This window comes from Notamacropus eugenii, chromosome 3 (assembly GCF_028372415.1).
Source record: "Notamacropus eugenii isolate mMacEug1 chromosome 3, mMacEug1.pri_v2, whole genome shotgun sequence".
In the NCBI taxonomy this organism is placed as follows: domain Eukaryota; kingdom Metazoa; phylum Chordata; class Mammalia; order Diprotodontia; family Macropodidae; genus Notamacropus; species Notamacropus eugenii.
Genome location: NC_092874.1, coordinates 232,261,223 through 232,529,002, shown reverse-complemented (window position 1 = coordinate 232,529,002; position 267,780 = coordinate 232,261,223). Strand labels below are relative to the sequence as shown.

The following is a 267,780-nucleotide window of genomic DNA, read 5'->3' as shown; positions in this document are numbered from 1 at the left end:
CTCCCCCCTCCCCTCCATCACCTCCCGTCTGCGTCTTCCAGAGCTGAGGGGATAGATGGGCAGGGTGTGGGGCTACAGGATTTCAGCCCCGTCCTGGGTTCTAGATTCTCCTCTCTGGACTTGGGCCTGTACCCTTCTGTAAGCTTGACCCTATCCCTGTCCTCCTCTTCCAACCCCCCCTTCCACATACACACGCCGCCCCCCCTCCCTCCCCCCCAATCCCTGGCCCGTAGAGAGCTGGGGAAGAGATGCCAGTCAGTGGGGAAGGCACTGGGAGAAGTTGAGCATTGATTTGGAGGCTCTGGGAAAAGTGGAAGGGGATTGGCTCTCGGGGCAAAGGGGGCGGGCCGGAACCGCCCAGGCCCCGCCCCACCTCCCTAGCTCTCGGCTTCCCAGTAAACAGGGACATTTGCCGGGACTCGACTGAACTTGTACTTTCGCCTTGGGTTAAGGACTAGAGCCCACCTTAGTGCCCGTCCCTCCCCGCCCCCGTCCCCCTTAGCCCACCCACCCCTCCTTTCCTTGGCGCAGGGCAGGTTTGGGGGCGAGCTGTTTGGAAGGGAGTGAGTCACTGGATGGGTGGGGCGGGCAGCGCCCCCGCCTCCCCCGGGGAGGTCAGAGGCATTTGTTGTGGTTGTTTTTGTTTTGAAAATGTCTGTGTTTGGGGCTTTTCCCACCTCCCAGGTGACTTCGGAAATGAAAGCTAGGGACCAGAGCTCTAACTCTCTGGGTTCTAGATTCACAAGAAAAAAGGTTTGTAATTGGCAAGTGGGAGGGGGGGAGATTCTGAGGATCGGTCTGGGATTTCTAGGTTTACTGGATTTCCATCCCTGAGTGCCCAGCCGTGGTCCCAGGTTCCGAGTCTTTTGCAATAGACGTCCCTCGAGCTCCGGGCTTTTGGGAATGTGCGTCTCGCCATTGCCCCCTTCTGGTCTGTCTTTTCGCCTTACATTATGGAGAGGGTCGAGTGGTAATGAAGAGCCTCCAGAAAAAGAGTGAGGAATGCCCTGCCAGATGTTGAAACTATGAAGCCAGTTGTTGGATGTTTGAGCAAAGAAAGCACAGCAGATACAAAGGGAAGAGTTAGGACCAATGAGTGGCAGTCGGATATGGGGAAAATTTTTCCAACTGTTAGAAATAACCAAAAAGCAGAATAGATTGATTAATGGCGTTGTTTCCTAGTCTAGAAATGTCTCATCTCCCCGGTCCATCCTTCTCACAGATGCCAACATAAAGACACATGCTTAAAACCTTAAGTGGCTCCCTGTTACTTCTAGGTTAAAATATACAGGAAGGAAATAAATATTTTATTAAGGGCCAGGTGACTATGTGCTAATCACCTTACACATATTTCGTTTGATCTTTACAACAACCTTAAGAAGAATTTGCTAGTATTATGGCCAATTTAAAATTGAGGAGACTGAGGTAGACAGGTGAAATCACTAGCCCAGAGTCACGCAGTGTGATGAGATTGAATTTGTTTTTTTTTACTAAGGTCTGGTAGTATTTAAGGATGTGCACAATTAGACTCTAACCTAGCCCACCAACCTTTTTTTTTTTTTAAATTCTTTTCAAAATTAGGAACTTAGTAATGAACAAACAAACATTTTCATGTACAAATTACAAGAACAAAAAGAGAAGATAATATATGAAAAGGGACATCTCTATCCTCTTTTATGCACATTATTGAAGTTCTGGGACAGTTAGCTGTTCCTCAGATTTTGAAGGGTATCTGCTGCCTCTGCACTCCCTCAGGTCATCCCCCGAGGGCTGAAATTCAGTCTTTCCTTAGCTCTGCCTTTCCTTATCCTCCTTTAAGGCTCAGTTCCTGTTTTCTCCATGAAGCCTTCCCAGATCTTCCTTAAGCCATTAGTGCTCCTTCTTCTTTTTCTAACAATCTTTACATGCTTGGAGCTATTTTTTGTCCTTTCACTTTCTATCTGAGGAAACATTTGTTTCTTCCTTCTTTCTATCTGTGAATATGTCATATACTTCCAGCTCCTTGATGATGGGAACTTTCATTTTCGTCTTTGTAGGTTCAGTATGTCCAACTATACTTTGCATTTAGTAGAAGTTTAAAATTTCCCCTCCTGATTGTGCTTCTAATTGTCCTGATTTTGTTCCCGTTCTTGGGTTACCTTCTCACTCCAGAACTTCCCTATGCCATGATGGCTTTCTTCTCCTCCTGGTATGTTTCCTTCCTGGGCCTTCATTTTGGGGAAGGTCCCAGATGGATCCTAAAGCTAAGTGCTTTATTCTTCTCTGGACTCCAGTGTTCTCATACCTTCTTTTCTTTCCCCCTCTTCCACTTTCAAGTTCCCTTTTATGTGTTGGTCCCATAAGCTCCTTGAGGGCAGGGAATATCTTTCTTTTTACTTGTATATGTATGTTTATCACTTAGCACAGTACCTGGCAAATAATGTTTTATTTGTGTGCTTGATAAATTTTTGTTGCTTTCCTACCTGCCTGCATGGAACTATATTTAAACAGAAGCTGGTTGACTGCCTGTTGAAGATGAATACAGCATCTTTGCTTCAGGATTGGACTAGATGACCTTTGAGGACCTGTCTACTTCTCATATAATATGATTCTATGAACCTCTTCCCCCATCAAACTCCAGGAGAGCAAGGTCTTGTACACCCAATGGGGACCACTATAGAATTCCTATAGGAGCATTTGAGGAGATTGACTCTTTTCTGAACCTTTGAAACTGAGAAGAATCAAAGCACTTTTAAAAATTGAGCTTAGCATTGTTTATCCAGAATATTTCTCTCTTGGCTCTCTCTGTGGTGTACTGTCTACCACCTTTCTTCCATGATTCTGATCTAGAAAGCTAGTTGCCTTTGTCTGCTTTCTCTTTTTTTTTTAACCTCCTATATTGACATAGTGTGGGAGTTTCCTTGGTTGGGGACTAGAAGGACTTTCTCCTTTTGTTCAGTTTCTGCATGCCATCGTAAGTCTCAATAGCCTCCTCAAAATCCACGTGGTGACTCTCCCTGCTTCCTGGTATACATATGCTTTGCCCCACTAAATATGGGCATAATTGTTTCTATTGGAAAGTAGCTGTTGTGATGAGATTGTACATCCCTAGTACTCTGCCAGTGGGGAAGCGGATAAGGAGTGGGGATAGGGAACTTGTGTTAGGGCTATAAAAATCTGCTTCCCTCCACCAGTGAGCACACTCCCTGGCTACCACTGATTGAGTGACAAGGGCTGTGCCTTTTCTCGTGAGAAAGAATAAAGACCTTCTCTGATCTCCAATTCAGACTCCGATCTTTATTGTGGTGGTGATCTCTGTCCCATACAGTTTTGGGAGCTCGTCCGGGATACCCTCAAAGGAGGAGGGGGTCCTTCTAACCCAGACCTACTGGCAGAAGGTCCCACCGAAGTTTAGTAGGAGGCCCTCAGTCAGGTTTGGGAGTGACCCTCCTCTGGTGGGAAAGGATCTGAAAGAAGACTGAAGCTGAGAGCAGAAAGTGATCGAAAGGGGGATGAGAAACACTCTCGGGATCAGTTGATCACGTAAGTCTGTGCACAGACCCAGGTGAGCCTTTTTGATTTTGAAACCCAGGGTGGTCGAATAGGGCAACACAGGAAGAACTAGTCCTATTGAGTCTGTAAGATTGAGGGGTCTGAGAAACTCTTGAGGGGTCTGAGAAACTCTGGGCAAGAAATAGGGAGCCTATTGCAGGTTAGTCTTGTTGAGTCTGCAGGATTGAGGAATCTGAGAAATCTTGGACAAGAAATTGAGAGTCTGTTGCCTGGAAACAGAAATTGAAAGAGACATGGTAAAGTCTTAGTCAAAGTTGAGTGGTGGGAGTCCCCTCCAAAAGGTACCAGAAGATAGTCCCTTAAGGACTATCTAAGCTAGCTAAGCAACTGGGATGAATTGCCAAAATATAAAAGGAAAGATAAGAGAAAGATGATCAAATATTGTTGTTTAATTTGGGATGGTGCTCAGCTTGGAGGAAACATCTTCTGTCCAAAGTATGGGTCCTCTGACGATTGGGTCTGCCAAAGTTTAAATAAGTATGTGAATAGTAAGGAATCTAGGGATGAGGAGGAGTGCATGTATGCTGCCCTCTGGCTGTCATCTGCTGGACAATTTGTGGTTAAGGAGACAGGAAAATCAGAAGACAAAGAGGAAAAACCGAAGACCTCCCCTCCTTGGGATCCTCTCCTTGCCCTCCCCGCTCTTTACACCCGTCAGCCAGCCCAGCCCCCAGTATCAGCTCCTCCCCCTTCTGTTCCATCAGAGAGAGGATGGCGGAGACCTGATTGATCTGGCAGTGACCACACAGCCACTTGCTCCTCTCTGCTGAGAATTAATTACTAAAAGAGCAGGAGAATTTTCCTCTCCCAACCCCCAACACTACCAACCTATTTCCCCTCAGGGAAGTTCCTCTAGCTCAAGGGGGAATTGGTTTTGTGAATGCTCCCCTCAGTAGGACAGAAGTTAGAGATTTTACAAAGGAAATGAAACCATTTATAGACAACCTGTCTGGGATTGCAGATCAATTTCACCAATTCTTGGGCGCTAATCTCTATACTTGGACTGAGTTAATGGCCATATTGGACATCCTTTTTACTGGGGAAGAGCAGGGGCAAATTAGAAGAGCAGCTGTGAGGGCTTGGGATGATGCACATCCACTGGCCCAGGGAGGGCTAAGAGGAGAGCAGAAGTATCCTTTCCAAGATCTCAGTTGGGATCACAATAACTCTGCCCACCATGACCTTATGAGGGACCTCAGAAGCATGATAGTCCAGGAAATAAGAAGTGCCATTCCTAAGAGTCAGAATATGAACAAAGTAACTGAGGTTAAACAAGAAAAAGGTGAAACCCCATCAGCCCTCCTGAATAGACTTACTGAGCACATGAGAAAATATTCAGTATTAGAACTAACTGATCCCACAGCTCAGAGCCTTCTTAGGGTATATTTTGTCACTGGGGCCTGGCCTGACATCAACAAGAAATGGCAGAAAATAGAAGGGTGGCAGGCTAGACCTTTAGATGAATTGTTAGAAACTGCTCAGAAGGTGTATATGACCAGGGAGGAGAAAGCTAAGCAAACCAAGATTATGTTGCAAGCTTTGAAACAACAAGAGGAACAAACTAAAATTATGATGCAGACCATGCAGACATAGTTAAATCAGTTATGAGGTCACAAGGGCAGAGGAGAGAGTGTGGTCCTCTGGGACCCAGAGGTGTCCCAAAGAGAGGAGGGTTCCCACCTCACACCCCATTGATTTGTTTCAGTTGTGATCAGAAGGAACACATGAAGAGCAATTGTCCCCAGCAAGAACAGAAAATTTTCTCTCATGGAAACTGAGGATTAGGGATGTCAGGGGTTCACAGAGCAGACCCACCCCGAGTCCTTGATAAGTTTCAGGGTGGGCAAAGAAAAGCAGGAATTCATGTTTCTAGTAGATACAGGTGCCAACCAATCCTCTCTAGTAAAACTACCCACCAGGGCAAAGATTGACAATGAGACTGATGATATCTGGAGTGAAAGGAGAAAACTTCCTGGTCCCCTTACTGAAATATTAGAATTTGAGTATTTAGGATCTAAATTTTGGGGAAAATTCTTATTTGTGCCCAAAGCTGGAGTCAACCTATTGGGGGAGGATCTTGATCACCCAAATGTCCATCTGGCTCATCCCATCAGGTCCCAAATTGTTCCCCAAAGAGTATTAGTATTAAGAGAAGGGTATGATTGAATCAAAAGTTTGGGCAGGACCTCAAAATCACTGGAAAGTAAACATTCCCCCATCATGATCAGACTGAACATACTGGGAACAATAGTTAGAGTAAGACAATATCCCATCTCCCTTGAAGGAAAGCAAGACCATAAACTGGTAATCCAAGGTTTATTGAAGGATTGGTTGTTAGAGCTGTCAGTTACCTTACAACTCCCTTATTCTTGAGGTCAGAAAAAGGGATGGGTCTTACTGTTTAGTCCAAGATCTTAGAGAAACCAATAAGATAGTCCTCTTGTCTTATCCTGTAGTCCCAGACCACTACAGTATTATGGGGAAAATCCCATCTGAGAGTAAATGTTTTAGTGTTATAGACTTGAAGGATGCCTTTTGGGCCTGCCCCCTGGATAAAGGAAGCAGGAGTTTGTTAGCCTTTGAGTGGAAAGACCAGAACACAGGCCCAAACCAACAGTTGAGGTGGTGTGTCCTTCCCCAAGGGTACATGGAGTCACCAAACTTGTTTGGCCAAGTCTTAGAAATGATCCTTGAGGATTTCCAACCCCTTCCACAAATGATTGTCCATCAATATATTGATGACTTACTGGTAGCAGGGCCCAAGAGAGAAGGTGTGAGTGAGACCTCAATTCAACTTTTAAATTTGTTAGGCACTAAAGGTTTGGGGGTCTCTCAGAAAAAGATGCAGTTTGCAGAATGGGAGGTGAAATATCTAGGCTGCCTCATCAATGGAGAGAGTAAAAAGCTGGACTCAATGGCAGGGATACTCCAGATTCGCCTCCCCAGGACAAAAATAGAACTGTGAAAATTCCTGGGGTTAATGGGATATTGTAGGTTATGGATTGACTCCTATGCAATATTGACGAAAACACTGTATAAACATTTGTTGGAAGAAGAACCTGATGTGGAATCAGGAGAGTGAGGATAGCTTTGTAAGGTTGAAAGATGCCCTGAAGTACCCCCATCCCTTTCCTTTCCAAAATATTAGACCCAGTAGCCACAGGGTGGCCCACTTGTGTCCAGGCAGTGGCCACCACAGCCATTCTGGTAGAAGAGAGTAGAAAATTGACCTTCGGGAGAAGTCTAGTAGTCAGTGTGCCCCACCAGGTCTTAAACCAGAGGGTGGGGTGATGGTTGACTGATTCTAGGATCCTTAAATATGAGGTGATTCTAATAGAGAAGGATGACGTGGTCCTTACTCGTGATGCCAACCTGAATCCTGCCACATTCCTGATAGGTGGGCTAGACCCAGAACCAAGGGTTGAAGAACCCTGCTGTATAGAATTAATTGACTTTCAGATCAAAGCCCGTAAGGACTTACAGGAATCCCCGATTCCAGGAGTTACAAATTTGTTCAAAGATAGCTCCTCTCGAATAGTGGAAGGAAAAAGAAGGAATGGCTATGCAATTATTGATGGGGACAGAACCACCTTTGTGGAGCAGAGTGGACTCCCTAATCATTGGTCTGCACAAACCTGTGAATTATATGCATTGAGTCAAGCTTTGAAATTATTAGAGAGTATGGAAGGGAACATTTATACAGATTTTAAATACACATGGGTAGTGGCCCATGTCTTTGGGAAAATTTGGTAGGAGAGGGGCATGATAAGCAGTAAAGGAAAGGAGTTAACACACACAATCTTGCTACAACAGGTTTTGGAAAAGCTACACCTGCCCAAAACCCTGGCTCTGGAGCATGTGAATGGTAAGTTCTTTTGAGGCTAGGGGAAACTGCTTAGCTGATGAGGAGGCAAAGAGAGCTGGGGAACTCAGATAGAGTGTGGTTGGTCCTACGTTAAACCTGATCTCAACACTCCTGCTGGACTTAAAGCCAGCATCCCTATTGGAAAAAGAAGCCAAGAAGACTCAGAATTTAGCAACCAAGTGGGATGAGTGGGGGAGGTGGTTTCTCCTAGATGGGAGAGAGGTCCTGAATGAAGCCAGCATGAGGCAGATACTACAACACCTACATCAGGGTAGTCATTGGGATGTCCAGAACCTGTGTGATACAGTGTTGACCAAATATATTTGTCCCAGTGTCTATACATTGACCTGGCAGGCTGTTGATGGTTGTATTATTTGTCGATGGATGAATAAGAATAGAGATGCCATCCTCAGGGAGGCAGGCCACCAGGGATCTGACCATTTCAGAGCATACAGTTGGACTTCACTGAGATGCTCTCTCTCCGCCCCCCCCATCCTGCCCCTCCCACCATAGGGAGACTCAAGTATTTGCTGGTGGTAGTGGATCACCTCACATGTTGGGTGGAAGTTTCCCCCCCTCGCTCAGGCTACTGCCTCTATAGTAAGCAAAGTCTTACTGGAACAAGTTATCCCCCGATATGGGCTATTGGAATGAATTGATTCTGATCAGGGGACTCACTTAAGTGTCCGAGTCCTCCAGTCTTTGATGAAGGCTCTAGAAATTTCCTGGGAGTTGCACACTCCTTGGCACCCTTCCCCCCCATCAGGCAAAGTGGAAAGGATGAATCAGGAAATAGACAGCTTACTAAGTTAATAATGGAAACCCAACTCCCCTGGATGAAGTGTTTGCCACTAGCTGTTCTCCATATTAGAACCAAACCCTGCAGAGATATAGGTTTATCCCCCTATGATTATTGTATGGCCACCCCTATCCAGCCTCACTGTCCCAGCCTCCTCAGTGGGAAACTAGAGATAAATTTCTCAGAGAATATGTGCAGTCTTTGGCAAGCTATCTGTTTTCTCTATAGAAGAAAGGAATCATTGCTCAAACTCCTCCACTGGGGTTTCCGATGCACAAGTTCCAGTCTGGTGATTGGATTCTCATCCAGGTGTGGATGGAAGAAAAACTGACTCCAGTCTGGGAAGGGCCATTCCAAGTGCTGCTTACTAGGGACACTGTCATATGGACTAGAGAAAAAGACTCATCATACCAGAGTGAAAAGACCTGTTCGCCAGCCATTGCAGTGGGCAGTGACCTCTTGTGATCCTGAGCAGCTGAAGATCACTATTAAGAGCAAGCCAGGGAACTGACTCTTCTCATCTGTGAATGAAAAAAGACTGGTAGTTATGATCTTTCTCCTAATAGGTGCTGCTTTATCATTTGATTAACTGTATGAACCTTTGTGTGCTCCCCCTACCCCTTAGGCTACAGCCATTTCCTTTTCTGCAGAGAGAATCAAACTGCAAGGGTGAGGGGGTAGCGTCATGGCCCTGAGACCCGGGTTAACCATTCTCACACTTTCTTTCATAGTTCATTACACAGGATCAGCACCCTTGAGGACTTCGCCATGACAAGAACTGATAGAGAAAATAGCTAGCAGTTTCGATGTGACAAATTGTTGGATTTATGAGGGGCTGCAACAGCTGGAAAAATGGCCCTGTGTCCTTGTGCCCTTACACCCGGCTTGGATCCTCAATAACCCATCTGAGGCACACAATGGCATGAGGAACATCAATGGCCTCTGATAGAATAGATCAAGGGCAAGTATTGTTTGAACCAAACAGGAGAGAGGAAGTGGCTTGGGGAGAGTAATTGTTAACGGACATTTACAGGGAGGCCAGAGTGCCAACTGGAGCACTCATTGCTACGCACCCTTGATTGTACCAACTATGAGGGGAGGTGGAACCTGACTGGGGTAACGTGTAAGAACGGAACAGTAGTCATGTGTACACATGCTAGGAATTATCAGCCCTGTACAGACAGAAATTGTAGACTCAGGGACCAGCATCAGTATGTGTAGAACCAGAGATGTGGCATTGTATAGAGGCTGTTAGTACTAAGGGAAATGTAGAGATTTAGAGGATAAAATGGAAATAGGAAAGAAATGGGACACGAAGTGGTTTAATGAGTTCTGGAGTGCAGGTAATAAAACTAGGGAATGATATAATTGTACTTGGAACGGGAAGCAGCAGTTATGGAGGTGTAATTCAGCATTCATGAGGGGAGGGCTGCTGGGTCTGGAGGTCTTGCAGTATTATCCATCTGCTTATGGGCAAAGGTTATTTCAAGCTGGTAATCCTGTGTTGAAGGGACACTACTGGATATGCGGGCTCATGGCTTACACACACTTACCTCTGAATTGGACAGGGATTTGCTACATTGGGATAGTTTGACCTAAATTCTTCTTCTTGCCAGGGAAGGAGGGGGACACCTGGGAGTCAAGGTATATGATGGCAGAACTGAGAGAAGTATTGACACCTTTTTGACAAGCATGGGGGTTTGCAAATGGATGGGGAGATATTTGGCCTCCAGAAAGAATAGTTAAAATTTATGGACCAGCTACATGGGCCCAAGATGGCACTTGGGGGTACAGAACTCCTATCTACCTACTCAGTAGACTAATCAGACTCCAGACTGGTGGAAATCATCATCAATCAAACGGCTAGGGCTCTGCTGGCAGATCATGTCACTCAAAGTAGGGAGACTATTATCTAACATAGGCTTGTATTAGACTATCTTCTGGCAGAAGGGGGAATGTGTGGCAAATTAAATTTGTCCACGTGTTGTATGAAGATAAATGATAATGGCCAAGCAGTCAAAGATATTGCCGACAATATAAGAAGGCTAGCTCATGTTCCAGTCAAAATGTGGAGCTCTCCCTTCAACATCTCTTGGATATCTTTGTTTGGAGGATCTTGGTGGAAACAAGCAAGTACTCTGGTTCCTGCTAATTGCTATAAGTGAAGTTATATTATTGTCTATTTGTCTTCCCTGTATAATATAGCTAATTGCTTAACTAGTGCAGGATTCTATACAGAAGATGATTCATGTTTCTGGGAATGGGGAAATTAGACTCATAGTGATGAAGGCTCAAGGGTGGACCCCAATACACACCATGGATAGAACTGTGCCTGAGTCCCAGGATGAGGAAAACATGATCAATGAGATGTATCAATAATGGTGTGGGGAAACTACAAAGGCATGATAGAAGAATGGGGGAATTGTGGGAGATGACCCATAGTGTAGTTTCTTCAGTTGAAGAACTAGAAGGACTTTCCCCTTTTGTTAAGAATGGTTTCTATTGGAAAGTAGCTGTTGTGATGAGATTGTACATCTCGAGTACTCAGCCAATGGGGAAACAGATGGGGGGGGGGGGGGTTGGGAACTTGCATTAGGGCTATAAAATCTGATTTCCTCGACCATCGAGCCCACTCCCTGGCTATCACTGATTGAGTGACAAGGGCTGTGACCTTTCTCATGAGAAAGAGTAAAGACCTTTTCTGATCTCCGATTCAGACTCCGACGTTAATTATGGTGGTGATCTCTGTCCCACACATGTGTAACCTATATCAGATTGCTTATTGCCTCAGGGAATAGGAAGAGGAGGAAGGGATAGAATTTGGAAATCAAAACTTAAAAAAACACAACTAATATTAAGAATTGTTCTTATATATAATGGGGGAATAAAGTATTATCAAAATATTTAAAAATAAAATATTCTATTTTGTAAATAAAAATATTTTAATGCTAGGAAAAAACCACTCTTTGCTATATACTTTTTAATGTCAAAATACTTTGGAAAATGTGTAACCAGGGCCCATACTGTGACCTCTTATCTTAACATTTTTATTTACCTGTGAGTCCAAAGGTGATCATTTAGGAAAAAAATGTGGTAAATTCTGAATTTTGCCTTCCCTGGGGATTTCCACAAGCCATATTTCCCAACAGACGGAAAGTTTTCTATTTAAGAAGGAGGTACAAGGTCTGTATGCTGGGATGTAGATGAGGGCTTCTCTTTCTTTCATTGTCCTTGTTATTTGAATTTCTTCCTTGATACATGGCTGTTGTTGGAGACATGCTTGAGGATCACTTTGTGAGCCAGTGGAAGCTAACTTTGAAAGTCAGACTTCTAGACTGCCATTTAAGAGACTGAGAATGAGGAGCCACTGTCATATTCGATTTAGACTGCCAGCTGTTAAGGATCTTAGCAGCTAGTGGGCAATGAAGGGCAGAATGCTTCCTTTCACTGTGCTTTCTCCGCTTTCCTTCTTATAGTTTTGATCCTTCAACAGAATCCCAGACACACATTAGTCCTTTTAGTCTTTCCTGTACTGTATAGGCTTATGTGGTTTGGGAATTCCCTGACCGTATGAAAAAATATGTAAGGCCCCATGAGAGAAAGTTTTGGGGACTTGATTGAATGTCTATAGATCCATGTAAATGTATTTAATCTTATCCTTTTCATTTGTTAAATAAACTATGAAGTATGTTGCCTACCTGTGCCCTATAAATGTGGTGGGTTTGGATCATAAAAATCGGGAGTCCTCATGTGGTACAGGGCTCAAGAGACTTGATTTGTGAAATATTTTGATCAAGAGTCCATTTCAACACCTTGCTAAATTCTGAAGTTGAACACAATGAGTTTTAAGTTACTTGAAGTGGGCCCAACCATGGAGGACCAGTCTATGCTTTTGTAGGTTGAAAGCCCTCTGGTGGTCAAGGGCAATATTACAGTCTCTTTGGTACCCAGAGAGGAATTGAACATTTTTAAAAATTTAATTTATTTGTTTTCAGTTTTCTACAATCACTTCCATATATGTTAGATTTCCCCCCCCCTCCTTCCCTGTCCTTCCCTCCTCCATCCCCAAGATGGCATGCATCTTATATAGGTTCTACACATACATTCTTATTAAATACATTTTCACCTTAGTCATATTGCATAGAAGAATTAAAATGAATGGGAGAAACCATAAAACAACACAAAACATAGCACAAGAGAAAATGGTTTGCTTCATTCTGCGATCCAATTCCATAGGTCTTCCTCTGGATGTGGAAGGCATTTTGCCTCAAGAGTCCATTGGAAATTTTTTAGGTCCTTGCATTGCTCTGAAGGGCTAAGTCTACCAGAGGAACGAGGAATTGAACTCGTGACTGAAGGAAAACATCACTTTGTCAACAATAGTATTAGGCTCCCTCATTGGATAATTAATGTGATGTAATGCTATCATCTTTTATACTTAAAGCAAATTTGGACTGCTGCCACGATGGCAAGTGTTAGGTATCAAATACAGTTCAGGATTACCTTCATCAAGAAGAGTGTTGGAAGTTGCTAGAATTTAGCAACATTAAAAAAGGGGGGGGAGATTTAAAAAGTAAGAAATACTTGGTTATTGCTGTGGGAGTCATTTCAAAGCCAACTATCTGTGGCCAATCAGATCACTGAGTATATAAATCAACTTAAATTATAAGAAAAGATGAAAAGATGACAAGAGACTTTGTGCAAGTGTAAGAATTCCAGTCTAATTTATTTAAATAAACTTTCACTGAAATGGGACATTAATAAATATAAATACATTGACTTAGATTACCACCATTTCTTAAAGGAGTTTACTTTCAAATGTTCAAATTTATCTGTGATCTTATTGGTTGGTATATAACCTCCAACCATGCAAATAGCAATTCATCCATGCCTGCCTATCCAGTGCAAATCTTGTCCATGTTCTCCCATGAATTTGCCACAGGTTCTCAATTCAATTGTGTTAGAAATCATCTTGGAACCCTCCTATTATCCCAAGGATACCAGTTAACACACACACTGCCCTCTGATTATCACTGGCTCTCATCAAGGAAACAGTTCGACTCCTTTTAAAAAATTATTGTTATCATTACTATATTGAAAAGTTGGATGACGTCCTTTATAGTACTTTTTCATAATTCCCTATTTGTGATCTGTTGCAGCCTGCCTATACTACAATGCCTCTTTCCATTGCCCTTTGGGTGATTTTCAATTTCAATTTAAAATTCACTGAATTATTCCATGACTCACAGACCTACATCACTGGAAGAATTTTGGCATTAAAAAGATGCATCTTATTTCAGGAAGAAGCTTGAGGGTCATTATAAAGTACTTCATTATTTCTCAGAGTTAATCCAACCTGATCTCTTCTTGTTCAAGTCTGAACCTAACTTATTGTCCATTTGTAGAGTCTATCTAAGTTACATATAGCGATGACTGAGTTCACAGTTCTTCCTTCCAACAGCCTATTTGACAGTAGATTTTCTTGATCCCCTTGATTTTTTCTGTGTGCACTATTAGGCTAAATTATTTGTGTGATTATGGATCTCACTTAGGAGGCTTTGAAATGTCATAGGGCTTAATACAATCAGTGCCATGTCTTCTGCAAGCAAGAGAAGTATCTAGAGCATCTTTATCGTCTATGGAGGATATCTCTCCAACCTGGACTTTGTGTTGGATTTCTCCATGAGAAGTATAACCCAGTATAAAATAGTTGCCACAGTGGGGAGGTCAGTGGAACGCAAGAACCCATGCTAGTCAGCAAATGCTTGATCTCCTTAGAAAGAGGAGAGACATAGAATCCAAGGATTACACCAACTTAGAATAAAAACAACACTTTAAGATATTAGAGATTACTTCATAAAAAAAGCAAAAAAGTAATAAAGGGGAAAATGAGCCTGAAACAAGCTTGTCATGAGATCTAACTAAGTCAATAAACCTGAGAGCATTTATAGATGAAACTGGAAGAAGGAAAACACATATAGTCAAAGTAGAAGAGTTGCCATCATTTCTATATCAATCTATTTTCTTTTTTTAATTAACAAATGTTTATTTTTCTCTCCCTCTAATTTCCCCCTCAAAAAAGAAATGCAACACCCTTGTAACAAATATACATAGTCAAGCAAAACAAATTCCCACATTAGTCATGACCAAAACTGTTGTTCTGCATATTTTATTTTTTCTATTAAAATATTTTTCTCCTCCCCTCCCCCACCCCATTGGAAAGAAAAAGAAATAAATCCCTTGCAACAAATTTGCATAGTCAAGCAAAATAATTTCCTACATTGGCCATATGTAAAAAGTGTTTATCTTCTTCTGTACCATTACCTCTCCGTCAGGAGGTGGGCAACATAGTGTATCATCAGTCCTCTGGGATCATAGTTGGTCATTCCATTGATCAAAGTTCTCAAATCATTTAAAGTTCATTTTTACATTGTTGTTACATTATTTTATAATATATATCTTTCTCTTGGATTTACTCACTTCACTCTGCACTAGTTTATATGTGTCTTTCTAGATTTCTCTGAAACAATCCATTTCAATATTTCTTATGGCACAATAGTATTCCATTTCATTCATATATCATTATTTGTCCATTCATTCATCAGTTGATGGGCATCTCCTTAGTTTCTAGTTCTTTGTCACCACAAGAAGTACAGCTATCAATATTTTTGTATATATGCTTTCTTTTCCTCTTTCTTTGATCTATTTAAGGTAGAGGTTTGGCTATTTTTGGATCAAGGAGACACAACTTAGTGACTTTTGGTAAATAATTTAAAATTACTTTCCAGCATGACTGGACCATTCTAATACCACCAACAGTGTATAACAATCAATTAAAAAAATTTTTTTTTATTGACAATGGAATTGTTACACTTGACTCAATATCTTTTATCAATGTGTTATGTGAGGGAATGGAAATGTTTCTTAAGTAGATGAAGTAGGAAAGAGTTATTTGATTAACTGCATCCTTATAATAGGGTACCCTAGGGAGAGTTAAGCAAAACTGAAGCTTGGGAAGGGCAAAAAGATGAGATGTTGAAATGTAAAGGGTGCAAAAGAAGCATCGATGCCCAGTAGCTCCAAGATTGTGAGTGATCTTGGCCTTGTGTCTTTCCCTACATGCATGCTCCACTACATTTGTAATTTAAGTTTGTACCCACTCTTCTTTCCATGGGTTGTGTGTTTATTTATGGGCAATTGTGTTCTAGGTATTTTGGGAAAATACTTTGTAATTACTGTTCTTGTTACGCCATTTGAATAAATGTTTTTGCTGAAGAACTGATCTATTGACTGATTGTTAAGGAGAAACACACAGGTTAAGGGGGCTCATGATCTATAGCAGGGGTGGGGAACCTGTGGCCTCAAGGCCATATGTGGCCTTCTAAGTCCTTGGGTGCTGCCTTTTGATTGAGCCCAAGTTTTACAGAACAAATCCTTTTATTAAGGGAATTTGTTCTGTGAAGTTTGGATTCAGTCAAAGGGCCACACTTGCGGACCTAGAGGGCCACATGTGACCTCGAGGCTACAAGTTCCTCAAGGGTTAGGAGGATGGTCATTCATAGAGTTGCTGGAAGAACCCTGAAAGTAGCAGAGTGCAAGTTAGGGGAATGAAACCGAAGGTAATATTATATATAAAAGAAACTACCTGTGGTATAATGGGAGTAAGAGAAGTGAATAAACATCTGTTAAATACCTAGTCTGTGCCAGGCACTGTGCTAAACACATTTATGAGTATTATCTCATTTGATTTCACAACAACCCTGTGAGGTAGATGATATTATTACATCCATTTTATAGTTGACAAACACCGGATTTAGAAATCAGAGGACTCATGTTTGAATCTTGCAACTTACAACTTGTGTGACTTCAAGCAGGTTGCTTAATGGTTCTGGCCATCAGTTTACTTGTCTGTAAAATAAAAGTTAGGTTAGATGCTTTTTAAGGTTCCTTCCAGCACTAAATCTAGTATGCTGTGAAATCTAGAGGCAGCAAATTTTTTAATATACTTAGGGATCAATTTTCAAGATTTTCTAAGGACAAAAACTCAGAAGATGGAAAAATAAAATGGACAATGTTATTATTTTTTAAAAGGTGTCAGAAACAGATAATCCATTTGCTTGCTTCCTCATTTTTACAAAGTCTTTATGAGAAAATTTCTATGCATTTACAAAAGGTATCATTGATGAGAAAGCAACAGGCATGCTTCCAAAGACAATATTCTAGAATAGCCAATATCTTCATGGTCACATAGGTGACTTAAAGGTGTAAAAAATATAAGATCCCACTGTATTTTATGGTTATGAAAAACCTGTTTAACTTATAGAGATTCTTCTTCAATAATTATTTTCATGCATATGTAATTGGGGAGGAAGCTAGAAGCATGCACATTTGGTGAGCCTGCCTTTAGAAGGGTGTGACTCTTCACTTCAGAGCATGTGCAGGCATTTTGTGACTTGTTTCTCTACTTACCTTCTGGTGAAGTGGTGCCTTTTGGTTGAGTGTTAAACTGGAATTGACAGTACATACGAAAATTTCCAAAAGAGAAACTCATTCTCTTTTTTCATCTTGTTGGCTATGAAGTATAATTTCCTGAGTTCCAGAGGGCTGGTGGAGAAAGAATTTCCACAAATCCCCTCTTCTCTGCCCCACCAGGCAGTTCCTGAATGCATGACTCCCTAGGTCAAGCCTGTGTCTAGGATGTGGCCACAATCCGTTTGTGTACAAACTTCCTTGGTATAAGGCCTTGAGAGACTTTAAAAGGTCAGAGGAACAGAGGTTCATTGTTGAGAGTTCATACCAAAGTTTTCCAGCATCCAAGCCTGGTATGCCAGTAAAGTATGAGGAGTGACCTGCTTGATGTTATCCAGCAAGGGATCTTCACAGAAGCTGAGATCCATGTCCTCTAGCAAAGGAGAAATTTGTCCAGTGGCTATGGCAATTTGGAAGTGAATTTGGTGGGGTGAATGCTTTGTAGCAACTGCTTTAGGTTTGATCTCACTCTCCCCAGGGACCATAGTGGAGAGTATACTCTTAATTTAGACAACCATATATTAGACTTATGTTCTTGCTACAACTTCTCAGTAAATATACCGTTGTAAAAACTAATTTATGTTATTGATTAAATTGGTAGTGGGGTGCTAATCAATGGTAGTGATAAGATGACCAGTATTAGAGATTAATATTGGGGAGAACATACTGGAATGAAGATTCAAGTAGATAGGATTAGAAAAATCACCATTACCCTTTAGGCTTAACCTTGAGGGGGAAATGTAACCAGCCTCAAGTTGGGGATCCAACCTAAGTCAGAATAAATACCTCCAGAGTTTTTAAGGGCTATAAAATGTTAAAATCATACAACATTCCTTGACAGAGATAACCCTAAATGTATACTTGTTAAATAGTCCTTCAAGTAGCAATATCATCTAATATTACAGATGAGGAAATTGAGGTCCAGAGAGGTTTTAACTTGCCTAAGGTCACATAAATGGTAAATGGTGTGTCCCCACTTTGTCACTTATTAAAGCTGTCCATTAGATTTCAGTAAAGCATATTACAAAATTTCTCTTGTTATCTTTGTGGGTAAGATGGAGAGAAGTGAGATAAATGACAGTAGTTAGATGATTCAGAACTGATTGGATGCCTGAACCCCAAAAGCATCCATTAATAGATAGATGTCCGCTTGAAAGGAGGTCTCTAATAGATATTCCCTAGAGTTTCCTGGAGATCTAGATTCTGTTCTATTGAACATTTTTATCTGTGACTTGGATGAAGTCACAGAAAGCATGCTTGTCAAATTTGCAGTTGTCAACAGCCTGGGATAGCTAATCCATTCATATCAGAATCTGAAATAAAAAATCTTGAGAATCTGGAACAATGAATCTGATGCAATAAGATTATTTTACTCTTTCATTCCTTCAAACATTTCATTAAGTATTTATTATGTACAGCACTAAATTCCTTCAGTAGAACTAATTCTGTTGTAACACCTTAGGTGTTGCTCTCATTGAAATGAATGTCTCTATTTCAAAAAGAGGTTTAAGTCATACCTATGAATTAATTTCCTGAGTTTTTTTTATTTTGTGAAAACTACTATGTTTAGTTGGGGGAACGTGAGAATTATAGCTCCTCTAAAAACAACACCACCAACGTCAAATTACCCTTTTTGTCATTTTTTTTCCTGGCTTGCCTTTCCTAAAACCTTTTCCTCCAGTCACTATCCATAAACTGCTAGTTTTCTTCCCTGAGTTGGTGGGTTGCCTTCATACCTTCACAAAGGGCAGAGCAAGCCAACACAACAGAACCCTGGGCACCATTTTTGTTCTTTAAAGGAGAATTTGAGGCATGCTGCTATTTTTCTTGGCTCCGAGTCACCTATCTGGGGAGAATATTGGAATTAAAGCAAAAGAGTGATGGTTATGTAGGACTGACAAGCTGTACAGTGTCTATACTCAGACTTTTTTTCCCCTTAGCAACCTTTCCTCTGTACTATATATGATTATTCCTTCCGCATCACAAGGGTTAAAAGGTACGGTATCCCTTTTGTGGGGAAAATTGTAAAAATTTTTGACCTTCTCTTCATACCAGAGAAGAAGTCTGATTTTTTTTCTTTTTCTTTTATGGGTATTTACAGTACTTTATTGTAAAATTTGGGTTAAGTATTTGGTTATAGGCTCTGTGTCATCTGCTGGTCTCTGCATGTTGTCTGCAGTTTCTGCAAAACTCCCTCAAAATTCCCATTTAATTTCTTATGTTGACCCATGATATATTGAAACCACAGTTGGGGAAAGTCACAATGCAGAAGGGATAACTGTATTTCTGTGCTGTAAAATGGTCCATCATCCTAAAATATAACCAATGGGAAACTGACGGAAAAAGGATCAGAAAGAGAATCCCTGCTACCTATGAAGTAATACCCAAACTATATAGACTTCATTCTCAATAAATATGCTTTCCAAGAATCACATCTTTAGCAGTTTATTGTGAAGGCTCATTTTAAAACAAAGTGTAAGACAGTGTGAAAAAAATTTAAAAACACCGAATATATTCATTAAATAAAGAATAAAGAAATTACGTTCTCTTCTTGAGTTCCTAAAAGATTTTTGATCTTGAAAGTTCATATATACATATTTTCTCTCTTTTTTTGCTTAAATTTTGTTTGAATTAACAAGCATTTATTTTTTTCTCCCTCCTACTCCTCTACCCCCTGGGAAAAGAATTATAAATCTTTATAGGAAAAAAGCATAGTCTAGAAAAACAACATTATTTCAAAAGGAAATAATGGCAACATAAAGTACCTCTTAATCATTTATATCAACAATAACAGCTAATTATTATGTTCTTTTCTGGAAATTACTTTCCATTCTCTAATTGTGACTTTAAAACAAAAACTACAATGTTAGAAATTCAGTGGTCTTTGGAGGTCTTTCTTTTGCAAGCACTGTGAGTCCCTGTAATGATAAAGGTTTAATTTGTGATGCAAGTAAGTCCATGTTGGCAATGCTAGAATGTCCACCTTCTAGTCTGATGACTTTTTGGCATTAATCTTTTCACTGTCCGCCATCCTCTTGGGTTTCTTGTGAGACCACACTTAGAGTGAGGATTTGCTGAAACTGTTCCTCCATCAATTTTTCTGACTCTTGCAAGAGGGAGATTTGGGACCTGGGTTTGGGCACTGAAGTAGCCCAGGGAGCTGGGCTTATCTAGGGCTCAGGAGCTCCCTCTGTCTCTCTCTGTCTCTCTCCCTGTCTTTCTCTTTCTCTCTTTCTCACACACACAGCAGATCAGGAGCAAGATTAAATTTTGTGGTGATAAGCATAAAGCACTACACTTGGGTTACAGAAATCAACTTGACAAGTACAGGATGGGGGACATATGGCTGAGCAATAATGGGACAAAGATCTGGAATTTTGTGGACTACAAGGTCATTGAATCAATAATGTGACATGAGACCAAAATAGCTACCCTGGGTGGAAAAAAGAGAGGCATAAGGAAAAGTGATGGTTCAACTCTTTTCAGAACACATATGGAGCAACAAAATGTAACCCTAGTCTCAAAGCCCATTGAAATGGGACTCTTGCCTTATTGGTGGAGATGAAGGCTCTGTCCTGTGTGATGGACAAGGCAGAGTTGGTGAGAGGAGGGAACTTCAGTTTTCAACCAAAATACTTCTCATCAAGTGGAAGTCTTCTTCGAACATAGCTTCCAGTCAACTTCCAGAGGTAAGATGGAAGAGGCCAACTCCACTTCAGATTGGTGCCTGTGGGAACATCTGAGAGGAGTGGGTAGTTATCATCATGTCCCTATTTCCAGAGTGCTATTCTAGAGACTTTGGGGAGTTTCCTCTTGGGCGAGATCCAGAACCCTTTCTCTTGGTTGAGCTGAGTCTTCTCAGTCACAATGGGAGAGCTCCTTTACTCTCTAATGTCTGATCTATATTCTCCCATTATGCCTATTCTGATTTCTCTTTTGCTATGATTTGGCTAAGTGGCCTTCTTTGCTATTCTCTAGTTATGTTCATTTTGGAACTGAGATTTGGTGGAAAAGAGGTTGAGCCTTGGATAGAGGGTAGAGCTTGGAATCCTCTTTCCCCACTGAAAATGGCAAAGTGGTCAAAAGTTAGCTTGAACCCAATTATATCCCCTAGGTAAACAATATTTAAGGGAAAGATAGAATTCTCTCTCTCTGAGGAGAGCAGAAGGGTCTCTGGCCCAAGATGCCTGCTTCCTCTACTGTCAGGAATGAAAATCTTCTTTGGAGAAGAGTGGTGAAGAAAAGAGGCTAGAGATATATCCCTCTGCCTCCCTTCAACACACATGATGACAAGACAGACAGGTCACTCTACACTTGTCGAGGCCACTTGCTCACCCATTTTCCTTGCCCTAGGTAACAAATTTTAAGGAGGATATGAACAAATTGGAGTCTTAAAGCATGTGTTCAGTTGCAATTTGTGTGATCTTGGGCAGATAACTTAACTTCTTTGGGACTCAGTTTCCCCATTGTAAAATGAGGGTATTGCCCTAGATTACCTCTGAGATTCTTTTTAGTCCTAGACTTGTGATCCTTTGAGATATGTCAAAAATTTGAGAGGACTGGGAAAATTTAACTTTTAAAGAAGAAAAGACTTAGGAGTTATAGGCATGATAAATACATTTAAATATATGAAGAACTACATTATGGAATAGAGAAAAAACTTGTTCTGCTTGGCTCTGGGAAATAGCAATGGACTCACACTGCAGGGAGGATTTCTCTTTAATATAAGGAAAAACTTCCAAACAAAGTAGCTGGGTGGAGCAGTGGATAGAGAGCTAGGCTTGGAGGTAAGAAGATCTGTGTTTGAATTTGACTTCAGACACTTGCCAGCTGTGTGACCTAGGGAAGTCACCCAGCTTCTGTCTGCCTCAGTTTCCTTAACTATAAAATGAAGACAATAATAGCACTTACCTCCCAGGGTTGTTCAAATGAGATATATTTGTAAAGTGCTTAGCACAGGCCCATGGGACATAAAAGGTACTTAATAAAAATACTTGTTCCCTTAAAACTATTCCAAAGAAAAATGAGTTTCCTCAGGAGATTGTGAATAGAGTCCCCAATCATTGGAAGTAAAGTTGTGGCTGAATAGCCACTGATTTCAACTTGTTTTTCAAGTTCCAAAATGGAATTAAATCCCCATTCCCCACTCCCACCCTCAATATATTTTTCCATAGGCAACCATATATATTTCTGGTGTTGTCAGATATATGGTGTGCCAAACACCTTACGTTGACACATGACTTAATGGAAACTTTTTCTTGTCAGTGATGTTAGAGAGGATTCTTACTCAAATATAGGTTGGATCCTTCGCTAGGTAGTCTCTGAGGTCCCTTCCATCTCTGTGATTTAATGTCACCGAGACTGTCCTAGGCAGAGTCCAGAGAGAAAAGGGATTCTCTATGGATGGTGAGGTTCTCCAGATGTTCCTTATTGGCAAATTATATTGTGTTGATTACACAGAAGCCCAGAATACTCCAGGGCCTCTTCAATGAGATCCCTGGCCATTCAAAAGAGATTAGACTAGCAATTCACAGGGAAAAAATGGAAGAAGACTGTATATTGTCCAGATCATGATATATAGTGAGAGGGGAAGCACTGTTAGTCCATGTATATATATTGCAATTGAACATAAGCCGCCCCTGAAATGAATGTGAGGAAGAATGCAGGCTAGATTACCTTTGGGAAATTGCAATGATTCCATTTTCAATTTCAATGATCTCTGGTTTTTCCCTACTGTAAAAGCCTGTGTTTTAAACACTAAGTCTTTCACTATGATGCTATATGGCTATGAATCATGGAACATTACAATCTCAAAAGAAACAAAAGTTATAGGTCATACACAGAGCAATGGAAAGAGGCATGGTGAGTATAGGTAAGCTATAATACATTATCCTTGTGAGAAGAGGCCTAAAACGTTGTCAAGGACACATGTGGTCAGAAAAATGAAGTGGCCTGGTCATTTAGTGAGAGCAAGGGTAGCAGATGGCCCAAGTATTATCTTGGTAACTGTGAAATGTTAAAAAAAGCAGGCAAAGGCCTCTGGTGATCTGGGTCAATCCTCTATGGAGGGCAAGTAGGACAAAATGAAAAAGAAATGAGAAAGGATGAAGAGACATTGAGCAGTTGATTTTGAGACCTGGAAGACCTCTATTTATGAGATTATGGATCCATGGAAGTATATCAAGTCACATGTGTTAATGGTAAAAACTTTAGCGGAGGGTCCTAGACAGGGAGGTAATTCCCAGATTTGGTGCCTGTGACTTTCAAGCCTTGCCTTGAACACACAAATGGCTTTTTTTGCCTCTGTTTCTGAATCTATATCTCCACCTCTCCCAATCTCTTTCCCAATCTAGGTACTTGCATTTGCAACAATTTCCAGTATATCACCATAGTGCAGTGGCTAGAGAGGCAATAAGACTTGGTCCCAAGCCCTATTACATATACTGGCTGCCCTACAAGCCCTACACGTACTGGCTGCATGACTATGGATTAATCATTTAATCTTCCAGTACCCTGGCCAACTCTGACAGTGAATTGCAAAGAAGGGCTGACCTGCCTTGGTTGAAAGTTTCCACATCTGGGTGTCCCTATGCTAGAGAAAGCTAGGTGGTGCCATAGTGCATGAAGTATCAGGCCAAGACTCCCATTCCTGGGTTCAAATGTGACCTCAGACACTCTTACTAGCTGCATGACCCTGGTTAAGTCATTTAACCCTGTTTGCCTCATTTTCCTCATCTGTAAAATGATCTGAAGAAGGAAATGGCAAATTGCTCCAGTATCTTTGCAAGAAAACTCCAAACAGGGTCACAAAGAGTAGTACACAACTGCACAACAAAAATGGCAACCTGCCAAGGAAATCACAGGTCAAGTTCCCAGCATAATTTATTACCACATGGATCATTTGCTCCAAAACCAGACTTCGTCTCTTTCCTCTCCCAAATGACTAATCCCTAGAATTTCTCATTATTATTGTCACACCCACATCCTCACAGGCACTAAAGCTTAAATACTGAGACGGTTTTTCATGTCTTCATTTTCTCTCCTCCCCATCCCCACTTACCGACTCCTGATTCCACTTTGGCAGAGGTTTTCATATCCCTCTCTTCCTCTACGTTCCATCGCCACAGCCTTCCTTCAGACCTTCCTTTACCTCTTATCTGGACTACCGCAATAATCTTTTCTTTCTTCAGTGCATCCAACTCATAACTACTAAATTAATCTCCCCAGTTGCAGGGATACAATGTATGGGAGTCAGTATGGTATAGTAGAAGTCTTGAGTTTAGAGTCTTAAAGCCTATAGTATATATATTACATATAGACTCTAAACACAGGGCCTATAGTAAAAATCTTGAGACCTGGAAGACTGCCATATATGACTACTGATTTCATCTATCCTTTAAGATTCAACTTTACTACAGGCCCTGAGTTTTGAGTCAGAAGACTTATAACCCTATGTATCCCAACCATGCCTCTTTCCATTGCTCTGTGAATTACTTATAACTTTTATTTCTCCTGAAATCATAGTTTTCCATGATTCACAGCCGAATCTGAGATCTGTCATTTAATAATTTTTTACTTTGGGCAAGTTGTTTAATATCTCTTGGCCTCAGTATCCTCATCGATAAACTGAGGGGGGTAAGACAAGTTGCTTCCTAGATCCCCTCCAGAGCTATGTTTAAGGAACACTCTATAGATTATTTTCACTCACCCTGAAGGATTTAGTCCTCAATGGGTAACTGCTACTTTAAGTTCTCTGGCATACTCTGTGAGGAATCTTTCTATTGATCATAGATCCCTACTAGTGTGCTTCCCTTTTCACAAATATTTTGTTCAAAGCAAAGGTATTTACTAAGATGGCATAACAGTAACTACAAAACTTTTGCCCTACGTAAACCTGGGGGGGCATCCTTCCACAAATACACACAGTACTCACTGGACACATGGGCACTAACTTAGAATACAGAGGGTAATGAGACACCCATGTGGAGAACACATGTGGCCAATGCTACTTTTCCAATACCTCCAGGCCTTGAAGTTTTTTTCCTCTTTTATCAAGTTCTCACGAAGTTCTCCTTGTGTGTGATGGCTTTACTGGGAAGATTGCCTATCTGAGCTTCCAAAATCTGCTCTTCTCCATAGCTCAATTTTCGATTTCCAGTGATAGTTCTTTCTTGCGTCCATAGCTGACTTTCTTTGCTGCTCATGGGATCTTCGGAGCTGTTTCTGGCCCTGAATTCATGTTTGTCTAGAGTATGTCTCCGATCCCTCAACTATGCCCCAAACTCTTTGAAACTGATTGTTTAGCTGCTGGGTGAGTATTCAAAGGTGATTATCTCTGCAGCTAGATGACAGGAGAATTGACAGGGGAAGGGGATAAGAATTCCTCCTTCTCTACCCATAGATAGGTTCTTTTTTGACTCCAAGGCTCAGCTCCTTAAAGCCCTCAGGAGTGTGGACTATTTTCATCTTGGTCAATGATAGTTGTACCTTCCAGTTCAATCAGAGAAGTATTCCTACTTCATAAAAGGGATAGCAGGGTGTCAACACATTGTCAACACATTAACACCTTATCACCTATGATGATGTAAGATGATGATGGGAGAGGGGAAGGTCCTGAATCTCCCCTTCTTACCTGTATAAAATGCCAATAATGTTACCTTCCTGTTTAAATCCTTCAGAATGCACCTACTCCATTTCCTACAGAATAAAGTCCATTTTCTACATAATTAAATCCAAATTCTTTAAAAGAGCATTTAAAGCCCCCCACAATCCACCTTGCAACTTATCTCCAACCAGACTATTCCCTCTTCTCCAAAACTATGCTTGTTTCCCCCATCTGTACCTTTACCACTCACTTCATTCCTTGTACCTGGAATGATTTCTACCCCTACCCCCATATCTGACTATTGATTTCATCTACCCTTTAAGACTTGGCTCCGATGACAGCTACCTATTCCATGTAACCTGATCCCATCAGTCGGAAATGACTACTTCCTCTGAACTCTGGTAGTAGTTGATTTGTAGCTTGCTAAGGAATTGCCACATTCTGTTTCACATTATATTTATAACTCCAGTTTCAGGAACTGTTCCCACAAAGACCATAGATACCATTACTATATCTTTAAGAGACAATGAAATCTTGGATGATTACAACTTTGATTGTCATTCTATGAGGAGTCTGTGAGGAGACGGAGAGTTTAGATGTTGCAATTTTAATAATTAATGTGGAAATATTAGAACATGCCCCTTAATTACCTTAAAATCCTGGATGAGAGAATAAATAAGGAAAATGAGCAGTAGAATCCTTGGGTCAAAGGGTATGCACAATTTAGTGACTTTTGGAGCATGGTTCCAAATTGCTTTCCGGAATGACTGGACCAATTTACAGCTCCATCAACAGTGCAATCATGTACTTGTTTTTACTGCAGTCCCTCCAATTATTGTCATTTTCTTTTCTTTGGTCATCTTTGCCAATCTGATCAGTGTGAGGCAGAACCTTAGAGCTGCTTTAATTTGCACTTCTCTAATTATTAGTAAGTAGGAACATTTTTTTCAATGATTGTTGAAAGGTTGAATTTCTCTCTTCAAAAAGTGCTTGCTCATATTAAGAAATGACTTTTTGAATCAATTCTTTATATATCTTGGATATGAGACTTTCATCAGGAAAACATGCTGTGAAAATTTTCTCCAGTTAACTGTTTCCCTTCTGCTTTGAACAGTTGTGAAAGTTACTTTCTTCCTCACTTTTTAAATTTGTGTATTATGTAACCTTTTATATCTAAATCACATATCCATATATAGCATATCTTGGTACATGGTGTAAAGTGTTGGCCTATATCTAATTTCTGCCAGAATGCTTTTTCAGTTTTACTAGCAGATTTTATCTTCTAGTGAATCCTTACCTGAGGAGCTATAGTGTTTGGATTTATTAAATACTATAGTACTATGTTCCTTTGCTCTGTATGTTGTATACCTAATTTATTCCACTGATAGATCTCTCTATTTCTAACCAGTAGCAAATGGTTTTGATGATTACTGCTTTGCAGTATAGTTTGAGAGCTGGTACTACTAGGTCTCCTTCCTTTTCATTCTCCCCCTCCCCTCATCATTTTCCCTTGACATTTCTGATCTTTCATTCTTCCAGATGAATTTTGTTATTCTTTTTTCTACTTCTAGAAAGTAATACTTCTGCAGCATGCCATAACTCTATATTGGTGTGGCAGCCAATTAATTTAGCTAGTATTGTTATTTTGATTATATTGGTACAACCCAGCCTTGAGTAATTCTTCAATTAAGGTCTGCTATTACTTCCGAAAAGAACATTTGGTAGTTGTATTCATATAGATGTGACTAGATAGGAAGGTTCCCAAGTACTTTATACATTCTATAGTCATTATAAATGGAATTTCTCTGTCTTTTGCTTCTAGGTTTTGTTGGTATACTGAAATCTTGATTATTTATATGGATTGATTTTATATCCTGCAACTTTGCCAAAGTTATTATTTCATTTTTTCATTTTATTTCATTTTTCAGTTTATAAGCATTTATCTTGTCTTTCTCTCACCCATACTCAATTAAAAAAAGGAAAAGCAGGACTCTTGTAACAAATATGTACATTAAACAAATAAAAAAATTCCTCCATTGTCCATGTCTGAAAATGTATGTCTCATCCTGCATCTGGAATCCTTTGCCTCTCTGTCAGGAGACGGATAGTTCATTATCACAGACTAGATGCATTGTCTGTCATCAGTCCTTTGGAGTTAGTTAGGCAATACATTGATTTGGGCCCTCAAGTCCTTCAAAGTTGTTTTTGTTTATAACTTTCTCATTGCATAAATTATCCTCTTTCTTCTGCTCACTTCACTTTAGATCCAATTACATAAGTCTTTCTAAATTTCCCTGGAATTGCCCCTTTCATTCCATTATGTTCATATAACATTATTCATTAGCTATTCCCCAGTTGATGGGCACTTCCTTATTTTCTAGCTTTTTGCCACTACAAAAAGAGATCCTATACATATTTTTGTAAATATGTATTCTTTTATGTCTTTCTTTGATTTCTTTGGAGCACTGACCTATTTCAGAGTAAAAAGGCATGAACAGTTTAGTGACTGTTTTTGGGCATAACTCCAAGTAACTCTTTAGAATGGATAGCCCAATTCACAATTCTACCATTTGTGCATTTATATGCCTATTTCTCCATAGCCCTCTTATCATTTCCTTTTTAAAATGAGTTTTTATTGGTCTTTTGTTTTTCACATTACCACAATTTCCCCCAGTCTTTCTCCCTTTTCTCTTCCCAGAGAGCTTTCCCATATGACAAATAATGTTTTTTTAGAACCAAAGAAAAAAAATGAGGAAAAAAAGTCAGTATAACTGATCAATATATTGAAAAATTCTGAAAACAATGTGCAATGTGCTACACTTGTGGACCTCTCACCTCCTGGAAGGGTCAAGTCATGTTTGTTCTTAATAATCTTGCAGCATTCACTTTTGGTTCCTTGTGCATTGCTCTTTCCATTTACATTGTTGTGGTCATTGTGCATATTGCTTTCTTGGCTCTGCTTACTTCACTCTGTATCAGTTCATGTAGATCTTTCCATGTTTTTCTATATTTATCACATTCATCATTTCTTCCAGTGCAGTAATATTCCATTATATTCATATGCTACAATTTAGCCATTCTCCAGCCAAGTGGAATCTTTTTTCCTCCAATTCTTTGCTATCACAAAAAGTGTTGCTATAAATGTTTTGATATGTATTAAGACTTTCTTCTTATCAATGGATTCTTTGGGGTAAAAATTGAATAATAGAATCTCTGGGTCTAAGAGTATGTGTCCTTTTTTCCTTTTCTTTTTGGCCATCTTTGCCAGTCTGATGGATATGAGATGAAAATTCAGAGTTGCTTAAATTTGCATTTCTCTAATTATTAGTGATTTGGAATATTTATTTCATATGGAGGTCTCTGAGAACTACTGGCTCATATCTTTTGACTATCAACTGAAGAATGGCTTCTATTCTTATGCAGATGAATCAATTTCTTTTTTATATCCTGGAAATTGGACCTTTATCAGAGAGACTTGCTGCAAAGATTTGATATGACAATTTGAGATGTCCAAGAGGAAATTGGAGAATTGAGATTGGAGGTCAGGAGTGAGATTAGGACTGGATCCAACAATTATCTGTATGAAGATGACATAATTTTGTGTAAGTCTTGGTAAGTAGACTCCTAAATATTTTATATGCTTTATAGTTATTTTTAGGGGAAATTCACTTTCTATCTCTTCTTACTGGGTATGTTGGCAAATTCTAATGATTTATGTGGATTGTTTTATGCCCTACCACTTTGCTGAAGTAATTAATTATTTCAATTAATTACAATTGAACTTCCTAGAGCTCTCTAACTAGCCCATCTTAGGCCTATACCTCAAAGAGATCAAAGTAAGAGGAAAAGAAAACACATGTACAAAAATATTTATAGCAGCTCTTTTTTGTTGCAGCAAAGAACTAGAAACTAAGGGAGTGCCTATCAATTGGGGAATGCCTGTACAAATTATGGTATATTAATGTAAGGAAATATTATTGTAGATAATATAAAATATCACAAAAATATCAAAAGGATCATTTCAGAAAAATCTGGGAAGACTTGCATTAACTGATGCAGAATGAAGGAACTAGAACTAGTAGAGCAATTTTTTATACAATAACAACTTTGTAAAGAAAAACAAATTGAAAACTGAAGATCTCTGATCGCCTCATTGATTTCAGAGGACTAATGATGACCCATACTACCCACCCTTTGACAGGAGTAGTTGGTAGGTGCAATGGATAAAGTGATAGGCCTGGAATCAGGAAGACTCTGACTCCAAATTTGATCTTAGACTAGTTATGTGACCCTGAGCAAGTAATTTAACCCTGTTTGCTTCAGTTTCCTCATATGTAAAAGGAGCTGAAGAAGGAAATGGCAAAGCACTTTGCCAAAAAAAAAAAAGAAAAATAGGGTCACAAAGAGTGAGACATGACTGAAATTACAACAAACTTATGAAAAAGAGGAGATGAATTCAAGATGCCTTTTTGAAAAATCTTGTAAATGTAGTGAATATAGAAAATCTTTTAGCCAAAGTGGACAGCTTTCAATACATACTGGGGAGAGATCTTCTGAACGTAATGAATATGGGAAATTCTTTATTTGGCAACCACACTTTTCTAAACAAGATAATTCATATTGGAAAGAAACCTTTTAAAAGTAACACATGGAAAATCCTTTAGCTGGCCTCAATGTCTTACTAAACTAAATGTAAGACATACTTTTTTAGGTGGGGCAAATGTGGGATTTGTTTTGCTTGACAAGGTATATTGTTATGAGAAGGAAACAAAAAGAAAGTAAAAAAAAGTCAAAGTCAAAAAAGAAAGAGAAAAGCAGGCCATTAAGTCATTTTTTAAACAAAAAATGCACAGAAGAGAACAGAAAGAGGAGAGAAAGAATCATAGGTAAGCTGGATAGCTTTGCAAATTACACGTTGAGTTTTAAAAGAAAATAAATCTACACATTATAGAGATTCACAGTTTCATGTGCAATTCTCATTTTTCTGTTCTAGTATATATATAAAAATATTCTATTTTAATGTTCGTTAAGTTCAGATTTTTTTAAAAAATTGACCCGGAAGTAATTTGCTGCCTTTGCCATATATGAGGGTGAAACCAAAACTCCTACTACAGTAGGGATTTTTGAATATTTTTTCCTTCTCATCAGCATTTTATTTCATTACCAACCCAATGTCCTTTATAATATCATAAAAGTGAAGTGTCTAACAGCACTCCTGCTGATTAATTATATCCATTTGCCTGTTTTATAGTTTTAGTTTATAAATATTAATTACATACAATTATTATTTTACTGTCTATTAGTTTATTATATGTGTTTAATGACTACTACAGCGTTATTGGTTAGCAAACTACAATTTTTATATCACCACTACTTGAAAAAAATGGAAGCTACCATGTGTAATGCCAATAATGGTAGCACATCTGAGGACTGCTGCTGTGAATGATTTCAAGGGTCTAATAGCATAGTATAATGAACTCTCTATTTATTCAGTAACAAACTAAACATTGTTCAACAAAGTAAAGCATGACATTCATAGCAACATCCTTAAGTAAAACATATCATTCAATCAATATATATCTCATAACAATAGCAACATCCTTAATCAATACCAAGTATCCAAATAAAGTCCTTTTCCAAAATACCACATCATCCACCCCCTAGGTCACAGTAAGAACAATGTCCTTAATCAATACCAAGTGTCCAAGTAAAGTCCTCTTTCATCTTTTTTTAAGGCATGGTTGGGGGGGCAGCCAGAGAAAATGCCCAGAGGCAAGAGATGGAATGCCTTGTTTGTTGAACAATCAGGAGGCCAGTGTCATTGGATCCGAGAGTATGGGGTGGAATAAATAAGAAGACTGAAAGAATAGGAAGAGGCTTTGTTATAAAGGGGTTTTAATGGCAAACAGAATTTTGTATTTGATCCTGGAGATAATAGGGAACCACTGGGGAAGGGGTGATATGATCGAACTTGCCCTTTAGGAAAATCATTTTAGTGGATGAATGGAGGATAGGTTGGAGTGGGGAGAGACTTGAGGCAGGCTGACCTGCCAGCAGGCTATTACAATAATCTAGGCATAAGTTGTTAGGGCTTGCCCTAGAGTGGTGACAGTGTCAGAGGAGAGAAGGGAGTGCATTCAAGAGATGCTGCAAAGGTAAAATTGAGAGGCCGTAGTAACAAATTGTATATGAGGGGTGAGAACGTGAGGAGTCAAGGATGACACCTAGATTGTGAGCCTCAGTCACTGGGAGGATGGTGTTGCTCTCTGTAGTAATATGGAAGGTAGGAGCAGTGGAGTATTTAAAGGGAAAGATAATGAGTTTGATTTTGGAATGTTGAGTTTAATATGTCTATTGGGCTTCTAGGTTGAGATGTCTGAAAAGCAGTTGGAGATGTGAGATTGGAGGTAGGCAGAGAGTGTGGGGCAGGTTAGGTAGATTTGAGAATCACCAACACGGAGATGGTAATTAAATCCATGGAAGCTAATGAAATCACTAAGTGAAGCAGTATAGAGGGAGAAGAGAAGAGGGTCCAGGACCAAACCCTGAGGAACAGCTACTATAAGAGGGCATGATCTGGTTGAGAATCCAGCAAAGGAGACAGAGAAGGAGCGGTCAGATGGGTAGGATGAAAACCAGGAGAGAGCAGTATCCCAAAAACCTAAAGAGAAGAGAGTCTTTAGTACGAAAGAGTAATCAAAGTTTGCAGAGAGGTCAAGAAGAATGAAAATAGTGAAAAGACTATTTGGCAAATAAGAGATCATTGGTAACTTTGGAGAGAGCAGTTTTGGTGGAATGATATTGGAAGACAGATTGTGAAAGGGATTTAAGATGAGAGTTAGAGGAGAGAAAGGAGGAGAGAAGACCCTATGATAGACTGTCTTTTCAAGGAGTTTAGCTACAAATAGCAGGAGAGATATAGGATGATAGTAAAGATGGAAGGATAAAATGAGGGGTTTTTAAGGATGAGGAGACATGGATATGTTGGTAGGTAATACAGAAGGAGCCCAAGGACAGGGAGAAATTGAAAATAAGTGATACCATGGTGAATGACAGAGGAGGCAATCTGATGGAGGAGACAGGATGAAATAGAATCACTTGTTCAAGCTGTTCAGAGGTTAGCCTTATAAAGATTAAAACTGCTTCTTTATATGAGACAGGTGAAGAAAGAGGCAATGGCACAAGGCATATAAGTCAAATGAGATGACAAAGAAGGGCAAAGGAGGAGTTTGTGACAAATTTCTCTAAAATAAGAGGCAAGAGTTTCAAATGAAAGGATAGGGAGTGGGGGAGCCATGGGAGATTTGAGGAGGGATGAAAAGGATTGAAAGAACTGCTGCCGACAGTGGGACAGTGAGTTGGTAAGGGAGGTGTGATAGGATGGCCTAGCAGCAGCAAGGAGCCCTGTGAAGTTATGGAACATAAATTTGTAGTGAATCCAATCAGAATAGTTGTGATATTTTCTTCACTTTCATTCAACAGCACACATGTAGGGAGTGACTGAAAGCGGAGGCTTGACAAGGCACAGTCATATGATATGATAAGGAAGATAGAGACTCAAGAGAAGAGGATAACATAGAGAGAAATTGGTTCACCAAGAGATCAAGATGGGGAAAGAAGAGAGAGTAGCTATTACAGGGATAATGGCCTGGGAGAGCACTGAGGTTGAGGGACTGAAGATTATGGCATGGAGTAGAGCAGGGTTTGGTACCAGGAGGGAGAGGAAAGAGAATGAGAGAGAGAGAGAGAGAGAGAGAGAGAGAGAGACAGAGACAGAGACAGAGACAGAGAGACAGAGAGACAGAGAGAGAGAGGGAGGGAGGGAGGGAGGGAGGGAGAGAGAATAGATTATGGTCAGATAAGGAGATTTTGGAAATCCTGAATGTTGAGGTGGCACATTTATGAGTGATGGCAAGGTCAAGGGTATGATTATCCTTGTGTATGGCTGAGGTGGAGTGGGGGAGTAGGTCATGGGAAGTGAGTAGGTTGAGGAATTGAGTGGTTAGCAAATTTGAGAGGGAATTGACATGTATGTTTAAGTTCCCAAGTATAAGGATAGAAGTTGAGGATGAAAGAAAAATTGTGAGCCAGGTACTGAACTCATTGTGGAAGTAAGAGGAGTGACCTGGAAGTCTGCAGATAGCAGCTACCAGGATTTTGATTAGGTAGTAGATATGAATTGCATGAATCTCAAAGGAGGAGAGGTTACTAAATGATGGAGGCAGGGAAACAACACGAAAATGACAATGGGAAGCAAGGAGTATTCCAATTTCCTCACCTTGAGCAGTGTGTTAAGAAGAATGAGTGAAGATGCAGCCAGTATTGGAAATGGCAGCCAGAGAGGCTGTGTCATCAAGGGGAGTCAAATTTCCATAATAGCTAGAAGGTGGAAGGAATGGGAGAGGAAAATATTGAGGATTAAGAGAAGTTTAATGCCTCTGGAACAGGCATTCCAGAGGGCACAGTGAATAGAATGAGTGTTATCTGTTTGGAACTTTGGGGTGGATAGATTGAAAGGGATGAAAATAAGGAATTGAGTGGTGGGATATGGGGAATGGAGTTTAAATAATGACCTACTAAACAGTTGTTTAGAATCATTGGCAAAGTCCAAGGAAGCAGATGAGATTAGATTAGAATAAGTTTGTGATGGAATGTACTCAGCACACAGATAAAATGGTATCTAGTTGGCATTGATCTGTACCAGTCTCCACCAAATTCCCAAAAGCTGATGGACACAGAGTATGTGTCCACAATGTGAATGTAAAGCTAACCAACCAAAATAGGGTCTTGGTTGGACTATTAGTTGGGCTAGAATTTTTTGAAGACTCAATAACCCCGAGCCTTAGGGTATTTTTTCCTATGTGGGCCAAAGAAGCTCAATAGGAGAGTCACACACATAATAGAGTCAAAGACTAAAGTTTACAGGAGAATCTTTCGAAAGATGTGATTGCTGACAAATGTGTCCTACTGGTAAAGACAAAATACAAGAGAACAGAGGTCACAAGAGTTTCATGCATAATTACCACCAGCACAGTACAGGAAAATTCTTTTCTGTTGCCAACGTGGTCTATATGTGTATTTGAGTGATGAATGCAACTGAAACAGGAATGAAGAGATGGGGGTGTGAGGGTATGAGGCCCAAGTTGGTTATCAAGAAGTGAAGCAATATAATGGGAGACTGGCCAATTGAGAGCCCATTCCTTGTGAGCATGCACAGAATGCTCTAACTCATACAACATTCCCCTCCCCAAGTGAATTTTGGGGATTATTCTGTAACTTTTTTATGCAGTTACTTTTTGTGGTGAAGAGTGGTCTTTTAAATTAACTATTGAACTAGGACTGGAGATAAATTTGTAATGGGGGCTGGGGATCATGTATATATAGCATGTTTGGCCTAAGAAACCTCTGCAAAGAAGAGCAGCCTGCTTCTGGAAAGGCATGATGATATATAATGAAAGGGTGTAGCCCTGTGATGTGGAGTATGTGCAGACATTCCACAACTGGCAGTGGTCAGTTAACCATGTGGTGGAGAGATGGACCATTGGATGGTTGTGGAGCTGAAACCAGAGTGGATTCAAAAGGAACTAACCAGCCAAAGTGGGCTCTTGGTTGGGCTATTTCCTGCCTGCCTGATGTTTGGGAAGGAGAATGAGCTACTGTAGATCTCTGGATAGGGAAAGTGCCTTGGGTCCTCTCTCAACTTGGAGATGGAATCAAAGTTGAAGGTGCAGGGACCTGCTGCTGCTTCTATCTCAACTATATCTTGTTTTTCATGCTTTTAGGTGAAGGGGTATTAGGGATGTCTATGATCTTGTGAGCTTCAAAAGGTCAAGACAGCAGAAAAACAGAAGGCCAGGAGCTAGAATCCATGCTAAGATTTGCCAGAGGCCAGGTGGTGAGGAACAAGTCTGGAATGACCTGTTTGACCTAGCATAGATCAAAGGCAGCCAAGAGGGAGATAGAGTGATTCATCTGTCTGCTACACCCTGTGCACGCCTCCGCTTCCTCTTCTCTCACCAGATTCCAAAACCTCTTCAATTTGGCTTCTGACCTCATTATCTCTCCAAAAGCACCAATGATCTCTTAATTGTCAAACATAATGGTCTTTTCTCAATCCTCATCCTTCTTGACCTCTTTGCAGCCTCTGACACCATAATTCACCTCCTCCTGGATACTCTCTCCTCTAGATTTTAATGATTCTGCTTTCTTCTTATCTTCCTCCTACCTGTCTGACTTTTCCTCAGTCACCTTGACTGAATATTAACCCAGGTCATGTCCACTAACTTCAGGTGTCCAGCAAGGCTCTGGGCCTCTCTTCTCTCTCTCTCTCTCTCTCTCTCTCTCTCTCTCTCTCTCTCTCTCTCTCTCTCTCTCTCTCTCTCTCTCTCTCTCTCTCTCGCCTCTCCATTTTCTTCTTTAGGGAATCCCATTAGTTCTCACAGGTTTAATTATACTTTCTACACAATTGATTCCTGGATTTATATCTCCAACCCTAGTATCTCTCCTCACCTTCAGGCCTGCATTACTAGTTGCCTTTTGGACATGTCAAACAAGATGTCCTATAGACACCTTAAGCTCAGTAAGTTCAAAACAGAAGTTATCTTTTCTGTCTAATCCTCCCCTCTTCTGACCTTTTCTTTTGAGGGTACCATAGTCTTCCCAATCACCTAGGTTAGCAACCTTGGTGTCATTTTCAACTCCTTTCTCATATTCATTTTATATATATATATATATATATCCATGCATCAATCAATCAGTAGACATTTATTATGGATCTACTATGTGCTAAAGGACTGGAGATACAAAAGACAGTTCCTGCACACAAGGAATTTACAATCTTATGGGGAGAAAATGTGCAAAGAAACCTATACAAACCAAGTAATATAATAGCTAAATAGAGGAAAATTAAGAGACAAAGGGAAGATGCTAGAATTAAGAGGGATTGGGAAAGGTTTCCTGTAAATGAAGGGATTTTAGTTGGGACTTAAAGGAAGCCAGAGAAGTCTGCAGGCAAGGTTGAGGAAGGAAAGCATATCTAATATATTACTAAGTCTTGAAATTTATACCTTCATAGCTGCTCTTGGATATGTCCCCTTCTCTCCCTTTACACAGTCACAATCCTGGGGCAGGCCTTCATCACCTAGACCAGAAGTGGGGAACCTGCGGACTCAAGGCCACATGTGGCCTTCTGGGTCCTTGGGTGTGGTCTTTTGGCTGAGTTCAAGTTTTATAGAACAAGTTCTTTTATTAAGGGAATTTGTTCTGTGAAGTTTGGATTCTGTCAAAGGGTCATGCCAGAGGACCTAGAGAGTCACATGTGACCTCAAGGCTGTAAGTTCCCCACCCCTGCCCTAGACTGTTGCAATAGATTTCCCATTACTTACCCTACCCCAAGTCTTTCTCCATCCCAACAATTCTCCACTCAGTCGCCAAAACGATTTTCTTAAGGTCTGGGTCTGCCCATATGACCTCACCCTACCCAATAATTTCTAGTGATTCCCTATTACCTCCAAGATCAAATATAAAATCCTCTGTTTGGCTTTTAAAGCTCTTCTCAACCTGGCCTTTCCTACCTTTCCAGGTTTCATATGTGTACTCAACAGTCCAACAACATTTACTTTTTACTGTTCTTCGCATATAACCCTCCATCTCCCAGATCTGTGTCTTCTCTCGGTTCTCCTCCAGACCTGGAATGCTCCTTCTCCTTCCCTCTGCTCTTTAGCTTCCCTGGTCCTTGAAGACATCTCAGACTTTACCTTCTATTGGCCTTTCCCAGGTAGGTCCCCTCCCCCACCACTAGTGCCTTTCCTCTGAGATTACCTCCCATATACTCTGTCTATAGCTTATATTGTACAGAGTTATTTTTCCTCTCCAGCCTTCCTTTGTATTCCCAGTGTTTATCTCAGTGCTTGGCATGGTAAAATGTTTAATAAATGCTTTTTGACTGACTAGTTATAATGAATTTAGAAGTAAATTTGGTGGAATATTATATAGAAACTGCTTTAAGTTTGAACCCACTCTCCTCAAGGCATGAGTAGAGTATGTATCCTTTGGGGTTACAGGAGGAAGATTTTTACCTTCTACTTTTGCTATATCTTTTCCAGAAAATATCCATTAGTAAAAGTTAATTTATGTTAATTGGTTAAATGAAACTTGTGCTAATCACTGGCAGTTAACAAGGGCAGTTAATACCAGAATGGGGCTCAAGTCAATATTATTGGAGAAAGGAACTTCACTAACCCTCAGAGGTATCTCAAGAATTCTTGAGGGAGAGCTGCAACCTGACTAGCCTGGCTCTGAAACTCTGAGCTATTAGTTTGTATGTAGAACAAATCTGGAGTTTTCTAACACACATCAAAGATACTTTGGCAGCCCTGATGCCCCACTCTCTGGGCTCTCAGTGGTGGGACCTGCCTGCTGAGGGGAGCTGGGTAGTGGCATCTAGCACCCTCTCTCCCAAGAGAGGTGTGGAAAGAATGACACTGGAAGATGGTTTTTGGCACCCCCACTCCCCATGAGGCTTCTTCTTTCTTCCCGGTTTTGATTGCTTATTTCTGCTTCTCTTCCTCCAACAGCCCTCCCTTACTCGAATCAAAGTCAACTGCGACTCATGTCATCAACAGCCAATCAAATCAATCTCTCTTGGGGATGATCAAGGTGAGACCCCTTGTATACCTCTGGATGGAGAGGAAGGTATTGACAATGACAGAAGTGACCTCTTGCTGCCAGACGTCTATCCAGGCTGACATGTGGCTGTGAACATAATAATAATAGCTAATAATTTTGTGTAGTGCTTAACATATGTCAGGAACTGTGCTAAGGGCTTTACAATTACTATCTGACTTGATCCTCACAACAACCCTGGGAAGTAGATACTATTATTATCCCCACGTTACAGATAAGAAAACTGAGGCACACAGAGGTTAAGTGACTTGAGGGTCACACAGCTAGTAAATATCCAAGGCCAGAGATGAACTCAGCTCTTCCTGATTCCAGGTCCAGCACTCTATCAATTGTATCATCTAACTGGCTCTGTTTCTTTGCCTTAGGTGACTCAGTGTTGCAGATGGAATGGATAAAGTTTCAACCTTGTGAAATCTTCAGTGGTACAGGATCTAAAGTCACTAGGAGTGATCTGTTTCTCTCAATGTAGCCACAGCAGCAGCCACAGTGTAGTAACTTCATCATCCACTGCTATGCTATATTTGGAAGTGAACTTGGTTGCATGAGTGATTTGTCACTTTAATTTTGAGCCCACTTTTCCCATTCTTTCCTTTGATATAGGAAAGAACGCTCCCCCTATCCCACTCATTTTTTGAGAAAGGGAGAGGGAAATGTTTGTACTTCTGTTATTGCCATATCTTTTCATTAAACATTCTCTTGTAAATTATTAATAATTAAACCAAAGGTCAGCAGACTAATGTTCATGGTCCAATCCAGCCTGCCAGTTATTTTTGTATGGTGGCAGGCTAAGAATGGTTCTTACGTTCTTAATGCTTTATTGTTTTTTAAAATGTGAAAACCATTCTTAGCTTGCAAAGGGCCAAACCTTCAGGTCATAGTTTGCCAAATCCTTAGTTAAATGTTATTGGGATACAAATTACTAGGCTAATTTATGATATAGAGAAGATACTAACTACAAGGGATGATTGATATTGGGGGAAATGCACTGGTATGGGAGCTCAGACCAATAGAAGTAGAAAAAATTCCATAACTTTATGTTTATCAATATGAACCTGAAAAAAGAGGAATAGCTACCCAGTCATCTAAAGACTTGACTCATTCTTGTGAGGGGAAGTTAAAATTAAGCACCTATCCCAATAGTTTACATAGGCTATTCAACATAACAATTTCCTTGAAAATTAAAAAAAACAACTTTGAGAATATTAGACATGGCAACCCAATAGAAAAGCTTAAATGTGAGCTAGCTCAGGAAGAAGAAATTAGAAAGTGAGATAATCAAAGACATATATTTGCAAAAAATCAAGATTTTCATATTTTAGATATGTAAAGAGACACCTAGAGCCTGAAACAAATCATGAGTTTGATACCAAAGAACTATGAAAAGATGCTCAAAAGGAAACTGTTATGTTGAATCTTGAAGCTTCAAGAATCTTGAAGCACAGCTTGCTTCCCAGTGAGCACAGAGTTCCTGATCAAGATAGTTTAGTTAAGCAGATGCTGCACATAGGAATACAGTTAATTTTGTCTAGAACTCTCTAGAACTGAGGGAGACCTCAGTTCGGATGAGGACCCAAAGGCAGTCTCTCTCTCTCTCTCTCTCTCGCAAAAATCATTTATTTATTTTTAGCTTTCAGCATTCACTTTTGAGTTCCAAATTTTCTTCCCTTCCCTCCCCTTCCCTCCACCCAACAGTGCCTCTCTTAACCAGGACCTCAGCAAGAGGAAAGTCCCTAGAGAAGAGGGATAAGTCATCGAATTTAAAAACAATAGTAATAAAGCATCTATAGATAATCAAGGTAAAGAGGTAGAAAAATCATAAAAGAATTATAGCTAGAAAACCTATAAATATAGATATAGAAAACCTATAAATACGTTAAATTATGATGTGGCAGAAGGTTTACTCATTTAGCTAGGTGGAATTCATTTTGAATTATGTATAATCTTGCTTTGTACTTTTTAATGTATATATTCAGTGTTCATCCATGTATTGTTATTATAGCTGACTAGTATCATTGTTACTTTTGATAGTATTGCATTGGTTTTTTCCTCGTATTTAAATCATCCTATCAAAAGATCTCTGCAATGTGATAGATGCATTTTATATAATGTAAATGTGGATTTGTTGTACCCCCACACGATTTTCAGAGACTAAAATATGTTTGGCCTTCAGGAGAAAGGTGAAACCAACTTTAATAACCTCTCATATAGTCTTTAAGAGGGAATAGAAACTTGAAACTCTACCATTTTAACTTATGGAGAGGCTGTTATCTGTCATGGTAGAAGAGAAGATATAACTCTACAGAGAGAAAAATGATGAACAGATCTTTTTTTCCTGAGAAAACTGTTTTAATTTTTATCTTGGGAAGCAAGCGAGAGTGAGGGTAGAGCCAAGATGGTGGAGTACAAGGAAACAATGTAGCCAAGTTCCTGTCCATAACTCCTCCAAATATATTTATAAAATGCACCAGATTGAATCTTGATAGAGAAATCCAGAAAAAGTCACAGTGAGTCTTTTGTCTGGCCCAGGCTGTCATAGGGAAACAGAGAAGTCTGCAGATGTTGGAGACAGTTGGGGCAGAAGCACCTGGCAGAAGAGCACTCCAGTGCCCAGGGAGAGGCTGTGGGCACCAGCATCAAAAATGTCTCAGACTTATACTGGGGTACCCCCAGATCCATACCAGCACACCCTGTAAGGTGACAACCTACAACTTTGTTGCATGCTACTCAGTCCTAGATTGCAGGTACAGGATGAAGTGAGAAGAGACCATGTTGCCTTTCCCAGGTAAGGAGACCTTGGGCAGAAAATAGGAAGTTTAGAAGCCAGCAGTAGCAGTAGCTGGGTTTTATTTCCAGCATTTAACCCAGTCTACAGAGGAATAACAACACAGAAAACCCAGTTCAAAGGGAAGCCTACAATTCTGTCACAGAGCTTTCCAGCTGACTGATAAGAGTAGAGTCCAGGAGCAGGCTACTCTTGCATAGACTTAAATCCAGATCAGGAACTTGCAGAACTTAGACCAGAGAGGCAGCCATCAAACTTTGCCTTGGATTGGATCACTGGAGAAGCATTGACAACTTGCAGTTCCCTAGATTGAGTACATCCTGGAATAACTTAATACTAAATACCCCAAGAAAGTAGACTTTTGTCCAGAAGTGTGCAGAACCAGCCCTAACATCAAGTCCAAATTCAGGAAATAGGCTGGAAGAATGGGTAAGCAAAAAAGAACTATTATGGCATCTGGGATTCTCAAAACACAAACACAGAAGAGAATGATTCCAAAACATTTACAAGCATTGCCTCAGAGAAAAACCCAGTTTGGGCATAACCTGTATCGGAATTTCTAGAAGAGATGATGAAAGAGTTTTTTTAAAAAAGTTTTTATAAATGAAATGAAAGCACCTGAGGAAAAATTGGAAAAAAAATGAAAGCAATGGAAGGAACTATTGGAACAGGAATTAACAGCTTGGCACAAGAGGTATAACACTTTGCCCAAGGAACAAATTGAAAATTTGAAATTTCAAAAAAATTTGAAAATTCTCGAAAATTCATAAGGACCAAATAGAAACCAATGGCTTCATAAGGCAAGAAGAAATAGTAAAACAAAGTCAAAAAGCTGAAAAAAGAAAGGAAATGTAAAATATTTCACATTAGCAAATATAGCAAAAGCCACCAACCTGGAAAATAAAGGAGAAAAAATTTAAGAATTGTTGAACTATCTGAGCTCCATGACCTAAAAAAAGAGCCTAGACAGCCTATTTCAGGAAATCTTGAAAGAAGACTGCTCAGATCTCTAGAAACCAGAGAGCAAAGTGGAAATAGAAGCCAGTGGTTACTTCCTGAAATAAACCTCAAAATGAAAACTCCTAGGAACATCATAGCCAAAATCCAGAGCATCCAGATCAAAGGCAAAATGCTAGAAGCAGCCAGAAAGAATTCATATACTGAGGAGCCACAGTCAGTATCATATATGATTTAGCAGCCATACCTATAAAACAGTGGAGAATTGAAAGACAATATTCCAGAAGGTAAATAATATAGGTTTACAGCTAAGAATAAATTTTTCAGAAAAATTGAGAATAATGCTACAGGGGGAAAATAGATTTTTAAATGAAATCAATGATTTCCAAGCATTCCTGTTGAAAAGATCAGATACATAAAAAAAACAACTTTAAAGTCCAAATACAGGCATGAAAAAAAGCATAAAAAGGTAAATATGAATGAATAATGATGAAGGATATTCTAATAAAGGACAAACTATTTACAGTCAAATATAGGGAGATATACATGTATCCATTCTGAACCCTGTCATCCTCATCATCATCCTCATCACCATCATGGTTCACAGAGGGAGTCCAATTATACAAGGCCTGGGAGTGTTTCTGCTATGTCTTAATGGTCTTAAGGAAAGAATGGAAAGAGAGAGGAAGAGGAATACACTAGGAGGGGAAGGGAAAGGAAGGTCACAATAAGTATGAACAAGTAGGCATCTATACAAACAAGGAAGGTGGGGTGGGGAAGAGGCTGACACTTGAACCTCACTGTTATCTGAATTGGTCAAAATAAACTAAAATAAAGAGAGAGAGAAAGAGGAAGAGGGAGAAGGAGAGGGAGAGGGAGAGAGGGAGAGAGGGAGAGAGGGAGAAAGGCAGGCAGGCAGGCAGACAGGCAGACAGACACGGACACAGACAGACACAGACAGACAGAGAGAGAGGGAGAGTTGAAAAAAGAAATACCTTTTACTCAACAGGAAAATAAGAGGGAAAGGGGAGAAGGGAGATTAAGGGATGGATTATCCCTAAGCAAAATAAGCTCTAAGAAAAATAAACTCTAAGGATGCACAAAAATATTTAAAGCTCTTTTTGAGGTGGCAAAGCATAGGAATCTGGGGCGGGATGTGTGCCATAAATTGAGGAATGGATGAAGAAGTTATGGTATATAAATGTGATGGAATACTGTTGTACTGAATTCATACATACATATACATATGAAATCATATACACACATATGTGTGCACCTGTATACACACACACACCTATATAATATAATGACCAACCAGGATTCCAGACATTAATGATTAAACATTACTCCCACCTCTTGACAGAGAGGTGAGAAACTCAGAGTACAGAATGACACCAATTTCTTTGGACATGGGATTTTGTTTTTCTTGTGTTTTCAGTTGTGGTTGAGGATGGGAGCGGGAGGTTAAGAAAGTGGATCTTGGATGATTAAAACAAAAGAATTTTTTTTTTTAAAGAAGAGGCAATATGTTGTAGTGGATAGAAAGTCGATCTTAGAGACAGGAAGACCTGAGATCAAGTCCCACCACTAATACGTAATGGTTATGTAACCCTGGGCAAGTCACCTAACCACTCTGTGTCTAAGGAATAAAAATATGCATTTGAGGAAAGGTCTAGAGCTACACTGGAAGAGGATGTTTCTCACTGGGAATTCCTATACCAATTAAATCCCTGGTCTTGTTCCTCTTCTTGGTTAGAAACATTATAATGAGAGTTGAGAGATTTTAACCGCTATCATGAAGGAGTTGAATGGTTGGGCTGTGTTTCCAGAACTGAGAAGTCAGCAGTTATAGTCATGGTTAAAAGTGACTTTCACTGTGATCATGTCTAAGATATTGTAAATAATTACATTTTTATTTATTGTTTGTTTCCCTGCTAATAAATAGTATAGCCAGTAACCTTAATGTTTACTTAGCTCTAGGAGATTAGAGGGTTTGATAGGAGGGAGAGGCGATAGGGAAAGGGAGAAAGAAAGAGAGGAAAGGAAAAAGGGGAGGAACAAGGGGGGAAAACAGTTATGAAAAAAGAGACTCCTCAAATTTATTAAATAAATTGTATTTAATAAACTGAAGATCTAAACTTTACTAATTAATGAAATATATGCTAATATTTTAGTAATTAACATGGAATATCATAACATATCCCTTAATTACCTTAGAACCTGGGATGAGAAAACAAACAAGGAAAATAAAAAAGAAGAGAGGATGTGATAATACCATTTAGGCTACATGTGTGTATTGGGATGGGGCGGATGTTGATGCAAAAATTTCTTTGTGTATATGTTTTATTCTCTCAACTAGATTGTAGGCTTCTTTTTAATATATAAACTGAGTATTTTATTTTCCCCAGTACATGTAAAAACAATTTTTAACATTTTTTCTTAAAACTTTGAGTTCTGAATTCTCTCCCTTTCTCCCTCCCCACCTTTTCCCCTCAATGAGAAGGCAAGCAATTAGATATAGGTTATACATGAGTAGTCATGCCAAACATATCCATAATAGTCACTTTGTGAAAGGAAACACAAACCAAAAAAAGCCTCAAGAAAAATAAAGTTTAAAAAATATGCTTCAGTTTGTTTTCAGACACCATCAGTTCTTTCTCTGTGGATGGATAGCATTTTTCATCATAAGTCCTGAGGATTTGTCTTGGATCTTGTATTCCTGAGAGTAGCTAAGTCATTCACAGCTGATTATCTTATACCATTGTTGTTACTTGGTACACAGTACATTTCACTTTGCACCAGCCCATGCCAGTCTTTCCAGGTTTTTCTGAGAGCATCCAGTTCATAATTTTTTATACTACAATAGTGTTCCATTATAATCACATATCACAACTTGTTCAGCCATTCTCCAATTGATGGGCATCCCTTCAATTTCTAATTCTTTATTCCCAGAAGAGAGTTGCCATAAATATTTTTGTACATATATGTGTTTATCCCTTTTTTAAACCTCTTTTGGGATGCAGACCTAGTAGTGATATTGCCAGGTCAAAAGGTATGCATGGTTTCGTAGCTCTTCAGGCATAGTTCCAAATTGCTCTACAGAATGGTTGAATCAGTTCACAACACCAACAATGCCTTAATGTCTCCTTTTCCCCCCATCCCCTCTAACATTTGTCATTTGTCTTTTCTGTTCTATTAGCCAGTCTAATAGGTGTAAGAGTTGTTTTAATTTGCATTTCTTCAATCGGTAGTGAGTTAGAATATTTTTTCATATGGCTATGAATAGATTTGAAACAGATTATATCTTTTGATCATTTATCAATTGGGGAATGGCTCTTATTTTTATAAATTTGACTCAGTTCTCTATATGTTTGAGAAATGAGGCTGTTGTCAGAGGAACTTGCTTCAAAATTTTTTTTCACAGTTACTATTGCTAACTGTATTTTCCTCCATCCTATTCCCCCCACCCCCATATATTCTATTTTCTCTCTCTCCTTACACTCTGTCCTTCTGAAAAGGGTTTTGCTTTTGACTACACCCTCCCCCTAATCTACCCTGCCTTCTTTCACTCCTCCCTTCTCTTATCCCTTTTCCCTCCAAATTTCCTGTAGGGTAAATAAGATTTCTATAACCAATTGGATGTGTATGTTATTCCTTCTTTGAGTTAGTTCTGATGAGAATAAGGTTCATTCGCTTCCTCTCATCTCTCCCGTCTTCCCCTCCACTGTAAAAGTTTTTTATTGTGTTTTATGTGAGATAATTTACCCCAATCACCCCTCCCTTTCTCTTTCTTCTAGTACAGACCAGAGCACAGGCCAGGAGAGTAGTAAACACCTCTCCTTAGATCATATCACCTTGGAATAATGAAAACTTTCTCCCTTAATTTTATTTTTAGTTATTATCCCTTTATATTCAACTCACACCTGTGATTTCTGTCTATATATAATCCTTCTAACTACTCTAATAATGAGGAAGGTCTAATGGGTTACAAAAATCATCTTCCCATGTAGGAATGTAAATAGTTTAATGTTATTAAGTCCTTTATGATTTCCCTTTCTTGTTTACCTTTTGATGTTTCTCTTGACTATTATATTTGAAGGTCAAATTTTCTATTCAGCTCTGATGTTTTCATCAAGAATGCTTGAAAGTCCTCTATCTCATCGAATATCCATTTTTTCTCTGAAAGATTATACTCAGTTTTTCTGGCTAGGTGATTCTTGGTTGTAATCCTAGTTCCTTTACCCTCCAGAATATCATATTCCAAACCCTCTGATCTTTTAATGAAAAAGCTGCTAAATTTTGTGTTACCCTGATTGTGTTTCCACAATACTCGGATTGTTTCTTTCTAGCTGCTTTTTTCTCCTTATTTTTTTCTCATTTCTCCTTAGTCTGGGAACTCTGGAATTGGTTACAATATTCCTGGAGGCTTTCATTTTGGGATCTCTTTCAAGAGGTGATTGGTGGATTCTTTCAATTTCTATTTTACCCTCTGGTTCTAGAATATCAGGACAGTTTTTCTTAATTTCTTGAAAGATGATGTCTAGGCTCTTTTTTGATCATGGATTTCAGGTAGTCCAATAATTTTTAAATGATCTCTCCTGGATCTATTTTCCAGATCAGTTGTTTTTCCAATGAGACAGTTCACATTGTCTTCTATTTTTTCATTCTTTTGGTTTCGTTTTATTGTTTCTTGATTACTTATGAAGGCAGTAGCTTCCATTTGCTCCATTCTAATTTTTAAGGAATTATTTCTTCAGTGAGCTTTTGTACCTCCTTTTCCATTTGGCCAATTCTGCTTTTTAAGGAATTCTCCTCGTTGGCTTTTTGGACCTCTTTTGCCATTTGGCCTAGTTTGTTTTTTAAGGTGTCATTTTCTTCATTATTTTGGGGGTCTTTTTTTTTTTTTTTTACCAAGTTGTTGACTCTTTTCTCGTGATTTTCTTGAATGCCTCTCATTTCTTTTCCCAATTTTCCCTCTACTTCTCTTACTTGATTTTCAAAATCTTTTTTGGGCTCTTCCATGACCTGAGACCAATTCATATATTTCTTGGAGACTTTGGATGTAGGAGCTTTGACTTTGTTGTCTTCTTCCAAGTGTGTGTTTTGATCTTCCTTGTCACCATAATAACATTCTATAGTCAGAGTGTTTTTTTTTTTTCCCATTGTTTGCTCATTTTCCCAGTCTATTACTTGACTTTTAACTCTGATAAAGTAGGACTCTGCCTGCAGGATGGAGGATGCTCTGTCCCAAGCTTCAGGGTTTTTGTACAACTGTTATCAGAGATACTTCAAGAGACCTGTAAGTTTTCAGTTCTTCCAAAGTGATCTAATGAGAGGTGTTTGCTACTCTCCTGGCCTGTACTCTGGTCTGTGAGTGACCACAAGCACTCTTTTCTGCCCTGGAACTGTAGGGGGGTCCCCCCCACCTCCACTACTGTTGCAAGCTCTGCTATGCTAGTGCTGCTTTTCACCTTGAGACTGCTACCCAAGACTGGGACCCAGACCTGAGTATGGACAAAGTAACAGAGTCCTGCCTCAGTCCAGCTAGCAACAAGCCCCCTGTAATCTCTTTCTGATCAATTGTTTGCTCCCCTTATCATCTGTGGGCTGAGAGTTTTGGAAGCAGCCACTGCTGATTCAATCACTCTTAAGGCCTGCTCCTATTTGTTGACTGTGTTGGCACAGCATGCACTGGACTGTGCTCCACTCTCATCCAGGACTGACAGATATTTTCTACTGAACTTCCAAGTTGTCTTAGCCTGGAAATTTGTTTCACTCCATCTTTTTGTGGGTTCTACTGCTCTAGACTTTGTTTAGAGTTATTTTTAAAGGTATTTAGAGGGTTTGGGGGGACACTCCGCTGTCTTGGTTCTGCCTCTGATTGTAAGCATCTTGAAGACAAGAACTATATCTTATTCATCTTTATATATCTTCAGCCTTCTTTGTACAGTGCCTTCACCACAGTAGGAGCTCAATAAGTGTTTGTTGAATGAATGAATGAATGAGTAAATATTTGTTCAGTCAAGTAGTTCAAGCCTTCATCTTCCTTTTATCAGAATTATTTCAATGGCCTCCTAAGCTATTGTCTTGAAGTACCCTACTCTTCTGATCCTGACTATGGCTTCCATACCTCCTGAAAGAAGTATGGAACTGGGATAAGTCACACTGTACTCTAGTCCCATGTCTTACAATACCTTACAATAAATCTTACAATACCTTGCAACCTTACAGTAAAAGGATTAAAATGGACATCCAAGGCATCCCTAAAAGGGAAAACAACTTCGTCTCTTAGAATCTGCAATTCTATGTTTCTAGGTCAACATGGTCTGAAAAGAAGAAGATAAGTTTTACTCTCATTTCTTGAAAATAGTTGGAGACTGGGGAGAGAAGGAAGTAACTCCGAGATGACCTCTTTCTACACTGTATATGGACATGGTTGTTCCCCATTAGAATGTGAATCCCTTGAAGTCAGAGACTATATTTTTGCCTTTCTTTGTTTCCTCAGAGCTTAGCATACTGCTTCAAACATTATACCCACTTAATTGTAGGTTGACTGATTGATTGGCTCCTTGAACCATGGCCCAGTATCTGGGAGTTCTAAGAGGGGTGAGGTATCAACTGAGAGGCAGCCAGGTGGTACAGTACATAGAGAGCTAACTTGGAGTCAGGATGACTTGAGTCAAATCTTCCTCATACATGTGCTAGCTGGGTGACCTTGGACAAGTCACTTAACTTATCTGCTTAGATAAGCCTATAGATATAGGCTTATCTTTCTATCTATCTATCTAAGCATATAGATAAGAAAGAGTTTTCATATCTATTAAAATGAGGATAATGATAGCACCTACCTTCCAGGATTGATGTGAAATAAAGTGAGATAATAAATGTAAAGGACTTAGCAATCCTGAAAATGCTACATAAATGCTAGCTGTTGTTACTGATTTTCTCTATTTAGTGCACTCTCATTTCTTCCTCTACCTCCATCCACCTGACACATCACTGCCAGTCAATTCAATATGTCAAGTACCAGTGATTTTGTTGATATGGGTGCTCCCTCCACTGGGCAGATCACAACATCTCTAGAACCTAGTAAGAGGTCTTGAAGATTGTTGTGACTGGAGAATTCATGACCTTGTGGCCAACATGATAATAAAACTAAATGAACTTAAGAGAGGCTTGTCCTTGAATAAGAGACATACAACATGTCTAGACCCATTCTCAAATCCTTTGACATTGGCAGAATCTGCCAGAACTTGTGCTCTGTTTTTACAGTCTTTTGCAACTTATGGGCCCTTCCCACACCACAATAAGGCATCAGAGAAAGACTCTGGGATAGACGATGCTACTAGGCTTCTTTAAAACTCTGGTGGATATGTGATAACATAGATATGGGTGCTCTATCAATGTACATTGAAAGCCATTCATGTCTTCTTAACTTTGTCCACATGCTGCCTAAAGTCCTCCATGATGGATCTACCCAATGCCTGGGCAATCTACCTCTAAGTCTCCCACTTTTGGTAGGTATGAATACCATACTCATACCATGGATCTGTTATCCCATGATCTCAATACATTATGTATCCATTTTTCTGAGTAACATATATTATAAATAATCTTTTATGTCTTCATTTTATTATTTCTTCTACAAATCTATAAATGGAGATAATAATAAAATCTACTTCTCAGGATTATTGTGAGGTTAGAATGAAATGAAATTTGCAAAGTCCTTTGTAAACATTAAATTTCTATGTAAATGCTGGCTATTATTATTATTAATAATATTGTTAATAAATATTATAGCTAGTGATTTTTCTGGTTACACTTCTCTTTGCACATTATATGCCATTTCTTGAATGCAAGGTATCATTGGTAAGATACTGCAGTCTCCTTATACCCAACTTGTGTCTTTCTATTGCCCTTTGGATCACTGACAATTTTGCTTTGCCTGAGATCATAGTATTCCATGTTTTACCCAAGGTCCACCATATGGCAACACTAGAATACTGCTACCAAAAATGTGATATACAAATGAGAAAACTGAGGCAAACAAGGTTTTATGTTAGGGAACAGCCTGGTATCATTGGAAACAAACTACAGGTGAATATCATACTCTGAACAACAAGTCTTCTTCATCCATGAAATTTTCCTATGTGGATTGTAAATATTTTTGGGGGGAATAACCATATATCTCATTGAAAAGGGCATGTAGTATTCTGTAATTCAATGAAATCAGCAAGATATTATCTGAAAATAGTTGTTGGAGAGCTTTACCAGCCTTTGAAAATGTCCTTTCCATTTGAACTATGCTCAGGACATTCTTTATGGCAATAGCAAACATCTTTGACTAGCATACATTTCCCTGTTTTATGCCTCACTTAATATTGATAATTGAATGCATTTATTTCTATGATTCTATCAGTCATTATATGTTCCAAACATATAGAATATAGATAATATACACTGTTGGAGTTGAACTTTCAAGGTTAAATTTTGATCTCCTGACTTAGATGTAATGGGATGTCATGTTGTCTGTACCTTTCAGTCAGTTGTGTGACTTTGAAGATACAGTCTTCTTAGAAAATGTTTACTAAATCCTCTCCTCATATTTTCATCAAGGGTATCTTCAGTATTGGCAGAGATCATCCTCATAACCATTGAGAGGTGAAAATAAATATACTGGTGTTCAGATGTGCCCAACTCTTTGTGATCCCATTTGGGATTTTCTTGGCAAAGATACTGAAGTGGTTTGCCATTTCCTTCCCCAGTTCATTTTACAAATGAGAAAACTGAGGCAAACAGGGTTAAGTAACTTGCCCAGGGTTACACAGCTAGTAAGTGTCTGAGGTTGAATTTGAACTCATTTGAACAGGTCTTCCTGATTCCAAGCCCAACACTATATCCATTGTGATATAGTATAATCTGTCTTTTCAACACTCTTTGTTATTGTTGTTGTTGATTTATATTTTTTTTCTGTTCTTTTGGCATCTTTCCCCCTTTGAGATATCCTGAAAATTGATCCCTAAAGTGCCTTCAAAATTATGTCACTTCTGGTACTTTCTTTAAAGTACAAAAATGAGATCCAGATTTATTTATCGAGAATATGTGAGGAAGCACAACATAGAGAAAAATTCAGTGGGGAGAAAAATCACACTGAAAAAAGAACAAATTTGACAAAAGGGGTACTTCAAGCCCAGGGGCTTGAAGGGAACTTCAACAGTTCCTCTGGTTGGTCCAAAAGACAGGAAGAATTTCAGAGAACCAGAGTAGGTCAGAGAAATGTTGTTTTGCTGAGGGAGAGGACCATGAAGTGGACTACAAAGGAGTTATGGGGGATGGGAGGATGGGATAGTGTAGTTCTCTTTGACAGTCATAGGATTGATCTTGAAAGGGCTGCTATCTCCATAGTGGGGCATTAATGGGAGAGCACTTTAAACACTATGGGGGAGGGGGAAATGGGGCCTGGGTGACCCACAGAAAATTTAAAAAGGGTTCCTCTTAGAGTTACATTCCCATAGGAAGAGGTCAGAAAAAGGCATTTGATGCCATGAGTGGGGAAGAGGCTACTGCCCTGACCCTGAGGGCCCTGGAAAGGTGTTTCTTCTGTGAGTGGCTGATGAAGTCAAGTTTGTCTTCCTGACTTTGGCTTCTCAAGGGCAATATCCACTTCCTTATGGAGAATTCTGGGTACTAAGAAGCAAGGCTCCAAATGTGGTAGTTACATTGTTACCAACAATGAGACTTGATATCTATAGAAATATGGGCAAATCTGTTCCATTTCATGTTAATTTGTTCTATTACATAAAAGTTCTTGGGATAATCTGACTTAGGTTCATAATATTTTTTACAGGCTCATTTTCTCCTCCACTGTTTTTCATTATTTCCTAACATACTCTTCTACCACACTCTCACATACTATTATGTAATTGACTTTGTACTCTAAATGGGTGCTGCCATTTTATTTACATGTTTTTTGACTTGCAAGGAAAGTCTGGTCTGGTTAGACCAGTTTTGGCCCCTTCATTGCAACAACAGTTTTATTAGCTTAAAGTTTCCATATAATGATATGGAGGGATTTATCAGGGAACTCCTCCCTTTATAAATTTAACAGCTCTTCTAATCAATTTGATGAGATTATTTAGAGCCCATTTTTATTGAAGTGGCACCTCCTGTAGAGAGAGACATGGGCTCTGGCACTTTGATGAGAAGACACATGGAATTCTTCTGATTGGGACTTCATCCAAGATGACTGGTGAACAAGAATCAGAAAGGGCAAAATTTGGGGGATGGGAATGAGGGAGGTGGAAAGAAAATATTTTCCCTTTGCACATCTTCCCCACTATCTCTAGAGGAAAAGGGTAATATATAAAATAAGCGTAGGGCAAGTCTGAGCAGGGAATTACTGTGTCTCTAGTTCCTGGCCATGTTCTTTTACCTTTCCTTTTCCTTTTATGAACACATATCAACGTTTGGAGATCCTCAGAAGGGACTTTCCCAGTCCTAGGGAATCTATGAGTTCAAAAATTGCCAAGTTCAAGTTTTCTGGACCTCCAAACCTAGAGAATGATGTCCTCAACTACATGATCTTGAGAGTAGAAAAAAGATTGACAATATGACCTCTCTCCAACTATAGAACTAGGGCTACATCACGGGAGGCCAGGACATCTGACCTCTCATGTCACTGCTGTGAATCATTTAGACAGTGCAGTTACGAGGTGAATGAAGAGTGCTTGTTTAGCTCTTTCCAGTGTCTTTACCTTCCAAGAGGAACCTACTGGTCTGTATGAATGCTTTATTTCTGCATCTGTTCATAGACACCTATGAGTTCTTTGCATATTATGGTTTGGTTTTTTTTGTGAAGCGTGAAACAATAGCTGTCCAGTATCTGATTTAATTATTGTGCTTGAGTGCCTACTCATGAGTTCGGAAATTTGTTACTCACATTTGGGGGAATCTAGCTATAAGCTATTACTAAACTTTAAGAGATCTCCGTGGAGAAAAATTCTAAGGTGGAAGTAAGAGTCAAAGTGAAAAACTGACCCTTTTGGGGTCAAGCTCCCAGGATTGGACCCACTCAGTGTGAACTCAGAGTCTCTTGTGAGACCTTTGTTAATGACAATAGTCAGAGTCAATAATTTTATTTTTCATGCAATTACTATTCTTCAAAATAAAGTACTTTTAAAATTGGGTTGTGGTGAAATTGTTGTAATTGTATGAAGTTTCTCCTTCCTTTATGGTTATCCTTTATTTTAATTTAGTGCTAATTTTGGTCTTTGCTGCAGCCAGTTGATGGTTGGATTATATACAGACAATTGAATTTTGAAATGATTTCTATACCAGTAACTAGTTGTTTACTGTATATTCAGATGTGCCTATTTCACATTAAAATTATAAAGTGTCAAGAACAGATATAGATAGATAGAACACTTCTTAACCATTTATTGCCAAGTACTGTGCTGAATGCTGGGGATACAAAGAAAACATTCAAGACAGCCCCTGCCTCAACAGGTTTACATTCTAATGTGGTAGGGGGTGGGGAATAACACATAAAGGAGTGTTAGAAAGGAAAAGAAGTTATGGGTGCACTAATATGTCTTGAAGAAGCCTGGGAAATGAGATGAAGATCTACTGGCAGTCAAGATAAGGCAAATGAGGCAAACAACTCCCCCCCCCCACCCATCACTGGCATTAGTGTCCAGGGTGGTTCCAAGGGCATAGTCTAAGTGTCAGGTAGGGAAGAGATAGATGTGAATCTGTATGCTGACTTGGTTTGGAGATATCGCCAGGCTCTTTTGACAATTTCTCTCTTTCTTCACTCCTCTCCTCTGCCACACATATCAGTATATAAGTTATAATTGTCCCCTGGTGGTCAGTTTTTGTGTTGATCATGAACACTGCCAGTGGAAATAATCTAGTAAATGATTTTTCTTGTTGCTTTTGAGCATATGATAAAACCAACTCTGCTATTCATTTTTTCCAAGGAGAATCTGTGAGCCATCCTTCCATTTTCCTGCAACTTCCATATGTCTTCTTTTCTCATTTATGGTGAGAAAGTCAATATTTATATGATTCAGTTCCTGTAGTAGTGCATCACTTTACTACATCATTGGAAAAAGATCTCACATTAATAATAAAATAATAATAGTGAGCATTTTGTGGTTTACAAAGCACTTTAAATAATTTATTTTATTTCTTTAAAAAAGTTTTATTGATGCATATATACCCCATCCACTTCCTGCAGTAGAACTGTCTTTGCTAATAAAGAAAAACTGTTAAATAAAACTGACTGACATGAGTACTTCATCTAAGAAAAAAGCAAAAATGACCATTTTATTTCTGGAGGACAAATGATGAAACATGCTGCCCTCTTCTTGGTAGAAAAGTGAAGGACTCCAGCTGTAGGATGGTAAACTACCATTACATGAGATTGTTATATCTGTCAGTTTTGTGTTAGGAGAATATATCTAGAACTGACTGTGATATAATACAGAAACGTCATCAGTAAAACTTTTTGGTTTTTTTTTTAAGAAATGAGATTAGTCTGGCCTGACCTGTTTTTGATGAAGGCATGCAAGTGGGGTTTTTTTGTCATCACTGCTTCTTTTTCTAAGTGATCATAAGCCTCTTTAGTGAGAGAAGAGTCTTGAGGCACTATCTTCTCAAGGAGTATAGCCACAGAATTGCATAGCACCTTAGAAATATTATCTGATTTGATCCTCACAACAACCTTGGGAGGCAGGTGCTATTATTATCCCTATTTTACAGATGAGGAAATTGAGGCAGACAAAGGTTAAGTGACTTGCCCAAAGTCACACAGCTAGTCATTGTCTGAGGCTGGATTTGAACTCAGGTCTTTCTGACTCCATGTTCCGTGCTCTATCCACTGTGCCACCTTGCTGCCACCTGAATGATAGCACTAATAATTGAATTAATTATGGCAGTGGTGGGGTCTGCTTGTGGTTCTGGTGCATGTCCAGTGCATGGGAAGTGGAAAAAGAAGAGAAAATCCTTCCCCCACCTTGTTTCTCTCTAGAATAGGTGAGGGGATCTTTCTCTATAAAGCACCATAGAGCCTGGAATCCTCCACTACAGAACAAATTTCTTCTTCTTTTTCTTCTTCTCCTTCTCCTTCTCCTCCTCCATCTCCTCCTTCTCCTCCTCCTTCTTCTCCTTCTCTTTCTCCTCTCTCTCCCTCTCCCTCCCCCTCCCCCTTTACCTCTCCTCCTCCTCCTTCTTCTTTCTTCCTTCTTCTCTAAGCCTAGAGGAAAATGAGTATCACTTCACCACTGATCACTAAGTAAGTGTGGTTTATAATTTTAGCCACCAGGTGGCACACCACTCCAGACACAGGCCTAATGGCCTTGTCAGCTTAGACACAAGTTACCCCGCCCCCCCCCACCCCCCACACACAAATTCTCTTTATGACTTTGAGCAAATAACCCCACCCGGCCAAGCCTCAGGCTTCAGACAGCTGAGCAAAGAAAAAAACCCTTTCTTACTGGGGTTCTGAATTAATCCAAACTGGAATATAAACTATGGCTCAAGATTATTAAAATATTGAAATATCTGTGGTTCTACCTGAGCCCCCCTCTCCCCTCCTATCCCTAACTTTTATTGTCAACCCTCTTGTCTGTAGAAAGATAATTTATTAAACATGATTTAGTGAATAAAATGGAAAGGAAGCTGCCGATCTTGCCATTCTAGTGGAGCACTTTGCCCAGTGGTGCCTGAGCTTTCTTCTACTTATTCTATCAAATCTTTGGGGTGCCTAGGAAACAGTTCTGCCCCATAGATTACAGCAGGCCATGGAACAGATTTCAGAAGGTCTACCTATTTGAGATCCTTCCCAGGGTCAGGAAGGAGATCAGAAGTATGTTGGTGGTTTGGAGCTAGCCTGAGACATTCTCACCAATAATTGAGGTTTTAGGAATCTGCTCTTAACTACCCATACCAGCTTGGCTCCGCACACACTAGCTCTTCATTGGCTCCTCTAACTCTTGGCCCAACCTGGTTGTCCTCCCACTTCTCCAGATCATTGCAAAGAGAAACACAGCTCCTGGCAACTGTTCAGCAGACTGGAAGCTCTTGACTTAGGGATCATCACTTTCCTCACCTGTGGTAGCAATGTGGTGTGGTGAAAAGGGGTGCAGCTAGGTGGTGCTGTGGATAGAACCCTAGGCCTGGAGTCAGGAAGACCCAAGTGACACTTACTAGCTGAGTAACCCTTGCAAGTCACTGGACCTGTTTGTCTCAGTTTCCTCAACTGTAAAATGGAGTTAATAATAAGACCTACCTCCCAGAGTTGTTACGAAGATCAAATGAGATAATAGCTGTAAAGTACTTAGCAATAGTGCCTGGCACATAATTAAATATTAGTTATTATTATTAAAAGAGCACTGGCTCTGGAATCAATGGACTTGGGTTCAAATCCCACCTCTGATGCTTACTAATTGTGTGACCTTAGGAAAGTCACTTACCCTCTCTGAATCTACTTCCTCCTCTGTATGTGAAGAAGGAATCCCACTCACCTTTAATTAGTATAATCAGAAAAGCATTAGAATGTAATCACTAGGGGTAAAGCAGATAGTAAGGAATTTTCCAACAGCTGTATGTAAATACATCCTTAATCAACCTGAAAGGATTAAAGGTTTTTGACCATTGGATGGAGGCAACTGAGACCACATAGGAAACATTTTGTGAATGGATGATAGACTTAATCATATCCATTGAGTCTGTATTTAAAAAAGGAGGAAGAAGAAGAAGAGGAAGAAGAAGGAGGAGGAGGAAGGAGACTCCAGGCTCTATAGCACTTGATGGAGAAAGATCCCTTCATGTATTCTAGAGAGCAACAAGGTGGGGCAGGGATTTTCTCTTCCTTTTCCACTTTCCATCAACTATTTTATCAAAACTACAAGACCAGTGAGAAATAATACTATTAGCAGACATACATGCTCTAGGATTGACATGGAATCAAAGAAATAGTCCTTTGAGGCAAGAAGCAGTTTTAAGGAGCCTGATGCTCCCATAGCAGAGAAGAGTGCTAGATGTGGACTCATAAAAGGGGCAGGCCCTGGGATCCCACGTAAACAGCCCCCATAGCAAAGGTATATCCAAGGGAATTTTCATAAGGACTCTTGAAGAAAGGAAGGGCTTCCAGGACATGCAACACTAGAGTTAGGAGTTTCCATTTTCCACGTGTATCCTACATACATGCTTCTTAAGTTTGTATTCTAAGTTTGTTTACACTCTTTCTGCAGTGTATTTGTTGGAGAGTATACCCTAGGTATAGATATTTTATATCTGTTGCTCTTATTATACCATCTTAGGAAATGCCTGTAATAGTTTATTCTACTGGTTGATTGTTTATAGGAAATAAACCAGTAGGGGCTCATGGTCTACAGTAATAGGAATAGTTACTCTTAGATCCTAAGAACAGTGACTACTTTGTAAATTCAATCCATGAGGGTGAGTGTAAGCTGAAGGGGGTGGTGACATGTAAAATGGGAGGAGGTGAACTAGATATCCTCAGAGATCAGTTTCAGCTCTAAAAGTGCCTAAGAAATCTCTTTCAAGCTACTTACAGGTACAACACCACTACCCCACAATCTCAGTTCCCAAAGTCAGATACAACTAGCCCACATAATAGCTATCCAGTAGCCAAGTTTCCTTGTACCCCCAGAAGCAAGCAGAAAAAGAAGAATATACATTTGAAGGGTAAACAGGAAGAGGAGAACATCCAGTCTGGTCTGCCCATGTAGCAGCATCGTTATTGCTCAAATCTTGTCACCTCCTCCCCTATCCTCTTACATAGCCTCATCCTTATTGTGAGCAGGCACCTGAAAACAATCCTCTGGAGAAAAGAAGGATCTTCAGAAATGCTCTATCAGCTAAGTCTTTGTTTCCCCCAAAACCAAATCACTCTTGATCCCAGGGGAAATGATCATTAAAGTAGATATGGAATCCTAGTAGGAGCACCCTGGTATGGATACCCTATTATGAAGTCTGGCACGACATGGGTGGTGTAATGTTTATAGAAATGGCCATCTTAAAGAAAAGGAGTTTGGCATACAATATTTCAAAAGCCAAGAGATAAAGATTTAAAACTAAGGATAATTTACCTAGCAAAACTTAGTATAATCCTGTAGGGGTAGGGTGGGAGGAATAGACCTTTAAAGAAATAGAGGATGTCCAAGAATCTCTGATGAAAAGGCTGGAACTGAGTAGACATTTTTTGAAACTGAAACTCAGGCACTGAGAAAAATATAGGTTTTGTTTGTGTTTCAACCACAGGGGTGGAATCCCTGCCTGCCATGATAAACAGGCCAGAGTTAGGTTTGGTGAAGCAAATAATTTTTAGGGCACCCTTTCTAGCCCCTTTCTCATGCCAGGAGGTGAGCAGTGTGGTGCTTAAAAAGTCAGCTCAGACATACGGGGGCTGCTGAATTCCACTGCTGCTTCAGTCCAATGAGAAGACAGTGCTATGCCCTGGGCCACCTGTGTGCAGGGTTTTGACTTTAGCTCCCAGTCTGGACTGCTGCTTCATCACCTGTCCATCACCACAGGACTTCAAGGTAGGTAAAAAATGGTAAAATGGAACGGATGATATCTTTTGACTTGTGCATAAATTAGATTTAAGTGAGACAGAGTTGTGTGAAGTCATCGATCTCACTGTCTCTTCCAAAGTCATCAAAGTCCAGTGGTAAGACAAAAGTCAAGAAGACTGGTGAAGGCTAGGGAAGTAGTGGATGACCTTGGCCTCTTTGATGTCCAGCTAAGCTCTAAGTGCTCCACAGTGCTTGCTTCCACTGTTGTCATGGCCTATTGGAACAAATTTTTCAGTAGCCTGCATGCTTGGGGGTGATATCCCCTCCCAGTTCATTGATGGGTTTAAGGCCCATTGGTCATTCTCAACCTGGCTTAGCCCAGCTGCTGAGAGAGTTTACTGGGATATAGCTACTGCACATGCTACAGCTTCTTGAAACCATGGGTAAAAGTCAGGTGGCAGGTGGACACCAAAAATGGATGAGCCACCCTGGAAAGGGTTCAGCAGCTCTCACATCAGAGGTGCTAGCCTTCCCTTAACACCCCATTCACCCCTCTGAACCATAAAAAGAGAGCTTGAACATAGTTATGCCCTTCCTCCCCTTACACATAAATGTTGTGGTATAGAAATAAATTTCATGTGAAATGCCAGTCTGGATAAGTCAAAAGCTGGAATTAAGGTTACTGGGGGAATTATCAACAAGCTCAGATGATACCACTCTGAAGGCAGAAAGTGAAGAGGAATTAAGAAGGCTCTTGATGAGGGTAAATGAGAATGTAAAAGCAGGCTTGAAGCTTAACATAAAAAAACCCTAAAATCTTGGCAACTGGTCCCAGCTCTTCCTGGCAAATAGAGGAAAAGCAAATGGAAGCAATGTCTCATTTTATATTCTTGGGCTCAAAGAACACTATAGACAGTGACTGGAGCCATGAAATTAAAAGACATTTGCTCCCTGGAAAAAAAGCCATGGTAAATCTGGACAGCATACTAAAAAGCAAAAAACATCACTTGGCCAACAAAGGTCTATATTGTCAAAGCTATGATTTGAACAAATCTATAGCTGTGAGAGTTGGATTACAAGGAAGGCCAAGCACTGCAGAATCAATGCTTTCAAATTGTGGTGCTGGAGAAAACTTTTGAGACTCCCTTGGGCAGCAAGCAGATCAAATCCGTCAATACTTAAAGAAATTAATTCAGGCTATTCGCTGGAAGGTCAAATACTAAAGCTGAAGCTTAAATATTTTGGCCACATAATGAAAAGATAAGACTCATTGCAAAAGTCCCAGAGGCTGGGAAAGACTGAAGGCAAAAGGAAAAGGGGATGGCCAAGGATGACATGGAGAGATAGTGTCATGGAAACAACAAATATGAACTTGGATGGACTTTAAGAAATAGTGGAGGACAGAAGGATCTGGCATGCTATGATCCATGGGGTCACATGGGGTGACTGAATGAAACACAACAAAAATATATTCAAGTCAAAAGGGAAATAGGAGGAGACAGGGACAAGAGGGGAAGAGAATGTAGCTTAAGAGTGAGTGCAGAATAGGTAAGGAAAAAGTCAGAAGCAAAATAGACTCTAATGTTGGAGGGACAAATGAAGGATGAATCACTTTCCTTTGTTTCATATTCCTCTCTCTCTCTCTCTCTCTCTCTCTCTCTCTCTCTCTCTCACACACACACATACTCACATACAAAGAATACATATATATACATATATATGTATACACACATACACATACAAAAGATATGTAACCTTTGTATCTAACTTTTTGCTACCATGAAAGAATGCTATGAATATTTTGCTGCACCTGGAATCTTTCTGTCTTTGACTTCTTTGCAATATGTGCCTAGCAATGGGACTACTGGATCAAAGGGTATGGCCATTTTAACCATTAAAAAATTAATTCCAGTTTGTTTTCCAGAATGGTTGACTTTTACCTAAATTCCATCAGTATGCCTGTCAACTCATCTCCTCCAACATTGATTGAATCCATCTTTTTTCATCTTTGTCTAAAGTAAAATATGTAGTAAATGGATTTAGAGCTGGAAGATACCTTAGAAACCATTAAATCAAACGCCCTTATTTGACAGATGAGGAATATGAGACACTGGAAAGTGATTTGTTCAGAGTCACATAGCTGATAAATGTCAATAGGACTTGAACCCAGGCTGTCCTTACTCAAAAGCTAATGCTCTATCCCTTACTTCCAATTTAATTGTTAATACATTCATTCAATGTTTTTCTGGGTGCTCCTTCTTCCTCTCTAGTTAGGCTATAAACTACTTGAGGGCAAAAGTATTCATGGCATCTATCTTTACATAGTAGACTCTCAATAAGAATCTGATGAATCATATATAACCAGAATCAGATTTCCTTATCTGTTCTCCCTTGTCATCTGCCCCAAGGCGATGAGAGCTGCAAACAGAAGGCATGACCCTGTGAAGTGTTTTGGATGATTGATGTCCCCCCACTCCACATCCCACTCAATCATGACTTTCCCTTCCCTATATTGTTGAGTTTGGGGATAGTATATGCACACTTGTGGCCAGAGCGAGGTCTTATGAGAGTTCAGAGTGCTAACAGAGCTACTTGGGAGGACTAGATTGGAGGTTTCCTTTTTCATCCATTCATGAATTCTTGAGATAAGAATTCCTTCTTTCTCATTATATCAATCGACCAATAAACATTTTCTAAATGCCTACTCTGTAATGGGTACTCCTAGCTGCTGTGTGGTGATGGTGGCATTCCGACAAGGCAGAAGCACCTAATTTGGGGAACTGGTTCTGGCAGTCTATAATGGCTAAAGCCCAAGAGAGACTTCTTAGTGCCTATTCAAGAACAGAAGGCAGGGGAAGCTGTGTCAGCTAAGTTAGGTACTCCTAGTCCACTGAGTTGCTGTTGGGACCCTGCACTCATATTTATGAATTGGATTGTACCAGGAACCAGAAAAGTCAGCCCTGGGTCCAGTGTATGGATAGAGACCTGAGACCAGACAACAGCTTCCTCAAACCCCAGAATCTCCTGATAAGGATCTCCCTGCATTCTTCCTGTCCTCCCTTCAACTTTTTCTTCCTCTTTTCCACTGTTTGATTCCAAGACCCAGACCTGAAATAGTGGACCCCAGAACCAATTATGATATTTCTTTTTTCTGACTTGTGGGTGGCTGGAAGAGCTGTGAGAATCTGAGTAGGCAGAGTTTCCATGGAGGCGTACTGAAACTTTTCACTCATATATTGTCATCTTGAATTGCCATACCTAATAAATGAACAGTTCTCTTTGGTTGATGTTTCCCCTGACCCCTCAGGAAAATAAACAAACAAATAGAGAAACAAACAAATTTATCCATTGCTTAAAAATGAGATGCTCCTAAAATTTAAGCAAAATCAAGATTTGTCTTTTTTTTAAGTACTCTCAGATCATTAACTGAAACTACACTCTAGAGATAAAATAAACACTCAACCAAAAGTGATGAATTTAAAATAGAAGCTGGATAAAATTTTGTAGCTCAGCCTATCACAAAAAGATGCAGAGAAAAGGCTCTTGAAGAGGACCAATGCGATAAGTCCAGGAACTTCCCATCAGATCTGTGGAAAACCTCCAAATAAGGGAGGAAGCAGGAAACAGAGGATTTGGGATGCCAGTTACTTCAGGTCTAGAGCAGGATCCACAGTGAAGCATTGGCAGTTTTCAAATAAACGGAATAAACACAATGAAAAGGTAATAAAAAATCTTCTAGAAAAAAATCTCTAGAAAGATAAAACAAGGCTGAACTTTCGGTTTGTTTTCGGTTAAAGAAATTGAATGACCATTAAATGTTATTTACCTATGTCATAGGAATATGAGAGGCAACATGAGTGTTAGAGTCCTAGAGTCTATACCCTTAATATTTCAGAGTGACTTTTTTATTTCTCATCCCATAACACAAACTCAGAACCTATCAAGGAGATTTTTCTCTTTACCGCCTTCCTTGAAGGTGGTGGTTTAGAACAGTGGTATCAAACTGAAATAGAAATAGGGAGTATTCAATCATACATAAGGATTCTTGTAAGCCACATATTGACTTAGAAAACCATATGTTAACCTGATAATATATTCTGTTGTATATTTATTCTATTAAATAGTTCTTAATTACGTTCTTTATCTGGTTTGGACAGCACTAAGAATGTTTTGGGCCTGGCTGCATGTTTGACACCTGCTTGTGAATACTCACCAATCAATCAATAAACATTTATTAACCACATACTATGTGGTAGGCACTGTGCTAAGTACTGGAATTAAAAAAAAAAAAGGGCAAAAGATAGTTCCGGCTCTTAAGGAGCTATAAAAGCAAGTATGCCGAGGCACACAGGGGGCCCTGTTATCACAGGATCTTCTTTTCTAAAAGGAAAGGCAACTTTTGAGGGGTCATTTTAATCAATCACATGTATCATGCACTTAGTTCAGGGGAAAAAGTCAGCACCCTGAACTTCAGAGAAAATACAGAGAAATAAAGATCAACAGACAAGGCTTCCAGCTGCCTGACATAAGCGATACATGCATCATAGATCCACAGACAGATCCAACTTTCTGACCATATATACATAGTTACCAGAGAGAAGCACCAACATCTGAGTCTGCAAAGTCAGGATGCTCCTTAGCGGTTGCCCAGAGTCTCATCTGGACAAACAAACACTTCCAATGAGTAAGTCCCAAAGTAAAACCTCACCTGAGAGTGTGTATACATTTTTTAGAGACAGAGGGCATCACAATCCTTGAGAACCAGTGCCTCATTAACAAAAGGTATGGCCCTTCCTACAAATCTTCCTTAATCAAATACCCATTAATAGGTGGGGAAGATCTTTCCATAAAGAAGCAAAATTATATTAACAATAAACAAAAATGCATTATCAGTACAGGATCTAATGAGGTGGACAACATGCAGACAAATACATACAAACAAGCTATATGTGGGGATAAACAGGAAGTAATGAATACAGGGAAAGTAACAGAATTAAGAGGGCTTAGGAAAGGTTTCCTGTAAAAGATGAAATTTTAATAGAGACTTAAAAGAAGCTGAGGAAGTCAAAAGTTACAGCAGGCTGGTCCTTCTTAGTCTCCTCTAGCTGGATTCTCGACATTTGTAATAACCTGCTGGTGGGTCAGCCTTTCTCAAGTCTTTCCTTACTCCAATCTGTCCTTCCAAGTTATTTTCCTAAAATGCAGGTCTGATCATGTCACTCCCTTACTTCATAAACAATTTAAGGGATTGAAAGTCATGGTGTGGATAAAGAGCAGGGTCATAGAGAAAAACTTTTGCACATGTGTTAAATGGACCTTGATGTCATGACTGGGGAGGTGACTGGAGTAGATCTAGTACCACCTGCTGGGCAAAATTATAAGCTACTGTTTCTTGCTTGTATACTCCAATAATGTGACAGCCTATTTTGTGACTGTGGTTTATAGAAGCAAAGACAGGAGCTTGTGTAGATTGCTTGAAGTACCATACCCAGGTAATCCATACCTGTGTCATATGAATAATGAATAGGTAACCATTGGGATATCGAGCATTCTTCAATTTCTTCCAGCAATTCAATCTCTTCCCCACCCCTCCCCATCCTTAACTTTCCCCCTTTCCTGTTTCCCTTTCTGTACCTCAGTTTTCTTATCTTTCTGTTTTAATTTTCCTTCTACTTCAGTTCTTTTTTCCTCTCCCCCTGTGCTTCTCCTTCCATGCCCCAGTATCCTCCTAAGTTTATCCTCCTATCTGTCTGATGAGGCAGTGTTCAGTCTTTTCAGCCATGTCTGACTCTTCGTGACTCCATTTGGGGTTTCTTGATAAAGATACTGGAGTGGTTTGTCATTTCCTTCTTCAGATCATTTTACAGATGAGGAAACTGAGGCAAACTGGGTTAAGTGACTTGCCCAGGGTCATACAGTTAGTAAGTTTCTGAGGCTGGATTTTAACTCAGGTCTTCTTGACTCCAGACCCAGCGCTCCATCCACTGAGCCATTCTAGCCACCCTATATGATGAGGCAGCATGATATGGCAAAAATCCTGGATTTGGAGTCAGAGAACTTGGATTCAAATTCTATCTCTTCTATTTAATACATTTGTGACCCTGGGATCAGTCACTTAAACTCTAATAGGCCCCATTTCCTAATTTATAAATGAGAACTGAACTAGATGATCTCTAAGATCCCCCTAAATATATGATTCTATTACTGGCATCTCTTTCTTTTGGACTTAACTTTGTGACTTTAATTCAGGTCTTCTCATCCCTAAGTATATTAATTCAAATTTGTATGGTATTTTACAGTTTACAAATCAATTTCCTTATCACACCTCAAGTATTAGCACTCCCACTTTTACCAGAGAGGTTTAAGTGATTCCCTATCTTCAGTGACTCCCTATCATCTCTGGAGTCAAATATAAATTCTCTGCTTGGAATTTGAAGTCCTTCATATCCTGTCCTCCATAGCCTTTCCAGTCTTTTAATGCCTTATATGTCCTTCCCCCACATATTGCACAATCCAGGGACACCGGTCTCCTTGATGTTCCTCAATCAAAACATTCTATCTCTTACCTCTGAGTGTTTTCACTGGCTCTCCCCCAAGCCTGGGATCCTTTCCCTCCTCATCTGTTTCCTGGCTTCCTTGGCTTTCTTCAAGTCTTAGCTAAAATCCTACCACCTATAAGAAACCTTTCTCAATCCCCTTTGATTTTAAATTAATTTTTAATTAAAATTAATTTTAAATTAATTAATTAATTTAAAATTTCCCCCCTGTTGATTTTCTCTACATTGTCCTGTCTGTTGCTTGTTCGCACATAGTTGTTTGCATGTTATCTGCCTCATTGAGTCCTTTGAGGGCAGGGATTGCTTTTTGCCTTTCTTAGAATCCCTCAAGATTAGACTGTGCCTGGCACATAGTAGGCCCTTAACAAATGTTCATTGACTAACTTTAATTGTCCAAGGTTGAATAAATTAAGTAGCAGATCAGAAAGAGGACCTAAGTTTTAAGGATTCCAAGTACTGTTTTTAAATTTTATTTTCATTTTTTTTATTGGATGAAAATCTATTTTCTCTTCCATTAACCTTCCTTTATTGGGGGAAGAAACAAGAAAAACAAAACCCTTCTAACAAATACAGTTCTTTCTCTAATACACCACATTGATTACTTCTATTACCCCTTGTCTCTGAATCAGTTTTCCTCTCCTGACTTTGCATTCTCTTCTGCCCCTGTTTCTACCTTCTCTCTTCCTAAGCTTCCTCAGTTGACATAGCAATCAGTTTTATTCAATGTGGTGTAGTAAAAAAGCCAACAACACTAGATTAGAGAGGTCTGCATTTAAATCTTGGTTTGACACTAACCAGTTGTGTAATCTTGGGCAAGTCATTTCGCTTCTCTAAACCTCAATTCCCTTATCTGTAAAATGAGAAAAATAATATACTACTTATGTGATATAGATTTTTTGTTAAAAGAGCATTTTGTAAAACTTAAAAGGACTACATAACTATGGGCTGTAGCTGTTATAGGGTATTCCAGTTTAGTAGAATTTCTATAAGAGTGATGAGAAATGGGACCTCTCCAAAAAAGGGTGCCTAGTCTGAGAACAGTAGGAGCACGAGTTCCCCTTCTCTGGCACTCTCCAAGCAAAGTAAAAACCATTATTTCAAAAGGAATTCTGCAGGGAGAAAGTAGGCCATGAATAGGACACCTTCAGGCTTTGAAGAGAATGTCATTCCTTGCCCAGAAATTGTTACCACCTAGTGGCCAGTTAGGACTCACGAGTAGGGTAGGGTCTGCCTTAGTTGAAGGAAGAGGGAGGAGATATTTCTTCCCCTCAGAAGTTCTAGGAATGAAGACTCCTGTCCAAACTCCCCTTCTCCCCACCCTCCTTCCTCCCATCCCCACCCTGAGACTTATATCATTCATAACAGTGGCCAAAAGCCCTCACAACCTGGTGACTAACCATCTGGCAATGAACGCTGAATTCAGCAGGACCAGTTTTCATATGACAAACATGCAGTCTGTTACTAGGCACATAATAACAACAACAGTAATACCTCATACATAGTGCTTTAAGGTTTGCAAAGTGCTTTATATGCATGATTTCATTTGATCCTTACAATACCCCAGTAAGATGTGATAACTCCCATTTTACAGACAAGAAAACTGACAGAGTGCTTGTCCAAGATCAAATGTAGAAATGACAGGACTTGGCAACTGACTAAATAAATGGAGTAAAAATCCCAAGATGCAAAAATAACTCAAAGGTATGAGGCAGGGTGACTGGAAGAATGGTGATATCATTAACGAAGAAAAGGGGGATGGGTGGGTTTAGGGACAAAGATAATGGATTTCGTTTGAAACATTAATTTTAGGGTAGAATCATGGCACAGTAGCAGCAGTTTGGAACTGAGAATAAGATTTTGGTTCGGTGCCTGGTTTTGCTACTAACTTTGCTAGTAACCTCTCTGGAACTCTGTTTCCCCAGATGTAACTTGAGGGGGTTAGATTAAATTACGTCTGAGTTATTTGGTGGTCTAGGATTTTATGTAAGCATTAAATAATTTGCAGAGCATCTCAGGACTCTGCCCTCTACACTAAACTACCTCCGATTAATGAAATCAGGGCAGGATATGATGTACATGCATGTTAGACGTTAGTGGTATCTTGCTCGTCACTCTTCCAAAGGGGTCCGTGTTTCCTTCTATATTTACTTTTCTTCCTCCACAGATTGGGACTTGGCCATCCTGAGACTCTCAGGCACATTTTGGGAATTGAGGTCTGATGTGATTACCTATAGTCAGAGGTGAAGAAAGAAGAGTGTGGTAGAACCACACCCAATGAGGCGTACCTTTCATCTCTTGAATTCCCTTTGCCACATATATGCCCACTCTTTCTCCCACCCTCTCTCCCTTCCTCCAAGATTCAACTGCATTCTGATAAATAAGTGATATTTTCCCTTACCCCTTCTTCCCAAAGGGGAATCTGAGTGTCATCTCTCCTAAAGGAAGAATGAGTAGTTATCCTTTTCTTTAAAGTGAGAATGCGATAAGACCTCATCCTGAAAGGGTCAGGGTCTCCCACTGCATTCTGGGCCATCTCTAGTCATCCTGATGAATACCAGGCCACTGGACCCAGATGGCTCAGGAGAAGAAGGTGAGGCTGGTGACCTTGCACAGCCCTCCCTCACTCAAATCAAAGTCAACTGCAAGTCATGTCATCATCTTGATGTCATGGTCCTCTTCAAGAACAAAGGATAAACACAACAACCTTAGGTAAAAGGGACCAATAACCAAAGCTTGCATTTTTCATATGGTTGCTTCAGTTTACAAGACATGTTCATATACATTATCTCATTTGGTCTTCACAACATCTTTCCATCCTCAGGAAGGCTCAGGCTCAGTTTCAGCTGGAACTTGAGGTAAATAAGACAGTTATTATTCTTGTTTTTAAAGGTGATGAAACTAAAGTCCTAAAGCCAAGATGGCAGAACTGAGACTCTAACCCAGTGGTGAGAAATCTGTGACCTCAAAGTCACATATGGCTCTCTAGGTCCTCAAATGTGGCCCTTTGACTGAATCCAAACTTCACAGAACAAATCCCCTTAATAAAAGGATTTGTCCTGTAAAACTTGGACTCACTCAAATAGCCACACATGAGGACCTAGAAGGCCACATGAGGCCACAGGTTCCCCAACCCTGCCAGAGTTTTCTCTACTGAAAGTTGAGTCAGGACAAAGGTTCCCCTGGTTCCTGCCTCAATTCGTCCCAGGTATGTGGAGTGGAGAGTTTTGTGATAACACCTTCTCATGTTATCTGATCACTTTTTTCTTTCCCTTTAGATATCTCAAGGACTCTAATGGAGATAGATTATGCCTATAAGCATGTAAACACACACACACACACACACACCCCCTCCTTCATATATACTTTGGTTTCCTTAAAGGAACATGGACCATGAAGTCGCATAGAATCAGTGATGGAGGTTGGTGTCTCTGGATTCTCTTGGGTGAAAATACACATGCTTGCCTTTGTCATACACGTGCCCACTCACACTCACTCCCACATGCGTGCGCACACACACACACACACACACACACACACACACACACACACACACACCCCACATTCCAGGGGTGTAGGCAAGAGGGGCTAGTGTTGGGTTTGGGTCCCAGCTGTGGGCACCAGGGGGCAGCACAAACCTAATTATGTCCTCATAACTCAGCTGGAGACAGGAGAGAGCAGCCAGGGGAATGGAGGGGAAGCGGTTTGGACAGCTACAATGTATTATGGTCAGAACACCACTCATTGTGCATATCCAGCCCCCTGAGATGGGTGGGTGGGTGTCGGTGCTGGCATAAGAAAATGGAGGAGGGAGAAATCTTCCAACGGATGGGATGACTCACGTATTTATTGAGCAAGATCTCTGGGTGTGTGGTAGTGTGTTGTGTCTGTACGTGACTTTATGTTGATGTGTCTTTGTGCAAATCTGGAGCGTTGTGTGCAGAGTGTTTATGTTTCTGTGTGTAACTGGACTCTGGACGTCTCTATGCTTGTTTCAGAAAAAGACAGAGATTTTTCCCAGGCTCATGCAGCAGAGTAGGATTTGAATCCACACCTCTGGAGTACGAGGAGGGAATATTGGTAGACAATGATTTTCTTTTTATTGCGTTCCTTCTGATTCCCCAACCAACATCACCATGATTATCTTACTGAGTCCTGAGAATACCCAATGGGCAGCCCATCCTCCTCCATCTTAGCTAGGCTTCTTACGCAATCAGTGGTCCTGTGGTTTCTGGGTCAGTGTGTGTGTGTAGGGGGGGTGGGGGGTGGGGGGTGGAAACAACAACAACAAAAAGCTCCAACCCCAGCTGCTTCCCTGTTCTACAGCACCCTCTCCTGGGGGAGCTGAGAGTCTGAAGGGCGGGGCTGCCCCTCAGCAAGAGTCCTTAGATATGCTTAACACCTTCCTGACAGAAACTGAGAGCTTGGAGGGGATGGAAAGGGGGAGCAGGGGCAAGGAGTAAGGGAAAGAGTCGATCAAAGGGAGAAACTTTCTTGAGTTCTTTGCAGAAGCAAATTCTTGGATACCAAATTGGGTGCTTCCGTCCCCAGAGGATGGCCAGACAGAGAAGGAATGCAGTCAGGAAAAAGTGAGAGTGAGGACCCTTATGCTACATGAGACTTGAGAGCAGGCCATGAGTGTGCACCCAGAGACCTTAAGTTGGGCTTCCAATCGGGGATCCCCCCCCCTCACATACATACACACCCACTTTCTTCCTGTTCCTCCTCTGGCACACTTTCTCTTTTCTGTTGTCGTCAGAGATCCAGGGAGGGACCCAAGGCAAGCAGAGAAGCCGGAAACGACAAGCAGAAGCAGCGGTGGCTAGTACTTGAAGAGGAAGACCTGGAAAGAGTTGGGTTTTTTTAATCAAGGGGGGTACCCTAACAGGGGAGGCCCCCCGAACTTGCTGGACAGAGTCACAAGCCCATGGGTCCGGGCAGTGTCCACTGAGAGAGGGAGAAGACACCAAAGGGGTTGCCAAAGGTGAGGGGGAGGGGAAAGATCTCATGAGGGCAGGGTTGGGGGCTATTTTGGGGACTGAGATTTGCCACCCCCCCAGCTTGGGAAAGGGGAAGTAAAATGGGGGGAAGATTCTCAAATTCCTTGCTTCTTGGGAATGCCCTGGGGGGGGGGGATACAGGAACTTCAGGAACGACTCCAATTAAGGGTGGGGGTACAGTATTTTATTTTAGAAAGTTTCTTGTTTCCCCTCTAGGTTTGTTCCTGGGCTGGGGTCCTGTGTCTCACTCCCCACCCCTTGAGGTCGTGCTTCCAGGTGTCATAGTGGTGGGAGGTAGGGTAAGAGGTTTACCTCCCCCTTCCAGAGAAGGGGGAGGGGGATTAGTACTTTTGCCCAAAGACCGTTGATGCCTAGAGCAAGGGGGAGAGACCCTGTCAAAGTCCTAACACCCCTAACCCTAGCTCCCAACCATGGGGGTGTGGCCAGGATGGAGATTTGTGACTTAAAGGAAGGGCTTCAGACCTCATGGTTGGAGGGGGGAGGAATTTCCCTAATGAATATAAATGCACTGCTTCCCCTTCCTATCTGTTTCCTTTCCTCGCTGTCCTCTCCCCATACCCTTGCCTGCTAAAGGGGCTGAGATTTTAGTGAACCTGTCTAAGCCCTGCACAAACACCCTGACCCTGACTTTCCCACCCCCAGACATGGGTCCAAAGCAGACGGTGGTGCTAGTGGCAATTTTGACTTTCATTCTGGAAACCTAGAGATAGGGCCTAAGTGGAAATAATCAACAGGTGGAGATTCGAAGTGCTCATTTTCCTTTCATGTTTGGAAAAGATAATAGGGGCCCCTCGGCTTTTGAGGGAAGAACCTTCCCTTGCCCTTTTCCTACTCAAGGATACTGGAGAGGGTGGGAGTGGGGGTAGTGACTTCTCATTCATCCCTAAAACATCCTCCTGTCATTCTGTCCTGAGCTATAGGGATATACTAGGACCCTGGAGAAGGACCCGGGAGCTTGGACAAAGGGAAAAATCTTATTGGGGGGAAGTGTTAGCATTGGAAAGGGAGGGGATTAGGGGAATTTAACTCAGGGAAAGGTAAAGAAAGTGAAGCCCCAGATGGAGAGACTCTTACTAAAGAATCCTAGTGTTACTCCATGGAAGGCTGAGCCAATGGAAGGGAGCTGAGATTTCAGGGGGAGGGATGAGGTTGAGTGCCCTTAAGTAACAATCTCATCTTCATCACTTGGGGGTTTCCATTCCCCTCCTCCTCCCACCCACCTGTGAAGTAGAAATCATGTCAGAAATATGAACTGAGAGGCCCGTGGGGAACCACTGACCTACACCCACTAATATTGTTTGCTCAGAAATTGGAGAATGCACTTCATTTCTCCTTCTCCCTCTCCTTTTTTCCTTTCCTTTTCTTCTTTAGCCCTATCATCTGATTCTTGACTGCTTTTCTCTCCTTCAGGCCACTTCCTTTTCTTTTATTTCTCCTTCCTTCTTCCCCAACATTTTTCTCACATTCTCTTTTCCATTCTTTTTCCTGCCTTCCTTTCTCTCTCCCTTCCTCTCCCTACTTCTTTTGCTTCCCTTATGTCCTTTTTCTTCTCTATTTACTTTTCCTATTCTTTCTTCTCCATTCTTTTTATCTTTCTATCCAATCCTCTCCTTTCTTCTCTTTCTCTAATTCTCTCTTAGGTTTTTTCCTCCTTCCATCTTGCCATCTCCCCCTCTCAATTATCCTCTTTTCTTTATTTTCCCTTTTTCCATTCATGGTTCCCTTGTTCCTACTGCCCAGAAATTGTAAAAGAAAAAAATTAAATTCAATTAGATTGTTATTTTATCTCAGAAATTGTGCCCAGTTCAATTGTGCTTAGATGTGTTGGGAGGACAGGCAGGCAGTCTGGGTTGTATTTTGAGAGATAGAGTCGGTGAAAGCTGACTGGTGGAGGAACATAAATGGGTGACAGGGACTCATGCCAATGACTTGGAGACTGTAGAGGGAGGGCATGTAAATAGAGTGAAAACAGAGATCTTGGGACTCAGGGTCTCCTTCTCTAGCAATGGGTTTCATTCTTTTATTTCCAGGCACACCTCCTAATTCTCAGACTATGTCTCTCTGGAGTCTGGTTGCCAAGATGCCCCCGGAAAAATTCCAAGGGCTATTTGTACAGTTTCCCCAACGACTTCGGCATCTCCTGGGGGACTGGCTGGAGAACCAGCCCTGGTAAGTCTGGCATAACCCTATTCCAGGTGGATCCCCTATGTCCTAGAAATTCTCATACCGACTCCCTTCCTTCATCTCAGGTTCCCCAGATTTCTGAGGATGGATTTATGAAAGTCCAAGTGAAATTGTATAAATTGGTGGGGAAGTGGGGGGGCAGATTTGTGAGAAACGGAAAGGCTGAGGCTGAAGAGAGGAGGGTCAGCTCTGGTTGGGGAGTAGGGAGACAAGAAGGACTCTGGGATTTGGAAACAAGAATGGTGGCAGCAGAGGAAAGTGCTGGGGATAAAAAAAGCAAAAGGATAGACAGGATGAACTGGAGAATTTGTGAGGGGGTGAGTTAGCCATCTCTCATTTGAGGGGAAGTCATGGGATGGGGTGGTAGAGAACTCTGTTCAAAACACTGTCCTTCTCTCTCCTAGGGAATTCCTAGGTGGCTCTGATGCCTTCTCCTGCCGGATAGCTAGTGCCTTGCTCTCTGAAACTGTCCAGCAGCTGAAGACTGCAGCTGGAGAACAAGGAGAAGGAAGGACAACCATGCAACACATCAGTAGCGTAGAGGTGAGCCTGCCCTGGAATTGGGGCAGGGCTTGAGCAAGGGAGAGAGGGAACAAACATTTCTTAAGTATATGTTATGTGCCAGGCACTATGCTAACTGCTTTACACTTCTTACATCATTTGATCCTTATAACAACTCTGGGAGGTAGGTCCTATTATTATCTCCATCTTACATTTGAGGAAACTGAGGCATACAGAGATTAAGTGACTTGCCCATGTTCACACAGCTAAGTATCTAAGACTGGATTTGAACTCGTCTTCCTGACTTCAGATTCATTGCTCTGTGATGCCTAGATGCCTATTGTGACACTTAAAGAAGGTTGGGAAGTGGAGGGGAGAAGTCTATGCACAACATTTTAAGGATGGAATGCCAACGCCATGTATAGTGCCTGCAAATGGCATTGGTCTTTTAGTGGCCATTGATCCAGGGTACCTTAATGGTGGGTTGTGTGTATTTGGAGCAGGCTAGGGATGGAAGATAGCTGATGAACCCCAACCAGCACCCACCAATCCTTCCTTACCACCTTTGCAGAATTTATATCAGAGAGACCCACTGAAGCTGGTGGCCACTTTCCGACAGATTTTACAAGGAGAGAAGGTGGCTGTCATGGAGCAGGTATTGTAATCCTACCCCCTCAGCCCCTGATTCAGTCTCTGGGCTTAGGGTCTGGAAATGGGAGAGAGTGGAAGAAAGTGCCCTCCAACAAACATCCAGAGGATGAGCCCTAGAGGCTTAGTGCCAAGATGATTAAAAACTGGCCAGGGGCCAGAGTAAGCTCCAAGATGAAATTGAAAGAAGATGGCAGGGGAGGGGTGGAGAGTGGGAAGCAGTCCTGGGAGAAGAGGGTTAAAGATCAGAGGTGGAGGAAGGTCTGAAAGGGAATTTTTGGAGGCCTTTGTCCCCTCTTCCCACGGAGGCTGCAGCAAGAGTATCTGAATGCAGTAAAAGGGTTGTCAAGTCAGGCATGGTGGGTGTGCATGTGTGTGCATGGATACACATCCTAAAAGAAAAGTCAAAGGACAAGGAGAAAAGGTGTATCCTCCCCAGAGCATGGAGAGGGGCAGGAAAGGGAAATAGGCAGTCATCTGAGTGTGGAGAAAATGAGTGATGGATGCAGCGACCCATAGCCTCACACCACCTGTTATTCTTACAGTTTGGTCACCTACCTATTACTTTCCACTGGAAACAAGAAGAGCACAAGTTTAGCATGATACTTCGAAGGCTGCAGCACCATGTAGGAGAGATCAGGGCCCTCCGGGAGACCCTGCAGCAAGGAAGGGACTCAGGACAAGGTAAGGAGAAAAGAGCTAAGGGGCAGATATCTGTGAGTCAAGAAGGTCAAGGAGGAAGAGCTCAACAATGCTGCTTCCCTACCACAGTTAGTACCTGGGAGTCTGGATGGTGTGGGTGGGGGTAGTAAGAGTGGGGATGGCATCTTTCTTTTTGTTTCCCAGCTCCTACTGATTCTAAATTCTTTATTCTATACCTCAATCCCATCAGCATGTCTACAGAACATGATGGATAAACCAACTAATGGAACAAGTTCAAGTGAGGTAAGTGAGGGTCTGAGGGGATGGAGAGCGAGCTGAAAATATGGCAGAAGGGGAGATGGGGTTGGAGCCTGGACCTCAAGCAGGAGTTAGATCAGGGATGGGGAACCTGTGACCTCGAGGCTACATGTAGCCTGTAGGTCAAAGGTTCCCTACCCCTGGGCCAGCGGATCACTTGCTTGGGATATGGGATTTATGTTCAAACAGGGGTTTGACCTCCTTCCAACTCTCAGTCTGACTGCCTCACAGTAAAGAGGGCCTGAGATGGGTCAGACAAAAGAGGAACTTTGGGGCTGGATGAAGGATGCAGGTGATGACTTAGGGAGTTGATGAAACCAGTTTCTCTGCCCCTTCTGCCTCTCCCTACCCACTCCCTAGCCATTGCCAAGGTTACTACAGGAGACAATCAGGGAGCTAGAGGGGGCCCAGGCCCTGGTGCTGAAGAAGATCCAGATTTGGAAGCGGCAGCAGCAGCTGGCAGGGAATGGAGCACCCTTCGATGAGAGCCTTGCACCCCTTCAAGAGAGGTCAGAGTTGGCTTGGGAAGGGCACTTGGATCACAAAGTGATAGAAGATGTAGGCAAAATTGGGGGAGATTGGGGGAAAGTCAAGTGGATGAAGGTTATGGAAAAGGTCATGCTTGGATCTGTGAGCATTGGTACAGGGGCTTCTAGAAGAGACAGGGTGAGGGCAGAGGGCAAGGAACAGCATCCTAGCAAGTCTCCCTGGGTTCTGAATAGCAACTCCCTGGAGACCTGTCCCTCTATCACCCTAAAGACAACTATCCCAGGGCCTTATTCCTCCACAAATGGTAACTTTTCTGACACCCATAACAACTTCCCCTCTCACCCCAGAGCCTTTTAGTTGACCCTACCCTGGAGTCCCTGCTCCCTTTACCCCGGAACTTCTTTCCCCCTACTGCTAGAGCCTTTGTACAAAACCCCTCCCCCACAGTTTCTAACCATGACTCCTCATTCTTTCTGCCACTTGCCCAGGGTGGGAATGAGAGAAAGCAAGGATCTAGGGAGTGGGTATATGTAATAGAGACTGGAGGGGAGAAATGGAGTCAGTCAGTGGGGACCCAGCCTATGATTGGAGCAGGGTGATCAGAAGCGAGAGCTTCTTGACACCCCTGTCCCTGGCCCCAGGTGTGAGAATCTGGTGGAAATTTATTCCCAACTGCAGCAGGAGGTGGGTGGGGCCACTGGGGAGCTGGAGCCCAACGTCCAGGCTGCACTGAAAGGCCGGCTGGATGATATCCTTCGGACTCTGGTTACCAGGTACTCACTGCAGGCTTCTCTTTGTCTTGAGCAGAGGTTCCCCAACTCAGCCCCCTACTCACTCCCAGATCAGCCCATTATGGATGAGGGCAGACACCAGGGAAGGAGGGGGGATGTTTTGGATGGAGGGACCTTGAGGAGGACCTGGGCCTGGGGCAGAACCACAGAGTACTACAGGGGAAGCAACCAGGAACGGGGCAGTCCTGCCCACTGCCCTGGCTTAGTGCCCCCATTGCCCTCTCCTTACAGCTCTTTCTTGGTAGAGAAGCAGCCTCCCCAGGTGCTAAAGACACAGACCAAGTTCCAGGCTGGCGTTCGGTTCCTCCTGGGATTTCGGCTCCTGGGGACTCCAGCCAAGACACCCCTAGTCAGGGCAGACATGGTAACTGAGAAGCAGGCCAGGGAGCTGAATCATCCCCAGGGGTCTGGGGCTGGAGTGTAAGTGAAGGGATTGGGGCTGAGGGACTTCTCAGGAGAGGAGGGCTCCTGTGTATGGTCTAGAAATACCATGAGGGGACTGGCTGTAGAAGGGGAGATGAGGGACCTCCAGTAGTCACAAGGAGGAAGGACATCTCTGTGCTGCAATAGAGGGCATAGAACTCATTTAACTCACTGATTTTAGCCTGGGGAAACCTGGAAATGGGGACACAGATTTGAAAAAGGAAAATTGGAAGTGACTTGAGCCATCTGACCCTAGCTGGAATGAGACCAAATATATCCTCACATGTATAATCACAGACACCTTTTTCCCTAAAATTCTACCCCTGATTTCCTTAGGGAAAGCACAGGAGAAATCACCAACAATATGGTGCCTCTGGAGAATAGCATCCCAGGGAACTGCTGCTCTGCCCTCTTTAAGAATTTGGTAAGGGGCTAGGAGGTGGGAGGTGAGGGAGAGGAAGGTCTTTTGGCCCAATCTATCCAGAGGGGCCCATCAGAGCTGCCCAGTCTCCCTGGGGGGAGGAGGTCAGGGACATATTGCTTCCCTCTCAAGATCTGATTCCATCCCTGCTTCATTCTCGAATGTCCCCTTTGTATTTCAGTTACTAAAGAAGATCAAACGCTGTGAACGGAAAGGCACAGAATCTGTAACGGAAGAGAAATGTGCTGTTCTCTTTTCTACCAGTTTCACCCTAGGATCCAACAATCTTACCTTCCACCTCCAGGTAACTGCGGGAACATCTAACCCTGGGATCCTCCATTTTGGAAATTCTAGTCCTTGGTCCCTCTCTACTAGTCCTAGTCTTGGATTTCCCAGTATGCCTCTCTCTCTTGTGCTCTTGTCTCCCCTCTACCAAGATGCCCATCTTCTCATGTGGTTCCACCAGAAATCTCAGCCCTGTCCCCCACTTCCTTTCCATCATGCCACTGGTGTTCTGAGTACCTTCCCTCCCTTTCCATCCCTCTGAGATCTAGTCATCATCATTAGATGAGGACGAGTGGTCATCATCCTTTGCAGGGACATCCCACCCACTCTTTTCCCATCTAGGTCACATGAAAACGATCAAACAGGGTCAAAGGTCTCAGGAAATACTCCTTCCCCTCCCCTCTCCAAAAACACATACTAGGGAAGGAAGCGACTGTTGACCAGGCCTCTCCACTAAGGAGGACCTCTCCTCCGTCTTACTTTTCTACCCAAGGCTCTGTCCCTTCCCTTGGTTGTCATTGTCCACGGAAACCAAGACAACAATGCCAAAGCCACCATTCTGTGGGACAATGCCTTCTCAGAGATGGTGAGTGAGGGGATCTTGGATCTGTAGGAGGGGCTTGGGGTGGGTCAGAAGGAAAGAACAGCAAGGGTCAAAAGAGAATCAGAAACAGAGAGTGACTGAGGGAGAGGGAGAAAGAGAGAGGAAAGGGGAGAAAGGGGAGAGGGAGAAAAAGAGACACAGAGAGACATGGCGGGGGGAAGATGGGGAGAGAGAGAGAGAGGAGAGAGAGGAAGACAGACAAAGAGACAGACAGACAGATAGACAGACAGACAGAGGCAGAGCTGCGTAGAGACCTGAGAGCCCTTTCTCTGGCTAACTCCCTTCTACTTTCCCCTCTTGGCCCCTAAGGACCGAATACCCTTCATGGTGGCTGAAAGGGTACCCTGGGAGAAGATGTGTGAAACTCTGAACCTCAAATTCATGGCAGAGGTGGGGACGAGCCAGGGCCTGCTCCCTGAACATTTCCTCTTTCTGGCCCAGAAGATTTTTAATGACAACAGCCTCAACATGGAAACCTTCCAGAACCGCACTGTGTCCTGGGCACAGTTCAACAAGGTCAGTCGCTTTCTCTTCTTAGAGCCTTCTCCCAGGAGCCCTGGGAAAACACTAAGCCTTCCAGACCAGCGCCCCCCTGTGGAGAGAGTAACCGTACTAAGGAAATCTAGTATCCTCATTCAATGGAAAGAATGCTGCACATAGGCAGAGGGCATGGAGTTCAAATTCTGGTTCTGACACTTTGTACTTGTATGCAAGTCACTCATCACTTCAGATTTCTCACCTATAAATTATAAGGGGAAATGAAGGGATGACTTCTGAGATCCCTTTCAGCTATAAGGTATTAATAATGTGGAAAAATAAAATTTATTTCATTAAAAATAATTTTTTGAAAAGTATTAATAATGTAGACTTGAGAAATAAAAATATGACAGCCCTGTGATAAACGCAACCCACCAATATCTCCCCAAACCTTTTCATCTCCCCTAAACCACTTTTACTCCTGCCCATTCCAACCATCTTGAATGCCCTGACCAAGTCCCACAAAATGTACACTAGAGTAGGGCCCTGAATTAGTTGGTTCCCAAGTTCTTTTGCTTATCAACTTCATTGATGACTTGGCATCCAATCCAATAGTGTGGTGGGAAGTTACTCTAGGTTCTTTTTTAAAACTCTAATAATAGTTTTATTGATGACCTTTGTTTCCATATCACAATCCTTTCTGGATATGTACTGCCTCTGCCTTTCCCAATGATCCCTTTCTCATGACAAAGAAAACAGTTAATTAAAACCAATGGAGTCTGACTATATATATATCATTCCGTAGTCATGATCCTTAAGCTTCTACCAAAAAGAGGAAGATACATTCCCTAGTCTTTTCTCTAGGTCCAAGATTTGCCCCTGGGTTCTTAAGGCTTTGTTGTAAGAGTTTAGGTAATGGCAGGCTCTACCTAGCTAGAAAGATTTGGAGTTTAGGCCAGCAATCTAACTGATGGGCTATTGTCTAAAGGCTAGTCTAGCTGAGTGTGAGAAAATTTATTAGCAGAAGGCGGGACACTGCAGTTTTAGGCTTACAAAGACAGACAAAGACAGTGTATGTTAAGTCATAGAAGGATTGCTATTTGCTTCAGTGAAAGGAGTGCCCATGCCAATGAAAGCATAGATCCTTGAAATGTTGATGATGAGTGACCAACCTGCACCTTGGGTTTGCAGATGGTTGTAGGAGCATGGGTTTATTGATGAAGGGATCTTAGAGGTCCTCTAGTCCAGTGATGTCAGACTCAGACAAAAAGAGGATCACATAAGGATCCCATGTTGACTTAGAAAATCACATATCAACATTATCCATGTTTTGTTGGATTTTTATTTTGTTAAATAAATTATATTTTATCCGGTTTGGGATTATTGTTGGCCACATACAGCTGGTGGACTTACATGTTTGAAACCTCTGGTCTAGTCTAATTCCCTTATTTTAAAGATGCAGAAAAGACCCAGGAGGGTTAAATGATGCGTTGAAAGGCACATGGCTACATAATAGAAGAGATGGCATTTCACATCCTTAGACTCTTACTCCAGCCCTTTTGTTTTAAACTGACAGGCTACCTCCTATTGAGACAAAGGAAGAAAGGATGGTGAATTTAAATTACTTTGACCAATTGGGAAAATGTCAACTCCCCTCAAATCAGGACAATAATACAAATACATTTCCATAACTGATTGATAAATCAGTTCCTTCATAACGACACTTTGAGGCAGATAGTGATAACTTTCAATGGGTTTGAGTACAGAGTTCTCCCAACCTTGTCACTGAGGAACAGAAACCAGAAATTCACCATGGACTCAGTAAACATAGAAGAGAAAGACCTAGAGTTCCTAACTGACCACAAGCTGAAAAGGAGGCATCTGTATTGTGTCCTTGTACAAGAAAAGGAAACATGGCAGGATGCATTAAAAAGAAGCCGTGACCCCTCCTCGGCCCCTACTGGCCAAGACTCTGGAAGTCATCATTCCTTTGGTTTCTACTGCAGTCAGACCCATATTAAAGAAGCCTATCCAGTTAGCTGAGATCCTTTAAGAAGGATAAGATGTAGGACTGGACATGAGACATAAGGAAGATAAAAAGTATGGAAAACAGGTCAGATGAGGAAAAGTGAAATGAACTGGAATTGTTCAACCTGGAAAAAGAAAGCTCAAGGCTGAGTTGTGGAAGGTCTCCTGAGCAGTTGTGCACAGAACAATAAGACTGAGAGCTATGGGACCCAGTGTTCTCTTTACTATACTATGTTTCCCTTAAGGAAAAAGAATGTGCTTATCTTTATTTCTATCCCCAGTGCTTAGTACAATGCCCATTACATAGCAAGTACTTAATAAAATGGTTGTTGACTGACTGACTGACTGAAGATGAAATGGATTTAGACTAAAGCACGAAACATTTAAGTTAGCTTAAAGTTGTTGTTCAGTCATGTCTGACCCTTCATGACCCCATTTGGAGTTTTCTTGGCAAAGATAATGGAGTGGTTTGCTGTTTTCTTCAGCTCATTTTACAGATGAGGAAACTGAGGCAAACAGGGTTAAGTGACTTGCTCAGGGTCTCAGAACTAGCAAGTGTCTGAGGCTGAGTCCTGACTCCAGGCTCAAGACTCTCTGTGACACCACCTAGCTGCACTACTCTGTGACATATGCCCAACTTATATTTTTGCATAATTGTCCAAATGCTCATGCCCATGCTGTACTTTCTGCTTTCTGACTGAGCTCAGAATGGACTCAAATTCTGTGCCTTCATTCTGGCTCTCTCCCTTCTCTGCCCCCTAACCCCCCAATCATTTTCCCTAGGAGATTCTCCTTGGCCGTGGTTTCACCTTCTGGCAGTGGTTTGATGGTGTCCTGGATCTCACGAAGCGATGCCTCCGTAGCTACTGGTCAGACAGGTGTGTTGCTCCTGGTCAATAGCATTCAGGAATCCCTCTCTTCTGGAGTCCTTTTCCCTTCTCCCCATCGATACCCAATGTCCTTTCAGCTTCTGATCCTTCTTCTTCCTCCCCTGGTCCCCAGGCTAATTATTGGCTTCATCAGCAAACAGTATGTCAACAACCTACTCCATAATGAGCCAGACGGTACTTTTCTCCTTCGATTCAGTGACTCAGAGATTGGGGGCATCACCATTGCACACATCATTCGGGGCCAAGATGGTAAAGTCATCTCATATTCCTTGCCTGTACACATAGGATTCTTTCCTGGGCAGAGGCTTTTCAAGTAAAGAAATATCCCCATGATTCTTTGCTGCTCATCCTGTTTCCAGGCTCTCTCTAACCTTCGGTAGTCTTTCATCTCCTACTTCAGTTAGCTCCTCTCCTCCATTCTCCACTCTCTGTAAAAATGAGCCGCATTGGCTTTCACTACCCTGAAGAACCCTCACTTCTTACAGGACATTGCCACCAAGTTCAGGTCTTTGTCCCCCAAGCCTTCTTTCCTCTTAAGGTCCTCCAAAAAAGAGCAAGAATCCAGGAACCCCTCCCTCTTCCTTTGTGTTTATTCATGCCTGTGCCATGGGCTTAATTTCTATTTTCTCTGTGTACTTTAACAATATAAATGCAAAAGTACCAGAGATTCAGGACACCTGGGTCACCCTCCTCTTGACTTCATGATCTGAGTTAGGTACCTCTTACTGGGAGTAAGAAGAGTGGAAAAGGTCTGAATTGAGGAGACTTGGGGTCTTTCTTCTCCTCCTAGGTACGCCACAGGTTGAGAACATCCAACCATTCTCTGCCAAGGATCTATCTATTAGATCCCTGGGGGACCGGATTCGTGACCTAGTTCAGCTTAAGAACCTCTACCCAAAGAAACCCAAAGATGAGGCCTTTCGGAGCCACTACAAGCGTAAGCTAGAATCCTCTCCCTTACCTTCCCACACACACATGCAGAGGTCCTGCCCTTCGAGACTTCCTAGTCCTTCCATTCTATTCTACTGTTTAATAGTGTGTGTGTGTGTGTGTGTGTGTGTGTGTGTACTTCTATAGCTCCTACTCTTCTACATGCCCTACTTCCTGCTACATATCTCTCGGCTACCTACCTCTAGCTCCTTACCCACCCTTTCGTTATTCCCCCATCTTGATCCCTCATCTCCATCTCCTCTCATCTCCTTGTTTTCAGTCACCCATTCTGCCATCACCCTAACTCCTCATCCTCTATTTCTATCCCCCTCTCACCTTGTTTCTCCATTACTCAGTCTTTCTGACCTCCATTTCTCTAGCCTCCTCATCCTATTCCCTAATTTTCTCCCATCTCCTAATACTCCTGTATCCTTACCGCCTTAGACCCTCCTTATTCTGTCACCTCATTTTTTCCTGACTCTCCAGTCTCTTCTTTTCTCTCCTTCCACTTTAGCGGAACAGATCGGCAAGGATGGCAGGGGTTATGTCCCAGCTACTATCAAGATGACTGTTGAGCGGTGAGTAGGGTGGGAAAAGGACCAGAGACTAAGTTTGTGGTGCCCATACATTTTCATGTGAAGTTAAACCTCTGAGCATGACCTATGGGGTCCACTGGTCAGATGTATATTTGTCTCCCTATCCTCATTTAGGGACCAGCCACTACCTACACTGGAAAGTCAACTGACTGCGATGGTGCCCACATCCACCTATGACCTTCAACCCAGTCCTGAGCCCTTTACCACGCAGTTCGTATCAGAGAGGGTGTAAGGATTTCTTTGGATAGTGGGGGAAAGTAGTAATAATCCATAACTAACATTGACACAGTGCTTTAAGATTTTGTACCTTATGAAGTAGAGACTGGATTATGGTCTCCATCTTACAGATGCACCTGGAGGCCCTGAGTGCATTAAGCAATTTGACCATGGTTAGGATTGGAGCTGGGTTCTGGAGCCAGATTTCCTGACTCTAAGTTCAGCCTTTTCACAATACCATTGACTCTAAGAATACCAAGCAATTGACTCATGGGAATAGTCTATCAGTAGAAAGAGCCTGGGAAACTAGTAATGACTACTTGGGTTGTTAAGGGGTGTGTGTGTTTGTGTGTGTGTGTGTGTGTGTGTGTGTGTGTGTGTGTGTGTGTGTGTGTGTATGACTGGGTTCCTCAGTTTTCCTTTCAATGCAATGGATGCAATAGTGTCCTGGAGGGGATGATAATGGGGTTATGGAGATGGACTGTGATCAGATGGTCTTTCTGTCCCTCAGTCCCAGGGCCCCTGTATTCCCAGTACACCCTGTGCAGTCTCAATTTCATGTACAGCCATTGGAGGAGCCCCATAAAATGATGCCTGCCTTCCAAGAGTAAGTCTAACCCATCTAAGGAAAGTCAGATGATATCCAAACTGGGTGAGAGGGAGATTTAGTCACAATTACTTCTCCACTTGATGGGGGACAGAAGATCCTGAATTTTTTCTCATCAAAATCTACTATTGCTAGGCAAGATAGGGTATGCTACTGTGGGGACACTGGGGCTGGTGGATTACTTGAGCTTGAGAGTTCTGAGTTGCATTAGACAAAACTAATCAGGTGTCCTCACTGAGTCTGAAATATGGTGGGGTTGGGTTGGGGGGGAGGGAGAGGACAACCAGGCTGATGAGTAAACCAGCCCAGGTCAGAAAAACAGAACAGATTAAACCTCCAGCCTGCATCATTAGTGAGATTGGTCCCTTGAGCATTCCATACATTTCTAGCCTGGGGAGAGAAGGGGAGATCCAGTTTCAAAAAAAAAAAATAAAAAATAAAAAAAGGACCTACTATTGGAATAGAAGAATGGAGGCAAGACCTAGGAAACTCTTCTGTTATTCATTCTCCAGGCCCTAGGCTCCTCTTTGTCCTCTGACTTCCTGTGCTTTCGGATGCCTTTATTACTAGGTTCACTTTTCATCTTCTCTCTTCTATTACGCTGAAAGCTCCCATAAGGCAAAAACTCTGTGTTATCTTTTTAAAGGCCCACAGTGCCTATCCCTAGTACAGTCCTGTGGGCTTAGTAGGTACTCAGTGAATATCTGTTGATTAAGGCTCCTGGGAGGTTAGAATATTGACAATCATAGTGGGTTAGAGCTGAGAGACCTTGAGAGATCATCCAATTCGTTTTCAGTTAGCTGTTGATAGGATCATAGGATTGAGAACAACGGGATCTTAGAAGTATAATTCAACCACTTTCATCTTGCAGATAAAGGTACTGAGGCCCAGAGAGGCTAGATAACTTGGTCAATATTCCAGAGAGTAGTAGAATTGGACCAGAACCCCAGATTCCAAGTCTAGTGCTTCTTCTACTACATATCTTCCTTCCTAGTCTCTCCCTTCCCTAATGATGTCCCTCCCTCCTTCCTCACCACCTTCACTTCTGCTTGCAGACCATCCCTACAGATGGCACTGATGGCTTCTAGAATGAATCAACTGAACATGCCTTTTGACCAACCACATCCTCAGTGAGTAATAGGAGTCATGGGGGCCACATTCCCCTCTCCAACCCTCTGCTTATTGCTTCCTGCTGACTTACTACTAATGTCACTTAATCTCTCTGAGCCTCAGTTTCTTGATTTATAAGAGTTGGAAGACCTCTTAAGGTCTTTTTCAGCTCTATGATCATGTGTTCTTCGGGAACAGATCTAAAGTCCCCTTCCTTTTTGTCTTGAGCAGCAACATCCTACCCCCAAACTCAGATCCTTACTTGCTCTCTTCTGTGTCACCAAAGGGTTCTGATTCCACCCAGGGATCCAGCAATCCACAACCCTAACTCCATGGTCTGTCCAGATGTGAGCATGGATGAGGAGGAAGGACTAGGGCAGCATGTGTTTCCTTTAGAAAACTGGTGAGTATTGGGAATGATGAAGGGCTAGTGATGGGGATGCTGTTGGGAAAGACACTGAATTGAGAAGGGTGGAACCTGGAAGAATTCTGGGTGAAGGGAAAGAAGGGATGCATCTATGAGAGGAGAGGGGTAAATTTTTCCCTTAATAAAACTGTATCTCCCCATAAGGAGTGAAGACCTCCCTGCCTTGCTGCCCCCTACTGATCAAGACCTGACCAAGCTTCTCCTGGAGGGGCAATTGGAAACAGGGCCAGGGACCCTGCCAATTCAGCCCCTTATGTCCACCTCTCACTATGGGCAACCTGCTTTGGCACCTTCTTCTCATCTAGACCTAAGTGCTAATCCCAGCTGGGGACACTAGCAATGGGGGAGTCTGGGAGATCCTTTCTCTTCCTAGCCTTTGAAAGACCTCTGCAGGCTCCCACCAACTTCTGGAGATGGGCACCTGCTTTCGTCTGGAATTTCGTCCATGATTTCTGCCACCACCACCTGAACCCCATTCCTTAGAACAGTTCATAATGAGGGGTTCCCTGCCCACTGTTCATCAGAGTAAAAGGATTTTGTCAGGAGAATCTGCCGTAGGCATTGCAGATCTTCTCCTACTCCCCAACACCACCTCTCCTGAAGAGGAAGGGAAGGTTGGTCTGCAAATAATATGTCCAAACAAGCCAGCACATGCCAGTCTAGGCAGGAGGCACAAACATTCCTCATGGAAATGTGTAGCAGGTGAGGATGGGGGAAGGGCACAGGTGAGGGCAGAGAGAACATTCCCTCCTACTGCCCTTGTGGATGCAGGACCCACATGCAGAAACACAGAGACACGATTACATATTTGCACTGTTGTCTGGGGTCAGAGTGATGAGCTGGGAGGAACTAGCTCAAGGTAGTTTGGTGTTTGGGGTTTGAAGAGTATGGGGGGATGGAGAAAAGAGGAGGAGGGGTCTGTACAGTTGGTTTCTGGTGTGGGCTTCACCCAGATTTTAAAAATAAAAAACACCTTATAGACAGAGGCTTTGCGTCTGCACAAGTCAAAATGTGTGGATTGACTTTTCACGTATGATAGCACAAAGGCAGGTCTGTTTTTGCATGTGTAACTTTTTTCCCAAATGCAAGAGTTGTTGTGACTACACAAGTATAAATGTATCTTCCTGTTTTTGCATATGTGTGTATGTGTGTGTGGCTTTTGCCAGCTCAGCAAACCCTAGGCCTCAGAGGTCTCTGGTGGGTGAGAGAAAAGCATTTTTTCTCCTTCTCGTGACAGCAGTTCAGCCTTAAAGAAACACTTTTCAGAGTATTTGACTAGGGTACCTCCATTAGAGAGGGTTGGAATTAATATCCAGAAGAACTGAGTTTGAATCCCACTTCACACACCCACTGGCCACATGAGCCTGGGCAAGTTACTTAAATTCACATGCTCATTTTCCTCATCCACAAAATGGGGCCAAGAGTACCTACCTCCCAGGGCTGCCCCAAGCAGCCTATTTGGATCATCTGCCCAATTCAAGTTTCAAAATTCCCCTTGTCGCCTGGACAGGAAGCAAGGGCCCCCTCTAATTTTTCTCTTAGATACCAAACCCTTCCCCAGATCCTTCCCAATGCAAACCACCCCCACCCTCTGGGTCATGAATCCTAAGCCATAAAATAAATTTTATTCCAAAATAACAAAATAAATAATCTACTGTACACGGTGTGAAAGGACAGATATTCTAACTGCTCAGACAGACGCTGTAGTTTAGCCCCAGGGTGGGGGACATCCTGAATCCAACCCAGGCCCTCCAGAGGGAGCTAGGGAAGGGCTGGTTTTTTACAGGGGAGCCCACTCCACCCCCAGTTGAGTGAGGGGGAGGAGGGATGACTGGTGATCTTTTTTTTTTTTGAAGGGGTGGAAGTAAACTGCAGCGTTTGTTAAATTAAAGAAACAAACTAGAAGCACAAACATGGGGAGGAGGGAGGTAAGCTGGAGGGAAAGCCAGGGTTCTCAGGGCTCTCCCACTTTCACTGAGAAAACAGTTTTCATTCTCAGCTTCTGGACCCTCCCAGAATGGCTCCAAAATTTCCCCTAACATCCAAATTGTTTACCTGTTGATACAGGGGTTCAAAACTAGAATGTGTATGAGAGATTGAGGGAGGAGGAATCCCAGAAGGTCCAGGAGAGGTGTTTGAGAGGCAGAGTTCACACAGAATCCCCTTCCCTCTAAGCCAAGGGGCACCAGATTCTGCCCTCCTTCTGGTGGCCTTATTGCTTGATGCCCCATTTGTCCAATGCCCATGGAGCAGGGGAGGCAGATGAGAGGGTCTGCAGAGGATCAGAGGGATCTGAGAGTCCAGGGTCTGTGGGAGGCAGAGGTCCAAGGGTTCCAGTCCACATTAGATAGCCCTCACTGCCGGCTGGCCTCAGCCTCCACCTTCACACTGGCCCTTCTGCCCTCCACTAGGGCTGGATGGGTCCCAGGGGCAGGACACCGCTCCAACAACCCCTCTTCAAACTCTGCAGGGAGATGTGGTGAGTTAGGAAGGGGCATGGTATGATGCCAAGACCAGTTCCAACATGGAATCCCCAACAGAAAGGAACAAAAGCTCCCTCCTGAACCATCCCCAGCCCCAGAATGTGCATGGCTCCCAAGCTCTAAGTCTTTCTCTCTGGCTCTGGGTCTCCTGCCGCTGTATTGCTGGAATTTCTGGTTCTAGCAGGAGCTGCGGGGGCGAGTTGGCTCTGACCTCTCCTCCTCTCCCCCCCTCCTTCTCCAGCTCTCCTCCCCTCCCTTCCCTGGGCCTCTTAGGCTCACCCCACTCCTTCCCCCTCCCTTCCCCTCCACCCCACTGAGTTTCTGGGAATCCTGGGGGGGGGGGCAGTGAGAAAGGCGGCCAGAGAAACACAGGAAGCCACCTCCCAACTCCTCCCCCAGGCCTAAGCCCCCCCAGTCTCCACCCCCACTTCCCACCCACACACCATTTAAAAATACTGAGCTAGGGTTGGTGGTTTCACCTACTGCGTCACTCTCAGCCTAGCAGCTGCCCCCACCCTCTCCCCCCCAACTCCCTACACTGCACCTCCCTGTTTGGCTCTTCCACACCCATCCCTGCCCCCATCTCTGCTACCCCATCTCCAAGACAGTCCTTACTGTGCTCCCCCTATTGTTACACCCTCTCCTCTTGAAGATATTTTTCTGCCCACCCTTCAGTGACTTTCCCAGATCCCTAACTATTCCCCATTTCCCAACTTGTGGATCAATTAGGCATCAAAATGTAGGTCTCTACATTCCCCAACTAGAAACTTCACGGTTCTATAGGTCCCTAAATGTAAACCTGTCCTCCCCTTGGATTGCTCCCATCCTCCTATAACATGCCACTGATTTTTGCATTCTTACTTCCCTAGTTGAATGTTTCCTCTCGCCAAAGCACAAGGCCTAAGGAACAGTGCCAGCTGTCTCACCTGCGAGGGGTGGCTTCGCAGGCAGACAAGGGCTGAGCCTGCCCACACGGTCGTGGGAGACAAGGCGGGCAAGCCGCAGTCCCTCGTCCATCAGTGTCTGCTGCAGGATGTGGCGGCTCCACAACCCATGGGCGGGCAGTGCCAGGGGCAGGTCAGCAGGGGGAGGCGTCAGCCTTGGGCACCCCACAGCTGTGGGCATGGGGCACTGGTCAGACATATTATGATGGTAACATGGAATATAGACTCCCCGAGATCCACTCAGCCTGCCCCAGGGTCTCCTCTAGCCCCTTATTGGCCAGATAAGGGTTAAACCGGGGCCATATTCAAGCTACTCCTGTTTCCAGAAATTGATTAACTGACTGATCAATGAGCACTTATGAAGTACCCACAATATGCCAGGCACTCTAGGTTCCTTCCCTATTCATCAACTTGTTGGGCAAGTGATAAACACAAGGATCCTGCTGCCACCCCCTTATCACGGAAGGGGCAAACAACTTTCTAGCTCCACAGAGAACCCCTGAGGGCCCCACCCCTTCAGAGGTTCACTCTGCGTTGCTGCCACTTCTGCTTACCTTGTAAGTGTCCATCTAGACTCTCCCCAGACAGGCTGGCACTATCCTCCTCCAAGCTAGGGCGGTACAGTGGGCCATAGGACTCAGGCCCTGGAGGTGGCTGGAGAATTTCCGAGTGACTCTGCTCCCCAACCTGCACACAACCCAAAAGGAAGAATAAACAATAGGGGGCAGGGGAGGTGCCAATGCTGTTCCATGGCACCGCTGGAATAAAGGTCTAGGGCCCATCTCAATGCCAACCCCATATTTCCCAAGAGAAACCCACCTCCTGCTTCAGTTTCTTCAGTGGTGGCCCCCCCATCTCTTCTGTGTGCAACCTGCAGGCGAAGAGGGTTGGGGTAAGGAGGACAGGGACGTGTTGGGGAGGGATGGGCAGGTTCTCTGCTAGGGTACATTTGGCACTGAATGAGCCTGTTAGGAGGCCACAGCTCGGGCAGCACTGTTAATAGGTTTGTTGCACTAGAGGGGAAGTGGAAAGTGGCTTTTCTCTCATCCTTCTGGGGTAGGGGAGGGACAGTATCAATGTGCTTTGTGATAAGGGTTTGATTTTGGTTTGAGGTTAGGGCTCCTCTGGGCAATATCCCTAAATCCTACTCCTAGTATAAGAACAGGGGAATTCAGCTCACTGGGAATGATGAAGAGGGGGCTCTGCTTTTCAGTGAGTGAAAGTCAAGGGGAAAGGGGTCTCACCTGGAACCCTTGAGAGAGGAGAGGTAGGTACTCTCCCGGGCCACTTGACGAGACAGGGAAAAGAGCTCTACTCTCCGGAGTAGGAGTGTGTTGTCCCTCATGCAGAACTGGGCAGCTGCCTCATTGATGGTCAACTGTAAGGATTGGGGGGCAGAGGAGTCAGGGAATAGAGGTGGTTCTGAGGGAACCCTAACCCACAATACTCCGTCACTGTGCCCAGAAATGAGACCTCCAGTTACAGTCGAATTATGTTTTGACAAGTGAGTTCTTTTTATCTTTCCCCAACTCTGAATGGAATCCAAGCTGTAACCCAGTGGTAGGAGAAGGGGAGATTGAGAGGCAAAGGAAAGGCTTGGAAATGGGGTTCAACCTGTTGCTTCCTGGGAATGGTAGAAGCCCTCCCCAACAATTATGGGGGTTTAGGTGACACTTGGGTCATGCTTAGCAACAAACAAATGGTTCTCTTTTATATCAAACTTTTCCATTCTGGTGGGGATGAGGGCTTCTGTCAAGTCAGGTATAGGAGCCAACAATCTGAGGAACCTATAGGTACTGAAGGAGGTCAGGGATTTCTAGAGATTATAGCATGGGCAGGGGGAGGAGGGGAGAAAGGTCAATGAACTCTGAGGGGGACCCTGAGGTCCTTACCTCATGCAGACTGAGCTGTTTGCCTTCCCTGCGCTTGGAGTCAAAGCGTCCATAGATAATGCTGTACTTTCTGATTTCTTCCTCTTTGTGACTGTCATTGTCATCCATCTCAAAGATGTGCCCTACACTTCGAGCTAGCTTCTTATTCAGCTTGAGGAGGGACGTCACCTCCCCAGCGTCTCCCCGGGGGAAGTTCCGGATGAGACGTTCCACACTTTCGATTACCATTCTAACCATTTCTGGTTCTAGTCGATCTGAACCACCGCCCACCCCACCAGACCCGGGCCCTTCTGAGACCCCACCCCCAGCAGGTGGGGAGAAAGGAGGAGAGCTGGCCTCTTCCTCTCCACCAGCACCAACGTCCGACTCGGGAGTGCTCCCGCCTGCCCAGACTCGAGGATCTCCACCTCCCTGGCCCCCAGGCAAGGGAGAGAGTTTCTCTCCTAGTTCTAATGGACTCTTGGGGCTGAAGCTTCGGGCACTGCCCGCCTTGTCTCCTGGGCTTCCGTGTCCATTGCTCATGCTCCCTTTTCGACCACCTGCTGTCTCTGAGATCTTAAAGAGAGGGATGCTGGAAACAGGCACAGCAGGCACAGGCTGACTGAAGAGCCCTGGGTTGGTGGCCCATTCCCTTAATGCCTTTTGCAAACGTCGGACATGGAGAGGTTTGGTGGCCATGCCCACCAGTGCCATGATCTCCAGGAATTCTTCTTCTCCTGCCTCACACAGCTGCTGAACGTCGTCCCCCCCCTGCTGGATGAAGGTCTCATAGTAGGACAAGAGGTTGGCACGCTGCAGGACTCGATACAGCTGCAGCTCCCCCAGTGTCCGGGGTAGTGCCATGGTTGGAACACTGGGCCTAGGAAGGGGCACACAGGAAGAAGATAGGTCAAGGAAGCTCCCTTGGTTTGTCACCAACCCCTCAGTCTATTTTTCCTCCTTGTGAATTGAGAGTTTCTACATTCTGTGTAAGGTTCATTATTCACCTGCTCAAGCTGAAGACTAAGTAGATCTGGGAAAGTGGGAGCTATCCAGAAAGAAGCCAATATACCATGGTAAACTTGCATCAATTAAGAAGTATTTATTAAAATACCTACTATGTGCCATGCACAGCTGTGCATCTGCCACAGCAAATAACAAGTGCTGGTGCCTAACCTCAACAGGACCCAAGGCCCCACAGTCCTCATTCTCTGCCTTCACTCATCATGCTTTTCTCTCATCCTAGCATCAGAAATCCATGGCAGTTAGTGCCACATTTAACTGCCATGCCAGTTAAATTGAAGCCAGTATATACCTAGTATGGCCAAGCACTCCTCCCTCCCCAACATACTCTACAAGCCTCTTCTACTGAGTACACAGTAATATCAAAACTCCACTCCCCAACCCATAGGACATCTCTCTGCTTCTCAGGGCATGACAGAAAGCACCTCTGATCTGCTCTACTTCTCAGTGGGCTTCAAGAAGAGCTCAGGGAAAATAGGGCCTCCCCCAGCCCCAGTTCTCTGAAAGCTGAGCTGAAAGGGGTGTGGCTCATCCCCTACCCACCCAAGCAGCACTTCCCTTCCCCCACCAGCAACTTCCAAGGCCTTGACCTTCTGTCCATACTGCTCCTTTTCTGAGTGTCCCCGCTCCCCATCTTTGTAGTGACCTTCTTCCACCCCTTCTATGGCCCCCAAGGCCTCCCAGGCCCTGGTGCCAAGGGAAAGAAGGATAGGGGTGTATTCATTGTTCCCTTCAGGAGCTGTCCTGCCCACGCAGACTTCCACAGTGGCTGAGTGTGTGGGTGCAAACGCCCCTGGGGCCCCCACCTCCTACCTCCCACCTCTTCCCTATTCCTATCCACCTCTGCAGAAGAGGAGGGGAGCGAATGATGGAGGGGCTACAATAGAGGCCCCTTGCACTCAAGCTGTGTACAAAGAACCAGAAATTAAGGGAAATTAATGCATCCCTTTCTGTCCTAGGAGATAGCTCTGTGTTCTCTTCCTTCAAAGAGGTCTGCTTCTAGCAACTGAAAAGCCTGTTTTCTCTTTCTCGTGCCGTCCTAAAGCTAAACCAGTCGGGGGCGCCGAGGCCAACCCTAAGCGATGGGGCTTGCCCTAGGGATGGAGCTTCCTAGTTCCAGATACCAACTACCCCGTCAAGCTGTGCCTGGGGCAGGAAATGAGGGACTAGGTAATATTCTCCTTATACTCGGCACTAACAGAGCCCTGGGCCTCCTTTTCTATGGACTCACAGCCCCCACCCTTTTTCTCCTCACCTTCATCCCACTCCCTCTCGATTCTGTTTTCTTTCTGAGCTCCCCATACCCAGTCCCCCTCCAGAATCATTTCACTGCCTGCCCAGCCCAGCCCAGCCCACTTCTCCCCACTCACTTGGCTCTGGGCTGCGGGGTCCGGCGGGCGCTGTCCCCTCCGCCCGGCGGCTGCTCAGCAGTAGGGGAGGGCGCCCTGTGCATGGACGGTAGGAGACCCTCCGGGGTACCCTTGGCGGTTTCCAGTACTCCTCGCTCTGCTCCAGGAGCTCGGTGCCCAATACCTGGTGCCCAGTGCTCCGTGTAGTGTCCGCCGCTGTCCGGGCTCCGTCCCTGCCTCCACGTCTCCTCTTTCTGTAGCTGTGTCTCGCTGCCTCTGCCCCCCTCCCCGGCTGCGCTTACCGCCTCCTCCCCCGCAGGACGCACGGGGGAGCGGGCCCGGCGCTGCGCTGGTTGCCGGGCGGGCTGGGGGCGTGGGCAAAGCTGGAGGCGGTGGGCGGGAGCCGGGACCTCAGCCCGGGAGAGAGAACGGAGAAAGAGACTGGCCGAGCCAGGAGGAAGTTAGGGGGGTGGGGGGTGGGGAAAAGGAGTAGGCGGTGGAAAGACAGAGGCGGGGGCGGATGCGGGGGCGGAGGCGGAGGTGGGGTAGGGGCGGGGACTTGGGGCTGGGGCACCGAGCAGGGGACTAGGTGACCCAGGCCCGGCTGGAGAGGGCGGGCTAGTATCTTAAGGGCGGGACTAGGAGCTTTCTCTGCTGCCCACTCCGGATGCAAAACCCGCCTTCTCTCCGCCCCCGCCCCCACGTGAGTGCCCAAGCAGGCATCCATCCCTGCCCCCCAACTCCAGCTTCCCAGACCCTGCCAACCTGAGAGTGGAGTTCCACTACCACGCACAGGTACGCACAGAGACAGCTACACAAACACAACCACACAGAGAGACACATGCAGAGTCACACCAGCCCCCTACAATCTAGGTCCCTTGGTTCCTAGACCTTCTAGTGTTAGCTTAATGGGGAAGAAGGATGGAGATAGAGACTCGCAGTGTGTGCACTGTGAGACGGTATTTCTGGAAAGGGTCTTCTGGGACAGTATCATCGTCCGGCTGGAAACTCATCTGGTCTCCTACCTTTTAATGGAAAGCCTTTTGATTTTGGATTAGAAGTCAGTTCTAATCTTTCCTCGGCGGCTAGTAAGCCGTATGACCTTGGGCAGATTCCCCTACCTCTCTCCCTGGGCCTCAGTTTCCTCCTCTATTAAAAAAAAAAGCATGATTTTCTCATTTATTTAAAAAAACCCAACTAGTGGGTTGAAAAAAACAATTGCTATGTGTTCCTTCCAGATCTGAATCTACGATATCTCCGAAACCAGAAGGTAATTTTAGAATAGGGTTTAAGGATTTCTGTCACCCTTAGAGATGCTCCCTGACTACATATAACCTCACCCTGTTATTCTGTCTTAGAGGTTTACAGTGGTGTTTGTTATGATAACAGCGGTAGAAATCGGCAGAATGTGTACTGATAATTCTAGGACCCACCAAATAGATTTGTTTACATTTTCTAATGGATACCAGTTTGTTACTTCATAGGGTCAAAGATTGGTTTGCTATTGTGAACCGCGGGACTCTTACTTGGCTTTTAGGCATACCTCAGGTAGTATACCTCAGATAGTAAATTGGAGTCGCCCCCCCCCCCCCCCCAATCCATTTTCCTTTTTATTCATCACTTCTAGTTTATTTTCCTTGGGGCAAACTTCAGCTTGGCTGTTCTACACCAGAAAAGTCATATCCTAAGAAGTAAGGCAGTGCACTGAGGGCATCTGGGGGGAGGCAGGGGGTCTTTTCAGAGCGCTTGGTGATACAGAATAGCTAAATGGCAGGAAATAATGTGTGAAGTTTTCTATATGGGATGGTCTACAGCAGAATTCTAGGGGTGGAGCAATTTCAAATAACCGCCTTTATCCAGATAGTCTTCTCTACCCCCTAACCCCCTGCCTCCCCCATTTCTTTCAGCTCCATATGGTTTTTATTACACTCACTCCCACGGCTGGAAAGGGGGGGGAAGCGGGGGGTACACACCCCACCCCACTCCTCAGGACTCGAAGATAATAAGGGGGGGAACAACAAAGAGAGGAGAGGCAAGCAACCAGGAGAGGACAGCCTTTTCCCCAGCCTCCAAGCCCCCAGACTCTAATTCCACATGCCCTAATTTTCAACAGCGTTCACGCAACACTTGAAATGGACGGGTGGGCGGTGTGCCGGGGAGGGTTAGAGGCACCGGGCGCACTTTCTCTACTTTCGTTGGGTCTACATTCCCTGGAGGTTGGGGCATTTCCTGTCGGGGTGGGGGTGAGACTTGAGCAAATAAGATTGTCCCCTTCACCCTCTCCAAACCACAGGGTGCCCAACATGGGGCGGAGGGAGCTGTGTCCGTCTGCTGGTGGCTGCCCTCACGAGGGTGGGGGGCTCCCTGGAACGCCAGCCCCGGCGCGAGCGTGGGTGGACCCTCCCCCACCCCTCGGTTATTTTTGGGGCCTGAGCTGCCAGCCACCGGCCCCGGGTTTCCACGTGCCCCCCTTCCTGCCCACGCTCCCCATGACGCACATCCTTCCACCCCCGCAGCCTCGGGCTCTCGGCGCCCCCTCCCTGCCTCCTTCCCTCCCACCCGGACGCCCTCTGGAGGCGCCGAGCCCCTGGGTCCGGAGGGAGAGCCGGGAGCGAGGAGAAAGGAGGCCTGAGTCGAGGGCTCGGGGCAGGGCAAAAGAGGAGGTTGGGACGGGACCCGGCCGGGGAGACGGAGGCAGAAGGCGGAGCCGGTTCTTCCTTCCCTCGCCCCCTGCATTCCCTGCCTCGCTGCTGATGTGGGGCAAGAGGAGTTTGGTAGGGACGGTGAGAGCTGTTAGTCCTTGAACTCCCCAAAGAAAAGGAGGGAGCGCTTTCCCCCACACTGTACCCACTGAGGTCGTAGGTTGTATCTGCCGAGGGGGTAAGTTGTGGCAGGGTAGGACAGTGGTGACAATTACTTGGCCTGGAAGGTGTCCTGAATGTTTGAGAGTGTGACTGTATCTTTTGGGGTTGATACTGTGTGTCGCTGTCCAAGTGAATTGTGTGTTCTAGATGCGTGTTTTTGTGCTTGTGAGTGTTTGTATCTCTGGGTTCTTATGAGTGGATTTTGTTATTTTTCAAAATCAATGAATTGTCAGGCTCCACCTTCGGCCACAGCCGCCCCCGCAGCCAGAGCTGCTGAGATGTCTGTTCTCCTCCTCCTCTCAACCATCCTCCAATTCTCCTCCTACTCCTTTCCTCTGAGAACAAGGATTTTCCAGACCTGAGAAAAGGGAGAGACAAAGAAACAAAAACTGGGCCTTAAGAAGCTACATAGAGACACAAAGAGAAATAGAGACAGTAACCAAATTAGAAGCCTGTTCTTTCACGGGAACCAAATGAAAAGAAAAAAAAAACACTTTCTTTATAAGCTTTCCCTCTTCCTCACTCCCTAAACCACTTTCTTGCCTGATTGGGAAAAGGGCCCATTTTTTTCTCTAAGGTCCCATTTCGATTGGTTTTCAAAGCAGAAATAGTGAGCTCTTTATCAGTTTTGAGTTTTCGTATAATGTGCAGTTTATTACATTGGGGACTATACTATTTGTTCACAGACTAATTCTTCCCTTTCCCTGCTTCCTCTAATTTAATTCCTTTTACTAAACATTCAGTAAGTACCCTTGTAAGGCAACTACTGCTTTGTAGAGCATAATGCTGGGTAAGATAGTTCCTACCATTCTGGAGGTATGAGGATATGAGACATAAGTAACCACAGTTTAAAAAATAGCACTTGCTAGGTACTTAGAGGAATTGCAAGAAAAGTGTTGAGTGGATTCTTGAGGGGAAAGTGCTATTAATGACTTAGGGAATACGGAAGGCTTTCTGAAGGAGGTGGTATTTCAATTTGGCCTTAAAGGATAGCTAAGATTTCAAAAGTTTGGGGTGGGTGGAGAAGGGTATTCCAGGCATGGATAATATTGTGTGCGAGAAGAAATGGAGGTGGGGAAATAATAATAACTAACATTAATAGAGCTTACTATGTGTCAGGCCCCGTACTAAGCACTTGACAGTTATTATCTCCTGATATCCTTACAGCAACCCTGATGGGTAGGTGTTATCTTTTTTTATGGATTAGGAAACTGAGGCAAACAGATTAAGTGACTTGCCCAGGGTCGTATCTCTTTTTATGTAAATAGTATTTTATTTTTTCTAATTACATATAAAGACAATTTTCAACATTCATTTTTATAAGATTTTAAGTTCCACATTTTTCTCCCTTCCTTATATTGGGAAAGCAATCCGCTATATGTTATATACGTGCAGTCAGTCACATAGCTCTTAGAAATGCTGGTTGTTCACTAATCCAGATTTGTGTGAGGATTCTATAAGGAGGGAAGTAATATGAATTGATTTAGAGAACAGGGACCCAGGATCTTCAAGCCCAGTTTCCTAAGAAAATGCTTAAGGAAGAGAAAAGCAAAGGATGGGAGGAGGGGAAGTGTTGGAGAAGAAATGGGCAGGGAAACAAAAAGCATCACCAAATGAGTCTCATTGCTTACATGGATTTCTGATCTCACTGGCGTGTGTACTCCCTCCAGTGGTTCAGATCGTGGGTTCTCTAGATGTTCTCATCCCGCATAATTCTTGTCTGTGTTCTTCCCCAGATGCTCCTCAGATGTGGTGCCTTATTGTGATGTGGAAGTGACCTGTGGTTCTCCAAAGCTATGCATATATACATCCTATACATAGCTTGAGCATAGAGGGCTCCAGATTTTTAGATAAGATATCCATATTAGCAAAATATTGTCTAGCACACACCCGAAATATATATGTTAATAAATAATATGCATGTATTATTATACAATGTTATGTATATTACATAAAAATATACAAAATAAAAATTTTAAAGGCTAATATGAGAATGAAATGAACAATATTTTAAGAATTATTTTATTTTTTAGAAGTAGAAGAAACCCTCTTTGCTCTTTGGAGCAATATATTTGAATATGTTTCTTTACTTTTGAAAAATCCCTATGTGTGCCCTGGTGGATAGGGCAGACTTATAAGTAATAATTATGTTGATAATTAATTATTCAGTGGTTTATTGATTATAGCTAGGCAAGCAGGTGAATTTCTTTTTCAAAGATCCTTTTTTATTTTAAACATATACTGTACCACAAAATAGTAGGTCATAATAGTCAATGAATCTAACAGCTTTTCAGTTGGAGTCTTGTTTTTTAGCATACACAATATAAAAATAGCCAACAAAAGTGAATCATCTCCATTTTCAACTCGGGAGAAAGATTTCTTTCCATTCTTAATTCTTAATAATATACTTTAATAATATGTTAATAAACTTTTGAAGCGAAAACAGTAAATTGCCTGGTTTGATCCTTTGATGCAGATTCCAGACTCAGTGGTGATTAACTTTGGGCCATTTCTGAAAATCTCAATTACCCTCAAAAGATAAAGATTTTCCACTATTATATAAATTCTTATATCCATTCTTATTTCTTTATATAATTCTGCTTAATGGATGATATCAAACCTTAATTTCCTATTGGGGTATGGATATTTTACTTGTCTCTTTGTATGAGTGAGGCAAGTTTGGCTAGACAGGAGAGTACCGGAATTAGAGTAATGCATAGTAAAACTGGAAACAAAGGTTGTGGCCAAGTGGCAAAGGTCTTTATATACCAAACAGGAGTTTATGTTTGATCTTAGAAGTAGTAGGAATTACCTCTGGAGTTTTACTGAGGAGAAAAGGATGGTCAGATCTATACGTTAGGAAAATCACTTTGGCAGGTGCATGGAGGATGGATGGGGATGAGGAGAGACTTGAGACAGGAAAATACTTATAAAGCTATTAGTCTAAGGCAGCTAGATGGTGCATGCAGTGGACAGAATGCCAGGCGTGGAGTCAGGAAGATTTATCTTCCAGAGTTCAAATCTGACTTCAGACACTTACTAACTTGCGTGGCTCTGAGCAAGTCACTTAACCCTGTTCACCCCTAGGTTTTCTTATCTGTAAAATGAGCTGAAGAAGGAAATGGCAGACCACTGCAGTATCTTTGCCAAGAAAACCCCAAATGGGGTCATGAAGAGTTGGACCCAATTGAACAACAACGACAATAGTCTAGGGAAGAGACAATTTGAGCTCCTGAACTAGTATGGTGGCTATGCGAGTGGAGAGATGCTGTGACGATAGATTTGGCAACTGCTTGGATATGCAGAACAAGTAAAAGTGAGAAGTTGAGGATGACAGAAGTGGGTGATTAGAATAGCGGTGGTTATCTCAACAGAAATAGATAAGTTTGGAAGAAGGGTGGATTTGGGGGGAAAGATAATGTAATAACATCTGAAATATAGATCAAAAAATTCATCTGTGCCTGTTCATCTTGTGCAAGTTACTCCCCTAAACAGAAAAAAAGGTGTGGGGATGATTGGCTTTCTCAGGAAGGATAGGATGCAGGGGTGTGTTGTGCTGGCAAATGTTTAAAAACTCCCTGGGTGGTGGGGAGACAGTGCACATGAAATACTTTTAAGTTTAAGCTGCATTATTAACATTTTCTCCATTTCTTTTAAAAGTCTAGTGTCTAGACAATCAACAAAATAATAAATCAAACCCTGATTTGGTAGTTTGTTGATTTCCCAGGAGTAAATGGTTACACTAAAAATTTAACAGGCTCTCTCCAGCCCAAGCTGGCTTATGCTTACTCCTGGTAAGATGCAATTCATCTTCTTACCCTCTGATTGGTTAACTGCAGAGCCCTTTGGGGTTATACGTGGGCCCACACTTTCCTTTAGTGGTTTTTAATGAAGCTAAAGATAAGCCCCCCAAAAAGTACAGTCCCAGCAATGTTGAATCCACTGAGGACCAAACTAGCTAAGAACACAGAGGCTTTTCACCAGTGGACTAGATAACAACCTAGTAACTAGTTAACAACTAGGTGACATTCCCTTTATGGGAAAGATAATCCATGAAGTAAGGCCAAGGCTTTAACTAATGACCACTTTTTAAAAAAATAACTTTTGAAGCCAAAATGGTAAATTGTCTGGTATGATCCTTTGACATTTCACCTGTCTTAGTGGTGATTAACTTTGGGCCACTTCGGAAAATCTAATTTCCCCCCAAAAGATAAAGATTTTCCACTAAAAGGATTATCCAAGAGGAGGCATCCTATATGCCCATTATCACCACTATTATTCAATATTGTACTAGGAATGTTAGCTTTAGCAATAAGAGAAAAAAAAATGGAAGGAATTAGAATATACAATAGTCTATTCTAGTACCATAGGGTAGTACCATAATAGAGGTAATAATCACTTTTTGCAGATGATATTATGGCACACTTTGAGAATCCTAGAGAATCAACTAAAAACTACTTGAAACAATGAACAATGTAAGCAAAATTGCAAGATAGAAAATAAACCCACATAAATCATCAGCATTTCTGTATACTACTAAAAAAGTCCAGCGGCAAGAGATAAATTCCATTTAAAATAACTTCAGACAATATAAAATATTTGGGAGTCTACCCAACAAGACAAACCTGGGAAATATATGAACACAATTATAGAATACTTTTCATGTAGATAAAGTCAGATCTAAACCAACTGGAAAAATATCAATTGCTTATGGGTAGGCAGAACTAATGGAATAAAAATGATGATTCTGCCTAGGTTAATTTACTTATTCAGTGTCATACTAATACAAATGACCAAAAAATTTTTATACAGCTAGAGAAAAATAATAAAATTCATCCGGAAGAACAAAAAGTCAAGAATATCAAGGGAATTGATGAAAAAATGCAGAGGAAGGTGGCTTAGCCATACCAGACCTAAAACTATACTAAAAAGTGACAATCACCAAACTATTTGGTATTAGCTAAGAAACAGAGTGGTAGATCAGTGGAATAAGTTAGGTACACAAGTCAAAAGTCTGTATAGTCATAGACGACTATAAATGTCATAAACGACTATAGTAATCTACTGTTTGGTAAACCCCAAAACTCTAGCTTCTGAGACAAGAAGTCACTATTTGACAAAAACTGCTGGGAAAACTGGAAAAAAGTATGGCAGAAACTAGGCGTAGATCAATGTCTCAACAAACATACCAAGATGAGGTCAGAATGGATATATGATTTAGACGTAAAGGGTAGTACCATAAGCAAATTAGGAGAGCAAGGAATAGTTTGTCATATCTATGGAGAAAGAAAGAATTTATGATCAAAGAAGAGATAGAGATATTATGAATGCAAAATGGATGATTTTGGTTACATTAAATTAAAAAGGTTTTGCACAAACAAAACCAATGCAGCCAGGATTAGAAGGAAAGCAGAAAGCTGGAAAACAATTTTTACAGCCTGTGTTTCTGATAAAGACCTCATTTCTCTAATATATAGAGAACTGAATCAAACTTATAAGAATACAAGTCATTCCCCAATTGATAAATGGTCAAGGGATATAAACAGTTCTCAGATGAAGAAATTAAAACTATCTATAGTCATATGAAAAAATGCTCTGAATCACTATTGATTTGGGAAATGCAAATTAAAATAACTCTGAGGAAGGTACCACCACACACCTATCAGACTGGCTAATCTGACAGAAAAGGAAAATGAAAGATGTGGGAAAACTGAACACTAATGCATTTTTGGTGAAGTTATGAACTGATCTAACCATCTAGAGAGCAATTTGGAACTGTGTCCAAAGGACAATCAAACTGCACACCCTTTGACCCAGCAATACCACTACTAGGTCTGCACCCTAAAGAGATCATTAAAAAAATTTATAGCAGCTCTTTTTGTGGTGGCAAAGAATTGGAAATTGTGGGGATAACCATCAATTGGGGGAATGCTTGAACAAGTTGTGGTATACAAATGTCATAGAATACTATTGTACTATAAGAAATGATGAACAGGTGGCTCTCAGAAAAACCTGGAAAGACTTACATGAACTAATACTGAGTGAAGTGAACAGGGCCAGGAGAACATTGTATATGGTAACAGCAATGTTATAGGATGATCAGCTATGATAGATTTAGCTCTTCTCAACAATATAATGATCCAAGACAGTTCCAAAAGACTCAGGATGGAAAATGCTGTCCACGTTCGGAGAAAGAACTATGAAGTTGAATGCAAATAGAAGTATACTGTCTTTACTTTTTTATCTTTCTCATAGTTTTTTCCCTTTTGTTCTGATTCTTTCACAACATGACTATTGTGGAAATATGTTTAACATGATTATATGTATACATATGTATATACATATGCACATTATATATATCAGATTGCTTGCTGTCTTAGGGAGGGGGGAGGAAAGGGAGAGAGGAAGAAAAATTTGGAACTCATAATCTTACCAAAATGAATGTTAAATTATTTTTAAGTGTAATTGGGTAAAAATAAAACTATTAAGTGGGGGGGGGGGGGGAGAAGAGAAAGCATCCTATGCTCTAAAGACAATTCCCAAAGAGGAGCTTCAAAAATATTCTGAGCAATGGAATAAATATGTGATCTCTCAAGGATATTGTTAAAATCTGACATTTACAAAGTACATTTAACATTTGTTTGGAAGGGATCAGTACTCTTTTGGATTAAAAGGCTCTGCTAGTCCATTGGTTTTATTTCTTTACAGTCATACTTTATGATTTTAGAGTCACTGGCCTTTCGCATATATAAAGGGGGCCTGGTTTATTTACCGAATATATCATCGTATTTTGCAAATGTAAATTTCCCTGGAATTTTCTCCGAAGGCCTGTTTCAGGGAGAGTCATGATGAAGTATAATGGAAGAATCTTGGAGATTTTAGAGCATGTGTAGATAGTCTGTTACTAGTTCTGATCTAACTCAATGGTTAAAAGAAGGCTCTCTCTCTCTCTCTCTCTCTCTCTCTCTCTCTCTCTCTCTCTCTCTCTCTCTCTCTCTCTCTCTATACACATACACATACTATATGTGTGTGTATGTATATACATGCATATATATATGTGTGTGTGTGTATATATATGAAGACTGCATAGCTAGAACTGGCGGTGCTTTCAACAAGGAACTAGCCTTGGTCATTTTTTTTGTTAGCTGCCCTGCTCTTGGTTTGACTCTTCCTGGGTATCACAGTGTCCCAGTGGGTTTTCAGCCAGTTCAACATTAATGACTCAAGGAACAAGGAGTGACTTTTATGGCTGACCTTTGGTAGTAGTTAACTACTACTTAACCCAATGGTAGTTAGGTTGAGGACTCTTCTGTCAGTTGTGGCAAATCTGGATGTGGATTTTGTGTGAACAATGTTATGTAGGAACCCACTTTCCTCAGAGACAAAGGTGGGACAGAGAAGTTCCCTCCTGAGTTGTTGTGTGGCAGGATAGGAAACATCTGTATATTTGTTCTTGCTATATCTGCAAAGTATAAATATCCCTTTGTAAAAACTAGTTGATGTTAAATGGCTAACTAGAACTGGTTGCTGTGGCTGATGTTGGGAGGAACACAACCACTAGAGGCTGAAGTTTATGGCATAAAAGAAGAGACACCCTCAGCCCTCTCTAACACTGACTCTCATGATAGGAGATTTAAACCACATAGATAGAGCTATGGTGGGGCTGGGGGAGAGACAACTTTGGGACAGGCCTGTTTGTGTCCTGAAATCATCAGTCAATCAACAAGCCCTGCCTTAGGCATGGGGATACAACTCTAAGCTAAAGTACAGTCCTTGATGATAAGGAGGTTACATTCTAATGAGGAAAGAAATGAAGCAGAAAGAGAAGGTACCCAAAGCCAGGAGCCCATTAAGAAAATTCCAGTGCTGCCGGGAGAAGAAGACATGGCTGGCCTGGCACCATCCTTAAAAGGAGGTTCTAGGAGGAGCCATCCAATAGGTGAGAGAGGAATCGTGGTCAAGGGTACTTCCAATTTGTGAATTCTAGGGCCAGAGTGAATTTCCAGGATGAAGAGGTTTCTGAGGCATGGTAAAAGTATGGGGAATCACACCATGTAAACTAAATGTCTGTGTTTAGGATTAATAGTGCCATTGAGAACTAAGCAAGAGAGGATACTTCAGTGTAAGAAGAGGAGGGAAGGAGAGAGACCAGTCAATCAAAGAATCATAGATTTTACAACTGGGAGGGAAATTACAAATTCCCCTAGTAAAGTCCCTTCATTTTGTATATAGGGTATTCTGAAAGCCTCAGGGCTGTTTTAAACTACTAATGCTTAAACTGAGGCCCTAAACCACACAGGTAGGAAGTAGCAGACATTCACTGAACCACTCCTAGATGTGGTGAAGGGTAGAAAATTATATGTGGTCCTAGTCCTCTAGGAGCTCACAATTCATTCATTCATTCAACACAAATTTTTAAGCCCCTACTACATCTAGGTACTTTAGTTGAAAAGATAAGCTAAATACACGTTAAACAGGGTAAATGTTAGGAAAGTAATTGCCAAATGACTGGTAGATAATAAATAAATTAGAAGTACCAAGGAGAGAATAGATCCCTGGCTATAGGGAGATTGCAGTGAGGAAATGGACTTGAGTTGGGCCTTGAAGGATGGGTAGGATTCAATTCAAGAGGTGTGGGGAAGATATTCTGGGACTGTATCTTCTCTGGAGATCTCTTAGGAGCTTCTGGATAGGTTGGAGTAGAAAAAGATGGAAGGAAAAGGATGACATCTAGAATGTGTGGTCTAGAATTCATAAAAGGACCTGAATTCTGTTCTATCTCTACTACTTGTATGTCCTACCATGCCATGAACATAAAATATGCAACATACAAGGAATCACAAAATAATTTGAGAAAGGAGAGAGTATTATAACTAGTGATTTTGGGAAAGGATTGCTATAATACATGAGCTGAGCCTTTGGAGGGTAAGGTGAAGTGGGAGAGCTTTCCAAATGTGGGAAAGAGTCTACGCAAAGGGACAAGGGCAGGAAATGGAATGCTAACTTCAGGAAATATGTTTTGGCTAAGATGTAACGTGCATGAAGGGTAACAATGTGAAATGACTGAAAAAGTGGGTGGAACCAGGTTATGGATAGCCTTAGATTAGAGGCTAAGGAATTTGTTTGGTTTTTGTTGTTGTTGTTATTTTTTAAGGTGTATCAGGGGGTTATTGAAAATTCTTGAACAGAGGACAGACACAGTCAGACCTGTGTTTTTGGAAGATTCTTTTGGGATTTCCTTCCTTTCCTTCTTTTCCTTCCTTCCTTCCTTCCTTCCTTCCTTCCTTCCTTCCTTCCTTCCTTCCTTCCTTCCTTCCTTCTTTCCTTCCTTCCTTTCTTCCTTCCTTCCTTTCTTTTTTTCCCCTAAAACCTTAGACCCAGTGCACTCTCAAGCCCTTGGATGGAACAATAATGGGTCCCTGTCCAAGCTCCACTCAATGGCTGTTTTTGGACCCTCCTGGCTTACAGTGAATGACAATAATAGCAGTTTCTCTTTGAAACAACAACCCTGAGGCTCCTGCCCCTCCCACAATAATTTAGTATTTTTTTCTTTTTTCTATTAAAGAACCAAGCCAAGACAGCCGAGACCCTAACCTCTGACTACTTTTGAAAGAGGCCTATTCACTGGATAGGCATTACTTCACTTTAAATGAGTACCTGAAAAGGCCTTAGCCCAAAAGGCCAAGGTCTCCCATTGCATCCTGGGTCCTCTCCAGTCATCCTAATGAATATCTGGTCACTGGATCCAGATAGCTCAGGAAGAGAAAGTGAGGCTGGTGACCTTGCACAGCCCTCCCTCGCTCAAAACAACGTCAAGTTCAAGTCATGTCATAGTCCTCTTGGAAAATGAAGGACAATAGCAAGCCTGATGAGGGCAGAGACTAGAGACAGTGAGATTGCTTAGGGGGCTATTACGATCATCCATGTAAGAGGAACTAAATTAGGATGGTAGCCATGAGTGAGGAGAAAATGGGATGGATATAAAAGACTGTGTGGAAGTAGAATGGATAAGACTTGGCAATAGTTTAGATGGGGGGGAGTCAGGGAGCATGAAGTATAGAGAATGAGATGGAGGTTTTGAACCAAGAGAGATGGTGGAAATAGGGAAGCTGGATATGGGGCAGGTTTAAAGAGGGAAGGTAATGAGTTCTGCTTTGGACATGTTGAGTTTCAGTCATCTATAGGACATCCAGTAGACATATCTACAGTTGGTGATCCAGGACGGAAAGTTCAGGAGAGATGTGCAGGCTGAATATGTTGATTTGGTAGTAATCTACATAGTAAAAATTGAACTGATACAGGAATGAACCAGAGCTCTATTAGAGGCAATATAGAGAACAGAGAGCCTAGGATGGAATCTTGGGGGACACCCATGTTTAGGACATGGGAAACGGATCTGGATCCAGTAAAGTGGACTGAGCAGGAAGAAAAAGAGAACCAAGCCGAGACAGGAGACAGTATCCAGGAGGATTAGGTAGTCATATGTCAAAAGCTGCAGAGAAGTCAATAAGGATAAGGCCAGAGAAAAGTATGTTGAATTTAGTAATTAAGAGATGGTTGGTAATCTTGGACAAAATGGTTTCAGTTGCAGTTGAGTGATGGGGTTGGAAGGTAAAGGTTGCAATGGATTAAGAAACTGGTGGTGGGGGAGCAGTTAGAGAGTAGAGGCAACAAATTTGAAGGGTTTTTTCTAGGAGTCTGTGAAAGAAGAGAGCTATAGGTCAAGAGCTTGAGGCAATTGATGGCAGGGTCAAGTCAAGGTGGCACCTAAGTGGCACAGGGTATAGGCCCGGGGACTACTGCACCTGGAGGCAGGAATACCCGAGTTCAAATCTGGCTCCAGATACTTAGTCGTTTTGTGACCCTGAATAAGTCACTTTACCTCTGTCTGCCTCAGTTTCCCCATCTATAAAAAAAGGGTAGTATCTACCCATCAGGGTTGCTGTAAGGATATCATGAGATAATAATTGTAAAGTGCTTAGCGAAGGGCCTGACACATAGTAGGTGTTTTATAAATGCTTAAGGATTGCGGAGAACTGGGAATATTCATAGTGATTTTCAAACTTTTTGGTCTCAAGACCACTTTAAATTCTTAAAAATTTTTAAAGATCTCTCAAAGGGCTTTTGCTTATGTAGGTTATATCATTTCATATTTACCTTATTAGAAGTTGAAACATATTGGTATTGTTATTAAAATAGTTTTGACCTCTTAAAGCCTTTGAAAGAGACTTAGGGACCCCCAGAGGTTTTTGGCACCAAACTTTGAGAATAACTGGTTTATAGTATAACCTATGGCCTAGGGCCTCCCAAGCTCTGGACTTACATAGACTGGGCAGACCTTAAAAGATCAGTATCTCTTTTTGGCTCATTATGTCCCCACCCAGGATTTCCTTTAGGAAATATTTGTAGATGTTCATGTCTAGGTTTTTTCAAATATGGGTTACAGAACTCTCAGCTTGAATATAAGCATTTGTGGTAATAAATGCATACTGGGTAGAGGACAGCCTTTATTTACCCACAGAAAATGTAAAAGCCACAAAAGACTCATAGACATCTATAAAAACTTAGAGAAAACACTTAAAGCACTCACAGGAGCCGATAAGCTTCCCTTAGTCCTCAGGAAATTGAACGGTTGCCAACAGGACAACATTCTGACATTCTAGTGGAATTCATGTCTCCCACAGGGTGTTACACAGTCCATTTCAGATGCATAGTGCCACCTTGTGGTTTAGATTCTCCTCAAAGGAAAACACAATGTAAACCCTCTGGACGGGCAGTCCTCTTTTCATTTGTATTTCCACTGTCCAAATAACTCATAATAGTACAAGGGAGCAAAGTATAGGTTTTTTGCTCCCCTATGTCCAACTTTAAGTCACAGTCCATGCATTTCAAGATGTGAGAGTCATGTGGTTGATTCTCCTCCATATACCAAGAGGCATGGTTAAGAACTCAATGTCTCAGGAATTCCCCTTCTCTCTCTAGAAGGTCAGATTTCTGACCTCTCAACTATAGGGTTATTCTAGAGGCAACCACCAAGCGTAACTTTGCCCAAAAACACCCCTTCCCTTCTAGATTATTAGATTATGGGAGCATACTGCCTAGAAAATTTCCCCTTCCTCTAGCTAGGTGATTGGGGTGCAGGGATATTGTTCATAAACTCTCCTCTTTGGGACATCTGGGCAAGCATATGTTGGCTTTTGACGTGTACTTCTGCTGGCCTTCTTATTGCTCTACTGAGTGAAAGGTGCTGCTGTGATCTCTTAGGCTAGGAGAGTTCACTTTCTCTGGATTCTGACCAGTGTTCACAGGGAAATAACAGTAGAAAGCATCAAGGAACCTGAAATGTAGGAACTTCCCCTAGGTCACTTGAGCAAACTCATGCACCTTACCATATTCTTCTTTAGAAAGGCAGCCATTGATGACTCCTTAGAAGGTGAGAGAAGTAGATGGAGAGATCCCCTCTCTACCTGTTTGCAACTGGAAGAAAAAAAGGCACAAGAGAAAAACTGAAAGGGAAGAGGAGCAGAAAATAGTCTGAGGGTTTCTTTCATAGGCTGGCATTCAGTGATGGCTTTCTCACTAAAAATTATCCTTCTAAGAGTCCTAGTGAAACAAATCATCTCTTTTTTTTAATGCAATAAATATTTATTAAGTATGTTTACTACTTACTATGTTCCAGGCACTGTGTTAAATGCTGAGGGCAAGCGAAACAGTCCCTGCTCTCAAAGAGCTTACTTTCTAATGGGGAAAGACAATATATAAAAAGAAACTAAAGATGAAGAAAGGTATCCACTATTCATGCTGAACATGGTATGGAAGGCTGGAAAGTCAGAAGCACAGCTGCATGGGGAATAAACTTTGGCTGGCCCGGGCCCCTCCCCTAAATGGAAGTCTCTGAAGGAACTTACTGATGGGAGACAGGCCAGAACAGCGGAGGGATGTTCCAGAGTTAGGAGGTTGAAGAACCAAATCTTGGAACTTAGTAGCTACCTTTAACTCCAGGAAGAAGAGAAGGATCACATAGATAATGACAGACTAAAGATAAGAGAGGTGATCGTCAAAGATATGTTCTTTTTAAAAATTAAAAATTTGAAAATAATTTTAAAATTGTATATTTTCATATACATACATACATATATGCATACATATATGCATGTGTATATATATATATATATAACATGTACATATATATATATTTCAATCAGCAAAAATATGCCTTCTTTCCTTCCCATTCCCCTTCCCCCCAAATTAAGAGCAAAAGAAAAATAAAACAAATATGTAGGGTCAAACAAAACAAATTGCTACAATTGCCACATCCAAAATATACTTTTTATTTTGTACACTGAGTCCTTCCTTCACTTCTCTCCCAGGAGATGGGTAGTGGAGTTCATCCTTTGTCCTCTGGAATCATGGTTGGTGATTATACTGATCAAGTTCCTAATTTTTTCTAAATTGCATGGTTTTACTATACTGTTATCACTGTATAAATAGTTTTCCTAGTTGTGTACATTTTACTCTGCATCAATTCATGTATATCTTCTTAGGCTTCTCAGAAATCATTTCCTACATCATTTCTTAAAGTACAATAATATTTCATCACATTTATATACCATAACATGTTCAGCTATTCTCCAATTGATGGGCACCCCCCAACACTCTCACTTTGCCACCTCAAAAAAAGAAGAAATATTTTTGAACATCCATAGAGTTTATTTTGCTTAGAACTAATCCTTCCCTTAACCTACACTCCTACCAATTCCTCCTCTCTTTTATCTCTTATTTCCCTGTTGAGTGGAAGTATTTTTGTACCCAGCTCTGTGTGTGTGTGTGTGTGTGTGTGTGTGTGTGTGTGTGCGCGCGTGTGCGCGTAGTCTTCCTACCTTTGACCAATTCAGAGGGGAATGAGGTACAAGTTTCAACTGCTCCCCCATTCCCTTCTCCTTATTCATATAGATATCAACTTGGCAATCCTGATTATGTGAGATAATTTCCCCTAACCTTCCTTTTGTTTCCCTTCTAGTGTATTCCTCTTCACCTCTCTTTCCATTCTTCTCTGAAGATCAGGACATCACAGAATGATTCCTAGGCCTCCCTCATCTAATTAGATTCTTCTTTGACCCATGATTGATGTCAGAGGGGACAGATAGATACCTCATCTTCCATATTAGAATGTAGTTCCATATTAGAGTGTAGCAATTCATCCTCATTTAATGCCTTGTGATGAGTCATTGGTGTTTGCTTTTCTTTTAAATTTAATTTTATTTATTTTTTTAATGTTCTACGATCACTACCATAAAATTTAGATTTTAACTCCCCCACACCTACTCCCCACTCCCCCCTCCCTCCCCAAGACGGCATACAATTCTATATAGGCTCTACACATACTTTCTTATTGAATACTTTTTCACTATAGTCATGCTATGTAGAAGAACTAAAATAAGTGGAAGAAATCATATAACAAATCAAAACATAATACATGAACACACACACACACACACACACACACACACACACACAAACATGATCTGCTACATTCTGTGAATGAATTCCATAGTTCTTTCTCTGAGTGTGGAAGGCATTTTGCCTTAGAAAACCATTGGGATTTCTTTTTTTTTTTTTTTTAAGCTCTTGCATTGTTACAAAGTTCCAAGTCTACCAGAAAAAACTCTCACACACTGTGGTCGTTGCTGTGCACAAAGTTCTCCTGGTTCTTCTCCTTTCACTCAGCATCAGATTATATAAGTCCTTCCAGGCCTCTCTGAAGTCTTCTTGTTCATCATTTCTTATGGCTCAATAGTACTCCATTACATTCACATACCATAATTTATTCAGCCATTCCCCAATTGATGGGCATCCCCTTGACTTCCAGTTTTTGGCAACTACAAAGAGTGCTGCTATAAATATTTTTGTACATGTGGGACCCTTTCCCATTTTTATGATCTCTTGGGGATATAGTCCTAGTAGCGATATTGCTGGGTCAAAGGGTATGCACATTTTTGTAGCCCTTTGGGCATAGTTCCAAACTGCTCTCTGGAATGGTTGGATGAGCTCACAGCTCCACCAACAATGAATTAGTGTTCCAACTCTCCCACATCCTCTCCAACATTTATCATTTTCCTGTTCTGTCATGTTTGCCAATCTTATAGGTGTGATGTGGTACCTGAGTTGTTTTGATTTGCATCTCTCTAATCAAAAGTGATTTAGAACATTTTTTCATATGATTATAGATATCTTTAATTTCTTCCTCTGAAAATTGCCTGTTCATATCCTTTGACCATTTATCAATTGGGGAATGACTTGTATAGTTATGCATTTGAGTCAGTTCTCTATATATTCTAGAAATGAGGTCTTTATCCCCAAGATTAGCTGTAAAAATTCTTTCCCAATTTACTACATCCTTCCGAATTTTGGTTGCATTGGGTTTGGTTGTGCAAAAACTTTTCAGTTTAGTGTAATCAAAATTATCCATCTTGCATTTCATAATGCTTTCTATCTCTTCTTTAGTAAAAAATTCTTCCCTTCTCCATAAATCTGATAAATACCCTATTCCTTGCTCCTCCAGTTTGTCCATGGTATCAATCTTTATACCTAGATCGTGTGCCCATTTGGACTTTATTCTTGTGTATGGTATCAGGCATGGGTCTATGCCTAGTTTCTGCCACACTGTTATCCAGTTTTCCCAGCAATTTTTGTCGAACAGTGAGTTCTTATCCCAGAAGCTGGGGTCCTTGGGTTTAATCAAACAGGAGGTTGCTATATTCCTTGCCTACTGCGTCTTGAGTGCCAAGTCTGTTCCACTTGTCCACTCTTCTGTTTCTTAGCCAATACCAAGTGGTTTTGATAATTTCTGCTTTATAGTACAATTTGAGGTCTGGTAGCTCTAGGCCACCTTCCCTAGCATTTCTTTTCATTAGTCCCTTTGATATTCTGGGCCTCTTGTTCTTCCAGATGAATTTTGATATTATTTTATCCAGCTCTAGAAAATAAACTATCTGATTGTTTAATTGGTATGGCACTAAATAAGTAAATTAATTTGGATAGAATTGTCATTTTTATTATATTAGCTCAGCCTATCCATGAGCAACTGATGTTTTTCCACTTACTTAAATCTAACTTTATTTGTGCAAAAAGTGTCTTGTAATTGTGTTCATATAGTCCCTGGGTTTGTTTTGGCAGGTAAACTCCCAAGTATTTTATAGTGTCTACCCTAGCTTACATGGGATTTCTCTTTCTATCTCTTGCTGTTGGACTTTGTTGCTAATATACAGGAATGCAGAAGATTTGTGTGGGTTGTGTTTGCTTTTTTATGTACCTCTTGACTAATGTGTTTGTATTTCAAAGTATCTTCTCAGCTTTGGTCTTAGGAATGCTTGGAAATTCTTTAATTAAAGATCTATTTTTCCCTTGTAGCATTATAATCAGTTTTTCTGGATAAGTTATTCTTGGCTCTATATCTACATCCTTTGCCCTCTGGAATATTGTATTTCAAACTCTGTTCCTTTATGGTGGTGGATGCCAAGTCATGTGTGATTTCTAGGTGTGGTTTTCAGTATTTGAATCCTTTCTCTCTCTGCTTAAAGTTTTTTCTTTGACTGAGAAGCTCTGGATTTTGGGTGTGATGTTCATAAAAGATTTGAGGGTCTCTTTCGGGAGGTAACTGGTGGATTCTTTCTATTTTCACTTTGTCCTTGGATTCTAAGAGAGCAGTTTTCTTGTAAGATTTCTTGAAATATGATGTCTAGACTCTGTTTGTGCTCATGACTTTCAGGTAGTTTAATTACTTACTTTTTTTTTCTCCTCAAACTGCTTCCCAGGTTGTTTGGTTTTGCAATGAAATATTTTACATTTTCTTTTATTTTTTCAGTCTTTTGATTTCATTTTTAACATTTCTTGTTTCATAGAGTCATTGGCTCCTACTTGGTCCATTGCAATTTTCAGGTTTATTGCTTGAGTAAGATTTTTCACCTTTTTGTGCTAAGCTGTTAATTTCCATTCAATTCTTTCTTCCAAAGCCCTCATTTCTTTTCATTTCCCCCCTCTAATCCTCTCTTTCTTTGATAAAAACGTTTTTCATTTTTTTTTACTCTTGCTTCATCTCTTCCTGGAATTCCAATTGAATTGTTTTTCTTTGGGCTTTGCTCATAGATTTTTTTTGGAGCTATTCTCTTCTTGTGTCTTGAGTGTCTTGACTGTCACAATAATAGCATTTTATGATGGGATTCTGTTTTTAGTTTGCTCATTCTTTCAGCCTACTTCCAATGTTGGATTTGATATTAGGGCTGGGCTGTGTTCACTTTTGAAGGGAAGGTCTTGGGCTGGTTCTGTTGCTACTTTCTTGAAGCATTGACTGTTGTGTTGTTTCAGTATCTCAGGGACAACTCAAGCTGGGAACCCACAAGCTTTTAGTGCTGCCAAAAAGGTCCTTCTGGACCTACTGTCCTTCTGGTCTAAGCTCTGCAAGTTCCTGACTTGAATTTGGTTCCTGACAACAGTAGATTGCTTTTGGACTCAGTTACCATTATCAGCCAGGCTGGGAAGCTCTGCTGGATCAGAGAAAGAACTGCAGGTTTTCCTTTGCTTTGGGTTTAGGCTGCTAGAAGCTAAAAACTGAGACTCTGCTTTATTTCTGGGATTTGAGCTACCCTGCTGCTGTTGCATCTGAACCTGTTCTTCTTTCTGTACACAGCCCAGAGCCTGCACTGAATTGGGGGGAGAGGTTGAGGCACTCACTCCACCTTGGATCCGTGACCAGGAACTGGGTAGTAGGGAAAAGCTCCCAGTTGCACTTGACCCTGTTGAAGTGTCCTGGTATGGTGCCTGAGTCTTAGGCCTCTTCTTGCACTGGAATGTTCCCTGTGCATGTCTGGCTTGACTCCATCCCCAGTGTCCCTTACCTATCTATCTGTCTACCTGTCCCTGGGATGGAAAAATAACTATGACTTTTTCTTGAATTTCCTCATCAGGATTCAATTTGGTGAATTTTCTAGACCTTTTTGAAGGTGTTTTGGAGAATGACTACTGTGCCATTATAGCTCTGAGACATATTTTTCTAGGGAAAAGGATGGGAAAGACTTATGGTCAAGATGGCAGTCTGAGCAGGAGACAGACCACTCGTTTTCCACACAGATTCTACAGTGAGTTTTATGGACATAGTAGCATGGCTATGGGTCATGGCGAGGTCAAGGGTACAACCATCGCTGTGGGAAGTTGAGGTATTGTTGTTGTAATGTTCGTCCTTTGTTGCCGAAAAAGACCATGACATTGGAGAAGTGATGACAGGACTTACACTTGACTTTGTTTTGAGTGAGGGAGGGCTGTGCAAAGTCACCAGCCTCACTTTCTCCTCCTGAGCCATTTGAATCCAGTGACCAGACAGATATTCATCAGGATGACTGGAGATGACCCAGGATGCAATGGGAAACCTTGGCCTATTCAGGGACTGACTTAGAGTGAGTTAATGCCCATTTGGTGAATGGACCTCTTTAAGAAGTAGTCAGGGAATGGCCTGTTTAAGGAGAAAAGAAAAAATAAGTAAATCAGGCTGAGAGGGAAAGAGAAACTGTTATTATTGATAATCACTGTAAGCCAGAAACGTCCAGAAAAGAGCCATTGAATGGAGCTTGGGAAGGGACTGATTGTTGTGTAGTCTATGGGTTTCAGAGTGCACTGGGTTTTAAGGTTTTAGGGAAGACAAGAAAGAAAGAAAGGAAGAAAGAAAGAAAGAAAGAGAGAGAGAGAAAGAGAGAGAGAGAGAAAGAAAAAGAAAGAGAGAGAGAGAGAAAGAGGAAGGAGGGAGGGAGGAAGGAAGGAAGAGTATTTAGACATTTTTCAGAGCCAAAGGGCATTGCAACCCTTGAGAACCAATGACTCACTAGAAAATTAACAAAAGATGTGGGCCTCCCTGAATCAAGCTGAGGTATAGAGAAGATAAGGTTAAAGCAGTCGAAATGATTGATGGTGTTGGAAGTGCTATCAACCCTTAGCTCAGAGCGCTTCATGTAGATCCCTAATCCGATGGTTAGGTGACACAGCCATGGTCACAGAAATGGTAAGCGATGGGGTGAAATTTGAAGCCAGGCCTTCCTGACTCGCACGAACACTGCACATCAGGGGAGGTCTGGCAGAGGAAGACTGTCAGCAAGTGAACTCCCTGAAAAGTGAGGGAGAACAAGGTGGGGGCTGGCGCAGCAGCCACAGGGGTCTGGATAGCACGATGGGAGCTCCTCGAGGGCAGACGGTCTCACGTTTGTGTCTGGTTCCCCAGGGAAGGATCAGTGATGCAATTTTGGGGGCAGCCAAAAGTCCGTGAGGGCAAGATGGCAGGAATGGGAAAGGGGGAATGACGTATTAAAAAAGGGCAAGAAAATGACACAAGTGTGAGAACAGGGTGGCCAACAATAATAAACTAGGGAGGGAGGAAGGGGGCGGAGAAAACGGAGGAAAAGGAGAAGGAAGGCGCAATGAACGATCTTCAAGGGCCCGCCCGTCTCAGTCACCCATTGGTTGCCATTCTATCAGTCATCCTTATTGTTGTTCAAATAAATCGCAGAGGAAGCATGTTGCGAGGGGGTGGCATCTTCCTGTAGCTAATCTCTTTTCTAATAGGTCAGGAAGGAACTCCGCCCTCCCTCTCTTGTCAGTTACCAAGAAAGCCGACTCACCGCTCAGGCACTAGGGGTCGCCCCGCCCATCCGGGCTGGGTTGGGAGGGGGCGGGTCTTGTTTGTGGATCCTGCTCTCCGATAGGCTCCGACGGCTGCCCGTTCTGGCCCGGTTGCCGGGGTGGGCACGTGAGAAGGAGGTGGCGTGCGGCGGCGACCATGGCGGGAGGAATGAAAGTGGCGCCGGCGCCGCCGGTGGCTTCCCGGTCCCCGGCTCGGGGGGCCCGGGGAGGCGGGGCGGCCTGGCTGCGCTTGCTTCTCGGAGGCTGCCTCGTCTGTAGCGCAGGTACCGCCCGGCGCGGCGGAGGCAGGCGTGGTGCGGGCTCGGAGGGGAAGGGGATGGTATTTTTAGGACGGGACCGGGCGGCCGGGCTTGTCTCCGGGGTGTGGCCGTTACGTTACCCGCGAGGCCCTCGAGGAGCAGGCGGGTGGCCTGCGGGGGGCGGCCGGGCAGCGGAGAGGTGCCTCACCCCAGGTTCAGGCCCAGACAGAAGAGAGGACCCGATCCAGGGGTGCCCCGGCGGGGAAGTAGAGCAGCCGCGATTCGCACCCGGGGCTCGGCCCCCAATCCGACCCTGTCCAAGGTCTGGAAAACGGAGAGAACCTGGAGGCTCTTCCAGATCAAAATCAATGATGCTGTCCAGCATGGGCAGGGTCCCGGGCAGCGTCTGGGGTAGGGGAGGAGGAGGGAACGTGCTTGCTTCTGGAAAAGAAGGTGGCGTACCCCGAAACTGCCCGAGCCTAGGGCAGGGACCCCCATCTGCCACCAAGCCTTGACCGGAAATTCATCCTTCTCCGGTGGAGCGGCGCTTCGTGGATGTTAGGCTCTGGGCTGGTACTGATAGCCCATCCTTTTGAAAAGTGGGCAGAATGGGGTGAAGACTGGTACTCGAAGGCTCTTTTTCATTCTGCTTTAAAGAAGGTTTTAGAGGCTCTGCTAAGAGTGGGTAGAACCTCCGGAGCAGGGACTGATCAAAGCAGCTTTGCTATCTCCCTCCAGGCATCCTTTTAGTGCCTGGCTGTCATTCCTTATCATCCTTACCCTTGGGTATCTCACTTTGTACAGACCTGATGCCATTTGGTTACTGTGTGCGTTGGACTGCGCTGGAGGATATAAAAATAACGACACAATTCCTGCCTTCAAGGAGTTGACAGTTTAATACAACAAATATTTGTTATGTACAAGTCACTGCTGTACTAGCAACATAGGACATGTGGGAAAATGTAGGAAAAGGTAGTATGTGATACAGCAAATGAAAGCCATACAAAATGCTCTTTGCTAGTAAGATTTGAAGGTAGGGTGAACATTTGGAGCTTGAGGAATTAGGCATGGCTTCCTAGAAGACATGACATCTGAGCTGAGCTCAATCAATATGAGAAAGATTTTTAAGGAGGAAGTAGGGCTGTGAGGGGCTTTCACAGGAGAATCTGGTCATCATTCAGTTGACAAAAATTGATTAAGTGCCTACTGGGTACCAGGAATTGTGCTGGTGGATACAAATGTAAAGGATGAGGAGACCATCTCTACTCCATAGGAGTTTTCATTCCATCAAGGGAGACAACACACATGCAAATAAATGCAAAATAGGGAGGGAGGGTTGGCAGGCACCAGCACTTAGGGTAGTCAGGAAGTCTTCATGTAAAAGATAGTGCTTGCGCTGCCTCTTGGAACAGGAGAGGGATTCCATGAAGCACATATGAACAGGGACTATGTGCCAGATGTGGGAAGTGGATGGCCAATGCAGAGGCCCCAAAGGCAAAATGCTATGTGTGAGGAACAGAGAAAAGGCCAGTTAGACCAGATTATAGAGGGTAGAAATGAAGTCACATGAAGCTAGAAAGATGGGTTGATATCAAGTTGTGAAAGGTTTGAAAAGACGAGCTTCTAGTTTATCCTAGAGGCAATAGGGAGCCACTGGAGTTTATCGATTGGGGGAATGACATGGGCAGGTCTGTGTTAAAAGAAAATAGTTTTTGGAGTTGAATGGAGAATTGATTTGAATGAGGAGAGACCTGAGAAGTCATGCAGTAATCCAGATGAGAGGTAATGAGGACCCCAACTGAGGTAGTGGCTACATGTAGAGATAGAAATGTCAAGATTTGGCAGTTGATTGGATGTATGAGGCACAGGGAAAGAAAAGGAAAGGATGTCACTGTTTATGAATGAAAGATTAGAAGAATGGAGGTTCCTACCACAGATATAGGGAAGTTGGGGAAAGTGACAGCTTTTTGGGGAAAGATTGAATTCTGTTTTGGACATACTAAGTTTAAGGTGTTTCTGGAACATCTGGTTCAATATATCCAATAGACATTTGCTGATAGGAGACAGAAGTTCAGGGAAGATGGGGACTGGGAGATCTAAGTTATATACATAGAGATAATTTTTTTTTAACATTTTTTTTCTCAACCAATCAGCATTCATTTTCTCTTGATCTCACATCTCCTGCCCTCAGAGGGAAAAAAAAGAAAAAAGAAAACCATACCCTTGCAACAATTGTAAACAGTTAAGCAAAACAAATTCTCAAACTGGTCACATCCAAAAAATATACATCTTATTCTGTATCTTGTTCATCACCTTTATATCAGGAGGTAGGTAGCACTGGAATCATAAGTAGATCATTCCATTGTTCTTAAATCTTTCAAAGTTGTTTGTTCTTACAATGTTTTTATTAATTGTTCTGATAATATTCATTTAACTGTGCATCACTTTATACACATCTTCTTAGGTTTCCCTGAAACTGTCCCTGTCATACTTTCTTATGACATAATTCCCTTACATTCATGTACCCTAATTTATTTAGCCATTCCCTTAGATTTTTGTTCTTTGCCACTACAGAAAGAGCTGCTATAAATGGTTTTGTAAATATGAATTCTTTTCTGTTTTTGACCTTTATGGGATATAAGCCTAGTAGTGATATTTTTGGTTGGGTCAGAGGGTGGCTTTGGGGACATAATTCCAAATTGCTTTCCAGAATGGATGTACCAGTTTACAGCTCCATGAACAGTGCTGTAATGTGCCTGTTTTCATACAGCCCTTCCATACTGTGTCATTTTCCCTTTTTGGTCGTCTTTCCCTATCGTATTTTTGTGAGGTGAAACCTCAGAGTTGCTCTAATTTGCATTTCTCTAATTATTAGCTGTTTGGAGCATTTTTTCAAATGGCTTTAGATAGCATGGTACATAGAGATGATAATTAAACTGATAAGAGTTGATGAGATCAGCAAAAGGGAGAAGAGGGCATCGGATAGAACCTTGGGAAAGTCGGAGATAGGGGGGGACATGAAATGGACAGTGAGCACTAAAAAAGACCAAGCATGAGTGATAAGGCATATAGAAAGAGAACCAGGAGGGAGTAGTGCCCGGAAAACTCCGAGAGTGAAAAGGATCCGGGAGAAGATGGTGGTCTACAGAGATGTAAAGTAGGGTAAGGACTGAGGAAAAGATTATCAGATTTGGTACATAAGGGAACACTGGTGATATCAGAGGGTACAATTTCATTTTGAGTAATTTCAGAAGCCAGAGGCCAAGGGTTGGGGAGTAAGGACCCAGTGGTGTCAAACTCAGATAGAAATGGGACCGCTAAATAGAATAATGATGTCTGCAGGCCACGTATTAGTTTTAAAGTATAATATCTGTGTTTTTTTGTTTTTAAAATATTTCCCAATTACATTTCAATTTGGTGGAGACCACACTAGGAGATAGTGGTGGTGGTGGTGGTGGGGTGTTTGACATTTCTATTGTACACAACTTTTTCTAATAATTTAGCTGAGAAATGGAGCAAGAAGATTAAGGATGAATTAAGGACAGTCAGATCAGATGAAGATGTCATAAGGATGGGGGAGACTTGGGCATGTTTGAAGGCAGTAGAGATGAAGCCAACTGGATAGGGAGGGGTTTAAGATTAGAGGAAGAGGAGGGCAAGTCAACTGAAAAGGAAGAATAGATGGAGTCAAGGTCCCACAGAGAGGAGGTGACCATGGCAAAGAGAAGGGGAGCGGGGGATGTCAGCAGGAGGCTTTGAGAGGAAAGGAAGGAGAGAAGAGGGAACTCATAGCTAATGGCTTCAATTTTCTTGGTGAAATAAGATTTAATAATGTAAAGCTGAAAAGGCAGGGTGCAGCCCAATTATAAAGACCCTTAAATTATTTTTAGAGAGAATAGTTTCTGTAGAGTTGGAAGCTCGAATTAAGGAGTGGCTGAATAGCAAGTCAGGGGATGCCGTGTCTGTAAGTAACTGGAGGAGTTTAGCTCTCCAAGAGACAGAGGAACTATGGGACAGTAACTGGGAGAGGTGCCGTAAGGATCAAGAGGTGTGAGGTCAGGCTTCTGTATGAAGATGTTGATGGGAAAAGCCGAGGCTGGTGGAGGAGACGGCCTTACTCTCAGTAATGTAGAAACCTAGGACTCTTTGGATAGCTAGAGGAGAGAGGAGGTTTGAAATAGCCTTTATGGGGAGTATGGTAGGAAGTGTCAGAGATTAGTAGAAGGATCCACTGGCAGTGGTGAGTTCACATTAAATAGCATGAATTTGTAGTTGACCCAGGCAGACTTTTCTGACTTCCCATTACAGCCTTCCCCAACTCTTTTAGTAGGAGTTATGAGACAGACGATACAAACTGGAATAGAAGTGTAGAAGGGCAATATAAAGGATATTAAGTAAGGGGAGAGGTCACTATAGCTGAGAGCTGGGGTCAGGAGGAGAGGCTTTGCAGAGCAAGTGGCATTAGGGTTAAGCTTTAGGGAACAGCAGGAGCCTGTGGAGGAGGGAATATTAAATAGTCTTATTTGATGGGAGCATGGATTATGTCAGGTTGAATAGTATGCCATAAGGCTACAGTGTTCGATTGGTGCCAGATTGTCTCTCTCTCAGAGCAGGCAAAGTAGTTGGGAGTCATTGGAGGTTTATTGAGCAGGCCAGCAATTTGCTGACATATGTGCATTAATTTGGTAGTGGTATATGGGAAGACTTGGAGTGGGATGATGCCTCAGGAAGCTAAGGAGATTTGCATTGTGATTATTGCAGTACTAATAGAGGCCTGAATTTTATTTATGTGTGTGTGTATGTATATTTTATATATATATATATATATATATATATATATATATATATATGGAGAGAGAGAGAGAATATGTATTCATACATACCTACACATATACATATATGTATATGTGGGGGGCAGGGACTAATTTAACTACACTACTCCCCTGCTCAAGAATCTTCAATGGTTCACTTTTTTAAAAAAATTATTTTATTTGTTTTCAGTGATGTACAGTCCATATAACTTAGATTTTTTTTTTCCCCTCCCTCTCCCTCCTTCCTCCCTATCTCTCCACTCCCTCCCTGACATGGCATACAATTTTATATAGGTTCTACACATAGGTTCCTATTAAATATATTTTCACCTTAGTCATGTTTCCTAGAAGAAATAAAATGAATGGGAGAAATCATAAAACAACATAATACAAAAGAAAATGGTCTGCTTCATTCTGCAGTCGAATCCCATAGTTCTTTCTCTGGATGTAGAAGGCATTTTGCGTCAAGAAGTCCTTGCATTTCTGTGAAGGGCTAAGTTTATCAGATGCAATCCTTGCTTACTGTGGCTATTACTGTGTATAATGTTCTTCTGGTTCTGCTCATTTCATTTAGCATCAGTTCATATAAATCTTTCCAGGTTTTTCTGAAGTCTTCCTGTTTGTCATTTCTTGTAGCACAATAGTATTCCATTACATTCATATACTACAACTTGTTCAACCATTCCCCAATTGATGGGTATTCCCTTGATTTCCAGTTTTTGGTCACCACAAAAAGAGCTGCTGTAAACATTTTTGTATATGTGGGTCCTTTCCCCATTTTTATGATCTCTTTGAGATATAGTCCTGGAAGTGGTATTGCTGGGTCAAAGGGTATGCACATTTTTGTAGCCCTTTGGGCACAGTTCTAAATTGCTCTCCAGAATGGTTGGATCAGCTCACAGCTCCACCAACACTGAATTAGTGTTCCTTCCTGTTTTGTCATGTTAGCCAATCTAATAGGTGTGATGTGGTACCTCAGAGTTGTTTTGATTTGCATCTCTAATCAATGGTTCACTTTCTCTAGGATAAAATGCAAACTCTTGAGATTGGCATTTTGAGTCCTTCTCAGTTTAACTCCAGCCTCACTTTGCAGGCTTGTTTTAATTTTTTTTTTTAATTTTGAGTTGCACATTCTCTTCCTCCTTCCCTTCCCTTTCCCTGAGAAAGCAAGCAATTTGATATAGGTTGTATATGTGCAGTCATGCAAAATATATTTCCACATTAGTCATGTTGTGAAAGAAAATACAGACCAAAAAAAAAAGAACAATGCAGTTAAACAAAAAGCACGTTTCAGTCTATATTCACACTCCATTAAATTCTTTCTCCAGTAGTAGATGGCATTTTTCATCATAAGGCCTTTGGGATTGTCTCGGATCATTTTATTGTTAAGAATGGCTGAGTCATTCACAGTTGATCGTCGTACAGTATTGCTATTACTGTGTACAGTGTTCTGGTTCTACTCACTTCTCTTTGCATCAGTTCATGTAAGTCTTCCCAGGTTCTTCTAAAAGTATCCTGCTCATCATTTCTTATAGCACAATAATATTGCATCACAATCATATACCACAACTTGTTCAGCCATTCTCCAATTGATGAATATCCCCACAATTTCCAATTCTTTGCCACCACAAAAAGAGCTGCTGTAAATATTTTTGTACATATAGATCCTTTTCCTTTTTAAAAAAAATCTGTTTGGGATATAAACTGAGTAGTGGTATTGCTGGCCCTTTGGGTGTAATTCCAAATTGCTCTCCACAGTGGTTGGACCAGTTCACAACTTTACCAACAGGGTAAAGTGTTCTAATTTTCCCACATCTCCAACATTTGTCATTTTCCTTTTCTGTCCATTCTAGTCCATTTGATAGGTATTAGTACCACAGAATTGTTTGGGCTTGTATTTCTGTAATCACTACTGATTTGGAACATTTTTTCATATGAGTATAGATAGCTTTGATTTCTTCATTTGATAACTGCTTTTGACCATTTATCAATTGGAGGCTTGTTTTACACAGCCTTCTTCACCCTCTTTCCATCCTAGTTAGGCTACCCTCTTTGCTATTCCCTGAACTCACCATCCATTTCCTGCCTCCAAGAAGCATTACAAAGATTTTTAACATGAGAAAGGAGTTTAATAGAATATTATTGTTACACTGTAAGTAATGAGAGATTCATACAAACCTGGGGATAAGTCTATGAAGTGATGCAGAACCAGGAGAACAGTTTACTCTATGACTAAAGTGATGTAAAGCAAAACAGTTGTGACATCATCTGTGCAGTGAGCAGTTACGACCTCCAAAGACTGATGATGAATCCTTCTTCTTGGCCCTTGACCGAAGGGGTGAGCCAGAGGTGCAGAAGGAGACGTGGTGTTTATCGACATAGCAAAGGTGCCGATTTGTTTTGTTTATCTAGACTTTCTGGTTATCATGGCAGGAGAGAGGGCGGTGGGACAGTGAGAGAGATTTTAAAAGAAGAAAAGAGGATGCATATAACATTTTAAACAATACACAAAAAAGGAATTTGGAAAGGGGGACGCCAAGAAGCAGGGGTGTTAAATTGATTGTGCGTCTTGATGTCATGGTACTCTTCAAGAAGAAGGACCAACCCAGCAACAAATTGGGTGTGTGCTTTAATACAGTTTCTTATGGAACTCTCTTTTCTTTGTATATTGGAACGTTTTTTGTGACTTCTAGAAATGAAGGGCCCCTGGGTGGGGCCTTCCCTGAGGTCAGAGATATGGATTGTGCCCTGTGCTTGGTTGAGGCCTCTCCCTCTTAGAACCCTTCTCTTCCCAATTTTCCAAGGTTCAGCTTTTCCCCTGAGCTCCTCTTCCCCACATTGTCATGTGTTTACTTCTCTGTTTATACATTCAGTGTCTGCTATGGGAGGTTGTCTTTTTTGGTGGGCTTTGCATCCCCAGAGACTTGCATATTGTGAGTATTTAGACAGTGTTGGGTAGATTGGATTCCAGCATTAGTGAAAGACAGGCTCAGAAGGACTGGGGAAGTGATGAAATATGTGGAAGCAGGAAAGGGAGGGAGCATTAAAAAAGTCCCTGTGAGGGGCAGAGCCAAGATGGCGGAGTAGGAAAAACGCACATATACTAGCTCTCCCCCCACAGCCCATAAAATACCTGTAAAGAAAGCCTCTCAACAAATTCTAGAGCAGCAGAAGCTGTGGTTATAACTATGGGTGATACCATCAAAAGAGACAGGTACATCAGGATTGGTGGAGAAGAATCTTTTTTGTTTGTATGATGCTTTCATGTTCATAATCTTCGTTGGTGTCCAACCAACCAGGGAGGTCAGATAGGAATTATTATTCCTATTTTACAGATGAGGAAACAAGTTCATAGAGGTTAGGGGATGTCCCAGAGCTAGTAAGTGGGAGAGACGGGGTTGATTTTTTTTTTTGTTTTTACTCCAAATATACTGTTTTTCCCTCTAGACCATGATGCTTCTAATTAGAATAAGAGATACAGACCCTTACTGATTGCTACCTTGTGCATGGTAGGGTCTTAGTATTTGTTGACTAAAAGGAAAGTGATCATTATCTGAGCTTGTGACGTAAGTTATAAGATGGGGAAGGGGGAAAATCTCTGGGGTAAAATGGAATATTGGATCTTTTGGGGTCACTTATATTTTAATGAATTTTGCACATCAGTTTAGTATAAAGAGTCATTGATGTCCAAGAGATAGATCTTGCCAAGGAGCCAGATTCCTATCTGGTGAGAGGAACAATGGGCCTGAACATCTCGGCTGCTTTTAGACGAGGCTGTTTTGAGAAGGTGAAACAGTTACTTGGACTGGGGGAGGGGCATTTGTTTGTCATTTTAAAATGGGGCACACAGAGTGCCAGTGTTGGGTATCTTGCCAGCTTTTCTCTGTAAACATCACATAGTGAACTGTACACCAACCTGAGTTGCCGCAGTTTCAGGCCATAGCCTGTGTAGTAAGAGTTTCCAGATTGGGTCTTCCAGTGGCCCCTGGAAGCAGACAAGTACTGATTTCTATAGAAGGCTGTGACAAAGGGGAGTCTTCTCATCCTTTCTCCGTACCCCCTTCTCCCCCAACCAGTTTGGGCATAGTGAGAACCTTTGGAAAATAGAGACTGGAATTCAAGGGATAATTTAATTCTATGATTTCTTTTATTAGTGTTGTAGGCATAGATCTTCCCTAGGGAAATGTCAGCTGAGGGTTTTTGAGCTAGTTTAGAGACAAATAGAACTTCTCTTGACCTGATGCTTTTCGAAAGGCCTGATGTTATTGCCATATGTTATTTGTATCTTACTGCACTCTTGAGAATATCAGTGGATTTTAAAGTGTGTCATTCTGACATTTCTTGATGCTATAGGAGTGAAAGGGGGTGAATAAATATGAATTTTGGATGAACTTTAGTTAATAGGTACCCATGCTGTTCAGGCCTTTAATGAATTGACTGAAAATGATTTGAAATGAAATATTTTAGCTACTGGACTTGGTGTATGACATTACTCTTTATTTTTTTTAATGTTATCTAGCAGCTCTCTTGGGCAATTAAGTTACCGTTGCAGCCCTCAGTACATTTTAAAAGGCATCGGCTGGCCTGTGTAGCTTCAGAATTCCCTTTTCAGAATCACTTCACAACTGATTCACAGTTGTGGGCTTCTCTTCTCTCAGTACGTTCGTGGACTTAGCGTTAGCAAACAGAATGGACATAAGGTTTTGTGAGAATTGTGTCTTCTGAAATATGAGCTTGGAGGAAAATAACAGCTTATCAACCATTTTCTTTAGAGTCTAGATTTAGTCCAGCTGCAGGGTTTAAGGAGGTTAGCAAAACTCCTCACGACCTGGCATTTGTACTGAATTGTTAGCATAGCAAGAATTGGGATAGCTAAAGTCAGAGGCAAAAAGTGATCTTTCTAAAACCCTCTGCCTCATCCCCCGCTCCCCTACCTATGATGTCATGAAATTAAGTCTCTAAACCTGATTCTCTGTTCTCCCTTCCCTTTCTTCCTTTACAAATTTCTTATTGTACTTCCACTTAGGGAGACACTGGGGAACAAAGAATGGTTTTAGACACGAGTAATCCTAGCTTCATCCCCAGACTGTTCTTGGGCTGATGTCCCAGGTCAGGCTTTTTTGTGTGATTTGGAGGGTTTTCAGATGTTTGGCCGACATTCCTTTTTTGTTGTGTTTCAAATCTGCACCTGCATCCTCTGAAAATCATTTTTGCCAGGATGCTTGCTGAATGCCTCCTTTCCCAGGACTGTTTCCCAAACTCATAATCTCCACATAGGTTTCTGAACAAGGTGCTGTTGCTTGAGCAGGGGGAGGGAAGGGAGGCCCAGGGGCACCAAATTAACTGAGATTCAAGACAATTCTCAAAGGAACATGAATTGTTTAATGAAAGATAATAGAAGCAGATGTGACTATTAGCTTCTCCTAAGCTCTTTGGAATGGAACAAAAGGCAAAAAAAATTGAACTGCATTAAAATTCAATGCCTACTGCCTTATTGTAAGTAATTTTGCTAATTTCCTTACCCAGGAAATTGTTGGAGAAAATACACTTTGTTTTCTACCTACTCTGGATGAGTGATTATTTAAAAGACCAAATTAATGGTGTTTGTCCGAAACTGGAATGTTTGCAAAGTCAGACTTTTTACCTTATCGAATCTTTCTGCCCTTTAATTTGTTTGTCATCCCTAGTTCAAAGATAAAATACAAACTTCAAGAGAATGGCCATTTTGTTCTTTATTAATGGAACGTTTATCTCTTTGCTAGGCTTAAACATTTTCCTTTTCTCCCTTTCTGCATAAAGCTGGAATTGACGTACAAGTGGTGCCTCTGAAAGAATCCCGATTTTATTCTGCGACTAGTAGTCAGCAGTTCTGTTATAAGAACACTCTTGTCCCAAGGTGGCATGAATTATGGACCCGGGTGATGGTAAGATACCTGAAGACCACTGGAGGGCGTGGTTGCCATGCAGATAGTCAAGATTATGTGTATTTGTTTAGGCCCCTAGCATAAGGAATTTATTTCTTTAGCATTATTCTCGATCCCACCATTAATTAATACTGACTGCCTCACCTGGCTCACCACTACCAGGGTGCTGTGAGTTGTTACAATTATAATTATTATGTGGCGGATCTAAAAGAAGTAACAGATGGTCCTCACTCTTGAAGAGTGTAGAATATTCTGTATTCCTTAGTGTGTCCTTGTGGCATTTCCTCCATCTCAAGGACCCCACATCTTCCCGCCCCTGCAGTTTCACAGACCTCTTTACTTTGTTGAACTGGTAACTATTGTGTTTCCATGCTGACTTTGACCTTTGACTTGCTGTTCCTAATTCTGTTTTGATTTCATATGAGTGTAATTTTCATAAACACAGAGTCCAGTATGTCCCCTCAGAAGAATTATTTTGGACATTTGTTCCATAACACTATCAAGTCAGCCATCAGCCCGGTGTGTCTGGATCTAATAGTGATTGAATTAAATGAGTCCTTTTGGAAATGTGTTTCACTTAGGGGCACATTTAAATTGCTGCTAAAATGTAGTAGCTTACGAGGGCATTAGTCATGATGATGATTAAGGTAGTTTGGTGGTTGGGTTTTTTAAAAATCTATTTTTCTATTTTATTTTATTTAATCTATTTTATTGTTTGATGCAAAAATCTTAGCCCTTACAGAGCATGTGTGACCAGCATGTTCCCAGAACCAGTGATTTGTGGCAGACAATGAGGAGAATCTCTTCACCACTATAATGGGAATTATTTTCAATCTTCCTGGGCCTAGCTGTAACTTGCCAGTTTGCTTAATGCTCTGGCCCCAGGTTTTGTAAAATCTTTTGTATATAACTGATGACCCCTTCAATTTGAAAGATATTTTTTCTCTGTAACTAATGTTAGTTCTAGAGACACTGTAATAGTATTGAATTAGTCTCACACATGCCTTTCTGTTCCATGTTGTTGCATATAAAAAACATTCTTTATCAGATTTTTTTTTTTAGTTCCTACAACTTTAAACACTTCTGATTGGTCTTGTAGGAGAAACCCCAGGCGTGCTGATGGTTTAGCATTTGTTGACATCCCTTCTGTTTCTGCCCCCAAATGGCCTGCCCTCTAGATTCGGGTAAATAGCTCCAGAGTGGTGAGAGTTACACAAGTGGAAAATGAAGAGAAGCTGAAGGAACTGGAGCAGTTCAGCGTCTGGAACTTGTTTTCGTCCTTCCTGAAGGAGAAGCTAAATGACACGTACGTCAGTGTGGACCTCTACAGCACTAAGGTCTGCCTCAAAGTCGAGGTCCTCGAGGAGGACACCAAGTACAGCATCAGCCTTTCCCGAAGTAAGCCTCCTCTCCACCAGGGGCTTCTTTTCTACCTTGGGGAACTTCAAGGTTGGGAATCTCAAGTGCAATCATGAGAACAAGTGGGGAGGAAGACAGCACAGCAGCACCCATCTCAAGCTATCTCACTAAGCAGTTATCATTAAAATGGTGTGAGAGCTCAGTCAGGGCAACCAATTAAGTATAAACTGGGTAACAAAAGAACCAAAGTGGAAGACCGCGGCCAGTGGAGTCAGGACTTATTACTTGACCAACATTGTTGAGAAGACTGGACAGAAATTAGGTTCAGACCAATACCTCACAAACCATGTACCAAGATAAGATCCAAATGGATACATAACCTAGATATCAAAGGTCAAATCATAGGAGTTAGAGGAGCAAGGAAAAAATGGTTTTGCTGGGCTGGAAGAAGTTCTGAACTTCACAGATTCTGATTAGTTTATCCGAAGACTCCATCCCCATTAGCACACTACACCTGGGCTCTAATTACTGCTTATCAAGTTAAGTCTTTCACTGAAGAGAGTGAAAATTCCGCTGTGGGTTGGCCATTACCTCTTAGGTAAATTTATTAGATTAGAGAGTACTCTTTCAAAAAGTTTGAAGTAACTTTTTATTGAAATCTTTTGTTTCTATATCACTTGTTATTTCCCATTGTGATCCTTCTCCTCCTAGAGAGTAATCCTTTATAACAACAAATAAAAAGTGGAAAAAAACAGTTTAGGTAAGTTAACCATGTCAAGAAATCCAACATTATATGGAATGTTTTATACCTGTGGGCCCCCACTTGCACAAAGAAGCTGGGATATGAGGGGGGAAGCTACCTTCTCATATCAAAGAGGAATCTTAGAGTTATCTGGGACTCCCTCCTTGGCCAAGCCTGTGAAGATTTATACTCCTGACTGTTAGTCTCCATTTGCTGACATGTTCTCTGCTATTCAGAGCACATCAGAAAGGTTGGCATGATTCCTGCCCTCTCTGGGGTACTTACATTGAGATGTTTAAGCATTTAGAGGAAAAAATAGATATTTAAACAAAAAACAAAGGTAAGATTCAACATTGACATTGTATCTAAGAAAAGAGAATGTTTTCATGCTGCAGTCGAGGGGTGTTGGAGTTATCATAGTCTAGTCAGAGAGAAGATGGCCAAGGTCATGCTCTCTGAGAGAAAGGATGTCCTCAGAGTGATCCTCTGGCTTCTGGATTCTGTGGTAACTTCAGAGGACACTTGGGATGGGATGTGCCCTGCCAGTCATCCTGAGGCATAGTGGCTTTTCTGTTGGTGTCAGGTCTGGCCTGGTTTGGGGTGCTCAGCATTGGAGCTCTTGAAGTGTCTTATGTGCCTAAGCCCAGTAAGAATGGGATGGAATTCACTGGGGCCTTTTCTAGTGAAGCTTTCCTCTTAGTGAGAAGTGCTGTTGGGTAGAGAAAGGTGCCAAGACAAGGACCAGTGGGAGATCCTGACATCAGGACCTAAATTCCAAGGCACAGCTGCTGAACCCAGCCTGAGGATGACTCCACTTGAGAACCAGAGTAGTGGAGACCCCTTGTGGTCAGTCAAGAGAAGGGCTGATGGCATGTCACCTAATAGGAGTCTGAGTCTGTTTTTTTACCTTTAGGTAAGCAGGGACTGAGATTTTGAAAAAGATCTTCAACAAAGTACAGACTTAGCAAAGATCTGATTATTCTCTCTGGTAACAGGCTGCCTGAGAGGCAGGAGCAGCTAGGTAATGCAGCAGATAGGGGTGTGGAGTCAGGAAGACTTAAGTTCAGATACAGCCTTACACATGTACTGTGTGACCCTGAGCAGGTCACTTAACCTCTCTTGGCTTCCCTTTCCTCAACTGTAAAATGGGAATAATAATAGCACCGCCCTCGAAGGGTTGTTGTGAAGATGGAATGAAATATTTGTTCCTTGTCCTTCTCCTGGTGTTTACGCTGCTACTTAGATGGGTTGTTTTGTATTTTCTTTATAGTTTTATACAACTGAAAATTACATTGTATTGTGTATTCCCTCAGATAGTCAGTCTTTCTTTTAAGTATATGTTTAATTTTTTTCCCCCCAGGATTTGACCCCAAACTCTTCCTAGTTTTCCTCCTTGGACTCTTGCTCTTCTTTTGTGGGGACTTATTAAGCAGGTAGGTTGCCCTTCAGAGCATGCAGCTCTTCTGGGCTCAGAATTCAATTGCTTTGCTATTTCCATAAAAGTCATAAACACTTTCATTCCTAATCCTAGAATTTATTTGGTCAGCCTCTGCCTGGTATGGAGGATCATCCATTTTCTAGTGTGTGATATTTTTATTTGTCTTGTGTTCGTTGAGATTGACAGCAGTGTAACTTCTTGATAGATTTGGCCATTAGGGTATTCATCTACAGCTAGGAGGAAGATTATATTAAGTTTTAAGACAGGATAGCTCTCAGAAATAATCTTTTGTAAAATTAACAAATATTTTTGTATGTGATGATGTTGTGAGTCAGGCTGTTGGGTCGACTCCCAGTATGATTTACGTATAAGCTCTGTGGATAAACATTGAGCAAAGATAAAAGTAAATGTTAATAATCCATATTTTAAGGATTCATGTTTTTATAAATATGTTACTTCCACCAGTGCACATTACAACCCCTTCATTTCTTAATCAATGGTTCAATGAGGGTTTATCTGGTCCAACCTCCCTCTCCATGTGGGAGCACCTTCGATAATATCCCTGCCTGTCTCTCTTTGGACACTTGTAACTAAGGACTCAGGAAGGCCGTTGAGCACAGTTGCGGAAGAGACATTGGGGAGACCTGTGCCCTAGTCGGGACTCTCTCTCTCTGGGCAAGGCCATTCATTGTTGTGTGATCTCCTTGGCTCCTCTGAAAGTGGATACTTTACTTGTTTGTTCCTCATAAGCAAGATTTTTACTAAATCCAGGTGAGGATGGGAGCACAGAAAGCAGTGTCTCTTTGAAGGGCCTTGCATTGCTAACACTAAAAATCCCCGATTAGATCCAGTACCCACTGCTTTGGGCAAGTCTTCTGGTCTGAAAGGCAAGTTTTAGACATGGATGTACCTCCACTGGCTCTTCCTTGGTTTTGTTTTCTTGTTTCTTTCTACCTTTTGATTCATCTTGCTACTCTAATTCAGTTCAAGAAACATTGATTAAGTATCCACTGTGTACTAGGCACTGTGTAACCATGTGGATGCAGAAACAGAAATGAGATAGGCTGTGCTCTTGAGAAGCTGACGTTGTACTGGAAGGGATACAAGGTGTACGTGGATACGTCAATGCAAGATGCAAATTGAGAGTGCAAGTGCACTTAATATCATGACTGGCTGATGGCATTTTGAGGCCTAATAATGAAAAATAAGGACATTTTCTCATAAATGTTTTCATATTCTCTGGGGGGGGGGGGTCATTGTATATCAAGTAACACCACTTAATACCTACAGAGACTAATTATCTAGGGAACGTGATCCTTTATGCATAAAACAAACCTGAGGAGTGTCTTGAAATAAGATTCTCTTTGCAGAAGTCAGATTTTCTTCTATTCCACTGGGATGAGCCTGGGGATTTTGGCCTCTCTGCTAATTTTAATTTTCCTGATGTCCAAGTTCATGCCTAAGGTAGGTAGAGCTGTTTTCATGTGCATTTATTGGGGATGGGTGGGGGATGCCGTGTATGTGGAGCCTTAAATTTAATATTAAATTTATTGTAAATGTGAATAAATAGAAGAAATTTAAATAAAACATGTTTAAATAAATATATTTAATAAATATAAAATATTTAAATAAAATTAAATTTAATAGAATTTCAAGGATTGTCTTAGCCTTATCCAGAAAGGCATTTATTATATATGTGATTGGAGAAATTAGCTATTAGATTTTTTTTCAAATATTTAATCTTGAGCTTAGTAGGCAGTAGAAGTTTCCCCATCTGTTAATTATGTAATTGTGCTTTTAGCTTCTTATCTAAACTTCTTTGAAGTGAGACTCCTTTAAAAGTAACAGTGTTTTGAGAAACTTTTTAGTGGGCCAGCTGAATCATTTCATTTCAAAAATCAGAGTTCCAGTTTGCTTCTCTTCTGTGTAGAAAATCTGCTGTGGTAACTTTGTGCTTTTGCTTCTACCCTTCTGTCCTAGAAAAGTCCTGTGTACATCATCCTAGTTGGAGGCTGGTCCTTTTCTCTGTACCTAATACAGCTGGTTTTTAAAAACTTACAAGAAATCTGCAGGTTTTATTGGCAGTATCTTTTAAGTAAGTGTTGAGTTCTGCTATTTTATGTTGTGCCTATATTAAGATACTCAAGTTTACTTTGTGCTACAAATAGACGCTCTCAGAGGAATTCATGCCCTGTGTCATTTTTCTCATTTGTGTCTTAGCTGGTATATCCTCATGCATTTATGCTTCCTCTACAATTATCTTCTATGCTTAAATTAAAATGTTTCTAGGGTTAGAGTTTGAATTTGTTTCACTTATATAACAGATGTATTTTTGGAGTTGTAAGTTGAATTTTTATAAATTTAATCATTTGAAGTATACTGGAGGAGTATCATATGAAGATCCCTGCAATGAATTAATTTTTAAATAAACAAGTCCATTGGTTGGGTAGATCATCCTCTAATATATTCTTTGGGGGAAGTAATTTGAACTTCCATATATCGGGTTTTCTTAAAGCAGGTAACTTGTTAACTCTTAACATACCAGAAACTTTGGGAGAGGATAAAGAACGGAATGGCCTCAAGGTGGACACATGTTCCTAGGGAAAGAGAGGGTAGCTTATTAGCTATTACTGGCTTTGTGTGACTTCCTGGTTCAGTGTATAAAGTATTCCCCACCACCTCTGCCAACACCGCCACCACTTCCTGTACTATCCTTTCTGCAGTACATGGAACAGATGATTCAAGTGTGTCCCCCGATTGCTATTTCTGTAGGTTATGTCCTCATAGTTGGCTTCATGAGTTTTGCTGTGTGTTACAAGTATGGACCCTTGGAGAACGAGCGCAGCATCAACCTGCTGACCTGGACCTTGCAGCTGACAGGCCTGTTGCTCATGTATTGTGGTGTGCAGATACGGCAGATTGCCTTTGCCCTTATCATCGTTGCATTCTGCACTAAAAACCTGGAATACCCCGTCCAGTGGATTTACACCACCTACAGGTGACTAGAAAGCAATACCCATGTGTATTTATTCATCAGCATGTGCAGTGAACTAAGGCAGCAGCAGATGCTGAGAATAGGGCCTTGTTTGCAAGTAACTGTTACTGGGTTATACTTTTCCTCTAGTATTTTTTACTTTCGTTTCTGAGTCTATCATATCTGATATTTGGAATTCCCGCTAGTTGCTTTTATAAAATAAAAAAATTTCTTGTATAGTGTCATTTGTTCCTCTAGCCACCAGGTGGTGCAAGATGCATCACTTATACACCATGTTGTGGACTCCTGGTTTTCAGACCACTTCCTGTTGCCTGACGGGGTGCTTGGCAATATTCTTATCTCAGTATGTAGATAAACTGAAAGTAACCCATAGCATATTACTGTTTTGCACATAGTTATTCTAATATGGCGATATCATCTGCAATCATTCATTCCAGCACTGATTATCTTTTTGAATGAAAAATGGACATGATAAGCCCTGTCAGGCTGAGAAACTGAACTGATCATCCTGCTGACCTGTGTCATCATTTCCCTTTTGTCTCTCCATTTGCTCTCCCATTTCCCCCATTGTGGTCAGAGAGCAGCACTGACTTCTGTGACTGGCCCTCCTGTCCTAAAGTGGAAAGAGGTCATTGTGAGCGAGGATCACCAAGGGAGACTTTGGAAAGGGGATAAAAGTAGGACTGACCCCCAGGACGCAAGTTGCCATTGGCACCATGAAGGGAGATAGAAAATAAGGATGGAGATCTAGATGCATGTGATTAATCATTCACGGTGTTATTTTGGTGAGCACAGAAAGGTGTATAAGGCAGCAGAAAAGCCGATACCCCCTCGTCTCCTTACTGAAGAAGAATACCGCATACAAGGGGAAGTAGAGACCCGAAAGGCTCTGGAGGAGCTCCGAGGCTATTGTAGCAGCCCAGAGTTTTCTGCATGGAAGGCCATCGCTCGGATTCAGTCTCCCAGGAGGTAAAATTACACCTGTTATCCGAGGGCTTCGGTCATGAGGTGCTCTTGACTTTTAACACTCTGCTTTCTCATCTAGATGATAGTGTGTGCATCTTGTTAGCTTCCCCACCCATCTTGATCCTGTGGTCAAAGGAAAGTTAGGGGAACCTTCATGAGTTCAGCAGGAGCCAGGCTCCTCACAACTGAACATAACACACTGCTTAGATCTGTTGATTCCAACATTTTGTAACATTGAGATGAGAGGTCTGTTAAATTAAATTGTTTCCTAGCTTGCATTCTTGCTGTGCTCAGAGCTTTTTTTCCCCCCTCAACTCAGGAGCAAATGTACCAGTGAGTAAGTAAAGCTGAAACACTCACTGTCCTGCCAGCATAAAGTTTATAGTTTACAGGTCCATAAAACCGTAAACAGCTGTAAATGTGTAATGTTCCTTAATCTCTTCTTATCAGGATTATAGATGACTAAGGAAATAGAAGGCTGCCGTGACCAAAGGAGAGCAGACTTAGTACTTGTTAAGCATGGTCGAGAGGTGGGGGAGTCTGGGCGGAGTATCCTCCCTCTGTCTTCCTTTACCCTGTGCCTTGATCTCCCTATCTGCACATTCAGCAGAAACATGCTAGTTAGAGTCACCATGGTTTAGGAACTCCCCTCTGGTCACATTGCTTTGTGTTTAGGCTCAAAGTTGACCAGAGAAGACAAAAGGCAGTTTCCTAATGGCTGAATTAACTTTTCTCTGTTTCAGGTTTGCTAACTTTGTGGAAGGATCTTCTCATCTCACACCAAGTGAAGTTTCTGTCCATGAGCAAGAATACGGACTCGGGAGCGATTTTGCGGAGAACGAACTCTTTGAGGACATGTCATTTGAGGAAGAGGACGAGGAGGACTTCATGTGTCCCTCAGTCATACAGAATCATTTAGTGTCTTAGCTGGCATCTTGGTATTTTCACATAGACCGAATTAATTTCAAGGTGGCCAGAGCTTTAACACTTTATGTGTGTGTACACAAGTGTTTCCTGGCCATCTGAAAGTGGCATGAGATGCTGCAGGTATGCCACTTTGGAGGCCTGATGGGTATCTCTTCTGAACCCTGGTTGGTGATTTGTGTAAGGATCTTATTGGAAGCTAGGAGTTGTCAACTAACCAAAGAACATGGGTACTTCCTTCTAGCTGAAGTGAGCTGTGCTCTCTCTCTCCTCTCCCACTGCAGGCCATCCTGCCCATGGTATTCATGCCAGTGCTTTTATAGTCCTGGCATCTGGTCAATATCTTCTCTACACAAGGATTTTGTGCATTCTGGCCCACTGCAATTTTCTTCTGTGTGGTTGGCACTGAGGATCACCATTCATTATAAGTGCAGAAATATGTTCAGGTAGAGAGTGGGGAAAATGTCTCAGTCTCTGCTTCTTTATACGGAAACCCATAGGTCTTTGGGAACTTCCTCTATCCCTGATGAGATCTTTATTTGGCTGTTTGAGGAGAAGGTGCACTTCTTGTGGATTTTGACTGAACTGCATTTAAATTAAAAAAAAAGTTCATGCTTTAGAGTGGCAAGAATCATTGGATCACACTGTCATAGTTGTCAGCCATTTTAAGCCTCATAAATTAGAATACTTCAACTTTTGATTAATTCTCTCTGGTTATGAGATTTTTTTAAGGGTTCTTTATGGAACTTTACATTCCATCTAGTAGGATCAGTTTTCATTCCCTTCATTTGTTCCTCCCTGCAGAAATTGTCTACTGCTTTACCCTTGAAGTGGTTATACTTCATTTCATCTGCAGTTTTGTTGGTTTTTTTTCCCAGAAAAGCCATTTAGCTTTGTCTGGGCCATTTGGGGTAGCATAGACAGTGTGTAATTTTATCCTGATATTTTATCCTTTTTCCCACCAGTTCCCCATTTCTCCACTCAGGGGCCACATGCCTTTGAGTCACCAGAGAAATCAGACAGTATGCTACCCCCTCTTCCTCTTTCTTTTTCTGTCTAGTTCACCTCCCCTCCTCCTCATCCCATTAGTCAATGGAGAGGCTGTGGGCTTCTTAGAGTAGAATTTTTCTGCCATGTGCCTTCAGAATAGGGGAATGGAGGTGAGGAAGTAGTTCTGGTGCTGCCAGTAAGAGCTTTGTGATTAAAAAAAAAATCCCAAGCTATTCAACTGCCACCATTCAGGAGACCAGCAAATTAGACCTCAGGATGTCCTCTCATTGCCCTTGACGTTGATAGATAAGCATGATCTTTGCTCAGGGCTTTGTGTGTGACTCTGTCATCTGGGATAGAGTGGCAATAACCCCTCGCTTCAGAATTTCTCACCATAAAAAGGACTGATGGATTGGGAGCTGACTGGCAGCTACCAACAATGGGTTGTTAGAAAAGCCTTCCATCCTAAGTTGGTCATTTAAGGGTGGCCAAGTTGCCAAGGGCCTTTTTTTTGTTTGACTTTCCATGATTTCAGCTGAGAGCCCTATGAAATTCAAACATCTTGGAAAATTAAATGAGTTCAGAGAACTCTATCCATCAGAACAGCATGATCAGGAGGGGGGTCACACTCATCGATCCCATTGTAAACTTGGAAAACGCAAGTCATTTTGGGAAAGCAGCAGTGACTCTTTCCAGAGCAGTCTTTTTGGCCTTAAGCCTAGCTGCTGCTTTTCAAAATGGCAGTTCTGAGACTCCACCCTCTGTGTGGCCAGTGGTATGATGCAGTAGTGGGAGAAAAGAATGAACAGTGGAGGAAGAGGTTATTGCTAACAGGGCTTCCCCAAACAGTGCATGAATAATCACAGACTGGAAGTTCATTCCCTGGAAAGGGAGCAGTCACACAGTGGAAACTGAAGAATCGGGACATGAGTATAGAAGGAATTTCACGGAAGCCGTGTCCAGTGCTGGATGCCCTGAGCCTGAGTGGATTGCTTATCCGGAATGGGAAGGAGGGACGGAAATCTTAGACATCATTTCAGGGACTTGTCATTAGTTACAGTATTTGGTTGGGACCTAGCAGATTTTCTTGCCCATAAGCTCTCTTTTTGGGGTCAGCTTTCAGTAGTAGAGACTCTGATTAAATGAATTTGCTTGCCTGGCTGAGTGGGGGGCAAGGTGGAGTTGGGTACTTAATGCCTCCCTCCAGAAAGCTGCTTCTGTGCAGAGCAAGGGTCCTTCCTGAGCTGGGAATGCAGTAGGTTCACATTTGACATTATCTCTTTGGAAGTCAGGAGTTATTATTAGTGCAGATGGCAGTTGCTTCTCGCAGCCCAACCAAAGCTTCAAATAGCCCTTGGAAGTCAAGGACGGGTGTCTTTTGTGTGCTGCCCTGACCCTGTTCCTTCTCACTCATTGTATTCCTCTGCCCCAGCTGCTTCAGGGCTTCGGGCTGTGTAGCAGAGATTGCTTGGCTTCCCCTCTGCTGTTTAGCTTCGTGCCTCAGTCACTACTTGAAGCCCCCATTTAATTTTCTTTGGCAGTTATAGCTCCTGCAATTTCAGCACTGCCTCGTCTCTGGGTTCCCAGACGGATTTCATCAAGGAGATAGCTATAGAGTGAGCTGAACGTTGGAGCCCTGTCTGCTGCCACTACATCAGTCTGTGTGGCAAACATCAGGCCATAAATTGGCCCAAGGGCACTCTGTCATCAACACTGGAAACCTCTTGTCTCCTGTGTAGGAAACCCTGCTGCCTGGACCTGGAACTTGTGTTCTGTTATCTTAAATTCAAGCATCACTGGACATTTTCCCACACCTCATCAGAAAACCCCAGCAGCCACTTTTTATCCCAACGAAAAAGGAGATTGTTCTCTATCCAGATCTTTTACTGGTGGATCACTAGTGCAAAGGTGCTATGCTAGTGAAGACCCTTGGATCTCAATGTTACATTTTGTGTTAGTAATCCCATGCTTTTTCTTCATTGATTAGCAAGCTCCCCACCCCTCCCAAACCCAAACTAGAGTGTGTGTGTGTGTGTGTGTGTGTGTGTGGATCTGTGTGTCTGTGTGTATACACAACATATATGAATGAATGATTAGACTGGGATCTGTGAAGGAACTGGAGACAGACTGTTGGTCATATCCAAACCTTGATATCCTTGTAACACTTGAAAGTGCATTGAACAGTTGTCACCCAGCAAAATGATAGTCACGCCGGAGCTGACATAACAACGTCTCTAGGTTGTGTGTTGTGTTTTTCTTTGAAATGAAGAGTGACAGTTGGAGGAAGAAAGGAAATTCGATGTCCTTTAAGTATTCCTCTGGACTCAGGTCAGATTTGCAGGATTATACTGCCTGTGAAAATGCCAAGAATTTTATCTAAACCGCTCAGAATCACTAAGAAAGGTACTTTGACAGATTTATTGTGCCTACATGTTCTACTAGCACTGAAGCCAAGTCATAAACATGTGAGACAGACATTGCACACAGTAAATGCACCTGGCTTCTTGCTTCTGTGGACTTCACTCTAGCAGAAGCAGAAGTGAACTATGCAGAAATGGAGCCTGGGCTCCTGTAAATATTAGCCCCTTAGTGTCTTGTTAATAGGAGTTTGGATTCAGGTTGCTTCTTAGTTGATGAAACCTTGAGAATTGGGTTCTAGTTCATAACTGGGGAAGCATCTCCCTTAGGTTTTGTAAGGGTTGCTAAGTATCCCAAATGTTCAGTCATTCAGCAAACATTTATTAAGCACTTTTAGGGTGCTGTGTTAGATGCTGAAGGTATTAGAAAGCAAGTCCTTGCCCTCTTGGAGTTTAATGTCCTAAGGAGTGGAAGTTGGAGCATTCTGTGAACTGTAATTATGAGGCAACTTTATACCAAGACCACTTTAACTTGAATAGGCAGCTTCCCTAAATATAGGGTCCTTGGCCTCACTCACCTAATGCCTCTTTCCTTCTAAGCTCCCAGTAGCCTGTGACAACTTTGAAGACGGTGACACTGTCTTGAGTCACTCCCAAGAAATGTTTTTTGTGTTTAAACTCCATTTTAGGTTAAACCTACTATACCAGTGAGAGAGACTATCTATATCTAGGATATGGTCTCAGAGTGGAGTTTGTCTGCCATGTGCCTTTGGGATGGGGGGAATGAGGGTGAGGATGTAGTACCAGTCAGTGGGCCATGTTTCAGTGACGGCCTTTAAAAAAACCCCAACATTTTAATAATACATTGAAAATGTCTATGTCTATCCCTCTCCCCTTTTCAGAAACAAAAATGATTTCTTTTACTCGATCTTGTTTTTGTTGTACATCTTGTAAATAGTTTTAATAAAGTTTTATACATTACGTCTGGCTTTCTTGCATGCGTGGTTTTGTTTTGTTTTTTTTAATTTTACCTCCTCATTTTCACATCCCCAGGATTGCTTTCTGTTCTCACCTTTCTGATTGGCACGTTCCTCATTTTTAATGACTTATCCATTTCCCTTTGCACAACTTCCATCTTTCAGTTCTTGGGTCAGAGTTAAAGGTAGACCAGGTAGATTCTCAGAATGAAATTATTAGGCAGAATTTCCTAGCTTGCCAGGTCATTGCCAAACCCTCTTCTTGTAAAGTATCCATTAACCCTGGCTGCCCCTCTGAGCCCCTCCAGCTTAGCTGCTCATGGTTTTGTGCCTTAGATCATTTTCTGTTCTGGACCTTGTTTTTCTATAGACAGAAGCTTCCCGCTGGGTCACATGTTTAGCCATGCAGTACCCGAAGAAAACTTTATTCGAGGGCAAGCAGGGTTGCCACAAGCGTGAGGCGCCATCAAGTAAGAGGCCCAATTTTTCTCCAGACCTATTGTCTGAAGTAGCAGTCTGGGAACTCTCATTTCCACTATATTTGTTGACTATTTTCTTAGCTCTGGGATTCTTTCACTTGCATTACCTTTCAAGTATTTGCATAGATTATGTCTATCCATTCTTCTCAGCTTTTTAGACTCCATGGAAATAAATTGGCCATTTTTAAAAGATGGAGTGGGAGGACAGAAGAAAAAAGATACGATGCAGTCTCTATGCAAGTTTATGTAAATTACTGAACACTGGTGGGACTGACATCTCCACCCCCTCCCTTTCTTCCTAAAGCAAAATAAATTTGAGCCGAAATCTCGGAGCCCTGGGAGAAGTGGCTCACCTGTCTTCATTACTGAGCCTTGGAAGTTTGCTCAAGATGACTTCCCTCTCCAAATGTCTTTGGCCAGTGACAAGAGAAATAAAAGCGTAATTGCCAGATGTGACGCAGACGTATTAGTATTTATACTTATTTCTGTCCCAGAAAAGAGACAACAAGAACATGGTGACCTCTTGATGTGAGCTGAGGATGGAATGTTGTAGGGGAAGGTGTGCACCTTTTAGAGAACCCATGTGTTTGAACCTGGAGGATTTGAAAAGCAGTGAACAGCTCAGGTTAGCTGATACATGGTGGGATTCAAGGAGGCCCCTGTTCTCCGTAAAAGTTTAGAAGCAAATGTCTCTCAGAGGGCTAATGAGGATGTTGATCATACACACACATGTGAACTTGAGGTAAAAAAAAAATCTGGGTGCAAGCCTTTAACAATGTCCTAAATTGGAGAGGTCAGTTTCCTCACCTGTAAAATGATAATGAAGTGCAGACTTGTGAGGAAAACACCCATCAGCTGTGAAAGCTGTTAAAGAGGCATGTAAATATTATCTGAGATAGGTTGCAATGAATTGATTGGGCTAAGAGTAGGGAAGTAACTTAGAAGGATGCGGTATCTTGGGGTGGGGTAGCGTTGCTGTCTAAGTGAGGTGCTGCACTGCGGGGTTCGGCAGAAGCTGATGGGTCCAGTGTAGAATGGAGGGACTGGTACTGGTTCATCAGACATTTAATTTTACCTTGAACTAGTTCCCCCCATTTTGGTCACCTCCTCTCCCTAGTTAAATTATTATGTATTACTTTCTTGAACAGGGCAGCTAGATGGTACAGTAGATAGAGTGCAAGGGCCTGGAGTGAGAAAGACATCTTCCTGAATTCAAATCTGACCTCAGACACTTAGCTGTGTGACCCTGGGTAAGTCACTTAACCCTGTTTGCCTCTGTTTCCTCATCTGTAAAATAAGTGCTAAAGAAGGAAATGGCAAATCACTCCTGTATCTCTGCCAAGAAAATCTCAAATGGAGTCATGAAGAATTGGACATGACTGAACAAAGTTACTCTCTTGCAGTAAGTTAATTTCTTCCTCCACAGGAGGTGACCACCTTGCTAAAGTAAAGAAACATCTGCCCTGGGGCTCCATTCCTGTCTGGAGACTGACTACCTAGAACACTTTGAGGAAGGGCAGCCAAAATGCTCAAAGTGTCTCCTGACCCCATTTTTCACCTTACTCCCAGGTGGGAACCCTTTCTACTCCCCCTTCCCTTTTCAAGCCACTGTTTATGTATGGTCTTCCCTCATTAGACAAGAGCCTTAGAAATAGAGTCTCCACTAAAGCTGCTTCCAGCCCTCGAAGTAAGAGGAGAAATCTTTCACCTTCAGAAACAGCTGCCTCCAACAGACTGATAAAAAGGTAAAGAGCCATGAGACTGGCCACACCCCCAAGACCACTGGTCCTACTTCCCACCCAGCCCTCATAGCCACCATCTGCAACTCCTATAGAAATGCAGCTAGCTTCCCCAACCAACCACCACCCATAAGATAGGTCATCCATTCAAGCTGAAGCATCAGAGCACCCTGAAGGACAGACAGGAAGTAGCAAGAGCCAGGTGCATCAAGCCACCACCACTTTGACCACCAAAATCTCCCCTCTCAAATGGAGACAGGCTAAGACCCTGGACCCAAGAGCATTAGGACAGCGATGCTTCCAGCACAGTGGCCTGTACCCATCACCTTGGGAAGCAATCCCTGGGGAGATGCAGCCTCACAATTGCTCCTGCAGGTACTATAGCCTCAGTTAACTTTCAGCAGTCTCCTTGAAAGATAGTCCAACTAGTAGGACTCTTAGGTCAAAGGGTATGCACATTTTAATAGCGCATAATTCCATGCTGTTTTCCACAAAAGTTAGACTTAATTTGCAGTCCCATAAGCACATATAACACACTTGTTTTTGCCACAGCTAAACCAGCATTGAACTTGTCTTTTATTATTTCTGTCAAATTGATGGGCATGAGATGGAATCTCAGAGCTGTTTTAATGTTTGTTTCTTTGATAATTAAATATTTTGAACTTTTAATGTAGTTGCTGATAAATTAGGTTTCTTCTTTCAAGAATTGCTTCTTTATGTAGTCCTGAATCACTTTATCTACTGGAGAATTGTTTGCTTTGTAAATGTATCAGTTGCTTATACATTTTGGATGCTAGACTTTCATCAGAAGTGGTTGATATAAAGCTTTGGGGTGGGACTGGCCCTCTTTAAAAAAAATCAGTGTTAAAACCTGAATATTTTTCTTGACAATTGATTGGTCATGTATAAATATAGAATATATTTTCTTGCTTATTCAGGTGATTCTGTTGCAGAATTGTATTCTTGTAATATGAACATAGAGTTTCTTTCCTAGCAATTCATACAATCTCTATATGTAAGTTTTATAAAATAAAATGAACTTTTCTCCTTTGCCAAAATCATTCATCAGTAAATCTTTGATGTGTAGGGGAATTTCAAGTGACTAGGGCACTCTGAAAGTGCTAGAGCTATATAATTCACACTGATAGAGTCTGAAAGAAATAACGTGGTTCCCAAAGTATATCATTTACTTTGTCACTACCCCAGAGAAACTAAGATAGGAGGATAATTTTACTTTCTCTTTCTATTGCAAGTTGGAAATTCAACATGTTTATTATTTCCTAAAATGAGGTGTAATGTACCCAGATGCCCTCCTCAAAGGCTTTGAAGTCATCTAGTCTAATTCTTTCATTTTGCAGATGAGGAAACTGAGTCCCAGGGAGATTGAATGACTTACCTAACATCCCACAGGTAGTTTCAGAGGTAGAATCTGAACTTAAGTCCTTTAACTTAAGTCCTTTAGCTTCAAAACCAGTGATCTCTTTACTGTACTGTACTCTCTTTACTATACTGTACTAATACTGTACTGTACTATCTTTACTCCAAATCCAGTACTTTTCTACTACTTTACTAATAAGAATTTATAATAGCATCTGTGTAAGGGTAAGACTGATCCTTCTTTAAAGAACCTTTCCTTTCCTTCCTTTCCATTCTCCTCTTTTTCCATCTCTCTTCTCTGTTCTAATATTTACAAAGCACTTAGAACAGTGACTAGCACATAGTATGTGCTTAACAAATGCTTGTTCACTGTCTTTTCCCCTTCCCCTAACTGCAAAGCATTTCCCTAATTCAACTCATGCTGGTGGCATACTGCCATCTAATTTTGTTCCTCGGGGACTAACATTTGTTAATGTAAAAATGAGTGTGTCTTTAGCATAATTAGCAGTCACCCTTCAATTCCCCCTGGCTCTGGTTACGATTTGAAGGAAAGGGAGAGTTATTTGGGTCCTTTACCTGGATTCCCAGTCTAAAGAAACAGTTCGCAAATGTACTTTAGCCTACAGTGTGTTGTTATTCCAAGTGACCTTTTTGTCAGACCATGGACCTCTGTTTATCATCATAAGTCTCTACCCAAGTTGCACTTTTACTCTTGATTTGCCATCTTAAGTTACTTCCCGTGTTTGTGTTTTGAGTGTGAGGATGTATACTTAGAGGAGCAGATGGGTAATGTCACTGTGGATAGGCCTGACCTCTGCATTTTGTTTCTCATGAGGGCAATAAAACATGGACGTTATACCAAACTCACTCAGGCTTGGTATAGAAAAGGTGATCAATTGACTCCCTGGGAGCTTACCTCACTCCCTGGAATAGAGAGCCAAGCAGTTTGTTTGGAAGGGTGAAGGAAGAGTTCAGTACCAAATTACTAGACCATTCTCATGGAGGTATTGCACCCCAAGGTCTTTGGTGTCCCAAACCAGGCAGAAAGGTTTAAGGTTGGAGACATCAGGAAGGGGTGTGGTTCACTGTGGGAGAGACTGAAGGTATTAGAAGCTTATTTCCCTGAGTTCCCTGTTTGGCCTTGGAGTTCACTCTGGTAAGTAAGCAGGTAGCATTTTGAATGGTAGACTCAACAGCTTGGCAAAGTTACCTTACCCACTGCCTAGATGGACTCTCCCCCAACCCAGGCAGAGTTAATGGATGTCATTTCCTTGGGATGAAGACATTCTTGCTTGCAGGTATCATTTTCTTGCTATTGCTGTCAAAATGACAATAGAGAATCTATCCCTCTTTATTACGAAGTTCACTTTCTATCCACTCCCCATACATCCTTCACTCCAAGATATCCCAGGGCCAAGGCCAAGGCCAGAACCAGGGCCAGTTAAGTCATTTTCTCTTTCCAGCTGAGACTCTTGGAAGAAACTGAGCCCTCTCTCACTAGGGTAGATGTGCTCTGATGGGTTAATTGGACCACACCCTATACAGGAGTTGCCCTGGACTTTGTGCCTGGCTGTCAACTTGTTTGAGTTAGCACTGGGAACTCTGACTGGAGGCATACAGGGAAAGAAAGGAGAGTGGAAGAGAAGAAGAGAGTGGCCTCCCAGTCTTGGCCATTCAGTGGGCTCCCACCTAACCCCACTGCTTTACACCATGGACAGCTCCTCCTAAAGGAATTACTTCTTTGCTCTCAGGTCTCCTTTAAGCCTTCTATCCCAATTTTGGCTGGTATTCGGTCTCTTACTGCCTTCCAAAGGATCGCTGCTGCTGCCATATTCTTGTTCCAGCATCAGGTGAGTTCTGTTCCCCTCCTGTCTTCATTCCCTTCTTCCCAATTGGCTGAGTCTATCCTGACTCTTTGCCCTTCTGTCTATCCCACATCCCTCCATCTCCACGTTCCCTTGAGTTTGATGAAGCCACTGAAAACTCTGGACAGTGACTCTTGGCAAAGCTCTTCTAAAACTTCCCAAGGAGATGTCTTCTCCTCCCCTTATCCTTTCTTTCCCACCAACCACCCCTACCCACAGCTACTCCTTCAGCTGTTCTCCCAAAGGATGTGGCAAGAAAAGTGTTTCCTTTCTCTGGGACCCCTGGAGGAGGAAGACAAAGGAAGAAGTCTGGTTCTCTCGATCTCCTGCCAGGAATCCTCCTTCCTATTTCACTTTTCCCTGCTGAGAGCTTCAGAGGAAAGGCAAAGACAGAAAAATGATATTGCTCTTTTGCTGAAAGCGTGGGGGTGGAGATGGGATATAGAAGCTGCAGCAGAGACATTGACCATTGTGCTGATGCTTATCTCCCCTGACCTGGGTCCCCACCCTGTCCCACAGAGGACCTTTCCCTCATGTCACCTTAGGGAGTTCTGTCATGTGCCAACTGCATGGAGGGTGATCAGACACAATTGCTTTTGGAAAAATCGCCTCCCAGTAGAACTCCTTAGAGACTCACCTTCCCCTGCCTCCACCCTATGCACTTTCTCACCCCCAACCAACCACCACCACCACCATAAACACAACACTGCATTCTCACTACTAAAAACCTGAGTGTGGGTGTGTCCCTCCCGGGCAGAGTCCAAACCTGAAGGTTGTGGGGATGGGTAGACTCTATATAGGTGCAGATGGCATCCACAGAGCCAGGGGTTTTAATAGTGGTTCTTTGGGCATTTGGGAATTTGACCCTTTGGGGGAGAGATAACAATTGCATTTGGGGCAGTTCTATTTTTCAACCTTCCCCTTCAATCTTTATTTACAAAGATATTCAACAATATCTTTGTAAATATGTAACAAGAAGGGGTAATGTTGGGGAGAAAACTTCTCAAAGAGGTAGATGACTGTACTCAAATAAAGGGACCCTCCTCTGAGTAATCAATGGGTTTGGATTCTGGCTGAAGTCTCAGTGGAGGAGGCAAGGAGCTTTGCAGGCCTACCTACCACAGGATTGACCTGGACACAGCAGTTTACCCTCCTCTGACCCCTTAGTCTCTATCATTACCCAGTGCTTTCTCCTGGTGGCTCAAAGGAGGGGTCCTACTCACCACCTCTACCTCTCCTATGGCAGGAGTTCAAGGACAGAGAGTTTTTCTGCTTCCAGCAGAGTCCTTGAGAATTTTTATTCTAACTTTGACCTAGTCTAGAAGTCCTTCCTAAGGTTGGGAACTCCTTTTTGGGGATTTCAATAGAAGTTTGTTCATAGGAGAAGAATCTCCCTTGGATTATTTTACACCCTCCCCCCCCCCCCCATAAAAACACAAATCACACCTTAGAGCTAGAAAATTCCCATTAACCTGTCTTATTCTCCAACCTCCTCCCCTTCCTCCCCCAGGTTCAATACCTCTCTCTAAAGAGATGTCTTTACTAGAGGGTTCAGTGGGGGTGGGGGACATGGTCCTTCTGGAACCCCTGAATGAAGAGTCTTTGCTCAAGAACCTTGACAAGCGATTTCAGCAGAAAGAGATTTATGTAAGTATAAGAATCTGCCCATCCCACCTTACTCCCCTACTCCCACCATGGCAGGGTTAGAGATGAACAGTCAGGCTTTGGGATGAGCTCTAAATTCTGGAAAAGAGGCAGCAGATGGAGTTGGATTTTCAGGGAGAAGGGAGTTGGTCAAGGAATAGTATCCCTCAAGCTCACTGTGCTCTCCTTTCCCTATATTCCAGACCTACATTGGGAATGTGGTGATTTCCGTGAATCCCTACGAACAGCTGCCCATCTTTGGCCCTGAATTCATTGATAAGTACAAGGAGTACAACTTCTATGAGCTGAAACCCCACATGTAAGTGTCCCTGTGGGTGAAGAGAGGCCTAGAGAAACCCCATTCTTTGGAGAATTCCAAATTCTCTGCCCCAAACAATTCCAGCTTCTCAAATTACCCTCATTCATTGTTCTTTCCTGGCTGCCTTGTTTCTTCCATCTCTACCCTAATGGTTCTCCATGGCTCTTGATTTCTGAGAACTCCCCTTGTTCCCATGAAATTGATGCTTCTGACCTCCTCACCCCCTTTTATCTCCACCCAATCCATGGGGAAAGTGGTGGCTGAATTGAAGGGTGGGAAGTGAGTGAGAGGTGGTTCCCTTGGTGGTAGACCCCATCTTAATCATCATTCTGCCTTCCATTCCTAGTTATGCATTGGCAAATGAAGCTTATCAGTCACTGAAAGATCATGACAGAGACCAGTGCATCATCATCACAGGAGAAAGCGGATCTGGGAAAACTGGTGAGAGGACTGGCTAGAGAAATCCCCAAATACCCCTTCCCAAAGTATTAGTGCTTTCAGCTCCACCCTATACTATCTTCTAAGCCATGTCCACCTAAGATTTACAAGGTACAAACTGTAGCAAGAAAGATTTGGCATAGACATTGAGAAAGATTCCCTGCTGAGGAATGAGATTCTGAAAGTGAGGAGAGGGGTGGAAATGTGGCTCATGAGGGAAAGGATTGACTCTGAGTAGGGATCATGGGAATTTTTTCTTTGGAGCAGAAGCTAGTAAGTTGGTGATGTCATATGTGGCAGCCGTGTGTGAGAAGGGAAAGGAAGTGAATTCAGTGAAGGAGCAGCTATTACAATCGAATCCTGTGCTGGAGGGTAAGATGCCATACTCATACCACATCATTCTATGCTGCCCCCCCACACACACCACCACAGTGCTCTACCAACCACTGCTGTCGGTAATCCATGACCAAATCTGAGGTGTGCCTGCCCTCATTAGTACGACCATCCTTCTTTCCCTTTCCCCTTTTCCTTGCTTTCTCCCAGTTCTCCTGTCTTACCTGCCTTTTCTATCCTCTACCCACATCTCTGCAGCTTTTGGTAATGCTAAGACGACCCGAAACAACAACTCTTCCAGATTTGTGAGTGAAACCTTGGATGGACTTGAGGAAAAGGACATTTGGGGGAAGGGGGTGGATCAAACACCTGACCTGGTAAAATAGGGCCTCAGAGGTGGAGAAGACTTTAGGGATCACCTAGTTTATTGCCCTGACCCATGAATCTTCTGATAATCATGGGAAGACTTTTTCTCTTGGGCCTCTATATCTGTTTCCCTCGCTCCTAGGGCAAATATATGGATATTGAATTTGACTTTAAGGGCTCCCCCCTTGGTGGTGTCATCACAAATTGTAAGTACTTTACCATTTCCGTTTACCCTATCATCTTTCTGTGTTCCCTTCCCTCTTAACCTACCCCTGCAGCTGGAAGGAGAAAGGTAGTTCTCCATATTCTACAGAGGACCAGGGATGGGGGGAATCATGAAGACGGGCCAAGATATTTAGCAATATAGGTGGGATTCTTACCAGGACACCATTAATTTCTCCCTCCCAGATCTGTTGGAAAAATCCCGAGTTGTGAAGCATATCAAAGGAGAAAGGAACTTCCATATCTTCTACCAGCTGCTGGCTGGGGCAGACAACCAGTTGTTGAGTATGTACTTACCTCTGACTCTTCCATATAGTTTTCTTCCTGTCTCTCTCTCTCTCTCTCTCTCTCTCTCTCTCTCTCTCTCTCTCTCTCTCTCTCTCTCTCTCTCTCGGAACCCTTTTGAAAGATACCTCATTGAATGGCCCAGACACATATCTGGGCCCTTCCCTATTTTTTATTACCCATGTTGTAGCTATCCTAACCCAACATGACCACTCATGACCTTGTTTCCCATAGCACCTGTTGTTTGTATAAGAAGTATATTTGGTACTTTGCATATGCTGTAGTTGGGGGTTTTGTCATTTTCTGTACTCCTCCCCAATTACATGGCTTATCTCTGGAGGTCAGAGTCTTCTATCTCTTTGTAGTCCTGACTTCTAGTACTGGATAAATACATGCAGCCTCAGTGCACTTGATCCTGGAAAGATGATCCTGAAGATGATATATTCCAACCCTTCCCCAGGTTCTCACCATTTCTGTGCTGACACTAGAAGTGGGAGGGATAGAGATTAGGCTCAGGGATAAAAGGAATTAAGGCTGGGCATTACAGGTGGGGAATAAACTAACTGTTCTTCCACCAACTCCTATTTCCAGAGGCACTTAGGCTGGAACGAGATGGGAGCCACTACTCCTATCTGAACTATGAAGCTTCCAGGGTAGATGGGATGGATGATGCAGCCAACTTCAGAATGGTCCAGGTGAGAATATGGGGTGGTCTACAGGTGCAACTGGGCAAGCTTGTGCCCCTAAGCTCATCTCCTCAAGTCTAGTTCTGTCATGCTGAAAAGGAAAGAGGAGATAGGGCCTCTTGTGCAAGGTTCCAAGAAAGGGAGGGTGGGAACACAAGGTAGGATAATTGAGTAGAGACTTTTGCCTAGATCAGGATATCTATTTTCTCCTTAAGAATCTATCGACATCAGAGTGTAAATACGGGAGGTGGGATAATGGGGTAGGAGCCATTGTCTAAGCCAGGGTCTGATATCTGTTCTCTCCCTAAGAATGCCATGGGCATCACTGGATTCTCCACTGAAGAGATCCAGCAGATTCTTGAGGTGATAGCCATGGTGCTGAAGTTGGGAAATGTGGAGCTGGGAGATGAGTTCCAAGCCAACGGGGTGGCAGGGAGCAGTATTCGTGATGAAAAAGGTAACATTGCCCTAACTGGAATCCACTCTACACACTCTTACATCTTCCTCCTTTGGGCTATATTCTTTCTTCTCTACTTCTGGCTATACTCTAATTTCAACTCACATGTGTGTGTGCAAGTGCACAGGCACTCATGTGCACACACACACACACACACACACACACACACACACACACACACACACACACCCCAGAGTCCTGGAGACAACTTTTCTTTATCCTAATTTCCTATCAGTCATCCCTAGATTGTCCCAGAACTTTCTTTGGGGAAATGTTCCCTTATCATCCTTTTATAATGATGATTAGGATTTAGGTTTGCAGGGTAGATCATTTTGGGTTGTAGCTTGAGCTCCTTTTGTTTTGGAAATACTATTCCATTCCCTTTTGCAGTTTTTCATGAGTATGGAATAATCTTGGGTTATTCAATGACTAAGATCTTTCTCTTGGCTGCTAGCAGAATTTGTTGTTATTGAACCTGTTAAATATAACCCCAATGTGTCTTGAAGTTTGAGACACATTTGTTTGTTTCTCTGGAGAAAAAAATCTGTGACTAATCTCTATTTGTGCTCTGTTTTCTGTATTCAGAAGTTCTGGGCAGTTGGCTTGCATTTTTTTCTTCATTGTAATGTTTAGAGTTTTTGTTGTTGTTGTTGTTGTTGTGTTCTTTTGGGAGACTTGTGTTTAAGCTGTCTTTTCAATTCTATCCTTCAAGGCCAATGACTTTAAACTTCTGTAGAGATCTTGTGTTGCTAATATTATTGTCTTTTGCTTTTTTTTTTTGATAGATTTTCCACTACTTCAGAATTTTGTGTTACAAATGTTAATCTCTCACTTCTTTAGAGAAACTATTTATTGTAGTGTCATCTTTTTTCCTATTCCACTAATTGAGTTTTAAAATTCTACATGGAAAACATTAAGTTCTGGTCTATATTCATTTCTAATTTCTTCTTGTGTGGATTTCATTTCTATTTTGAGTTATTCTGGAGTTTTAAAATTGTTTTTCTATGCTTTTTTGGAAGTCTATATTTCATAAAGCTTCACTTTTCTTTGTTTTGTGATATTTGTTAAAAGAACTTTGTCATCTCTTTTGTAATAACAATAATAGCTTAAATGTTTCTCTGTTTCTATGTATTTTGTTACTGTTTGCCAAACACTTTACGTACACTATCTCATTTGATCCTCATAACAACCCTTGGATTGTATACCTTTGTTATCCTCATTTTACAGATGAGGTAACTGGGGCTGAAGGAGATTAAGTGACTTACCCAGGGTCACATAACTAACAAGTTTCTGTGGTAGAATTCAAACTGAGGCTTCCTGGCTGTCCAGATTGTCTTTCTTTCCACCAAATGCTCATCTTTCCTTCCAGTTTTGTTGATTTATCTGTTTGTGCTAATGAGCTTTTACTGAGTTGTTCTCCTTGAAATCTTTAGTGTTTACAAATATCAAATTAAATATGAATAATAATAAAATTCAATGGAATATTTCCTTGTCACTCACTTTCTGCTTCCTCCTCTTCTGGAGAGTGGATGGGTGGTAAAACTGGCTCAGATGCTTGACATTGAGTCTCATTCCCAGTTGTCAAGGAGATTTCAGACCTCATGGGGCTGCAGCCAGAGGTGCTGGAGAGAGCCCTGTGCTCCCGGACCATGGAAACGAACAAAGAGAAAGTGGTTACTACATTGACCAAAATTCAGGTGAGATGGAGGGGACAAGTCTGGGTTCTGAGATGCTTTGAAACCTCACCATCCCTCCCTTGAGACTCACCAGGCCTGGGGACTTTCACAGGCATGCTATGCCCGAGATGCCCTGGCCAAGAACATCTATAGCCGTCTCTTCAATTGGATAGTCAACCGGATCAATGAGAACATTAAGGTGACAGAGACCTCATCACTGCCCACCTCAGGACTTAACGATCCCCAGCCCTCCTCCTCACCCTGGAACCACCCTCTAGAAGGGAACAATAACCTTTTGAGTTTCTTTCTTGTTCACCACAAGCCCAGCCTGCTTATGCCCACATAATTCTGCCCCCCTTTCCCATCACCTCTCCGCTGAGCCTCCTGCCCTTGTACATGTGAGGGACTGGCTATCCAAGTCTATCTCCCATTCCGCCTTCAGGTGAGTGATTCGGCTAAAAAGAAGGTCATGGGTGTGCTGGATATCTATGGCTTTGAGATATTGGAGGTGAGAGTTTCTTCCCTTTCTAAACTTCCATTAATGCTTGTTGACTGATAGATGGATGACTGACTGAAGCATGACTTCCAGGGGATAGTCAATAGTCAATAAACATTTCTTAAGGGCTTACTATACACCAGGCACTCTGCTAAGTGCTGGGGATACAAATAAGAAAGAGAGTCTTTGCCCTCTAGGAGCTTGTAATTTGTGGAGTTGAAACCACACCTGGTGAGAAATGAAAAGTTGTCTGGAAATTTTAATTCTAATGAAAATTCTAGCCTCTATATAAAGGGAGGCTTTGGGAGGAGAGTTTTCTCTGCCCTCCAGCTTTCAAATCAGAGGGGGAGGGGCAACTGAGATTACTGATGAGGTGTTGAATGCTAGAGCCAAAGCAATCTCCATGATGTTGGGATCACTGGAGATTAATTTATTCCATGGGAAGCATGATGGGTAGAGGGCAAATCAGAGCTGGAGTAGCCAAGGGACCCCACTCTCTTCTGGTCCTCCTTGACCAGACATTGCCACCAGGGATCCAGGACACAGAAAAGATTTAGAATCCCCCTCTCCTCTCCCTCTCCCTCTCCAAATCTCTCTGTCTCTCTCTGTCTCTCTCTGTCTCTCTGTCTGTCTCTCTGTCTCTCTCTGTCTCTCTCTGTCTCTCTCTGTCTCTCTCTGTCTCTCTCTGTCTCTCTCTGTCTCTCTCTGTCTCTCTCTCTCTCTCTCTCTCTCTCTCTCTCTCTCTCTCTCTCTCTCTCTTCCCTGTAGCCATCTATGCCAATGATTTTCAGATCCCTACATCCATACTACTGTCTCTACGGAGCTTCAATTCCGTCTCACCAATTGCTTGCTGGAACTTTCTCCCACAAACAACACATCCTAGACAGAGTCACTCTCGTCCCTTCCTTCTTCCTTACTCCCCCACCACCACCCATATCGGTCTAACCAATTGGCGATCTTGTCTATTTTTCCTCTATAACATGTCTGTTCTCTGTCCTCTTCACTTTCACCTCCCATAGCTGCCACCCTAGTTTAGACCTTGATCATATCTCAACTAAATGGGCACAATTAGCCTCCTAACTGGTGTCCCTCCTTCTGGTTTTCCCTCTCTCCAATCCATTCTCCACATAGGCGCCAAAATAATCTTCCTAAAGCTCAGGTCTGCCCATGTCACTTTCCTTCTCAGGATAACAGCAAACTCCTCAGCCTGGAATTTATAGCCTTTCCCACTCTGCTTTTTTCACATAACTCCCTTTCACATACTCTACATTTGAGAAAGACCTGTTCATTAGCTACTTATGTGTTGTTTTCTGCATTAGACTGGGAGCTTCTTGAGGGCAGGGATTGCCTTATCCTTTCCTTATATTCCCAACACTTAGCTTGGTAGGTACACATAGAAGGTGCTTAGTAAATGTTTATTGATTTGGATTCTGCTGTTCCCCAAATTTGACATTCCATTATTAGCCTCCGATTCTCTGCACAGGTTATCCCCTGCTCCCTTCCCTGGAATGCACACCCTCCTCACATCTACCCTTTGAATCCCTCAGTTCACTCAAGGTTCAGATCATGTTCCACTTGCCTATTGGAGCTTTCTTCCTATACCCCTGGTTGTTCATCCTCTTTCCCTTCTCAGATCACTGTATATGCACTCATTTGTTTTCCTGGATTCACATCCTGCCTAACTTAGATGTCTGACCTTGGACAAATCACTTAACTTCTCCAGGCCTCAGTTTCCCCATCTGTAAAAATGAAAGGGTTGGACCAGATGACCTCTGAACTACCTTATAGCTCTAAATCTAAGATCTGATATAGCATCCCACAAAATTTAATGTAAGTTCCTTGAGGGTGGGGACTATTGTTGCTTTTGTCTTTGTCCAAACACCTTGCACCCAGAGTAGAACCTTGCGCACAGTAGGAACAGAATATGTGCTTAATGTATTGGATTAGACTGGATTGGCAAGGAGGGGCTAGTCACAAGGGATGCTGGGCCCATTCCTATCTAACCCATGTATTCTAATCTCTCCGCCCAGGACAACAGCTTTGAGCAGTTCGTAATTAATTATTGTAATGAGAAGTTACAGCAGGTGTTCATAGGGATGACGTTGAGAGAGGAGCAGGAAGAATACATGAAAGAGGTAAACATCCTTTCCCCACTTGTACCCCTAAACCCCTATTTCTCCCCACTGTGTCCTAGACACTCATCTGATCATGATCCCACCCAGTTTTCATCCAGGACACATAGGGCACCAAGTCTTCATGTTGTCAGTCAGTAACCATTTGGCAATGCCTTCTATGGGTGAGGCACTATGGAAAGCACCAGGGATAAAAAGAAAGGCAAGAAGAGAGTCCCACCCCAACCCCTCCTAAGATGCTGACTTACTTACCTCCCTACCACCCAGGCATACTCCCAGTAGGAGTAGGAAGTGGGACTTTATGAACAAGAATTAAAAGAATACTTGGCTTGACCTCCAGGAGCATGGGGTAAGGGGTAGAGCAGGCCTGGGGAAAATTTTAGAAGCAATGTTGGGCTTGGGCCTCTACTGGCCTTTCTCCATCCCTCATCTGTTCAGTCCCAGCTTCTAGAAGCTTTTACTGTCCTCTCAGAGTTGTTTGCCTTCCTGCTAACTGTTCAGGTTGCATTACACAATCTAGGACAACCTTGCCCCAAAGGGTTTCACATTCTGAGTATTCTAACAATCAAGTATTTAGTAAACCCCATTGGATTTCTCATTAGTGATATTTCAGACAATAAAGAAGTGTTTTTTAAAAAAATGTTCTTTTTGGAGGGGTAGGGGAAGAGGACATATCCCTTCTCTTAAATATCCCCACTCAGTTTATTCTGAAAGGTAGTGGGGGGCAGGGAGGAGGTAGAGGTGTAAAGGCAATCTATTTAGCATATGTTGGATTAATTTGTGTGTGTGATTTTTATTTTGTTACAACTCTGTTGTATAACTTTGTTATAACTCAGTACATGCAACTTTCAACAATTCTAGGGAAAATTGCCCAACCCCTTGATCACAGATCCTCTACACAAAGAGAACACTCCCTCCCCATCTCTCAGCTTCTTACCCTTCCCCTTCTCCCCTCCATCCCAGAACTCTTGCACCTCACAATTCACAGCCCAACTTCCTTCTCAAGACATGTTCTTCCTCTCCATAACTCTGGCTTTCCTTCCAGTTCCTCTTCTATTTTCCCATACTCCCACATGACCCTAGCACCATTCAAATATTCTCAACCAATCACCAATGATGGAAGGAGAAGCAACCCTACTGAGGATTTCCCTCAGCTTTGAGATGTGCTAATTTTCATTTTCTGAAGTTTGGGCGTCAGCCGGCATTGATTATGTGATTCTTCTGCCTTACCTTGACCTTTCTGCCCTAGGGTATACCTTGGGATAAGATTGAATATTTTGATAACAGCATCATCTGCAACCTCATTGAACATGTGAGCATCTCTTCCCTTTTTCTCCATATTTGAATCTCCAGTGAATGGAGGATGCATCCTAAGCCACCTGTTCTCAACCTGAGCAGTCAGGGACTGAAGGGAAGAAAGGAGTGGAAGAAAGAGATAGGGTGCTTTGGAAGCACTGATTCTAAGGGTTGGAACTTCCATGTTTTGTAGGTCCAGGGAACAGTTGTTTTTTGGGGGGATTGGGATAGATGACCCTTTTTCCCCTCCCTAGAAGAGAAGGGAGAGAATAAACATTTATTAAACACATACCCTATGTACTAAATGCCTTACAAATATTATGTCTTTTGATCCTTACAACCACCCCACCAGAATCAGCAGGGTATCCTGGCCATGTTGGATGAGGAGTGCCTTCGGCCTGGTATGGTCAGTGATTCTACCTTCCTGGCAAAGCTGAATCAGATATTCTCCAAACATAATTATTATGAAAGCCGCGTCACCCAGAATGCCCAGCACCAGCATGACCCTAATTTGGGCCTTAGCTGCTTCCGTATCCAACACTATGCCGGCAAGGTGAGTGAAGTGATGGGTGGAGGGGAAAGGCTAGAAGGGAAATCAGGGATGAATGGGCCATGAGTGGAGTAGAGAAAAAGGAGTAGGGATAAGCCAAGAACAGGAGATGGGGACCAGGGAATAGGGAAGAATAGATGAGTAGGAGGAAAATTTGAGGAATAAGATACAAGGACTGAGATCCCTGGGGATGATGAAGTTAAAGAGAATAAAGTCCATGGATTGTGACAAAGGGACTAAAGTTGGAGACTGGATGAATCTAGGGAGTAGGGTACTAAGAGGTACTAAGAGGCTAAGACCAGGGGGTTCTAGCTAACCTTCCTCCTACACCTCCATCCCTCCAACTAGGTGACATACAACGTGAATGGTTTCTTGGACAAGAACAATGACCTACTATTCCGAGATCTGTCTCAGGCTCTGTGGAGTTCCAGACACCCCTTGCTTCAGATAATGTTCCCTGAGGGCGACCCCAAACAAGTCTCCCTTAAGCGACCCCCCACAGCTGGGACCCAGTTCAAGAACTCAATAGCCACACTCATGAAGAACCTATATTCCAAGAATCCCAACTATATTAGGTGATATGTCTTGCTTATAACATACATATAATATTGACAATCTTAGATCATTGAATTAATTATAGGATTCTAGGTTTAGAGCTAGGAGCAGTTAGATACTGCAGTGGATAGAGCACTGCCCTTGGAATCAAGGAAGATTTCTCTTCATGAGTTCAAATGTGGCCTCAGACACTTACTAGCTGTGTGACCATGGGCAAGTCACTTACCCCTGTTTGCCTCAGGTTCTTCAGCTGTAAAATGAGCTGGAGAAGGAAATGGCTAACCATACCAGTATCTTTACCAAGAAAACCTCAAATGAGGTCACAAGAAGTTGGACACAACTGAATAACAATAATGAGAACAATTCCCTCATCTGGGACCAAATCTTGGCTCTACCGTCTCTGAGTTGTGAAATCTCAGGTAACCTTCCCTGAGTTCTCCCTTATGCAATGATCATGAAGTTCAAATTTTTAAATGGTATATGAAAGAGTCTTGTAACTATAGTGTACCATGGAAATACTTGTCTAGTGCTTTAAATTCTGTATCCATGAGCTGATATTATTAAAGTGCAGTAAGTGTAAATGCCTACTATGCAAGCTTGAGAAAACACATTGAAAAAGGAAATCCCAGTAAGGTGGAAACAAACCATCCTCCATCCTCACAAAGTGCAAATGATGGGAGTGGGCTGAGAAGGAGAGAAGGTTAATGAGAGTGGAGGAGGAAGAAAGTTTAGATCTCAAGAAGGATTTACTAATGGGAGTAGAATGGGGGAGGTCAGATGTTCTATTCCACAGAAATCTCTTGGTCCTGAGTGTGGGCAGAAATATAGGGTAATACAGGAAGACTCTGGTCTCTGTCAGCTGGAGGACACAAAGTCAGAGGGATGGGCATGAAAATCTGAAAGGGGAATCCTCCAGGGGGCCTTGCCCATAAAGGTACCTGTCCATGAACGCTACCCTTCCCTCAGGTGCATCAAACCAAACGAGCATCAGCGAAAAGGTCTGTTCTCATCTGAACTAGTGGGCACTCAGGCCCGTTACCTGGGACTGCTAGAGAATATTCGGGTGCGAAGGGCTGGCTACGCCTACCGACAGGTTTACAGTGCCTTCCTGAACAGATACAGGATGCTGAGCAGGTCTACCTGGCCCCAGTGGCGTGGCCAAGCTCGGTAATGGGGGGAAAGGGGAGAGGGCAGTAATAGGGAAAATCACAGGATAGGGTCCAAGGGATCTGTGAAGATAAGGGTCTAAGAGACTGAGGGAAAAGAGCTAAGGGCAGAACCAAAAGGAAAAACAAGGACCCTATTCTCAGATCCCCTCCCAACTCCAAACTTCTAAATATGGTGATGGTGGTGTTTAGTTCAAATCAATTCCCTTGAGCATAAAATGAGTGTCCTGTGCCTGAGCTCCTACCTGGGGTGGTAGGGTACCCTGAATGGGACACACCTCCCTGGCATGTCCACCCATCTTCTTTCCTATATAGGGAAGGGGTAGAGAAGCTTCTGGAAGAACTAAGCTTGGACTCTGGGGAGGTGGCCTTTGGTCGGACCAAGATCTTCATCCGTAGCCCCAAGACGGTGAGTGTGGATTAGGGAAGGGAAATGGAGCACTAATGGAAGGCAGAACCTGGCCTTACTGGGGGAACTTCCTAAAGGGAGGGTTCCACCTCCTGGAACTGAGAGGGTTCTTGAGTACATGGATGTACCTCTGCCTTTAGACCAGCTGTGAAGAGAGACTGTGAAGATCCTTTTGTACTGATAGAGACAAGATGGGAAAGGGATAGAGGCTGGTCCCTTATTCTAATCCTCTTCCATTCCATTCTGTTTTTTGCACTTCCACCCTACCCCTACCTCCCCTTAGCTTTTCTATCTGGAGGAGAAAAGGAGGCTTCGAATATATGAGCTAGTTACGCTTGTCCAGAAGATGTACCGGGGCTGGAGATGCCGTACCAATTACCAGCTCATGCGCAAAAGTCAGATCCTCATTTCTGCCTGGTTTCGGGGCAACATGGTAGGAGTCAGCTCCGGGTTCCTCCCATCACCTCCCCTTCCCCTGCTCCCAACCCAACCATATATATATATATCTCCTCCTGTCCATTCCACTGAGGCCACGTGAGAGGGAGAGGTCCAGTCCTGGTAATGGTTGGGAAGGGTTGAAGAGAGGAAGGAGGCTCCTTTCCTTCCCCTTCCTCATCCCCTCAATGTTTTCTGCAGCAAAAGAAACGCTATGGGAAGATAAAAGCATCAACGTTACTGATCCAGGCCTTTGTGAGAGGATGGAAGGTAAATAAAAAAGGGATTCTGGGGATACTGGGGACTCCTCCAGTCCCCACTCTGTCCCCCATTCCTGTCAAGGTCAGATTGTACTGGTCACTTAACAGAGAGAAGATATTGACAGGAGGTGGGAGGAGAGAAACAGATGTTCACAGACCTTCATGATCACAGAGGAGGAAGGCTAGAATAATGAGCATACACACACACACACACACACACACACACACACACACACACACACACACACACGTGAACCAATCAATCAATAAGTATTTATTAAGTATCTACTGTGTGCCAGGCTCTTTGCTAGGTGCTAGGTTGTTGTTGTGGTTGTGTTTGTCCTTCTCTCGAAGAGGACCATGACATCAAGATGATGATATGACTTGCAGTTGACTTTGATTTGAGTTGTGCAAGGTCACCAGCCTCACTATCTTCTCCTGAGCCATCTGGGTCCAGTGGCCTGATATTTATCAGGACGACTGAAGATGGCCCAGGATGTAATATGAGACCTTGACCCTTTCAGGCTATGGGGTCTTATAGCATTCTCACTTTGAGTGAGATACACCCATTCAATGAATAGGCTTCTTTAAGTAGTTGCTCTAGGGATGGCCCCGTTAATAAAAAAAAAAAAAAAAGAAAGAAAGAAAAATCAAACTGGAAGGAGAAGACCCTCATGGTTCTTGGGTAAAAGAGAAACAATTATTATTTAGTATTTAAATGCACTCTCTGCTAGGTAGGTGGGGACTTGTAATACAAGCACAAAGAATGAAGCAATGCCTAGTTTAAATGAACTTAGTTCCTAATGGGAGAGACAACAAGCATATATAAAAAATGTATGTTGAAGTATAACAGCAACATAGATATTCACATATTATATATATGAAATGTGTGTATGTACACACACACATATACATATAGACATGCATGCATACACATGCATATGTATACACACACACGGGTGTATGCACACAGAGGCAATGTGTGTATACATATATGTATACATGTGTGCATCTGTGTGCACGTATGTGCGCATATATGTATACATATACATACAAAGTAGTTAAATACAAGATAGTTTTGAAGATGAGGTGAAAATAAGAGTTAGGATCAGGAAAGTTCATGTAAAAATGGCTTTGAAGCTGCACCTTAGAGGAAGAGAGGGACTAAGGCAGGATAATAAGGGAGTGCTTTAACTTCATATGAATAATTGGAATTATATTTCTTATCTTTTCAATGGGTGGGAGGTGGAGGAAGGGAGAAAATTTGCAACTGAAAAACTGAGTTTTTTAAAAAGAAGGGAGTACACAGTAGGTATTGGGGGGGGAAGGAAGGACAACAACTATTGCAAAGGTGTGGAGACTGGAGATAGAGTGAGGAACAGAGCTGGAGTTGGAGAAGGAAATGGCAAACCACTCCAGTGTCTTTGACAAGAACATTTCAAATGGGGTCACAAATTAAAAACAAAGACTGAACCACAACATCACTACATGCTCGGCAGTACAAGAAGCGCTTTACAAATATTTTCTCATTTAATCCTCACAATCCTGTGAAGTAGGAGCTTTTACTATCCCTCTTTTACAGTTGAAGAAACTTGTTTGTCTTGTTCTTGAAAAGGACTGTGGCATCAGGGAAGTGATGCCCTGACTTGCAAATACATTGGATTTAAGTGAGGGAGGGCTGTGCAAAGTCACCAGCCTGTCTTTCTCCTTTGGGGCCATCTGGGTCCCGTGGCCAGATATGGATCAGGATGACTGCCCAGGATGTAATGGGAGACCTTGGCCCTTTCAAGCTAAGGTCTTTCCCAGGTCTCAGTTTGACTGAGGCAAGGTACAGCATACTCAGAACCTGAATGAAAGGGAAGGGAGTGGAGTGCACTCTTATTCCCAATTCAATGTTTCTATTGCTACACTACACTGAATACGCTTTATCTGCAGCAATCATTTCAAGAAAGAAATTAAAAGCAATCTTGTTAGTTCTGATAGATTCCCTCAAGAGCCTCACACTAAAGCATCAAGCTTTTTTAACTTGAGAATTACAGAATCTAAGACCTGGGATCATTCTTTCCTGATAGTCCCCTACTCTTTGCTTTCGAATCTCTAGTGAAATTGAATCCACTCTCTCAGGAACCAGTGATAATTTATTCCATTGCTGGATGAGTCTAGTTGTTGTAAAAGGTCTTCTTAAAGCTGAATTGACATCTTCCTGTCTTCAATTTCCACCAATATTGGCCTAGTGCTAACCTTTGGAACAATACATGACAGGTCTGTTTCTTTCTCTAAGTGACAGTCCTTTAAACATTTGAAATCAGGTGAAATGTCATCCCTTTCCAACCTACATACACATCCTGGATTCTTTCAACTATTCTATATTGTCAGTTTGCAAGCCTGAGATCACCATCTGAGGCAGGCAAAGATTAAGTGAGTTGTCCAGGGTCATAGGAAGTGTCTGAGGTCACATTTGAACTCAGGTCTTCCTGATTCCAGGCTGAGCTCTCTATCCAGTGCACCACCTAGCAACTTAGGTGGAAAAGATAATGAATTTCCATAGGGGGAAAGATAATAAGTTTAGATATGCTGGGTTTAAGATTTCTTTAGGATATGAAGTTTGAAACATCCAAGAGGCAGTTGATGATATGGGACCGAGCTCCTTGAGGGCAGGAATGGTCTTGCCTTTATATCACCAGCACATTGTTTGGTTGATTGTTGTCCTTCATTCTTGAGGAGGACCAAAATGACATCACTATGATAAAGTCAAGTTTCAGTGTGTCCAACTGTGGCTGATCAGACCAACAGGAGCTCAGAATGCTCTACCACATATTGGGGACAGATAATCCATGTGAACATTTGGGGTGAATACTCTAAATTTGCTAAATAATACTCTACAATTCCTTTGAGCTGTTTCAATTGTGCTTTGCTTATAGAGCACAGCACCTTCTCTGATGTGGGCATGCCATGCTGAGCAGTCCTGTGCCAGTGTCTCCCATGTCACACAATCAAATCCAAAATTCTTGAAAGAAACCTTGAGAGTGTCCTTGTATGGCCTCTTCTGATCACCATGTGCCCCTAGCACATAGCCAGCACCAACACATTGTTATAGAATTAAACTGAATTAAGATACTCTTTACTTTATTCTTTTCCACCCTCGCTCTCACCAGATCCGAAAGGAATATCGGAGATATTTCCGGTCAGGGGCAGCCTTATACTTGTCAAATTTCATCTACAGGAGAATGGTGAGTTTGTCAGATGGGGAACATAGGGCTAGAAGAAGGGGAGAAATAGAGTTGATGGAAAGACGGAAAGTTTTCACTCTTTTTGCGCAAGAGATGCTAAGGGAGAAGGGATGGGGTCAATGAGTGGGCAGGGAATAGTGCTTGCATGAGGCTGTGGGTAAGAAGAGTACCCTTCTCGTCCTTGGGAAACTTCTTGTCCCAGGAGGAGGAGGAGGAGAGTCAAGGGAGATGTTTGTTAGTGTGGAAGGTGCCAGGTAAATTCATGTCACAGAAGGATGTTGAATGCTTCCTATCATCTAATGGTTGCTCAAGAGTGAACCCAGATGTCAATGAGCAAAGGATAATAGCAGAGGATCTAGCTAAACCTAAGAGAAGAATTAGTATCTGGCAAACCACTCAGGACAAAGAGAAACCAGAAAGGGAAGGGAATGAGACTACCTGAGGTGAGGAACCAGATAGATAATCTAACTGAAAAGGGCAAAGGGGGATCTTTTCCAAAGTGCCATGCACCCTTGATGTATGAGAGAATCAGACAGAAAAATGTCTTTATCATGCTTGAACCCAGAAGGGCAGAGGTTCCATTGCAGAGTGAGATGCAGTGTGATCTGGGTCCAGAGGGTGAAAACTAGGGTTCTACAACATCTGGAAGACAGGATAGTGGAAGGACAGGCTGAGGACCCTCCTAGGTCCTAAACCTAGGTCCTAAAATCATCCACACTAGCCTTGCATAAAATCAAGGCAATTTGGTTTTCCTCCTATACAGTTCAGGAGCCTGGACTCTGTAAACTCTTCCCTTTTGTAGTTTTGTATTTTACAATTTATTTTCTCAAACTTAAATGCTTCTTGACCATGATTCTACTTTCTTAGTAGTAGGGGAAATAGGGAAAGGACTGAACCTGTGATTTCACTGATATAGGGAATTTCTGGTTAAGGAAACTCCCTTTACCCATGTAGGCTTTTCTGCAGTTTCTAATCTTAGAAAGCTGCCTATATTAAATGTCTTTGCCAAGGTCATTCAGTCAGTAGATGTCAGAGACAGAACTTGAACCCAGGTCTTCCTGGCATTAAGACCAGCTCCCCATTAACTAAGGCTATGCTTTCTTTCTTTGTAGAAATTTGTTTTAAAACAAAACAAAACAAAACAAATAAATAAACAAAAAAACCTTTCAGCAACTTGGGAGTGCCTGTGGTCGAGGAGTTTCCCACATATTGATCTGGGGGAGTGGCTGGGGGAGAGGAGGCTCTACGCTGGTAGTAGCAGCAAACCCCTACCTTCAGAGGTAGAAAGAAGAAAATGAGGAATTTGGAATTCCCTCTTCCACCCCTCCACTCCAACACATGCCCCCAACCCACACAAATTGCACTGTTTCCTCTGCTCTTCTATTTCTGTAGCCCATATCCTCAAGCTAACAGATCTCTGGGGATAAAAATAAAGACCTTCCCCCTCTTTTTCCCCTCCTTCAGTCACCCCTGGACTTTCCTGACCACGAGGAGGCCTCAGTCCTGCTGCAAGTTCAATTTCTGGATTCAACTGTGCTCTGTTTCTCAGTCTTCTCTCCTGCTTCCCAACCCCAGGTGCAGAAATTTCTTTTGGGCCTGAGGAATAACCTGCCCTCTAAAATCACCGACCACAGCTGGCTACCCCCTCCTTATAAAGTCTTTACTCGAGCAAATCAGGAGCTGAAGAAGATTTTCCACCACTGTAGAGTAAGCAAATTGTTGGAGGGAGTGAAGGGTGGGGAAGGCCTCTTTCCATCCAATCTTTTCTGTATACAAGTATCTCCCCCACTTCTATTCCCCACCCCTCACCCCCTGAGCAAGCATATCTGGTCTCTGGTTCTGACCCTCTCCATTAGTACTTTGGGGTCCTTCTTTCTCTCTGTCCAGTGTAAAAAATATTTGGATCAGCTTTCCCCAGAGAAGAAAGAAATCCTGAAGGAAAAGCTCTGTGCTAGTGAACTGTTTAAAGACAAAAAGGCTTCCTATCCCCAAAGGTAAGGACAGTGGAGAGTCTGGAGTACATTAGACACAGCCAGGAAATTTTCCAAGTGGGATTAGCCCTATCTGATCCAGAAAGGGATAGGTAAAGATGGCTTTAAGGGAACACTTGGGGAAAGAGGGACTTGGGGAGATACAGGCAGGAGCTAGGGGGAAGTCAGAAGGGACTTGCTTTCTCATGCTCTGTCTGTACCTCCAGCGTCCCTGTGCCATTCCGAGGTGACTATGTGATGTTTCATGAGAAACACATACTGCAGAAACTACAGCATGAGGCTGATGAGCCTATGCTGATGGCTGAGACTGTGAATAAAGTCAACAGAGCCAATGGCAAGGTTTGAACCCCCAACCTCTATCCCTTGGAACTGCCCCACCCCCACCATATAGCAACCATGTGGATTCTAGCACTGAGTAAGGTAAGGTATGTACCAGGCCCTCCCCATGGAAGGGAAAGCAACATGGTAGAGTATCAGATCAATCCAGTGGGTCCTAGCCTGGCCACTGACTAGTGGTATGATCCTAAGCAAGTTGCCATGTCCCTGTGCCTCAGTTTCCTCTTCTGTCATATTATCCCAATAATATTACCAACCATAACTTAGGGTTGCTAGGAGGACTTTGTAAATCCTTTAAAAACACTATAGAAATGTGAATTGTCATTTACTCTTCTTTACGCTACTCCTTTCCCCCTAGATGGCCCCAAGGATTCTCCTCCTGACCAAGGGTCATGTGATCCTTGCTGATTCCAAGGGCTCCAAAGTCAAGACTGTCATTGGGCTGGAGCACGTGTCTGAGGTGTCAGTCAGCAGTCTTCAAAATGGACTCTTTGCCTTACATCTCAATGAGGTACCCAGAGGATAGGCGTGACTCTGAGAGGCCAGGAAAGGAGGCAGGGGAGGACAAAAGGCGATAAGGGTTGGGCCTGGAAATCCAGGCCTCAGTTTCCCCATCATTGCTGTGGCTCCTTTATCCAGTGTTTTCCCTCTCTTCTCATTCCACTCCCCAAGATCTCTTCAGTGGGCTCCAAAGGAGACTTTCTACTGGTCAGTGAGCATGCGATCGAGTTGTTGACCAAGCTATACCAGGCTACACTGGATAAAGTGAAGAGGCAGCTGCCAATTACTGTGACTGAGGAGTAAGAATTATCAAAAGGGGAAAGACTGGGAGGTCATGACCAGGAAGCTATGGGTCACCATGACCTGGGAGTCATTAAGGGAGAAAGAATTCTGGGCAAAACTATACCCTGTGGGTGAACAATGCTTTAAGAGCTCTCCCGCAGTCCTCCCTCCCAGACAATTCACTTTTTCATTCAACAAACATTCATTAAGTTTCTACTATATGCTAAGCATGGCTCTCCTGGTTGCTTCAGATTGCCTTCTGAGGCTTCTGTCCTTTAGGGATTAATTCCCTGTGGAGTGGGAGGGTGCCTGGTACAGGGAGGAAGAAACCCATTATTGAGCTACTAGGGGTTCCAGCCTTTATTTCCACCCCTAATCTTATCTCAAGGTTCACTGTGAAGTTCAAAGAAGGCAACATGACTGTGAAAGTCATTCAGAGCCCAAAGAAAGCCGGGAACAAAATAACCTGCAAGAAGAAAGGGAGCAACCATCTGGAGGTGTCTGCACAGTGAGAGTGCTGGAGACTCATGAGGGCCCCTCTCCTGGAATGGCACCAGATTTTGAGTCTCCCACCCTTCCAGGAGTGATGTCATGGTCAGGAGTTGGAAAAGAGGAAGGGAGAGGGGGAAATCGAGAAGTTCTTTCAGCCTGTCTTCTCCCCAAGATCCATCTCCTGTTCCTTTTGTCTCCTAATAAAGCATGTCAGCAATGAAAGGTCTGGATATTTTGAGTGGGGATGTCTTCAGGACCAGTCAGCTCTCTCTATATTTCTCTTTTAGTTGCCCCTAGACCACCAATCTCCCCTCTTCACTGCCCCCTACTCAAAATCTCATCAGACTCCCTGGATTCAGTAATACAGATGAGGCCAAGCTAGAAGGAAAATTATTTCTTGATCGTTTAACCTGCTGAGCTTAGGTGGGGTTTGAAGAGATTGTGTGGGAGAAGAAAAGGAAGGAGGTCCATGGACCAACATATTAATTATGTCCCTGGTGGGCTGAGAATCCTGGTTCCCAGGAAATGCTGGATTTCATGGAGATTTCACCTGGGAGGGGGTCAGAGGAGAGAGAACAGAGATGGGTTGAGGCAACTGTGAGGAGAAAATGCCCACTCCCACCTCCAGCAGCCAGGTGTCTCCTCTTGCCTCTTGAATCCCTCTCCTTGGCACTGGGCTGGCTGGACCACACCTGCCTCCCTGGCCCTTTTATCCTCCCTTATCTCCAACCTCACCCTCCTACACACACTCTAGATGCCACACTGATGCCAGACAATTGTACTGCCAATCGATGTCCGGCAGCTGGGGCCTGCAGCTGGTGGTACTCAGAGGGAGGGGGACAGACTTTCACTCTCCACCACAACTCCGCCCCCCTTCATTCTTTTTCAGTTTCTCTGCGTCAGGCTGTGTCTCTCTCTGAATCTGTCTTTAATAGTAATGGCTTATACTTTAAATCATACTTTTCCTTTACAAAGTCTTTTCCTATGCACTGTCTGTCTCACTTAGTGCTTCTTCTCATCTCAGTTCCTCTCTCTCCGCCCCAGCCAACCACATATTTATTCGGGTGCATGCTGCAAGCCTCTCTCTCTCTGCTATTTTTGTTTTAGCTCCCGTCTTTCCTGTACCTCTTTTCCTCTTTTAGCCTCCCCTCCATCACTGTATCTTTTCCCCCCTCCATACATTCTCTCACCCCTTTCTTTCCAACCCTATCAGGACCTTAAGGATGGGGGCGCCTCCTTTCCCTAGATCTATCTACGGTCAGCTTCCAGTCTCACGGAATCAAGTTGTAGAGGAAATGAGTAACTTTTTTTAGCCTGTAAATTAATCTAACTCTTCTTGCCCAGTTCCCTTTTAAGGGATGAGCTGAGTCAGGACTGAGAGGGTTTGGTTTTCCCCGTCTTTTAGAGAGACCATTTAGGGTTTTCACTTCATCTCTTGCCTTTATTCAAGGGCTGTTTGTTCCCAGAGGCAGAGGGCAGCCTCACCTCATACCTCTGACACAGACCATGAAAGCCCTGAAGAGAAGCGAGAGGACATGCGACCATGGGGTTGGCTGTCCCTCCCATTCCTCCTATAATCAGCATCGTCTGTCTTCCTGTGCCCAGCACCCAAATTGTCATCATTTTCTGGTGAAGTGTCTGGTCGTTTTCAGAAGCAATTTCAGGAGAGGATATAACGGCTGCTCCCTCCTCCACTCTGTCTCCCTGATCACCCTTGTGCATTGCAGACACAGGGTGGAGGGAAAGGAGGGAGCCTGGAGGAGTTAAGGGTCCTTGATGCCCAGCCCAGACATCTCTTTACTCCAGCCACAGTGGACCCCAAATCTGAGGATTAATGAATAAAGTGGAAAGCAGATGGCCTTTTTCCCGCTTCTGTCTTGGTCCCCCTCTCCCCCCATCTCTTTCTTGTCACCCTTTTCTTCTTCTTTCTTTCATGGAGAGATTGGGCCTTCTGTAGGGTAGAGAGAGATGAATTGCTGAGTCACCTCTAAAATCCTCACTGCTCTCTCTTTACTTGTTACTTCTCAGGCATCTCTATCTCATATCTCATCTATATAACTCAGGGGTTCTTAATTTGGAGCCATGGACCCCCTTGGGATCTGTGGATAGATTTCAGGGAGTCGAGGAACTTATATAGGGAAAAATAATTGCATCTTTATTTTAATAGAATTCATTATTCTATTAAATAGAATTTGTTTTGGTAATCCTATTTGTTTTGTGCACAATGATAATAGCCAGCGTTTATATAGAGTTTGCAAAATGCTTTACCAGTATTATCTCATTTTATCTTCACAACAACCCTAGGGAAAGGTAGGGACTGTTATCCTTCATTTTACAGATGAGGAAATGGAGCCTAAGAGAAGGTAAGTGACTTGCCCAGGGTCAAACAGCTAAAGGTATCTGAGATTGGATTTGAACTCAGGTCTTCCTCTGCCTCTATGCCCAGCCTCTTTATTCACTGATCCACCTAGTTGCATTTAAAGACATTATTCTAAGAAGGGTTCCATTGGTTTTACCCAATTGCCAAAGGGTTCCATGAGACAAAAAGGATCAAAGACTGCCATAGAAATTGGTCCCATACAATCTCCCCATCTTCTATCTAATATTTCACAGAATCCTGTAGCTGGAAGGAACCTTAGAGTTCTGTAGTTCAATGCTTACTTAAACTGAGTTATTTTCTATAACACCTGGCCTCTGCTTGTAGATCTCTAGCAATGGGAAATCCAGGTGCCTAACTCCTGAGACCGTTCAATTTCTGAAAAGTGAATAATTTTGAAAATTTCTCTTATATATCAATTGAAATCTGCCTCACTGCAGAGAGAAGAGAAAATCTATAAGAGGGTCCTAGTCCCCAAAATTCCTTCCACTTTCATGCTTACCATAAACTAGCCTCATCACTCCAGTTTTGGGATCTTTTTCCTTCCCTGAAATGAAATTCCTCCTCATTCCTTACCTCAGAATCGATAACTCCTTTCAAAGCTCAGCTCAAACACCACTATCTTCATGAGATTCCTTCTGATCCACAGCCCCTCCGCCATTGGCTATCGTGACTCCCTTCAAAGTATGTTGTATTTGCTTACATGTGTTTGTGTTGTTTCCTTTGATAGAATATAAGCTCTCTGAGGACAGGGACTGCTTCTTTCTTAGTTTTTCATCCCCAGCACCTGGCACAGTGCCTGGTACATATTAGGTAGGTTCTTAATAAATGCTTATTGATTGCTTGGTCAATCTCAAACCCCATCCTTTTGCACCTCTGATCCCACTGAGAGACATTTCTTAAAGGTAGGATCTTCCCTTTAGAAAAGAATATAGCTCAGTTTTTCCCCAATTTTTTTAGGAATCCATTTTGAGCTACTAGCTTTCAATTTCCCACAGACACATTTTCTGTCCTCAATCATTCAGGAATTCATCAAAGAAACTATTTTCAAAGTCTTAGCTTATTTCAGTTAGCAACAATATTTATTGTATTATACAATATTTATTGTATTTATATAGCATTTTAAGGTCTATAAAGTGCTTTCTTTGCAATAATCTTTAAAGATAAGCCTCAAAATTATTATAGTAAATAGTGCAAAAAATGTGGAGTCAGAGGACCTGTGTTCAAATCCTGGAGTCTGCCACTACCTTGAGCAAGTTATTTAACTTCTCTGGGCCTCAGTTTCCTCATCCGTGAAATGAGGAAAGTAAAGTAAATGACTCCTAAAATCCCTTCCAGTTTTAAATCTATGAGTTTATAATTCTCATTTTACAGATGAGGAAACCAAGGCTCAGAAACATTAAGTGACTTGCCAAAGATTATACAAGTAAGCCAGGATTTGAGCCTACATCTTTCCTGACACCAAGTCCAGAATATTGTCACCATGCCGCATCTTACAGCGTCCTCCAGCTTGTACAAATGAGCCCCTAGGAAGGAGTCGAGTGGGGGAAGAAAAAGGTTGTGTTAAAATTTTCAGATAAGGGTTAGGTATTCAAGATATATACACAATTACAATATACACACACACATATACACATACGTATACATATTTGATATCAAGGCATATAAACAATTGACAGATACATATGAATGTGTGTGGTTATGTGTCTGTCAATTATTTATATGCTCTATATATCAAATATATATTTCTAGGTATGTGTGGATATATATTTGCTAATTGCTTCTATACCTTGGATAACGTGTATGTGTTTGTGTATGTCTGTACGCGTATCACCAAAAACCATTCCCCAATCAATAAGTGGCCAATGGGTATGGACAGGGTTCTCAAAAGAAGAATTGCAAACTATTCATGAAACATATGAAAGAATGCTCCAAATCACCAATAAAAAGAGAAATACAAATCAAAACAATTCTGAATTTTTACCTTATTCCCTAAAAATTGGCAAATATGACAAAAAATGGGAAGAGTCTATGTTGGTAGCGTTGTAGGAAGATAAACACGCTGATGTATTGTTGGTGAAGCTGTGAATCAGTAAAAACAAAATTTTGTTTTTGAAAACAAATGGAAATTATTCAAATAAAAGGAGCCCATGGTCTCAGTGATTCCACTACCGGGCCTATACCCCAACGGGGCTGTTGGTGAGAAGAAAGTCCCTATATACATCAAAATTCTTGTAGTAATACTTTTGTTTTTTATAATAGCAAAGAACTGGGAACAAAGCAGACTCCCACTGATTGGGGAATGGCTAAAAAACTGAGACATGAGTGAAATACATATCATTGGGCTGTAAAAAATGACAAATATGATGAATATGGAGAAATATGTAAACATATTTATGAACCAAAGCAGGGTAAAGTAAGTGGAACCAAGGAAATGATGTATAAATGACTATAACCATATAAACAGAAAAGACAATCACACACACAAGAATAAACGGTACAAAATCACAAAGATCAAGCGCGACTCAAAACAAGAGATATTAGAATATACCCACATTTTGCAGAAGTGGGAAGCTTTCGATTATGTTACATTACACATATTTTTATACTTTTTAAATATGCCTATCAATTTTGCCAATTTTTTCTCTCTTTTTTATTTTTAAAAATGGTATTTATTTTATGGAATGGCTCTGTGAGGGTGGGGTAGGGAGTACTGGGGTAAATTTTGGGGAAAAAAACATCAAGAAAGACATTTTGTTAAAAAAAAAAAAGACCAATAAAAGTTCATTTTAAAAAATCATCCTTTAGACTCAATCCTTTGTGCCATATGATGTCAGCCTTTTTATTCTTAAATTCCTAGAAGTGGCTGTCCTGTAGCCTATGAGATTTGGGGCTCCAAGAAATACAAGGGGCAGCAGCTGGGAACATCTCAGGCTTCCTAGGTCCTTGACTAGCTCAGGGCCACATTTCTCCATCACTGTGCTATGGTTTCACTGGCCTGGATGACATTTCCATCTGCTCCCCACGCACTCTGCCCTGCCTGCTACCTCCCTCTTGGCCTTTCAGAACCAGGGCCACAGTTTCCGTTCTCAACTTCATAACTTGGCTTGGAGTGGACATTGCAATCCTCCAAAGTCAGCCTCCCCAGCTGCTCCCTCAAGGACAGAGCCATCATGTCAAATAGAGGGGGAAGTATACAGGAGAGCATATGTGGGCGGACACATGTGTGACAGGGGCAGATCATCAGCCACATACTTATGTACAGAGTTAAGTCCTGCCTTCCTTCCTCCCCACCCCACACCCTCAACTCCAAGCTCCAGAGGAGTAATTAAGTCACCCTTTCTGATCTCAGTCAGCATTGCTCCTGGCAACCCTTTCTTTCAACCCCCACCCCGATTTCCCAAAGAAAAGGAGGGTGAGGAAGAGAGAAGGGTGCAGGTTGGCTCAGGAGACCTGCTAGGGTCTCTGGTATTCTACTATATCAGCAAAACAGGCTGTTATAATAGAAGCTGTGCTGTGCACTTGGAAATGAATAAGTGCCATCTGATGATCTGAGCCTCTTTTGCATGTTTAGCCAAAATGCATACCTAAGCCCCTGCTTTTTTCCTTCAGGTGCTGCCTCTGTCTCTCTCCTCCCAGAGCACACTTTCACGCCCCCCCCCCCCCCGCCAACCTCCCCACGCCTGGTTCTTCTTTCCTTCTCCACCTTAGCTCAGCATCAGCCCTTTCAAGTCCTTGTGAATCCAGCAGATCAAGGAGCTACTAGTTTCCCCTGCCATCTCCTTGCTTACCTCCCTCCAGGCCCCCCACCCCCAGGAGCATAGGGAACCTTATCAAAGGACATTATTTATATCAGACCTTTAGCCAAAGCTCTCCGACAGAGAGAGGAAGAAGGGAAAAAGAAAGCAGGGATGAGAGAGCCACAAGCAGGACCTAAGAGGTCTTTGCTACCAAATCTGAACTGCCTCTATCCACCTCAAGCTCTCTTGCCCCCAAAGTGCCATTGAAGGAGGAGCTAATTACCAAATGAGAAACATCAATTAAAACTTCTTTGCTTTTCTTTTTTTTGTTACATTTTTAATTCCAAGTTGTCTTTCTCACTCCCTCCCAACCTTGCATTAGAGAACGCCAATATTTTATATATCTGTGTAGATGTATATAAATAGATATATATGTGTATGTGTATATATGTGTGTATGTATATATGTGCGTATGTATATACATACGCACATATATGTGGAATCATACAATATATACTTCCATATATCAGTCCTTTCTCTGGCAGTGGATAGCATTTTCCTAATAAATCTTTACTCAGACTAACTTAATCATTCATAGATACTCTTTGAACTACATTGCCATTACTGTATACAACGTTGACTTGACCCTGCTCATTTCACTCTTCATCATTTCATATGTCTTTCCACATTTTTCTAAAACCAACCTGCTCATCATTTCTCACAGCACAGCAATACTCCATCACAATTCTATACCACAACTTTTTCAGCCATTCCCCAATTAATGGGCATCCCCTTAATTTCCATTTCTTTGCTACCACAAAGAGAGCTGCTGTGAATATTTTATAACATATAGGGTTTTTTTTTTCCTTTTTAGCCACTCACCTTGGGAATCAGACCTAATAGTGGTATTGCCGGGTCAAAGAGTGTCACACAATTTTATAATTCTTTGAGCATAACTCCAGATTAATCTCCAAAATGGTTGGATCAGTTCACAGTTCTGCCAACAATGTATTAGTGCTCCAATTTTTCCACATGGCTCCCACATTTGTCACTATCCCCTTCTATCATTTTAGCCACTCTGATAAATGTGAGATATCTCAAAGTTGTTTTCATTTTCATTTCTCTAATCAATAATGATTTAGAGTATTTTTTCATATGTCTATATATAGCTTTCATTTCTTCTTTGAAAAACTGCCTGTTCGTATCTTTTGACCATTTGTCATTGGAGAATGATTCATATTCTTATCATTTGAGTCAGTTCTCTATGTATTTGAGATATGAGACCTTTCTCTGAGAAATTGTCTATAAAATTTCCCCCTAATTTTCTGCTTTCCTTCTAATCTTGGCTATGTTGGTTTTCTTTGTATAAAACCATTTTAAATCTTTCATCAAAATTACCCATCTTGCATCCCATAATGCTCTCTATTTCTTGTTTATCCATAAATTCTTCTATTTATAAACCCGAGAGAAAATATGTTCCATTTTCTTCTAATTTACTTTATGTCTAAGTTATATATCCATTTTGGTCATATTGATAAATGGTGTAAGATATTGGTGTATACCTCATTTCCACCAGATTGCTTTCTAGCTTTCCCAGCAATTTTTTTTATTAATTAATTTATTTGTTTCAGTTTTCAACAATCATTTCCATAAGTTTTAAATTTTCTCTCTTTCCCTCCCCCCACCCTCCTCGAGACAGCATGCAATCTTATCTAGGTTCTACACATACATTCTTATTAAACACGTTTTCACATTAGTCGTGTTGCATTGAAAAATTAAAATGAATGGGAGAAACCATGAAAAAAACAAACCAAAATAAAACATAACACAAGAGAAAATAGTCTGCTTCATTCTGCGTTCCAATTCCATAGTTCTTTCTCTGGATGTGGAAGGCATTTTGCATCAAGAGTCCTTAGGGAATGTTTTAGGTCCTTGCATTGTCCCAGCAATTTTTTACCAGATAGCCTGCTTTTAACCCCCAAACTTAGATCTTTATGTTTATCAAACACCAGGTTATTATAGTCATTTACTACTGTGTATTGTATTTACTGCTATATACTCTATCCCACTGATCCACCATTCTATATCTTATCCAGTACCAAACAGTTTTGATTTTTTAAAATCAAATTTTATTTTAAAAAGTTACCAAGCATTTATTTTCTCACCTATCCAGATCGCCCTCCACTGAGGGGTGGGGGAAACCCTTTAACAAATAGAACATGGATTTTTTAAACATTGCCTTAGCTTTGCACTCTGAAGTGAATCAATAATCCATTGGTCTATTTGGCATTTTATTTGTATGAACAACCTACACTGCCCTTCTCTCAGTGCCTACCTTCCTCCTCCCTACTCCTCCTCTAAGTACTCAAGAATCTTTATGCCTCTCCCTTCATGTTTTTCTCACCAGCCCCATTCCTTTTCCTTCAGGGTGCACCCAGTTCAGTAATTAGCTGAGCTTTTAAGGGGGCTTCATTAGACTTGTGCATAATTAAGGGGTCTAGGGAACCAGCTGCTGCCCACACTCTGGTCCAGGGGTTCTTAACCCTTTTGGTGTCATAGACTCTTTGGCAGTCTTGTGAAGCCTACAGATTCCCTTCTCCAAAAAAAAAAAAAAGTGTGTTTTTTTTAAAATTCGTAATTGAAGTAAATGCTATTCAGTAAGATTTTTAGTGAAAATAAAGATAGAAGTTCATTGAAATCTATCTGTGGACCCCTTGGGTATCCTCAGACACCAGTTTAAGAACCTCTGCTTTAGGCAGATGCAACTTCTCTCTATGAAGTCGGAGTTGATAATTCCAAAAGACAAAAGATTGGAGAGGGACTCTTAGGATAAGAGAGACCTAAGGATAAGACCAGAGAGCTGAGCTCCATCTCCATCTCTTGCTTCCTTTCAGTTCCATGGGAGAAGGGCAGAGGAGATGGTTACTCCAGCTGAGTTACTCTCAAGCATCTGGCTGAAACTTGATAGTCACTAATATTTTCTATCTTTCTCTGTGTCTCTTTCTCTCATTTCTCTCTGTCGGTCTCTCCCTTTCTCTGTGGGGGTGTGTGTGTGTCTCTGTCTCCATCACTCTGTTGCTCCTTTCTCTTTCTCTCCCTCCTCTCTTGCTTGTCTCTCCTTCCTCTCTCTCTCTCCCTCATTCTCCACCCTCCCTCTTCCTCTCCCTCTCTCCTGGGGCTTTGAGAGGGGTAAATGAAGCAGAATAAGCTCCTCCTAACAGTAGGGGTACAGAACATGAAGATGACAGAACTTCAGGGAAGCAGATTAGACAGGGGTAAAAAGCCCTGAAACAAGGGGAAAAAACTAAGCACAGCAATTAAGAGATCAATCCTGAGACATGGTGGGGGTGGTAGGGACAGACTGGGAGTCATGTTCTTTTATTGTCTATCTTTAGTGAGATTGCAGCAGGAGGGATAAAGGTTAGACTACAGCAAGAACTTTTCTAGAGTCAGGAACATCCATGGGAAGGGACAGGAAACCCAGGAGATCTCCCTGTCCCCAAAAGACCCTTGAATAATGAAATGGGACAAGGTGAATGGATTTCTGGATTTGGAAGCAGGCTCAGAGATGGATTAATCATAGGATCATACATTCAGAGCTGGAAGGGACATCAGAATGCCTCTAGACCCACTCCCTCATTTTACAGGAAACTCAGGCCAGAGGCATTGATTTGAATTTTCATGCTAGACTCATCTGGCTGGCTCATAGCATAGGCATTTGTATAGGGAGATATTTTGGAGAAGGAAGGAAAAAAACCATGAAATCCATCCCTTTATCTGGTCCTGGAAGCTTTCCTCATCTCCATCATTCCTGATCTGATCCTGGATCCCAGATTAGAAGCTGTGGGGGTATAGCAAAGAATAGGTCAGTCCTGGAGCCCGAAGAGTGACAACATTTTCAAACGTGTCCCAGTGTAATACAGGATATTTGTGCAAGGGGCCAGAGTAGGCTCTGACTGTGTATTCCACAGAGACATTTCAGGGGAACCCGAATGAGAGTTTTTCAGACTGGCCAGCCCAGTTAATGGATAAAGGGGAAGGGGTGAGGGTCTGCTTGAGGAGAACAGAGAGGAGGCTGGGGAATTATGGAGAGAGGAGATCATCTACGAGATTCTGTGGAGATAAGGACAAAGATAAAGGGACTGACTGCATTTGTACTTATTGACATACCATGAGTATATTCTACATCAAACCACTTACAAATAAATAAATACTTATTTTCTAAGTGCCTTTTTCAGGCACTATTGGGAAGGTAGCATTAGCACTAGGCTGGGTATCTGGTTTTTTGTGTTCTCAGGGTTTCTGCTGCAATGTTTTCCTTCCTGCCTCCCCCATCAGCTCCCCAATCTCCCCCCCTCTTCTATCCACCCCAGGATTGGCGGCTCTTGGCCCCTCCCCTCAGTCCCTCCACCCCCCCAGACCCTCCCAAAGTCCTTATCAGGGAGCAGGGACTGAGTCTCTGCCAGATCCAAGATCCCCCCCTCCTTTCAACAGCAGCCACTGAAGCCTCACTGTGGGAAGCTGGAAAGCTGGGAATCCAGACCCTAAGACCCACAGATCCTAAGCCTCCATATCTTACCAGGAGTGAATATCTTACCAGGTAGGTATGATAGGAAAAGGAGGTAAAACAGGTCAGAGGAAAGAAAGTATATGAATATATGTGTGTGAGAGGTGGGCATTGAGACTAAGGAACAGTTTCTACTAATGGTGTCCAGAGTTAAGGGGAAGGGACTCTGGGAGATGGAAGTTGATACTAAAGGCAAGAGACTGGGTGAGTGAGTGTGTGTGTGTGTGTGTGTGTGTGTGTGTGTGTGTGTGTGCGTGTGCGTGCGTTGAGGGGGGAAGGTTCTGATGGAGGGTAGGTCAATGTCAGGAGACTAAAGATTCACCCTCCATTTTCTCCAACTGGAAAGTTTCTCTGTTGGGGAGAACCATTGGCTATTTAGGGTCCTTAGGTGAAGGATGATGGGCAGGGAAGTTAAAGTAAAGAACTCCAGCATCTGCACTGAGTCCTCCTTCCTTCTCTCCGCTTTCCTACCATGGAATCCTGGGCTGTGGTGAGGAGAAGACTCACACATTCTCTTTAGTACATGACACATGATCACCCATGTTGCCTCTGTGCTTAGTGTCTGTCATATATGGACTTGGGATGTGCTCTGACTGGGGATCATGAAAGGGCTCTCCTCTTCCTTATCCCATGTTCAAGGCTTACCCCCTTTGCCTCCTAGGCACCATGAGAGCTGCTCTGCTGCTCATGGCTATTCTGGTCCTTGGTGTCGAAAGGAGCTGCCAAGCCGTCTGTGAGGAGTCTCAGGAACAAGGGACACTTGGTGGGGGCCACAGCAAGGTAAGACTTTACTCCCTTTACCTTCTTCACGGGGCCAGATTTTCCCTTAGGAAGGGAAGGGGTGTGTGTGTGTGTGTGTGTGTGTGTGTGTGTGTGTGTGTGTGTGTGTGTGTGTGTGTGTGTGTGTGTGTGTGTGTGTATGTGTTGAATTGGACATATGTATAGCTCTCTTTGTGTCTCTGTGTATTTGTGTAGGTGTTTGTGTGTGTGTGCAAGAAAGTACAGCTCTATCACTGTATCTGAATCTTGCTTAATAAGAACTTAATAGCCATTGCTCAAAAGTATTTGTTGATTGATTGATATTGATTGAATGGTGCTATTGTGGAGTGGGGTGGGGTGGAGTGAGCTAGGGATCAGGAGAGATTCCCTTCTGGTTCTTTCTTGTTGCCTGGTCCCTGGTCAGATGATCAAAGCCTTGGTAAAACACCAGAACTCTTGCTCCCAAAATAATCAATGATCATTTGAATGCTACTTTGCACGTATCACACATTTAATTATTGAAATGCAAAGAAATTCTTTTACTGTCCCTCTTCCCCTTCTCCCCTCACCCCCAGTATCCATCCCTCCCCTCCTCCCACCTTAGGAACCTAGCATCTTTCTTCTTCTCCCAGTGAGCCCTCCCCAACACTCCAACATAGAAAAACAACAGGTTGGCCTCTGGTTTCCAAAGTTCCTCCTGGGAAGAGGATGGGAACTGGTTGGGGAGTGGGGAGGAGGGAGAAGATGAGTCTTTTCAGAGTTTTGAAATTACAGCGATTACATCGGCACAAATGCTTTTAAGATGATTACAGGTGGGATTTATTACAAATTCTGAATGTGTGAGAAATCTCTAGCCCAAGTCTGCTTAGCATCTCATTATAGAAGGTGAAAAGACTATTTGAATAATTTGGGGAAAGTGATCTCCCCGGGAGCTGTGAGCCAGGTATAAAAAGAGATTGATAATTCTAGGTGCCAAATTGGCTGAGTAGCCACACCAGTTTGTGGCAATGGGAGCAGGAGGCTGGGATTACCTTTCCCAGATATATGAGATCACAGGCAGAACTTTAGTCTGATATGGTTAGGATTTCTATCTTTTCTCTCTTGCTGTGTGACCTAGGGCAGGCAGCCTGTAGGTTGTCTGTTCCTCAGTTTCCCTCTCTTGGACTGCAATAGGACGACAAATCTTTCCACTCTTGCTTCCACAGGGAATCTGGGGTACATATGTATATCTAAATCAATATCTATGTGTGTGTGTGTGTGTGTGTGTGTGAGAGAGAGAGAGAGAGAGAGAGAGAGAGAGAGAGAGAGAGAGAGAGGGAATATGTGTGCTGTAGGGAATGATTGGACTTTAGCAGTTGAGGTTCTACTGGGGATGAGTGGTGTAATTCTCTTCTATTTTGATGATGATTGTCTTTCTGTCAGACACCAAAAGCTGCAACTAAGTGGGTGTGTTCTGTGTGTTCACCACCCTGCAACTCCTGAGGGTATCAAAAAAATAAATTAAAAACCCCATCATGAAAACAATTAGGAATCCCTATTTGGCAGCCCCAAGAGTTGTCCCCTAAGGGAAGGGGTCTTTAAGCTCAACTAACACCCCTGACAAATAAAATCAGAGTATATGAAGTGAGAATACAACAGAAAAAAATGAATCCAAGATAAAGATATATGGGGAGAGATACAGAGGCAGGGAAAAGCAAAAATATGGAGACACAAAGATGGAGGGGGAGTGGGAAGATGGTGAAAGGAAGGGGTATATTTATAGAAGTTTATAGAAACCTATGTTTACAGTTTTCTCCTTACATATTTCAGAGGAGTAGAGGGAAATCAGAGAAGGGCAGGTATATCCCAATACTTTATCTGCATTTATACCCCAAAGTAAAGCCCCATTTTCTCCCAACCCATGACCTAGCCAGCTCAGTTAGGGGAGAGCAGTTCGGATGACGTCAGACCTACTACCTCAGCCTTTTAGGACTGCAGTCTTATCTTTTCCTTTGAGATGTGAAATAATTGAAGCCAAGAGGGGTTAAATCATTTGCCCACAGTTAGGCAGGTGGTACATCTGAGATTCAAACAGGTATTCTGACTAAATTCAATGCTCTTTCCATCTTTACTGTGAACAGGGAGAGGGAAAAGGAACCCATGCCATCTAAAACCCATGGACAGTCACTGCTAATGCTTACCAGAGTGAAGGAGAATCCAGGCATTCCTCATGTAACATGTGGAGTAGTAGCATGAACAAGGAGCAAAGAGAGGGCTTTAATATACCATCCCACTTGAAGCTGGAAAGTCCTTTCATAATAATAATAATTAATAATGATAATAATAGCTAGTATTTATATAGAACATTACGGCTTGCAAAGCATCTTGTCTCATTTGATTCTCACAACAGCCCTGTGGGCTAGGTGGTATTATTGTCTCATTGTACAGATGAGGAAACTGAGGCTGGCAGAGGTTAAGTGACTTGCCCAGAGTCACACAGCCAATAAATGTCTAAGGCAGATTCAAATTCAGGTCCCTCCTGATTCCAGATCCTCCTGTTTTTAACATCCCCCATCACCAAATCCTCAAGCTCACCTGGAACTTCAGTGAATCTCCTATTGGGTCAGGGACATGGGAAAGTATCATTGCTAGCTAGCTAGTCATATCCTACTTCACCAATCTGGCTTCTCTGTCTTCCCTTCTGTATCCCCAGACACAGATAGTGATTGGGAAAGACTGAATGCTCTCAGTCCCCAGAGTGATTCTTTGAATTCTTTATGCTTTTCTTTTCCCAATAATATTCAGTATCTGAAATCAGAAAAAGAATGTAAATTGTAGGAGATCCTGAAATAAAATCTTAGGATATGCCAAGTAGTCCTTGGCAAGAAAGGCTAACTGGGTTAAGGAGAGCTGGGCATGAATGTGAGTTCAAAATGGGGTTATGGTATCATGTAGAAAGCAAGTCTAGAAATTGGGGCATAACCCCCATGGCCAGCTGGGATCTTGGGAGACTTCTAGCTGTCATCACCACTACACTGATTTTCTATATCTGTCTCCACCAGAAGGTCTTGGATCTCTACCAACTCCCTCCATCCCTGCTCCGGAGGCTGTATAACAGCCGATCTCTCTCTCTGGATGGGTTGCTGAGACTGCTGAGCAAGACTAGTGTGGGTAAGACCCCAACCCCCTGGTGAAGGGGTAAAGAGATGGCATGAGATACAAGATCTTGGGTGGGGGGAGGGAACTGGAGAACCGTATCCAGGGACGGGGCCCATGTAAGCCACCCATAGTGAAGTTAAGGTGAGAACGAACTGAGGGGCAGCTTGGTGGGGGCACTGACTGAGAGATTTTGCTTTGTTCTATTTGCTCTTATCTCTTAGTACCATTTCCCCAGGACTCCCTCCTACATCAGCCCATGCTATTCCTTACGTTCATTTTCTTGATTTCATAGATCCTAAGGAGACCATGGATTTCCAGAAACGTAAGTAGTCCTTTCCATTGTTTTCTTCCTTTACCCCACTCTCTCTCCCTCCCCCACTCCCTCCCTGCTGACTACCTGCTCAATGCCCCCATGACTCTCGAACCCTTGTAGGCTATTTGGCAAGACCCATCTCAACTGTAACAAACCAACGGCCTAACTGAACTAGCAGTGCTTTCTCAGCCAGTTCCCTCTTGGATTTGAGGAGTGTAGTTGGCAACATGGACAGATTATCCATCTGCAGTTGCATGTTGCTCAGCAGGCAGCAGGATTGGCATCTGTAAAGGTTCCCAAGCCAAGTGGGCAAGGAGAGGAAGATGTATGGGGGTAGTATGAGGGAGGGAATTTCATGGTTTATCTTTCTTTCTTGAAGAAGACCATGACATCAGAAAGATAATGCCATGACTTGCAAGTCAATTGGATTTAAGTAAGGGAAGGCTGTGTAAAGTCACCAGCCTCACTTTCGCCTCTGGAGTCATGTAGGTCCAGAGGCCAGATATAGATTGGAACAACTGGAGATGGCCCAGGATGAAATGGGAGATCATGGCCTTTTTAAACTAAGGTCTTTCAGAGTTCTCACTTTGACTAACGTAATGTCCATTCAGTGATTAGGGTTGTTTAAGAAGTGAGTCAAAGGATGGTGAAAGGAAGAAAGAAAGAAAGAAAGAAAGAAAGAAAGAAAGAAAGAAAGAAAGAAAGAAAGAAAGAAAGAAAGAAAGAAAGAAAGAAAGAAAGAAAGAAAGAAAGAAAGAAAGAAAGAAAGAAAGAGGGAGGGAGGGAGGAAGGAAGGAAGGAAGGAAGGAAGGAAGGAAGGAAGGAAGGAAGGAAGGAAGGAAGGAAGGAAGGAAGGAAGGAAGGAAGAAATCTGGGAGAGGAAAACCCTCAGGGTTTGTGGCCAAAAGAGAAACAATTGTTATTCACTCTGAGCCAGAGGTGGAAGCCCTCATGTCTTTGAAATAAGGGAGGAGAAATGAGGAAACCAGTAGATAAGACAGAAACAGTCTCAGCTGTTTCAGTTGGCTAGGAGAGGTTTGTCTCCTTTCTTTCACTATCAGTTGGTGTTTCTATCTCTCCTTCTCCAGGTGACATGCATGACTTCTTTGTGGGGCTCATGGGGAAAAGGAATATGCAGTCAGGTAAGTGTGGGGTGGAGTAAAGGCTTAGGGCCTAAGGCGATACGCAAGATAAAACAAAAGTCAATACTCTAAATTAAGAACCAGAGGAAAAGATTGTTTTCCTCGGTGAGGGATTCTGTGGTCCCTCATTCACTCCCCATTCCCTCTCTCAATCAATCAACTTCGACCCTAACCCATATTGAGGCCTCTGGAATAAAGGGAAGACATACTGGTGAGTCATCTCGGCTGTAGTCATGGAATAAGACAGGAAGAGTGGAGACTCTAGTTCTGTTTCTGCCTTGTTGTCTCTCTGAAAAGAGCCCCTGTTCTCCCTGTTTTTAATTTCTAATCCTGACCTCTCAGCTAGTCTCCAGTTTCCATACCATTGCCAATCCTTATCTGATAAGGATGGGGTAATGGTGGGAGTACATGGTGACCAGACTCTTAGAGCCTCTCCTTAAGTTCCTTGTTTGTCCCTTCCTCAGAACCACCTATGGAGGTGAACCAAGAAAACTTCCCTGGTTTTGGTGACCCCAAGTATTCCACCAATTCAGAATGAGGTAAGTCCAGAAAGGACAGAAGGGAAGGCCAGGGTGAGTATGATAAATGAACCCCAACATAGACATATGTAGAATGTGCACCACTTTCCCCTTCTTACTGTTTCTCAAGAAGCCCAATTTGATAAAAAATAATTATGGCTACAATTGGTGCCCACAAAAATGATGCAAGAAGAGATACTATCCCTAAACACAAAATATATTCAGAAGAGACAGAAGAAGACAAGTTAACATGCATAGAAAATATTCATAGAGCACAGCGAACCTTGCACATATCAGTTTGGTTCATTCACCACATTCTGGTTGGTTTGTGCCCTGGGCAAAAGGAGGAAATAAGTAGACTTGGCTTACGTGATTTGTGCCAGAGCCCAAGCTTCAATCTGGAGCACAAAGTAGGGAGCCTTGGTGATTAGGGTTGGTATAGACAGGGACTGAGGCAGAGGCTATGATACTTTTCCCTGGGATTTTTGTCTCATTGACACTTGTTTGGTTTTCCCTCTTTAAAGTCAGAACTTCTCAGATGTCAGGGCACAAAGAATTTATAATCCATATAAAATAAAATAAGATTGTTATCTAAATTATAGGCAACATCTCTAGTTTATAGGAGAAGGTGTCTGCAATTCCCTTTCCTCTTGTGTCTTATAAGAATCATAGGGGTCTAGATCTGAAAAGGGGCATTGAGAGGTCATCTGGTCCAGTCCCCACACTGAGGCTGTACAGAGACCACATTTTTCATATAACCAAATTGGGACACATGGTCTGACAAAGAATATTCCTTTTTTTCAAAGCCTTCTTAAAACTATATTTTTGTTTCTTAAAATTCAGAATAGATGGTCACTGTGGCTATTCTATAACAAAGAATAGATTTGTAAGGAACAGAAAGTGTTACTAAATCTAATGGGACCCAGCTGAAAAGGATATCTAATAGAACCTAGATATGCCTAGCAGGGGTTGGAGAAGGAAGGGGGAGCATCCCTGATGATTCCACTGGCTGACTGTGAGGCTGATGCCAGGCTGACTAAGCTGTCCATCCTGGAACCCTTGGAAGAATAGACTGACAGATTTCTCACTTGGTGAGCTGAGTGTGATAGTCTCCTTGGGGATATGTCTAGTCAAAACACGGAGCTTTTCACCCCAACACCATCTTTCCCCCACATACGAGTGACTCATCTGGTCCTTTTATTTTATTAATTTCCAGGGAGAGAGAGCCAGTGTCTTGATACAGATTTAGGAAGATTCAGAATACCATAATTGTCCAAGAAAACATAGCATGCAAGACATTGCTTAGAGCAAGATTATTTTATTTAGGGGACATATTTCAAATAAGCAGGGCAGTCAGAGAAGATGGAAACAAGTCAGGTCCACTAGTCTGGGTGGAACTGAGCACCCTACTGGGATCCTGGTGTAATGAGGCATCCCACCCAACCAGTAAACTCTGGAGCTAGACTAGGCATTGAAGGAGGACTTGAGGAGCCTGTACCTGGAGACTGTTGCTGATTCATACTAGTTGGGGAGGGGGGAAAGACTCCTTCGGAGTAGCTATTCAAATTTCCCACCCACTGGGAGAGGGGTTTTAGGCAGATACTGTTATTCTGACAGAGCAACTCAAGGGTTTTAAGCTTCCTAGGACTTCTTTGTTTATAGGATAGGGAAGTTACTGGGGTTGTTACAGCTAGGAAGGTGTAGAAGGAGATTGGGAGGAAGAAGAAAATTTGGAAATCCACAAATTACCTTTGAGAGAACTCCATCCCTAACCTCATGGTTCCTATTAGCCATGCTAACAGACCTTAGGGTACCAGACCAGCAACCTATGGACTCACCTTTGAAGTGGTACAGCATATGTATGATTCCCAGTAGATAGGGGAGGCTGGGTCTGGGTCCCCATTTGGTGCTGGGTGAGAGGGCACAAAGAGCCTTAATAACCGTAACTCGTTGATTACATGGTACTTACCGTATCATTTTGCTCTCATTAGATGGGTTATTTCAGTCCTGCCAATGGCTGGGTAATTATACGGGCAGCTATATCGGGATGACATACTTTCCCCCAGTGTAATGCACCAGCCCATAAAGATAATTACAGTGCAATTTTGCCATAGTATTTTATACAAATGGCAGAAATAAGAGCATTGTGGAAACCTACTTTTAATCTGTGCGGGTGAATCCAGGCTCTTTTCAGATCTAGGAACATGATTATGTCCCTCCTCATCACCATCACCATGCCATTATTGTGTGAATGGATCATTCATAACCTGTAAAATGTCAGGCAGAATAGGTTATGAGGTTTGGGGGGGTGGGGAGGAAGGGGGAAGGTACAGGAATAAGATGGAGGTGTCATTCAAAGTCATCATAACTGAATTTAATCAATATATTGTTTTCTTTTAATGGAGGAGGAGGAGTCTAGGGCAGTGGTTCTCAGATTTAATTATTCTCTGGACCACTTGAATACTCTTGAGTCTGAGTGGAACTGGGTTAAACCCCACTTAAAGAGCTTTTGGTTTATTTGGCATATCTATCAACATTCATTGTATTAGAAATTAAAACATCTTAGTATTATTATGAAAACAGTTTTAACCTCACAGACCCTGGCCCATACTTTGTGAACAGCTGGTCTAAGGGAAGGTGGTCCTCTTATTTCCTTCATTTAAGACCATCATCATTCAGGTCTTTATTACTAAAGACTCCTGGGGCAGCTAGGTAGTGCAGTGGATAGAGCACCAGTGCAGGAGTCAGGAGGACCTGAGTTCAAATGTCACCTCAGACACTTGACACTCACTAGCTGTGTGACCTTGGGCAAGTCACTTAATCCCAACTGCCTCATCCTGGGTCATCTCCAGTCATCCTGATGAATATCTGGTCACTGGATTCAGATGGCTTTGGAGGAAAAGTGAGGTTGGTGACCTGCACAGCCCTCCCTCACTCAAAGCAAAGTCAAGTGCAAGTCATGTCATTATTTCTCTGATGGCACAGTCTTCTTCGGCAATGAAGGGCGAACATACACTAAAGAGTCCCAGGAGGAAGCACTAGGAATTGATTGTGTATAGGATCCAGAAACATTCACACAAGTGCACTGGGTAGGGATATGTGGTAGGGTCCCCTTGGTGAATGGACAACTGGCTTATGGAGATGCCATCATAGTCCATCTTATGCAGTATGTATAGGTGCACAAGTATAACCTATGTCAGATTGCTTACCATCTCAGGGAGAGGCTAGAGGAGGAACGGGGGCATAGAATTTAGAATTCAAAACTTTTTTAAAAATTAGTGATAAAAATTGTTTTTACATGTAATTGGGGAAGAACAACATTATATATGTATGTGTATATGTGTGTATATACATACTTCTATGTATATACATATATAATGTATGTGTAGTATATATATGTATATATATGTGTGTGTGTCTATCTGTCTGTCTGTCTGTCTTTCTATCTATAAATATATGTGCATGGGTGGTTATGAGCAACAAAACCACCAGTTCAATGGGAAGATAAAGGAATTGTGTCGGCAGGGGAAATCTAGCTTCTTATTAGCCCATCTTACAGCCTACAGAAAAAAGCAGTGTTAAGACTTTGGCTTTATCTCCTTTTTTCCCCAACAGATTTCTTCAAACTGGCTATTGGAATGGAAGTCAAGAGTCTTGCAACAGACAAAGAAAATGTGCTTTTTTTTTTGCCAGAGTTTTTCATATTGGGACTGCATTTTGGGACTCTGGACTGCATTTTGAAGACATTTTGCCTGCCTCCTCCAATCCCTGAAAAAAAACCTTCAATTCTATTTCCTTACCCATTGCTGTATCACTCTTCTGCTTTGATTACTCCACCCACACATCACCATATAAACCACATAGACAGTAACATCAATCCCATAGGCACTGACTTCAGATGCCAAGCAACTTTCTTCAGTGACAAATTCATAATGTAATCTCTATACTCATCATCAATAAAAGGATTTTTACACGTGACCTAGAGTAGTCTTTCTTGGTTTGGTTTGGTTTTTCATTGACTACTAGTTTATCTCTAAACTTCTAGAGAGTAGAGACATTTCTTATACAGCTTTCTATCCTACGCCGCCCCCTGCCCCCAACCAAAGCACCTCACATAGGGCCTTTCTCAAGGCAACCAGGGCTCAGTAAATACATATTGAATTAGTGCTCTTATTAAGGTATGAATTTGGAAGGAGGTGCCTGAAGCCCAATCACTCTCAGAGGCCTACCTCAGACAAAGACATATGGAGATTCTGAACACCTTATCCCAGCTTCTAGGAGGGGGAAAAACATTTTTGAGATTCTTATTCCCCTTCTCTAAGCTCTTACTTTAAGGAGTCAGGTGTTAAGACCAAGCAGAGGATTGGAGAAAGGCCCTTTTATGTGTGTGTGTGTGGGGGGGGGGGGGGGTGTTGCTGTGTCAAACACTCTAGCATCACAGTGATGCTGGAAAAAAGGAAAATAGACTGCCCCCTCCCCCTCTTAATCCAAAAACCTGGGTGAGGTGGGGGTTAGCTCAATAGATTAAAAAGATGTTAAAATCCTAAGGATATACTCAGTTATCATCCCCTATAGCTCTGGTCTAACAGTTTCTATTATGTAAACTGAACTTTGGTTTAGGGGCAGGGGGCTGAGGAAGGCGGAGGGTGTCTGTTATTAATTCAATGTGTCATACATCTCGGTCCACTAATCCCGAGGGAAATTTCATACCCAAATGACAGGCTGCAGAATTCCCAGTGCTGCCTACCAGCAGCCTAAACCCTGCCACTCAGTGTGGGAGTTTCTCCTAGACCAGGTGTCCAATACCCTCCTCCCCAAGATGAGGCAGAAGCAGAAGCCACAAATGGAAGAGAGACATTTTTTGTGAAGAAATCACTTTCTCTTCTGGATCCTTGGCTCTTAGATCCATAAGGTGGGACCATCACCAGTCACCCTGACCTATATCTTGCCACTGGACTCCGATGACTGGAGGAGAGAGTGGGATTGATGACTTTGCACAGCTTTGTCTCACTTAAATCCAATTCATGTGCAAGTCAAGACCTCACCCTCATGATGTCATTGTTCCTCTTCAAGAATGGGGGACAGGCAACAAGACCCATAAAGCACCCTTAAAAAGATGTGCTTGGAACCTTAAACTCCCCATCACCCACAGGGACAGACTGGGAGGGATCTCGTTTGCTCCAGTCCTCTTTGAACTGCTCCTTATCTAACTGGTGGAATCATCCCCACCAGGCTACACCTACTAGCTATGTGACCCTGGGCAAGTCACTTAACCCCAATGGCCTCCAAAAAAAGTGTATATTCACTTTAACCAAAGAGTAATAATAAAGTTCTGCTTTTAAAAAAGGAAAGAAAGAAAGAAAGAAAGAAAGAAAGAAAGAAAGAAAGAAAGAAAGAAAGAAAGAAAGAAGAAAGGAAGGAAGGAAGGAAAGAGAGAGAAAGAAAGAAGGAAGAAACAAAGAAAAAGAAAGAAAAGAAGGAAGAGCAAGAAAGAAAGATTCAAGACTGAGAAAGATTCAAGATAAGGGTTGTCAAAAAATAAACCTTAATAAAATAAAAATAACAAATAAACCTTAATAAAACATGACTATCTAAGCTTCATAACTTCTTTTATTGTCTAGTATCTTTGCTTTTCTTTGATTGTCTAGGTTTTTTTTTTCTTTTTTAAACCCTACCCCATCTCAGTCAATTTAAGGGAAGGTATAGTTGTTTTGTCCTTCACTTAGTTCAAGAGAGTCTGGAAAAATCTAGGTATCCTAGATATCCCGGGAAGGATTTGTGGTAGTTTTGATGAAGAGGCCAATATTCAGTTCAGTAAAACAGTCATTTGTTAGGACAACTGTGTGCAACGTATACAAGACAAAAAAAAAATGAAACTATCTCACTGATATTTGTAAGGGCAAGCAAAGTAGGATCATTTGCTGTTTTTATTTTAGTATAATCAAGTGCCTCTGATTGAATCTTGTCTTTACCAACCAAGAGTCTTTATTAGGAATAAAGTAAAGAAACAGTATATGTTTTTGTATTGTTAATATGATTAAAGATCTTCCCCATTCATTAATGGACCTGCCCATTAATGGGAGTTTGATTAGGGAAGATTTATAGGAAGGTCCATACCTTTTGTTAATGAGGCACTGGTTCTCAAGGGTTGGGATATCTTCTGGCTCTAAAAAAGGTATAAATTCTCTCAGGGTGAGGTTTTACTTTGAGGCTTAGTTTTTGGAAGAAGCTTTGTGTGCCAGATGAGACTCTGGGAAGCTGCTAAGGAGCCCCCCAGCTTTGAAAACCCAGATGTTTGTGCTTCCTTCTCTGGCAACTATGGTCAGAAGACAGCCGGATCTGTCTGTTGATTTGTGATATATGTATTGCTTATATCAGACAGTTTGGAAGCACTGTCTGTTGATTTCCTGAACTAAGTGAATGATACATGTGCTTGATTAAAGGAGATTGTTAACCCCTCAAAAGTTGCCTTTCTTTTAGAAAAGCAGATCAACGAACCTCAGATAGCAGGCTCCCTTCTATATGTTGGGGTGCTTACTGATAACAACATTTTACTAGAGGGAGGTAAAATAATATGCACAAAATTTCAGTGGATCTGACATTAGGGCACCAGATAGACTCTACTGGATCTGGGCTTGGAACCTATTTAGGGTAAGAAAACTCGCAAAGAGTGATCTGGGGCTCATCTGTGAAGTGTCCTCTTAACCTTCTTCAGGGGGAGTATTTTTTTTCAATCAAAATTTTTTTCAGCTACTAAGTATTTATTTTCTCTCCCTCCAGCCTCCCCAATACATCAAAGAAGACAGATAAAAAAAATTTAAAAAACACCTTTGTAACAAACATAAAGAGTAAAGCAAAATAAATTCTCATTTCAGCTCTATCTAAAAATGTGTCATTCTTCAGACTTAATCTATTCTCTCTCTCTCTCTCTCTCTCTCTCTCTCTCTCTCTCTCTCTCTCTCTCTCTCTCTCTCTCTCTCTCTCCCTCTCTCCCCTTCATCATCAGTCCTGGAGGGAGGTGTAACTGGCATATGATGCAACTAGATGGTACAATGGATGACCCAGCAAGATCTGAGTTCAAATCTCACTTCAGATACTTGAGATACTTCAAGTCTCACACAAATACTGTGTTCTTCCTTTGTTTTCGAAGAAGACCATGACATCAGAGAAATGATGGCATGACTTGCACTTGACTTTGTTTTGAGTGAGGGAGGGCTGTGCAAGGTCTCACTTTCTACTCCTGAGCCATCTGGGTCCAGTGACCAGATATTCATCAGGATGAGTGGAGATGGCCCAGGATGATGCAATGGGAGACTAAGCTAAAAATTTCCTCCCTTCCTTCCTCCCTTCCTTCTCCCCACACCCCCAACCTTAAACACAGTGCACTCTGAAGTCCATGGGCTGAACAACAATAGGTCCCTGCCCAAGCTCCACTTGATCGCTGGCTTAGAGTGATTATCACTAGTAACAGTTTAAATGACTATTCCCTGACTACTTCTTAAAGAGGTCTATTCACTCCCTCTAAGTGAGTACCTGAAAAGGCCATCCTAAAAAGACCAAGGGCCAGAAAGTAAATTAAAACTGAATGAAATAAAAACAAAAACAAAATAAAATTAGAGCCAGTGGAGGATTGGCTCTTAAATTTTCTCCATGTCTCAATCAAACTTGAAACATCTGGTTTACTGTGGAAAACTGCTGCTGCTTTTTCCCTCTTCATATTTTCATCAAGGATACCCTCAAAGCACACATAGACCATTCTCATAATGATTTTGTAGCAGCAAGAAAGCATGCAAATACAGAAGTAATGCTTTTTAAGAGGGTCTGCTTAGTGTAGTACAGAAAGCCCAAGGTGGATGAGGATGCAAGGGGAGAGGATGCAAGTACCAGAAAAGACCTTTGTCTCCAGTCAGGTCTGGAGGGTCGGAGTGGGATAATAATAGCACCTGCCTTCTAGAGTTGTGAGAATTACTTAAGATAATACTTGAAAAAGTGCCTGTCACAGTGTAACAGCTATATAAAACCATATGGATTTATACTACTAGCCTTACCAAGTGTTTCTTCTTGTGTCAATCTTCTAGAAGTCATATATGCCTTACCCCAGATATTCTGAACATTTGTGTAATAAAATTATAGGACCAGAAGGAGATTTAGAGGTCATGTAGTCCAGGTGAATTCTCCTTAGATATTGACAAGTGGTCATCCAGCCTCTGTTTGAACAGCTGTTCATCCTTCGTTTCAAAGAAGACCCGTGATATCATGGGGTGACATCTTGACTTGCTTGTTTTGGATTTAAGTGAGGCAGAGTTGCACAGAGTCATCAGCCTCATCACTCTCTCTTCCAGAGTCTTTGAAGTTCAGTGGTAAGACATAGATCAGGATGACTGGTGATGGCCCTGGAATGCAGGGAATGACCTTGAGGTCTTCGAAACCTGATCAAGTTCTAAATGTTCCAAAATTCCTGCTTCAGCTGCCTTCATGGCCACTGGAACAAATTGTTCTCATCGGCCCATTTCACTGAGGCAATGCTTGGGGTGGACACACCCTTAACTCACAGATGGGTTTCAGCCTGTTGGTTACCAGGTTTAGACCATCTGCCAAGATGGGTTTATCAGATGTGGCAGCTGCCCATGCTACAGCTTCTTGGAGTCAAAGGTGAGAGCTGGGTGACAGGTGGACACCAAAGGTGGATGGATAACCTTGAAAAGGGCTCAGCAAACCCTCACACCACAGATGCTAGTCTTCCCTGAACACTCTGCATACCCCATTTGAACATTTATCAGGGATCTCAGTATTCCCTAAGGCAGCCTATTCTGTTTGTAGATAGTTATCATTGTCAGCAAGCTCTTCCTTCCAAAATATGACTCCCTATAATTTCATTTCAAGTCAATAAACATTTATTAACTATTTACTATGTGTGGAACATTGTAGTAAGTGAGATACATGGTTCCTACCTGCATAGAGTTTACAATCTCGCAATCCAGTTCTATCCTTGGTTCCAATTTTGTCCCCAATAAACCATCTCCACTGATAGGTACCTCAACAACTTAAAAGACTCAGTGGCATCTCCTCCAAATCACTATGTTGATTATTTTCCTGTCAGAGAATAATATCCCTTATCTCAAATGCTTTCGTTAGCTCTAATCACCTCATTAAACTTTTCATAGTATTTCAGAAGGTGTGAATTTCTTCACTGGGTGGAAAAATGAAGGAACTGCATTGTTTTTACTCGGCTAAAGGAACATTCCTTGGGTCATAACATTTCCAAGAAAAATAGACCTTTGGGCATTAGGGGAATGACATAAATGCAGAAAGATTGCTCTCTGGTGGGCCTAATAAAAATTGCAGCATTGGGAATTCCAGAAGCAACGAAGGCAAACCGATTCAACACTGGTGTAGTTGTTTTTTTAAGTCTGAGAAACAGGATGGAATTTCCGATCAGAGCCAGAACTAGGCTAACCACTACAAATTACACCTGATGTAAAAAGAATGTAAAGTGGCTTTCAATAAAGGGTGGGGGAGAGGGGGAAGCGGACAGAATACCACCAGCCTATTGGCACTAGAACTTAGGTTAAACCAGCCTCAGGGGCCGCACCACAACCCAGCGAATAGCTTCTAATTCTAACAAATAATGCTTGCTAACTCAAAGCCAACTAATTACTCTTTCTATTCTGCTGAAGTACTGCAGGTGTCTGCCTCTAAATCTGGGCCCCTGGGACAAAGCTCCCATCACCTGACTTTAATATTGCTGTGTTCTCAGTCACCTTCTTCCTTCCATAAATGTTTAGTAATTGAGGAAACTAACTCAATTCTGATCTCAGAAATTAGTCAATTCTGGGCTTAAGTCTCAATGTTTTCTGTTCTTGGAGGACAAATTGGAATTTATTCCTTAATTTTTAGAGTATTTCGTTAACCACTCTATGTACATTGCCCTGTGCCATTTTTTGGCACAGTGGGAGTTTGGTAGTTAGTTGTGGTCTTCTAACTGAACAATAAACATAAATAGCTGTGTACAGGTTTTTTAGCCTCCTTAACCCTGAGGTGGATACAAAGTTTAGCGAAGATATAGTCCTATATGAAGTTTATAGTCAAACTGGAGAGTGGGTACATGGAGTAGAGAGTCAAGAGGGAGATAGAGAAGTCTTAGGGTTTGTCCTATAGGAGGACAATTAGGGGACCAGACCCACAGCAGGCAGCAAGGTCAGGGACAAAATTATTTCTTATCTTCTCATCCTCTATTTTCCCCTTCTTTTCCAGGTGTGGGTATAGAGATGGGGAAGGACAGGAAAGTGCATTCAAAAAGAAGGATTTGGGGAGGGGGCAGTTGGAGGAAAGAAGGGGAAGGCATAAAGGGTATGAGAAGAGTATTTGATTCATTATTTCATGTAAAGATCAATCCTCTTCCTGTGATCTTTTATTTGAATATGGAAATACTGATGCTTTGGGGGGGGGGCGGGTATTTGTTTGTTAAATTCAGAATCAGATGAATGATTGAATGAATAAGAGTGGGAGAAAAGAAGTAGGGAATAAGGAAGTCAAGGTAAGTGTACAAAGTTGGGAGGTGCACAAATAAAGTTCATATTTGTCCTTCCTTTTTTCAAAGAGGACCAATGACCTCACAGGATGATATATTGACTTGCTGACTTGTGAACTGAATTTAAGTGAGGCAGAATTGCACAAAGTTGTTTCTCATCCTGAGTCATCAAAGTCTGGTGGCAGATGCAGTTTGAATGACCTTGACACCTTCAATGCCTGATCAGATTCTACCTGCTTCAGCCAACTTCATGGCCCTTGGAACAAATCATTCTCATCCTCCCAGAGGAAGTGTTCACATGCCTGGAGTAGACATTCTCCTAACTCACCAATGAGTTTGAGGCCTGTCATTACCCTTGACCTGGTTTAGCACCATCAGGCTGAGATAGTTTTAACAGGATGTGGTAGCTGCCCATGCTACAGCCTTAGGTTGAGAATTGGGTGACAGGCAGACATCAAAGGTGGATAAGCAGCCCTGAAAAAGGCTCAGCAAAGCCTTCTTACCAGAACATCCCATAGACCCCACAAATGCCAAGGTCATTAAGGGGGTGGGAGGGTAACTTGATAGATAAGTGCTTTTAACAGTATAAGTGCTTCTTTAGCGGATGCCTGTGCAGTGCCTCCATGCCTTCTGACTGTGATTTTTATCCATAGAGCTTCCATAGAGCATTGGGGTTGCTTGAAGGTCTCTCTCTGGATCTTTTATTATCTAAAGAAATCTCAGTAAGAGTTTCATCTGTTATCACTCATTCTTGACCAGCCCAATCACTCTTTTCATTGACAAGCATTTATTGGGTTCCTACCGTGTATCAGGTAATTTACTAAGTGTGAAGGATACATAGATATTCTTGAGGATTTTTTAAAATGATTCTTAAGAATGATTTGTAATTCTTTTCATATTCAAGTCATTTCCATAATATGTCACAAGTTACACCCACCACAAATTTTTCTATTGTCCTTTGAGGTACTTGTAATTCAAATTCTTCTGAGACCATGGAGTTCCATGATTCACAGCCATTTAGAATTACTGAGAGAACAGTGGATTTTGGTTTGACTCTCAGTCTGGCTACTTGCTACCTCTGTTTCCTTGGGTAAATCGTTTAAGCTTTCTGGTTCTGTTTCCTCAATTGTGAAATAATAAAGGCTTCTAAAGTCCCTTCCAGTTCTATGATCCTTTGAGGTTGGGGCTCTTGAGGCAATGAGCAGTTTGGCATCACTAAAATCATTGAACCCATTTTCTCAATGCAATTCAACCTGCTCTCCTCAATTCTGGGCGTAACTCATTATGCCCTTGAAAAGAAAGATATACTGACCAGTAACCCTGTGGGCTACTTGTCTAGCTGCATACCATAGTCTCAGGAATATGTGTTTTTCATACATTTCAAATTTTCAGTGTGGATGATGAAACCAATCTCTTTCACATTAGTATATATTTTACCTGAAACTGAATACAGTTAGAAAAATGTCATCTGTCAGTGGGAACATTTAAGGAATCTTGTTATCAATAAGAAATCTTTTTTTTTTTTGAACTCTGAATAAGGCAGCCTCCATGACATTGACAGAAAGTCTAGATCAGCACTTTCCCCAATTTTACAAGACTCGATGTCAATATGTGTTGGTTCCTAAACATGAATTATTTCTATAATTGTGCACCTAGTTTGTAGAATCATAGACGTAGGACTGGGAGGGAGTTCAGAAACTATTTATTCCAATTCCTACAGTGGATAAAACTTAGGCTCAGGTTAACAGATCTGAGATCTCTATATTTGCATAATGCAGAGTATATGTATTCATGACGGTATCTTTTAGGACACTTCTAATGTGTAAGTCATGCATTCATTCAACTAGCTAATAATTATACTAATAATAAATAGATAATTCTATTAAGCACCTACTGTGCTTATGTGCCAGCTGCTATTACTACTACTACTGCTACTACTACTACTACTACTACTACTACTACTACTACTACTACTACTACTACTACTAGGATCTGGATCTACAAAGACAAAAACAAGGCAGTCCATACTCAGTCATGTCCATGAGCTTACATTCTGATGGGAGCTATCTTTGGTTAGAATAGAACTGTATCTATTTGAATAAAACTATCATTTTAACATTTAAATGCAGTGGACTTTTTTCCCTACTGCATCAAATGCTGTTTTAAAATCAATCAACATTAAAAAAAACAAAAACTTTAAAAGACTTGGTATCAATGAAATAACCAACTACAATTCCAGGAGACTGGAGATGAAGTCCACCTCTAAACAGGGCAGATTGAGTCATACGTAGATGTAGACATGCACACACAAATACATATACATATATGTATATATTTACCTTTAGATACACACATATATGATAAGGTCGCTGGAAGAATGTTTTCTTTTAGCTTGACCATATACATGTTTGTAACAGTTTTGTTTTTCTTGATTTCTCAGTGAGAGGTGGGGGATTTGGGGGGAGGAGGAGCGAAGGGGGGGCAGAAAGTAATTTGTCTGTTTGTCCAGGCCATCGGGGACATGATGACATGACTTGCACTTGACTTTGCTTTGAGGGAAGGAGGGCTGTGCAGCCTCACTTTCTCCTCCTGAGCCATCTGGGTCCAGTGACCAGATATTCATCAGGATGACTGGAGATGGCCCAGCATGCACTGGGAGACCTTGGCCTTCTTAGGCTTTAGCCTAGTCTCCTAAGCCCAGGGCGCTCGGAGGCCCAAGGGCGGACGCCCATAGGTCGCTGCCCCAGCTCCCCTTGAGGGCTGGCTCTGAGTGATTATCACTTGTAACAGTTTCTGCTGATTGCTACAGTTTCTTTTGTTCATTACAAGGGCCATTCCCTGACTGCTTCTTAAAGAGGCCTATTCACTCAGTGGATGTTACCTCCCTCTAAGTGAGTATCTGAAAAGGCCAAGGGCCAGAAAGTAAATTAAAATGTAATTAAATAAAAACGAAAATAAAATAAAATTAGTCCCAGTGGAGGGTCGACTCTTACATTTTCTCCATGTCTCAATCCAACTTGAAAGATGTGGTTTGCTGGGGAAAACTACTGCTGCTGTTCTCCTCCTCATATTTTCATCAAGGACACCCTCAACGCACGCATAGACCATTCTCACAATGATTTTATAGCAGCAAGAAAGCATGCAAATGCGGAGGTAATGCTTTTTAAGAGGGTCTGCCTGGTGTAGCACGGTGAGATCGGGGTGGTTCACTCGGCGCATGCGCGAAGCGAGAGGATGCAAGCGCCAGAAAAGCCCTTCGCCTCGGGCCGGGCCTGGAGGGCGGGAGCAGCGGAGGCGCCCAGTCATTGGGCTTCCGGGGCGGGGCGTGGTGGAAGGGGTGGGAGGGGTTGGAGCGTCTCTCTCCCCCTCCCTCTACGCCTCAGGCCAGGCCATCGGGTTGGAGGGGGGCGTTCCCTCCTCCCGTCCAGCTGGGGGCGCTGCGGCCTTGGCGGCGGGCGGCTGCTGCTGCTGCGGTCGCCGCAGCCGCGGGGGCTGAGTAAGGGGGGGGGCGCTGCCTCCTCCGGAGCGGCGGGGGGCGCTGCGGGCCGGGCGGCGGGGGTGGCCCGGGCCGGCGCCGAGCTCGGCGAGTCGGATGGAGAGTCTGGCCGAGGCCGGCGGTGCCGCCTCCTCGTCGGGCTGGGGACGGCGGGCCGAGGCCTTTGTGTGAGGAGGCGGCGGCGGCGGAGGCGGCGATGGTGCCGTGGGCCCAGCGGAGCCGGGTAAGCGAGTCCGGGCCGAGGCCCAACCCCCGCCCCCGGGCCCCTGGGGCCTCCCTTCCCCCTCCCCCTCCCGCTCAGCGCCCCCCGTCCGTGCCCAGCTCCCCAGGTCTTGAGAACGCTCCCCCTCCCCCCAGGTCGCTTTGTGGCTCTGCAGGCAGCCCAGGACCAGTTTGCAGCCACGGTTCATTTTGTTAGTGTCCTTTGGAGGAGGTGCCCCCCCCATCCCCGTCTCCCTCCCCACCTCCCCAGGAGGCGTGGGGCTCCCGAGGAGGATGCTCGGTCGGACGGCCGCAGCACAATGCGTGGGCCCCAGGAAAAGTTGGGAGCCCCCCCAGCAGCGGGCGCAGGGAATACTGGTGGGGAGCGCTTCTTTAGGAGAGGTCCATGGCAAAGTGAGATTCCGCCTGAACAAACACGAGCGCATCCTTCGGGGCCAGGCAGGATTCACGCAGGAGAAGGAGGGACGCTGGAAAAGTTTTTTCATGACTACCCCATCTGTTAGACCGAGATCTGTAGGGCCGGGGCCGCTCAGAAACCAGCTCCAGGCTGCCGCAAGAGTAAAAGGGAGCCAGGTATCTATCTTACACTGAACCGAGGAGGGGATGCTGGAATCTTCTGAAACATCCATCTCCATTCTGCTTTGTGTTTGTTTGCTTTCTACCCAATAGTGGATCTTTAAATGTTGTAACGACATCCACAGAAGGCAAGGAGGGTAGTGGCCAGATGGTGGAGGTAAGCAGAAGTTTAGGTACTTGTTAGAAGCTTAGAAGAGTGGGGAGAGTGAAAGGAATTTGGGAAATAGTAGGAGCTGATGATGGACTGAAGGGACAGAGCTATGAGACAAATCCAATAGAAAGAAATGGCTTGTAGTTTTTCTTAAGTAATAATTAATTGTGCTGAAATATTTTAAAGGCAGTAGGTAGTATTAGAAAAAAACATAATTCAGTGAGACAAAAGAACCTATTTAGGAGAATATGAGATGAAATAATAAGAAAAATTTGGACTTACTGGTCTCGGAGTGAAACTAAATACGGTATTAGAATATTCTTGACTGATTCTTATAGTATAGTTACAGAAGAACTTTTTGCCTTAGCCTTTACTTGACCAGCCCTGCCTTAACAGCTCTGTAAAGGTGGACTTACTATGTATTTGCCAACAGCTGTTGGATTTTTGTCATGGTAGGTATCATTTCTACCAACTTTTTCTCCATAGCATGCTGCAGTCCCTTTTATCACCCTGCCAACACTCTACACACACACACACACACACACACACACACACACACACACACACACACACATATTCTGTCTGACTGAAGCTTGGAAATGATGAGATTGATTTGTGGTATTTTCTTCTCCAGAGCCCATTGCCCTGCAGACGTTTGGAAATCTATCTTCTCATGCCATCCTCAGATTAATGGTGCTGATAAGGTCGAAACTTTATAGGATCTGCTAAAATGGGCATGAGGATCAAACTACACAGCACCAATCACCCCAACAACCTACTGAAGGAGCTCAACAAGTGTAGGCTCTCAGAGACCATGTGTGATGTTACCATTGTGGTAGGAAGCCGCTCTTTCCCGGCTCACAAGGCTGTGCTTGCCTGTGCAGCAGGTTACTTCCAGAACCTTTTCCTGAATGCAGGACTAGATGCTGCCAGGACCTATGTAGTGGACTTTATTACCCCAGCCAACTTTGAGAAAATCTTGAGCTTTGTCTACACATCAGAACTCTTCACTGACTTGATCAATGTGGGTGTCATCTATGAGGTAGCTGAGCGCTTGGGCATGGAAGATCTCCTTAAGGCTTGCCACTCCACTTTCCCTGACCTGGAAAGCACAGTTGTGACTAAGCCCCCCACCAGCTCCAGTGAAGGCCGTTCTAGTACTCAAAGCAGCACTTCAGCCGAACCAGCTCATTCCCTTGGAGAACTCCGAAGTGTTGGTGACCAGTTTGGTCCTGACAGGAATTATATCTTGCATAGTGATGTTGGGTTAAACTATAAAGATGAGAGAAATCCTTCCAGTGACAGCAACCACAGCCTGCCACTATTACACCAGCCACCACCATCTAAGACGGAAGAGCATGATGCCCCTGTCTCATTCACTTCAGTTACAAACATGGTAACTCAGCCAGGCCTTGGTACCCTCAGTATAGGCACACCAGCTAATTCAAGCTCCTTCCAACCTTTCAAGGTTCAGAGCAATGGGGACTTTGGCAAAAATAGCTACTTTACCCCTGATAACCCATTGGATATTTCCACAGGGAGTAACTCCTGTCCAAGCAACAGTGACCATTCCAAAGATCAGGGGTTTGGCCAAATGGATGAGCTGCAGTTGGAGGAGCTTGGGGAAGATGACCTGCAATTTGAAGATCCTGGAGAAGATCTAGTTCCAACAGATGAAGTGATAGAGTTGAGTGATGACAGTGAGGAGGAGCTAACATTTGGAGAAAATGAAAACCGAGAGAGTAAGGCCATGCCCTGCCAAGTGTGTAAGAAAGTGCTCGAGCCCAACATTCAGCTGATCCGGCAGCATGCTCGGGACCATGTGGACCTACTGACAGGCAACTGCAAGGTCTGTGAGACCCACTTCCAGGACCGAAACTCAAGGGTTACCCATGTCCTGTCTCACATTGGCATTTTTCTCTTCTCCTGTGATATGTGTGAAACCAAATTCTTCACCCAGTGGCAGCTGACCCTTCACCGAAGGGATGGAGTATTTGACAACAACATTATTGTTCATCCCAGTGATCCACTACCTGGGAAGCTTGGTCTTTTTATGGGGGGAACTAGCCCAGAGTTAAAGTGTGCTGCTTGTGGGAAGATAATGGTCAGAGATTTCCACATGGTTCGGGGCCACATTCTAGACCACTTAAACTTGAAGGGCCAAGCCTGTAGTGTTTGTGACCAGCGCCACCTCAGCCTCTGCAGCCTCATGTGGCACACTCTTTCCCACCTGGGCATTTCTGTCTTCTCATGCTCTGTCTGTGCCAATAGCTTTGTAGACCGGCACCTCTTAGAGAAGCACATGGCTGTTCACCAGAGCCTGGAGGATACACTCTTCCACTGCCACTACTGCAGCCAGAGCTTCAAGTCAGAGGCTGCATACCGATACCACGTCAGCCAGCACAAGTGCAGTGGAGGAAGCAGCCTTGACTCAAGATCTGGTTTTGGAGATCGATTACAGCATCCAGCTTTTCAGAAGCGGAAATTGCCATCAGATGAGTTCCTGAGTGAGGAGCTGGCCCTGCAGAGCCAATCTGGGAATAGCAAGTATAGCTGCAAAGTGTGCGGCAAGAGATTTGCCCACACAAGTGAGTTCAACTACCATCGGCGAATACACACAGGAGAAAAGCCCTACCAGTGCAAAGTGTGCCATAAATTCTTCCGTGGCCGTTCAACCATTAAATGCCACCTGAAAACACACTCGGGTGCCCTCATGTACCGCTGTACAGTCTGTGGTCACTACAGCTCCACCCTCAATCTCATGAGCAAGCATATAACTGTGCATAAGGGCAGCCTTCCACCTGACTTCACCATTGAACAGACATTCATGTACATTATCCATTCCAAAGAGGCGGAGAAGAACCTGGATAGCTGATTGGGCTACATTAGACCTGAGAGCCTGGTCCCAAAAAAGTAGCCAGGATGTTGCTTTTCCAATGGCCGGTTGGCCCCTGACTGAAGTTACAATTTGCCTTGCTAGGAATTCCAATTCATGTTGTGTTAAAGGAAGAAAGGAAAGAAATAGCACACAAACTGAGAAATCATTTTTGAAAAGCAATGACCCTACCATGTTTACCTCCACACCTGCTCGTGGCCAGCAGAGGCCATGTTTTTGGTTCTTTGGGGGAGCTGGGATTGTGATCTAGTAACAGAGAAAGGAATTGATTTCAACTAGGTCCATACTCCCCAGGCTCTCTAGTTTTAGTTCACTGTTAGGTTTTATGCTGCTAAGAATCCAACCCACAGCCTCAATGAAAAGGGGAGGTGAGAAGAAGTCTTCAAACTGCTTTTTAGTTTCACTGTAGGCATTACCACAGCTCTGTGGCCTCCAGCAGGATTAACCAGTTCCAAAGATGATCCCAGAAATAAGATCATTCATAGAGTCCGACTAGTCAGGGCAGCCTACCTTGCATTCTGAATTCTAGCCTTTAAGGTATTGGTGCTAGCCTGCCACACAGACTTACTCGAAGTCCCTTTAAGTGTTAAAAGTAGTTGGACAAGATGAAGAACCTTTGAATTGAAGTGAGGGCTTTGTATCTAGAAAAAGGAGTAAGACAGAAAGTTTAGACGTGAAGCCTAGCCCAGAAGGAGTTACTGTAGAGCCATTTGAAACTGGGTGTAGGTGTGGGCAGTAAGGTGGATTTCTTCCCTCCTCATTTCCAAAGAAAAATAGTTTTAGGGTGTTCCAGCCAAGGCTTTCAGGACTTCCCCAAGGGGACAGAGATAGTAAACCACCCTAATGTAAACATCTGTCTCTGCTCCTCTCTATCCATCCACGGGTTTTAGAGGAGGAACCTTGGGCACCCTAGGGGAGAGGTTGTAACATTTCTGTCAGCAGTAACCTTGCCTTAATTTTCATCCAGTCTCCTGCCCAAAAAGTATATGTCTTGGCCCATAGTTAAGATGGGAAAGAAACCCTGTTGTGATGGAATGGTTGGTCCTGTGAGTCCTTCAGAGTTGATGGGACCAGTTAATAATAGTGGCATTTTATTGGTGGGGTATAAGTTTTTACTGTCTGTTTTAATCAGGTAACAGTTTTTTTTGTGTATTTGTTTTGTTTCTTTTTACGTGCACTAACAGGCAGGAGGCAAACAGTGCTTTAGTAGCCCACCTTTTACTTGCTGGAATTCATCCTGATCTGTCCGCATGTCACCCCCAGGGGGTGCTGTTGGATGGACCTAACCAGTCCACACACAGGAACTGGCTGATCCTCTTTTAATTTTATGAAAGGATCATGCCCAAAGATTTGGAGGGAGGGAGAGAGGGATCCCTCTGAACTAGATCTTGCATGTTCACAAGGTAGCACCCTCAACCAGAGTTGCCCTCAGTAACTCATACTACCTCACCCAGAGCAGATGCTCTGGGAGTTCACAGCCACAGCCCCACACACTGCCACCTGTGTGAACTTGGCAACGCCCAGTGCCATTTCACAAGCAAGTGATTTTAATTAACCCTCAAAGCCTTTTTAGACTTTAATATTTATTATTTTTGTATACAGATCATCCAGCATCCACTTTGTATGACAGATTTCAGGAAAATGAGGTTCCCAACAGTGAGTGGCTACATCCCAGGAAATAGTTCTGAACTAGGGGTTTTGGTGACAGGCACAATCCAGCCAAGAACAAGCCAAATAGACCCTTACTTAGCCTAAACTGTACTGAGTAGTGCCCTCCTCTCACAAATAGAGGGAATAATTTCTCTTTCCCCAAATAGATTCCTCACTAGGGTAATAATCCCAGAGAGCACTTTCAACAATGGCCTAACCTCTAGAAGTCTGGGAACAAAGAACACTAATCATGGAAACTGGTGAACTTTCTAATTCTTTCATTCCTTTTTCCCAATCCCCAGGCAGAGTTACCTGAGAGGTTTCTAAGGAAGGCAGGGAACCATGTTCAATAGGCCAGTGATTTCTTGATGGACCATTTTGAACCCCTTCCTAAATTAGGAAACTGTCCTTTCCCTCTCCATAAGTAGCAAGATGGGCAAGCCAAAGTTCCCCCTCTATTGACTTGCTGATTCTTTGCTTCAAGGTGCTGCTGTCTGTAAGTGGAGCCCTTTTTCTAGCACTGAAACAGCAAATGCAGTATCTTACTCAGAAATAGAACAACTCTCTGTTCAAGCAGATGGAATGTGGTGGTGAAAGGACATGAACAGGAGCCATTGTAGGTCCACTTTCTACCATCTACCACCAACCTGTTAGAGTCTTACTTGAAAAACTCGCTATGAAAGTTGTACTGATATCCCTTTCTTGTTGACAGGCCCTTCCTTTCTCTCTTCCCCTTCATCATTATAAATATAAAAGATTAACTTGATGTAAAAGTTAGAGATGATCAGGCATCCACCAAACTTGCCTACTCAGTAAGTTTCTCTCCCTGGTATGCCCTACCTCTTCCCCCTCCCCTGCTCCCAACTCCCAGCTGCAGTTGGAAAGTAGGTGATTCTTAGATGGCAGGATGTAGAAGAAGCAATACTAACTAGGGCCTAGTTGAACATGCTAGAGAAATCCCTTTTTTTGTATCTAAGAGCTCTTTGGGTGCTGAGTGGTCTGTGAATTTTAACTGAAGCTGTGAAGTTTTTGTTTTCTTTTAGTAAACCAAATAAAAACACCCCAGAAGCTTTTTCCCCTGAAAACACTAAACAAAAGACTGTAGTCCCTTATTCCTGGCCCAAAGCCAGGAGGAAAAACCACCCCCACAGCATTCCTCCTCTACTGAAAGGGTGGTGTATGTGTGCTCAGTCCCAGTCAGACATGTAGCAGCACCAATAACTAGTGAGGCTTCCTAACCAAATCCCTGTGCTCTGTACTCACCCATGTTCATTCTTGGACCTCTTTTATGTTTGGGGCTTTCTATTTCCTCTGCCTGCCAGATCACATTATTCTGAACTGGTTCTCTTATAACACTATGGTCTTGTAGCAGGCGGTACTGTAGTAGTTTTTTTTTTTTTAATTTGGAGTCTGCTTTAGAGCTTTCCAATTCATTTGGCTTTTTTAACCCCCACTTCCTCCCCCTGTTCTTGGAACACAGTATTCTGCCCTCATATGCTGTCTAGTCTCTCCTTGAAGCTGAGTCTCCTCAATTCTCCCCTGTTCCTGTCCTGCCAACCCGGGGTCTGGGTTCAGAATTTAAGAAGTCTCCTCAGTTCCTATGGCTGGTTAGGAGTAGAGACCTGGTGGAATCAGGCCCTTTTCTGGGAGAAAGAGGCCCCTGGAGGGTTTGGAAGAGGATCAGCATTCTTCCTAACCTTTCTCTCCTGAAATGTGAATGCATCCTCCTGTTCTTGAGAAAAGGCTTGTGATACCAGGTACCTGCTCCTCCACAAATTTTTTTTTTTGCTACTGATGAATTCTCCTCCAGCCATTTTGCCTGGCCTCTGGTTGTCTATTCCGTGGACTGCTCAGCTTTGGAAGTGGAAAATGTTATTTAAAGCTATTTATGTAGATGGACACACTGAATTTTCTAGATGGGGGTAAGGGGTCTCAAAATGACATGGAAACCCCCTCAGCTCTTCTGGCTCTGTTCCTAAATCCCATACTGAGAGGAGCACAGATAGGAAATAGCAACTCAGTGTCAGTTTCCATGTGATTACCCATTTTAAAGTCAACATCAGGATGAAAATGAAATTGAGTTTTTATTTTGATGTTTCCTTAAAATCCTTCCCCTTCCCAATCCATCCTTCCTTGCTCCTGTATCTGAAGGCTCTTTCATAAAACAGAAGAGTTTGTCATTGACATCTAACCCCTTTCATTAAATTAATTGTAGGTACTGACCTCCTAATATTTAAGTGTTTACTATCTATTGCTGTAAAGTTTTGTATATTTTGTAAACTTTTTTTCCCAAATAGTAGATGTCTAAAATCGTTGTACATCTGATTCTTTTATACTCCATTGTTCAGCACAAAGTGTGGTTTTTATTTAGAATTAAAAAAAAGGAAATTTGGGGTGTACCTGTGTCCTTCCCTTAATGTTTGAGAATATTCCCATGCTTCTGAACTTGGATTTTGTGGGCTGGGCACCTTGCTGCTGCAGTCAAACTTTCCCAGACGAAAAACCAAAGTGCTTTCAAGTCACATGTTTCCTTTTCCAGTCTTTGGGTTTTCCTATTCAGGATTTGGATGAGCTTATTTTATTAGCCAAATGAGAAATTGAAATAAATAAACTAATTTTGCCATGGAGGAATCCTTAATTACATCTTTCACTCACCCAGAGGTGAAATTTGTATTTAGAAAGTTAGCTGCATATTAGACCACATCAAATATTGACTGGGAGAAAACTAGTACCATTTAATTCCTTATGGTCTCTAGTTTACACGGGGAAATAGAGATTAAACAGAGGAATTTTGAAAAGAATTTAGGGAGCAATAGAGGTTTGCTGTAAAATTCCATGGAGTTATTAAATATGCATTTCCATAAGCAAGGAGTCTTGCATCTCCTTGCAATGTTAAAGTTCATCTTGGAGTACTTGGGGTCATTACTGGAGAAAGGTAGATAAAATGAGCCCTTCCAATCCCAATTATCCCATAAAGTGTGTGATAACTTAAGATGTGACCAGCAATCTAGGACTGGGGAGTGTTTACTGGGAAAAGCAGTAGCACTTCAGCTTAGAGAAGTAATGACATTTTTCATGGGATCAGATCTTGGGTTTTCATATGGGAAAAAAAAATATTTTTTAAATGTCTTTTCCTGGTAATAGCTTTTGCCCTGTAGCTCAAGATCATTTCAGGGATGGACCTGGCAAGCACTGAGACTTACTATGAAATACTGGCTACAGATTACCAACCATCCATGGAGACACTAGGTACATTTAATCACATTGGGCAGGGTACATTGTTTAATACATCTGGTGAATGGGTTCAGCTTTCAAGGAGTAAAGGATACAAATCCAAAGTACAAGGATGGTTATTGTAGATCACAGATTCTTAACTTTTTTGTGTCAGCCCATTGGCAATCTAGTGAAATATCTATACTCTTCAGAATAATGTTTTAAGCATAAAATATAGGGTTACAAAGGAAATCAATGATATTGAAATACATTCATCAAAATACTTTAGAAAACAAGTTCATGAACTTCAGATTACAGACTCCTGTTCTGGAAGAGATATTCTATGCCTACTGATTGCTTTCATCATGGGGAGCAGGTGGGTAGATAGGGTGTGTTCTAGATATTAAATTCAGGATTGCTTATCCTTGAGGAGAATTATGAAGCCAGGAATTGTCAAAGGCAGCAGAGACTTAGTCTTATGGTTCTGGTTAGCCTACAAACTTCTCATCAATACTAATACAATTCTTCAAATTAACTTGCCCTTTCCTCAAGCTAAATGTGTAGGTAAGTTGTTGATACATCTACACAGAAAAGTAAAATGTATATTTGACTTATAAGAAACAAAAAGGAGAACAGAATTGAAATGAATGTTATAACTGGTCTATACGTCCCAATACTGAACTTTCCAGCCCATTCCAGGGGAACCCTGGGTAGTGATGAAGACCTAGCTGAGCTATTCCCAGCAGTCTTGGGGGTAGAAGTGTAATCTTGATCTAGCATCATGACACTTGCTACACTTCAGATATTTAGGCAGCTTCCTCTCTCGTCTTCCCTACCTCTGCCTTATCTTTACACTAAAGATATCTACTCTTAGTTCAAAACAGTGGGACCTTGGGGACATCCTGCTTGTGGCCTTCCAGCTCCTTGGCCTCTAGCATCCTGTCCTTACATCCAGGATAGTTCAGTGAATTCAATATATAAGCAAAAAAGAAAAGTCTGAGGCTACTGCCAGGTTTGTCCTTCTGGTTAGGGTGATTTATAGTATGTTTCCAGCTTCCTTTGCCAAGTCTCTTTCCATCTCCCTCCCCCACCACTTTTAAATACCAGTTATTCCAGGGTCAGAGGTCCAGATGATTCTCACTTTTGTTCCCTTCTCCCTGCCCATATAACAAATAATTCTGAAGAATTTTGCCTGATTCCAAACCCATAGAGAGATAAATTGAATTGGACGAATGGTCACAACAATTCTGTGGACCTTGTTCCAATTTCGATATACACTAGAATTAGCACTCTGTGCCAATCATGGTACATAAAAACTTCCATCTCTTGCCTTCAGGATTTTTCTCCCTTGTTTTTTGTTACCGTTTAGTCGTGTCCAACTCTTTGTGACCCTACTTGCTTTTTTGCATTCCTTTTAAGGCTGGAAAACTGTCACTCCTCAGCAGAAAAGTAAGTCTAAAACAAGAATCCATCAGAGTTGGGCATATCAGATTGAGGGATGGGGAAAGATGAGGTGTTTCGAATAAAGGAAGGATGAGGCACATTCCTGAAAGTGTAGGCCCAGACATGGCAGGGGGTTGGGAGGAGAGTGTCTTATCTAGTTGGTTTGGGCTCCCTCCTTAGTAATGACAATCGAGTGCTTGGTAGTCGAGGAGGAGGAAGAAGCCCTGCCTTTTCTGGCCTGGTCCTTGGGGATATAATGGACCACAGCACCCATCAGTCGGCTACGAAAGCTGGGACTAAGAAAGTTGTAGAGGATAGGGTTAGCAACACAGTGCAGCATTGATAAACAGTCAATGACATCATAGAAGAAGTAGAGGATGTGGACCATGTAGCAGTGGAGGAAGATATGGTTCCCATGTAGCGTGAGCAGCAGCAGTGTTACATGGTAAGGCACCCAGCAGACCACAAAAACAGCCACATAGGCACAAACCAGTAGTCCGTGGCGCCGAGCCTCTGCCCGTCCTACCTGATGTAGCTGGTAAACAGTCAGCACATTAAAAACTACCATCAGTGGAAAGGGAAGTAAAAAGCCCAGGACAATGGTGGAGAGGGTCACAGCTAGTGCCCATGTGCTGTATGTTTCAAATGGTGCCAAGAATAGGCACATCGGATCTGTGGCTTCTATCAGATGAATGTGAGCTACCTCTGGCAGCGGGATGAGGGCAGAAAGGACCCAAACACCTGCACATATACCTTTCCGAACCCGATGCTGATGTTGCTGCCAGAAAGGGGAGGAGCAGGTGAGTGTGACATACCGGTCTATGCTGAGGCAGGTCAGGAAAAAGATACTGCTATACATGTTGGCAAAATAAAAGTAGTGTGTGAAGCGACAGAAGAAGCTGCCCCACAACCACGTGTAGTCCAGAGTGACTTCCAGCATCCACACAGGTAGAGACAGGATGATACCCAAGTCAGCCACAGCCATGTTGAAGACGTAGAGATTGAGCAGTCTCCCTTGGCCCAGGCTTTTCCAGTTGATGTAGATAACTAGCAGGTTCTCCACTAACCCAACCACAAAGATGGCCAGGTAGAGTACAAAGAGGACCACACGCTTGGCATTTTCATTGAGCTTGACTTCGCACTCAGAAAAGGTATGGTTAAAGAAATGAATCAGTTCCGTCCAGTTATGGAAGTCATCGAAGTCACTGAAGAGCATGGAGGAGGGGAGCTCAGAGGGACTAGGCCCCATCATGGAATTAGGACTGGTTGACATAGGGATGGCAGGCACCTATGAGAAGTATGATGGAGACAGAAGGAAAAGACCTTGAGGATAAAATCATGCAGAGGATAAAAGGGATAAAAGGATAAAAGATAGTTGGTAGGATTGTAGAGTCTGAGAGGACAAGGGAAGGAGGAACCAGGAAAAGAGAAGGATCAGGGACTATAGGCTATTACTTTAAATGCATAATAATCATTGTGTTTTGATTTTGACCCCAAAGCCAAGATGCTTTAATTAACAGGTCTATAGTGCTAGGAGTGCCTAAGGATTGGATGTGTCCCAAAGTAAACCAGCGTACTCTTCCCATACTCCTCCCCTTCTCACACCCCTCTACCCTCCCTGGGTTCCTGCTATTAATTTGAAGCGCACCTTAAATGCTGCTGGTCTCTCAAAACTCTGATTTACAGGAATGGAAATGTACAAAGCACCCCATCTCTAATCCATCTTAGGACAAACATGAATCATTGCAGGAAAGCAGGACTGTTAAAAAGCCTAGAAAAGGAGTTCTTAATCTTTTGGTCATTGACTCATTTGGTAGTCTGATGAAGCCCGTTAGCGCCTTCTCAAAATAATGTGTTGTTTTTTAAAAATCACAATGGAAGGAAATGCTAAATTTCAGCCAGAGCTTTATAAAAATAAAAGCCTAATTTTTTTCCTGTCAAAGTTCATAGACTTCCTGAAATCTGTCTGTGGACCCCAGGTTTTAAAACCCCTGGTCCAGTAGAATCTCAGAATATTAGAATCTAAAGATCATCTGGTTTAAGTCCCTCATTTTACAGATAAAACAACTGAGGCCCAGAGCAGGGAAATGACTTGCCAGGAGTGAGCTTGAATCTGGTTATCTTACCCCTCTATCCCAGTTCAGGGCTCTCTCCACTTTCTCCCTCCTCCAGAAGAAGGGCTTCATTTTAGGGAACACTTACCTAAAGCTCAGCTTGTTTATCTGGGGCTGCAAGGGTGTGTCCTGTCCTGAGAGTCCGAGAAGAGCCAGAGAGGTTATGGCAGTGGGGGTGTGGGCTTAGCTGCTCTGTTTCTCTTCTCAGGGCCGCCCTCCTTATTCAGGAAACAGACATCACTGGCTGACATTCTGTGGGAGGGGGCCAGGGGCTTTCCTGCGTTCATCCATTCAACTAAAGGGGGAAGAGATGGACAAAAGGTGGCAAAACGAATCAGGCCCTTTTGTTGCTTCCTTCCCTCCCCTAACCCTTCCTCACAAGCTTGGGGCCTGGTTCTTCACTGCCTATAACATGGAGGCTGAAAAGAATCAGATTGTAGAAAAGTCAGTTTTTAATGCTTCTGCCTCTTGCCTTCACACTTGCCCTATAGCGTCTCCCAGAACTGTGAGAATAGGGATCACTGCTCTCCCTCTCTCCCAAAGTATAGACTTTGTTGTCTGATCTGAGGATGAGGAAAGGGCTACAGTTGTGGCAGGAAACAGGACAAGAAGGACTTTAGACCTAAGGGTGGCCACAGGATGTCTTTTTCCCCTGGAAATTGTAGTATGGAGGAAGGGTAGTTGATAGGATGGCCCAGATGTCTATGATTTGCTTTTTCAGCACATCTCTTTAGGCTGTCTGCATACCAGGAGTGGCCTAAGGGCTAGAATTTATATTAGGATCATAGGATTTAGAGCTAGGAGGAACCTTAGTTGCCATAGGCCTGGAAAAAGCCAAATGTCCCTCACAATTTTCAAAAAGAGAAGAAGATGGAGTCTGCAAACTACTATCTGGTGAGCTTTCCTTTTCATCTTTGGCATAATCCAATTCAATTAACATTTATCAAGTGTTCATTTTATGTGTCACATACAAAAATCACTTGAAAAGCGCCACAATAAAAATAACTGATGATATTGTGGTTATAAGTGTCAAACAAGGTATGTAATAAAAAGATATATTTAGCTTGCTAAAAAGGTTTGCCACTATAAAAACTGAATGTAATGAGCCCCTAAATATTACCAAGTGATCGAAATTCATAGTTAATCAAAAGAGTTTGCCTTAAATATCTACGCTGGAAGAACGAAGTGGTTGAAGAACACCTATCATCCAGACTTTGATAAGCAGTTGTATTGGCAGAATATAGAGCTGGTCTTAGACATATACTGCATATGGAAAATTAGCTGAATTTTCTAAGAACAGAAGATGTATTAAGGAAACTATGAAGTATCTTTATTGACTCCAACCTTCTCCCAGTTATCTGGGAGGGAAAAAAAGAGACACAACAAAGCCAAAGTGGATACACTGAGAAAAGGCAGATTAGAGGGAGCATCACACCTCGGGGCACAAAAAAATGTCAACTACAAGGACCCTGACCCTCAGAGCCCAGCAGAAAGCTGCACCTGTACTTAAGTAGAACATCGTAGGGCTCCAGTGAAGGAGAAGAGTACTCCAATAACCGAGAGCTGTGATCTCTCTTTGCCACGGGTTCTCTGTATATGTACTTCATTACGTTTTGACTTCAAGTTTGAGTCCCCTGTCCCCAGTCACTTGTGTGTTCAGAAACAGAATGTACTCTGATTTGGGAGGGATATTTGTACCACCTGTCTTTCTATACCTGCATAGTAAATACCTTTCATAATAGTTAATTGACACTACTAGTTGATCATCATTGGGAAGTTCACTGAATGACAGTACCAGAAATCCCAGCCCCTCAAGGTCACCTTAAAGTCTTGAAGGGGGAGTAAGTACCAGCTGCCCATTTGGGGTCTCCATACTCTGAAAGTGAGTGAAAATTAATATTACATAGAAAAGTAAAGACTCTGGGAGGAGATGAACAGGAAGTGCATGGAGTAACAACTTGTTAAAGGTCCACAAAGATTGTCCACCAAGATCAAGGAATAGCTAGAAGTACAGTTTGGCTAGAAGGTAGTAGCATTCATGAAGGAGAATAATAGGAAATGAGTCTAAAAAGGTAGTTTAGAGCCAGATGGTGAATATATGTTAGGTTGAGAAGTTTGTATTTTCTTCCTGGAGGCAGTAGGTAGCCCCTGAAATGGCTAGCAAAGCTTTAGACAAGATCTCTGATACGCTTCTTGTGGACAAGGTAGAGAGATACGGGCCAGATGGTAGTATAGTTAAGTAGATTTAGAACTGGTTGAATCATTGGACTTAAGGAGTAGTTAGTAATGGGTCAATGTCATTTTGTGGAGAAAGTACTAGTGGAGAACTCCTTGATCCTTTGCTATTTTGAAATTATCTATTTATATCTTTTTAAAAAATTACAGATATCTTTGTTTTTTGACATCAGTTCTATTTTCTTATATTTCTCCCTTCCTCCTCGAAGAGAGCCATTTCTTGTAACAAAGAAGAAGAAGGAAGTTCCACCAAACTAAACAATATGCTGACCAATTTTGACATTATGTGTAAGCATTCCATACTTAGTGTAGGCGAGGTCTGACCCAGGCTGGGCCAGCATTTAAGGTTCAGTGTTAGAAAGGTGGCACTTTATAGGACATCCAACACTTAACAAAAAGTTTACTTAAAATAACCTAAAAAGATACTGAGGGATACAACACTGGTTCAGTTAATAGGGTTAAATGATAGTCCTCTCCTTGGACTTAAGAAATCAATTTTGCAAACCTAGAATGGAGAAACAATGGCTAGGCAAAGGTTTGAGTGAAAGAGATATAGTGGATTTTAATGGACTATAAACTCAATGTGAGTTGACTGTATGACATGGGAGCAAGAAAAGCTTCGTTGAGAGGCAGAGAATCCAGAATAAGGGAAGTAATATCAATATTTTGTTATGTCCTAATCAAATTTCATCTGGAGGATTGTATAGTGGTCTTGATGCTGCATTTTCAGATAGACATTGACAAGTTGGGATATTTCTAGAGAAGGCTGACCAGAACTGGGAGGGGACTAGAAACCAGCCCATATAAAGAAGGGCTACAAGAACTGGGAATGTTTTTCCTGGAGGAGGAAAAGACAAACAAACAGATGTTTCCAAGTATTTGAACTGTCATCATCTGGAAGAGGCATTAGACTTGCTCCAGATATACCTAAAAGACAGTCAATAAGCATTTATTAGGCATTCACTATGTGCCAAACACTGTACTAACCACCAAGGAAAGGAAAAACCAGTCCCTGTCCTCAAGGAACTCCTATTCTAATGGGGGAATCAAGATGCAATAATCTCAAAGGGAAGGCTCCGGCATTAAGGGAAAGGCTTCTTGCAGAAGGTGGGATTTGAGCTCAGAATTGAAGGCAGACAGTGAAGGCAAGGAGGGAGAGCATTCCAGAGTGGAAGAACTGATGATGTCACTAGATCTCAGAGCATGTGCTAGAGAGTAAGGAATAAAAAGGCTGGAAAGAGGAAGGGGGCAGGTTTTATAGGGTTTTAAATGCCAAATGGAAAATTTTATATTTGATCATGGATGAAATAAGGAGCCTCTGGAGTGTATTGAATAACTGGGGGGGGGGAGGGGGGGGAAGGGAGGGGATGTTACATGACCAGACTTAGGCTTTAGGAAGATTGGTAGCTTAGTGAAGGTTGGAGCAATATTTCAGGTAAATAGATTTAGGTTTAATGTAAGGAACACCTTTCCATCAACGAGAGCTGTCCCAAAGTGGAATGGGCCACCTTGTTGGTAGTGAATGACTTAAAGCAAAGACTGGAGGAACGCTTACTTGCCTGGGATCATAGGTCTAGAGCTGGGAGGGACCTGGTGCTCAGGGACGTTGTGACTTTCCCAAGGGTATGTTTGCAGAGGCAGGGTTTGAACCTGGCTCAATAATTCTAGAGCTAGCCTAGCTTTTCCCATTGTACTCTATTAGATATTATAGAAGGGATGCCTGTTCAGATTTGGATTGGACTAGATGAGAAAACTGAGTAAGAGGACGCAGCTGGCTGAATGTCACACAGTTGGGAATACTATAGCCAGGATTCAAGCTCATTCCCTCCACACTACACCAAGCTCCTTCAGTAATCCTCTGTGTAATGGGACCAGCCAATGGGGACCAAGTCCTCCAGCATGTTCAGTGTGCTCTCAAGCCTGGTGAGCTTACTTATGGAAGTGTATGATGCTGTAATGGAGGAGCCCTGACCCTACAGATCACATATAAGTATTCTGGGACTGTTTCCTGTCTGTTCACTGTGTGGTGAAGAATTAGCTGCTGAGCCAGAACTGAGAGAACATGGGAAAGGTCCAGTAAGAAGCTTTCCCTCTTCTTTTTCTTCCACCTGACCAAGGGATGACTCTCTGTGCTCCAGGTGGTTAGTGAAGGTGGGGGGATAGAAAGTCATCTTACCCCAGGCAGGGCCAGTATGTGAGCTCATAGTCTCTTGAGAGGCAAGCCTGTGTCTAGAATAGGGCCACTTTATGATGGTATCTTCTTGTGAGATCCCAAAAGGTTGGTAGAGCCACCAGAGGTCTAGTGGGTAAGCCCAAGAAGGAGCCAACACTGAGATCAAGCCAGCTTGACCCACCCCACTAGTGGACTGATCTGACCTTTCAAGTTCTAGGCAGCTGAAAGTCCCAGTGGATAGAGTGCTAGATTTGCAGTAGGACGACCTAGGTTTAAATCCTACCCCAGATATTTACTCACTGTGTGACCCCAGGGTGGGTCACTTAATCTCTGCGAGTTTCAATTTCCTCACCTAAAACTGAAAATGTAAAATGAAGATAATAGTAGCACCTACCTCACAGGGTTGGGATAATGAGTGAAGTGTTTTGCAAACCTTAAAACTACAGAATTGCTAGCCATTATTATTCCAGAAGCAGGATCACCAAATTCCTCACTTGGGTTGGCAGTGGGCAGAGCACACCGCACTCTCACTGTCCAGTCCTCCCTCCATTCCACTTGTACTGTGAAACATGGAATGCAAACTACTGGATGTGGAATGCACCCCCTGCAGACCAACCAATACAACTCTCTTATTTTTCTGATGAGGAAACTGAGACCCAGAGAGGCCAAGTGATTTAACTTTTGTATTCATGATCTCATTTCATCCTTATGATAACTCTGAAGTGGGAGGGCAGAACTTACTATCCCTTTTTGGTCAATGAGGGAACTAAGAACCACAGAGCTTCACTGCCATGCACGAGGTGACACACACAAACCACAGCTGAAGATTGCTAGTTTTGATTCTGGGATCACTTAAACCTCCCCCTCTCCCTCTAGGTCCAGATTAAGCCATTAGAGATGAAAGCTGATGATTTTATCTTCAACTTTTTCATACAGATTCCCACTGCAACCTTTTGCCATACTGTTTGGAGGGGAATGGAACATCTCCCCAGTCCTCCCCGTCCGTCCCTCCACGTCCCCAAGCCTACACCAATGGCAGTCTCTTTTGTACCTAAGATTCTACATAAGAAACCTTAACTCTGACTTTCTTTGGTCCTTCCTTCCCTGTCCCTACCTCCATCCCTCTCAGTACATTTTAGTTGTTGACAACTTCTGGGTCTTCCAACTCTGCTGGGGATATTTCCCTTTTATTTAGAAACTCAGTACACCCATAGTCTTTCCCGGATATAACAGCAAGAGAGGTGCCCAATGGATTCCTTTAGACAGCCAGCTACAGAGGCTGCTCCATCAGCAGAAGATAAGTGATGGCACTGCAGTTTTTCTTTCCTTTTTTTTTCTTTGTGGAGGGATGAGGGGAAATGTAGGAAGAGGGGGAGGGATCGGAGGAGGAGCAGATTGGCTCCTCACCAACCAGGAGGGGCAAGCAACTTTGCCCCAAGCAGTGGCTGCAAAACAATTCCTGGAACTCTCCCATCTTTTTTCCCTTTTTGTCAAACTGGACAAGACATTCTGATCAACAATTACAAAGGAAGGAAGGTTTCAGGGAGGAGGGAGTGAGAGGTACAGATAAAGGCAGTCAGTTTTAGGGAGTGGGGGAAGGGAATGGGAAATCCTTGTTCTTGGGCTCTGGAGGATCCCAAGAAACAGAAAGGACTTATCTAAGGAGACCTTCCCCCTCTACTATCACATAGCAGAGTTAACCCAATGGCAGAGGAAATACGCAGCAGTTTGACAGTGATGCCTGGCACCCCTCCCCCACCAGTTAGCTCAGATTTATCCAGATGGCAACTGACTAGAGAATCTGGGTCAGTACTGACATTAGGATGCCCAAATGTGTCAGCACCAAAGATGCTGCTCCAGGTCATTCCATCCCTCCCAGGTTCCTAAGCCACACAATAAGGGTCTCTCCAGTGTCCTATATAAGGAACATGTTACAGATTCCGTCTCCCCAGGTCTTCTCTCTCAGCCCCAAAACCTTATGTACCTTCATCCTGTCCCCAGCCATCTAGTATCTTCACTTTGTCTCATCTTCTTCTCAGGTCTAAATCCTCATGGCTAAACTCCTCTCCTTTCTTTGACATTTTATGTGGTTATGTTATATACTTGTGAAGGATGAGGACTACAGATAGATTCAGACTACTAGTCCTCTAAGAGGATATCTCATTGAGGAATAACTCGAGAGGAAGGGAGAAAGGGAATACGTATTTATTAAGCATCTACTATATACCAGGTACTGCGTTAAATATTTTAGAAATATTTTCATTTGATCCTCACCCTCTTGAGAAGTAGGTGCCATTATTTTATAGTTGAGAAAACTGAGGCAGAGGTTAAGTGACTTGCCCAGGGTCCCATAGGAATAAATGTCTGAGGCTGGATTTGAACTCAGCCTTCCTGATTCTATGCCCAGTACTCTATCCACTACAGCTCTATGGAAGGCAGGAATAGGATAAAAAAAGAAGATGGAGGAATCTACTTCTCTATTCTGGAAAATCTCTTAACAGCACAGAGGGAGGAGCCAGGGGAGGTGGGGGATTGGATTGCTTTGCGGTGCTTGATCCTTCCCTTACACAGAGACACTCAGTGGAGCTAGCTCCCACAACCAAATCCCCCTGTCCCTCTCCCCCAATGACTTCAAAGACCCTGAACCTGTCTCCTTTCTGCTCCCTTGTGAAAGACAGATTCAGGCAGTAGGAGGTGATACTTTTCTGCTGGTCCTGGCTGTCCTTTCTGGATTTGCGTATTCTTCATCTGCTTCAATCCCATGAATGTTTTCAGGTTTTAGCAGTGTTCGGATACTCTGCCACCACAGTAACTGGCCACTAGGAGATGCACTCATTCACTCTCCCTAATTACTCTTTATTTTGGTTTCATTCACCACCACTAGTTTTCTTTTCTTTCTTTTTTTTTTTTGTGATTTTTAAAAAAATTTTAAACTTAAATACAAAATGATAAATGAAAAAAAATACTGGCATGTACACAGCAGACCATAAAAGATGATTCAATATAAAACAATAAATTTCCACTTCAAGAAAAGCTATATAATAAATATTACATGTTGTTTTCAAAACTCCCCAGCCCTGTTGGTTTTCTTTTGTTCTTTGCTGTGCACTTTTTGCTTTATTTTTTAAATTATTTTCCCTTCTCTCCCCCCTCACCCTAAAGAAGGCCACAGTAATTAAGTGTGGATACATATACACAGACATCTATAAACATACACATATCTATAAACATATATGTGTAAGGCCATACTATGCTTATTTCCTTTTATCATCTGTTTTTCTGAAGGTAGATAGCATCTTCTTCATAAATCCAAGTCTTTCCATGCTTTTCTAAATCAACCAGCTCATCATTTCCTACACCACAGTAATATTCCAGTCACATCCAATCTGAGAGATTGTCTACAAAAGTTTTTTCCCCAGTTTTCTGCTTTCCTTCTATTCTTGGCTACATAGTTTTATTTATAACATTTTTTAATTTAAAATAATCAAAATTACCCTTTTTAGCTTTATGGCATAAATAGAATATATAATTTATATATATATACATATAATATAATTTCAGTTCTGATACTGCTGAATCTACTTCCTTTACATCATTCTTCCTTGGTTTCTTGGAAGTTCCTGACCTTTTTTTGTTCTTCCAAATGAACTTTGCTATTATTTTTTCTAACTCAGTAAATAATTTTTAGTAACTTAATTTGGATGGGATTCAATAAATAGATTAATTAGGTAAAACTGTCACTTTAAAAATTCCATGGGCTTTACCTACCCATGAACAATAAATATTACTTAAATTATTTAGATCTGAGTTGATTTATATAAAAAGTGTTTTATGTTTATATATTCATATGGTTCCTCTGTCTGTTTTGGCAAGTATATACTTGGATATTTTATACTGTCTAGGTATTTTAAATGGTCTAAAATGATATTGAATAATATTGCTGATACATAGTGTAGTTTCTCTATTTTTCGCTTTTGATTAAATCTATTTTAACTTTAACTTTGTCTGAGATCATGATTATTATTCCTGCTTTTTTTACATACTAAATTCTACTCCTGTCCTTTATTTTATTTTTGTGTGTATCTCTCATTTTTATAATGTTTTCTGAGAGCAACATATTGTTGAATTCAAATTTTTAATCTGATTTCTGTTTCCATTTTGTGGGTAAATTCATTCCATTCATATTCTAAGCTACAATTACTTGTGTTTTCCTCCTTTCTATTTTTTCCCTCACTATCCTTCTCACTGTATTTACCCTATCCCTCCTCACTCCTCTACTTTAATTCTACCTGCTGCTTTGCCCTCCTGTTCCTTAACCTATACACCCCTCTAAGAGTCCCTCCTTCTCTCCCCCATCCTATCCCCTTGTCCTCTTATTTCTTTCTGAATTTAGAAAACTTTTAAACCCTTCTAGATATATATGTTGTTCCCTCTCTAACTCATTCTCAATGAAAGTAAGGTTCCAGCACTACCTACCCTCCCCCCTTCTGTATCAGTTTTTCCTTGTATGCCTCATTTGTATGAGACAATTACTCTACACTGTTTTATTTTTTTTTTAGAATCACTCCCCCACCCCTGTAGTCAGCTCAGCCTATGCCTTTGCTCCAAACTACCCTAATAATGATGACAATCATAAGAGTACTACTTATATTTTCACATCTATGAAGTAAACAATTTGACCTTATTGAGTCCCTTATAATTGGTCTTCAATGTTTAACTTTTATTTCTCCTGGATATCGTATATCAGATTTTCCCTTAAGTTCTGGGAGTTTTGCCACAAAAACTTGAAAGTCTTTGAGTTCACTAAATGTCCAGTTCTTTTTTTCATTCAGGATAATACTTAACTTTGCTAGGTAAGTTACCCTTGGTTGTAACCCCAGCTCTTTTGCTCTATGAAATATAGTATTCCAAGACCTATGGTTCTTCAACATAGTAACTGCTAAGTCTTGTATAATCCTTATTGTAGCTCCATGATATTTAATTTTTTTTCTTGTTGCTTCCTTTTCTCTTTAACCTGGGAGCTTTGAAACTTGGCTATGATATTCCTGTACATTTTCCTCCTGGGATCTCTTTCAGATGATAATTGATGGCTTTTTTTCTATTTCTACTTGGCTCTCTTGTTCTAGAACTTCAGGGCAATTCTCCTTAATAATTTCTTGTAATATTGTATCAATATCCATTTTTAATCCTAATTTTCAGGTAGCCTGACTATTTTTATATTATTTCTCCTCAATCTATTCTCCAGATTGGCTGTTTTTCTAATGAGATGTTCCACTTTCTCTTCTGTTTTTTCATTCTTTTGATTTTGTTTTATGATCTCATAGTGTCTCAGAATGCCATTAGCTTCCCTTTGCCCATTTCTAGTTTTCAAGGAATTATTTTCTTCCTTAAGATTTTGATTCTCTATTTCCAATTGGTTGACTTTCTTTTCATCATTTTCTTGATTTTTCTTGGATTGCTCTTTTTTTTTTCTAATTTTTCCTTGATCTCTCTTATTTGATTTTTAAAGTCCTTTTTAAATTCTTCTAAAAATTCTTTTTGTGTTTGGGACCATTTGACATTTCTTATTGAAAAAGGAGTGACTTTTTTAAGCTCCATTGTCTTCCTCTGAATATGAACCCAGATCTTCTCTATACCTATAGTAACTGTCTATGGTTACATTCTTTCTCCTTTCCTTACTCATTTTTGTTTATTTTTTTGTTTTATTTTATTTTTAGAAGCTATTAGTGTAATCAAGTTGTATTTCTGAGGTCCGTCTTACTGAGGTCTGTTTCAGGGCTTAACCCTGGGCTCTTCTCTCTATTCCCAAGCCACAGCTAGGGCCCCCTGTCACACTGTCCTGCAATTGACCTTGCTCTCTGTAGTCCCTCTGGTGGCTGTAAACTACAGCTGTCCTCTCTGCTCCCTAACTGAAACCAGAGACTCTGCTCTTCTGCAAGTGCCCACAGCCAACAGGGTCCCTGCCCCTCGGTCACCACCAGTTTTCAAAATTTTCCGAAGGAACTTTTACTGAGAAACACAAGAAGGTTTTCATTTTCTTGTCTATTCATCCATGTTCTTCAAAACTCTTTTATGTCATTTTGTGCTCCTAAATCATAATTGGTCATAATCCCCACTTAACCTCACCTTGCACATCTCCATTGCCCTTTGATCACTTGAAGTTTTGATTCTTCTGAGATCATGGTATTCCTTGCTTTGAAGCCATATGGCACCTATAGAAAAATACAAGTGTTCTTATAAAGATGGCCTTTTTCATCAATGATCAGCTTGAAACGATTAAAAACTTATAATAATAAAATAAGGAAGCGGTAGGCAGTGTGAGTAAAAGCATAGAAATGGGTGAGTTTACAGAATTCAGATTTCTGTTTCTAATTTAATAAATGTCTAACCTCAGATGGGCTTGGAAGATGGGGGTAGATCTTTGCCATCTATTCAATCCTGTCCCAAACTCCTCTTTTTTTAGATTTCTGAAACACACTGAAGCAGCTCCCAGAGAACCTATTCCCTACAAGTGGTTAGGGTTAAGCATTTTGTGGAAAGGGAGTCAGGCCTTCCTTCCCTATTAAGGGATAATGCTCAAAAGAGCAACTTGAACCTTGAAATTATTTCCTCTAGACTAACAATATTTAGGAGGGTGTTTATGTACCTATACAATTCTAGCCCAGTACCATCTCTCTCTGAGGAGAACAGAATGCCCAGCCTTATGGCTCTAATCTCCTGCTCCCTTCTTAACAGAAAGCAAAGTCTCCTGTGGAGAAGGGATGGTGGAGAAGGGACTTTGGGGCTATCAATTCATACTTCTTTGCAAGCCAAGTCTAGATAGATCAATGTGGACTCACATGGATAACACATACTCCCTTCACTACTATATTCTCTACCCCACCACCCTTACCCAGAGAGTCATCTTTTATTAGTCATCCCTCTTTGGGTTCACTCTTCCAACCTGAACTCTCAAGGATGGTTTGGGCCCCAAGAAGGGCAACTGTTAACTAAGGTTGGGGGTGGAGGGAGTTATTACCCTGTGGAGAACTAATCCCAAAACTAACTCTTGAGCCATTAACCCTGAAGTCCCCCACCCCTTTGTTCTCTATTAAATAATCAGCTAGAAACCTTGTTTAGGATTTTTTGTGTGTTTGCTTTAGCAAAGGTGAACATGCCACTCAAAAAGACCAGTAATCAATCAATAATCGATAAACATTTATTAAGCACCTACTATATGGTAGTATAGCACAGGCACTGTGCTAAGCAATAGTTACAAAATCATAGTGTGCCCTTGGGGCTGGGGCACACTATCCCACAAGTAACACTCAGTTGATGAGTGTGCTCACAGACTTACAGAATGTAGTGAGGCACATAAGTGAACGCATGTGCCAATGGGGTGCCTCCCAATGCCTTGACCCTTGGAAGTCTTTTTCTCCTTTTTTGGAGCCCCTTTGCAATGCCTCCCCCTCCTTAGCACTCTGCTGTGCTCCAAGGATTGATATTCTTCTAGAGTCATATGACCTCTTCACCACAAAAGATGGCTCTCCATGAAACCATCTGTCTGTCCTCAAGGTCTCTCAGCTCCTGCCTCTGCCTCTTCTACTGTAGTGGCAGCATGGAGACCAGCAGATGGAGAAGAGGGCCTGGAGTCAGAAAGACCCGAGTTTGAATCCAACCTCAGACATTTACTGGCTTTGTAACCTTTGGGAAATCACTTTAACCTCTGTTTGCCTCAGTTTCCTTGTTTGTAAAATAGGGATCCTAATAGCATCCACCTCTCAGGACTGTTGTGAAGATCAAAGTGCTTACCACAGTACCTGGTGCATAGAAGGCTCTATATAAATGTTTGCTGCTGCTGCTGCTGCTACTACTACTATTAGTGGATCACTACCAATCTGGTGGATACCATCATCAACGCCATGGCTACAGACAAAACCTTTTGATCCTTGTAAGATTGCTTCTTGGACAGTAACAAGCACAAAGAGATAGGAAAGACCAGATGCACACAGCTTCCATGGCCAAGGTGGGGAGTAGGAGTAGGTCTTTCCATCTCTCAGCTCTGGAAAGTACCTCAGAGTGGGCCTGCCTCTATCAAAGTTGAAAGGAAAAGAGAACAGAAGAGGGTCAGGTTGCCGTTTTTGGTATACTCACCGAATTCGACTCAGACACCCCTGAGGCATCAGTTCTGACTCGGCAGTCAATTAGGGAACTCTTTCTTATCACTCAGCATTAGCCCCTGACTCACACATGACCAGAAGACAGCATGGCCTGGATGAAGAATCAAAAAAAGAGACTGAGAAAGAGTAGTCTGATAGGTAGGAGGAGACAGGGTAGAGTCGTGTCATGGAAACCTGGAGAAAAGAGAATATCAAGAGTGTCAAAGTCTTCAGAGAGGACAAGAATGAGGATGGGGAACAAAAGAAAAGGTCATTAAATCTGGCAGTTAAGAGATCATTGGTAGCTTTGGAGAAGACAGTTTCTATTGAATGGCAAGGTTGGAAACTAGGCAGTAGAGTTAAGGAGTGAAAGGGAAGGAAGTTTGGGGGGTTAACATTCACTATGTTCCTTCTTAGATCACTTCCCAATAAGGCTTCTTCCTATGCTCAATATCTTACTTTGAATTTCGAAAGAGAAGACTTGGTGTGAGTCATGAAGCCAATCATTTCAGGTAGGGAGGTGATGATCTTATAGGACAGAGTGAGTTTGGTTATCACTCTTACTCCATTTCAAAGTAAGGTCTTAGATTTTTTCTTTCCACTTTCCTAAAGGGAAGGGTCTGGAACTGGTTTTAGACTAGAGAAAAACAATTACCCCAGCTTCTAGAATAAGAACTCACTGTTCGACAAAAATTGCTGGGAAAATTGGACAACAGTGTGGCAGAAACTAGGCATAGACCAATGCCTGACACCACACAAGAGTAAAGGGTACGTGATCTAGGTATAAAGATTGATACTATAAACAAATTAGTGGAGCAAAGAAGAGTATATTTATCAGATTTATGGAGAAGAGAAGAATTTTTGACTAAACAAGAAATAGAAAGCATTATGAAGTGCAATGAATAATTTTGATTACATTAAACTGAAAAGTTTTGCACAGCCAAACCTAATGCAAACAAAATTAGGAGGAAAGCAGAAAACTAGGAAAGAATTTTTGCAACTAGTATCTGTGATAAAGGCCTCATTTCTAAAATACATAGAGAACTGAGTCAAATGTATAAGAATACAAGTTATTCCCCAATTTATAAATGGTCAAAGGATATAAACAGGCAGTTTTCAGAGGAAGAAATCAAAGCTATCTATAGTAATATGAAAAAATGCTCTAAATCACTATTGATTAGAGAGATGCAAATCAAAACAATTCAGAGATACCACATCACACCTATCAGATTGGCTAACATGACAAAAAAGGAAGATAATAAATGTTGGAGAAGATGTGGGAGAGTTGGAACACTAATTCATTGTTTGTGGAGTTGTGAGCTGATTCAACCATTCTGGAGAACAATTTGGAGCTACACCCAAAGAGCTACAAAAATGTGCATACCCTTTGACCCAGCAATATCACTTCTAGGAATATATCCCCAAGAGATCATAAAAATGGGAAAGGGTCCCACTTGTACAAAAATATTTATAGCAGCTCTCTTTGTGGTGGCCAAAACCTGGAAATCAAGGGGATGCCCATCAATTGGGGAATGATTGAATAAATTGTTGTATATGAATATAATGGAATACTATTGTGCTATAAGAAATGATGAACAGGAAGACTTCAGAGAGTCCTAAAAAGACTTATGTGAACTGATGCTGAGTGAAAGGAGCAGAACCAGGAGAACTCTGTATATGGTAACAACTACAGTGTGTGCGAGGAATTTTTCTGGTAGACTTAGTACTTCATTGCAATGCAATTAAATAATTCCCAATGGTCTCTTAAGGCAAAATGCCTTCCATATCCAGGGAAAGAACTATGGAATTTGACCACAGAATGAAGCAGATCATTTTCTTTTGTATTATGTTTTGGTTTGTTTTATGATTTTTCCCATTTGTTTTAATTCTTCTATGCAACATGACTAAGGTGAAAATGTATTTAATAAGAATGTATGTGTAGAACCTATATAAAACTGTATGCTATCTCAGGGAGGGAGTGGGGAGATGGGGGAAAGTGGAGGAGGGAGAGGAAAAAATCTAAGATATATGGAAGTGATTGTAGAACATTGAAAACAAATAAAATTGAAAAAATATTTCTAGGGAAACTATAAAGGGAAAATTCTTTTTAAATATACTTTCACACATTCTTGGGAGGAGTGGTCACAAATGTAGAGTACATTAGTCATGAAGCACATATGTAGGGAAGACATGTGGAGAAGGCAACTCACTTCTCCAACTCTGCAGGGTCCCAGTGTCATTTCTTTACTCGTGAGGTTTGAGAGTAAGAGGGAAAATCAGACCTTTTTCTTTCTAAGCAGGGACTGAAAGTAGGAACAAGAACTCTGAAAGCTCTGAGATATAGACACAGAGAGTGACAGAGACAGAGAGTATTTGTTAAAGTTGTTAACTCTCCCAAAGTGCATATGCTTCTGCATATCGATTCATAAATCTGAAACTTTTCCTCTTGAATCCAATATGGGGAAACTGAGTAATGGCCACTTGGTGTAATTTACTTGAGGGTATCTTTTGATATTATATGCTGTGGCAGTTTCAACTTCTAGACTTGCCCTTGCCCCTGGCACTCAAAGACCTTTTATTCCTATATTCATAAGAACTTATGCTCAGTCCTCTTGTAGTGGACCACTTTTCACCTCCAAACACCATGTTCAAATTCATTGTTTGTTATGGTGTAGTAACATCCCATTACATTAATTACCACAATATTCAACCGTTACCGAATTGTATCTCCTCAGCATCCTCTCCCCCAGAACCCCTCCCTCCTTCTGACTAGAGAGAGCTCCTCCTTCCCGATCCTCCACTATTTAAGAAGGGCTTTCAGGGAATTCACCTCATTACTTCCCACTCCTTGCTTTCCTTAGACTTCACAATCTTCAGCAATTCATCATTCTGCAAGATGATATCAACTCTGAAACTCTCACCTCCTCAGAACATTTCTCTGCCTAGTTACAGGTCCTCATTATGTCCTTGTGATGAATAACTTCCCTTCCCAACTCTTAGGACAGTACCTGACATGTACTAATTGCTTAAAAATGTTTAACAACACCAATGATAATAGCTAATGCTTGTATAGCACTTCCTGTGTGCCACTTTACAGTTATCTCATTTGATTCTCATTGCAACCCTGGGAGGTGGGTGCTCTTATTATCCCCATTTTACAGATAGGGAAATTGAGGCAAGTAGAGGTGAAGTGATTTGCCCAAGGTTACATAGGAATAAGTGCCCGAGGCTGAATTTGAACTAAGGTCTTTCTGACTTCAGGCCCAACACTCTCTACACTGTGCCCCCTAATTGCTTCTGTTTATTGAATATCATGATGTAAGAAAGGGGGAAATAGATGATTTCAAAGTGACCTGGGAAGACTTGTGTGAACAGTTAAGAGTGTAACAGGCAGAAACAGGAGAATAGTTTCTATTATAACATCAATATTATAAAAACAAACTAATTTTTAAAACTTTTATAAAGAATGAAATAAGCTGATTCAAAATAATTTATACAATAACAACCCTATAAGACAACTTGGAAAGCTGAAAGAACTCTGATGACTCCAGTGACCATCCTTAATTCCAGAGGCCCAAGGAAACATGCCACCACCTCCTGACACCAGGGCGCAGACGTATATATTTCTGTAGGCATGCAGTGAAGGCATTTGTTTTGCTTGACTGTGCGTATTTGTTACAAGGAATCAGTCTTTATTTTCTCAATGGAGTAGGAGGAAGAGAAAATAGATTTCTGTTCATTAAAAACTTTTTTAAAAATAGAGTTGGGGAGAGGATGCTGTAGATGAGATGTTGCATGCACTTTCAAATGAATTCGTATAATTGTTTTACTTTGTTATATGCTTGTAATGGAAAAAAAAATCCAAAATATCCATAAAACTTTTTTTTAAAATACAGTGAATGAAGGTAGGGGTGAGGGGTAAATGAACGGACCTTCAATGTTCTTCCAGCTCAGAAATTATTTACGTAGACATTTATGAATACGCTCTTCATGACCCATCTTCAGATTTCCTAGGATTGTACTTCTCAAGTGTCATAAGATTCTGGCTTTAAGAAGAGGATAAAAATTCCATTTTTATATAGTTCCTTTCCTCAATACCCCTCAATTCTGCACCCCCACAAACTTTCACTTCTATATCCAATACTGAGTGAAAGAAACAAGCTTCTGATTTAGCTATTCTCAGCAATACAAAGATCCGAGACAATTCCAAAGGCTCAAGATAAAAAAAAAAGTTCTATCCACCTCCAGAAAGGAAACTGATGAACACTGAGTGTATACTGAAGTATAATTTTCTTGCTTTTTTGCAATGTGATTAATAATGCAAATGTATTTTGCATGATGTCATATGTATAAATTGATACCATATTTCTTGTTTTCTCAGTGAATGGGAGAGGAAATGAGAGGGAGGAAAAGAATTTGAAACTCAAATTTTTAAAAGAAAACAATGTAAAATAAATAATAAAAATTTTAAAAGTTGGTTATTACATGTAATTGGAAAAAAGAAAATATAACATTTTTCACTTTTTAAAAAAATGAACTTTTGCGTCCCCAGCGTCTCTTCAGCCAACTCAAAATGTTTCATTTAGCAGGAATTACTGTCTCTCTTCAATGCAGAACGCCACCCACCCCTAATCTTTGAAATCTCTTTCCCAATCATCCAGTAACACTGAATTCCCTTCCCCCAAAGTTCAAGGCAGAGATTAGTCAGTTGCCCCAGGAAAGAGCGAGGGGCCTCAGCTCTTCAGGGAGGATCTGAAGTTCAGACAACTGCAGATCCGGACCAGAACACTTTAAGTCAGGTAAAGTTTCTTCCTCAGGGCTGTCAAGGCAATTAATTAACCCGTCCACTCCTGTCCATGATCCCCACCTCTCTCTTCTGGTCATTCCCTCAGCCAGAGGGAAGAGTGTAGGACTTTGATCTGGAATGAAAAGGCCTTTCTCCGGCTTACCCTCCATATTTCCACATAGTTCACAGCTCCATAGGACAAAGTGGGGAGAGTCAATAACCAACCTGAGGCTGCTGCTCTGAATAGGCTATCTCTCCCTCACACCTGACAAATGCTGCCTCTTCTGCAGCCCCAGCAAGAAATAGGAAGGGGCACTAATAATTTTTTTTACTAATTTTATATCCCCCCTTTTATCAACAACAATAGTGACTGATTCTATCTGAATTTGAACAAATGTAAGAGGACAATGAGAAAATTATTCGGAACAATGAGAGCAGCAGCTGGGGTCATTTTATATAGCACTTTAACATCTGCAAAAAGTTTGTCCTCAGAGGAACCCAGGAAAGTGTCCCTCCTCACAGCCCTATCCTTTTTTTTTTTCCCCTTTCCCCTCCCCCTCTCTTGGAAGTTTTTATAGACTCAAAGAGGGAGGATTCCTACCTAAAGTTGAGGGGTGGTACCTATGGAGAGTTTAAGGGGATTGAGTTAATTGGGAAGGATCATAGGATTCTAGTGTTTATTGTGAGAAGGGACCTCTGGATTCTTTTAGAAGGGTGGGGGGCAGGTAGGATGGAGGGAACTAGAGTTGGTCTTTCACAACAACAACAAAGGAATTAATTTAGGTCCATGTATTAATTTTATACATAAGAAAGTCAGCAACCTGATATAGATGAACATCGAGGTCCTCTGATTAAAATTGGCACTGTTCCTACAGGAAGATGAACTACAACGCCTAAGGGTAAAGGGCAGCCAATTCATCCTTGTACTTTGCCCTGGGTCTGGTTAACGAATATTTATTCCTTGCCACTGAAAATTCAAAACAAAGATTTATCAAACCCTACACTACAGAGTGCTGGAAATTCAAAGCTAAGAAATACAATCCCCTCCCTGAAGAAAATTTCAAACTAACAAGTAAGGAGATTTACACAGAAAGTCTGCTGTATATTGCACTGCTTAGGTTAGCTTATGTCGTAGGAATGAATTTTAAGGGAAATTTGGGTCTCGGACAACTTATTTCCACTAATGGTTTTAGTTAACAAAGATTCCTGTGTGTGGGCAGAGGGAAGAGTGGAGTTTTCTATAAGAGCAGTCTCTGGGTGGCATTTGAGAGGCTTGGCTTTGAGCAGCGGTAGCAAGTCAAAGAAGAGAAAATCAGGTCGAACACTGGTATGTTATTACCAACCAAGCCAGCTTCCTGATTTATAGAAACATTAGTGTCTCATGCCAAGAAACACAATCAAAGCCATAGGATAAATGTCAGACTTCTTCACTAATGCTGTCCTGTCCTGTTCTGCTTTCTGTCTTATAGACATGTGGCTCTACCTGATCTGTCTCGTTGGCATTTATCATCTCTTTCGCTGGTACCAGGAGAGGCAGGTGGTGAGTAAACTTGGAGACAAATATGTCTTTATCACCGGCTGTGACACTGGATTTGGGAACCTGCTGGCCAAACAGCTAGACCTTCGAGGCCTGAGGGTGCTAGCAGCCTGTCTGACAGAGAAAGGGGCTGAACAGCTGAAGCGTGAGACCTCAGACAGGGTAGCGACAGTGATCCTGGATGTAACCAAGACTGAGAGCATCACCGAAGCTGCCCAATGGGTGAAGGAACGTGTGGGAAATAAAGGTATAATCCAGATTTCTTCATTCAGGTTGTTTCTGGAGAGGAGTTCAGTGTGACATTTGTAAAGCACCTACTATGTGCAAAGTACTGTACTATGTAAAATAAGACAGTTTTTACTTTGTCTCATATGGAGATTACATCACTCCGATAATTTATATTATGAAGGATGGTGAGATAAATTCAAAGGAGAAAATCAAAATCTCTATTGGAAAATGTTAAGAGCCTGCAATCATTTTTAGCTAATGTAGTCAAATAAGTCTTCATAGAGAAGGAGAGATTTCAACAGGCAGACATGGGGAAGGAGAGAGTCCATTTCAGGTATGGATGGGGGAGCACTGGTATGAGTAGAGCTCATAAATGAAAATAGTAAGAAGAGAATGGAGACTCTCAGTAGTCAAGGTAAGGGAGAAAGGTTGAGCACCCAAGGTCGATATGTGGGGGACAGGATTGTACAGGAGCTTGAATGCCAGGATTAAGAGTTTATAATTATTTTGTAGACAATGGGGAGCCCCTGAATATTTTTAAGCAGAGGAGAAACACATTGCTTTGAGAAGGGAAAGATCGAAAGGGAGACTTCTTTTGAGGCTATTTTGGTAGTCCACGTAAGAGATGATATGTTTTTGAACTAGAAGTGGTAACAGAATAAAGAGAAACATATCCAAAAGATAGACCCTATTCAGATAACTGGGATGATTTCCATTATATTCTGGATGTTCACTTTACTTTTTGCATTTATTCACTTCTAGAAATTGGAAAATACAGAGAATTCAAGTTACTCCTAAATTTGGGCAGTGATAACAAGTCAAAGAACAGAAAACCAGGTCACATTAAGGTGGCTCCTGAACTGATAGAAATCTTAGAGTCTCATGTAAATTTGCCATCTGGCAAACATGAGTGCCTACTGTTTAATCCTAGCTTGGGCCTGTTTCTTTTTTGAGCCTAGCCCTAGCTTGTGTTTACACTGATTTGTCCTTTTTGATACTCCACTTCTGCAGAAAATTGTTCTGCTGTCACAAGCACACCCTCAAGGAACTTACAATCTAATGGGAGAGACAATAAATATGTACAAATATGTAAAGCAAACAAATATCTACAAACTTCCCTCAAGGATTCCTTCTCTGACCAATTTTCAAATGGTTCTTTTCCCAGTTATTCCCCTGCTCCCTGTAAACTGTTCCTTCCATATCAAATACTGGATGAATGAAGTGAGCTTCTGGACCCCAGCTCCCTCCCTTTCAGCCAGCTCAGAATGGGGAGGAGTACGGGTGGAGAGGACGGGGACAGTTAACATAACTACTGTCTCCTAACAGTAAGCGTTTAAATGCACCTCAACCACAAGAATCTTTATCTCTTTATCAGGAAGGAGATGGGTAACATGTTTCTTCGTTGGTCCTCCAGAGTCATGACTGGTCATTAAATTGACCTGAGTTTCCAAGTCTTTCAAAGCTATCTATCTTTATAATATTATTATCACGGTTACAAACTTGTTGTCCTGGTTTGGCTCACTTCATTGTGTGTGAGTTCACACAAGTCTTTGGATATTTGTCTGAAACCATTCCTTTCATCATTTCTTACAGCACAATAGTATTCCATCACACGTATATACCATTGCTTGTTATCTCTTTCCCAAATGATGGGTTCCCCTTCAGATTCAATTATTTTCTGCTTCAGAGAAAAGAACTACTATAAATATTTTTTAAAATTCCTTAGAGTTTGTTTTGCTTAGAACTAATCTCTTTCTTAATCTACCTTCCATATAATTCCCTCTTTTTCCTTCTCTCATTTCTTTCTTATTTCTCTGTGGAGTGAAGTGTATTTCTATACCTAACTCTGTGAGTGTGTGTGTGTGTGTGTGTGTGTGTGTGTGTGTGTGTGTGTGTATGTGAGTCTGGGAGGGGAAGATCTTCAAGGTTTCTGGGCAAAACAGATACAATTGCTATTTACATTCACTCTGAGCCAATCAGGGCCCAAACAATGATCAAGTGGAGCTTGGCCTTGGACCTGTTGTTGGTCAATCAATGAGAGCCAGAGTGATTTGGGTTTAAGGCATGGTTCTTAAGAAAAAAAGGTTGCATATGTACAATGAAGGGAGAATAAAGAGTCCAAGATGATGAGGGAATCATCTCAGGGATTGGAACACCAGTGGTGCCTTCACCAGAAATGGGGGAAAGTTCAGAAGAGGGACAGATTTGGGGGAAAGGATAATGAGTTTTGTTTTGGACATAATGAGTTTGAGATTCCTCTGGGACATCCAGTTTATCAGATATTAATATTATACTCCGAGTTTCAGGCACAAGGCTGCCAGAAACAATTTTTTAAAATTTATTTGTCATTATTCTAAATTTAAACATTGTCTATGTGTGTGTGTGTGTGTGTGTGTGTGTGTGTGTGTGAGAGAGAGAGAGAGAGAGAGAGAGAGAGAGAGAGAGATCGATCCGAATCGATAGTCTCCCTTCACGCACTTGGACATGTCTCTAACTCACAATATTTTGAAATGACATTTATAGACATATTGAACAAGAACAGTTTTGTGAGAATATATAGTTTAACATTCTACTTTAGCTAATACATAGTCATTTCATCTTTAAAGGATATTTTTGGCCCTATCATTATTAGAGGTCATAGAGTCTAAGTAGACTGAAGACTTGGGAGTGGTTCTGCTATGTTTTAATAATTTTAAAAAGAAGAACTGAAAGGGAGGCAAAGAAGAGTCCATGGGTCAGGGATGGGGGGAACACTGATGGTGAGGGGGAACAGAAAGGAAGTTTAGGGAAAATCTTCTCATATAATGTGGTAGATAAGTAGAAGTCAAGGAGGGAGGGTTGGGAGGAACATGTAACCCTTAAACCTCTATTCATCTGAACTGGTCAAAGAAGGGAAAGAGAGAGACAGAGACAGGCAGAGAGAGAGAGAGAGACAGAGAGACAGAGACAGAGACAGAGGGAGAGAGAAAGGAAGGAAGGAAATGAAGGAAGGAAGGAAAGAAGGAAGGAAGAAACTAAGAGAGAGATACACAGAATGGGGTACTGAAATATATTTTACTCAACAGAGAAATAAGAAGGAAAAGGAAGGAGGGTAGATTGAGAGAGGGATCAGTCCTAAGCAAAAAAAACTAAGAATTTACAAAAATATTTAGAGCAACTATTTTTGAGGCAGCAAAGAATTATAATCTGAAAGTTCCCCAGCACATGGGGAAGGGCATAACAAGTTATGACATGTGAATGTGATGGAATACTATTGTGTTATAAGAAAAGATGAAATTTTACTACATACTGCTAAGGTTTCCTTCCTTCAAGTGAATCTGGAAGGAGTTTAGACTAGGGAAATATTTATTTCTTTATATTTTCATTTGAATTTTTAAAAAGAGGGAGAGAAAGAGGAGAAGATGAGGGAGAAAAGAGAAGAGAGAGAGAGAGGACTGTATAGTAGGTGGAATCAATGGTGCTAGGTGAAAAGTATCCAATGACACAGAGAAGTCAAGCTGAATAAGGGCTGAAAAAAAGACCAATGGATTTGGCAATTAGAGATTGCTGGTAGCTCTGGAGAGAAAAATTTCCATTGAGTGATAAGGTACAAATCTAACTTTCAAAGGGTTCAGTAGTGATTGAGAACAGAAGTGGAGTCAGCAAGTATAGATATCTTTTTCTAGGAGTTTGGATAAGAAAAGGAGAAATATAGGATGATAACTTGAGACAAGGTCTAGTCAGGGCTTTGTGTGTGTGTGCGTGTGTGTGTGTGTATGTGTGTGTGTGTGTGTTTTAAAGGATGCAAGAGACTTGCATGTGTTTGTACATAGTCGAGAGAGGTTGAAGATTAGAGAGAGAAAAAAAGAAACCTAGAGATGTTAAGTGATCAACTAGGTCACCCAACTAGAAAGTGTCAGAGAGTGGATTGGGATGCAACTCATCTAAGTCCTGAGTTGGTTCTCTCTGTACTGTCATATGACCTCTCTTTCTACTGTCATCTTTAGAGGATCCTGTCTGTGTAGGGCAGAAGAGAGGAGGCCACTTAACACTTTTTTAATTAAATAATTTTGTATTTGTTCTAGAAAAGTTCTATTGAAGTCTTTTTTTTAATACCAGTCATTTCCCAATATAGTACCCCCTAATCACAGAACCCTCCCTTTTTAAAAAAAATTTAAGAAAAATCAGAACTACACAGCTACAACTTGAACTCATTCCAAGTCCTAATGTAGCCTTATTGTGGGAAAGTTACATTATTCAACAGGGACCATCTCCAGTCATCCTGATCTGTATCAGGCCACTGAGCCCAGGTGACTCTGGAGGAGATAGTGAGGCTGGGGATTTGTGCAGCCCTCCCTCACTTAAATCCAATTCACTTGCAAGTCATGGCATCACCTTCCTGAGGTCATAGTCCTCATTCAAGAATGAAGGAGAAACAACAACAATAATTTAATTTTTAATTTATGCAATAAAACAAGCATTTCTCTAACATAGTACAATAAAAAAGATGATTGCACATGAAACTGCAAATCTACTATGCACAGCTCACTGTTCCTTTCAAATATACAAAATTATCATGTAAATTTCTTTTATTTCCTTTTTTCTTCCCTCCCACCACTCTCAATACACACACACACACACACACACACACACACACACACACACACACATAAAGTTGTTCTATATATACTTCTATCTATTGGTTCTTTCTCTGGACGCAGATAGTGTCTTTCTTCGTATGTCCTTTATAGTTAATTCGGGTGTTTATAACAGTCAAAATAATTTATTCACTCAAAGTCATTCTTAAAACAATATTGCTCTTACTGTATGCAGTGTTTTCTTGGTTCAGCTCATTTTGCTCTTCATTATTTCTTACAAGCCTTTCCATGTTTTTCTAAAATCATTGAGTTCATCATTTCTTCTAGCACAGTGGAAAACCCTTCCTTATAACAAAAACAACAAAATTAAGCAAAAGTAGCTGACAGAACAGCCATGCTAGACAGTATGGGTGACATTCTGTTTTCCTACTCTATCACCTATCTACTGAAAGAAGGGAAGAATAGTTCATCATCTCTTCTCTGGAGCTGTAGTATATTGATCATGAAGTGTGATAAGTTTAGGAGGGTCTGATCAGCCTAGAGAAGAGAGTTTAAAGGCATCCCAGGAAGTAAAAAGCCAGATTTATGTATAAAACGAATTTGTTTCCCAATCCCAGTCTCTTTTACTTAGCTTACACATTTTAGAAGTCTACAACCCTCCTTCAATCCTAACCTGAACATGTTCTACTTGTTTCTCTGGTCATTCATGCTGTCCCTCTCTGCTTCTCTGGCTGTCATTCAGGACCTCAGTGGATTTACCTTGTCTATGGAGTCTCCCCTAGCTAAACTCTCCCCTTCGTGATCTTCTCCTTGCTTCCAAATTTCCATAGTACTTCTGAGTAGATCCAATTCCATACTACCACACACTAACCTCAGAACTAATTTCTGTGGAGGCATATTTAAGGAGAGGCAACCAACCAGTTATGTGACCATGAACAAGTTTCTTTACTTCTCTGGGTCTCAATTTCCTTGTCTGCAAAATGAGTAGGTTACAGATGATGATTCCCAAGGGATCTTTCAGGTTTATGATTTCAAGTTTTGTTTTTTGCACATCAAATGTGAACTCCTAGAAGGTAAGAGAACTGTCTCCTCCCACTAAAAACCTAGAAAAATGCCAGTGACAGGCACCCAGTAAATGTGAACTGAATCAAATTTGAATAAAGACAGTGAACATCCTTGGTAAAACCCCAGTAGAACCCGACTCAGAACTTTCTACTCTTTCCAGGGCTTTGGGGCCTTGTGAATAATGCCGGCATCTCCTTGCCCTCTGGCCCCAATGAGTGGCTGAACAAAGAGGACTTCCTGAAAGTGATCAACGTGAACCTCATTGGACTGATTGAGGTGACACTGAGTCTGCTGTCACTGGTGAGGAAGGCTGAGGGCAGGATTGTCAACGTCTCCAGTGCTGTGGGCCGACTGTCTTTATTTGGTGGTGGCTACTGCATTTCTAAGTATGGTGTTGAGGCTTTCTCTGATAGTCTCAGGTAATGAGATCACCCTCCGGCCCCTTCTTCTGCTTGTAACATCCATGAAGAATCTCACCATCTCCCAGGCAAGTGTTAACTGAACTATATGGCCTGTTGAGGTTACAGTTAACACTTCTTTATCATTTTCTCTTTCATGCTTCCACCCCAAACCCTTGTACCATCCCTTTTATCCTAGTTACCTTCCAGTTGCTTTTTCCTGCCTGTCTCCATAAAAATAATGATAATGCTAATAATTATATTTTTATGTCTCTTTAAGATTTTCAAAGTAGTTTCCTTATAACATCCCTGTAAGGTAGGCATTACAAGGATTATTGCCCCCATTTTACAGATGATGCCGCTGAGGCTGTGAGAGGTTGTGGTTTGCCCAGGCTCACATACCCCTGTCTCTAAGGACTGTGGGGAGGAATCTAGAAAGATTGCATATGCAAAAGAGCCCAGAGCATACGTGTGCTATCCAGGGCAGGGCAAAGGCATTATTATCATGTCATTCCCCATTAACTTCTGCTCCATCCCCTCCCCTCCCATTCTGTTCCAAAGCTCTCTCTTGATTGTCCAACTCCCAGCATCTTCCTCCAGGTCCTTTTGAGTCATGCTTCAATTCTGTCTCTACCATAGGCGGGAACTCTTCCACTTTGGAGTGAAGGTTGCCATGATTGAGCCCGGTTTCTTCAAGACCAACATCACCAATGGGGAGATTTTCTGCCAAAGCTACCGAGAGTTGTGGGATAGAATGGACCCCGAAGTCAGGCGATGCTATGGCCAGAAGTTCTTAGATGCCTGTGAGTTGTACCCTCTCATTAACTCCCCTGGTCTTTTTTCAGGAGGGGGAGAGAGAGAGCTCTGATCTGAAACAGAGATTACCTTTCTCCTTGCCAGTAAGCCCCATGTACTCAGGGTCTAAAGGAACTGTGCCAGATGAAATCAGAAGAAATAAGACAGGAGGACCTAATTAGGAACCTTAGCAGCATCTTAGAAACCATGGAACTTAACCCCATCAATTTTATAGATAGGGAAATTGAGGCCCTAAGAGATTAGGTAACTCACCTGAGGTCACACCACTAGTTATGGACAGAGCTAGGATCAGAATACAGGCCCCCTGACCTCTCTTGTATACCACAGAGAACTGTCTCAATTGGTCAACAAGCATTTATTTAACACCTACTGTGTGCCAGGGACTGTACTAAAGGGAGCAGAGAAGAGAACAAGTATTTATGTAACATCTACTATTTACCAGCTCTGTGCTAACACATTTTTTGTTTGTACAAATATTTGATCCTCACACAGCCCTGCAAAGTAATAGTAAATAGCTAACATTTATATGTAATTTACCATGTGCCAGGCACTGTGCTAAGTATTTTGTCATTATTATCTCATGTGATCCTCACAACAACCCTAGGAGGTGGGCACTACTGTGATTTTCATTTCACATTTGAGGAGAATGAGGCAAACAGAGGTTAAGTCACTAGGCCAGGCTTGCATAGTAAGTGTCTGAAACCAGATCTGAACCGTGGACTTCCTGACCCTAGGACCCAGGCCCATTGCTTTATCCACATGCCACCAGCTGCCTCTGATGAAACTAAGGGTTAGAATGTGAACTCTTCGGGGGCAGGGACTGTCTTTTACCATCTTTGTATCCCTAGCGCTTAGCCCCATGTGCAGCATTTATTAAGGGCTTCGTAAATGTTTATTGACTGAATAAGCCCCAGGGGATACAGAAAAAGACAAAACCCAAACCTTGGGCTCCTGAGCTCCTTTCCTGTTCTTTTGGTTACACTCGAAGGGAGCTGAACATGAGATGCACAGAACTTGTCATGTAGGTAAATGGTCTGGGGTAGGGGTGAGGAAACCCGGGGCCTTGACGCTGCATGTGGCCCACTAGGTCCTCAAGTGCAGCTCCTTGACCAAATCCAAACTTCACAGGACAAATCCCCTTAATAAAAGAATTTGTTCTGTAAAACTTGGGCTCAGTCAAAGGTCCTCACTTGAGGACCTAGAGGGTGACCTTGAGGCCCCTGGACTCTGGAGGCTTGGGTTCAAACAAGCTATGGCCTCAGGTGTGACCTTTGCCAGTACAAAGAACTACTAGGACTTTGCTACCTTACTCCAAAGGTCATGCTAAAGCAGAGGTGGGAGTGGGGGAGAGGGTGCCAGGCAATACAATCCAAGCAGTTAACTTTCTCCCTTTCATCAACCTACTTCCACAGTTCTCCAGTCTACTCGAGATATGCAGAATCGCTGCCAATCAGACCTCTCCTTGGTGACCAACTGCATGGAGCATGCCTTGATCTCTTGTCATCCACGTACCCGTTACTCAGCTAGCTGGGATGCCAAGCTATTTTTAATTCCTTTGTCCTATTTGCCCACTAGACTAGCAGATGCCATTTTGTTGTGGAATTATCCCAAACCTGCCTACACCTTATGATGCCCCAGAGAGAGAAGGAGTAGTAAATGATAAGGGAAGAGAAAAAGCAGTTTTGTGTAGTGAAAAATTAGGGGTACAGTGGAGACAGAGAACAAAAAGCAGAGAAGGGGTCCTGAGGAGAATCAAATCCAATAAACATCTGTTGGGCACCTGTATGTACAAGGTTCTGTGCTAGGCATTAGTGGGAATCTGAAGATGAGTAAGATCTTATTCCTACCCTCAGTAATAATAATAATAAATTAACATTTATATAGCACTCTAAGGTTTGAAATCTTCACAAGGATTTGGGAAGTAGATTCTATTATTATCCCCATTTTACAGATGAGGAAGCTGAGGTGAGGTGATTTGCCCAGGACAATACAACTAACATGTGTCTGAGGCTATATTTGAATTCAGGTCTTCCTGAATGAGTCATCTAGCAGCCTTGAGGAGCTTAGTGGAGCAGAAAAGGCATAGATGCAAATAATTGTGAAATAAGGCAGGATGGTTGTGGTAGTCACAGAGGAAGAGAAAGCAGATGGATGTACCCAGAGAGAAACCACAAGCATCCAGAGAAGCTTTTGCCCAGCAGATTGGGATGACCTGCCTGGAACAGACTGATTCCTGTCACTGTCAGTCTTCCCCTGAAGACAGTGTTTTCTATTTTTCCTTCTCTTTCTCCACTCTCTCCCTTGGGGACCTCATCTGCTCCAAGAAAACTCCATAGAGTTGTCATCTCTATACAGCTGATTCATGGTCCTCAGTGACTTCCTCTGATCTCTGCACTGATCTCTCCCTGGGATGGTTCACTGGAAACTCAGATTCAGCTTATCTAAAATGGAACGAATCACCTTGCTCCCTGAAGCCAGATCTCTGAACTTAGAGTGGTGCCTTGCACATAGTAGGTGTTTAATAAATGTTGAGTGATTGACTGATTGATCAGAATTGCCCTCTCTGTGTGACTACACCACTACCATGGCCATGTTGGTTCCAAACCTCAGAATCACTTAGACATCTAGAACTGAGTGTTCTGTTGTTGGTCAGTTGTTTTTCGGTAGTGTCTGACTCTTTTGGTACATAAATGTCAGAATTTACATTATCCTTTAAGGTTTGCAAAGCATTTTACTTACTGATATTATTTAGCCCATGGCTCATAGACCCCTTGAACTCAGACGATTTATTTATGGGGGTTAGCCCCAGGCCCACCACCATCACCACCATCATCACTATCACCAAGAAAATGGTGATTCTATCTTCACTCCAGCACCTTCCCCAGCCCTCAAGAGCTCATCCATAATCGGCCCACCCACTTCCAAGATTTGTGTTCCAGGCCTTCCCCACTCCTGGAAGAGACCACCAGCACCCAACCAGACCCAGGCCTCAACAACTGCCTGAAGATTTGAGCCTTGAGGGAGAACCTTGAACAGTCTAATCATCAAATTTTCCTTTAATGGATCTCTCTCTGACTACAGCAGGGGTGAGGAACCTGAGGCCTCGAGGCCACATGTGGCCCTCTAGGTCCTCAAGTGCAGTCCTTTGGCTGAATCCAGACTTCACAGAACAAGATTTGTTCAGTAAAGGGGCCACACTTGAGGATCTACAAGGCCACATGTGGCCTCCAGGCCACTGAACTACAGATACTCTTTCTGGACTCATTCTCAGTGGTTCACGTTCAGTCCAGTGATTCTAAATCTTTGGCTGCCTATGTACAAACTCTTATCACCATCTCCAACTACCTACTTCTTTATTCCTATCCTTCCTCTATTCTGTTCTCCTCCTTTCCTTCCCCATCCCACTCCAGACCTACTGAGTCCTCTGGGATCCCTGTTCCATAATTAGCAAATTTCCTTTCATCTTAAAACTGTTCCTTTCTCACTCCTGTCTTCTGGCAATCATTCAGACTTAGCTCCCTTGTAATGGTATTCAATCCTTGCCCACCCTTGCCAATACTGGTTTCACTTGGACTAATGTCCCCTGACTCATTGGTTGGATAGTTGGAATATTCCTCACTATCCAGTGCCTCTTTCAAATTCTCCCTTTACCACAATTCCTCATCAACATGCCCTTCTTTGAGGTTCATGCTGCCCAAATTTGTGAGATTCTAGTAGCCTTTATATACTGACCATTCCCCATCCCCACCCAGGATATTGTCCTTCCTTCCTGGCTTACAGTCTTTCTGTCCTCACCTGTCCTCACACTAGGAGACTTTGACGTACATGTTAATGCTGCCCTCAACTCTCTTAATTTTCAAGTCCTTCCATCTCATGACCTATTTATTCTGCTGTACCTCAACTATACCCTTAATTCTACCATCATCCATGAATATTCCACTTTCAGCTCAGTGAGCTCTGCTTTTCTTTCTCTGCTCATAATCTTTTATCATTCCTCGTTTCCCTCCAGGCAGTTACCAACCTCAGACTTTCATCTTTCCCTGTGTTTTAAGACCCCTCCCTCTATTGTTCATCTTTACTGTGACCTTAAATCCCTCTTTCCCTGAGTTCTTTCCCAGTCTATCACCTCTGTGTTAGCTCCACCCTCATCCTTTCCTTATCCTAACCCCTTGGTGAGTCAGGTCAGTTTATTCTCTACACTTGAATTTCTTGCCCCCCTGTCCTATTGCTGATCAGGCCTTGTCAAACCCTAACCTCGAATTACTCCCACCATCCACCACTTTCCCTTCTATTCAAATGCACTTGGATGGAGCTTGCAAAAATAACAAAACCATGTTCATTGTGGTCCACTAAAATTTATATTACATATTCTCAAATGTGCCTTCACTATAGCAAAGAAATCCTTCTCCTTCCTAATCAATTCTCTATTCCATACCTCTTTTCTTCTCACCACCTCTCCCCCAACATAGCAATTCTTTCACCCACTTACCTGAGGACTTTGCCTCACAGTTGAACAACAACCAAAAAAGCTGAAGTTATCACCAAGATCTCTCCTTTTGCCCCTTCTCCCTCATCCAATATCCCTCTGACATTCTCCCCATCTGTCCTATAGACATTTCAAATTCAGCATGTCTCAAATAGAACTTCCTATCCTCCTCTTCAATCACCGATTACCTTGAAGTAAGCCCTAATCACTAGGGCTTTAGCAAGGAATCAGTGCATATGACTACCATGAGAGTGGGGGTGGAGAGGGTATGCTCCTCAGATACTTCCAAAGAAAGGGCACCATTTCTTATAATTTCATCAAGCTGATAAAAGAAACTCACAACAATCTAGTGAGGTTTAATTATCCCTATTTAATAGATAAGGAAACTGAGGCTTCGAGAGGTTAAGTGACTAGCTCATAGCCACATAGCTATTTTTAGAGACAGTCTTTCTGATCTTATGTCCTTCGTTCATTCTTTTTGCTACACTATACTGATAATACTAGAAACCATTATTTTTTAGTTTGTTGTGACCAAATGATATGCAACTTTTAAGATGGCCCTGCATCAAGCCACCTTTCAAAAAATAATGTAGCCTGTGTTATTCTTTGTGTCAAGGACTAAAGAGGGATCATGATAGCAGGTGTTTATAAATAACTGGCATTTTAAGACTTAAGGTTGGCATAGGGTCCCAAATAGCTACCTTTGGAATCTTTCCAGTGTGGTATTCCAAACTACTAACAAAAATGCTCCAAACCTTCACCCACCAATTATCTTCCTTTATTTTCTTTTTAGAATTTTTTTTTAATTTTGAATTTAAACACCAAATAAAATGGATATTTCCATATACACAGTAGAATACAGAATATAGTATGTGAAACTGCAAATCTCTTATGCAAAGCTTGCTTTTCTTTTTAAAATATATGATAAATTCAACCTGTAACTTTCATTATCTGTGTGATATCTGTGTGAATCTCCTCTTTTAGAGGAGTCAAAATTTATCCCATGACCTCATATTATAGTAAGAATAAAAACTTGTACTAGAAAGCACTGTGATACCAAAAATGTATCAAATAATGTGAAATATGTCGTATGTAATCACAATTACCATCTCAAATCTCTTCTTTCCATGATTCCCATTCTTACTCTTAGTACTTAAGTAAATAGGGCTACAAGCCCTCAGTCTTTAACTGTAATAGTTATACTACACTCTCTCTCTCTCTCTCTCTCTCTCTGTGTTTGTATATGTTTGTATGTATACATACATATATGTATGTGTGTATATATGTATGTGTATATATGTGTGTGTGTATATGTGTATATATATATGTATGTATATGTACATATATTAGAACTAGAATAGAGCTATTCTCAAACTATAGGAATAGGATAGGTGTATTGCCACATTTACTTCATCCTAATGCCTGGACTGGTGGTGTCTCCCAAGGGCCCTGCATTTACATGAAAGACACATCTCAAGTTCTAGGTGGTATCACTGAGGTACTAATATCACATCTGATGTCACTAGGAGAATCTAAGCCTCACACTGAGCTTCTCATCAGCCCTTTAGTTTATCATCGTTGGGCCTGGGAAATAATCAACCATTACAGTACCATGGCAGGATGGGGCAGAGCTCAAAGGATGAGGCCATCCCTTTTTCTCCCTATTTCCATTTCCTTAGTGTTTCCTCTCTTTGCCTCAGTATTTCTCATTCTTGGCCACATCACTCTTCTACTCCAGTATACAACCTCTACTATCAAATGTCAAATCCTCTCTTTGATGTTCAAAACCTTTCATAACCTCCTCCCCAGTCCCTTACCTTCCCAATCTTACATTTACTCTTTAATCCAGTGACACTGGTCTTGCGCAAGATACTCCATCTATTGCCTCTAGGCATTTTCACTAGCTATCCCTCCATGCCTGGAATGCTCTCTACTCAATTCCACCTTCTGGCTTCCCTGGTTTCCTTCAAAACCCAGCTACCTTCTGCAATTCAGTGAAACTTCAGGGCTGTGCCTATTCGCATATATTCCAAGTATTATTAATTCTATTTACAAATGAGGAAATTGAGACTCAGAGATATTAAATGATTTGCTTAGGGTTGCACAGCTAGTAAAGTAAAAGATGCAGTTCTCATCTGACTCCAACACTCTTTCTACTATACTTGGTTGCCATTAAACAGAATGGGATTGAAGACTGAGGGATCTGAAGGGTGGAGGTATTTCAGGGGAGGGAGTTTGCCAATGGAAAGAAGAGAGACTTTGAAAGAGGAAGTAGCATGTTCCTCAAAATTGATTTCACTTTTATGAGATTTTTTTTGAGGTCATATCACTTAAAAGTACTGTAGAACATCCCCTTGTGGATTCTTGTTGGAGAAGTCCTTCCCCTCCCTGCTCCCTCTTCAGAATAAGCACAGATATCCACTGACTACTCAATGCCTTCCACTGGGACATTTCAAGTTGCCTGCTGAGTCAGAATTCTGTGCATATACCCTCAAAGGGCAATCCCCTGTCCTTTGGTCTTCTCCTTCCTGTTGGCCTTGAAGTGTAAAGATGTCTCTCTGAGCTCTGGATGTTATCAAGTGGTTTTCCCCCCAAATGAGCAGGTGGTTTTCCTTCGCTCTGAAGGCTGACCTGCTTCTTGGTCTGTTTCTGCCACTATTGCTGATACCCAGCTGCTCAAGAGCCCAAAGAAGATACCAGCTCCTTTCTGAGATCTTGCAAAGTGCTGTACTAAATGAAAGAGGAGACTAATAGAAGCATGTATGTTACATAATTTTACATGTATGTAATTATAAAATGAAAACATGTGTATGGGCATATGCACATGCATATAGATGTGTGTTTATATAATATGTATGCTTATATAATATATGCATATGGTTTATATATGTGTATAACATATTTACATGCTTGTATACAACTTCAGTGCCCACGTACTATGAGATATTTATGTACTAAACCTGTCCATTAATAGTACCAGCTAGAAAATGCAGTTTCACTGATGTGTGGTGGTCTGCACCTATAATTCCAGTTATGGAGGAGACTTGAGGCTGGTAGATCTTTTGAGCTCAAGAGTTCTCGGTAGCATTGGACTAAGTCAATCTATGTCCACCCGAAATTCCAGCATCTAGAAGAGGCAGCCTCTAGGAATGCAGTGGTGGTGGTGGGGAACCAGGATGTCTAAGGAGGAGTAAATTGGCTTAGTTGAGAAACTGAGCTGCTCAGAGTTCCTGAGTCAATCAGTAGTGGGACCAGGTCATGAGTCAAGGCTAGATGAAGAGGCCCAATCTTAAAAAAAATACAGAGATGGCAGAAATGTCCGTTGTCACCACTATTATTGCAGATAGTTCTAGAAATGCTAGCTATTACAAAAAGATTAGATAAAGAAATTGAGCAAATAGGGATAACCAAAGAGAAAACTCGATTATAGATTTCTGCAGATGATGTAATAGTTTACCTAAAGAACCTTAACCACCCAATTAAAATTATTTGAAACATTGAATAGTTTCCAGAAAGCCACAGGATACAAGATAAGTGCACAAAATCATCAGCTTTTCTATGTATTACCCAACAAAGCCCAGAAGGAAGACATTTTTTAAAAAATAAATTACTTAAGCGGGGAGGAGCCAAGATGGTGGAGTAGAAAGACACACATATGCTAGCTCCGAACCCACAGCCCATAAATATCTGTAAAGAAGAACTCCCAACACATTCTGGAGCAGCAGAAGCCACAGAACAACAGAGCAGACAAGATTTCTGTTCTAGAGAGATCTGAAAACCTGACACGAAAGGTCCATCACACACCGGACCCAGAGCAGAGCCCAGCCCTGCCTTGGCCATGCAGCACCGAGAGGAGCATATCCGAGCAGGCTTCAGGGACAGAATCTCCGGTGGCCACGCAGGTCCCTCCACTCACAGGTGACAAGGGTCGTTGAGAGGGTCTCTTTGGCTGGTCGAGAGGGGAGTGAGGTGTCCCCATAACTCAGGCCCCCTCGGGAGGCAGCAGCGGGGGTGGGAGCAGACAGGGGCTCCCCAAGCAGGCAGGAGCTTGAATCCATTGTTGAAGGTCTCAGCATAGACCCCCTGAGGGAACTGAGCCCTGTGTGGTGGCCCTGTCCCCACCTGAGCACCTGAACTTAATCTCACACTGAATAGCATCCCTGCCCATGTCAAAAGCCCTGAGGCTAGGAAGTAGCATTTGAATCTCAGACCCCAAGCGCTGGCTGGGCGGATATGGAGAGGTGGTGGGTGTGGAAAGAAAACTCAGAAGTCAAGTCACTGGCTGGGAAAATGCCCAGAAAAGGGAAAAAAAATAAGACTATAGAAGGTTACTTTCTTGGTAAACAGATAATTCCTCCCTTCCTTTCTGATGAGGAAGAACAACATTTACCATCAGGGAAAGACACAGAAGTCAAGGCTTCTGTATCCCACACATCCAAAATAAATATACCATGGGCTCAGGCCATGGAAGAGCTCAAAAAGGATTTTGAAAATCAAGTAAGAGAGGTGGAGGAAAAACTGAGAAGAGAAATGAGAGAGATGAAAGAAAAGCATGAAGAGCAGGTCAACACCTTGCTAAAGGAGACCCAAAAAAATGCTGAAGAAAATAACACCTTGAAAAATAGGCTAACTCAATTGGAAAAAGAGGTTCAAAAAGCCAATGAGGAGAAGAATGCTTTAAAAAGTAGAATTAGCCAAATGGAAAAGGAGGTCCAAAAGCTCACTGAAGAAAATCATTCTGTAAATATTAGAATGGAACAGATGGAGGCTAATGACTTTATGAGAAACCAAGAAATCACAAAACAAAACCAAAAGAATGAAAAAATGGAAGATAATGTGAAATATCTCATTGGAAAAACAACTGACCTGGAAATTAGATCCAGGAGAGGCAATTTAAAAATTATGGGGGGCGGAGCCAAGATGGCGGAGTAGAAAGACGCATATACACATAGCTCCGAACCCACAACCCATAGAATATCTACAAGAAAGTAACTCACAGCAAATTCTGCACCCAGAGGCCACAGAACATTGGAGCGAGGGAGATTTCTGTTCCAGAGAGACCTGCAAACCTCTCGCAAAAGGTCCTTTGTGCCGCGGATTGGGCGCCGGGACTGGGAGCTGAGTACAGCCCTGCCGTGGCCGCGGCACCAAGAGGAAAAGATCCGAGTGGGCTTCAGGGACGGAATCTCCAGCGACCACGCAGGTCCCTCCATCCACAGGTGACAGGGGTCGGTGAGAGGGTCTCTTTGGCGGGTCGAGAGGGGAGTGGGGTGCCCCCATACTCAGGCCCCCTCGGGAGGCAACAGCGGAGAAGGGAGCAGACCGGGGCTCCCCAAGCAGGAAGGAGCCTGGATCCATTGTTGAAGGTCTATGCATAAACCCCCTGAGGGAACTGAGCCTGTGAGGCGGCCCTGCCCTGACCTGAGCACCTGAACTTAATCTCACACTGAATAGCAGCCCTGCCCCCGCCAAAAGCGCTGAGGCTGGGAAGCAGCATTTGAATCTCAAACCACAAGCGCTGGCTGGGAGGATCCGGAGGCGAAGTGGGTGTGAAGAGAATATTCAGAAGTCAAATCACTGACTGGGAAAATGCCCAGAAAAGGGAAAAGAAATAAGACTATAGAAGGTTACTTTCTTGGGGAATAGGCATTTCCTCCCTTCCTTTCTGATGAGGAAGAACAATGCTTACCATCAGGCAAAGACACAGAAGTCAAGGCCTCTATATCCCAGCCCACTCAATGGGCTTAGGCCATAGAAGGGCTCATAGAAAATCAAGTTAGAGAGGTGGAAGAAAAGCTGTGAAGAGAAATGAGAGACATGCAGTCAAAGCATGAACAGCAGATTAGCTCCCTGCTAAAGGAGACCCAAAAAAATGCTGAAGAAAATAACACCTTGAAAAATAGGCTAACTCAATTGGCAAAAGAAGTTCAAGAAGCCAATGAGGAGAAGAATGCTTTCAAAAGCAGAATTAGTCAGATGGAAAAGGAGATTCAAAAGCTCACTGAAGAAAATAATTCTTTCAAAATTAGAATGGAACAGATGGAGGCTAATGACTTTATGAGAAACCAAGAAATCATAAAACAAAACCAAAAGAATGAAAAAATGGAAGATAATGTGAAATATCTCATTGGAAAAACAACTGACCTGGAGAATAGATCCAGGAGAGACAATTTAAAAATTATGAGACTACCTGAAAGCCAGGATCAAAAGGAGAGCCTAGACATCATCTTTCATGAAATTATCAAGGAAAACTGCCCTGAGATTCTAGAACCAGAGGGCAAAATAAGTATTCAAGGAATCCACAGATCACCGCCTGAAAGAGATCCAAAAAGAGAAACTCCTAGGAACATTTTGGCCAAATTCCAGAGTTCCCAGATCAAGGAGAAAATATTGCAAGCAGCTAGAAAGAAACAATTCAAGTATTGTGGAAGTACAATCAGGATAACACAAGATCTAGCAGTTTCCACATTAAGGGATTGAAGGGCATGGAATAGGATATTCCAGAAGTTAAAGGAACTGGGACTAAAACCAAGAATCACCTACTCAGCAAAACTGAATATAATACTTCAGGGGAAAAAATGGTCTTTCAATGAAATAGAGGACTTTCAAGCATTCTTGATGAAAAGACCAGAGCTGAAAAGAAAATTTGACTTTCAAACACAAGAATGAAGAGAAGCATGAAAAAGTCAATAGCAAAGAGAAGTCATAAGAGACTTTACAAAAGTTGAACTGTTTACATTCCTACATGGAAAGACAATATTTGTAACTCTTGAAACTATTCAGCATCTGGGTACAGGGTGGGATAACACACACATACATGCACATGCACACACAAATAGAGACAGAGTGCACAGAGTGAACTGAAGAGGAGGGGATCATATGTTAAAAAAAAAAATGAAATCAAGCAGTGAGAGAGAAATATATTGGGAGGAGAAAGGGAGAAATGGAATGGGGCAAATTATCTCTCATAAAAGAGGCAAGCAAAAGACTTTTTAGTGAAGGGAAAAAGAGGGGAGGTGAGAGAAAAACATGAAGTTTACTCCCATCACATTCCACTAAAGGAAGGAATAAAATGCACAGTCATTTTGGTATGAAAACCTATCTTACAATACAGGAAAGTTGGGGATAAGGGGATAAGCAGGGTGGGGGGGATGATGGAAGGGAGGGCATGGGTAGGAGGGAGCAATTTGAGGTCAGCACTCATGGGGAGGGTCAGGATCAAAAGAGAGAACAGAAGTAATGGGGGACAGGATAGGATGGAGGGAAATATAATTAGTTCTTACACAACACTACTATTATGGAAGTCATTTGCAAAACTACACAGATCGGGCCTATATTGAATTGCTTGCCTTCCAAAGGGAAGGGGTGGGGAGGGAGGGAGGGCAGATTGGCACACAGGGGCAATTAGAATGCTCGGTGTTTTGGGGTGGGGGGAGGGGACAAAAGGGGAGAAAATGTGGAACCCAAAATTTTGTGAAAATGAATGTTAAAAGTTAAGTAAATTAATTAAAAAAATAAAAAAAAATGAAAATAAAAATTATGAGATTACCTGAAAGCCATGATCAAAAAAAGAGCCCAGACATCATCTTTCATGAAATTATCAAGGAAAACTGCTCTGATATTCTAGAATCAGAGGAAAAAATAAATATTGAAAGAATCCACCGAACCCCTCCTGAAAGAGATCCAAAAAGAGAAACTCCTAGGAACATTGTGGCCAAATTCCAAAGTTCCCAGGTCAAGGAGAAAATATTGCAAGCAGCTAGAAAGAAACAATTCAAGTATTGTGGAAATACAATCAGGATAACACAAGATCTAGCAACTTCTACATTAAGGGATCAAAGGGCATGGAATAGGATATTCCAGAAGTCAAAGGAACTAGGACTAAAACCAAGAATCACCTACCCAGAAAAACTGAGTATAATACTTCAGAGGAAAAAATGATCTTTCAATGAAATTGGGGACTTTCAAGCATTCTTGATGAAAAGACCAGAGCTGAAAAGAAAATTTGACTTTCAAACACAAGAATGAAGAGACGCATGAAAAGGTAAACAGCAAAGAGAAGTCATAAGGGACTTACTAAAGTTGAACTGTTTACATTCCTACATGGAAAGACAATATTTGTAACTCTTGAAACTTTTCAATATCTGGGTACTGGGTGGGATTACACACACACACACACACACACACACACACACACAGGCAGAGAGCACAGAGTGAATTGAATAGGATGGGATCATATCTTAAAAAAATGAAATTAAGGGGTGAGAGAGAAATATATTGGGAGGAGAAAGGGAGAAATGGAATGGGGCAAATTATCTCTCATAAAAGAGGCAAGCAAAAGACTTTTTAGTGGAGGGCAAAAGAAGGGAGGTGAGAGAAAAACATGAAGTTTACTCTCATCACATTCCACTAAAGGAAGGAATAAAATGCACACTCATTTTGGTATGAAAACCTATCTTACAATACAGGAAAGTGGGAGAGAAGGGGATAAGCAGGGTGGGGGGGATGATGGAAGGGAGGGCAATGGGAGGAGGGAGCAATTTGAAGTCAACACTCTTGAGGAGGGACAGGATCAAAAGAGAGAATAGAAGCAATAGGGGGCAGGATAGGATGGAGGAAATATAGTTAGTCTTACACAACACTACTATTATGGAAGTCATTTGCAAAACTACACAGATATGGCCTATATTGAACTGCTTGCCTTCCAAAGGGAATGGGTGGGGAGGGAGGGATGTAGAGAAGTTGGAACTCAAAATTTTAGGAACAACTGTCGAATGCTGTTCTTGCTACTAGGAAATAAGAAATACAGGTAAAGGGGTATAGAAAGTTATCTTGCCCTACAGGACAAAAGAGAAGATGGGGACAAGGGAAGGGAGGGATGATAGAAGAGAGGGCAGATCAGTGATAGGAGCAATTAGAATGCTCAGTGTTTTGGGGTGGGGGGAGGGGGAAAATGGGGAGAAAATTTGGAACCCAAAATTTTGTGAAAATGAATGTTAAAAGTTAAATTAATTAATTAAAATTAAAAAAATAAATTACTTGAAAAAAACCACTAAAGCATGTTTAAAATGTCTCAAAGTCCATTTACCAAGACATATATAGGAATTACATTAATATTACTACAAACACTCTCTATTACTACAAACACTCTCTACAAAAATTGACAAATAATTAGAAAGGCAATAATTTTTCATTGTTGGGTCAAGCCAATATAATAAAATAATTACTATTTAAATTAATTAACAAATTGTGATAGGAGCAATATCCTAACCCTTACCCCCATGAAAGTAAGGCTATTAAAAGACATTGATATTATCCTTAAAGCTTGGTTGGATCAGGATGTTGGTGCTATCACTTTCTTATCTTTTGAATACAGAACAACCAGGAGTAGGTCTGGGTCCCCTATCAAATGCTTGGTACCAGCATAGGCTGTGCAATTAAGTTAACTTCACTCAGCTGAAGTAACTCAAAGTGTCTTCAGTAACTACTATTGTTGAATATCTTTCTTCTGCCCTGGTTAAGTACATCTTTTGTTAACTGTTGAATGACCTATGGGTTTCATTTTATTCCAATATCAAACCTAATCTACCAAGTAACTGCTCTGAGTGAGGTCTTGCCTTACCAGGTCTTGCAGTCTTTTAGGACTGGAATATAATAAGTTCACTGAAGTGGACAATGCAGGAGAAGGTGAATTTGGATTGGCCTTCATACTTCAGGTAGTGTTTCGGTGATGGTGATTGCTTGTTCCTATCTGTGATAGGACCAGGGTTCCCCTACTCCCTCAATACAGATTATTTTCCCTAAAAGGCAACAGAGCTGTCTCTGGGACCAGATTGGCCCCTATCTCCTTTCCAGAGTTTAAGGCATAAAAAAAGGTTGCCTAAAGGCATACAAAGTTCTACCCTCCTGAAGTCAGGGGCCCCTATGCTTTGATAGATTTCTGAAAGCCTTTAGAGTCCCCATACTCTGCTTGCTAACCAGATACATTTTCGTATGACTAGGGACAAGAAGAGTGGATAAATTCAGGGAAACTAAATAAATTCCACTGTGTCCTTGTTGCATATCCTTACTGCGTGAGGCAAAGTAACCTTTTGTTAACTGCTCAGTGACATGTGAGTGTCTCATTTCTTCCCAACATGAAACCTCCCAACATCAAATCCCAGGGTACTGGCATCAGGCCTACCCCTAACGTACTCCCACACTCCTAAGAGGTTAGAGTTGGAGTTTTCATGGCAAAGATACTAGAGTTGATAAGGGCTGGGGGGGGGTGGGTGGGTACAAGACCCCCACAAAGACTAGGACCAGGGGCAGGTCTCTGGAGAAGAATTCACATACTCAAGCATTGTTGAAGTCAAGGTAAAGATTTATTACACCTTTCAGCAAGCAAGAGTTCTTAGGGAACCTGCAACCTCTAAACGGTACAGGGAAAGTTTATATAGGATATTCTATAGTATCACCTGTGCCAAATATGCTCACTAGGGGTTTTGGGGTGGGATTAGGGAGTAGTTAAGAAGTGGTCAGTTCTTAAAGGAACATGTACTTTTGGTATCTACTGCGCAGGTGTTTTACCCAGAATTTGTTGGGAAATAGCCCAAGGAGGGGCTACCTAAAGATGTGATTTTAGGCCTGAAAGTCACTAAGTCAACCAGCAGTCAGGGCTGGCTCAGAAAAACCAGGCTGCTCTCATCAATGTCTTGTTAGACAAGACAAATGTAAGGGAGTAGAGGTATGTCTAAGTCTAGGATACATATGACTGACCAGTGAGTAGTAAATGTCGTTAGGACCCAGTGCTCAGCCCGTTAAGCCAGTACACAGCTGCTTAAGCCTAATCAGTTCTATAGGTGTAACTGGCTACTAGAGCAGGAAGGGAGATAACGGTTGTTGCTAGGGCTTGCTGTGTCCTTGGGCTGGAGAGAAACTGCCTGGGATAGTATTTTGAGGCTAGGGAGAAATGGGATTTTTAAAGAGAAATGTGATTTTAGAATTGGGGCCCAAGTACCTGCATCAGAGTGGTTTTCCATTTCCTTCTCCAGCTTATTTTACAATGGGGAAACTGAGACAAACAGGATTAAATGACTTTCCCAGGGTCACACAATTAGTAAGTGTCTTAAGGCTGAATTTGAACTTAGGTCTTCCTGATTTCAAGCCCAGCACTATCTTCTGGATCACCTAGTTGACCTATTTTTAACAGTTTTTTTTTTTTGTAGTTTTGAGGTCCAAATTCTCTCCCTTAAGAAAGCAAACAATTTGATATAGGTTATACAGGTCATGTAAAACTCATTTCCACATTAGTCATATTGTGAAAGAAAACACAGACCAAAAAAAAAAAGAAATGAAAAATTAAGTTTTTAAAAGTTTCTTTCAATCTGCATTCAGTTCTTTCTATGGAGCTGCACAGCATTTTTTATTCTAAGTCCTTTGTAATTCTCTTGGATCATTGAATTGCTAAGAATAATTAAGTAATCATTTCACTTTACATCAACTCATGTTGAGTCTTTCCAGGTTTTTCTGAGAGCATCCTGCTCATCATCCCTTATAGTACAATAGTATTCCATCACAATCATATACCACAACTTTTTCAACCATTCTCCAATTGAGGGAAATCTCCTCAATTTCCATTTTTTGACACCACATACAAACTGCCATAAATATTTTTGTATATATAAGTCCTTTAGAAAAGGGCAAATTTAGAAAAACAGACCCTTGCTGGGAATCGATACTTTTGTGTTGCTAATGGACAGCATCACCCAATTGCCTTTGAATGTTTTTTTGGAAAAGAAAAAGTAGCTGAAGTGTCACTCAATAAACATTTATTAAGCTCCTACCATAGCAAGCCCTGGGAACACAAAGAAAGGCAAAAGACAACCCCTGGTTTCAAGATCCCTGGCCTAATGGTGGAGATGACTATATATAAAACAAACTTTAGACAAGATAAATTAGAGACAATCAACCAAAGGAAGGCTCTAGCATTAAGGGGAGTCAGGAAGGCTTCCTGTAAAAGGTGGACTTTTAGCTGGGTCATGAAGGAAGCCAGAATGCTGAGATGAGAAGGAAGAACATTCCAGGAGTGGAGGACAGCCAATGAAAATGCCCAAAGTCTGGAGATGGAATGTCTTGTTTGAGGAAAAACAAGAATGTCACTGGATTGCAAAGTACTGGGTGTAAGGTGTAAGAAGGCTGGAAAGGTAAGGGGGTGGGGCACATTCTGAACAGCTTGGAATGTCAAATAGGATTTTATATTTGATCTTGGAGGTGATGGGGAACCACTGGAGTTTAATGAGTACAAGGTGACATGGTCAGACTTACACTTTAGGAAAATCGCTTAGGCAGCTGAATGGAGAATGGACTAGAGTGGAAAGGCTTGAGACAGACAGACTCAACAGCAGACTATTGCAGGAGCCCAAGAAAGAGGTCATGAGAGCCTGTGCCATAGGGGTGGCAGTATCAGAAGACAGAAAGAGGCATATCCAAGAGATGTTACAAAGGTAGAATCCACAGGACTTGGCAACAGATTGGATATGTTCTGGGGTGAGAGAAAGTTAGGAGTCTAGAATGTTATAGATTTATGAGTCTGGGGAACTTTCTCCCCAGAGAAAAGGTAACCTTAGAAATCAAAGAAAGAGCATATGAATAGAAACAGAGATTTGGGCTGGCAAGGATAGAATGAGCCTTACTGATTCCTGCCTTGAAGGAGGCTTCCATTATCTTAGAGATTTCTTGCCAAGATATTTGATAAGATTAACTACAGAGAAAACATCTCACACTGGAGCAAACCCGGTCTTTGGCAACTTCTGAGACCCCAATACATTCTACCACAAATCACTTGATATTCTGTCTCTAGCATTCAAACTTCCCCAAAAAAGAAAGTGGCTAAGCAGCCTCATCGAAGCTCCCCCTGTTGCCTGTAATGCCAGTCTAAAACCATATGTGTGTGCGCATATATGTGTGTTATTTGTGTATTTGTATGCATATATACATATAAATAAAAGCACATTATATATATGTATATATGTAACATTATATCATGTTATATATGTAATAAACACATATATAAGCCATATATATCTTTATTTTTTGAGTTGTTCTCTACTCATCAGTTAATGCTAATTAAACTTTTTATCTTCTAGCCTTGTCTGTGGATTTACTGATCTCCAGTCAAATGGAATTCTCTACTTCATTCTCATAAAGGATGTTATTTAGGTCATACCTATATGGACTGATGGTTTTCCCTACTTTCTTCAATTTGAGAAAAACATCTACTTCTGTTTCATTGACTACACTAAAGCCTTTATTGTGTGGATCACAACAAAATGTGGCAAGTCTTCAAAGAGATAGTAGTACCAGATCATCTTACTTGTCTCCTGAAGAAGTTGTACATGGGCCAAAAAGCAACTGAACATGAAACAACTAATTGGTTTAAGATTGAAAAAGGAGTATGACAAGGTTGTGTATTGTCACCTTATTTATTTAACTTACATACAGAGTATATCATGTGAAATTCCAGGCTGGATAAATCAAAAGCCAGAATTAAGTTTGTCAGGGGAAATATCAACAGTCTTAGATATGCAAACCCTGATATTGGGAAAGATTGAAGACAAAAACAATAGGGGATGCAGAGGATGAGATGGAGAGATAGTGCCATGAAAACATCCAACATGGACTTGGATAGACTTTGAGAGATAGTGGACAATAGGAGGGCCTGGCATGCTATGGTCCATGCAGTCACCAAGAGTTAAACACTGCTGAACAACAGCCAATAGAATTAGAATGAAGGTGGGAGGAATTGCTCTCCAGCAGGACTTTAAACCCTCTTGGTTGAGGATTTCTCCAACAATGTCTTCTAGATTGGGAGCTTGAGTGAATAGGAGGATAGTGGTATCCTTGACAATAAGGGTCATAAAGAAGTTAACAAGAAGGGAGGGCTTAGGGTGAAGGAAAGATAATGAGTTCAGTTTTGGAGATTTCTGATTTCTGTCTTGAAGGAGGTCTTCATTATGTTAGAGGTGGGACATTCCGGCAGCTAGGAATCACAGTGGATAAAGCACTAAACCTGGAATTAGGAAAACCTGAGTTCAAATTTGACTTCAGATACTTACTAGCTATGTGGCCCTGGGCAAGTTAATTAACCCTATTTGCCTCAGTTTCCTTATCTGTAAAATGAACTGGGAAGGAAATGGCAAACAACTCTAGTATCTTTGCCAAGAAAACCCCAAATGGGATCACAAAGAGTCAGAAATGAGTAAACCCCCAATAGGTGACATTCAGTTCAGATGACTAATTGACAGAGATAGAAGACTGGAGGTAGGCAGAGAAATTAGGGCTGGATAAGTAAATTTGAGAATTATTTTCATAGAGATGATAGTTGAATTGACAAAAGATGAAATCACCAAGTGAAATAGTAGAGAAAAAGAAGAAAAGAGGAATAAACAAATAAACCAATAAAAATAAATAAATAAAAGATTCAAAAGAAGAAGAAGAAGACCCAGGAAAGGCCCTATAGGACACCTACCTGTAGAAGGCATGACCAGGATGAAGATCCAGTAAAGGGATACAGAGAAGCAACAGTCAGAAGCAGGAGAATTAGTATAGAGTTGTGTCTGAAAAACATAGAGAAGGACTGATAATGTCAAAGACTTCAGAGATGTTAAGAAGGATGAAGATTGAAACAAGTCATTACATTTGGCCACTGAGAGATCACTGGCAACTTTGGAGAGAAGTTTCAGTTGAATGATGAGGTCAGAAGTTGGACTGCAGAGAATTAAGAAAAGAATGAATAGAGAGGAAATTTAAGGCATTGATTGTAGATGGTCTTCTCAAGGAGTTGAACCACAAAATTAAGGAGAGATGTACGATATGATATCTGGTGGGGATGGAAGGATGAAATCAGGTTTTTTTGAGTTTGAGGGAGATATGAGCATGCTTGTATTAATAATAATAATTATAGAAAACATTTATAAAGTGTCTACTATGTGTCAGGCACTTTATAATTACTGTCTCATTTGTTCCTCACAGCAACCCTAGGAGATAAGTGCTATTATTATCCTCATTTTACAGATGAGGAAACTGAGGCAATCAGTGGTTAAAAGATTTGCCCAGGGTCACATTGCTAGTAAGTATCTGAGACCAGATTTGAACTTGGGTCTTCCTTCCTCTATTCACTGCACTACCTGGCAAAAGAGAAGAAGCCAGTAAACAGAAATGACAGAGGGGGATATCTGCTGGAGAAGATGGAATTAAATTGGATCACTTCTGCATGGAGAGGAACTTGCCTTGGTGAAGAGAAAGGCCATCTTTTTATATGAGTTACAAGTGAAGACACAGAGTGGCAGACGGTATCTAGGTGACATATGAGGAGAACTGGAGAAAAGGGAGCTGTCAGTGAATGGCCTCATTTTTTTTTCCAGTGAAATATGAGCCAAGGTTCTCAGTTATGGGGTGAGGGAAGATGTGAGAGGTTTGAGGAGAGATAAAAAGGTTTGGAAAAATCTCTGTGGTGAGTGGGATAGTGAATCATTTAGGGAGGTGTAATAGGATTGTCTTATTGCCGTGAGGGAGCAGTTGAGGTATGTAACAGATTTTTAGTGAATCCAGTCAGTTTGGTTTTGTAATTTTCTCTAGCTCATCTAGAAGTAAGAGTAGGAGAGAATAAGGGGATGGTGGGAGTAGCCCAAGGCTGAGACTCGGCAGGGCAAGATCAATAATATTATCAGAGAGCAGGGGAATCAAAAAAAGGTGATAGAGTCAAGTAGAAGTGGTTTACCAATAGGTTAAGATGGGAAAGGGAGGAGAATATAACTGGTACAGGAATGATAGTCTGGGAGAGAACCAAGAGACAGATGGAATGGAAGCCATGAAAAGGATGAACAACAGGGGTTAGGTATTACAAAGCAGAGGGAGAGATGAAATGATAACGAATAGTGATCAGATAATGAATTTCAGAGTTCCCAAACTTGGAAGTCCTGCATTTGAGGGTGATGCCATGATCAAACACTCCTCAGTCCTACAATTGTGCTGAACAAAGCCTGCCAGTGAGGTCTGAGTGACCCCAACAGGGGAAATGCAAACCAAGACAAATCCCTGGAATTTTAGGATTTTCTAACAACTTTTTGAAGGAATCTTGAGTATTATTTGTTTGTTTATTTTAGTCTGGCATTTGAGAGACCAACCAGAATTTTGCCAGATAGACTTTATTATAATTATTTGGTGCAAGTCATTAGGGAATCCTTGAGAGAACAATGCTTAACTGTGCCAGATCCTCAGAGACATTCCTGGAATTGGGGATATGGATAAACATTCCAATTGCACTCCAATCTTGTTAGCTAAGGACAAGCAAGGGTACTGCAGCAGTTCAAAAATTTCCGCTCTCATTCCAAGTCATGAGCTTGAAACTGTACTTTCTCTCTCTCTCTCTCTCTCTCTCTCTCTCTCTCTCTCTCTCTCTCTCTCTCTCTCTCTCTCTCTCTCTCTCTCTGTCTCTCTCTCCCCCCCCCCCCCCCGACTCCAGGAAGGCTTCTGTGCACATTTGGGAGCTCAAACCCCAATTTCATTCCTCCAAGGGGGGCAGAAGTGTTTATTGTTTACATATGACAAATAGAATCCACTCACCAGCCTAGAGGAATCCTTGGTTTTGCTGGTGTTTGTGTTGCTTTGATTTTGAACACAGGTGGGTGACCCTGATCTGGGTGCTCCTAGTCTCAGTGGCAGCCTTGTGAATTTGAGATGTCAGGAGCTCCTGGATTCCTCAATGGGGACTGACTGGCAGCAGGAGGAATTTACTGCATTATAGAAGGTGACCACTTACAGGAAGAGAACCCAAGTCTGGTGTGACCAACTAGAATCCTCTGGAGTTTCCTGAGTCATTCTAGGTGGTGGTTCCTGACCTCATCAATTGTGGCAAACCAGCCAGGAGCAGGGGTGCTCTATCCTAAAGTATCCAGCCCCAATGGAGGAGAGCAGTCATAGCAGCAACCACAGTACTCTAACTGGGCACAGGAGGGCAATAGTGACACAGGTCCTATAAGCCTCCGTATAGGATGGTGGCACGGAATCAAACCTAACATGAGGATTGGTGTAGGGTGGGAAGGGAAGTCTCCAGAATGGCAGTACAATTCAAGCCTTTGGTAATACTGTCCCAGCATAAGGGAGAGAAAGGGAATAAGCATTTTATTAAGTGCCTATTATGTTCCAGGTACTGTGCTCAGCATTTTACAAACGTTATCTCATTTGATCCTCACAGCAACCTGGGAAATAGGTTTTATTATTATATTCTTTTTACAGATGAGGAAACTGAGGCAGACATGTTAAGTGACTTGACTTGCCCAGAGTCACTCAGTAAATGTCTGAGGCTGGATTTGAACTGAAGTCTTCCTTACTCCAAATCCAGAGCTCTATTCACTGAGCTGCTTAACTGCCCTTTTCTTTAACCCTGAACAAAAAGTCAAGCAAATTAAGGGAAGTACTGAAAAACCAAGTGGAAGTGAAGCAGAGCCCGACAGTGCGAGGACTTTACTACAAAGCACAATCACTAAAACTCTCTGGTGCTGGTTAAAAAATAAAATAAAAATCGAAGAGATCAGTGGAAGATCCAGGGCCCAGGGTCAAACGTAGTAGTAACAGTATATGATAAAAACAGAGATTCCAACTAGTCAGTCATTCAATCAGTCAGGTGCCAAGTCTTCATTAAAATTCATCAGGTAGAGGGGCGGAGCCAAGATGGCGGAGTAGAGAGACGCACATACACATAGCTCCGAACCCACAACCCACAGAACGGCAGAGGGGACCAGCTCACCGTGAATTCTGCACCCAGAGGCCACGGAATATTGGAGCGAGGGAGATTTCTGTTCCGGAGAGACCTGCAAACCTCTCGCAAAAGGTCCATCGCGCTGCAGACACGGAGCCCAGCCCAGACCTGCGGCTGCCGCAGCTCCACGAGGTACAGATCCGAGCAGGCTTCAGGGAAGGGACCTCCAGCGGCTGCACAAGCCCCCCCACCCACAGGTGACGAGAGTCGGTGAGAGAGTCTCTTTGGCGGGTCGAGAGGGGAGTGGGGTGCCCCCATGGCTCGGGCCCCCCCGGGAGATAGAAGCTGAGAGGCGGCTGCAGACAGGGGCTCCCCAAGGGGGCAGGAGCCTGGATCCATTGTGGAAGGTCTGTGCCTAAACCCCCTGAGGGAACTGGGCCTGAGAGGCGGCCCTGCCCCAACCTGACCATCTGAACTTAATTCTCACACTGAATAGCAGCCCTGCCCCTGCCAAAAAGCCCTAAGGCGGGAAGCAGCATTTGAATCTCAGTCCCCAAACGCTGGCTGGGAGGACCAGGAGGCAAGGTGGGTGAGAGGAGAATATTCAGAGGTCAAGCCACTGTCTGGGGAGAATGCCCAGAAAAGGGAAAAGAAATAAAACTATTGAAGGGTACTTTCTCGGAGAAAAGACACTTCCTCCCTTCCTTTCTGACGAGGAAGAACAATGCTTACCATCAGGCAAAGACACAGAAATCAAGGATTCTGTGTCCCAGCCCACCCAATGGGCTCAGGCCATGGAAGAGCTCAAAAAGAATTTTGAAAATCAAGTTAGAGAGGTGGAGGAAAAACTGGGAAGAGAAATGAGAGGGATGAAAGAAAAGCATGAAAAGCAGATCAGCTCCCTGCTAAAGGAGACCCAGAAAAATGCTGAAGAAATTAACACCTTGAAAACTAGCCTAACTCAATTGGCAAAAGAGGTTCAAAAGGCCAATGAGGAGAAGAATACTTTCAAAAGCAGAATTAGCCGAATGGAAAAGGAGATTCAAAAGCTCACTGAAGAAAATAGATCTTTCAAAACTGGAATGGTACAGATGGACGCTAGGGACTTTATGAGAAAGACAGATATCACAGAACATAGTGAGAAGATTGGAAAAATGGAAAATAATGTGAAATATCTTATTGGAAAAACAATTGACCTGGAAAATAGAATCAGGAGAGACAATGTAAAAATTATGGGACTACCTGAAAACCATGATCAAAAGAAGAGCCTAGACATCATCTTCCATGAAATTATCAAGGAAAACTGCCCTGAGATTCTAGAACCAGAGGGCAAAATAAATATTCAAGGAATCCACAGAACACCGCCTGAAAGAGATCCAAAAAGAGAAACTCCTAGGAACATTGTGGCCAAATTCCAGAACTCCCAGGTGAAAGAGAAAATATTGCAAGCAGCTAGAAAGAAACAATTCAAGTACTGTGGAAATACAATCAGGATAACACAAGATCTAGCACCCTCTACATTAAGGGATCGAAGGGCATGGAATAGGATATTCCAGAAGTCAAAGGAACTAGGACTAAAACTAAGAATCACCTACCCAGCAAAACTGAGTATAATACTTCAGGAGAAAAAATGGTCTTTCAATGAAATAGAGGATTTTCAAATTTTCTTGATGAAAAGACCAGAGCTGAAAAGAAAATTTGACTTTCTAACACAAGAATGAAGAGAACCATGAAAAGGTGAACAGCAAAGAGAAGTCATAAGGGACTTACTAAAGCTGAACTGTTTACATTCCTACATGGAAAGACAATATTTGTAACTCTTGAAACATTTCAGTATCTGGGTACTGGGTGGGAGTACACACACACACATGCACACACGCACACATACATAGAGACAGAGTGCACAGAGTGAATTGAAGAGGATGGGATCATATCTTAAAAAAAAAAATGAAATCAAGCAGTGAGAGAGAAATATTGGGAGGAGAAAGGGAGAAGTTGAATGGGGCAAATTATCTCTCATAAAAGAGGCAAGCAAAAGACTTATTAGTGGAGGGAAAAAGAGGGGAGGCGAGAGAAAATCATGAGGTCTACTCTCATCACATTCCAGTAAAGGAAAGAATAAAATGCACACTCATTTTGATAGGAAAACCTATCTCATAATACAGGAGAGGGGGGAACAGGGGCACAAGCAGGGTGGGGGGGAGGATGGAGGGGAGGGCATGGGGAGGAGAATGCAATCAGAGGTCGACACTCATGGGGAGGGAAAGGATCATAAGAGAATAGAAGTAATGGGGGACAGGATAGGATGGAGGGAAATATAGTTAGTCCTATACAACACAACTATTATGGAAGTCATTTGCAAAACTACACAGATTTGGCCTATATTGAATTGCTTGTCTTCCAAGGGGAAGGGGTGGAGAGGAAGGGAGCTAAAGATGTTGGAACTCAAAGTGTTAGGATCAACTGTAATGTTCTTGCCACTAGGAAATAAGAAATACAGGTAAAGGGGTATAGAAAGCTATCTGGCCCTACAGGACAAAAGAGAAGACGGAGACAAGGGCAGGGAGGGAGGATAGAGGGGAGAGCAGATTGGTCACAGGGGCAATTAGAAAGCTTGGGTTTGGGGGGGGAGGGGATAAAAGGGGAGAAAATTTGTAACCCAAAATTTTGTGAAAATAAATGTTAAAAGTTAAAAAAAAAAAAAAAAAAAAAGATAAACAGTCAGAAACTATGTGTTCTCTGTTCATACTTAGATAGTCCAGGGAAGAAGTATCAAAATTACTGGGAAATCCAATTCAGTTCAACAAACAGTTATTAAGCAGTTACTGTTTACTGAATATTGTATAGTTAGGGTAGATATAAAGTTTAACTAAGACACAATTTCTAATTTTCTGGGACTTATAGTTTTACAGAGGGATATGACTACATACAAATAATTTTACACAATAGCTTCTTATAAAATAATAATAAGTTATATAAGTGTTTTAAGGTTTGCAAAGCACTTTATGTTCATTTGAGCCACCTAACACCCTGTGAATTAAGTATTATTCCTATTTTTCAGATGAGGAAACTGAGGCTGAGTGGCTAAATGATTTGCCCATTATCACTTACCTAGTGTCAGATGCAGTACTTGAATCCAGGAGTCTCCTGAATCTAAGACCCAAATTCTTTCCTCTACATCATGCTGTTACTCAAATAAAAGAAAGTGTTCATTTGACTTTTAGTAACTATATAGCTGGTCCACCAATGAGTTATGCCTTGAAAACCTCATATGTTCTGTAAAAAGGAATAGGATAAATAAAGCGAATGTTTAGAAATTGAGCCAGTGTACAGTTGAAATATGTGATCCAGTATACCCTTTGCAAATGTGGTATTTTTGCTTTTCAATTGTTTTACATGTCATTGTTCTTGAGATTGGTTTTTATAAAGTAAATTTAATTAACTTGAAAAAAAAAATTCATCAGGTAAAGAATCATTGTTTGACAAAACCTTCTGGGAAACTAGAAACCAATATGGCAGAAACTGCACACGCAATATACCACCACCATAAGCTCCAAATGGATGCAGGACCTGGATATAATAGGTTATATTATAAACTAGTTAGGAGCAAGCAAGAAGATAGTTTTCACAATTCTAGATAGTAGAAGAGAACTTGACCAAACAAGGAAAATCTTAGGAGATAAAATGGACAATTTTGGCTATATAAAATTGATTTATTTTTCACCAAAAAAAAAAAAAGATTTAAAACTGGGGGGGAGGGAATTGCTATAAATTAGCTGATAAAGATCTGATTCCAAGATATATCAGGAATTGATATAAATGCATACAATCACCATTTTCTGATAGATAAATTATTTGGTTATACAAAACCCACAGGGCACAATCAAATCCCTCAGTCAGTCTCAACAGACTTTATATTACATAACTCAGGTTCATATAATGGCCTTCAAGGACTTTTAAACTGATTGAGGATTTTCTAAAGTCAGAGAGGTTGATTGATTCAAAGAAGAAACTTTGTACAAGCCTTGTTCACTACTAGTTGAGCCATCTGAACTAGCTGTTAATTGGGGCGATGCAGGTGGGGGTGAGGAGTGGAAAAGAAAATTACTGTAAATTACCTGATAAAAGTCTGATTACAAGATATATTGGGAACTGACATAAAAGCACAGGAACAATAGCCTTTTTCTAATACATAAATGCTCAAAGGATATGAATAGCCATTTCTCAAAAGAAAAACAAGGTATCAACAATCATATGAAAATTGCTCCAATTCAGTTATAATCATGATAATAGAAATTCTAATTTAAACCACTCTGAGGTCCTATGTTGTATTTATCAGACTGGCAAAATGACAAAATAGGAAAATGACTATTGTTGGAGGGGCTGTGGGAATTAAGGCACATTAATGCAATGCAGGAGGGAAAGCAATTTGGAATGATATCCTGAAGGGGACTGAATTGTGCATACCCTTTGACTCAGCAAGATGCTCCAATGGGATTAAAAAAAAAAAGGAAAGGACTCATACATACAAAAAATTGTTATGGTAACACTTTATATAGCAATAAATAAATAATGATAAACAATATAATATGACATATTTTACATAATTATATATGGTAATATAAACAGAATAAATAAAAATAACTTAAGCAATATAAAGTAATATAGTGATACTTTATAGCAAAGAATAAGACATGAAGTAGAAGCTAAAGCTAAATGACTGAGTAAATTATGGTATATGAATATAATAGAGTATTATTGTGTTGTAAGAAAGGATGAAAGGGCTGGATTCAGAGAAACCTGGAAGGATTCATATGAACTGGTACAGAGTGAAAATTAAGAGGACGGTTTATATTATAATGGCTACGACATTGAAAAGGAAAACAGTTATAAAAGACTTAAGAAATCTGATCAATGCAATGATCAATTATGACTCCAGAAGGCTAATGAAGTTCTTGCTTTTCACCTCTTGACAGACAGGTGATGGACTAGAGGTGCAAAATAAGATACATTTTCAGACATCGTCAATGTGTCGATTTGTTTTGCTTGACTAAATTTATTATGAGGAAGAATTCTAATTCATTTTATTGAAGGGATGGGGAAGTACTTATGGGAGAGACAATCCAGAGTGGATGATAATCGTGATACAAAAAAAAAAAAGAAGGAAGGAAGGAAGAAAATGTCAATGAAATGTTTTAACATCCACCAAAGGGAGATTCAAAAGGGGACACAGACAAGCATGGTTTTGGTGAAAAAACTAGGTTAAATTTAATATATCCTCATTTTAAAAGTTGTAAGTACTACATATTTGTGGTGTCATATGCAATCTTTTTCTACTCTTTTTAATGAGTAGATTTAATAATTTAATTTAATAATTTAAATTTAATAATTTAATTTTAATTTTTAATAATTTAATAATTTTAAAAAATAGTTGTTAAGAGGGGGCAGAGCCAAGATGGCGGAGTAGAAAGACGCACATACACATAGCTCCGAACCCACAACCCATAGAACGGCTACAGGGAAGTAACTCACGGCGAATTCTGCACCCAGAGGCCACAGAATATTGGAGCGAGGGAGATTTCTGTTCCAGAGAGACCTGCAAACCTCTCGCGGGGGGGTCCTTCGCGCTGCGGACTGGGCGCCAGGACTGGGAGCTGAGTGCAGCCCTGCCGAGGCCGCAGCACCGAGAGGAAAAGATCCGAGCTGGCTTCAGGGACGGGATCTCCAGCAGCCACGCGGGTCCCTCCACCCACAGAGGGACCTGCAAACCTCTCGCAAAAGGTCCGTTGCGCTGCAGACATGGAGCCCAGCCCAGGCCTGCGGCGGCCGCGGCCACAGCACCAAGAGATACAGATCCGAGCAGGCTTCAGGGACGGGATCTCCAGCGGCCGCACAAGTCCCTCCACCCACAGGTGACGAGGGTCGGTGAGAGAGTCTCTTTGGTGGGTTGAGAGGGGAGTGGGGTGCCCCCATAATTCAGGCCCCCCCCTGGGAGGTAGAAGCTGAGAGGCGGCTGCAGACCGGGGCTCCCCAAGGGGGCAGGAGCCTGGATCCATTGTGGAAGGTCTGTGCATAAACCCCCTGAGGGAACTGAGCCTGAGAGGTGGCCCTGCCCCGACCTGACCACCTGAACTTAATCTCACACTGAATAGCAGCCCTGCCCCCGCCAAAAGCCCTAAGGCTGGAAGCAGCATTTGAATCTCAGACCCCAAACGCTGGCTGGGAGGACCAGGAGGCAAGGTGGGTGAGAGGAGACTATTCAGAGGTCAAGCCACTGTCTGGGGAGAATGCCCAGAAAAGGGAAAAGAAATAAAACTATAGAAGGCTACTTTCTTGGTGAACAGGCATTCCCTCCCTTCCTTTCTGATGAGGAAGAACAATGCTTACCATCAGGCAAAGACACAGAAATCAAGGCTTCTGTGTCCCAGCCCACCCAATGGGCTCAGGCCATGGAAGAGCTCAAAAAGAATTTTGAAAATCAAGTTAGAGAGGTAGAGGAAAAGCTGGGAAGAGAAATGAGAGACATGAAGTCAAAGCATGAACAGCAGATCAGCTCCCTGCTAAAGGAGACCCAGAAAAATGTTGAAGAAATTAACACCTTGAAAACTAGCCTAACTCAATTGGCAAAAGAGGTTCAAAAAGCCAATGAGGAGAAGAATGCTTTCAAAAGCAGAATTAGCCAAATGGAAAAGGAGATTCAAAAGCTCACTGAAGAAAATAGTTCTTTCAAAATTAAAATGGCACAGATGAAGGCTAATGACTTTATGCAAAACCAAGAAATCACAGAACAAAGAGAGAAGAATGGAAAAATGGAAGATAATGTGAAATATCTCATTGGAAAAAGAACTGACCTGGAAAATAGATCCAGGAGAGACAATTTAAAAATTATGGGACTACCTGAAAGCCATGATCAAAAGAAGAGCCTAGACATCATCTTTCATGAAATTATCAAGGAAAACTGCCCTGAGATTCTAGAGCCAGAGGGCAAAATAAATATTCAAGGAATCCACAGAACACCACCTGAAAGAGATCCAAAAAGAGAAACTCCTAGGAACATTGTGGCCAAATTCCAGAGTTCCCAGATCAAGGAGAAAATATTGCAAGCAGCTAGAAAGAAACAATTCAAGTATTGTGGAAGTACAATCAGGATAACACAAGATCTAGCAGCTTCCACATTAAGGGAGCGAAGGGCGTGGAATAGGATATTCCAGAAGTCAAAGGAACTAGGACTAAAACCAAGAATCACCTACCCAGCAAAACTGAGTATAATACTTCAGAGGAAAAAATGATCTTTCAATGAAATTGGGGACTTTCAAGCATTCTTGATGAAAAGACCAGAGCTGAAAAGAAAATTTGACTTTCAAACACAAGAATGAAGAGAACCATGAAAAGGAGAACAGCAAAGAGAAGTCATAAGGGACTTACTAAAGCTGAACTGTTTACATTCCTACATGGAAAGACAATATTTGTAACTCTTGAAACATTTCAGTATCTGGGTACTGGGTGGGATTACACACACACACATGCACACACGCACACATACATAGAGACAAAGTGCACAGAGTGAATTGAAGAGGATGGGATCATATCTTAAAAAAAAAATGAAATCAAGCAGTGAGAGAGAAATATATTGGGAGGAGAAAGGGAGAAATGGAATGGGGCAAATTATCTCTCATAAAAGAGGCAAGCAAAAGACTCATCAGTGGAGGGATAAAGAGGGGAGGTGAGAGAAAAACATGGTCTACTCTCATCACATTCCACTAAAGGAAAGAATAAAATGCACACTCATTTTGGTAGGAAAACCTATCTCACAATACAGGAAAGTGGGGGATAAGGGGACAAGCAGGGTGGGGGGGATGATAGAAGGGAGGGCATGGGGAGGAGAGTGCAATTTGAGGTCGACACTCATGGGGAGGGATAGGATCAAAAGAGAATAGAAGTAATGGGGGACAGGATAGGATGGAGGGAAATATAGTTAGTCCTATACAACACAACTATTATGGAAGTCATTTGCAAAACTACACAGATTTGGCCTATATTGAATTGCTTGCCTTCCAAAGGGAAGGGGTGGAGAGGGAGGGAGGTAAAGAAGTTGGAACTCAAAGTGTTAGGATCAACTGTCGAGTAATGTTCTTGCCACTAGGAAATAAGAAATACAGGTAAAAGGGTATAGAAAGCTATCTGGCCCTACAAGACAAAAGAGAAGATGGAGACAAGGGCAGAGAGGGATGATAGAAGAGAGAGCAGATTGGTCATAGGGGCAATTAGACTGCTTGGTGTTTGGGGGGGGAGGGGATAAAAGGGGAGAAAATTTGGAACCCAAAATTTTGTGAAAATGAATGTTTAAAGTTAAATAAATAAAAAAATAAAATAAAATAAAATAGTTGTTAAAAAGCTTGCTGCTACACCAGGAGTCCCTGCTTTTATGGTTATTTAAGCTAACAGTTCTACAGAGTGGCTCTGCCCAATTAACCTGGAATGTTTTCCGCATCATACTGGTCTTCCTACTATCTTTCTGACCACTCTTTGTCTGCTTTGCTAGTTCTTCTTGTCTTTCTCTTTATCACTCGGTACTTGGCCCTCTGCTCTTCTTTCTCTATAGTCTCTTCCTCAAAGATCTTGTCTTAGGTGCAGTGGTTACCTAAAATCATAGACTCTCTGATTTAGAAGACACCTCAGTCATCTAATCATTATAACTAGCACTTATATGTAAGGATGTGGGTCAATCGAGTCAATCAGTTACCCCATCTCACTTTGCATTGATACCTTTATCTGGTAAGAACACATTTAGATTAAATCAGTCAGTCAGATGTTTGAACCAGTTGTGAAAAAGGCCTGTACATTTCTCTTTTGTATCAATCACCCTCTGGCTCTAAACTCCATCAGTTCAGAAGTCCTTGAAGACCATTGCGTGAACTAGACTTTCATCTGTTAAGACTGATTGAGGGAACCTGTGGGTTTTGTATAATAAAGTCAGAGATGACCTTGGCCTCCTCCCCACCCTTCTTAACAGAGAAGGACCTTGTGAACTTTGGACTGAATCATCAAATCTCTCTTCCAACCCTTGGAAAATTGTCAAGGTTCTTCAAATTTCTCCCTGTAGGGATCAAATAGGGCCTGGAACCCTCTCCCTGCCAGTAGAAATGTTGAACTGTAAGTACATTTAGCTGTTGTTAACACACATGTTTTGGCTTTACCTCAGCCTTGGACCCATGTCTACCTTTTCTAATTTATTTTTCTTTGCTGAGTATAAGTAGCAACAGTGATCCCAAGATGGACATTTCTAGGCTTTCAGGCAACTGTCTGAGTCTTGGCGGTCAAGAAATCCTGACTTTCTTCCCTGGCAGGAGGAAGAATTTCTTCATTCAAAAAGATGAGGTCAATTCCTGGCCTACTGTGCTAGAAAATGTGAACTTTGAGGGATACATGTGGACAGCACTGAACTAAGGTGAAGACGAAATGATGATTCAGTAGTTCCACAAAATGCCTCATGTTTTGACATTTCAAGTACCAATCTCCTGAAACGGTATATGAGTAGTTATTATGGGTGTTTATTGAAGTCTTTTATTGTCATTCACATGCTTGTGAATATCTTATGTAAGCATATCTTTAGTGAGGAAAAAAGATAGCTGTCCTAAACCTGATTCACATAGTACAGGTATCCCTTCCACATCACTGGGATTAGGGGTGCCATGCCCCTGCGATCTGGAAAATCTTGGTAAAATTTTTTGACCCTCCTTTTATACCAGAGAAGTCTGAATGATTATGGTATTAAAAGATAAAATATATTGATATTATACAATACTATACCTATATTTTGTACTTTTCTGAGCTCCTAAATTTTTTCTGGGTCATCTGTGGCTTCTGCAAAAATTTCCATTTAATTTCTTATGCTGACTGGAGATATATCAAAACCACTATAAGAAAAGGTACCTTGTGGAAGGGATAACTGCACATTGAGTTTCTTTCTATATTTCTTTTTTGGGGAGACTAGACATGAACTAAACCTAAGCTTTAAGTAATTTTCCCTAGGGCATAAAAAACCAGAGAGAAAAGATTTTGGCCTCAATCTTTGAGTGACAGACTTCTCCAAATATGTACCTGGTCTTCCTGTGTGTTAGTCCAGCACTGAGAGAAACCCCTTAGTAGAGAAGGAGAGCTGGGCTAGCAGCAGTTATGGGTATTTTTGTTATATAAAACAATTTAAATTTTCAAAACACTTAAAATGGTTTCTAACTGAGCCTCAGACTAACCTTCTGAGGGAAGTACTACCAGCTTTATATTCCCCATTTTATGAAAAAGGGAACTGAGGGTTAGAAAATTTAAATGACTTGCCCACGTTTAAATGGCTAGTAAGTGTCAGATATGGCAGTGCGGTCTCCAAACTTTAATGTATTTCTACCAATAAAAAATGTTTTTGAGCCCGTAATCTTCCCCCAACATACGTACGTTTATATAATTATTTACAAGTTGTATACAGGTATGACTGTACTAATAATTATGTACATTAGAAAACTTATTAAAAATTGCAATTTTTAAAGGGATATTATTGTTGAGTCATTTCAGTTGCTTCTGACTCTTCATGATCCCATCTGGGGTTTTCTTGGCAAAGATACTGGAGTACTTTGATATTTCCTTCTCTAGCTCATTTTACAGATGGGGAAACTAGACAAACAGGATTAATTTACTTTCCTGTGGTTTCACAGTTAGTAAGTATCTGAGACTGGATTTGAATTTAGGTTCAGGGCCAGCACTCTATCCACTTCCACATCTAGCATAAAGGGATGAATTATGGACAAAGTAATATTTATCCTTGAGTCAACTGAAAACCATTGGAGTTTATTGAGGAGAGACAAGTGACATGGTCAGATTTTTACTTTAGAAAAATCACTTGACTGCTTCATAGAGGATGGATTGAAGAGAGGAGAAATTTGAGGGAAGGAGACCAATTAATAAGCTATTGACATCGTTGCCATAAGATGGGATAAGGGCCTGAACTAGGGTGGTAGCTTTGTGAGTAGAGAGAAGGAGATAGACAAGAGAGAGGTAGTGTAAGAAGATTGGACAAGACTTCACAACTGCTTGTAGAGGTCGGGTGAGAGAATTGAGTGGAAGATAATGCTGAGCTTGTGAACCTGCGTGACTGGGATGATGGTAGTATCCTTTATAGTAATCAGGAAGTTTGGAAGAGTGGGGAGTTTAAGAGGAAAGATAATGTAATAAGATCTGTCATTAAGATTGCAATCTATTCATATCTATTCATCCTGTGCAACTCACTCTGTCCCACCCAAAATAGAAAGGGGGGAGGCAACATTTTTAATGATCAGGCACTGCCTTAACTCTTAAAGCCTACCCTCCAAAAGATAACTGTCATAGCCACAAGGTAAACTTGAGGATAAGAGGTAGATATACCCAGATGGGGAATTACCCTAAAATCACTGATTCAGTGGTACATAACTGAGTGTTCACATGTTGTCTTCACATCTTCCCCCCTACAGTAAGCTCCTGGATGATAGGCATTCTGGCTTGAATCTGAATTAGGCCAATCCCCTGTTGTCATCAAATCCTGCAGAGTCATCAAAGTCCAGTGGCAGTAAAAAAAATCAAGAGATCGTCAAGGGTCAGGAAGCAGTGAATGACCTTGTCTTCTCCGATGTCCAACCAAGCTCCCTACACTCCACAGTGTCTGCTTTGGCCTCCTTCATGACTTTTGGAACAAATTGTTCTCATCTATCTGTTCTGTTGGGGGAATTCTTCACATGCTTAGGATAGACGTGCCCTTAACTCATCAACATGTTTGAGGCCTGTTGGTTACCCTCAAGCTGGTTTAGCCCATCTGCCATGACAATTTTACCAGGGTGTGGCTGCTGCACATGCTAAAGCTTCTTGGAGCAACAGGTGACAGTTGAGCAAGAGGTGGACACCAAAGCAAGCCCTCACCCCAGAGGTACTAGTCCTCCCTGAAGACTCCACATACCTACCTAATAAATAATTGTGGGCTGATTGCTTTGGACTTGATGTAAAGAAAAACTTCCTAACAATTAGAGCTAGGCAAAAATGGAATGGGTTGCCTCTAGAAGACTGGATTACCTATAAGCACTTGCTAGTTTTGTTGTAGAGAAGACTCTTATTCACATATGTTGAGCTATATGGCCACTGAGTCCACTTGTGACTCTCTGATTCTGTAATCACTATCTTTCCCCTAATGGGGCTCCCTTTCCTAATTTCTCCCTTTTTGTCAGTGTACTATCCTTCTTCTCCCAGTCACCTAGGCTAGAAATCTGAGTCACCTTTGACCCTTTCCTTTCCCTAACCTCCCTTCA

The 267,780-nt window shown here is 42.1% G+C and overlaps 9 protein-coding genes and 1 long non-coding RNA gene across 22 annotated transcripts; 8 read left to right on the top strand and 2 right to left on the bottom strand.

Moving 5' to 3' along the window:
• The first annotated feature begins 3,436 nt into the window (after positions 1 to 3,436).
• On the top strand, positions 3,437 to 8,532 carry LOC140534281 (uncharacterized). The gene is made up of 3 exons (XR_011977233.1): positions 3,437 to 3,522; positions 7,366 to 7,417; positions 8,445 to 8,532. It is a non-coding gene; the product is annotated as an uncharacterized lncRNA (long non-coding RNA).
• Positions 8,533 to 68,644: 60,112 nt separating this feature from the next.
• On the top strand, positions 68,645 to 85,611 carry STAT6 (signal transducer and activator of transcription 6). Of its 6 annotated transcripts, XM_072655112.1 has the most exons (25): positions 68,645 to 68,734; positions 68,867 to 68,948; positions 69,628 to 69,852; positions 70,085 to 70,162; positions 71,920 to 72,058; positions 72,478 to 72,616; positions 73,146 to 73,229; positions 73,768 to 73,906; positions 74,115 to 74,167; positions 74,543 to 74,691; positions 75,313 to 75,444; positions 75,694 to 75,882; positions 76,222 to 76,309; positions 76,488 to 76,610; positions 77,085 to 77,177; positions 77,505 to 77,711; positions 80,484 to 80,578; positions 80,703 to 80,839; positions 81,381 to 81,527; positions 82,035 to 82,098; positions 82,231 to 82,344; positions 82,844 to 82,939; positions 83,995 to 84,069; positions 84,336 to 84,452; positions 84,621 to 85,611. In XM_072655112.1, exons 5-25 carry the CDS (start codon positions 71,943 to 71,945, stop codon positions 84,811 to 84,813), a joined length of 2,550 nt encoding a protein of 849 aa, XP_072511213.1. In that variant the 5' UTR covers positions 68,645 to 68,734; positions 68,867 to 68,948; positions 69,628 to 69,852; positions 70,085 to 70,162; positions 71,920 to 71,942; the 3' UTR covers positions 84,814 to 85,611. The 6 variants fall into 6 exon arrangements, with proteins under 6 accessions (XP_072511213.1, XP_072511214.1, XP_072511215.1 ...); XM_072655113.1 differs by lacking the exon at positions 70,085 to 70,162 and having other exon boundaries at positions 68,646 to 68,734; XM_072655114.1 differs by lacking the exons at positions 68,645 to 68,734; positions 68,867 to 68,948; positions 70,085 to 70,162 and having other exon boundaries at positions 69,594 to 69,852; positions 82,231 to 82,326; positions 84,354 to 84,452.
• A 468-nt stretch (positions 85,612 to 86,079) lies between these two features.
• NAB2 (NGFI-A binding protein 2) lies at positions 86,080 to 92,622 on the bottom strand. Of its 2 annotated transcripts, XM_072655115.1 has the most exons (7): positions 92,168 to 92,622; positions 89,796 to 90,654; positions 89,148 to 89,281; positions 88,723 to 88,774; positions 88,458 to 88,590; positions 87,886 to 88,074; positions 86,080 to 86,940 (listed from the first exon to the last, which is right to left on the bottom strand). In XM_072655115.1, the coding sequence occupies exons 1-7, from the start codon at positions 92,248 to 92,250 to the stop codon at positions 86,831 to 86,833; spliced, it is 1,560 nt and encodes a 519-aa protein (XP_072511216.1). In that variant the 5' UTR covers positions 92,251 to 92,622; the 3' UTR covers positions 86,080 to 86,830. The 2 variants fall into 2 exon arrangements, with proteins under 2 accessions (XP_072511216.1, XP_072511217.1); XM_072655116.1 differs by lacking the exon at positions 87,886 to 88,074 and having other exon boundaries at positions 92,168 to 92,577.
• Positions 92,623 to 94,154: 1,532 nt separating this feature from the next.
• LOC140534275 (uncharacterized) lies at positions 94,155 to 96,996 on the top strand. 2 transcript variants are annotated; one of them, XM_072655108.1, is made up of 2 exons: positions 94,155 to 94,929; positions 96,747 to 96,996. In XM_072655108.1, the coding sequence occupies exons 1-2, from the start codon at positions 94,279 to 94,281 to the stop codon at positions 96,774 to 96,776; spliced, it is 681 nt and encodes a 226-aa protein (XP_072511209.1). In that variant the 5' UTR covers positions 94,155 to 94,278; the 3' UTR covers positions 96,777 to 96,996. The 2 variants fall into 2 exon arrangements, 1 of the variants encoding a protein (XP_072511209.1); XR_011977231.1 differs by having other exon boundaries at positions 94,662 to 95,026.
• Positions 96,997 to 114,776: 17,780 nt separating this feature from the next.
• On the top strand, positions 114,777 to 138,419 carry NEMP1 (nuclear envelope integral membrane protein 1). 3 transcript variants are annotated; one of them, XM_072655105.1, is made up of 9 exons: positions 114,777 to 114,956; positions 125,543 to 125,667; positions 126,846 to 127,065; positions 129,129 to 129,201; positions 130,577 to 130,670; positions 131,187 to 131,301; positions 131,979 to 132,204; positions 132,997 to 133,170; positions 133,911 to 138,419. In XM_072655105.1, the coding sequence occupies exons 1-9, from the start codon at positions 114,830 to 114,832 to the stop codon at positions 134,092 to 134,094; spliced, it is 1,338 nt and encodes a 445-aa protein (XP_072511206.1). In that variant the 5' UTR covers positions 114,777 to 114,829; the 3' UTR covers positions 134,095 to 138,419. The 3 variants fall into 3 exon arrangements, with proteins under 3 accessions (XP_072511206.1, XP_072511208.1, XP_072511207.1); XM_072655107.1 differs by lacking the exon at positions 114,777 to 114,956 and adding an exon at positions 115,042 to 115,254; XM_072655106.1 differs by lacking the exon at positions 114,777 to 114,956 and adding an exon at positions 119,827 to 122,130.
• A 6,969-nt stretch (positions 138,420 to 145,388) lies between these two features.
• Positions 145,389 to 164,654, top strand: MYO1A (myosin IA). 2 transcript variants are annotated; one of them, XM_072655098.1, is made up of 27 exons: positions 145,389 to 145,522; positions 145,723 to 145,838; positions 146,185 to 146,279; positions 146,544 to 146,648; positions 146,868 to 146,914; positions 147,118 to 147,181; positions 147,384 to 147,482; positions 148,074 to 148,177; positions 148,478 to 148,625; positions 150,204 to 150,322; positions 150,414 to 150,500; positions 150,744 to 150,809; positions 152,828 to 152,932; positions 154,179 to 154,241; positions 154,578 to 154,778; positions 155,124 to 155,350; positions 156,297 to 156,497; positions 156,812 to 156,905; positions 157,189 to 157,338; positions 157,542 to 157,610; positions 160,756 to 160,830; positions 162,406 to 162,537; positions 162,718 to 162,824; positions 163,028 to 163,160; positions 163,516 to 163,668; positions 163,830 to 163,957; positions 164,329 to 164,654. In XM_072655098.1, exons 1-27 carry the CDS (start codon positions 145,409 to 145,411, stop codon positions 164,450 to 164,452), a joined length of 3,126 nt encoding a protein of 1,041 aa, XP_072511199.1. In that variant the 5' UTR covers positions 145,389 to 145,408; the 3' UTR covers positions 164,453 to 164,654. The 2 variants fall into 2 exon arrangements, with proteins under 2 accessions (XP_072511199.1, XP_072511198.1); XM_072655097.1 differs by having other exon boundaries at positions 162,406 to 162,824.
• A 10,245-nt stretch (positions 164,655 to 174,899) lies between these two features.
• Positions 174,900 to 184,964, top strand: TAC3 (tachykinin precursor 3). 2 transcript variants are annotated; one of them, XM_072655095.1, is made up of 7 exons: positions 174,900 to 175,149; positions 175,778 to 175,896; positions 178,917 to 179,025; positions 179,306 to 179,335; positions 180,415 to 180,468; positions 180,933 to 181,007; positions 184,602 to 184,964. In XM_072655095.1, exons 2-6 carry the CDS (start codon positions 175,783 to 175,785, stop codon positions 181,004 to 181,006), a joined length of 381 nt encoding a protein of 126 aa, XP_072511196.1. In that variant the 5' UTR covers positions 174,900 to 175,149; positions 175,778 to 175,782; the 3' UTR covers position 181,007; positions 184,602 to 184,964. The 2 variants fall into 2 exon arrangements, with proteins under 2 accessions (XP_072511196.1, XP_072511197.1); XM_072655096.1 differs by having other exon boundaries at positions 175,011 to 175,149; positions 178,920 to 179,025.
• Positions 184,965 to 195,103: 10,139 nt separating this feature from the next.
• Positions 195,104 to 200,341, top strand: ZBTB39 (zinc finger and BTB domain containing 39). Its single transcript, XM_072655093.1, has 2 exons — positions 195,104 to 195,236; positions 196,597 to 200,341. Exon 2 carries the CDS (start codon positions 196,693 to 196,695, stop codon positions 198,835 to 198,837), a length of 2,145 nt encoding a protein of 714 aa, XP_072511194.1. The 5' UTR covers positions 195,104 to 195,236; positions 196,597 to 196,692; the 3' UTR covers positions 198,838 to 200,341.
• A 3,400-nt stretch (positions 200,342 to 203,741) lies between these two features.
• On the bottom strand, positions 203,742 to 207,453 carry GPR182 (G protein-coupled receptor 182). Its single transcript, XM_072655094.1, has 2 exons — positions 207,367 to 207,453; positions 203,742 to 206,452 (listed from the first exon to the last, which is right to left on the bottom strand). The coding sequence occupies exon 2, from the start codon at positions 206,435 to 206,437 to the stop codon at positions 205,319 to 205,321; it is 1,119 nt and encodes a 372-aa protein (XP_072511195.1). The 5' UTR covers positions 206,438 to 206,452; positions 207,367 to 207,453; the 3' UTR covers positions 203,742 to 205,318.
• A 17,063-nt stretch (positions 207,454 to 224,516) lies between these two features.
• On the top strand, positions 224,517 to 235,779 carry LOC140534265 (retinol dehydrogenase 16-like). Of its 2 annotated transcripts, none has more exons than XM_072655092.1 (5): positions 224,517 to 224,623; positions 226,080 to 226,394; positions 232,178 to 232,436; positions 233,055 to 233,218; positions 234,644 to 235,779. In XM_072655092.1, exons 2-5 carry the CDS (start codon positions 226,082 to 226,084, stop codon positions 234,859 to 234,861), a joined length of 954 nt encoding a protein of 317 aa, XP_072511193.1. In that variant the 5' UTR covers positions 224,517 to 224,623; positions 226,080 to 226,081; the 3' UTR covers positions 234,862 to 235,779. The 2 variants fall into 2 exon arrangements, with proteins under 2 accessions (XP_072511193.1, XP_072511192.1); XM_072655091.1 differs by lacking the exon at positions 224,517 to 224,623 and adding an exon at positions 225,573 to 225,682.
• The last annotated feature ends 32,001 nt before the right edge of the window (positions 235,780 to 267,780 follow it).

Bases quoted from the DNA above. Each gene is read 5' to 3' on its own strand.
- STAT6 (XM_072655112.1), top strand. From the start codon at position 71,943: ATGTCTCTCTGGAGTCTGGTTGCCAAGATGCCCCCGGAAAAATTCCAA. The intron at 75,445-75,693 runs GTACTCACTGCA...CTCTCCTTACAG, and splicing joins CTTCGGACTCTGGTTACCAG to CTCTTTCTTGGTAGAGAAGC. The intron at 77,712-80,483 runs GTCAGTCGCTTT...CATTTTCCCTAG, and splicing joins CCTGGGCACAGTTCAACAAG to GAGATTCTCCTTGGCCGTGG.
- NAB2 (XM_072655115.1), bottom strand. From the start codon at position 92,250: ATGCACAGGGCGCCCTCCCCTACTGCTGAGCAGCCGCCGGGCGGAGGG. The intron at 88,775-89,147 runs GTGAGACCCCTT...CTTCGCCTGCAG, and splicing joins TCCTCTCTCAAGGGTTCCAG to GTTGCACACAGAAGAGATGG. The intron at 88,591-88,722 runs GTGGGTTTCTCT...GGTTGTGTGCAG, and splicing joins TGAAGAAACTGAAGCAGGAG to GTTGGGGAGCAGAGTCACTC.
- LOC140534275 (XM_072655108.1), top strand. From the start codon at position 94,279: ATGGACGGGTGGGCGGTGTGCCGGGGAGGGTTAGAGGCACCGGGCGCA. The intron at 94,930-96,746 runs GTGAGAGCTGTT...GTTCTTCCCCAG, and splicing joins AGAGGAGTTTGGTAGGGACG to ATGCTCCTCAGATGTGGTGC.
- NEMP1 (XM_072655105.1), top strand. From the start codon at position 114,830: ATGGCGGGAGGAATGAAAGTGGCGCCGGCGCCGCCGGTGGCTTCCCGG. The intron at 127,066-129,128 runs GTAAGCCTCCTC...TTTTCCCCCCAG, and splicing joins CAGCATCAGCCTTTCCCGAA to GATTTGACCCCAAACTCTTC. The intron at 132,205-132,996 runs GTGACTAGAAAG...TGGTGAGCACAG, and splicing joins TGGATTTACACCACCTACAG to AAAGGTGTATAAGGCAGCAG.
- MYO1A (XM_072655097.1), top strand. From the start codon at position 145,409: ATGTCTTTACTAGAGGGTTCAGTGGGGGTGGGGGACATGGTCCTTCTG. The intron at 145,839-146,184 runs GTAAGTGTCCCT...TTCCATTCCTAG, and splicing joins TATGAGCTGAAACCCCACAT to TTATGCATTGGCAAATGAAG. The intron at 147,182-147,383 runs GTAAGTACTTTA...TCTCCCTCCCAG, and splicing joins TGGTGGTGTCATCACAAATT to ATCTGTTGGAAAAATCCCGA.
- TAC3 (XM_072655095.1), top strand. From the start codon at position 175,783: ATGAGAGCTGCTCTGCTGCTCATGGCTATTCTGGTCCTTGGTGTCGAA. The intron at 175,897-178,916 runs GTAAGACTTTAC...TGTCTCCACCAG, and splicing joins TTGGTGGGGGCCACAGCAAG to AAGGTCTTGGATCTCTACCA. The intron at 179,336-180,414 runs GTAAGTAGTCCT...CTCCTTCTCCAG, and splicing joins GACCATGGATTTCCAGAAAC to GTGACATGCATGACTTCTTT.
- ZBTB39 (XM_072655093.1), top strand. From the start codon at position 196,693: ATGGGCATGAGGATCAAACTACACAGCACCAATCACCCCAACAACCTA.
- GPR182 (XM_072655094.1), bottom strand. From the start codon at position 206,437: ATGTCAACCAGTCCTAATTCCATGATGGGGCCTAGTCCCTCTGAGCTC.
- LOC140534265 (XM_072655092.1), top strand. From the start codon at position 226,082: ATGTGGCTCTACCTGATCTGTCTCGTTGGCATTTATCATCTCTTTCGC. The intron at 226,395-232,177 runs GTATAATCCAGA...TACTCTTTCCAG, and splicing joins GGAACGTGTGGGAAATAAAG to GGCTTTGGGGCCTTGTGAAT. The intron at 233,219-234,643 runs GTGAGTTGTACC...CTACTTCCACAG, and splicing joins CCAGAAGTTCTTAGATGCCT to TTCTCCAGTCTACTCGAGAT.